The 242,135-nt window shown below is 40.6% G+C and overlaps 1 protein-coding gene and 2 long non-coding RNA genes across 3 annotated transcripts; 1 reads left to right on the top strand and 2 right to left on the bottom strand.

The window, feature by feature from the left end:
- The first annotated feature begins 4,360 nt into the window (after positions 1-4,360).
- Positions 4,361-190,108, top strand: XKR4 (XK related 4). Its single transcript, XM_072151896.1, has 3 exons — positions 4,361-5,196; positions 137,301-137,500; positions 187,920-190,108. Exons 1-3 carry the CDS (start codon positions 4,556-4,558, stop codon positions 188,864-188,866), a joined length of 1,788 nt encoding a protein of 595 aa, XP_072007997.1. The 5' UTR covers positions 4,361-4,555; the 3' UTR covers positions 188,867-190,108.
- On the bottom strand, positions 52,418-55,136 carry LOC140132749 (uncharacterized). The gene is made up of 3 exons (XR_011855706.1): positions 54,617-55,136; positions 53,984-54,129; positions 52,418-52,623 (listed from the first exon to the last, which is right to left on the bottom strand). It is a non-coding gene; the product is annotated as an uncharacterized lncRNA (long non-coding RNA).
- Positions 164,497-219,319, bottom strand: LOC140132748 (uncharacterized). Its single transcript, XR_011855705.1, has 4 exons — positions 219,247-219,319; positions 218,061-218,106; positions 216,933-217,030; positions 164,497-164,613 (listed from the first exon to the last, which is right to left on the bottom strand). It is a non-coding gene; the product is annotated as an uncharacterized lncRNA (long non-coding RNA).
- Between the last annotated feature and the right edge of the window lie 22,816 nt (positions 219,320-242,135).

Here is a 242,135-nt window from a genome sequence, read left to right as displayed (position 1 = left end):
CTGAATCTGGTGCCCACTACACAGGCAAGTTGCACCTAGTGCAGTCTGCACCGTTCTTAGTAAATGTGGGCCTTGTTTTAATAAAAACCAAGTGCTTTTAGGAAATATCTTCAACCTCCTCACTACTGTAATATACGTCCTAATTGCACATACAAATAGCGTGTGTTGTGACAGTAGCCCACTTCAAGTGGTTACAGCATCAAAAATCTGGCACCTAGAAACACATTGCTGTTGTCATATTAAAAAGCATAATATCCCCTTCCATATTTAGTATCTCTTGTTGGAACAGAACCGTGTATATCCACTGTAAAAACTTCAGTAAAAAATCAGCTTAGCATTCCTGACTTTGTGGTGGAGATTTATCACTGCTTCATTGACAGTTTTCGCAGGGCAAGAGTTTGCGATTTAAACAGTGACTACGCCCCCCTCCACGTCGTGTGGACATGAAGGAGCCGTAGAGGGACGGGGCAGTCGGCAAAGTAGTTACGTACAGGGCGCTCCTGCCCTGTGCCTACACAATTTTGAAAGACCTGCAAACATTCGTTTGCAGGTTTTTATGCACAACTATTCCAGGTCAGACATAGGGGCTCATTTACTAAGGGCTCCACAGTTGCACTTTCATCAGGTTTCCCGACTTTTTCCGGTTTGCACCGAATTCTGCCGGGATTTTGGCGCACGCGATCGGATTTCGTTGCCTGCTTTCACGCGACAGAAATCGGGGGGCGTGCATTACTTCCTGTAGCAGGTCCCCTTATAATGCCCCCTTTCCTGCTGCAGACCCCATATAGTGCCAGTTTCCTGGAGCAGCCCTCCTCATAATGGATGATGAGCACAATGATAATTGTTCTTGGTCAAGTGCTGAAAGTCACAGTGGATGATGAGAGCCCTAAAAGTGATGATGTTGGCCATAAGGATTAACAGTGTTTAGTGGACCATGATATAAAGGATTACTAGTGTCATAGATGAATAATTTGTATAATGTATAAGCCTCCCACTAAGATAAAGAATGATATAATAAAAGATGAGTGATGGGTGCAGAATCCCCCACATATCATCACCCCCCATCTGCTGGGTGAGATACAGAGCATAATGACTGTCCTATAGTAGATGATGTACTTGCTATGATGAGAGTACTGAAGAGTACAAAGACGGTCCTAAAGTGCAAGACAAATGTGGAATAAGTGTCTTATAACAGTTAATAAATGCCCTATGATTGTCCTATAGATGATGAAAGTAATATATGTCATATAATGGATATTGAGGATTGCATTAAGAATATAAGTGTCCTACCATAAATGATACATGATGAATGTAATAGGTCTCATATGATGATCCTATAATGGACAATGGGTGTCCTGTAGGCGATAAGCCTCCTATGATGGGCATCCTATACTTGAGGATAGTCTATGATGGATGCTGGGCACCCTATAGGTGAGGATAGTCTCCTATGCTTGGCAACCTATAGGTGAGGATAGTCTCCTATGAGCATCCTATAGGTGAGGATAGTCTCCTATGCTGGGCATCCTATAGGTGAGGATAGTCTCCTTTGCTGTGCATCCAATAGGTGAGGATAGTCTCCTATGATGAGCATCCTATAGGTGAGGATAGTATCCTATGCTGGGAATCCTATAGGTGAGGATAGTCTCCTATGATGGATGCTGAGGATAGACTCCTATGGGTGATGGGTGGCCTATAGGTGACAATAGTCTCCTACGATGAGTGTCCGATAGGTGAGGATAGTCTCCTAAGATGAGTGTCCTATAGGTGAGAATAGACTCCTATGGACGATGGGAATCCTATAAGTAAGGATAGTCTCCTATGCTGGGCCTCCTATAGGTGAGGATATTCTCTAGTGGATGCTGGGCATCCTATAGGTGAGGATAGTTTCCTATGCTGGGCATCCTATAGGTGAGGATAGTCTCCTATGATGGATGCTGAGGATACTCTCCTATGATGGATGCTGAGGATATTCTCCTATAATGGATGCTGTGGATAGACTCCTATGGATGCTGGGCATCCTATAGGTGAGGACAGACTCCTATGATGGATGCTGTGGACAGACTCCTATGGATGCTGGAAATCCTATAGGTGAGGATAGTCTCCTATGATGAGCATGCTATAGGTGAGGATAGTTTCCTATGCTGGGCATCCTATAGGCGAGGATAGTCTCCTATGCTGGGCATCTTATAGGTGAGGATAGTTTCATATGAATGAGCATCCTATAGGTGAGGATAGTCTCCTATGCTGAGCATCCTATAGGTGAGGATAGTCTCCAATGCTGGGCATCCTATAGGTGAGGATAGTCCCCTATGCTGGGCACCCTATAGGTGAGGATAGTCTCCTATGCTGCCCATCCTATAAGTGAGGATAGTCTCCAATGCTAATCATCCTATAGGTGAAGATAGTCTCCTATGATGAGCATCCTATGGGTGGGGATAGTCTCCTATGATGAGCATCCTATGGGTGGGGATAATCTCCTATGATGAGCATCCTATAGGTGAGGATAGTCTCCTATGCTGGATGCAGAGGATAGACTTCTATGATGGATGCTGAGGATAGACTCCTATGCTGGATGCTGAGGATAGTCTCCTATGCAGGATGCTGAGGATAGTCTCCTATGCAGGATGCTGAGGATAGTCTCCTATGATGGATGCTGAGGATAGTCTCCTATGCTGGCTGCTGAGGATAGTCTCCTATGCTGGCTGCTGAGGATAGTCTCCTATTATGGATGCTGAGTATAGTCTCCTATGCTGGATTCTGAGGATACACTGCTATGCTGGGCATAATATAGGTGAGCATAGTCTCCTAGTCTCATATGCTGGATGCTGTGGATAGACTCCTATGATGGATGCTGAGCATAGTCTCCTATGCTGGATGCTGAGGATAGTCTACTATGCTGGATGCTGAGGATAGTCTCCTATGCTGGATGCTGAGGGTAGTCTCCTATGCTGGTTGCTGAGGATAGACTCCTATGCTGGATGCTGAGGTTAGACTTCTATGCTGGATGCTGAGGTTAGACTCCTATGCTTGATGCTGAGGATAGTCTCCTATGCTGGATTCTGAGGATAGTCTCCTATGCTGGATTCTGAGGATAGTCTCCTATGCTGGATGCTGAGGATAGTCTTCTATGCTGGATGCTGAGGATAGACTTCTATGCTGGATGCTGAGTATAGTGTACTATGCTGGATGCTGAGGATAGTGTACTATGCTGGATGCTGAGGATAGTCTCCCATGCTGGATGCTGAGGATAGTCTCCTATGCTTGATGCTGAGGATAGTCTCCTATGCTGGATGCTGAGGATAGACTCCTGTGCTGGATGCTGAGGATAGTCTCGGATGCTGAGCATAGTCTCCTATGCTGGATGCTGAGGATAGTCTCCTATGCTGGATGCCAAGGATAGTCTCCTATGATGGGCATCCTATAGGTGAGGATAGTCTCCTATGATTGATGCTGAGGATAGTCTCCTATGATTGATGCTGAGGATAGTCTCCTATGATGGAAATCCTATAGGTGAGGATAGTCTCCTATGATGGATGCTGAGGATAGTCTCCTATGATGGGCATCCTATAGGTGAGGATAATCTCCTATGCTGGATGCTGAGGTTAGTCTCCTATGATGGGCATCCTATAGGTGAGGATAGTCTCCTATGCTGGATGCTAAGGTTAGACTCCTATGCTGGATGCTGAGGATAGACTTCTATGCTGGATGCTGAGGATAGTCTCCTATGATGGGCATCCTATAGGTGAGGATAGTCTCCTATGCTGCCTATCCTATAGGTGTGGATAGTCTCCTATGCGGGATGCTGAGGATAGTCTCCTTTGCTGGATGCTGAGAATTGTCTTCTATGATGGGCATCCTATAGGTGAGGATAGTCTTCTATGCTGAGGATAGACTCCTATGCTGGATGCTGAGGATAGTCTCCTATGCTGGATGCTGAGGATAGTCTCCTATGCTGGATGCTGAGTATAGTCTCCTATGCTGGATGCTGAGGATAGTCTCCTATGCTGGATGCTGAGGATAGTCTCCTATGCTGGATGCTGAGGATAGACTCCTATGCTGGATGCTGAGGATAGTCTCCTATGGATGCCGAGGATAGACTCCTATGCTGGATGCTGAGGATAGTTTCCTATGCTGGATGCTAAGGATAGTCTCCTATGCTGGATGCTGAGGACCGTGTACTATAGATGCAGAGGATAGTCTCCTATAGATGCAGATAATTAGGCGTCCTGTGAGTGGCAGGATCCGGGCGCTATCCTCGTGTCACCTCTCCCCTCCTTGCTGCATCCCCTCCTCCTGCCGGCGCCTGTGGAGGCAGAGGATGACCTCATCCCATCATCCGCCGGTGCGAGGGGCCGGGCTGCAGGGTGAGGTTGGCTGATCGCGCAGACAGGCGGCGCTCTCGGGGCCCTCCCTTCTCTCTATGAGGAGGAGGAGGCGGAGGCCGGGGCCGGGCAGCGGCTGCCACATAATAAAGGAGGGATCTGCTGCTCCGTTTCTCCTCTCGATCCCCCGTTAGATTTTTTGAATCTTTTTTTATTTTTTGCTGCTCCCCATCATGGCGGCCAAGTCTGACGGGATGCTGAAGATGAAGAAGGGAGACGTCGCCTTCACCCCGCTGCAGAACTCGGAGCACTCGGGCTCGGTGCAGGGCTTGGCTCCGCAGCCGGGCGCGGGGGATGGCGGCTCCCGGTGCTGCTGCAGCAGAGTGTCCGGGGCGGCGGGGGGGCCCCCGGGGCTGTGCCTGCGCCTGGCCCGGGAGCGGCAGCGCTACTCGCTGTGGGATTGCCTGTGGATCCTGGCGGCGGTGGCCGTGTACTTCGCCGATGTGGGCAGTGACATCTGGCTGTCGGTGGACTACTACCTGCGGGGCCAGCGCTGGTGGTTCGGGCTGACGCTCTTCTTCGTGGTGCTGGGCTCGCTGTCTGTGCAGGTCTTCAGCTTCAGGTGGTTCGTCCACGATTTCAGCACCGAGAACAGCGCCCAGTGCTCTCCTGTGGACGGCAAGAGCGCGGCGCCCGGGGAGGTGGACGGGAGAGCGGCCACCCCGCAGAGACAGGCGTCTACGGCCAGCAACAAGCCCAACCACCCGGCCAGCTGCGCGCAGCGTCCCGACAACACCAGGTCCGCCTCATGCTCCTTCTGCATCTGGCTCCTGCAGTCATTCATCCATATCCTGCAGCTAGGACAGCTCTGGAGGTAAGTGCTATTGTCACCGCTGCTGGGGAGGTATACAGCCTCATTGTAGGGGGAGGGCGCCCTGTATACATGTCATCACTACTGTGTATACTGGACCTAAAGGACCTGTACACATGTGATCACTACTGTATACACTGCACCTACAGGACCTGTACACATGTGCTCACTACTGTATATAATGAACCTACAGGACCTTTACACATGTGCTCACTACTGTATATACTGCACCTACAGGACCTGTACACATGTGCTCACTACTGTGTATACTGCACCTACAGGACCTGTACACATGTGCTCACTACTGTATATACTGCACCTACAGGACCTGTACACATGTGCTCACTACTGTATACACTGCACCTACAGGACCTGTACACATGTGCTCACTACTGTATATACTGCACCTACAGGACCTGTACACATGTGCTCACTACTGTGTATACTGCACCTACAGGACCTGTACACATGTGCTCACTACTGTGTATACTGCACCTACAGGACCTGTACACATGTGCTCACTACTGTGTATACTGCACCTACAGGACCTGTACACATGTGCTCACTACTGTATATACTGCACCTACAGGACCTGTACACATGTGCTCACTACTGTATATACTGCACCTACAGGACCTGTACACATGTGCTCACTACTGTATATACTGCACCTAAAGGACCTGTACACATGTTCTCACTAGTGTGTATACTGCACCTACAGGACCTGTACACATGAGCTCACTACTGTATATACTGCACGTACAGGACTTGTGCACATGTGCTCCCTACTGTATATACTGCACCTACCGGACCTGTACACATGTGCTCACTACTGTATATACTGCACCTACAGGACCTGTACACATGTGCTCACTACTGTGTATACTGCACCTACAGGACCTGTACACATGTGCTCACTACTGTATATACTGCACCTACAGGACCTGTACACATGTGCTCACTACTGTTTATACTGCACCTACAGGACCTGTACACATGTGCTCACTACTGTGTATACTGCACCTACAGGACCTGTACACATGTGCTCACTACTGTATATACTGCACCTACAGGACCTGTACACATGTGCTCACTACTGTATATACTGCACCTAAAGGACCTGTACACATGTGCTCACTACTGTGTATACTGCACCTACAGGACCTGTACACATGTGCTCACTACTGTATATACTGCACCTACAGGACCTGTACACATGTGCTCACTACTGTATACACTGCACCTACAGGACCTGTACACATGTGCTCACTACTGTATATACTGCACCTACAGGACCTGTACACATGTGCTCACTACTGTGTATACTGCACCTACAGGACCTGTACACATGTGCTCACTACTGTGTATACTGCACCTACAGGACCTGTACACATGTGCTCACTACTGTGTATACTGCACCTACAGGACCTGTACACATGTGCTCACTACTGTATATACTGCACCTACAGGACCTGTACACATGTGCTCACTACTGTATATACTGCACCTACAGGACCTGTACACATGTGCTCACTACTGTATATACTGCACCTAAAGGACCTGTACACATGTTCTCACTAGTGTGTATACTGCACCTACAGGACCTGTACACATGAGCTCACTACTGTATATACTGCACGTACAGGACTTGTGCACATGTGCTCCCTACTGTATATACTGCACCTACCGGACCTGTACACATGTGCTCACTACTGTATATACTGCACCTACAGGACCTGTACACATGTGCTCACTACTGTGTATACTGCACCTACAGGACCTGTACACATGTGCTCACTACTGTATATACTGCACCTACAGGACCTGTACACATGTGCTCACTACTGTTTATACTGCACCTACAGGACCTGTACACATGTGCTCACTACTGTGTATACTGCACCTACAGGACCTGTACACATGTGCTCACTACTGTATATACTGCACCTACAGGACCTGTACACATGTGCTCACTACTGTATATACTGCACCTAAAGGACCTGTACACATGTGCTCACTACTGTATATACTGCACCTACAGGACCTGTACACATGTGCTCACTACTGTGTATACTGCACCTACAGGACCTGTACACATGTGCTCACTACTGTATATACTGCACCTACAGGACCTGTACACATGTGCTCACTACTGTATATACTGCACCTACAGGACCTGTACACATGTGCTCACTACTGTATATACTGCACCTAAAGGACCTGTACACATGTGCTCACTAGTGTGTATACTGCACCTACAGGACCTGTACACATGTGCTCACAACTGTGTATACTGCACCTACAGGACCTGTACACATGTGCTCACTACTGTATATACTGCACCTACAGGACCTGTACACATGTGCTCACTACTGTATATACTGCACCTACAGGACCTATACACATGTGCTCCCTACTGTATATACTGCAACTACAGGACCTGTACACATGTCATCACTACTGTGTATACTGCACCTACAGGACCTGTACACATGTCATCACTACTGTGTATACTGCACCTACAGGACCTGTACACATGTCATCACTACTGTATATACTGCACGTACAGGACCTGTACACATGTGCTCACTACTGTATATACTGCACCTATGAGACCTGTACACATGTGCTCACTACTGTATATACTGCACCTACAGGACCTGTACACATGTGCTCACTACTGTATATTCTGCACCTATAGGACCTGTACACATGTGCTCACTACTGTATATACTGCACCTACAGGACCTGTACACATGTGCTCACTACTGTATATACTGCACCTACAGGACCTATACACATGTGCTCACTACTGCATATACTGCACCTACAGGACCTGTACACATGTCATCACTACTGTGTATACTGCATCTACAGGACCTGTACACATGTCATCACTACTGTATATACTGCACGTACAGGACCTGTACACATGTGCTCATTACTGTATATACTGCACCTACAGGACCTGTACACATGTGCTCACTACTGTATATACTGCACCTACAGGACCTGTACACATGTGCTCACTACTGTATATAATGAACCTATAGGACCTGGACACATGTGCTCATTACTGTGTATACTGCACCTACAGGACCTGTACACATGTGCTCACTACTGTATATACTGCACCTACAGGACCTGTACACATGTGCTCACTACTGTATATAATGAACCTATGGGACCTGGACACATGTGCTCACTACTGTGTATACTGCACCTACAGGACCTGTACACATGTGCTCACTACTGTATACACTGCACCTACAGGACCTGTACACATGTGCTCACTACTGTATATAATGAACCTATAGGACCTGGACACATGTGCTCATTACTGTGTATACTGCACCTACAGGACCTGTACACATGTGCTCACTACTGTGTATACTGCACCTACAGGACCTGTACACATGTGCTCACTACTGTGTATACTGCACCTACAGGACCTGTACACATGTGCTCACTACTGTATATACTGCACCTACAGGACCTGTACACATGTGCTCACTACTGTATATACTGCACCTACAGGACCTGTACACATGTGCTCACTACTGTATATACTGCACCTACAGGACCTGTACACATGTGCTCACTACTGTATATATTGCACCTAAAGGACCTGTACACATGTGCTCACTACTGTATATACTGCACCTACAGGACCTGTACACATGTGCTCACTACTGTATATACTGCACCTACAGGACCTGTACACATGTGCTCACTACTGTATATACTGCACCTACAGGACCTGTACACATGTGCTCACTACTGTATATACTGCACCTACAGGACCTATACACATGTGCTCCCTACTGTATATACTGCACCTACAGGACCTGTACACATGTCATCACTACTGTATATACTGCACCTACAGGACCTGTACACATGTCATCACTACTGTGTATACTGCACCTACAGGACCTGTACACATGTGCTCACTACTGTGTATACTGCACCTACAGGACCTGTACACATGTCATCACTACTGTATATACTGCACGTACAGGACTTGTGCACATGTGCCTACTACTGTATATACTGCACCTACAGGACCTATAGACATGTGCTCACTACTGTATATACTGCACGTACAGGACCTGTACACATGTGCTCACTACTGTATATACTGCACCTACATGACCTGTACACGTGTGCTCACTACTGTGTATACTGCACCTACAGGACCTGTACACATGTGCTCACTACTGTATATACTGCGCCTACAGGACCTATACACATGTGCTCACTACTGTATATACTGCACCTACAGGACCTGTACACATGTCATCACTACTGTGTATACTGCACCTACAGGACCTGTACACATGTCATCACTAGTGTGTATACTGCACCTACAGGACCTGTACACATGTGCTCACTACTGTATATACTGCACCTACAGGACCTGTACACATGTGCTCACTACTGTATATACTGCACCTACAGGACCTGTACACATGTGCTCACTACTGTATATACTGCACGTACAGGACCTGTACACGTGTGCTCACTACAGTATATATTGAACCTTAAGGACCTGAACACATGTGCTTACTATTGTCTATACTGACATTATAGCAGCTATACACATGTGCTCAGTACTGTATATAGGAAATTTAGGACCTGTAAACATGTGCTCTCTAATGTCTATTCGGAACCTATAGGGCCTATTCACATGTGCTTACTACGGTAAACTATACACATGTGTTCACTACGGTATGAATTGTACATATATCACTTGCCTATATGCTCCTTACTGTATGTATGCATACATCTATATATAATAAGTTTCAGGGCACATACTGTAAGTCTTCTATAGAATTTAAACACGTTATCTCCTATATGGTGGTATATAAGCCTTTAGATTTGCTTATACCTATAAATATACATATGGGTTACTTTTACCAATCCTGTCTCCTTGACCTGTGCTCACTTCTGTATGTGGGGAGAGGCTTTCACCAAGTTGTGCTCATGTGCTTCCTCTTGTACACATGGATCTATAGAACCTTTAGACATGTATATAGCGAGTCTATAGAATCTATAGTAAGGTGAAAAGGGTGCTCCTCCAATAGCACTTGGGGTTAACCCTGAATGCACTGGAGGGGCTTAACCTTTGCAATCTGATAGATGTGTGAATTTGGGTTTTTTTTATTTACACCCTTGTCCATGTGGCTCAATGTATATGGTCTATACATATACCTGTGTGTGCATAATGCATATACTTACTGTTAACCCTAAGTTACTGCATGTCCCGGGTTGAAGCTTTTACAGAGTTTGTGTGTAAAGTTTTAACTGGTCTCCTGAATGTAGAGTTCCCCTTTAAGTAAAGTAGATATTTATAATTATTATTTACATTCATACTGTATTTACTGTTGTGACCAGAATTGATAATATGATGATATTCATTGTTATATATGTTAATGTCATGTACTAAGTATATGTATTCTGTACTGGCTACCTGCTGGATATATACTGGTTACTGATCTGTATACATACTGGCTACTCAATTGGATACATACCGGTCATAGAATCAATACAGCAGTCTATAGAATGTATAGACCCCCATATGCTGCGTATACACTGTTCTATACAATCTATATAGCTGTTTGAAGAGTCTATATGGCCTACAGAATCTATTGACCACCCTATAAATTATGTAGACCCCCTATATGCTGCATATACAGCACACATGAGATGTAACGGGGCAGGGGATGTAGGTGACATCATTACATACTGGTGTAGACTATGCTGCCATGTAACCCTCTGTATAGTCACGTTGTGTCTATGGGTAGATGAAGTTCTTCTTATAATATGAGTAGAGGGCTGCATTATCTTGCTGTAGAGTATATGGATAGCTGTCATACCCAGTGACTGTATATAAATCATCCGTAGCTTTACTCTTTCTAAGGAAACAGCTTTGGAGGCTTCGCCTGGCAGCAGGGTTATTGCTGTATAGAGAGCAGGAGCCGTGCTGTGTGTGCATAGCCCGATGTTATCTATGAATGCACTGATGACTGTGGTTACAGGATAGCCCAAATGTGCACTGATCGCACAGGTGACTGCTACAGGTCTAGTAGGCGACATTCACCTTCCTCTCCACCATGGATGACGTCATCATAAAATGCCTCCTCGGCTTCTTAATCAAAGGATGTTAAGTCAATGAAGGAAGGAAGGATGTTTGATCCTACCTCATGTGCGGTACGGTATCATACTACGGTACAAGCTTTCATCGCACTGTAAGGCGTCAGTGTGCGGGAGTATTATGTGCTCTACAACATTCATTGTGAGTCAGTAGAGAAGGATCTTTAACTCAGAACCTTCATCTTTCAGTAGAAAATCTCTACAGAAGTGTCTTTCTTTCATCGGGGGGATGGGGGGGGGGGGCTATGGTATTGGTATAAATGAAACAATATTCTCATATATTCTCTATACTCATCCCATGGATCCCCCGTTGCCCTGTTACTGACACTCGTTGGCCCCTCCATGGCTGTGCACTTCCTAGTTCAGTGTCCTGACACAAGGGCTTCAGGGGGTCCATGACTGGCCACAGCAGTGACGACAAGCCTGTGTACCACAACCCTAGACCACGTAGAGGGGGCAATGTTATGGCGGTGAAAGGGACCAACAACATTAACAGGACGGTCAACGATTTCCATTATGTATTATATGGGCCTCAGGGAGTGTAAAATTACAAACACCCAATACTCACCTTTCTCTAGTGTTTCAGCGCCTCCTGTCACCGCCAGTCACTGTCAGTAGCGTGCACCCGCAGCAGTCGCAGGTGTGTGCTTTCACCAATAAGCCTCTGTATACAAACAAATGCCTAGATAAATGGGAGGTGCTGTACTGATCCGGAGCACTGGACAGGAATTGACCTCATCTGTCACCAATAGCTTCTAGTACCGTTACTTCATACTGGCAAATATTTACAGGTGACCTTAGATTGCCATTGGCTCTAGACTGTATGAGGGCCCCCACCAATCTAATTATCAATGATTTGACACGAATTTACGACATAGGGAAAATAGGGGGGCTGATTTCAGTTCTGCTATTCAGGGACCCTCAAAGGTCTTGAAAGGGCTCTTTTATACATGTGTGTGACAGTATGCAGGAGTGTAGAGATGGAGTCCCCCCTCTTTATTATCTCTCAGGGCAGTATCAGACTTGGCTCTCCTAGAAGCCTTGGGCCTCGGGCGGCTGCCCATACTGCCCATATAAATATCCACTACTGAGTGATTTATAAAGAAGACAACACTGAGGCCTTTCATATATACTGTCTATATGTGATCATGAGGATAAATACTGCTCCTGATTTCTAGATGAAATGTAAGCCGCTAACATTCGGTGAAATGTCATATAAAATATTGATCACATTATGACGGGCGTGTGACGCTGCAGGTAAATAACGCCGGCATAAATCACACAGAAATATTAATGGCACTTGTATAAACTGCTACAGAAGAGGGGAAATTCCTCAATATTTGTCTTTTTGACAGGTTTTATATTCATGTAGCAAATGAAATGGAAATCTACAAAGGCAGCATTAATCATATGTTCAGTTCTGCATTCGGCAGGGTTATGTTTGTCATTTGGTAAAGTTTGGAGTGAGGTTTCTGGCTATGCAGATGTTGGTTGTCACATGACACTGTGTATATGTATTTACTGTACATTGATCGCCAAAATGAATATTGTCTGTTCTGTTTTTCGGCAATATTTCTTCTTTGGTTATTTTTCACACATGCTCATGCCCCTTGATGAAGTTATAGGCCATGGGTAATACAAACCTGTTATCCAAAAGGAACAGTGTTATTCAAAAAACAACCCAAACCCAACAAAATGTAAATTTTATACACCTACTATATGTCTCTCTGGTTCAGTAGCAACCCCACCACTTCGGCCCTGGCCCAGCCATGAGAAATGATGTTTGGTTCATGTCGGAGAACCACAAGAGGAGGACCACTGGTCCAGGGGGACAAGTAGTAGGTGTGTATTTTTTTCACTTTGTTTATCACTTTTAATGGGAACCTGTCAGCTTCAACCTTCAGAGAGTCTATCTTGTGTTCTCCCCGGGGGTCTTCTTAACAATGATCTGCTGCCACCACCCAAAATAGAAGCAAGGGGTTGTCAATTAGGTTAGAGTGAACAGGCTAGGGGCAGGTACAGCTTGACCTCAGCTGTGAGCTCTTCAGCCTTTGACTCCAATAAAATTATTGCTGAAAAAAATGCACTTTACTAGACAAACGCGCTTGTCATGCAGCAGTGCATGCACAGGTGCAGACCTTTAAGATAAGCAATAGTCTCGGGTTGTTTAGAAAGTCTTCAAAACATAAAATGTACTTTTCCGCTGCAAAGACCTTTTCCTCCTCAGTTGTATGTGTATCAAAAACAGGGAATGACCTGAAGACAATACTGCTCCTACTCCAAATTCCCAGGATCTACATCAAAGAGAAATAGACCCTTTATCTTTGGTCAAAACTGGAGCCAGGATGAAACATGGAGAGCCATTAAGGCCTAGATTGAAACAAAGAATATATTTTAAAAAATCAAAGAGTTATCATTTGTACTTTAAAAAAAAGTTAACACACATTTCTTTAAATAAATACATTAATAATAATAATCAATAAATTCAGTACATTAAAAATAAACAGAATAGAAAAATCCTAAATCTATTGCTTTTGAAGTGTTTGAGGATAAAGGAAAAACAAATAGAAAAACATCAGATAATTTCCAGATAATTTAACTGTACATATGTTAATAGATACAGGAAGCACAACGGATGATGTGAACTCTCCTAGATGCTATCACGTTCTGCATGTTTTTCTATGTAGATTGGATACAAGCTATCAGAGCACTGTCCTGAGTGATGCATCTATATATGGATGTGCAGTCATAGTGTTGGTGGATAGAGTATTCCATGTTCTGGCCTTCTCTTTGTTTGATAATATTTAGTATTTTTGTACCTGTGTGGAGTGCTCCTAGATACTATCACGTTCTGCATGTTTTTCCTATGTAGATTGGATATAGGATATGAGAGCACTGTTCTGCCTGAGTGATGTGTATATGTATATGGATGTGCAGTCATTATGCTGGGGGTAGAGTATTCCATGGCCTGGCCCTGCTTCAAATATTTTGTATGTTTGTCTTATGTGCAGTGCTTTGAGTTCCCTTTGATACTTTTGTGTATTTTACTATACTGTTTACTCAGTATGAAAGATGGTGGAATAAAGACTTGTAAGTGCTTGTTATGTGGAAAACAGAATCGTCTATTGATCCTCATGCTGGATCCTTGATGCTTGTGATTGTACTGAAATGTACACATTTTCCTTTAAAATAGTTTTACATGATAGGCTTTTATCTCGGGAAGTGAGGTCAAGCTGTAGGAAAGCGTTATTGAAGCTCAATCTACTACTCTTATACTTGATCTTGACTTATCAAATGGGCCTAGAGATGCCTGGATTTCTGAATAAATGTACTGGCTGAGAACATGTAGTTTTTCACTTGAGAAAAAAGAAGGTATAACATACATATTGTATGTAATCTGTTTGTATCTGTTAGCATTTCTCTCTTTGTGGTTTCAGTATCTTATTAGTAATAGTCTCTTACTAATATTGACTAATGTAATACAATAAGTTAAAATACATTTAGCAAAGGTTTGGAGCAACACTTTTTCATTGAAATTCATGCTCTTTCTCTGCATACCAGTCCAGTTGAAGAGTTACCCTTGTGTGGATGCTGAAGGACATGGGTGCCAATTATATAGTGAAACCACCCATTGGACTTGTATGCCTGATCTTCTTCCATAGAACTACATATAATACACGTGTAATATAAAGACCATGTCCTGGGTCAGCAGCAACGTTCTTCTACACTGTTCTAGGCAGCGTGTATAGGAGACAGCAGCAGATATACAAAAAGATAAGCTCTGGGTCTGAGTGGAGGGAGGAGCATAGCAGAGCTGTCTGTGTTTTATTGATGTGTCTTACACCCAAGTCATGACTCTGATCTGTCTCATCTCTTGTTTTCTATCTGTCAGATACTAGTAGAATCTTCAGAAGCTAAATGAAAGTGTATATAAACCTGTACCCTGATAATCTAAGCACATTTTCAGCACACAGCATCTGATAGCACAGATAAATCATGGAGTTTCTGCTCAGCTAGTGCCCATTTACACTTCTGAATCTTACACTGACAAGCATGGGGAGTAATAGGACCAACACAGCAATAAACAACAGTAAAATTGCAAAGTAAGTCGTTAAAAATTATCTTTATTGTGTAAACCTCAAATTTGAGAATTTCCTTGCGTGGTAAAAACCCTTTCACTGCCATTGCCCCTATCCCTTCCATGCCCCTCCCAATGCCCATAAACTTTAGCTCCTAAAGTTGTATTCAAATGACTTGAGTGGAGTCTGTTCAGCGTTTTCCCTGAAGCTGAGTCCTGCTTATTCCTGACTCTCCTCCACATCCATATCCATATGATGGGCAGTGCTGTGCAGCTTCTGCAGACTGCTATGCTTCATGTTCTCTATAGTTCTCATGGTGAGAAGATAAGGAGCTCATCGGCTTCTCCTCCTCTCATATCTGTCTTTCTTGTAGAACTGTACGGCAGTTTGTGAGGGGAGCAGAGATTCAGCTGCCGGTAGTAGGGCTAGTCAACCAGTGTGCTGAGGCAAGATGAGAAGGTGCAGCCCTTCTGTACAGGGGAAGGGAGCTAGTAGTGTAGAAGGGGGAAGAGAGATCGGATACTTTGTGTAGCTGCTGCCTTATCTGTGTCTCTCACAGGCAGTAGCCAAAGCACAATAAAACCTAGGAAATACCTTGCACATAGAAATAAGCAGGGGGAAGGAGATAGGAAGGCTAACAGGGAGGTCTCCACCTGGCTCAACCTCCTCAGTATGAGTGCTGCAGCTCATTTGCATAATAAAGAAAAAGTGATTTTACATTGATTGATGTATGGATCAACAAGAGAAAGGCTGGTATAAAGTTCTTGTGAGCTGTTCTAAAAGGTAGAGAAGTCAGAATTAGTGAGCGAGAACAGCTGACAGGTTTCCTTTAAGTCAGGGAGACTACTGGGTAAAACGCAGCTGCAAGAGTTTCAGAATTAGAAGGGGCCAAGCATATATCTTGAGGCTAGTACCCCTAATTTTTTAAGACGCTAGCAATGAGCTTTATTTATACAGCTGTATCAATGGGTTTTGGTGAAGAGATGTGGGTTCTCTCTAGGCACATGAATACAGAACATATTGATATGATCCATAAGATTTCTGAGTATTGTACTTTTTACAGCTGTGTTTGTCATCCAAGACTAGCTGCAGCACAAAACAAAATCTTCTCGGTGCACCTAGTTAAGCGATTTCTTTATTTAGCTTTGGTCCTGAGAAGCAGGAGCACACATAAATGTAAGTTCTGGAGAAGCTTTATGTGAAATCTGAATAGCTCTCTAAGAATATGGCTGGCTAGCCAACCACATCATGATAATAGCAGAGTTTTCCCTTGACACGGTGCATATACTTGCCTGTACTCCAAAACTCATTAACATAGCTTCTGAAAAGAGCAGTATACATAATAGCATCAAAAATCATCCTTAATTCGCTCATGCAAAATAAAGCTTCTGCTATTCTTTTCCAATCTTAACAATTACTGCCGATAAGTGAAACAATTATAGGAAACAAACACATTCAGAATGAAAGCTGCTTATATGAAAAGCATTTTTTATATGCACAAGCTCGTAGGTACCACTTCTTCTTGTAGCGGTGATAAGTAGTGGATCCGAACTTCCCATTCAGGTTCAGGGGTGGCCTGCGCGACTCGGACATATTACTACAACCCATGCCTGTGATTGGACAAGGGGGCATCCCTGGCCAATCATAGCCATGCCTAGTTGATAGGGGCGAAAATTTGCCGTATTGGCTGTTCGGCAGCCAATCCAGTAATATTCCCGCTTCGGATTTGCTTCCGATCACACTTCATCCTCCAACAGTCCAGGAACCAAAGTGCTTGTGTGCACATACGACCTCACATGGATGTGTTCATAGGGAGACATTACCTCCTCATGATGTGCGACGGAAATGCACCATGTGAGTAGTATCACTTGGACCATGATCTATACATCACACTCCTGAAGAAGGCTTCTCAGGGCTGAGGCCTTATTCATGGCTGTGTGGTCACTTGTACAATCTAATGCAGTGTTCTAGATAAATTTTCTGCGCATTTCCCCATTGTATCAGTCTTTGAAGACTCACTTTTTAATTAAAATTGGCAAATAAAGGTTATAGTGGGGGGCATTTATCATTTGCTAGCTTTCTGGCGTACAAACCAAGAAAAAGGAGCAATTCTTGGCTGTGACTTTTTCCACCTCTACACCACCTACACCCCTGTATGTAGTTGGCATAATAACTATAGCTTGTTCCTGGTACAATTTATAGTGCAATTTGATGCCAAGCAGGACCTGGCATAGTTTTAATCCGGGTGCACAGTCAGGCTGGGGCTATTAGTATATCCGACGGCTGTTCAGACCGGGGGGGAACATCAAGAGCTGTTTCAAGATGCGCCAACTCTTGACAAATTCCCCTCCCCTCTGCTACCAGTAGGAGCTGTATCAGGATTTTGATTGGATACTTACATCAGCCACTCAGAGCAGAGGGGAGGGAAGAGTTTATTGCAAAGAGCGGAAAGCTCTTCAGGTTGAAAGACTTGACCTGTGCACTAGGAGGACTGGCAAATCTGGATTAAAAGTTAACTTTTCAGTGCTGCGGAAACTTACTACACACAAAGGTATGATTACACAGACCATCAGGGCCTGTACCTAGCATTGTCTGCAGTTCATTATGTTCAAAACTGATTACAGATTACTTTAAATAGACATTGCAATGGATCAATGAGCTGAATCTACAACCACACTGCTACCCCACTGCTCGTGATGAAATTCATCCTACTATATACATATAGACCTGTATATATATAGACATGTATATACTATATATATATATGGACCTGTAGCTCTTAGCAATTGCTAACAATAAATGAATAAAAATGAAAAAAATCAGCAAACTGCACATTGTCGGCCCCAACCATCTACTGGATGTTGAAGGAAGATGGTGGGCGCGCACCAAAAGTTCCAAAAGTTGTTTTATATATATCTCCTTGTCTTCATTCCTGCATGTAACAGACTATCATATGTTTACAACTCAAATACACCTTTTGGAATTGAATTACTTGGTGTACGCCCACTCTCCTTTCCTTCAATTTACTGTACTCGAGCTGGTCCTGCAGCCCAGACTAGAGGTCCAAGACGTAGGCTGCACCCTTGGAAATGATCTATCATATTCACACTAGAGTTGTGCTTTAAGTCTGTCTTATGATTGTATATATCATTTATATTGGCCGTCTTACAATATCGCCCTTTTTCTTCTGCTATTTACTGGATGTTACCTCTCTGAAGGTTATAAAGGTTGCATTTTTTATCGCATTAAACTTTTGCAATGATTAAGTATTGCTCTCAAGTCAAGTAAAAAATTATCTCTAGTAAGGACTTTACTATGCATATCTGACCTTTCCAGCTCCAATCCGCAGCATAACTTTTCCTTTTTTTCAAAACAGTTGAATTAATTTGTAAAAGAAGAGTCATTTGTCACAAATGGCATTTCAGGCCCAGCTATCCATAACACAGGCAGGTTTATCTAAACGGCTCAAGGACCCGGGAGTTTAGAGGATGAAATACACACAGCTATTTGTACAGCATAGAAAATGAATAGTCGCGTTTCACTCTGAGCGCTCTGTAAACATGGCATATAATGGGGGACGTTTGGTAAGTGCCTTATACCTCCCAACATGGAAAACCAACGCAGTCCGAGTACAGTGTGTGATCGCACGCCAGGCATAAAGTACCTCCAAAGGCTGAAAGCTGACGCCGAACAATACAGAGGAGATACTAAAATGGTAAATACAATTTACTATAACAGAACTGATGTAATGAGCAGCGTGGTGATGGAGATGTGCATTCACTCACATTGGGGGAGATGTATTAAGCTGCCTAAGAGTAAGAATGTGCTTAGTTGTCCATGGCAACCAATTACAGCTCAGCTTTAAAATATTCATGAGCACTGGTAAAATGAAAGCTGAGCTCTAATTGGTTGCCATGGGTAACTAAGAACATTCTTACTCTTAGGCAGCTTAATAAATCTCCCCCAATGTGTTTTAGTAAAATTCATATATAAACACAATGTTAACTATGTTAAGAAAAAGAGAAAGGAGAGGCAGCAATCCAAATTGTACAAAAGCAAGTTCAAGCAGAGGGTACTCGCGGCAGAGGGTTCTGGCGCTCTGAAAAACCCAATTCAAACATGGTAGATGGAGGGAGCCACAGCACCGAAGGAGTTAAATTCCAAAAAGTCTTTATTTACATCTCATACTACATCTCATTTTATTGCTAAAGATTCAATGGGAATCGAAACGTCGCTTTTTTTTATGCCTGGATGATGTAAATAAAGACTTTTTGGAATTTAACTCCTTCGATGCTGTGGCTCCCTCCATCTACCAGTAATGTAATGACATTTGAAAGGAAATCCAGCATCAAAATCCATCATGATAAACTAGGAACACTTACTCATAGACCCAGGCACTGTGACTGTGATAATCTTCTTATATTTGTTATCCATTACCTCCTTCCTTCTAAAATCAATCTTTTAAATTATGCTAATGAGACTGAAGTGTTATGGGGTGCTATGCTATAGCTTCACAGCCTGTAGTGTCCTCACCTTCACTCCTCCAACCATGCACAGTGTAATAGCCTGTGAAGTTACAGCACAGAGGGGCTTTGATAATGCTCTCCATAGCACTTTAGGCTCATTAGCATATTTTTAAAAGTTGGAGGAAGGGGCCATGAATAACAAATATCAGAAGAATATTACAGTTCCTGGTTTATCATGCCTCGTTTCAATGGCAGATTCCCTTTAAACAGCGCGTGAATGCGGCCTCACAGTCTGGTTTCTGTTTAGGGATCCTGGGAAGTAAAAGAAATGCCTTTTGTCCTGCTTGTCAGGGCAGGAGCAGAGACACTGCAGAACCATTTTTAGCTGCTAGAGGAGGAAGGAGAACAATATTAAAAGCTATTAACAGACTTTGGGATGAAAATAATTTGTGGAATAACCCTTTAACTATATTAGATCTCATATTAAATAATTGATTATTGAACAGAAAGATAAGGAAAATGCACAAATGAATGAAAAAACTTGGATAAATATTTTTTACTGTGTACAAACTTTCCACAAATAAAATCTTTTACGATTACAGGAAAAAAACAAATAATATAAAAGTAAAAAATTAGCTTTGCATAAATTTATACATGAATCCCTATTAAGCTGTACAGGCGGTCCCCTACTCAACTTACATACAACCCCTAGTTACAAACGGACCACTGGATATTGGTAATTTATTGTGCTTTAGTCCTAGGCTACAATAATCAGCTGTAACAGTTATCACAGGTGTCTGTAATGAAGCTTTAGTGTTCATCCTGATTCTTATGACAACCCAACATTTTTAAAATCCAATTGTCACAGAGACCCAAAAAAGTTCTGACTGGGATTACAATGATAAAATATACAGTTCCGACTTACATACAAATTCAACTTAAGAACAAACTTACAGACCCTATCTTGTATGTAACCCGGGGACTGCCTGTATATTATAAATTGGTCTCTTGTCTTGTCAAATGTATTTTCTTTGACAAAATTATAATTTTTTATTTTTTTTTAGTTTTCCTAAACCCATTTTATGTAGCAATTATGCAAATGTAACTTTCTATATTTCCCATTTTTCTTTTACAAGAATAACATACTAAATTGGACATTTGCTTTAAATCCGGAATATGCATCGGGCAGTAATAGTTTTCTATGGGGAGAGATGCCTTGTCTTATTCCTTGCCTACTGGAGCAGACACAACCCTCGGGGTTCATTCGAGCATAGCGCCTGTCAGTAATCATCCTGAAGCATACATATATTTTGACAGATCCGTAGTAATGCTTCTTTGCCTTTTTAGCAAATCTAATTTTCTATTTTTTTTTTTTGGTGACTGAGAAACAAAAAAAAAATGTGTATGTGGGAAAGAATTTGTCATAACGTTCTGGTAGGAGAATCTCATTTCATTGCTCCATATTGTTAGACACAATTTTTACACCATGTAGCATTCATTGCACAATGCGGTAAGGCAGAACCTGTGTTTGGTCTGATCATTCTCCACATGGCGCACGCAGGAGGATACATTGGGGGGTAGAACATTAGAAAAGGCAGAGCATGCCGCTTATTTATGGTTACTTAGGTTTATATAGTGTATACTTCTAATTATAATACAGGCAGTCCCCGGGTTACATACAAGATAGAGTCCATAGGTTTGCTCTTAAGTTGAATTTATATGTAAGTCAAAACTGTATATTTTATACTTGTAGATCCAGACCAAATTTTTTTTCTTCCCCTAGTGACAATAGGAGTTCCAAAATTTTTTGCATCCAGAGAGCTTCACCAGAGGTCACAATGGGCAGAGGGGTCTTTTACTAAAGGTCGTCTGTAAGTCGGGTGTCCTTAGGTAGGGGACCGCCTGTAATGATAATCTCTACTTATATAGCGCCATCATATTCCGTAGCGCAAACATATTCTAGATGACATTGTAGAAAACATGGGGGGTCATTTATGTTTAGTCTGGAAATTTTTATCTGTTTATTTTTCTTGGGGGGGGGGGGGGGGGGTTGGGCTTCATTTATTTTAGAAAGTGATTTTTAAAAACAAAGCTTAATTTGCAAAATTTTGAGCAACCCAATTTTTTTTTCCTGAGCTGGAGGACTCATACACAGTAGCTGTGGGATGGTGCAGCAATTGATTACTTCTGCCTGTCAGGGAAGACACTGGGGGTCATTTACTAAGGGCCCGATTCACGTTTTCCTGAAGTGTTACCCGAATGTTTCCGATTTGCGCCGATTTTCCCTGAATTGCCCCGGGATTTTGGCGCACGCGTTGGCATGCACGCAACGGAAATCGAGGGGCGTGGTCGAACGGTAACCTGACGGATTCGGAAAAACCGCCGCATTTAAAAAAAAAATTGGTCGCACGGGCCATACTCACATGCACCACGATGAAGACGATGAACTCTGGGGCACCTAGGCGGACTTCGGCGCAGCAGCGCCACCTGGTGGACATCGGGCGCAGGACCTTCATGAATCGCCGGAAGACCCGAATGCTCGTCAGAGAAGCCGCCGCTGGAACGCGAATGGACCGGGTAAGTAAATGTGCCCCACTGTGATGACTTATTCTCGGCTTATGCTGGGCAGGACAAGGCTGAGGTTAGAAGAGAGCGCTAGGGCAGCCACAGGAGTGGCAGAGCCTCATTATCATAATTTTATAATAGTTTTTTTTTTAGCAAAACTGCTTGGTTTAGGGATTTAACAAGATATGTTTTTTGTGTAACTACAGCATTCTCAGGGTATGTTTGCTTCATAATGTATAACAGCAAATGTTAGATTTCCATTAAGGATGTCTTCTAACTCCCTAAAGCATAATAAACTGGCCCAGAGTTTATCCAGTGCATAATACTGGATAAAAAAAAAGCCGCAAATAAAAGTATGGGACTTTATTGTATGTGTTTATGGACTGAATTGGCAAAAAAAACCTTTTATTCTTTGTGTAAAATACCACAGATTAAGCCACTGAGAGCACCACTATCCTCTCCTTTCTCCTGCTTGTGTCGCCCAGGGCTGTATTTGGCATTATCATTTGCGGGCTTGTGCCTAGGGTGTCCAGTTACAGAGGGGCGTCCTCAGGATCAGAAAAGGTTTTTTTAGTATGTAGAAATGGGAACACAGAACTTAAAAATGACCTTTTTCCACATTCAGCAACCTCAACTCTTGCAAAGAGTTACTGTTGATAGAGGTTGATAAATAGGGTAATGTCCTCTTTGAGGTGGGACCATATGGGAGTCATAATATATAGGTTTGAACACATATAGTTTGATGATCTATTGGACGAAGGGGAGTGGGGACCTCAAGTTTAAAACCAATTGAAATGGGGATTCAGGGGGTTATGGTATGTTGGATTGTCCGATGCTGGGGCCCCCTGACACTGTGGGCCCCATAGCAGCTGCTATGGCTGCTACTGCTGTAGTTACACCCCTGTTCAAGTATATACAGTAATAAAACACAGTAATGAGATGATAAATTACACCAGGATGCTATAAAGTCCCTTATCTGGTAGTTTTTTTATAGTATAATCACATTTCAAGGCTTTGCATTTATGTTGTTGTAATCTAGCAACAGGGACAGTGACCCACATTTGATGAAAACGCAAAGCAGCCCTTCATTTCAGGAGAAATATACAGTGAATAGCATCACAGATCAGAGAAAATCTTCTATTTCTCCTAAAGGGATTCCTGGAAAGCAGATGGCTTTGATAAGTCACATGATAATAGCAGCCTGTTTAATCATTCATAGATGCTGGAAATGGTAGACTTTGGGGGAGATTTATAATGTGGGGAGTTTATAAAGTCAGAAATGCTAGAGTCTGCATTGCCTTCATTTATATATAATATATATAAAATGTTACAAACACAAATCTTTGATAAATTTGGATGGATATGTGTCCCTCATATATATTCTGCAGAATTCACTAGTAAATGTGTGTGTATGAGGAGTAACACAATTTCTGGGTATTATGTGACTTGCTATCTTTATTTTCTACCAACACTCATCTCTGTAGTTTGTATTTCTGCTTTGCAGGTGTGTCTGGGTGACTGGGTGCAGGGACAGACATAGAAATCATTCAGATCAATAGCAAAAGTGGGGCCTAACCTCCCTACCCCACCTGAAAATATATGAATTTATATACAGCGCTCACATTTATGAAGTTATATACAGTCCCCCATAATGAATGTATTTACAGTGCCTCCTTAATGAATTGATGTACAGCATCCACATACGATATACATATATATATATATATTTATATATATGTACATATATATGTATATATATATGAATTCATATACAGCATCTACATAATAAATTTGTATACAGTGCCTCTTTAATTAATTTATATATAGTGCCCCTTAATAAATTTTCCCACAAAAGAAAATTCTCACATTTCTATCCTCTAGTGATGTTAACACAATAAAGATCATTTTAACCCCTTACTTTACAATTTTCCTCAGTTTTATTGCTGTTTTAGGTCCTAACTCTTCCTCATCTGCTCAGTGTACAATTCCAGGGTGTGGGCGGGGCCTCTAAGCAGACACATTATTATGCTTCTAGTGCTGTGGGGTGACAATGTGGTTAGATTATCAGGGTACAAGGTGTATATGCACTTTCATCTGGCTTCTGTACTAACACACTGACACATAGAGAGAGATGAGACAGATCAGAGATGCATGAGATTACACAGAGGCTGATAGACCATTACACTGTTACACTCTGGGCTCTGCTACATCTCACAGATATGTGCCTGCCTCCCCCTTCCCCCGGATCACTTATCTCCTCGTAGCTTGTAGTTTGCAGCCTCTCTCTCTGCTCACCATGTGCTGGCAGGATGTGATCAGTCAGTGTCTCTGAGCTCCGGGCAGGGGGCGTGGTTACAGCACACACAGCAGAGAGAGACAGAAACTTAGCTGCACAATCCCATCCAAGAGGGCGGCCCATCCTGAGTCAGAAGTTACTGGTTCGTGTCTAGGGACAACTCAAATTGTGGGAAATGCTGCATTTTTGTTAATAACAGTGAATGAGAGAATGTGTTATTTTGTTATCCTGAGTACATATAAGAAACTTGTCTTCGTGGGAATACCCTTTTAATGAATTCATATACAGTGCCCCTTTATTTATATATATAGCCAATAGCTTTTCTCAGGTCTGTACTATTGATGACCGTTCTCTTTGGTGCTTGGTCTGGCTGGGTAGAAACCTTCCTGCTGCGACTCACTGCTCCCTATCTCTTGGTCTAAGTAATTTAACACCTCAATGAGCTTTTGTCTGTCTTTCTAGCAAGAAGGAATTCAGATTATCTGAAAAACAGATCAGGAAGGATGGAGGCTGATACACGTCATCCTATGTGAAATGTCATATGAGGTACTGCAGAGCTATGCACAGCATTATAGCTATAGTAGGGGGTAGCAGACATTGCCTCGGTGAAACATACAATTTCCATTACAAAACGCTGAGTGGAGATGTCTATTAGCGTGAAAATATGAGACAATGTTCACAGTGAATTAATAAAGTAGGAAGATATATTAGTCATCCCACATGAGCAAGTTGGTTAATGGGACCAGTCTACAAGTCAGAAGTGATTTACTGAAGAAACTTTGAAGACACCAACACAATATTATTCATGTTGACATAAGTGCCACTGTTGGTAGGTTCATTACAAGTCCTAGGATCTCACGCTTTCGCACAAGTGGTGCCTTAGGGTGCGGGAAGAACTGCTAGCCTCACTAGCCATCAATCCTGCTCTGAACTCAACGCGTTGATGAGCGAGGGAGTCGTTTCTACAAATGGACAGCGCTCGGTCGCCTTCTGTTTACCATAGAATACTTTTCACTTTATTGCAGTTTGAGGAATGTTTGATAAAATGCGAGTATGTCATTTGCGTACTTTGCGCTAATTATGAGCTAAACATCCCAGAAATTACAGTTGTTTATATTTATGTTTAATGAATAAGACTATTTTAAGCTTGTATAAGTTGTCCAGTTATTCACTGGTCAACCCATGGCGGTTATAAAGATTAATTTTACCGTTCTTAAAGGGGTTGTCCACTTTTAGCAAATAATTGATATTGTTTGTGTAAGGAAAAGCTATACAATTTTCCGATATACTTTCTGTATCAATTCCTCACAGTTTTCTAGATCTCTGCTTGCTGTCCTGCTATAGAAAGCTTCCTGTGGTAGTAATCTGCCCATGGTCTCGTGATGGACACGCAGGTGCACGAGCCATAATTATAACACAAAGTAACTGAAGCCATGAGATAATAACGGCTGGTGCACCTGTGTGACATCACATGACCATGGACAGATTTTTGTCGACTAGAAGTAAACATAGAAGCTTTCTATAGAAGGACAGCAAGCAGAGATCTAGAAAACTACAAGGAATCGATACAGAAAGAATATTGGAAAATTATACATTATACAAACAATATCAATTGCAAATCAGCCAGAGGGGCTACAGGTTCCATAAGTGTTAATGGAGCCTGGAGCCCGTCAGGCTCATTTGCATGCAGTCTTTCATCCTGGTGGTAGATTTCCTCTAAGTTTTCCAAAAACAGAGAGTTTAGCAGAAACCCCTGATGCAAATATGAACTGAGCCTAAGTGTGGCAAATGTAATTTGTACTGAAACTGATGAACACTCTGTGCTTCACATCTGTTAAAGGGGTGGTCTCACTCCGCTAGCTTATCCTTTAATCTAGATCAACAGTATGTATTCTGTTGTGGATTTTTTGGTATCTAGTAGTCCTAGAAGCTTATTTCGAGTTAGAAGCAAATCAGCTGATCTGGAATCTGACCCCCAGGGGTTTTCTGGTAATCCTGGAAAACCCTTTGTATAACAAAGGTCATATGAAAATGTAATGGATTAAAAATGGTCCAGAAAATGGCCAGATAAAGATTTAGCATTTTGATGTATTTATAGAAACTAAACACATGCAAACGGTCTTCAGGGGAGTAAAATCCATAGAAATAAAAGAATGTCACCCCATATATAATATATGTAAATCCTGCCCATTCTTTCCTATGCAGACATAGAAGATTTTTGACTTTGGAAGTAATAATGTGAATACATACATGAAGTAAGTACTTCCCATACAACATAAAGCATATAATCTTCTTATGAAGGATAACTATTTTGTTGAATAAACCTCCAGATTACTGTTCGAGCATGTCTTTTCTAATAATACAGGGACTTCATTTCCTGTCAAAGGGACGACTGAAATGTAATAAATAATCTGTGCGCATTCTCTTACTGTAATACCTACAGATGACGCAGAATTGAGATTGTCCTTGGCAGTCTATTATATGAAATTTCTGTATTCCATCTCTTTATATCACATATTTAGGCTTGTAGGCTTATACATAGCTACAGTTTAAACCTGCACCATAATTTTACCAAAGGGGGACGCTGTTTCCGTCTGGAGAAAACAAGGCTAAATCACCAAAGGTGACAGGGCTTTGTTACTACTGTGTTTCCCCGAAAATAAGACAGTTTCTTATATTATTTTTTTGTTCCAAAAGACGCAGTAAGTTTTATATGCAGGAGATGTCTTATTTTTCCATTAACAAGTATTAACATCTATTGTAGCTGTCATCACATACATCTCCATAACCATCTGAATTCCATCAAGAAAGTCTTGTGTCTAGATGCTTTTTTTAAAGTCTCTTCCTCATCCAATCCCGTTTCTTTGTTGAACTTGATGAACATGGGTCTTTTTTCAACCATATAAACTATGTATTGTAACAATACAAAACAACAATACAAAATTAGAAGCAAAGAGATTTTTATTTACACATTTTCTTTGTGTAGTGTACCACTGGGTAGTAGTAAGCTGCCCTTTTGATAAAATGTGAGCATGTAATTTGTGCTAAATATGAGCTAGACATCCCTGATGTAAAGATTTGTACGCCCATTCCACGAATTGCTGATATTCATATCTATGTTTAATAAGTTGTACAGTTATTCACTGGTCACCACTTGCCAGTTATAAAGGTGAATTTTACCATCTTGAAGGGGTTGTCCACTTTCAGCAAATAATTGATATTGTTTGTGTAAGGAAAAGCTATACAATTTTCCAATATACTTTCTGTTTCAATTCCTAATTGATTTCTAAATCTCTTCTTGTTGTCCTTCTACAGAAAGTTTCTATGTTTTTTTCCTGTGGTAGTAATCTGCCCATGGTCTTGTGATGGACACGCAGGTCATTAAGCCGATTACTTACCCAAATACACAGATTTTCCTCTAGTCCCAGGAGTCTCATTTTATGTACAAACCTTTCATGCGGCACTGTGTCAAATGCCTTTGAAAAGTCCAGATACTGTATACAACATCCACAGCGTACCCCAGGTCCAGTCTGGAACCTACTCAAGAAGCCAATCAGATTAGTCTGACAGGACTGAACCCTCATAAACCCATGCTGATGTTGGGTTATAAGGTAGATACTCCTGGATAGCATCTCTAACAAACCCCTCAAATATTTTCCTCACAACAGAAGTCAGACTCACAGGCCTGTACTTTCCAGGATCGCTCCCCACCTGGGGCTTTTCCTGTGTAAAGACAATCGAGAAAGTGACATTCAGTAGATTGCCCCTTTTCTCATCTCCTTCCACCATAACCCCCATGTTATTCCTCAGAGGGCCCACGTTCTCTGTTTTTAGTTTCTTATCATTTATATACTTTAAAAATAATTTGGGATTATTTTTGCTCTTTTTTTCAACCGTATAAACTATGTATGTAACTATTTATGTAAGTTACCAGTTACCAAAATTGATTATTTCAAGGAAGCATAAAAAATAAGGCATCCCATCTCTTCCTCCATCATTCTTTACCTGTCTTTTGATCTACAGAATAGAGGAAAAGTTATCACTGGGGTTGGACTTTTGGGAGCATCAGTGATAGTGTAAATGGGGGGAGCTTTGTTCACTTCTATTGGATTGGGCATGATCACCAGGCTGGCAGCCCATAGCAGTTAATACAGAAAATCTGATATAAATTGGAACAATCCTTCCAAAGTAATATATTTTACATAGTATAATGAATCACAGTGTACAGTGTATATGTGACTTTATGTGCTTGTGATGTGACATCAGTTATTAAGCCACAATCAAAGAGGTTAAAGTCACGCACCATTCAGAAAAGCAGACTGCTGAGTATCCGAGCCCAAGGAGTTATTAATTTCATGGAAACAATGTGAGATCTGAAGAGCCATCCCTCATCTCGCAGAATTAGCTTTGAATTAGGCAGATCTATATTTAGCAACAGACATGCTTCTTTCTTGTCTCTGGAAGCCTCCAGGGTATAGGAAGAGTGAACCCGTATAAACTCACCTGCTTTATTCTAATGTCCTCAACAATTTTCTGTAGGAGATCTCCATATACAGATGGATGAGCTCCACTTATAGTGCGTAGACATTGTCATGCTGGGGGTGCTACAATATAGACCCGCAGAGTTGACCAGTCCAGGTGTTGGTGACTATATTTGGTATCTTTAGGTTTTTTTCATACATCAAGGGAGCTAAGAACTAGGCAAATGTTGAATATAGGTTGCAATGATGTTCCCCTGTCCTCTATGTCACAATCTATACACTTGGAGCCCCCAATCGTGTCCCAACCTAATAATACATGCCTGTTGTAGAAATACAGGCGGTCCCCTACTTAAGAACACTGGACTTACATACGACCCCTAGTTACAAACGGACCTCTGGATATTGGTTATTTATTGTTCTTTAGTCCTAGGCTACAATAAACAGCTATAACAGTTATCACAGGCGTCTGTAATGAAGATTTATTGTCAATCCTGGTTCTTATGACAACCCAACATTTTTAAAATCCAATTGTCACAGAGGCCAAAAAAGTTCTGGCTGGGATTACAATGATAAAATATACAGTTCCGACTTACATACAAATTCAACGTAAGAACAAACCTACAGACCCTATCTTGTATGTAACCCGGGGACTGCCTGTATGTTATAATCTACGGCAGGAAATGGTGAAAGCTATAGGTAATGCATTGACGGCCATGCCCACTCCATGCCCCTCCCTGCCGCCTTGGCATGTAGGTGCCATAAAAGGGAAAACATCGCAATTTCTGGATGGGTGGCAGGAATTGCAACTTTTTGTGGTTTGTAAATCATAAATGTCCCCCAATATGATTAAATGGGGAGAGTCCACCTCTTCATGACAAGGTGACCTCATTCAGAAGGGATCCTAGACAGAAAACATGTAACACTAGGGCCTAAGTCTAACACCTTCCCCCTAATTCACAGTACAAAGTCTCAATGGAACATTACCAGCATTTTTCATTATATTCCATGTAATGTGCATGGACTGTAGAATAACCCTCATCTATCCCAATCATGAAGAAAAGTCTAGACATTAGTTCAATAAACATTGATTGGAACAACAGGCAGAAATATGTTAATCCTCATGGTATTTCATGACGGTAAAATCTTTATACACATGCAGTGCCAGAGCTATCTCTAACAAGAGGATGACATGATAAGGTTAATTAGGTAATTGGACTGTAGAAAAAAGCTAATAAATTAATATATAGTACGCTATGGTAAACAGCAGTCTATTTCTTAAAGAGTAACTAAGCCTATGTAGCTATTAATTTTACTGTATTTCCATAATGAATAGATTAGTTGATAATAGAAAACTTTACTGTATATTTTATGGAAAACAGAGTCTCTGTATACTTTTTTTCCCCTTCTTTTTCCTGCAGTGAGCAGTGTATATGAAAGCCTTCTTAGGCCCGTCCACTTCAGAAAGATAAGATTGCCTATATTTTACTTGACGATTCAGCTCTGATTTACAGTGGGAAGAATAGGGAAGAAAGGCAGGGGAAAATAAGGACACATGAACGATCATTTATATATATATATATATATTACAATTGCTAAATTAAAGTTTAGTTTAGCACCATAACAATAACTGGTAACAGAAATTTAAGCAACTGCTAATTTTATTTACTTAAAAAAAACAGTAGGATCCACAATTCTTTTTGATTGTTTTTTTTTCTTCAGATTTTTATAATATATCTTAAAGAAAATCTCTCATCAAAATCGAGCATGGATACACCAGGGACACTTGCTCATAGATCCAGCCACTATGACTGTGGTAATCTTCTTATGTTTGTTATCCGTGGCAGATTTACATGCTGTTGGGGAGGGTTAAACAGTGTGACAGCTTGCAAAGCTACAGCACAGAGGGGCTCTGGTAACACCCCCCAGAACACTTTTGGCTCTTCTGGCTTTAGCATAATATTATACTTAAAAGAAGGAGGCCATGGATAACAAATAGAAGAATATAACCACAGTCACGGTGCCTGGATTTATGAGTAAGTGTCCCTGATTTATCATGCTGGATTTTAATAGTAAATTTCTTTTAAGACTTATTGTAGTAATTCATAGCCTAATGTTATTTTTAAAACCACTTTTTAAGACCTGATACTGGGTCAAAGTAAGCAGCCTGTGTACTGTATGTAATAGATGTTTTGTACATGATAACTATTATAATCTACTGTTAAGACAATAAAATAGTTAAAGGGGTATTCCAGGAATCAGCATAATTCATATACAAGTGGGCACTCAAAATATAAGCTAATGTGTTATTTAAAATTTTGCTCCCCTTAGCAGAAAATGCTGATGACATACACAGTGATGAAGAATTAAAATGCTACTGGCCTTTTAATCAGTCCGTTAATTTCCTCCGCGCGGTCCGTTGCAGAGCATACACAGGACAGAAGATGGCCGCTGGTCACATGTCCACATCACATGTCCTTTACCTGCCTGGGCAGGGTCATGTGACCACCACTTCTTTAGGCTGTAGTCGGTTGGTTGCAGTGCATCCAGTATGGCCAGTGTTGTGATAATGGCAGTTACACATCATTACTATGGTAACAGAGCAAGAAAACCTGTTACATCATCACTGGGAGCAGAGCATAAGTGGTAGGAGGAGTTACTGAGAACTAAAGGATCGTGGAACTTGTAGTTTCCAGTGGCGGCCATCTTAGTGATAACTCCACCTCCTTTAGAGAGGCCATACATTTTGTAAATCATAAAATCAAATTATTTGAGCTCCGTTTTGTGACTAATGACATTGAGTATTGTTGTATTTATTTATTTATATCATCATGGGTTTTTGTGTCAGACGTTCATATTCCCGGAACACCCCTTTAAGGAAGGAAGAGGCATAAAAGTTTATTTCCTTATAAAAGTAATATTTACCATTAGTAGATGTCTGAAAGTAAAAACTATGGAAAGCACCAAGGCATGCTGCATATTGCTTGTGACATGTGCGGTGGTAACAGGTGTTGGGACATATGTAGTGAGCTTTGGAGCTGACCCCTGACATTGTGCAGATGATCTAATCAGAAGATTATTAGCGCCAGGAACACGGAGCACGACATATGTAGGGTGAATACAAATGTATATACTGCATAATATCAAGTCTACCAAGATTCCCTGGAGGTGTTTCCATTCAAAGAATTATCTATTCTTCTTTCAAATGTGGAGGTAACCTGCCCGGGTACCATGCCATATGGAATAGGGAACAGTAAGGCAATACACATAGGATTGCAGGGATTGGTAGAAATCTATGGATATATATATTATACGTTTACATGTCTCCAATTTCATAGAGAGGCAAATAAAGGATTGTTCCAGGTTTTATCAAATGTTATATTAGGGAGTTTCCTCCTCCTTAGAAACTATTCTTAGGGCGACTATAAAGTATCATACAACTTAAAGAGGACCTGTCACCCAATTTATCGGCACTAGGAGCTGCTTACTAAAGTTAGCAGCTCCTAGTGCTTGATCAAACGCCGCAGCTCGCAAAGCTGTCCAACGTATTCATGAGGGGGCGGGGTTTGGGCGTGGCTAGGGGCGGCGACTGCCGCCTAGCGCGGGGCAGTCACTGCCGGCCTATGGAGCTAGCGAGGCGGTCCGGGGAAGAGGCAGCACCTCGGACTGCCTCCTCATGAATACATCAGACAGCTTAGCAAGCTGTCCTATGATTACGCTGTACCCCGCCGCAGTGTTTGATAGCGTTACCGGAGGTTTCCGGTAACGATATCACTCTAACACTGCGGCGTTTGATCAAGCACTAGGAGTTGCTTACTTTAGTAAGCAGCTCCTAGTGCTGAAAATTTAGGTGACAGGTCCTCTTTAAAGCGGTTTTTAAGGGATTCTGGAAAAACCATTGAAGGCTAGGGCAGGCTTGACAAAAAAAACGTATACTCACACTGTTCTTGGTTCCTGTGTTGCACTAGTACTTCTGGTCTTAAGCAGCTACATATAACTGGGAGTCATGGGACCCACTTCGGCCAATCTCAGTCTCCCAGAACACCCGAATCCCAGAACAGGATCCCAAAACCCAAAATGTCGCTTGTGACCTCTAAGGCCTGTTTACGTGGAAGCTCTACCATCTTCCCACTGATGTCACATCACTTTCTAATGAGCCACGCGACCTTCCAACTATTAAGCAATAGTTTAATGTATCAAATATAGAACATAAAGGGGCTGGCACAGATTTATACATTTTTTGGTGCGAAATTCTGAAAACTGTTTTTGGTGCACTTTTTTTTTGCTGTAAACTGAAAGTGAATCTACCACATGTATGCAGTACATCTAAACCAAGCACACTTACATGCTGGTGTGTGGCTCCTGAATCAGTATCTGTCTCACTATTTGCCTCTGAAAGCTTAGTTTTTGAGAAAATCAACTTTTAAAATTATGAGCCTCAGAGGCTCCTCTCTGTGTCACAGGAGTCCCTGAATGTGAATGGCTGAAAGCTGGCTGATGTCTCCGTCTTTCTGGCAGGCGAGGGGAGGGGGGAGGCAGGCAGAAACACCGGATGGAGGTATGAATAATGAGCAGACAATATGAAGAGGAGCCCCTGAGGCTCATTTGCAGAATTTCAAAAGACCATTTTTCCAAAATTAGAAGCAAAAGTAAGAACAGATCCTGTTTCGGGGGGCATACACCAGCATGTAAGTGCGTTTGGTTTAGAAGCGCTGCATCTATGTTGTAGATTTCATTTATTGATAAATTTACTCCATTGATTGTGTGGATAGGGGCATTACTCATATGCTTCACCTCCATTTATGACTATGCCATCACTGCTAACTGGAATAATGTGGTTAATGAGCTAATGTGGCACGGCATTATGTAATATATGGCTATAGTTATTTCTAACTATAGTAAAATTTCTATAGTAAATTGAATCCAATTAAGTTAGTTCTGTGCTCAGCATTGGGGGGGAGGGTATACAATTCATTAGTCTGTAGCATGCTGTTCCACATCAAACATTCCATTCTGAATTAGAACTCTAGTCAATACTCTTCTATGTAGTAACAATACTGATCAGTAAATAAGTAACATAAAAAATATAAACATAGATAAAAAGTAGCTAATTACTCTCCTATTGTAACCTTGGTGCCCGGTGAAGCTAATAGCCCTTTATAGTCAGCGGAGTCGTTTTGACATGGTTGTTATTGAGCAATATGGCATTTTCATTATTTACATCCCTCTGCCTCTATATCTGAGCAGTACATAGGAAATAATATAGGCAGTGTGAACACAACCTAAGCTCAGATAATCATGAGCAATAGGAATGGGTGGATTTGGAAAGGGATGCCTACTACCCCTTTTAAGAAGGCTATGAAATTTCCTTTCTAGAATTTTTTTAAAATCTCCCATTTATCTATAAAATAAATATTATCCAAAGTCACATGGAAATAAGCAGAGAAGAGTCATATTTTGCCTGAGATAAGTCAGGGGAGTGTCAATTCAATATGCCCCTTGTCCTTAGAAGTAGTATGGTATCATAACAGATGAAAATCTCATTTATTAGATTGCATCAGGCTTGTGGTTCTGTGATCTATAGAACCAGAGATACAGGCAATTAAATCCATAGCTGGAAATCTGAACTTCAGATAGAGATCCAGTTCTCCTTTTTTGGTTAATTGCCTGTATTTCTGATTCTAAAGCAACCAGAATTACAAGGCTGAGCGATCTAAAGATCAGATCCTAATCTTTAATATGAGACCATTTTAACCGGTTTTCTAGCTACTATAAATTTGAATATAGGAGTGTTTGACATGACAATCCCCTCCAGTCTCTTAAAGTGACATCTCATCATTGCATGTCATTGGAAGCGATTTTTTTAAAGCATATGGACGAGCTTTTACATGAAAGAAGAAATTCTGGAAAAGTCAATTTCATACCCTACCTGAGGGGGCTATTAGGTTAATAGGGTAAAATCTTGTGACCATGTCCCTTTAAAGGGAACCTGTCAAAAGAGTGCAATTTTTATCAGGGGACAGGTTGCTATAGACAAAGTACTGTATATATATTTTTTTTATGTATGTACTATATGGTGTTTGAAATAAAGTATGTGAAACTTTACCTAGCTCCCTGCCAGATTCTTCAAACTGAGTCCCAGAAAGGGAAAATTTTAAATGACAATTCTGTCTGCTCTATAATATATTTACTGCTCTGCTTCTGGCTCCTGCTCCTGTCCTCTCCCCCACTTCCTCTCCTTGCACCAAGATGCCCGAGGGAGACATTGTCTGCAGTGATATATTACATAACAGTATATATTCAGAAGTCTGCTATGTGGCCCAGCCCCTGAAAGGGTGTCTGCTAGCTGCAAATAATATTCATACCTTTCAGTGACTTTCTTATGTTTTGTTTAATTCTGGGTTCCCTATGGCATTGTTTTCTTATGTATTGTATCCTCCTTTTCCATAGATGATCATATTTAATTGAAAAAGTGATGACTTATTGATATCAGTTTCCATTAGCTTTGCAATCTGTCACCCAGCGACCTCAGCGAAAAAATCAGAATGAATCCTGTAAGAAAACTGATCACGACGGTGACAGATGATGACAGATGGAAAAGGATGCGCTCTGCCATCACCGAGTCCTAGAAAAATCAATTGGATCCATGAAGTGATTGTTCGTGAGCCTGCCTTCTGCAGTGTGAACACACCCTATGGCTACATCTCATCTGTGCATGAAGCCCCCAAAAACTAAATCTGTACAGATTAGTGCAGTATACTACTCTATGGACCAGACAGCACAACACAAGCCCAATGGACCTCTTTATAGCCAGTGGTGTCCATCATGTGCTGGAGCTTATAATGGATCATAGAACAGGAAACAATGTATATAAAGAACAATATTTTGTATCAGGTCCAAAACTTAAATATCTAGAATACTATTCTCTTCTATAAATCGTCTTCTTTTGTGAAACATCTGAGTTTCCTATTGTTATCACTTATACTATAAGTTTTTTTTTTTTTTAAACCTTTTTTTATTGGGAAATTAAGGCAGATACATCCATTTTCTGTCATTGGAAAGGTATACAGGCATGTGAATAAATACATTATATAGTCCAATCAAAATGTCTTTGTGTCGTAATTCTTGTGCCTCTTTCCCACTCTCGTTTTCTGTTCATTTTCCTCCTGTTCTTTTCCTTGTTGTAGTGCTTTGTGAGCCTTTGAATTCCAATTGACAGCTTTTCTCTTGTTGTCAAGGTTTTTAACCTCATGAATAACTTAACGATATCTAACTTGTTGAATACAAACATCAAACCAAAAATGGTTAAAAATTATGTAATCATTGTCACACATCTAGCCAAGGGGGTTACCTTTGTTGTTGTGTTGATGTTGTTATTGGGGGAGTTAAGTGATAGTAGGTCTGTGTGAGTTGCGTTACGGTCCAAAATTTTTCTATTTTATGTTCTCAGTGTGCCTAACGTGCCTTTGATGTTCTCTGTCATGTACCATGTAGAGAATTTGAGCTTTCTCAGTAGCTCTTCGATTTCACTTGTAGTCATGTGGTTGGTGATGAACTTACGCCATTTGCGGAAGAAGGCTTTCACTATTTTGTCCCCCTTCCTTTCCGTCTCTATCTTGTCTATGTTTAGGTATATCTTTGCTTGGTCTATAACCTCAGAAAGCGTCGGAAGAGTTGTCGTTAGCCAATGATTCAACAGACATCTTTTAGCAATCAATAAAATGATGTGTATAATAGGGGATATAATAATATCTGTGTTTTCTTCCTCTCCTTGTGGCGCTATAGAGTGGAAGAGAAAAGCCAATGGTTGCAGGGGGACCTTGTTATTGTATAATGATCTATAATAAATTTCTGGATTTCTTTCCAGAAAATCTGTGTTAAGGGACAGGTCCATATTGAGTGGAACAGGTCAGTTAGTGGTTTATTACATTTAGGACATGCAGTGAGCCTGTCTGGTCTTGATTCTGTGGCAGGGATGTTAAATGCATATATCACTCCGTGCATCATCTTGAAAAATGTTTCTCTCCATTTTTTTTTCTTAGTAGTTTTTCCCAATATGGGAATTGCAAGGCTATTTCCGTATTGTCTCTCTCTGGTGTCAGTAGTATATACAAGAAGGATATTGTTTGTTTGGCGTTTGGTCCCCCTATTATAGTGTCCACTTTGTTAGTCATAATTTCTCCCGCAAGATTCCGTAGTTTGTCAGAACAGAAAGTTTTTAGTTGTGCGTATTGGAATTCTTGCTTCGGTGGTAATTGGAATTCTGTGGTTATTTCAGTCAGGGTTTTTAGTCTTGGTTCAGTAGGGTGTAAAACCTGTTGTAGTCGTTGTATCCCTTGTGTGCGCCAAGGTATGAATAGTCTGTTGTTTTGTCCTGCTGGAAATTCTGGATTGTCCCATAACGTGAGGTGTTTTGAGATTTGGTAGGATAATTGATTTTTCTTCCGTAATGTTTTCCATGTCGCGATAGTATCTCTCAGCAGTAACGACTGCTTAGCTACTTGCGGCAGTTTTCCGTAAGGTATATGTAAGGCCGCTATCAAACCACATGGGTCTAGTAGTGCCTGTTCTAATTTAGTGTTGGAATAATGACTGGTGGAATTGAGCCAGTCTGCTAGATGTCTGGTTAGACATGCTTTGTTATATCTTTTAATAACCAGGAAGTTCAGGCCTCCTGAATGTTTGCGAAATACCAATTTCTGTAATGAAATGCGGGGTCTCTTTCCCTGCCATATGAATTTTGTAGATGTTTTATTCAGTTCCCTGATGTCCTGCGTCTTCAATAGTAACGGTAATGTCTGCATGGGATATAAGAGTCTGGCAAAGCTGATCATTTTAATCAGATGGACTCTCCCTGATATATTGAGTGGTAGTGATTCCCAACGTTTCAATTCCGTTTTGATTTTGGCGAATATTGGGGGGTAGTTAAGTTTATATAGGGATGATGGTGCCTTTCCTATGTTAATTCCCAGGTATTTAATGTGTTCTTTAGCTATGTTAATATTGTGCCTCTTCATGCTAGCCTGTTCAGAGAAAGTAAAAGGGTCTATGAGCAGGATCTCACTTTTTTCTGTGTTGATATTAAAGCCTGAAATGCTACCAAACTGTTGGATGTGTTGTAAGATTTTAGGTATATATGTTATCGGATCAGATATGAAAAGCAGTATGTCGTCCGCAAAGAGTGCATTAGTGACTCTTTCAGATCCCACCTTTATGCCAGGGTTGATATCTGGGTTTGTCAGCATTCGTGCCAGGGGTTCTATTGCCAAGTTAAAAAGTAGTGGTGACAGAGGGCATCCTTGCCGTGTTCCCCTGCTCAGAGGGAATCTGACCGTTAGATATCCCGGCGAATAAATGGCCGCTGTTGGATTTCTGTATAAGGCTATTTATTAACGTCCGAAATGGGCCCTGTATTCCAAATCTGTCAAGAACCTGGTTCAGCCACCCCCATCGGACCTTGTCAAATGCCTTTTCTGCATCAAGGGTCAAAAGGATCCTCTTGCCCGATGTTGGTGGCTGAACCTTTGCTACATCTAGTACTGTGAGCACCCGCCGCATATTTGCTACTGCTGCTGTTTTTAATGAAACCCACCTGTGGGTCACCTATCAGGCCGGGCATATAAAGCGCTAGTGCTAGTATCTTTGCTATCAGCTTAAGGTCTTGGTTGATAAGAGAGATGGGTCTGTACGAACTGGTTAACATGGGGTCCCTTCCTGGTTTAGGTAGGACCTTGATGTAAGCTAGATTAGCATAGGGTGGTAAATGAGTTCCTTTCAATAAGGCGTTATAATATCCTGCCAATACTGGTGATATCTGTTCTCTTAAGCCTTTGTATGCTTCCGCAGGGAAACCGTCAGGTCCCGGTACTTTCCCTAGTGCTAGGCCCTTGATAGCCGCTGATACCTCTTCCTGCGTGATCTCCGCGTTGAGGGTCCCCCTCTGATCCTCTGTTAGTGTGGGTAATTGGAGCTGGGCTAGGTAAGTCTCCCCTTTTGTGTTGTCATAGGGTTCAGAATCAGTGTAGAGGTCCGCATAGTATTGGCGAAAGGTATGTATCACTTCTCGTGGGTCTCCCTGTGTCTGCCCTGAATCCTGTCTAAGTTTTGGTACATGTGTAACCGGTTTTCGACCCTTTGCCAAATTAGCTAGTATTTTGCCTGACTTGTTGCCAAATCTGAACAGGCTTGCTTGTGCGTGGACCCGTGTGTAACGGTCTTGTTGTTCTAGTATAGATTCATGTTGGGATTTTGTGGTCTTCCATTTCTCTAAGTTTTGTTGTGTCGGGGTTGTTAAATATAAAGTGTATGCATTTCGAAGTGCCGTGCTGCTATCATATAGTTTTTTTCTGGCCTGTTTCTTGGCTCGTCCCACGTGTCCCATAATTTGGTCTCTGATTACTGTCTTAGCTGCTTCCCAGTGTATGGGTGGATTGTCTTTTGTGGATGCGTTATGGAATTCGAACTCAGTCCACCATCCCCTCAGTAATTGTAGGAAAGATTCGTCCTGCGCCATGTAAGAGGGGAAGCGCCAGATGTAGTCAGTGCCAGTTTGGTGTTGCGGGGTCAAGATTAGGCTCCCTGGGGCGTGATCTGACACAACTATTGTTTCTATATCGGTATGCTCTATTCTATCCAACAGGGTCTCGTTTACCAGTATGTGATCTAATCTGGACCATTTATCGTGGGGCTCTGAATAGAAGGAATCTGCCCTCTGGGTGGTCATGTCTCCAGCAGTCGGTGAGTCCCAAGTCCGTTGCCAGTAATGCTAGGTCGGTTTGTGGTTGTGCGTGCCATAGAGATACATTATCGCGGTGTGACCTGTCTTCCCTCATGTCCATCACTTGATTAAAATCTCCCGCTACTACCAGTTGGGGGGATATATCCAAGGCCAAGCGTTCAGTTAAGGAGGAATAGAAATGTGCTTGCTCCATGTTGGGGGCATACACATTATATATGCTTAACTCTCCTGCGGGCGTTTCCAATATCGCATGGAGGATTCTGTTGTCCTCTGTGATAGTGTGAGATTTTATAGTGATGGCTGAGTTTTTGTTTATTAATAGCATGACTCTCCCTCGTCTGCTCGATTCTGCTGTGCCAATTGCCTCGTCCACCGACATGCGTGTCATGTATTTAACCTCTGTTTTGAGCAGGTGTGTTTCCTGTAATAGCGCTACGTCTGTGTGTAGTGATTTCAAATGCCTCAACACCATGGACAGCTTTTGTGGAGATCGAAGGCCTTTAACATTCCATGTTACCATTTTTACTGTCATTGCATTTGTGATGCCAATGATTTGTCTGGCGTACTTCCTTGTGTGCTTTTGTCTATTGTGGTTCCCCTCCCCCTGAGTTGGCTTAGCTTGCGAAGACTAAATTTTTTACTTCTAAACATAAACATTTCTCTTATCCATAACATGTGAAATAACTTGTAAAACAACATTGTCATAATCACCCAAGTCCCCGAGGTTGACCTCGTCGCGTAACCTGTCGTTGACTTCCTCATTTTCCGTCAAGTAGTAGAAGCAGTTCACCCTTTGAATGTATTGGTACTAGCTTCATTGCTGTTTTGCGCATTTATAGATTTTATCTTTCGTATCGCAATGACGGTTCTCACAGTGTTTCTTGTCTCCCTCACTTTTTTACTTTGATGGTTTCTCTGAGCGTTGTAGCTTCCGTGTTGATGTGCTCGGACGCGGTGATGCTTGTTCAGAGCCTGGAGGTGATCTTTGGGTACGTCGTCCTCCGTTGGATTCTCGCCAGCTCTACATAGTTTCCAGTGCTGACTCTGCCATATTTGGGTCTGTAAAGGTTTGCGTCATGCCATCCGGGGCCGTCACTCTGAGAGTTGCTGGGAACTTCCACTGTTTCTTGAAAAGCTCTGAGCAAATTGGACTGAATTCTCTCCTCTTTTTAGTTAAGTCTGCTGAATAATCTGCGAATAGTAGTCCTCTTGTGTCATCTATCATGAGTGGTTCTTGTCGTCGACGGTATGCTCGTAGTATCTCCTCTTTGTCAGCGTAATTGAGGTATTTTGCTATTGCTTGCCTCGGTCGATCCTCCCTTTCGGCATATCGTGCTGATGGAGACCTTGGTGCTCTAGGTGGGCCTATTCTATGAGCTCGTTCCACCTTCAGTGGGCCTCTAATCCCTAATTGGTATGGCAATTTTTCAGCGAAGACTTGGTGTAGCTGTGCTGCAGTGGCCGTTTCAGAAAGACCTATGAGCCTGAGATTATTTCTGCGTGATCTGTTCTCAAGATCATCAATTTTGTCTGCCATCTTTTCCGTTTCTGTATTTGCTGCATTTATCTTTGCTAGGGCTGTCGCCAGGTCGTCTTCTAGAGTAGAAATGTGTCTCTCTGCCTCTTCCAGGCGATGTGTGTGCGAGTCGATTTCCGATTGGATAGCCTGTAAAGTGTCTTCGATCGCCGTGGATACTATTTCTTGTATGCTTGGCGCTATCTTTTTGGCCACTTCTTTGGCTAGTCTTTTGTAGTTTATGGGAGGTTTGGCTGTGGGCTGAGAGATGGTATCTGACTCAGCCTGTTCTTCTTCTGATACATCTCCCCCTTGAGAGCGGGGGGGGGGGGGGGGCGCCATTGCTATTGCTGGGTATGTGTATTGCCTCTGATAATGCAGGTGTTCTGTCTTTTGATCTGTATTTATTGCTGTAATAGGGCTGGCTTCTGGGCACTGTGAGATGGTTTTATATGAGATGTTTGTCCCCTGCTTGTCTTTATGACACGATTTCCTTTTGGCCTGTTCTGTGGGGGTTATATAGCATATGCTCCTATGTCTCAGTGCCACCTCTGCTTTATGTGCAGCAGTTGCTCCACGTGGCGTGTTTACTATGCCTCCCTCTCCCTGTTCGTCTCTCCGGTACTGGCTGTGTCTATACTGTATGGAATCAGGTGAGTTGCAGCGCTCCACTCACTGTGCCCGCGCTGCTGCTTGGGGAGTTTGCCACGTGGTGCCATCTCCTCCTCTCCTTTCCTCTGCCGCAACCCGTCTCTCGCCGCAGCTTCCGTGCACCGGTTAGGTGTCCTCCGGTCTCCGCTGCGTTCCCCCTGGTGTTCCTGCCGGTATCTGCCCTAAGCAGCGATGGTATGGCCTGCTTTTCGGATTCGGGCTACGGAGCTCCTCTCCTCTGCTCCTCTACATTTCAAAAATGTTTTTTTTAGGATGCATGAAAAATGTCACCCAAGCGTTTGTTTTTTTCCCTTCCAGAAATAGGCAAATTTGACTGAGGCACCTGAAGGCTCCATAGCATTATTAATGCTTGAGCCTACCTTGTATATTTGTTAATTGAAGTTTTTTCATAGAAGGAACAGCCAGACAATAAAAAGAAAGGAATGGTTGGCATGTGAGAGCACAGCCGTACATAGCGGTTATTTCTGGCAGAGAGCAGATTCCCTTGGAATCTGGGGGTGATGGATTCTCTTTAACGTAGGATGGGAAACTCTTCTGAGAAGAAGAGTCAGAGATACCAGTGAGCCACGCCCCATTATTCTGACTGACATCTCTGTGTCTCTTCAAATGACTGCTCTGCCTCCTTGTACTTAGGGACCGTCTGCTAATAATATTTAACTACAGACAAATAAAGCTCTAGGTACAGATGGGGAATATTGTGTCAATCTTTTTACACTGTGCCTAGTGTTACATTCATGACATGTGACCATAGTGACATCATCGCAGGTCCTTCAGACTTCTAAGAATAGCAAACTGTACACCATGTATGTGATTACATGAAATCACAGCAGCCTCCATGGAGGAGTAGAAGTCTGTGACTTAATGTGGTCAGATACATGCATGGGGTACAGGTTGCTATTATTAAGACTCTAAAGGACCTGAGATGATGTCACTCTGGTCACATGACATGAACTGTGACCAGTGAGGAGGCATAAGGCTTGGGGAGGATTAGATGGGAGGGGCCGGCCAAGCAGGACACGCCCCCTCTGATGCCAGGGAATATAAGATAAAAGGTGATTTATGAGGATGTGAGTGAAACAATTTTTAGCTAAAAGAAGGGTGTCAGTCAGTTATTAGAGTTATATAGAAACCTGTCACTGTCTGTATGTGTGCAAATGTGGTGACAGGTTCCCTTTAATAGTAATTTGCATACCTGTATTCTATAAACAAATAGAACATCTTCAAAGAGCATCTTTTTGTATATTCTTTTACACAATAGTTTTCTATGACATAGGGCTATATCCTGTACGATTATTTTTGGTATATCTTCAGGTTTCTTTTGTTCAAAAAACATGCACATTTTGTAGCCTTGTCAATATAGAATTGTGATTCTGCAATGCAATCAATAAAAGGCAACAGGGAAAATGGCACTTACTCATCGTAACTATAGCGGGAGCAGTATAAAGGATGTCACTGGAACACGCAGCAAAAAAAAAAAATCACACATTATGGCTGCTGAGGTCTGACATGTCACCTTGCCTGGTGGAAATCAATGACCACTTTTCAGCTTTTTTTTTTCCTGCAAGAAACTAGTTTTTAGTAGTGTCTTTCAGATTCTAAAAATACCAACTGTGTGACAAGATTCCAAATCTGGAGGTCAAACTGCGAAGTCCAAGGGCAAATGACAATGAAAATGACACCAAAGTCTTATTGGATTCCTATAACAACGTCCTGCTTAGAGAAACACATAACTGTAGATATGTTAGAGTTGTCTTGTATAAGGTCACCAAACTTTTATGGAAGATACTTTATATCTGCAATAACTTTTGTTCAAATTAGCTGCCACACTCATAAACATCCACTTGGATCGGCTGAGTGTGCGTGGATTCCTCCACAGTGTAACTCTTGAGCCAAATTGTAGGTTTTTGATGTTTTGTTTTTTGATGTTTCCATTTCATCCAAGTCTCATCGGTTTTCCAGATGTTCAGACCTTCACCCCGGGATTGCTGTTGTTTCTTTTGCCTTTGTTGGAGATATGAAAACTAGTAGGTTTTATCTATAACATTGTACAAAATTACTATCTAACTGTATTGTCAGCTCTACTACAGATATGTGCCTGCCTCCCCCTTCCCCCGCATCACTTATCTGCATGGAGTTTGTAGCTTGCAGCTTCTCTTTCCTCACAATGTGCTGGCAGGAAGTGAATCAGTGTATGTGTCAGTGTGAGCTCCGTGCAGGGGGCGTGGCTACAGGCTCAGAGCAGAAAGACAAAAATCTCAGCAGCACGGCCTCACACAGGAATCCAAGATGGTGGCCACCCGACCCTAAGTCAGAAGTTACACGGTCGTGTCTAGGGAATACTGAAATTGTATAAAGTAGGACTGATAGAGACAGATTGGTCTTATATCTGTGAAATATTTTTGTATATTTTTGTTAATAACAGTGAATTGCACATGTATTTAACAAGTGTGTGCGCTGGGATTATGGTGCACGTGATCCTTTTGTGGCGCAGCTGCGCTGCTTCCATGCGACACAAATTAGGGGACGTGCTGTCAGACGGTCCGACTGATTCGGACTGAGCACGGTATTTAACCTTCAAATTGTGTTGCAAGACCAAGCACTTAGATGCACCACAAAAAAGATGGTGAACTCTGTCGGACCTGAGCGGGGAAGCGACACATTCATGATATCGGGCGAACGATCTTTGTGAATCGCCGCACGCTGCATTATAGACGGACAATACAATTTTAGTGAACTCCAGTGACCAGCTGTTGGATCATTTTAGATTGATAGTATCTCAGCATTGTATGGTCAGTGACTGATACAGTTTTTTATATATTATTTTTTATGTTATTTTTACAGTGTCTGCTGGTAATGTTGCTACATAGGGTTGCAGTTATTTGGAAGTTTCTTTATGCAACTTTGGACACTGTAATAATTTGAAACTGTATGATATAATAGTTTTTTTAAATTACAACATTTTGTCATATGCCAATACATGGTGGATCATTAGCATCATTTTAAAAGTTGATTTTAGAGGCCATAGATAACAAATATAATAATAGTACCATAGTCACTGTGCCTGGATATATAAAGTATTTGCACCTTGGATTTTTGGTAATTTTTGTTCGTTTTTTAACACCCCCTGAACCCCTGGAAAAAAGAAAGATGGGGCGGTGTAAATAAAGATTTATTATAATAATTATTTAAATACCCGTCGTGATGAAAGAGCTTTTTCTGTAAAATTATTTTGTCTCCTCTGCTAGAAAGATAAGTAACTAAGATACTTGCATATTATTTCCTTGCAGAGATTATTTATTAACCCTTAACCATCCCTCACAGCATCTACATAAAGATGACAGGCTTTGTACGAGTGGGAGGATCTCCGGCTGCAGATATTCCCGCTCCTGAGAGATGTTTTCCTCTATTTATTCTAAAAAGTGAAAGCTGAGCCCCTCCTAAATTGTCATGCTGTCCATTTACATTAAAATATACAAACTATTGCTCATTTGCTTAATGCTAACAGCTTTAATTAATGAGTTTTCTAATTACAGGATAGAGAGACCATGTAATGATCAACTTGTCACATCTAAGTACAAGCTGTAAGAAAGCCTTAGTCTTATGGGGTGTTTCAATTCCATTTCTGGTTGGAATGTTCGGGAATTTTTTATATATTTTTTATGCAGAATAGTAAATGATGTTTCTGACAGTACATTTACTGTAGACCGCTTGTAAGAAATGGCTAAAAATGTAAATAGGTTAATGTTTTGTCGTTACACGCAATTCCTTGACTTGTGATATCGCTAAAGGCTGCAGCATCTGCCTCATAGAAGTGATTTAATACCAGCTGTTATTAATAGAAGTATAAAAACCCCTTAAAAACTCCCTAGATGTCCTGGTATATTTGCAAGGCACTTGTATATACACCAGGAGAGCCATGCAAGATATTAGAGTAATAGATGATAATGTCTGCAGTAAATATAGTGTGTTTTGCTGCCATACTAACTGTCTGTCTTAGTAAAAGAGGAGAAAGCCTTCGCACTTCTCAGCCAGTAATAAGGTTTGGGATTTACTGAGACTTTTTTGAGAATCTCAAATTGATTTTAAATATGTGATGTATGTGCACCGATCAGCTGTCCAGGCCTGGAATAACACAGAGTTAAATGCAGGCTCCTATTCACTTCATCAGGAGAGCGACTTTGATGATAATCCATCAATTTAAAATCTTGGAAGACCCCTGTAATTATGTATATTTCTAGGTGCGGCCTGCTCCATGAAGTAGATGTACCTGAGAGGACAGAAGAATCAAGAGTCAAGTTTATCACTTACTGAGCCACGCTAGGATCCTAGTGATTAAGGCCCTTCCCTTTAGGCTACACACTGTTCACCAAGGCTCATCAGGCAATGTTGTCGTCTTACACGCTTATACAGGGACTAGTCTATGTGATCGCCGGGGTATGTATTCCTCCTCCCATTGCTATATCTGTGTTGCAGGCACTGATGACGGAAATTGCCCGATGCCCTCATTCTTGGCAATTTTATTGCCACATTGGATCAGGTGCATGATTGTCTCCGTCCACCACCCAGACATGACAAATAACTGCCCTGGCACTGAAGTGTGGAGATGGCAACACCGCTATGTTTTCTCAATTTTCTAAAAATAATGTAAATTTCCCATTGTCCAGAATGTTTCATAGTTTCATAATAGATAAGATTGGAAAAAGACCAAGTGATGGTAGGACCTCCTCTTCTCTAGGTGTAGAGGATGCCCCTGTCTATAGTTATGGTAGAACTGTCTCTCCTCTAGTTGTAGAGGATGCCCCTGTCTATGGTGATGGTAGAACCACCTCTCCTCTAGGTGTAGAGGATGTCCCCTGTCTATGGTGATGGTAGAACCGCCTCTCCTCTAGGTGTAGAGGATGCCCCTGTCTTTGGTGATGGTAGAACCACCTCTCCTCTAGGTGTAGAGGATGTCCCCTGTCTATAGTGATGGTAGAACCATCTCTCCTCTAGTTGTAGAGGATGCCCCCTGTCTATAGTGATGGTAGAACCACCTCTCCTCTAGGTGTAGAGGAGGCCCCTGTCTATGGTGATGGTAGAACCATCTCTCCTCTAGGTGTAGAGGATGCCCCCTGTCTATGGTGATGGTAGAACTGTCTCTCCTCTAGTTGTAGAGGGTGTTCCCTGTCTATGGTGATGGTAGAACTGTCTCTCCTCTAGTGGTAGAGGATGCCTCTGTCTATAGTAATGGTAGGACCTACTCTGGTGGTAGAGGATGCCCCGTTGTCTTGGCCACAGGTCTAGGTATAAAAAGATCTTTGGATCTCAGTACTGTCCATTTAGCTATTTGTACATTGCAATGAGCTCTCCCCATTTTAAGGACGTTGTCTTTTTTTTCTAAACTGAATAATCCCAAATTTAATAATCTTGGTTGGTCTCCTCTGCACCTGTTCCAGTTCTACTGTGTCTTTTTTATACACTGGTGCCCAAAACTGTACACAATACAGGCAATTTGTTCTTGAGTAACATTTGATAGTGGCCCCTAGTAACCATGTGATGGTTTGTGGCTGTAACCTTTCATTTGTTTACATATGTCAACATTTGGGAAAACCAGAATTGGTAATGTTTTATTTCAAATGGACCCATACACTTTCTCTCCTGCCTCTTGCAAAAAAGGTGGATTTGACAGAAGGTGTAAATGTCTTACAGGGAGAAAACATGTGTGACACTTCTAGCAGTGACATATTTCTCAAGGAAAAAAGTATTAGGTGTAATAAATCTTCATTCGTGTGACATTGTCTGCTGTGGGGATTTGGGAGTATACCTATGAGTGCTTTCCAGCTGTAATTGGCAGATTTGGATGACTTCTCTCCAGTCTTACTGTTGTTCGTTGGGTGTTTAATTTTCATTGGATAAAATAACAATGCATGCTAAATTATTTGGTCCATCAAAGCATTTGGTACGGTAATATGGACTGTTAGCTATCTCTACCAACTCCAACTCTTTACATCCTCTAAAACTTGCGACTCCACTAATTCTGCAGCAGTTACATTTTTTTCTAGTCCCTGTAATTCTTAAGAAATCCGAGTTGTTACATTTTGATACTATATATTCTATATAGTCTACTATATTCTCTACTGTCTTATGGGAAGTCCTAAAAGAGGACCCGTCACCCTCAGCTCCTAGTGCTACAAATAATGCTAACAAACACTGCTGCGCTGTACACTACAAACGCCGAAGGTGCTGCCTCTTTCGGGACCGCCCCGCTCATTCCTTAGGCCAGCAGTGACTGCTGCGTGTCATGCGGAAGTCACCGCCCTAATACCGCCCCCTCCGAAACGGTCCGGAGGTCTCAAAGCGGTCCGGCGTTTGTAGTGTACATCGCCACAGTGTTTGAGAGCAGTGTTTGTTAGTGTTATTGGAGGTTTCCGATAATGCTAGCAGTGTAACACTGCTGCGTCTATTGTGGCACTAGGAGCTGTTTACTTAAGTGACAGGTTTTAAGGGGGTACAGGGTTAAGGGGGTTACTGATCATTGAAGCCTGGGACTAAAGTAAAGCATCCAGAGAGATTAACCAGAGGTCACAGGGGGCAGAGAGTTCAGTCTGAAACCTGGGGTTGTCTGTAAGTTGGGTGTCCTTAAGTAAGAGACTGTCTTTATTTAAGGAACTCTGGAAAACTCTGTAAGGACCAGGGCAAGCATTTTAAAAAAAAGAAAGCGTACTTACCCAGTACGACAGCAATGCTGGGTCGCTTGTTTGCAGTCCGTTTAAAAGAATCTACCATGGGGAATTTGTACGATCCTACATGGTAGATTCCCTGCCCGGGCAGCAGCTGCATCTGGATTTTCACCAATGAAGCTACTACATAAATAAAGTTTAATTTGTCAATATGCAAATTAATTTCTACGGCTATTGGGGACAGTTTCCGTCACTGGCTTTATTTTAAGTAGCTTGTCTGCGGCATACGGTCCATCTCCGACATCATGTGACCTGTGCACAAGCACAGTATCTTGCGCCTGTGGCGAACTACTGTGCATTTGTACAGCTCAAATTATGTTGGAGAAAGGTCCGATGCCGGAGGCAGGCAGGTAGCAGCGGATCAGAAGTGGCTACTCCCCCCGTAGCTGTCTTACGCTACTCCATGCCCCCGGTAGCGTTAGAAATGTATTTTAATATTGATGAATGTAACTTTATTTCTGTAGAAGCTGTATCCCTAGATTAGTGAAAGACGGGATACAGCTGCTGCCCGGAAGGGGAATCTCCAATGGGGAATCGCTCAGAAAGTAGATTCCCCGTGGTAGATTTCCTTTAAGACTCGACAGTGCTGCTTACATGCAGATCACAATAGGAAAGACTACCCAGCCGCAAACCTGGGCAGGAATAGAACCTACTTTATAATTTGCAGCCTGGGCAGTCGGCTCATGCACAGAGCTATGTAATACCATAGAGGTAAATGGGTAAATAAAGTAAAAAGCGGGCAGCACTCCATGGTTCAAATTTCAAAATAAAAGGTGAACTTTATTGAACAAGTGGCGACGTTTCGGTGTGTGACACCTTCATCAAGCTTGATGAAGGTGTCACACACCGAAACGTCGCCACTTGTTCAATAAAGTTCACCTTTTATTTTGAAATTTGAACCATGGAGTGCTGCCCGCTTTTTACTTTATTTATCTACAAGAGGATCAAGCCAGACCCTTTGGGGGCGCTGCACCCCTCCTTATTAGGAGTCCATAAGATTGTGCTGACTTGGATTTTACTTCTTCTACAATAGAGGTAAATGGGGATGAAACAAAACATGGCTCCATGCACGAGGTCTTAGCTGGAAGGGTCTTGTTGACCATTGACAAAGTTTATTGGTGAAATGTATCTGCTGGATTTCACAATATTTAGATTAATTTAACTGGCAGAAACATCTCTATAAATAGTTTGCAGAATAGTTACCGTAATGTAGGAGCAGAAGTCTAGAATATTACAGTTTTCTTGGTGTGGGTAACGTAAATATCTGCGCTCCATACACTGAATGAAATCCTTCAGCCCGGGCTTAGGTCTGGATAACTTTTTAGAGAAGGGCTACACATATTAGAGTTAAACAAGAGATCTTCTTTTCTGGGATGTGAGATGTCCTTGGGCACATTTTATGTGAGGAGTTATTAATTTTGCAGCAAATCACCGCTATGTTACATTTAATATCTTTGAGATAATTCCAGATAGCTTTTATTTAAACACAGAGGAGTAAGTGTGTTTTATATGAAATGAAATCTGAAATGCTCCATAGGTGGAGTTCACACACTGCAGACAAAGGCTGCTGCAACAGAACCCCTCGAAAATCCATTACTAATCTCTATGTATTACAAAAGAGTAGATGAAATCCATTGCAGCTGCGGAACAACAGCCCGTGCTATAGACTATAACTCCAGATATCACGTCACCTTAGATCTTTAACCATTGGATGTGTTTGGGGTCTTCTATACTCAATACACAAGCAATATACTGTAGAAGGTCTGACACACTTTTTGTGCATGTGAACATGTCCTAAGGATACCTGCAGAGAAAAGTGCTGATTCTTGTCGTAATAAACTGACGTTTTCTTAATTTTTTCATTTCCGATTGGCATCAGTATGGCATCTGCTTTTCACAGGTCATCATAAGCTACAGTCTATGTGTGACCCAGGGAAAACGATCCTGACTAAGACATGGTCTGACAGTCCCTAACAATAACAACCATGGGCACTGATTTGTTATAAGTTTTGCATTGAACGTTGCACCCTCAAAAAATGGATGGTCGGAGGCTGTTTTTACAGTTGTATACTGCTGGCCTAAGGCTTTGTTCACATGTGGCATTTGCCTTGCGTTTAGAAACCCCTGTGGGTGGAACTTGGCTTGATTGCATATGCTTTTCTATAGAAAGGCATGCAATCATTAACATTCACCTGTTGATTCCCATTTAAAGAACGCAAAAAAGCGGGTGCTCGTTACCGATTGCATGCGTTTCTAAGGGCCATGAAAAATTAATTGCTGATCTTTGCTTGTTTATTGGTTACATTTTTATGCAGCAGGGAGTGCTATTCTATGGGATAAATGTATCATTAGGCTGCAGCTTCCTGAGGTATCCAGCTGTGCTGTTCTCAGGCACAACACAAGAACACACCATTCTGGCCCATTTTGGTGCCCAGCACAGCAATTGGCATAGAGGTGGTCTAAAGGGAGGAATAATCTATTAATAGTAATTCCTGGTGGTTTGCTTAGAACAATTTCAGGGTGCCAGCTATAGTGTTCCCAGACATCAATTGAAACTTTTTTATGACTTGTATCTCTTAAAACTGAAGACATGAAGACAGGGAAAACATTCCCAATTATCCAAATAAAAATAGTCCTATGGATATACGTTATTTATATTTACCTGCACTTGCAGAATTCCGGCCTCCAATACTAGTGCAGACTATAACTATAAACCTGAGGAACTCATTAGGTCACATTTACTAAGGCTTTGCGTCGCTTTGCGACACACTTTTTTCAGACTGTGCCCTATTTTTAATGGGAAAAATGGCTTGCTCATGTATTTAAGTAACAGGTGCGCTGTGCAAGCCTTTTTTTAGCACAGCTGCACTAGCTTCCAAGCTACACAATTTAGGGGACCTGCCATTGGACGATCCAACTTATCCGGACTGAGCGCGGAAATTATGTCACAAGCCCTAGCCCAGACTTGTACCACTAAAAAGATGGTGAACTATGTGAGACCTGAGTGGGGAAGCGACACATGTAGGATATCGGGCGCACGATCTTAGTGAACCGCGGCACAGTGCATTGTAGTTGGACAATGCACTCTGGTGACTGGGTAAGTAAATGTGCCCCATTATGTTAATGAGATTTGGATTTATATGGAACCAATTGAAAAAGGATCTGTGGTTGGTGAAATGGCTCTGACATGGACTGGGAACAAAATGTGCAAAAGCACAACTAGAGAACGCTTAGCCAGAGATGAAGGCAAAGCCAATAAATCCATTGTCAGAATTTCCATACCTCAATAAATATTGATGTTTCTCAATTATTCTGAACGTTTGTCATTCACACATTGCTTGGTAACGTCTAACAATCGAATGTCCCTAACTAAACTATAGATTGGTTAAAAATGCTGAAAAATGTCATCAACTTGTGATGTAAGACATAATTGTACTAAACTGAAATAATTTCTATAAATGAATATGCAGAAAATGAATTTACTAATTTTTTTTTTACTAATTTTATTAACAATGGACTAAAGCTGATTAACTCCCAAAGAAGAAATGAGCTGTGATAGCACCATCTGATAAGTGATATTACAGAGATGGTGCCCTGCAGAGTGTCAGCTGTTACATGTGACCGGCTGGTAGTCCCGTCATCTGTGTACGCTGTGCTCCTACCGTACAACCCTAAGGCGTGATCTACATACATGTCTTCAACCTTGTCTGTAGTCTAGTTCTATACCACTGTATGATATTACAACCTGGGGAATAAGATAAATTATATATAGATTATATGGCAGGAGCGATAAATCCTTGTGTCACACACCACCCCCTCAGGCTCTCTACAAGACATACTGTAAAACAGCGGGAGGATTTTAGCTATACAGCTAAATTTTAGACTGAGATTAGCACCACGGTTATAGTGGCTGATGCCGGATGGCCGGAAAACTCATAATTTTAGACTTTGAAGTCTTACTTTACACCACCCCTTTTCTGACAAGTCCTTCCTTTCACAGACAATGCCTAAAAAGTGTCTGTAATATATGATAGGTTTGGTATAAGGTATTGTTCTAGTAATGCTTAACGGGTAGATTAAAGGGGCTGTCCACTTTCCCTAGCCCCCATTGCTTCTGCGCTATCTAATGTCAGGTGGGTGGTCCTAAGCTGTCAGCTCTAATCAAGGTCTGCCCATCTGACTGTAAAGAGCCAACACCTAATTGTGTTAGTTGCTTTGTGAAGGTAAAGGCTAGAGAAGAAGATCCAACTATGCCGGAAACAGAGGAGCAGTATATGTTAAAGAATGATAAAGGAATGGAGTTTGTGAAAGAGGTGAAAGTTCTTCTTCATATTAGGAATGTACGATATGCACGATTAGTCATTTGTAGCATTTGCATAGTCTTTTCAAGTTACATATTTCTAATACAAATAAGAATTTACCCTCCAAGTGACTGCCAGGTTAATATATTGGCATCAAAGCAGATGTACAGTAACAGTTGGCGTGAAGCCATTGGGCAGACGTCTGTCAGAACCCATTTTCACGTCACATTTCTCATTTCAGCTCTTGTAAGTCGTGTGCTGTATTTATATGTGAGCTGCTCCTAATCTCATTTACTTATATAGAGGTAGAAGCGAAGCAGCAGAGTTATAATAAGCGACTGCTTTGCCTCGATGAAAGTGGAAGTGACACTCGTTCTCATCACATATTACTATTACTTATGTATCATGTTTTTGGATCTAGGTAGAAGGCTTATAAGTATACAAAACTATGAGCACTCATTCTATTTGTGGGCTTTGCAATTGCAGCAACAACTTTAACAATAATTACTTAAAAACAAGAGTACAGTAGACTATCTCTGGAGACAGAAACTGTCTTTAGTATTTTCACTATGACCTGTTATTGGATGAATCACTTAAAATGCTTGGCTTACAATTGCTAGTGATACCAGGAGAAGGGGTGGGTAAAGAGAAACCCCCTTTAATGGCTTAGATCGAGCCCTTGGTTTTCCCCTCTTATAAATTGATATGGCATCTCCTTATGACCAGTAGACCTCTCGAATGCTATCCATCCTGAAAATGTATTAGTTAAGAGACTTATTTATAGTGGCCCCTTTACTGTCTTACCTTACCATGTGGTGCTTCTGGGACGTGAATGGGACTTGGGTTGTTGAGCATGAGAGCATGACTAAACCACAGATACAGGATCAGTGATGGTCCCAGAGGCTAAACTCTTACTCATGAAGTGATGGCAGATCCTCGCAATATTCTATCTGTTTAACAAAAAATCTGTTAGGTTTCAATTCAAGATCTGTAACGAGCCACCCAACTATAATATTGGTTCTAGTACTGATCTCCTTGTATGGGAAAGAAACACCTTATGAACTTCTAGGTCCTCTAGAACTGGGTGTGACCATACCCTCTGCAGTATCATATGATAAAATTCTAGATTAAATTTCTGGCAGCAGATTGTAGAAGACTCATGTTTTTGGACTCAATACAATGGACAAAGCATGTTTTATAAAAACTACTGTGTCTTATCTGGTGTAACTAGTCTTATCCTTATCAAAGCTATCGAGGATGATCTTTCACCAGGTTTTACCTAATTAAATTACAAGTGTAGGTTTGAAATGTAGTTATAAAATGTCTTACTAGGTAGGTTCTAAATGTAGGTATGAAATGTCCTACTAGGTAGGTATGAAATGTAGGTATGGAATGTCCTACTAGGTAGGTATGAAATGTCCTACTAGGTATCCTTACCTCCTCCAGAGCTTCTGTTGTCATCGCCCATCGCTGCCATGCCCCTTGTTTGCTTACAGAGACCAGAGCTCCCTAGAAAGGTCATTTCATGCCTTTCCTAAGGGCGCTAGTAGTTTAATGGGATACAATCTGGTGGCAGGTTCCATTTAAAATCATCATAGTGCCAGGACTGATCATCAGACATCATTTTCCAACCACAACTAACTTAATGGATCATCTGCGCCCTTGATCCAGCGTCTAGTGGCCGTTCACAGTGGGGCATTGGGTGTTGTAGCAGGAAGGGTGGATACCATATTAATCCTCAATTCGATCTTCAACCGTGCAGAATCAATATGATCATCTGGCACCCACAGACGCTATTTCTGACCATCTAGTGTAGTCGTAAGTTGTTTTCTTGTTTGGTGAATAATGTTAAGTTCATACAAGGGAAGAAATAAAAGATTGATTTGTTTCTCGAAGGATTCTACACAAAAGCTTCTCGGTAGCCATGATCTCATCTTCTCCGGGGATATAGACATGTCTTTCTCTAGAGTATTAACAAAGAAAAAATAGATCACTTTAAGTGAACTCAGATCCAGAATCTTAAGGGAGAGAAAGGCAAAGTAAAAGGCTGACACACGAACATCGCTGAATGTGGCAGACTCCTTCCATGTCCTTTCATGAATGTTACATGTTGGTTAATTTAAAAAAAAAGTGAATTGTCATTTACTCCAGAAATCCTACTGCAGTCAAAAAAAATTCCCATATTAAGTCTGTCACGGTGACAGAGCAAATGAGCGGAGACATAAGTTCGTCATGAGGAGCGGCGGTGAGCAAAGATACTTGAGATATCATACAGTAAGATAAATCCACAGCTGGCTGGCTCTGTTATTTGGAAATGACTTTATTTCTGAGATTACTGATTTTCTAGGAGAGACTGATTTATTCATGGTTTTTGGTTTCCTAGTGGGATTTTTACGTTGCTCCTGGAGTGCATTTAAATATAACTTTTTCAACATGCAGAGTTCCCTTGTGCTATTTGTTTTATGCTAGCACATTGTTTCTTCCTGTAAACTCATTCATTTACATTGGTACTGAACTGGGACTAAATCATTGTTATCGAATATGCCCATAACATGACATCAACCTTTATGCCTCTTAGGCCTCATGCACACGTCCGTTATAACTTATGGCTTCATGGAGATCTATTGGGTTCGGTCACAGCACGCTGCATGCACCACACAGGTTGTAGAGCAGACCCTATTCCTGCCCATCTATGGAGCCCAATCAGTCATTCTCTATCATCATTGGTGGGGTGAGGGACACTCACCTGCTGATGTCAGACAGGCCGGTAGCAGGGGGTAATGTTCCCCTGGTTTCAGCTCGCGTATGTAAGTGCACATGTATGAGGCCTTAGTAGATGGAACCATCAAAGTTAGAAAATCAATTAGGGGAAAAATCAAATATCATTTAACTCTATATGTGCATCAATACTGCACCAAAATGTTTTCACATGTGTCTGGTGTAAACTAAGTCAACAAAGCGTTGTAAAGCAATGTTAGACTGGAAAGTGCCAGATCCGTGGTCACATCACAGTGGTCATGTTGGGTGATCGTCTAGTATTAATAAATCTGCCCACAGTATTGAAGTTACTTAGGTGGAGTCATGGAGTTGGAGCATTTGGTCAGCTTGTGTCCTAAATTATGCCCATTGTTACTTGATTAAGGTTAATGAAGCTGAGATGCCGGTTCCAGAGTCATCTGGTGCATCTCCACTGAAGTGAGATGTACGGGGCTCAGTTTCATCCGTGCCTGTGCCAAATGCTCAAATCTATTGTCAGGTTTGCATGACTTGTCTGCCATGTAGATGTTTTACGTTATGGGTGAATACAGAACAGCAGGTATAGGGCTTTACTGTCTTCTCCTGGTAACACCTCATCACCTCGATTGCATAAGCCCCCAGGAGTATATTATTCAGGTTACCACTTATTACACACTAGCATTATCCTGATGTAATAGCCAGCACTTTCTGTGGAAAACTATTGTCTATGGAAAATCTTCCATTGTCTCTTCCCTGAGTAGGTTTGTTCTCCCTATACTTTATGTGGATGTCTGTATTTTCCATCAGTATGCTTTAAAAACCATCAGAAACACTACTCATATTAATGCAATATATTGGCTGTTATCTTATTCATAGTTTCAATTTTAAAGGCAGATGTTTTTGTAAAAAAAAAAAAAAAACTTTTTTTGAAAACGAAAAAAAAAATTTAAAAACCTGTGCTGTTTCTAGACTGCACAGAATTCAAAACGATCTTGAAAGACCATACAGATCAGTATTACAGGAACCCGCCGTTTCATTTCCACTTTTAGATTTCCTTTACCAGAAGATTTATACTATTATGAAAATGTTCAATAATAATTAGCATTAACTTTTTATAGGGATCTCTAACTGCTTCCTATTAAAGGAAAATATCAAGTATCCTATTAAAAGCACAAAAGCACTAATGTAATATATCCCCCTACCAACGCATGGGCAGCAGAGTAGTTGCAAATGAGGCCCTTTATCTGTAGCTCCCCAGCAGGTGAGCCTGCGCAACTCACCTTAGGGATCATGCAGTCATTATTAGTCATCAGCAGCTGGAGATACTACCTGTCCAGGCAAGGGTTAAATTATGTGAATTGACAACCAATTGTATTCCTTGATGTACATTGGAGTGTGATTGGAGAGTGAGCCACCACCTGACCAGGGTTTAACAAAACTTCTGGACAAGGAGGAGCTAGGTCTTTTAGGCCCCAGGCCCTTCCAGAGAGTAAAGAGTCTGCCTTAGCTCTGGGATTTTCTATAAATTGACAGATTGCTACGAGATTGTCAAGGCATACAACAAGGCAGGAATCAAACAAATTGGGTCGAAAACCACAATGGCAGCAAGGTACAAAATCATAAATCAAAAGAGTAGTCAAATTCCAGTTGATAGGTCAGAATAACAACAAAATCACATCAGGGTATTTGGGAACTAGTAGGCTTACTGTCACATTAGATACCACAGTTGGCTATAATTATAAGCCTTTAACTTTAAATTAATTTAACTCTTTACATAGTGAATGGTTATTATTTTATATGAATGTCCTATTAATGTATTTGCTTTGAGTAACTTTTTTTGTGGAGGAAGGAACATAATGAACTTTTAACATGGTGTGCAGCGAGTCTGATACGATCATGACCACTGCCTCAGAGGATGACATTTTTTGTCCAAAGAGCAAGGAAAGGTTTCAGTTCTTTGTCATGTTTTGTTAACACAAAAATACTTTTAAGTCTTAACAGGACAAAATAGCAAATAAAGAACGGCTGGGAAACCTCAGCGCACAGACGGATAAAGTAGAAGAATGTACAATGTGCAATGAGAACACTTTCATGTGAAACCTAATATTATCAAAAAATGTTAGATTATTAGAATTTCGGAATTGACTCATCTCCCCACCCACTGAACACCAGCTTTAAGCTGGGAAAGAGGATTTTTGATGTTTTCTTTCAAAGGGACTTTACTATTATCTGCACATTTTATTATCCTATCGTGACAGCGGTCTATAGATACAGAATGTTCCCATATTCCATAATACAATATCGGAGCAGTGATACTATAAGCCTTAGGAGTCTTGTGGCATATCTGAGACATATAAGGCTAGAAAGATTGCTATGGACCCTCGTTTTTCCAAGTTATGGGCCATTAATAAGTGATGTTAAAAAGTTAATGAAGATATTATGAGACATTTTATTGACAATGACTTAGATATGGACATATTAGGGCTGCAGAAAGGCAGATATAGAGGTGCTTAGAAGTCCTGTCCTGTACATCTCTATGCATCCAGTTTCATATGGCATCCTCCATTGGACTATATGCACTGTATGAACGTGCATCCTTTTTGTCTCCGTCTGCGCTGTATATGTCACATAGGGGCTCATTTACTAAGGGTCAGCGTTCATGTGCATGGGGCCTTAGTGTAACTGTCCATATAAGGAAGGTGACATCAGTGGGGAAACAGTCTGAACATCACCCAATAACTGGCTGCTGTAATTCTCACTCCTCCAACTTTCAGATGGGAAGAGGTAGAACAGGACATATCCTCTGTCCTGACGTATCCTTGCAATCAGGGGCATAGCTAGGAGAGGCAGTGCCCCATAGCAGACTTCTGACTTATGCACACACATGTATGCATGGATATATACATTTATACACTAACACAGATCTGTCCCAGTAGCTGCTGACCACATGGGGTAAGTACATGGCAGGAATTAGAGACAGTGGCGTAACTAGGAGAGGCAGGGCCCCATAGCAGACTTCTGAATGTGGTCCCCTTACCCCCTCAGAAAATATACACATTTGTACACTTATGCGCTCACATTTTTGCATTTATACACTTACACAAATCTGTCCCTGGGCCCCATACACTGCGGACCCCATAGCAACTGCTGTGGCTGTAGTTCCACCCCGATTGCAATGGAGATCAGTAACATTGAATAAGATGCACCTCATCCACCATGTGCCTCCCTAGAGCGATCTTAGGGCTCATACTATAGATTTCCATGATGCTTTGTAATGACTACAAATTTTTCTCTAACTACAGCTGACTTTCTGGATGAGATAAATCTTGTAGGACATTGAGTCTTGGCCACCATGGTCCATTTATTTCTCCAGACTGATGAAACTATACAAGTGCTGTACTCTCCCATCTCATGGGGAACTTCATTGACCATTTAATTCCAATAGGGGTACAATGGAGTGCTTTATCTCTAAAATGGACAGGGATCCTGGCAGTCAGACGTCCACCATATTTAAGTTATTTCCTAATGAGGCTGATGACTTGATTGTACTGAAATACCTCTATAAACCCGTTTCTAAAGAAAATAATTTTTTTTCCGATGTAAAATATAGATATAGAAGTGGAGTCTCTTGACTCTTCGGTGACATTTTGCATATGTAAGAGCTGATAAAATACTTGGATTCTGTGTTCTTAACAAGTTCTACCCTTTGTGGCGAGAGTGGAGATAAAAAGGAGATAAATGGAAAGACACATCCACACCCGTGGCAAATCACTGTCTGCGGTGTATGTAATGCCTCGACTTCCTCTCTTCTTTTCCCATGGTATATGACCACATGAACAACAAAAGGAAAATGTCAACCTTGTTGCTATGACAATGTCATGTTCTAACTGAGCTGCAAGGAACAGTTTTTCTCTGTTACAAGGAAATCTTATTGTCAGCGTCAGAGAGGAATATTACTCCAATTACGGACACATGGGCAGCATGGGAATCCCTCGGACACTTTAAGGAATAAGTAAGCTGAAGACAAAAATCCTATCATCCTATACATTTTAGGAAATTCATGGATTGGCTTTAAAGGGTAGCCATAATTTGAGATTATTTTTAATATTGTGCGCATGGGCATGGGGTGAAAATTTTAGTTTGTAAAACTAAAAGTAACTAAAAACCTCCCTGGATGTTTGAATATAGTGCTCATAGCATACTACAGCCCAGTAGTGAGCAGGAAGTGTGAACACTTACAGCTGAGTAAAAAAAAGAGAAGAGAGGAGAGAGACCTGTCTTCAATCCTGTAGACCAGTGGTGGCGAACCTATGGCACGGGTGCCAGAGGTGGCAATCAGAGCCCTCTATATGGGCACCCTTGCCATCACCCCAGGGTAGGGTTTGCCAGAATGGACTCAAGGGCTCTTGCAGTCCCAGGCAGCCCAGGACCCTAGAAGGAAGCTACAATGATAATCCAAACTTCTTCTCCTTCTTTCTACTGTATTGGTGTCCTCAGGTGCCTATACAGTTTAAACCTGTGACAGCAGGGAGTAAAAAGTTACTGCTTAAATTGTCGCATTGGCACTTTGCGAAAAATATGCCGGTTTTGGTTGTAGTTTGGGCACTCTGTGTCTAAAAGGTTTGCCATCACTGTTGTAGACGGATTAGCCATGGCAACGTACAAGTAACATTGTAACTAAGGGGCACATTGCAGTCTGTTTCTTCACAAACTACTGTATTTTTCGGACTATAAGGTGCACCTGATGAAGGATGAATGACCAGTAGGTGGAAGACCTGTGCACAGTTCAAGGCAGCTGTTGTCTGTAATTACGGTTCATATATAAGGCGCACTGGACTATAAAGCGCACCTTTGATTTTTGAGAAAATCAAAGGATTTTTTGTGCGCCTCGTAGTCCGCAAAATACGGTAGGCTAGATTTCTTATTGAAGTATAGTAAAAAAAATGTTCACCTCCCTACCCCCCCCCCCACCCACAATATTAAAATAATCGCTTTCAATTATATTCTAATGCATATTGGTACAAAAGTGGAAGGTTGTTAGTTTCGTACATTGTAGACTGTGAGACGGAAAGATAATTATCATTACAGTAAAATTCTACCCGTGAAGTTGCTTTAATTATAACAAACTGTTTTAAACTGGGATTCCCTATATCAGGCATTGCCATAAACATCTGATAGATCTGTGTCCAACCTCTGGGGCCTGAATCTAGATACTAGAGCCTCAAACAACAGACTATGGGGACATTCTTTTTGCCCTGAAATTGCACATTCATATAGAGATAACCTTAGAGGAAGTTTTGTTGAAGCAGATTTTTACAACCTAAAAACCCATTAATTAGCTCCAATTTAAGGGAGCCTAGAACCTCCTTATTTATCCACAAGTAAATATAGCATTGTAAAGACCACCTTTCCAGATATACTGTTAAAGGATGTCTTCCACCAGGGCTTCCTATGCCCTTGTTTTTAAGAAAAAAAAGGCTTAAACATTATGCAAATGAGCCTGAGGGCCCCAGGCTCCATTAACATGAAGCCTGGAGCCCATCAGACTCATTTGCATAATTTTAAAAGTCTTTTCTTGTAAAAACAAGGGAATAAGAAGCTGAAAGAAGAGCAGATCCTGCCAGAGGGAACACACCCCATCAGGTAAGTGTGCTTGGTTTACAATCCTTCATCCTAATGAATTATTATTATTTTTTTAATGACATTTTTTTTAGAAAAGAGGTAGAAACAAAAAATTGGTGCGCCAGCAGAAATGGCACCACCTCCGGGGCACCGAGAACCTAATCTGCATACAGACTCAAATGATATATCAATGGGAAACAGCAAAAGTGTTTCTTTGAAACTTATGATATGCCCTTGATCATGCTGCTTTTACTTCCTGGTGAGGCTGGAGGTGGTAAACTCTCTTTTTTGGTTTTGAAAACAAAGTGAGAAAACTTTATATATTCTGAACTACCAGGACTGTCACCTGTCTATGTTAATGGGTAGCTTTTTCCTATTATTGTCCCTGTGGATCACCAAAATTCTTCTAAAAAGTTCTGTGTGAACACACCCATATATTTTTGTCTTTGCCTTTGTCTAAATTGAAGAAGGCCGACATTTTTAACCACTTCAGGATTATCCACAGTAAAATTACATCAACTATTCTGACTTATATATTTCTATTCTCTTGCTGCTGAATGTATCCCCCAGGGCGGTCCTACCCCCCCACCGCCCCCTCCCCACACTGAGCTCACTGAATATTGATTTATGCAGCGAGGTCTGTGGGAGCGGTATAAATACATAAGCCGTAATCTCACCTTCATGGTGTCTGCCAGCAACCTCTGCAGGAAAATGGTCTGCTCTGACAAGAATTCACAAGATTTTGTCCCCATAACCTTTTGAAGTTGCCCTGCCACAAAAAGCATGTCACATAATGACAGAAGAATGGAAGCTACAGGGGTCCCTTTTTTTTGGGGGGGGGGGGGTGCAGTTAAGAGGAACTTTTCACCTACTGTTACCCCACTTAACTACCAGGTCGGTATGAAATACACTTTCTAGAATTACCTCTTTTTTGTGAAATTTCACCATTTACCTATAAAAAAAATCTCCAAAGCCATGTGAAAATTTACAGAAAACTGCCATCCCTGCAAAAGTCCGGCACAGAGGCTGGAGGGGAGCAACACTTTAGATGTCTATATCTTGGGTTCTATAGCAGCTGATTCCGGTATTGGATGAAAGAGGAGAATCACAGGCTCTTGGCTCTGTGAGCTGTAGAACCAGAGAAACAGGCAGGTATAGCCATAGTTGGGAGTGCAAGCTGGACATATAGATATATTTTTACAATATCTCTTTAACTCCCCATATCTCAGGTTCTTTGGCTCACAGAACCACAGGCCTGATATAATTTGAGATAAGAGATTCTCATCTTTAGACCTCATGAACCCGACCGGATACATTTTGCGGTCCCGTTTGTGCGGCCGTTTTCTGACCACAAAAACAAGCTGTGTTACCCCTATTTAACCCATGTGCCTCCGTAAACTTGGCATATCTTGGCATAAAATATGGTAGGCTAGCACCCATGTGACCTTGTCTTCTGGGCATCCCAAAAACTGGCCATATACAGTAGACAACCCTGTGTTTTTTTTCTTTTTTTTATATTAACATAGACTTCTGTCAAATAGGACATGTTCTATTTTTTATGTATAGAGATTTTATTTTAGAGATAACTGGGTGAGATTTCCCATCAAAGAGGGAATTCTAGAAAAGACATTTTATAACCTACCTGCTAGTTTAGTGGGGTAAAAGTGGGTTTTACTTTGAGGGCTGTAGCATGGTAGCCTGTAGCATGGCTAGTTAATAACAAAAGTAAATGGACCTGATATAATTGTATCCAGTCTTTGTATGTTACAATATCCCACTAATGCCCTTTCACAGAGAAGAGCCTGAAGAAGATATAGTAATGTTCCGTAATGCCGATAAACCCGTTCTCTTCCCCTCAACGCTGCGTTGAAATAGTTCACTGGTCAATACCTTTTTTAGCTTGCAGGAGAGATTGATCAATGGTTACTGCTGTAATTTGTCCAGAATCTGTCATTAAAAGAATGAATTCACAATCACTGTCATTTCATTACATTGCTACAAAATTGCCAGTCACAGCTGTTTCCAACAAAGGAAAAATAAATGATTTCTGGCTTTTAACCAAACTCCGGGATAAACAAGATAATGTCAAATGTTGGAAAGAATGAAAGAACTGCAAGACGGGAGAGCTATAGAGAGAGCATATAAATGCCTTCTACCTGTCAGAGAAGTCTAGTTCATTGAGAAAGGAGGGCAGGATTAAAATATTTGCATTGACGGAAGACAGAATACGAAAAAAAAGCCAGATTATATAGAAGAAGTGAAAAGTTAGAGCAAAAATAATCTCATGGTGCTGTACCCTCAATAAGGGGTTCACATTACTACAATAACAAATGCAAGTTCATAACACACAAAAATGAAAGCAAGGAACTATACTGCCAGTTTGGGTTCACAATCTATATTTGAGATGATTTGAGTATGACATGTTGCTGGGGATCTGTCATATTTAGCTGGTGACAGGTTCTATTAGCCTATGTCATGAACATTGCCTTTGTCAGCATTTTAAATTATTTAAATAGCTTATTTTACATTTGCTCCCTGCCAGCAGCATATGGTGAGTCCCAGGGGAGGGGCAGCTGTAGCCTGTGTGTGCCTGTGTCTGCATTCTTCCTCTTCTCCACACCGACCCCTCTCTCCCTTGCCTGCTCATTGCACCTGACAAGAAGTGGGAAGAGGCTGGATGAATTAGGAGGGGAGAATACTGACACAAACACAGGCAGGCTGCAGCTGCCCCTCCCACAAGAGGACTCACCACATCTTGCTAGCAGGGAGCCAGGTAATATGAATCAGACTTATATAAACTACTGAAATGATTCAGAATGGTGACAAAGGAATTTTTTAAATCAGCATAGCAGAGGCTATTGGAACCTGGTCACATTTTTATTATAAATTGTTGACTACATGAGTATGGTAGCTCCACAGTCTTATTTTTAAATTCAGAATTGGTGACAATTACAGGACACATTGAAGACTTGATTTAGGCGCATTGAATTGCTGGAATCCTTGTTTTGGAATAAACTAAATAAACATAAAAAATATAAAGTATGCATCAAAATAAAGAATGCATAAAACTATAAGAACATGAGCAGCGGGGCTTCCTTCTGTATTCTGTGTTCTGACTGGACCATACGTCACATGACTTCTCTGATACTCTACAGTAATTTCGATTTTAGCTGTTTTTCCTATTTTCCTTCATTTCCGTGTATTAGCTTTTATGAGTGAGGAAGTTTACAAAGCAAAATGGTCCAAACAATGTTGTACGGCCAAATTCACTATCCATTGTACTGTTTTGGCGCCTAACAACATATCCTGACCTTCATAGGAAAAAAACTGGCTTTGTGAATAAGATAAGTGTTGTCAACAAGTATGTCATGTGTATAGCCAAACTTTATTTTCCAAGTCAAGTCAGATGAAAGTCTTTATTTCGACTCAAAGAGGGAATGTTCAACTTCTTTCATAAGGCCAATACAATGATAAGTGGCAATGGAATAGACCCCACAATTCTGGGTCTATCAGTGAATTAGTCTGTCTAATGTCAAGTCTAGTGTCCCTGACTGGAGCAGACAGTCACCGGAGAGAAAACAGTTTAATAAGAGAATTGGAAAGGGGGAAACTTAAATGGGATTTTACCAAAGTCGCAAGTTATCCCTTATCCAGAGGATAGGAGGTAACAAGCTGATTGCTGAACTGACTGCTAGTACCTCCGCCAATCACGAGAAAGGGACCCCCAGCAATCTGAACAGCGGGGGTCCCCTTCTTACCAATGGGTGGAGATGCAGGTTAAGCATGTGTCCTCCAGCGCTGAGTTATCTCCTGCACTCCCATTTACTTTCTAAATGAGTGTCAGAGATACCACATGTTGTGCTTGTCACTTTTCGAGACTCTTATGTTATAGAATGGAGTATCAGGATACATGTTCGATCTGCAGCTTCACCTATTAGTATAAAGGGACCCCCCCCCCCCCCTTCGCATTGTTGGTGGTCACAGTAGTCGATTCACCAATCAGATTGTTATCTCTCTTTTTTTTTGTGGATTGACGATAATTTGCAAACGTGGAACAAAATCCCACACCTCCGAAAATGAGGGGAGAATCGAAGGATGCAAAGAGTTGGAGCTGATGGAGGTGGTAGAAATTTATTTTCAGCTATTTAAAATCCCTTTAAGTAAAGGTAGAAATTCTTGAATATCAGATAGGGAAATAAATACTTGATTTTCACTTTTGCAAAGGAGATTTTGTATTGCAACATAAAATTAGCCCCAAGAAGCGGTTGGTGGATCAGCAGTGATCTCACATGATTCATTTGTACGGATGTAGTGACTCGCGGCAAGAATGCGCCCAGCACAGGTTTTATGAATGAGAAATGTTTATCTCTGAATGAGTATAGAAGTCGAACATTTAAAGGGGTTGTGTCACCATTGCACATTTCTGTAATTGGGTCCAATGCATTGTTAAAAGTACTTTCACCATTTACACTTATTACAAAATCTGCAGGCTTACTGAGATAACTCCTTTTGTTCTGGTTGCTGGCGCCCCCCGGTGGTAGCTGTGTCCCGTCCTGAGCAACAGCTGATCTGGCCGAGTCTGCGCACAGGGAGTCAGTCAGCTGTTCTCCACTACAGATCACTCCACGGGCTCACAGCTCCTCTGCACACTGAGAGATCACCTGACACACTGCAGCCAATAGGAGGTGAGAGAGGAGGAGGGGCAGAGATTGTGCTGTGATGGCCACTGCTCACCAGCTACACAGGTGCCTATAGCAGCAGATACAAGGTAACTGCAGCCAGACATGTCTGCTCAGAGGAGTCCTCTCCCAACATGGATCATAGCAATGTATCAGCCCTTTCCTCCCTCCACCATTAGTCAGGTCACACAGGAGGCTGCAGAGATAACACAAGTAACAGGCTGAGCTCTGACCTCTCCTGATGCAGTCCTCCTCCTGTACTCTCCTCCATGCACTGTCCCTCCATGTTACACTGCTGTCCTGCAAAGGGGCCCCTGTGCCTGACTAGCAGGGAAGTCGCTAAACATCAGCAACATGTGAGAAGCTGTCATCTATCTATCTCCTATCTATCTATCTATCTATATATCACATATCCATCTATCTATCACATATCCATCTATCTATCACATATCCATCTATCTATCACATATCCATCTATCTATCACATATCCATCTATCTATCACATATCCATCTATCTATCACATATCCATCTATCTATCACATATCCATCTATCTATCACATATCTATCTATCTATCACATATCTATCTATCCTATCTATCTATCTATCTATCTATCTATCTATCTATCTATCACATATCCATCTATCTATCACATATCCATCTATCTATCACATATCCATCTATCTATCACATATCCATCTATCTATCACATATCCATCTATCTATCACATATCTATCTATCTATCACATATCTATCTATCCTATCTATCTATCTATCTATCTATCTATCTATCACATATCCATCTATCTATCACATATCCATCTATCTATCACATATCCATCTATCTATCACATATCCATCTATCTATCACATATCCATCTATCTATCACATATCCATCTATCTATCACATATCTATCTATCTATCACATATCTATCTATCCTATCTATCTATCTATCTATCTATCTATCACATATCCATCTATCTATCACATATCTATCTATCTATCTATCTATCTATCACATATCCATCTATCTATCTATCTATCTATCTATCACATATCTATCTATCTAGTGATTTGGTTGCAATTCCTTACAAAATACACAGAAAGAGATTCAATCAACATGCAAAAATACAAAAGTTTATTAGTAAAAGTCATAAAAACAACTATTGCACCTAATTTTGTACAATCAATGCATACAAGAAGAGCAAAACAATGTATTCTCACAGCATCATGGTCGGTCAGGCGGACAGTAAAGTGTAAATATGTCGGATGTCTAGAAAAATGCAGGGACAGCAAACACCATGCGTATCCTCACTTCAAAGTGACTTCCTCAGGGGTAAGTGTCACTTTGGAGTGACGATACACGTGGGGTTTGCCTCCCCTGCAACCACCTAGACTTCCGCCATGCATGTCAGCCTGACCGACCATGATGCTGTGAGAATACATAGTACATGTGTACTATGTGCAGTGTCCTGTGTAGTGTGCAGGGGGCGCCAGATTCAGGATTTCTGGCGCACGTTCTTCATGAATCTGGTGCACCCTGCACTGCTTTGACAGACTGCACCAACTTTTTTTGGTGCACTTTTAACATGGGGCGTATGACACATTTCAATTGGACTTCTATTGGATCAGTAATGCAGGGACTATTTGTGCACAGCAGGTGGAAGGAGACTCTGAAGGCTGAGCGCTCTGTAGTACTGAGTTGTGCAATAACTGCAGCTGTCAGTGCTGTGCATGTGCCTGGCTAGGCCCCTCCCACATCTGCTTCTGTGTGGAGCAGAGTAGAGGCTGAACAAGCATCATAATAACAAATAGAAAGGTATCTTTACTTCCAGGTAACCATTACAAATAGATTTTTGAAATATTTTAACCTCTTTGACAGCTTTTTGTAGTCAATTGTTTCGTGGCATAACCCCTTTAACAGTCGTTTCTTGTGATTTCTCACATGTTATAAATTATTTACATCCTTTCCCTGAAAGACATTCATTACCAGTAAGGATCGTGTTTAGTAACTCGACAATTGTCTTTGCAGGTTAGCACTTAGCAGGTCAACGTCATGACATTAAAAAAACATAGCAAGAGCTTTTCATGCTCTGCACTCTGTAAATGGCGGGACAGTCAATCCGGGCCACGTGTGACTAAGGGCGAGTCGTGCCTTTCAATTGGCAGGGCTCCAGATATACATGGAAATGATTTGTAAGATGCAGCAAAGATCTGGCGGGGGGCAAAATAACTAAATGTCATCCAAAATTTTATTTGCCAGCCAAAAATATTTCAAGTTATGCAAATAGAACCGCTCATGCCCTGAGATATGTTCTGGTAATCACATTGATTAAGATTCTACCTGCCGTGTAGAGAGGAGCAAGAGGATTTGAGTCATAATTTGTCTGATATTGCCTTGAAAAAATGGAGAAAAATGGTTTCTTCTAAGGGAAATCCAATAAGTGGAAGAGTTTCAATATAATATAAGAAAAATATCCAAAATCGGCTCAATGTGCATACACAGGTCTCAAAACTGCTGAGCATACAGTACTACACTGTCGACGTGTCACTGAAAGAACAACATGGAATGTTAATACTCTAAGAATATTTCATACAGATAGATGGACTGGATTCCAGGGTGGGGTAAGAGTGACCACACCTCTTTTGCTATCTTGTAGCTGGTTTTCCTTTGCTACCTGGTTTTCCTTGTCCCATCTTTGAAAACTTATTTGTATATTTCCAAGAATTCCCTAGAGGAGCATCAATGGTTGTAAGTGTCTACACATAGGCAAGGAAGCCTATATTGGCCAAGCCTCCCTGACCCTAGTGAAAAGCCTTTCATTCAGCCAAACTAGTTCCATTCGCTGTAGTGAAAAGCTGTCTACTGTTGGAAGTCTGTCCCTTCTGGAATAGATATACTGGTTTGGGTTTAATCCTGCATCATGTCATTAGGCTTTCTGCAAGTCATGCTTACTTCTAAGAATGATGCCTTACAAGGTAGCAAAAGATTTTTGGTTTTCCTTGCCCCGTCCTAGAGAACTTATTTGCATATTTTCTGTATCAACAATGATTTATATAACTTCCTTCTCTCTCTAAAGTAGCAGCTCAGGGACCTGCTGAATGGACCACCGTGTGCCGGCAACCACGGGCTTCACACCTGGGGCTGCTCCCTCTTGGGTCTTCCTTCTGTGCTCCACAATGACTGCTGCCTGGGTCGTCTCTGCACGCTGACCATCTCATTATAATTATTATTATTATTTTCAGCTTTTGGTTTGATTATAACAAAACTCAAAATACTCCTTGACTTGACGCCCATTCATGATGACCAGTTCTTTGAATACTAGTCTGGCAGAACCTTATTACAACTCAGAGCATTCCCAAAATACATTTGACTATTACAGTCTGGCTGTGATTTAACCCTGGCCTTTACTGAAGTGAGGGCAGATTAATTGCAGATGTGATTAACACCGACATAAATCAGAGTGACAAAGTTGCGTGATTTAGACCTAAAAAGGAATTTCAAGAGATTATAAAGCCAAAAGATCAGCTTTGTAATCCCCATGATCCTGGAGCAGCCTACGCTGTTACATGCCCTACTACAGTTTATAGGCATTTGTGGTCATCAAAAGGTTAAAGACAAAGACTCAGTGCGAGTGATGTCAGTAATGATCGCCTTTATCCGGTACATTGAGGAATTACATATTCTGCACGCCTCCCCGACATGGCGGAGGTTAATATGGTTGCTTGGTGAAAACAGTTCTGACCTTGAAGTCGTTGAAGTATAGAGTCACGTCTATTCATCACTGTCTTATTGTCCCAAGACATTCAATGTTTAAACACCTTGTTGACCTACTTTACGGCATCGGCTTTTCCCATTGGATGATTTGTAGAATTACGGGACTCGGGATTCATGTCATGAAGTTAATAAATCCTTCAGTAACAAAAGCGCAGCTCTGTATTGACACATATCATTATAATCACTTAATGACTCTGTTATTCTCTCCACCATTTTTTAAATCAAATATTTGTCACATCACTACAATGGGTTAGCGGGAGGCGCGGCGCGGAATACGAGGGCTTATTTATTATCACGCTGCAATGAGAGACATCACATGGAACATGAAGAAACCCAGATCACATACACATGCAGCAGAGCTCATCACAAGAATGGGGGTCCCTTGAGTTTCAGTCTGATGTTTTTTAAAGTGACACTGCCACCCCTTTCATTTCAGTGGGCTATCTCCAGCATGCTTATAGATTTTAATTGAGTGGCAGAATGCTTAATTTCACAAACATAAGATGTGCCACTACATAAGATTTGCCACTTTTTTATCCTGTAGTCTAAATGGGGCGATATTTGGGACAAGGCTAGGGAGCCCATGTAGTGTCAGAGGGTTAGGACACCCAACACCCAAAACCCAACACTGATGTGGGGGGCAGGTGTAGTATTGATTCAACCCTATCTTCATCAGTGTCCACAGAATGTGAATGTCCATTGAATGTAAAGATAGAGGGGAAAGGCTACACCAAATGTCCTAGTAGCCTCAGAGCACTATGGCACCCACCACTCTCTTCTGAATGGCGTAATGGTTGGGTAGGTGCTGTGCCACTCCATTTGCTGGCTATCTTCATCAGTCTCATAGATTTAAATGGAATGACAGCTCCACTCAAAAGGAGGGGGAAGGCTACAAGGGATACACTTACAGCTTCTCACCACTAGCGTGCCCACTACTAAAAGGCACGGGGGTTCCTTATCCTCTCATCTGAATTGGACTATATTGGGCAGGGGCAGTGCTGCTCCAACTTTTGTCACATTGGGGGACATTTTTCATACACTGATGCATTGTGCACGGCATATGATGTAAGCCTGCTGCTCTGTTGCACTGGATACATCGGTACTGCCGGCTTCTGATGTATTTGTTGGATGGCTGCGCCCCTTGGCAGTTCTAGAATAGTGCCTTTATCTGTATCTTTTCTGGCCTGAACAATCGCAGGCTAAAGTGAGTGGGCAGGGGCAGAAACACCAAGCGCCGGTGGGCAGGACCTCTTTCACACCCCTTCAGGCTTAAGGAATTTTGATTATTTTAGGGCATAGACCATAGTCTCATATCAGTCTCATATAGGGAGACTGTTGCAGTGTTCTCCACTCTAAAAGATGGACAAGGCTACAATGGATGTGCTTGTAGCCTCAGAGACTTAGGACACCCACCACTGACAGGAATGGGGATTTCCTTGACTTCTAGTTTGAATGACTTTATAGTTGGGCAGGTGCAGTGCCATTCTAGGTTTTGTCTTTCTTCATTTTTATTAAATGAAGTTTCAGCTCCATTCAGACAAGGGGACAAGGCTACAACAAATGTTACATTACTTTTAAAGTGTGGGGACTCCAACAGATAAAAAGATCTCCTGGTCTGAATGGAATGAAGTCACACCGGTGCAGTGGCACTCTTGGCTATCTCCAGTCTTTTATAACCAAACATTTTTCAATGATTGTTGAGGGTCCATGTGGTCAGACCCTCACCAAAAACTTACCCCCTATCCTGACAATAGGTGATAAGTTGTGTTGGTGGTCAAAGGACATCTGCCTTCAAAATTTCTTATGGTAGATGTCCAAACCTACTTGGCAAATACATTTTGTATGAGGAACAGGAATTTTGTAGCTTCAGGAACTGCAGGGTGAACCTAAAAATTAAGTGATCCAGAGCCGCTGGTCAGGTACCTCTTGGCTCCAAAGACTAATTACATATGCACGCCCCCACCCTCTGAAGTTGAGCCCGGTCCTGCCCATGTTGTCTCCAGCTGTCTCTCAGGATAAGCGGGTGGGACCATGCTCAACTAGAGAGTGGAAGCGTGCATATATAATTAGTCTTCAGAGCCAAGAGGCGTCCAGGGATGCAGTGATGGTAGATGTCCTTTAAATCCATCAGACACAGATTTAGTTGGATTTTAGGAAATTAAACTTGTCTTTGAGAAGTTGTACTGACAGATGGGACCCGGTTCATGCTTCCTGCAGTTATAGAAATACCATCAATTTGCAGAGCCTTAGGGGAGCATTCGGTGCTGAGGGTCATGTAGAATTGCCCAGTTTTGCCGCTCATTCAATGTTAAAATTGATTACACTAATCCTCTTAAGGTTTGGGGTTGAATCATTTATTTTAGGAATGTGTTCTGTTGTCCTTATCTGGTGAATCTGCCCATGTATTGGATGCACAGTAACGATTCCCTTATTGCCACGTGTATACAGTATAACCCGACAGGCTAAATATTTGATATTATTCTGGTACAGTGAGGGGATCTTCAGCTCTGTTAGTGTATTGCTAGCGGCTGTCATCTCTGGAGAGAAATACTTTACTACTGTTATTACTATCTACTCCCAAATCAAGACACCGTGTACAATAGTCTTACATGTATTTTTCTATGTAATGTTGTTTTTATTCTGCTCGATTTTCTGTGCATCAGTATATGAAGTTTTTATTTATTTTTTATATTTTGGCAACATTTATTTTTTAAATAACGTTGGGCATCCAAACAAACTTTAGCAATTCACAGTGTGCAACAATATGGTACTATATGCCTACTCACTGCCAATATAAAATCCTATTATTTGCTCTTGTCACAAAATAATCAAAACAATAGAATTATTGTTCCCAGCATTCATTCATCATATATTTCTGCATAATACGTCTTCTTATGTAGTCACTTGTGTCCTATAGAGATTGAATGACTCGGGTTACCCATCAGTGATGTGTGCCGTGAGTCAGACATACAGTAAATGGGCCCACACTTGACACTTAAAGGCTGGAAATACAATTGTAAGATAATACATGAGTAATGTGTACTGTACACTATAGATGTCTTGACTTATGGAGGAACAACTGTTCGTAATAATAAATTTCCAAAGTGTGCCCCTCCTCACCTTTCCTTCCAGTTTTGTGTAGTGCATTGTAGCTTTTAATGGCTTTTACTAGCATGTTAAGGTATCATTGTGAAATTTAACACTTAAATGGGTTGTGTTTATCCTCTATCAAAAGAATAAGGGATAAATATCAGATTGCAGTTGTTCCCTGACTGTTGGACCCCTGTATTCATAAGAACAGAGGATTGCAAGTTACCCTTAAATGGAACCTGTCACCACATTTTTCACAAACACAGCGAGTGACAGTTTCCCATAGAGCTCCATTCACAAAATACCACCCTTCTTTTAGCTAAAAATTGTTTCCCTTACATCCCCATAAAATCAACTTTGTAATCTTACCTTGCATATAGCCAGATCTAGAGCTAGTTGAAGGGCGTGACCTCCTTGACTAAATCCAGCAGCTACTTTCAGCATTCGGTACTTAATGTCATGTGACCAGGGTGATGTCATCTACGGTCCTTTTATCTTAAACATTTGAAAATCTTCCTCATGTTTGTACTATATCTGACCTCATGAAATCACAGCATGCTTCCTCAGAGAATGGGGAGAGGATAGTAGAAGTCCATGGAGGCATGCTGTGATTTCATGTGAGCAGATAAATACAAGGTGTAGACTTTGCATATGTTAGTGGGTAAAGGACCTTAGATGATATCACCCTGGTTACGTGACATGAAGTGCTGAATGATGAGGAAGCATATGGCATGGGGAGGAGTAGATGAGAGGGTCCGGCAGAGCAAGACACTCCCCCTATTATGCCAGGTAGGATAACATAAAGTTGATTCTATGTGGATGTGATTTTTAGCTAAAAGAAGGGTGTCAGTTAATAGGACTCGTCATTATCTGTATTTGTGAAAAATGTAGTGACAAGTTCCCTTTAAGTGATTTATACATCCAAGGTTTTATCCATGCTGTTGACTGACCTGAAGTAGTTTAGAAATCAGTGTAGCACAGGACACTCCATTGACTTCTATGGGACTTCCAGTCTGCTATACTGCACAGCTGAAAACTAGATTCCCCTATGCTATGGAGCAGATAAGGGGAATTTGTAATAGCAGGGGTCCCCATGAGACCATGATATGATATTTAGGGGATAAATATCATTAACACAACCCATTTAACCAAAATTAAAGTTTATTACAGCTTATTTATATTGATGACATATCCATAGGATAGTTTTAGTAATGGCTGGGCCAGCTAACCACAGCTCATCTTCCATTGAAATGTATGACAGCTGAGCTACAGTAAGAAGGCTGAGAGTGTTTCTTTTCTCCCAGCTCTGTTCCCTGTATTGCTTCTTGCACCAAGGGGTCATAAACCCAAATCTTTTGAATACATCATCAGTATCTATAACCTGGAGAATCTCTATAAGCTAAGTTAATTGTGTACACACTTGTATGTCTGAGTATTATTTAGGGACCCTGAAATAACCTACTTATAAAAATGAGTTCATGGAGATGTTTTTTTTTTTAAATCAAGCCTTCAAAACTGTGTATCTCATTTGGAGTCAGCAAGGTTGCTCCATACTTTTAAAAACTTAATTCTCAACAGAACTAATGATAAAAAGAAGCCGCTTGCCACAACCTTCTTCGATGCAGACACATACTCAAGCTCTACATTCTCACTGCAATTCTGCATTCTCTACATGCAATCCCTACTTATAGCATTAGGCAGTGTCGGCTCCAGGTTTCAGTAGGCCCCTGGGCGACAGGGCCTCAGTGGGCCCCTTTGCAGTGAACTCAAGTGCCGGCATTAAAAATGTAGAAACTAAAACAGTCTCCTGTTCAATAAAATATTCCCTAGTTTATCCTATCTATCAGTCCCATCATAGTTATTTTATATACAGACACCTCATGGTTATTTTATATAAAGCCCCCTCACCGCCTATGTATTCCTTATGTACAGCCTTATGTGGGCCCCACAGCAGCTCTGGGCCCTGGCACTTGCCCTGGTATGCAGAGTGCTGACGCCGGCCCTGGCATTAGGTAAGGGTTTCCATAAATTATCATTGGCTATGAAAGTGTCAATGTCTTCGGTTAGCAGTATCTTACTGAAGGTTGCAATAAGGACCCATCTTGTTGGTCCAATCTCAGCTGGTTGTGGCTGAGATGACAAGAGCCGTGTTTCCAGCCATGCTGAGGTGGTTGGACTTAAAGTAACTTGTGCTTAAGTAAGTGCTTTCTCTGTGACTCCCATACAGGTTTCAAAAACGGCATTGGAGGGTCATCTACGCTATTTCGGTATGGTAACGGTGTCCCTCCTTCCATAACTACAATTCGCCTCTCTGCTTGTCCCAGAAACTGCATAGCAAAGCCATTTTTGTCTTTTTCTGTTAGTCCAGGGTCTATAACAGGGCTATTCTTATCACAGTTGTGAATGGCTGAGATTGGAATACCCCTTTAAGATCCATGGGGTCAATAAGAGCATGTGATCAAACATATAACATCCGACTGTATTTTTCTCTGCTCTTGATGTTATCTAACAGCAAAGCAAATTATGATACATTGTATATATAAATCTGTGCTAAACTTTGTAAAATAACTCATTAGAGATCATCACATACTTAAATAGCAAGTCCTTAACCCGATCCACAGGGAGCTCACAATCTTTTTGATCCAAGGCAGCAATATGCAGGGACAAGCGGATGCTTTCCACTTCTCATCTCTGTATGGGAGATACTTTAAGCCATAATTATCAGACATCTCACCTGACTTCAGTAGATAGATTTTTATATTTTGCATAAGTTCCTCCAATTTCTAGAAGTGACCCCATTCATGTTAAGTTTGGAGTAGTAACTCTTAAGAACTGTAAATCATTGTGAACTTGGTTTTGAAAGGTGAAATAGAAACATACTTACTAACCATTAAAAGCTACATACAGTCAAAGTTTTGCATAAAAACCTTGGAACAAAGGTTTTTAGAAAGTAAGCAGGCAATGGGCAGGAATGCCCTGTGCTGGCGTACTTCCACGGTGGCCGTGCCCCTCCACACCCACATGGTGCAGAGGTGGCATAGCTGCAAAATAATCACAATTTCTTGCAGTGTGATAAATGTCCCCCAAAATATTTATATGGATCCATGATTTATAATTAATACCCTGATATAACAGCATAACTGCAGGTTCTCACACTGCAACCAGAAATTGGGATAAACACTATTGAGTGAAATGGAGATTCGCAAATTTATTGATATGTCAAATAAAATCTATACTGCACGCTGGCCGCAACATTTTTCATGTGAAAGAACTGGAAAATCTGCTGTAAGACTCCTGCTTACCAGCGCTTGTAATAAACCTCCTGTAACATCTGCAGTGTGAGGCTACATAAAGGGGGCCATTTACTAAGGGCCCGAATTGCATTTTTTTCGGTGGGTTTCCCGAAAATTACCGATTTGCGCCGGGTGCATAATTGGTTGGTATTCTCAGTACTCACCAGAAAGTGGGTACCTCATTCAAGTAATTACAAAGTACTGTTTATGCCTAGCGGGTGTACTAAATGTAGCTGAGCTCTGTTCTTGACTTTCCTTTTCCAATCCCATTGTAAAATTGGCCCTAGTTGCCTGAAATGCAGAAACTTTGTATAAGTTTTAGAGAAAACTATGTAGATTAGATTCTGGATTCCTCCTATCTTCCTGATGCCCTGGCAAAGCCCTGAAAGTATGGTTCAGGTAAGCTGTGTTGAATTTTGTAATTCAATCTCTTCCTATGCCAAAGTGCAAAACATAGAGACAAAGACAAGATAGTACAAACAGATAGGAACAGTCACTAGAGCCAAGTCACAACAAAGAGGACAAACAAAGTAAAAAAAAATCACGAGGCAGTAGAATAATCTTAGCTTAGTGTGGAGCTAACTGAGAACTACTATAGCCAGCACCCTACCGAAGGTGGGCTTGACCTTACTGTGATATGAGAACACCAACCTCAATAGAGATTGGGCTAGAACTCTGAGATCTGGACAGAACAGAGATCAAGGGAGACATGTGAGTAGAGGGAAAACCTGTCAATCACAGTGGCTTGATTATAAATTAACCAAAGATGTCAAGGAAACAGACAGGTGTGATACTAATCACTCCAAACAGCCAGCAAGCCTATACCCGTGTTCACACTGCTCAAGAAAGGCACAGGGGCACAATCAGCACCCCTTAGCCGCAATCCACGGAGGATGACGTGACATCGATGTTACAACTCTTTGTACAATTCTGTAGATTTCACTTTTAGAATATTAATTGTTTTAGAATATACAGTATTTTTAATGAAGCATCTTCTGTTGCATATTCAAGAGATTGTTCTGGAACGTGTTATAAGTTTTTAAGATACATTTTTTGGGAAAACTTTTCAAAAGCATGACAATTGGTGATTGAATATTCAGCCATTTTTTTCTACTTTTTCTTATTTAGAAGTTAAAAAAAAACATGAACAGTTGGTCAGATCAAAATAATGTGTCATTATGTAGAACTCCCACTTGAGAAATGAAAAATCTTACATTGCATTAGAGGGAATTAAAACGAAAAAAAAAAAAAGTATGCTGCTTTAGAGCGGTGTGAATAGCAAACAGATGCAGCCCACATTAAGCTATCCTTCAAAAAGAGCTAGTTATAATTTTTAGCGAAAATGCGTTGAATAGGAATCTATAGAGAAGAAGTTCATAATAAGAACCCGGATTCATGGGCGAGAAGTGTTGATGTGTGCGGCAATCAAGCACAGATTATTTCAAAGAATGGAAGCAGGAATTCAAATACAAAAACTTTAATGACTAGTTACAGACAGTCAATAGCATCAACATCTGCAAGCGAGTCAGCAGTAAAGCTGCCTATGTTCATTAAGTTTATTTCTAAAGGCTTTGGGATCCACATCCTTCCGGTGTTGAGCAAGTAGTTCAGTTGCTATGGACTTGGACAGTTGCTTTTAGTGTCCCAAAGTGCCCTATTTCACTTCTTTCTGGGACTGTGAAAAAAGCTTTTAGTTATCTAGAGAAGAGTCGAATGAGCTACATTATTTTTCGGACTATAAGGCACACCGGATTATAAGGCGCACCTTCAATAAATGCCTGCAAAAACGTCTAGGTTCATATATAAGGCGCACCTGATCATAAGGTGCACCTGATTATAAGGTGCACCTGATTATAAGGATGAATGACCAGCAGGGGGCAGACCTGTGCACAGCTCAAGGCAGCTGTTGTCTGTACGTGCGGTTCATATATAAGGCGCATTGGACTATAAGGCGCACCTTTGATTTCTGAGAGCATCAAATAATTTTTTGTGTGCCTTATAGTCCGAAAAATATGGTACATAGGACTAATCTCTGGTGCTCCCAGTGCTTGGTCATAAAGCCGGCATAGTAAACCCTGGACCTATAGTGCATACAAAGTGAAGCTGAATATGTACTATTTTACCTTGACTGAATGGCTGAATTCCTATTGTGACCTTGCACGGAGGGGGAATAGGGTGATTAGGGACACAACTACAAATCAATAAAGACCTGTGGTTGCTTCAATGTCCCAAATCACCCTTACAGGTTCTCTTTAAATAACTATTTGGCTAACTCTGGCCATAACAGTAAAAGGCACATTGTGTAAATTAAGAAAGACAGTTACACGAGACAGTCTTACAGAGTAAACATTGTTTCAGATAATTTTTGATATTGGATATGAGGGAGAGAGTTGTGAACATTCTTCTAATATACAATATACTTCATTATAGAAATCTGTTTCCTATGTAAATAAACAGGCTGCAAAGTGCCCCGAGTTCCTGCATCCGTCACTTCCGCGCGAGGTCCGCCACCTTCTTCTTCCTGGTGCTTTTATGTGCGTGTCTTGCGACACAATTCTAAATGTTAAATCTTGCGCGTTGTCCGAGTCCGCCCCCCCCCCCAATTAATGTTGCGTGCAAGCCGGCGCCAATGCACCAAAATCAGATCGTGTGCGACACTTCAGATTTGTGATTTTAGTGTGAATTGTCTCCTGCCGGGCTCCTTACCGACTGCTAGTAGTATGCTAGCAGCATGCAGGAAGTGAGGTGGCAGGAGCAAACCAATGGTTAACTCTTTGCTGAGGTCATATAGATCTTGAAATGATTTACATTGCAGAGGTAAGTCTTGATTTTTGTTTTATGCACAAATTAAAAAAAAAACAACCCTAAACCCCTGAAGTGGCATCAATAAAAAACAAAGCTTGTCCCACAAAATACAAGCCTAAATCAGAATCCTTTAGGTAGAAAAATACAATTATTATCGGCAGTGAAATGCTACAAAATGAATACTTTCTTTTAATAAAGGGTTTTCAGTTTTTGAATTTAGAAAAATATGGGTTCTTTCTTCTCTGTTCCAAGCTGTAGTGACATACACTAGCCATGTGCAGCTGTGCCATTGTTATAGGAAGAAGGTAGCCAACAACCAATTTAAGGCCTCATACACACAGCAGAGTCATATACAAGAGGGTTTTGGGCAACACATAGATTCCCCTGCTTTATGGAGTCACAGATACTCCATGTTCATTGCTCATAGGAAAGATAAACTTCATAACCTGACATGCGATTCAACATGCAATGCTTTCCAAATATTTTTGTAAACCAAGCACACTGACATACTGGTGTGTGTCCTCTCTGGCAGGATCTGCGCTTCTTTGAGCTTCTTATGCCCTTGTTTTTAAGAGTATAAGGCTTTAAAAATTATGCAAGACTCCATTAACGCCTATGCATAATTATAAATACTTTTTTTTTTTAAGCCAGGCAATAAGAAGCTAAAAGCAGAGCAAGTCCTGCTAGACTGGGTGCACACCGGCATGTCAGTGTGCTTGGTTTACAATCCCTTATCCTGGTGGTAGATGTCCTTTAATGTTACTAAATATTTATTTGTTATATCACATTGCATAGGCTTACAATGGTGTCTGTCGGGTTCCTGGTCAAGGATAAAGTCAGCATGTAGCACTATTATTGGTATCAAATATAATGGAATCTGCTATGGAGATGCAAACAGAACCTAAGACTTTGCAAGAGCTTTAGAAGTCCTTATCCAATAGTAATGCTTTATGCCAGGGGTCCCCATCCATGAAGCACGTGCTCAAGGACTGTAACTCAAAGACTTTTATGAAAAGAAAGAAAATCATATGTCCAGATTTCCCTGTTCCATCACAGCAGTCCTCCTCTCCCCCGCTGATGTGTGCAGCTCTGAAGCCAGCAGGTGCAATGTCGTCAGTACGGGCCTGCTAACTTCAGAGCCGTGAAAGAGAAGTGAAGAGGACTGCTGTAGATGAACAGGGAAAAGTCAGGATATGATTATTATTATTTTTAACAGCAAAATTAGAGAAAAAGAATGAGTGGGGGTATGAATGAGGAATTATAATTGGGTGCTGCTGGAAAAGGGGCATAAATCGAGGACCTAAAATATAGGAGGCAATATAAGTGTAGGGCTGTAGAAAAGAGGACAGTATAAGGACAGGACTACAGAAAAGGAGACATTATAAGTGGGGAATGGGGTATTATACTATGTGGGGCAACTAAAGGGAATTATATAGTGTGGTAGAAAAGTTAGAAGTGTATTATACTTTTTGGACCCCAAAGATGGTGGGGTTGGGTTAAGATAAGGTCTTGGCTTGCACACTTAAAATTTCAGCACTGCCCCCACCAAAAATATTTTGACTTGCACTATTATATAATATTATGGCCTTCCCATTCACAGGTGGCACTGAGAGAATACAAAAATTCTACTCTGAGGGGGAAGAAGCGGTAACACCAGGTGCTGGTTACCAATCGCAATGTGTTTCAGGCCCCACCTCCAGGCGTTTGCATTGCATTTGGTAATGCAGTGCCACATGTTTTAGGAGGTGCGGTACTCAAACTCTTATTTCTGGACAGTCATTGCACATCCATTACTATCATTCCTGAGAAATTTCATTCATATCATTAAAGGGCAGATTAACGCCTTTCGGGGAAACAAAGCTTGGATTATTCATTATTTCTGAATATATTAGAACAACATAAAAGATACATTTTGGGATTTTGTTGCTAGTGAAGCTAAACACAGGAGATTACAAGAGAAGAAAAAAGAAATTAGCATGAAACACATAAAAGAAAATGACAGGGGAAAAGTAGAAATTTACTAGTCTATTTATATCTGTCCACACTTCTTGGGATATCACAGCCGATGTAACACGATTGTCTGTTATTGGAGCAGCTAGGGGTTGTACATGACAACATTGTCTAATATTAATCCTACTTAAATTAATAAGATCTTTATCAGCGAGGGAAGAAAATTACATAAGAAGAGGATCACAGGTTTTATTTGTGATTCATTGATTTAAAAGGAACCTGTCACCACATTTTCACAAGTACAGCCAGTGACAGGTTCCCATTGAGCCCTATTAACTGACACCCTTCTTTTAGCTAAAAATTGTTTCCCTCACAACCACATAAATCTATTTCACCTTATATTCCCTGGCATCAGCGAGGGTGTGTCGGCCGGCCCCTCCCATCTAATCCTTCCCATGTCCCATGCCTCTTGTCAGCATGCCATGTGACCAGGATGATGTCATCTAAGGTCCTTTACCCGGTTGCAATGTCTACACCCTGATCTTATGGCAGTATCTTGGCATGATGACAGCAGCTTCCATTGACTTCTACTCCTCTCCATGCTCCATAGAGACTGCTGTGATTTCATGTGATCAGATACATACATAGCGTAGACTGTGCAAATATAACATGAAGTGACTAATGATGTAAAAGAGCTCTCTCTCAATGTTCCACATAGCAGCATGCTCTGTAACAGTGAGGCCTGTCAATCAGGAACAAGGAAGCAGGTCAACCACTGAATATGCAGGGCCTAATTGGACTCAATGTGATGGACTCACATCAGTTGAGTCGCATATTAGTTTACAAAAAGATTTTTTTATTATCAAAGCCATGGAAAAGAACATTCATTTTTTGTGTTGCAAAGTCCAGTTTTGTGGCATAAGAATTGTGGGGTTTTCAGACTCTGATTTTAGATTGTGTCATAAGCGCTTAATAATTTGGCACACAAAAGAAAGTGTCTGAAATGACTCTCCACATTCATGAAGGTATTATAGGACTTGGTAGACTTGTATTTTGTTGGTCTAAGTGAGACGTTGGTAAACTAGAAGTGCAGAAAACTAGGGAAAAAAGCTGCACCCAAATGTAGAGACTAATTCATTAAAAGGCGCAAGCATTGGAAAAGGGGAAATTTGTGGTGGCAACAAATAATAAATAGGACCAGTAAAAAATGTCAGCATCAAAAAACAGGCACAAACAGCATAATAAGGGGTTCACATACTTTACATTAAGACAAGAACAAATGGAAGTACAAATACAAACCTACAGAGATCAGGAAACAAATGGAAGGAGGACCCTGCCCGTAAGGGCTCACAATATATATGGAAAGTTAGAGGGAAACACGAGGTGAGGGAAGCAGAGCAGTGCAGTTTTTGTGTATTGTAGGCGATCCTGAACAGGTGGGTTTTCAGGTTAGGTTTGAAGGTTTGGAAGGTGGGAAACAGTCTGACACATTTTGGAGAGTTTAAGAGTATGGAGGATGCATGGGAGAAGTCCTGGAGACAGTCGTGAGAAGAGCGGATGATAATAGAGTGGAGCAGAAGGTCCTGTGATGAAGGGTGATTATGTGTGGGAAGGTATTGACTGCTTAGTTCAGAAAGCAGTGGAGAGGCAGAGGAGAAGTGAGGAGACAGGTGGATTAGCCGGGCAGCAGAGTTGATGATAGATTGGACGGGTATTAGAGAGTTATCTGGGAGCCTGCAGAGAAGAATGTTGCAGTAGTCCAAGCGGGAGATGATGAGGGCATAGACAAGTAATTTTGTAGACTCTGGATTGAGGAACGGTTTAATGCAAGAGATTTTTTTGAGATGGAGACGGCAGGTTGTAGTAAGGGCCTCTACGTGCGGTTTGAACGATAAGGCATAGTCAAAGTATAGCACGCTTCTAATACCTGTTGTTGTAGGCATATACAGTACAACACAAGTGTGGCCAGCCTGGAGAGCTGCTAGTCTAGCAAGCTTACAAAAAGTTAACTAAAGTAACACCTGAGGTCAGGCTCCACCAAAACTCATAAACTTTATAATTAGGAATACTAGAGAAGAAAATGGGGTATATTTTGTAGACCCCTGGAGTGCCCCACTGAAGATCCTTTTGGCACCCTTGAAATAATGCGGGAGAAAGGAAAGCTTATCCAAATTTATTGTATGACATGCTCCTTCTTTTGAGGCTTACATATGCCTCTTCATGAGATATAGCCTGATGAAGAGGAATATGTAAGCCCTGAAACATTTTATACAACAAACTTGGATCAAGCTTTTCTGTTTTCCAGCGTTATTTCCAGGGGCCAGTAGGATCTTCAGTGGGGCAATGTGGCAAGAGCACTCCAGGGGTCTTCAAAATATAGCCAATTTTCTTCTCTACTATTTATGCTTCTATGATGGAGTCTCCTAGGATTGCTCCGGTGAAGTGGATTCCAGAAACAGCCCCCAAGCCCAAACATTGATGCTTTTATAGTAGTTATGCACTGGATAGCTTTCTGGAGAACAAAAATATCACAGGTTATGGGGAAAAAACATTTGTTTAATTCTTAGAGGTTGGACTTGACGGACTTGCATCTTTTTCCATCCTTGTATACTATGATTCTAATAAGTACCCCAGGTGAGAGTACACCTGTCTATCCTATACTGACATATAACCTGAACTGGAGGCAGCCCTATGAACACTTTGTTGTTCTGTCTTTTATTTTGGCCCTATATATAAAAGTCATTATATAAAAACATATTAGAGAAGACAAATTAACTATATTATCTGGATACCTTTCCTTTAAGTATCTTGTTATAAATGTTGCTCTAGATGTCTGTTAACATTGCCTATTAAAGGGATGTGTATATAGGTATATGTACATTGTATTTATGCATTATACTGTATGTAGCACTGATAACATGTTAAAAGTCTTTCAATGAAAATGTCCTCCTATTTTGGCAGAGGTGTACAACTTTATAAATTGTTGTCATCTTACTGACATTGACTGAATTATTTTCAGATATTATAGGAATTTGGTGTTATGGTCGGTTTATCAAATAAGTGACCGCTTCTTACTGACATAATGGGATGATTTTTCCTACCGTATGACTAAGGCCACTGGCCAGATGTAGGCTGCGCACTATCCTCTATGTTAGCACAAATATATTTCATCTAGATTTACCAGCCCATCTGTTCCTATACTTCCACACATCTGTGATTAGTGTATTATTTCATCAGGGTTTGGCGCTGTCTTATAGCTATATTTTTTTTTATAGTTTTTTATCTTTAAGGAACATTTTGTATGTGCCATATACTTAAAATGAACACTATGCACCTCACAATGCTTTCATCTCTAATGACTAATTCGTAAGCTCTATACATTCCTGAAATTGTTTCCAATATTTCCTAACATCCATTGATATACAAAATTACTAAAAGATGAGATTATTTTATTTTATAACATAGTTCTAGGTACAAAAGAGCTGCAGATAAAGGCCTCTGAAGTAACAATCCTCTGCAGCCCCTAAAGTTGACCTATACCAGGCAATAAATTACTCTTCTCGGCTTATTTGCATATGACTTTAGAGGATACTTTTAAAGGCAAATGAGTGAGAGTTCACATAAAAAGGGAAATCTTGAAATCAAATTTCATATTCTACTTGAGGGAGCTTGAAGTTTAGTGGAGTAAAGATGGTAGAAGTGTTCCTGCATATTTGAAATTCATTATTTTCATTGAGACAGATTTATACTCATTTTATCATCATATTCCACAAACAGAGCTATAGTATAGGACCATAGATTTCTATGGGTAACATATCCTGGGTGTTTAATACATGTGTACACATTAGCCAGAATTCACACACTGAGGCTTTTATAGCCATTCTTCTACATATCTCACATCTTATAAATTATACAGGATATATGTTAAATAAGAGAAGGAATTTATGACAACAAGACATTAGGCAGATTTACTTACCCGGTCCATTCGCGATCTAGCGGTGCGTTCTCTGTGGAGGATTCAGGTCTTCTGGATATTCACTAAGGTAGTGCGCCCTGATGTCCACCAGGTGTCGCTGCTGCGCTGAAGTCTGTCGGAGTTCACTAAAGTTCACCGTCCTACCTTGGTTGCAGGTAAGCGCGTGTCAAACTACACTTTTTTTTTTTAAATACGGCGGTTTTTCCAAATGCGTCGGGGTTCCTTCGGGCGTTGCGTGCATGCGACACAAACCGATCGTGTGCGCCAAAAACCCGGGGCAATTCAGGGAAAATCGGCGCAAAACAGTAAAATACAGGTAACCCGACGGAAAAACGCAATTAGGGCCCTTAGTAAATGACCCCCTATCTGTCTTCATTATCAGTATGGCTAATAAATATTTCACAGTTAGGTTTGTATCATTTGTAAAGAATAATTACTACCTATTATTGGTATATTACAGTAAATGAGAAAGACTCATTAGGTAGCAAAATCTTCAGAAACATCAGTGGATTTAGAGTATTTAGACCTAGTGTCACATCGGCGTTTGGGGTCAGTCACAGAACGGTCTTCTCATACACAGGGTAAGAAAACCGCAGCCGTGTGTATGAGCCCATAGAAAAAGATGGAGACATGTGCTAGCCATTAAAACAACATGCAGGAGGAAGGAGGGGTGGTCGCTCCTCACCACTCCCCTCTCCATTGAAAGCCGAGCACCCGCCACCATAAAACGCTAAAATAAAGGACATATCCTATATCATGCACAGTGGTCGCGTGCTCGGCTTGTGTGCTCACCAGACAATGACTGGGTGCCATAGACATCTACGGGGCTCTGATCCAGCCGCACAATCACATACTTTTGTGTGCATGAGGCCTAAAACAGTTGTGTGAAGAAGAACTGTCTCTACTCTCTATGTACAATGTATGGGAGCTGGTCTCCAACCACTAGCTCTAAAGCAACTGAGAATTACAGATTGAGGCATCGGAGAAGAAAACTGAAAAAAAATACAGAAGAAATTATACACTGCATGTCCCCACACTGTATTTAATTATTAAAGTTTATTAAAACTTGAGCCTTTTGACCACTTTCTTTTTTATCTTTATTCTGACGGCAGATCAGATGTATATGTGATTAATTACAGACGTGTATCCGATGATGATCTGTGGCAGAAATCCAAGGCTGACGTTCTGATTTCGTAGCCTTCTCCGCAAGAAGTAGGAGGAATGTGGAGAAAAATCATCTCCATATTTCTGGCACATTAGAATTGGGAATAAAATGGCTCTTTAGCTTGTGTTGGATTAATCGGGGATTTACACTCGGAATCTTGAACGTGTGAACAGGGGCTTGGTGTGTATCCTAAAATTAATCCCATCTGGGTTAATACAACTGCTGATATCAGGTGACATCATAATTCTTTGGCTAAATTCATTTAAAAAATTTTGGAAAAAGTGTAATTCATGTTAAATACTGAAAAGATTGATCAAAGTAAAATATTATTTTCACATCATACAATGGAAAATCCCCTGCCGTCTACTGTTACCATGCAGTGATATTAATGTTACCCGAGATGACTGCCTACCTCCTGTGGTAATAATGTGCCCATTAGATCCACAGAATATAGAGATACTTATGTACTTTCCAAAGATCACACCAAAAGTTCTTACCCTATTATCTTCTCGATTTTGCGACATGCAAAGAAATGCAGAGAAAACAATGTACAGCTCTTTATAGATATCTCGAATACAGTAAATGGACAAATGTCACATCTTGCCGCAGCATGGCGGTTCTGAGCTTTAAAGTTACTTAGAATAGGAAGACGATGTCATGCACAGTTGTGTTCTGCGGCGTGCTGATATCTACATAACGTCTCGGGATGCCTGCTTGTGTTTGCACTAGGCTGTATACCTAACATGAAGCGCCATTTGTTCTCTTTTCATAAGCAACTTAAAAAAAAGAAACTGATTCTGGTAAAATGAAAGATCAGCTAAAAAGAAGTTTATGCGGTGCGTTCTTACATCTTACCATTATTAAGTGGGTGCAGAACAACACAGACCCCCATGTATGTTAAAGGGGTACAACACTGTGCCATTTGCAGTGGGGTCTCTAATGTTTCAGGGCATCTTTGGGAATTTGAAGCTGTGCCCCTTTTTTGGTGAATGGAAACAGAGCTATAGTTTCCCAATATGGCCACTAAACATTGGATGGAGTCTTCTCTGTGGCCTGTAAAGCTTCCACTTCCTGAGGTAGCACCAAACTGTGTAAGTTGTTAAAGCACTTGCGCCACAATTCTGGTGGATTTGCGCCAAACAAAACCATCTAAAATGTCCTGCACCACATTTCTCAAGGCTTTTAGACCTTTTTTTGGCCACATTTCCAACTTGTCCGACTAAGGTGGCGTGGACTCATGTGAAAGTGCCGGGGCAAAATGTGGGCACACAACTAAAGTAGGTCTAAAGTAGAACCCAGCAGTCTTATACTGCACCAGAATTCATCATCACAGTAATAAATCTGGCACAGCAAAAGACAAGTGTTTTCCAGCTAGAAACTGGCGTAACTTCAGGCATATTGTTAAATACTCCCCCATTATGTCTCATGCAAGCCCTGACCCAAGTCTGAACACTCTGTGGGGCATTTAACCGGTGGGGCTGGACCCGTGCTATATTTTTCATTGGGATATAAGTTTGTGGCTCAAGGGATTAATGAACTGGCGCACGGACTAAATGGTTTAGAACTCCCTAGACCAGCTTTTAGCTGCTCTTTTTTTGCACCACAAATTGTGGCAAAAAACATTTTGGAAAAATTGAAGCAGAAAACTGGTAGATTCACAAGAAACACCAAAACTTTTGCACCCAAGTATAGAACAAATCAAGAGTGTCAGTAAAATACCAATATTGTGCCCCCACACTTCATAAATTCAGGTGCAAGAGGGACAGAAAGGAAAAGAAGAAAACGCCAGTTTTCTGTTTGAAAGGCCATAATCTGCCAGTATTAGCTTTTTCTGTGATCTATATTTGTACTGGAATAAATTATGAATGCTATACGTGTTTTTAGAATTTTTTTTTTCTTAAATAAAGAAAAACAGGAATCCCCTTTAAATATAAGATCATTATCCTCACAAGCTATGGTTTAAAATAAAGTAACTTTCACACTTTGTGGTTTTCACATGATTTAACTGCTTGTTCACAGTACATTAAAATCTAATATATAAAGCTGAGTGTAGGTGTGTATGTATGTATGTACTTATGTATGTCCGCTAAAGGAATCTGCGTTTCACCAAATTTTGCCAAGCGGCTGTCTGTGACTCAGGGAACGTCATAGACCAGGTTTTGGTTACATAAAATCAGTGTGGCTTCTACTCATCCCCTTAGCTCCATGGAGGCATGCAGTGATTTTATGTGATTTCATCAGATACATACATGAGGTAGATTTTGCACATCTTAGAAGCTTTGATGACATCACTCTGGTTCCATGACGTGAGGTGCTGAATGGTAAGAAGGAGACATGGGGATGAGCCGCTGGACTTGATCAAGCAGGACGAACCCCCTCTGACTCACATGCCAGGTGAAATGGGAAACTGTCACCAGCTGTATTTGTGAAAAATCCACTGACATGTTCCCTTAAGTTTGGGGGAGCCCCAAATGGATGCTTGGCTTAACCCTGGAAAATCTGTGTAGTTGGCAAATTTTCATATAATGGGCATTGGAATATCTGTATAGTGTTCCTTTGATTCTTTAATAATTCTATGAGAGTGAGTTACTGTATGTGTATGTGTAGTTTCTGAAGGACAGAATAGCATCTAGTCTCCCTCTTCCAGCACTGGGACAGCAAAGCTGTATTACTATATAGTGGTCAGAAATAGAGTTACGGTACTCCTCACGTACACGTCCGCATAATCTACTATTGATTTCTGTGAAGCTTATTAAAAGAGGAAGTTTCACTGTAATTTATGTTATATATTTATATTATATGTATACCCCTATTCATTGGGATGAAGAGAAATGCTGAAATTCTCCAACTATATCCAGATTATGATGATATCACTGAAGCCTTTGGTGAAAGACTCCTGTGAATGCAAAGCAAAAAAAACATAATACCTCATTTTGAAGGTTCAGGTCTCTCAGCGGTAACTCATTGGAGTTTGGGCAAATTTTCAAATTTACCATCTGGAATTTGTAGATTTCCTCTTCTGAAGTCAGCTTTTACTGTGCAGCGTCCTTGGGGGGTCAGAAAGGTAAATTAGATTAATGCCTACAGAAAAAAATGCCTACTATTCTAAAGTATTATAATCAGTCATTGTAAAATCCTAGGAAACTCCTTCTCCTTCTCTACTTTAGTATCTGTCAGTGCTTTACAGTATTGTTTTAGATTCAGTGTTTTGCTTCATTATATAGAAGATAAACATTCGGCTGTTCATATTACATATGATCATGAATCTTATTTTTTGTCATGTTCTATAGTGACCCAATGTCCTGCCGGCTTCCAGTGGATGGAGGGGGTCCTGCAGTCATCTCTGTCTGCACGCCCTTTGTCATCATTTCTACCATAGCTTTGGTTGTTCATTTGTCCTTTGTCCCTCCAAAAAACTGCTGTGGGAGTGGTTATTATGGAAGGAGTGTGACCTACCAGACCCAGTGGCTTTACACAAACTTTACTAGGCTAAGTACTAATTGGTTGATCCTGTCTTGTACTTACCCTGGTAATGTTTTGTAATTGTGAACAACTCGATTATATTCATATAATCAATTATGAACATTCCATATAGGACTTCCCTCTTATGGGCTTCTTTTTGCTAATTTGCATTCTAGTGTAAGATTCTGTGTAACATATTCATGGTAAGCCGAATAGATGTGTAATATTTATTGAAAAGTTAAATACAAAAATCTGTAGTATACCCTAATATACAGGCAGTCCCGAGGTTACGCACAGGATAGGTTCTTTAGGTTTGTTCTTAAGTTGAATTGGTAGGTTTGATCTTAAATTAAATTTGTAAGAACTGTATATTTTATAATTGTAACCCCAATCAAAATGTTTTTTGGTCTCTGTGACTATTGGATTTTAAAAATGTTGGGTTCTCATAAGAACCAGGATTAAGATTAAAGCTTATTGTAAAGACCTTTGGATAACTTTTAGGCTACATTCACACAAACAGGCGATGTATTGTGAAAAAGTCAAGTGGATTTATTCCATAATAGCAGCAACGTTTTGGCTCAAGGAGTTATCTTTCCTCAAACTAGAGGAAGGCTCACACCTTGAATCGAAACATTGCTGCTATTATTGAATAAATCCACTTGACTTTTTCATAATTATTTGTTATGAAGAATTATGTGTGCACTGAGCTCAAAATTTTCCAGCCTTAACACAGCGGTGGAAGACAGAAAAGCAATAAATAAAGCAGACGTGTTTTGCTAGTACTGAACGGTCAGGCTGGAAAAGGTTGCAATCTGTCCAGACTGTTCATTATAAACGTAATATTTATGAAACCGCAAATGCATTTGATTTAGTATCAGGAAATAAGTGTTAGAACACAGAAGGTTCTGGTTTCTGGGGGGGCCTGTGTTTTTACTTTTTTCATGTCTAGCTGTTTATCTTGTTTATATATTCTAGTGATAGTGTTGCTGCAGAGACTTTATACACAAGATGTCGTGTCATATGTTTATGCACTTAGTCTACGTGGGTGGTTGGCCAGCGCTTTACTTTACTTTCAATTATTTGGATATTAATTTGGATATCAGTTTTAAAAAGGTTTTTGATTTGAGCCCATTCCTTATGCCATATGGAGCTTATGTAGCTAGTAAAATTGGTGCTATAATGGCGCTGATGTATGTCAGGACCATGGCTGTCAAAATCTGAGTAAAGTACATTGTTAATTTTTGGAAACTTTTGGGGTGTTCATTATTAGGCAGCTTTCTTGTGACTGTTTAGAAACTGTCCTAGGAGTTCTGCTGACCTTTAGATGTATCATACTGGCTCAGACTGCTTCAGCAAAAACCTACAAAGTATTACAGTCTCTCCCTGGTGTATAAAAAGAGGATGATTATACGTACCCTATGTACTCGAGTATAAGCCGAGCTACCTAAATTTACCACAAAAAACTGGAAAAATTTATTGACTCAAGTATAAACTTATGGTGGGAAATACAGTTGCTTCTCTTTCATAAAATGTCCAGTACCCTCCCCTCAATGAAAAATGTCCATCAGCAGCCTCCACATTAATGAAATGTGCAGCAGAGCCTCCTTAATGAAGAAAAATATACACGGTAGATGTACATGATAAAAATGTCTCTGGCAGAACAATAACACAATAACAACAGTGAAAAGCAAGAATGGCCTTGATACTTAAAGGGAACCTGTCATCAGAAATCGGCTTAATAAACCACTACCATTATGTTGTCAAGCAATTGAACAGCTTCTAGATCATGTTTCTTTCATGACCCAGATTGGTGGCATCATCCAGATAAGCAACTTAGATATAGTTAGATGTAGTTAGTTGTATAAAGTCAGGGAGGAGGAGAGTTTAACATTGAAGTCAAGCTTTCCCTTCCTCTGAACACCTCCTACCATGTGATTAATATCATGCACCAGAGGTCAGGACATCTAGTCAATGATGTCCCTGAATTCAGGACCATCAATTACAGTGAAGGGGGAATTCTAAGGTAGGGAAGGCTTGACCAATTAACAGCTAACCTCAAAGTTGATCTTCTGGATGAATCCACCAGACCATGAAAGAAACATAATCTAGAATATGCTCATCTGCTTGACAAAATACTGGTAGTGGCTTATTAGGCCAATTTCTGATGACGGGTTCCCTTTAAAGGAAACCTACCATCAGGAATACACTAACTGAAGTATTCCTGACGGTAGTTCCTTTTCTGTCTACTAAGCCATACACTGCCTGTACCTTATCATTTCTAACTAACTATAAACTTTATCTGTCTTTTATGCAAATGAACTTCACAGGCTAATGGGGCGTGGAGTAGCGAGTGGCGGGAGCTAATACTACACCACACTCATGTATCCTCTAAAGTCTTACCTCCTAGCGTGTCCCTGCAGCACTCTTCAGGTATTCATCCTGTGAGTTACTTCCGTCTCAAGAGCCAGGGTGGGGAGGCACGGGGAGATTCAGGGGCTACAGGGGCTACCCCTGTAACCTCTGAAGTTTATTTGTATAAAAGACAAAGTTTTTAGTTAGTTGGGGGGGAAAGATTACATAAAGGCAGTGTAGGACTTAGTAGATAGAAAGGTATCTTCCATCAGGAATACTTCAGTTAGTGTATTCCTGATGATAGGTTTCCTTTAAGCCAATTTCTTACTGACTATTGCAGGTTATAAGACTTTTGGCCACATCATAACCAATAGCATTTTTTTTTGCCAACACCATGGATGGGGCTGAACCGTTTATCGCCCTCTTCTGAAAAGGATCACAGATTTATAGCTTTCTCCAGGCTCCTCAGAGCATCATCTGTGCGGCCTGTTATACCAATATGGACAATTAAATTCATAATAAAATTTTGTTTTCTAAAAACTTTAAGTATTTTGAACTCAATATACATAATTGAGAAATTGAGCAGCATGTGCTCTGATGACTACACAACACATCAGGTGCAGCGTCTGTGGAGACTCATTGGCCAAGTACAGGCCGCTGTCTGTGTTTGATGGCACAATTCAGCTCTTATACGCTGTTTTGCTGCAGATTTGTTTGGAGACGCCTGCTCAATTAAACAATCTCATCAGTGCTTTCCACATGCATACATTATTTCAATTGCTGCAGGCTCCCAATAGATGGAATTTTTTTTGTTGTTTTTTTTTTGCTTGGTAGAATATTTTAAATAGTTGAAGAATATAACTTTTATAACTCTTTTTATAGTTATTTGTTATATAAAACTAGAATATAAATATGTGTAATAAAAAAAATCATAATTACATTAAGCATTGTTTGAATAATAAAAGAATTAAAACAACAATTAAAAAATGAAAGATAATAAAATATAATGTCACAATGCCACTAGTATTTGTTTTTCAATGTAGCAATGAGTCATAAATACAGCAATACACATGTATTATAAAATAAAGACAGAGCTTGCCTGCAGTCATTTTCCTACAGATCCAAGGTCAGGGATCAAGTACAGAGGAAATATATATATTGGGGGGGGGGGGGGTTATGGGGGGTTCACATGGATGCCCTCTCTTCGTATCTCAAATATAATAGTTTTCTATAATCATAGTACAGAGCTCAATTTACATGCAGACTTACACCAGCAGTACAGATAATTATTATTTACAGGGCCGGATTGAGGTAGGGGGAGGCCCCTGAGTGCAAAATCTTTTGTGGACCCCCACTAAATGTAGCACAGACAGTGGTAGACTTTACTATTCTAAATTATCATTAACATTCTAATCTTTCTCTTACGTAAATGTTAGCCTAGCTGCTGGCCTATCTGGCACAGTGACAGTGGTGTTATCCTAGCTGCTAGCCTATCTGGCACAGTGGCTGTGGTGTTAGCCTAGCTGCTGGTCTATCTGGCACAATGACAGTATTATTAGCGTAGCTGCTGGTCTAGCTGGCACAGTGGCAGTGGTGTTATCCTAGCTGCTGGTCTAGCTGGCACAGTGGCAGTGGTGTTAGCCTAGCTGCTGCTCTATCTGGCACAGTGGCAGTGGTGTTAGCGTAGCTGCTGGTCTAGCTGGCACAATGGTAGTGGTATTAGCCTAGCTGCTGGTCTAGCTGGCACAGTGGTAGTGGTATTAGCCTAGCTGCTGGTCTAGCTGGCACAGTGGTAGTGGTATTAGCCTAGCTGCTGGTCTAGCTGGCACAGGGGCAGTGGTGTTATCCTAGCTTCTGGTCTATCTGGCACAGTGGCAGTGGTGCTAGCCTAGCTGCTGGTCTATCTGGCACAGTTGCAGTGGTGCTAGCCTAGCTGCTGGTCTATCTGGCACAGTGGCAGTGGTGTTAGCCTAGCTGCTGGTCTAGCTGGCACAGTGAGAGTGGTGTTAGCGTAGCTGCTGGTCTAGCTGGCACAGTGACAGTGGTGTTAGCTTAGCTGCTGCTCTATCTGGCACAGTGGCAGTGGTGTTAGCTTAGCTGCTGGTCTAGCTGGCACATTGACAGTGGTGTTAGCCTAACTGCTGGCCTAGCTGGCACAGTGACAGTGGTATTAGCCTAGCTGCTGATGTATCTGACACAGTGACAGTGGTGTTGTCCTAGCTGCTGGTCTAGCTGGCACAGTGTCAGTGGTGTTGTCCTAGCCACTGGCCTTTCTGGCACAGTGACAGTGGTGTCAGCTTAGCTGCTGGTCTATCTGGCACAGTGACAGTGGTGTCAGCTTAGCTGCTGGTCTAGCTGGCACAGTGACCGTGGTGTTATCCTCGCTGCTGGTTTAGCTGGCACAGTGGCAGTGGTTCTGACAACTAGTTCTAGACGCCATGTCATGCCCATGCACCACTGCTTCCCTTAGAGTTCTGTATGTTTTTCTCACAGATTGGACTGATTAATCTCTGAGGAAGCAACCCTAAAAACTGATTGGCTAGGACATGGCTGGTACAGGGTTCAGCCAACCAGGGTAAGCTACTAAGGGGAGGGATCAAGTGTTACTCTGGATGGAAAAATCAAATTTAGCCAAATTTCCTTTTAAATTACATGCAAAAGGCATAATAATAAAAACAACAGTATACTAGCCTATCAATCCCCAGGCTTTTTTATGTGCAGATTTTTTCCCTTGACAGAAATGGAAACCAGGTGTGTTAAACACCTGTGAAACACAATTCGATGGAAAAATAAAAAAAATGGACAAAACATTGACCATAAGAAAGGAGCTTTAGTCTAATTGATTTTGCAATAATAAATAAAGTTCTTCTTGGAAAAGTAGGAACCATTCGAATACCAGGCACAATAGATCGAAGCCCATACCTTCTACTTCTAAGAATCTAGAGTGTGCCCACATATACTTATTCCATCTTATTAGAGTTACCTAATAGGGGGTGTTGGGAGCAGTAATATTCATAAAAATATCAGCTTGGGGACATCAATTTACAAGAAAGGTAAAGCGAGCAACTTTCCATCACCTCCCCCACTCTGAAACACAAGGTCTTCAAGAAAGAGATCCTACGGGACACAGATGTTATCAAAAAATTACTACTTTATTCTTCCCATTTTCATTTCTCATCCCATAATTGGATAGACTCGAGATGAATTGCTGCCAGAATTTTCTCTGTGTGCTGCCAATTCATTGCTTTCTCTGAACACCATCTAATGAAAGAACAAAGGGGGTGATTGCCGATCTTCAAGGCTTAGACTCATTTATTTTCTGATTCTAATATGGACGGCTTTGTAACGCTTTCAGCCTTGCTTTGCTGCCTCCTCTTTAATTCCCCATGCTGGAAGTGCAAATGTCTGATGTTTTCTACATAGTTAACAGCAACAACAATGGGTCAAGGGCAGTGTATGGCCGCAGTCGGAAGCGACTGAGGAACATCACCAGACGTTGTGACGAAAGATTATACTTTATCTCTATGGATACAGAAGGCTGTTCACCACAATTAGTGCTGATGTTATTAGAAAGAGAATAATGTTAATTAACATAGATTGTCTGTATACTCTTAAGAATTTACAAAGCTATATACAAAGAAACATAAATGAACATTAACTGTAGAAAATATGGTTGAGAGTAAACTAGAAATATTGCTGTTAGCTGATTATTACATACCGTATATACTCGAGTATAAGCTGACCTGTGTATAAGCCGTGGCACTTAATTGTACCATCAAAAACTGGGAAAACCTATTGACTCGAGTATAAGCCTAGAGTGGGATATGTATTAATCACAGCATCCCCATTATACAGCCAGCCCCCAGTAGTACATAGCCTGTCCCTTGTAGTGTATAGCCTGCCATGTAGTATATGGCCAGCCTCCCCCCTGTAGTATATAGCGTGCCGTCCCCCTGTAGTATATAGCCTGCCAGCACCATGTAGTATATAGCCATCCCCCTGTGGAATATAGCCAGCCCCCCTGTAGTATACAGCCTGCCAGCCCCCTGTAGTATATAGCTTGCTAGCACCCTGTAGTATATAGCCTGCAAGCCCCAGTAGTATATAGCCTTCCAGCCTCCTGTAGTATATAGCCTGCCAGCCCCCTGTAGTATATAGCCTGCCACCCCCCTGTAGTATATAGCCTGCAAGCACCATGTAGTATATAGCCTGCCCCTGTAGAATATAGCCAGCCCCCTGTAGTATAGAGCGTGCCAGCCCCCCTGTAGTATATAGCCTGCCAGCCCCTGTAGTATGTAGCCTGCCAGCCCCCTGTAGTATACAGTCAGCCGCTGATGAGAGCACAGTTGTGTGCCAGGTGGGCCGTGCACACGGAGCTGTCGCGGACCTGAAGCCCTTGCCTGTGCAAATGGAGAAGAAAGAAGAGCCGTCCGGGGGAATCAGACTGGGGCTTATACCCGACTATAAGCCAAGTAATTTTCAGCACAAAAATTCTGCTGAAAAACTTGGCTTATACTCGAGTATATATGGTAATCATTCTTGTATAATAAGCAAGGGTTTATCTTGCACTAATTAGCACCATCTATGGCTGGAGGATGGATTTAGGGTGATGTGTAATAACGGTTGGGTCACAGCTAAACATAGCTAATTGGACCTGCAGACATGATTTCTTTAGGATTAAGAAAAATAAGGAGGCAAAGTGAGATGGTGCTTTTATGCATTTGTCTGACAGAAAATATGCAAATTTGTTTTCCAGGATGGAGTAAGGAAAATTTTGCCTCAGTGTTATGTTGTAAGGCAGCCCCCTTAACATCAAGCATAACTTTTTCAAAAAGCCTAATGACATGTGGGATCAATGTCAAACCAATGTATCAATATATAATTAACAGACTCCCAACTGTGAACAGTGCTCTTGGGGTGTGTTTGCACCTCATCAGCACAGTGTAGGGTACTGGTTTTCTTTAAGCTAGCTCTGTATGTGCAACAGCTTCACATGAAAATGTGGTACAACACATACATATTATTTATCTTTTTTCCTAAAATTTTATTTCTGTTACTTCCTCCATCTCCACATACCTGCAGTGTGTCTTCCTTTCCAATGTTGATACTTTGCTAAAGTGTCAGTGGTCACAGGGATACTGGAGAACATCAATGATCATCAATGACATCCGCGTTCTCCTTTCTGTGACCACTACAGCCACTAGTTTTCCATATTGGTTGCATGCGCTCCGACCCTTCCAAACGAGGTATCAACAATGGCAGCACTGCAGGATGGTGGGGCTAGGAGGAGGTCAGCTTGCTCCAGATATGTTCGCACAATGGTATTTGACATGGATTTTGACCTAAAAAAAAGCAACCCCTTCCCCCATACTCCCCTCGGAAAATATAGAATATGTCACTTCTTTATACAGTTAATGGCATCCGCCCATTGAATTTGATGGGCGATTTTATGTTTTTGTGAGGGAGAGCATTTTTAGCTAAAAGAAGGGTGTCATTTAGTTAATTGGCCTCAATGGGAACCTGTCACTAGCTGTACTTGTGAAAAATTGTGACAAGTTTCCTTTAAGAAATCTTGATCCCATTTTGGATGGCCATGCGGCTACTCATTACATGAATTACATTTATTAGAACAACTGACTATATAAGGTCCGCAGAGCCAACGTAGCTGTTTGCGCCTCGCCCATTGGAAGAATGTATGAGGAAGAGGCTATTTATTGGCTTATATATAGCATATGGACATGGGTTGTGTTTATGTGACTGGCCATGATACCTTGGCACACAGCAGTAGGGACATTGGCAGAAGTACGTCTTGCTTCATCTTAGGAGGGATGAGAGAAGACGAGATAAGTGATGGGTGGCTCAATCTTCCTCTAGTATTAGCTTCTCAATGGATTTGCAGGTAAACACTGAACAGTTAACCATACAGCATGGGCTTAAGTACATAATATTACCATTTCAGTCTAAAACATATTGTCAAACGTTATATCTCGTCTGACAGGAAAGAATTTGAGTGACGTTCTGCAAGATTATATATGCTAGTGGTAAAGAGCATCATTTAACCGACCGAGAAAGATGACAGGTGTTTGGAAATTATTAGGAATGTGTAAGGTGGGAGTCAGTCACGGATATGGCTGCTGGAGGATAGAAGGAAAGGTGTAGGGAAGATTTAATGAGAAAGGGCAAATGAGTGCATAGACCTTGCGCGGATTATAGAAGATGAAATATGGAAGCAGAGAACAAGCGAGACAAAGCAAAGGTGAGCAGACTGCAGATAGGAACACAATCTCCGTTAATACATAGGCAAACGCATAGCTGTACTTCATAGCTAAAAAAGAATCGCTCAATATCACATAATATCAGCATCATAAAGGAATTGGAAGCATTTCATGAAGCTGTCTGGACCTCCACAGCTTTTTAACCACTTGAATACTTTTAATCAGTATGTACAGTACAAGGACGTGTGTCATGGTCTCTTCTACAATGACTCCTAACAAGAATGTATGGTGTTAGCAGGAGGAATGGTTTGATACATATTCACAAATGAATTTTACAGAACTGGTGTTCTTGCAATCATAGACCCTCTCAATCGGTGGAATATACCATATCAGAATTAAAGTTTATGGATCAGATGTTTTGGAAACAGAAAAAGATGGTCTAGCAGAAGGATATGAGTTACTTTGACTTTGGCCAAACTGCACTGGGTCAGAACATTTCCAAAGACGCCAATCTGGATGGATGTTACCAACCTGAAGTGATCATAAAATAGACTTTTGAGACAAGTGCAAAGCTTATCAAAGGGATTGGCCATAAAGCTTTAACAGGGTAATTAGAAGACCCTAATAGGGTATCTCATATTACAATTACCCTGTTAAAGCTTCACTTCAGCTGCTAGGAACATGTGACCCCCGTGCAGAAAGACTAGGGACTACCTGTAACGTCCTGTGTCATTGGTTAGAGGGGTGTGCCAAGGATATTTCCACTCTCCTCCAACCACTAACATGGAAGTGGTTATCATGGAGGGGTTGTGCACACAGTAATGACATTACAGCCCCCTCCACCCACCAGAAGCCGACAGGATATGGGAGGTCACATGAAGTTCCAACCACCCTGCACAGGAGCACATAACCCTTGGCTCCCTGCAGCGAAGAAGTAAGTACAATATGGGTAAACCTATTGGAGTCTTATAATCCAAGACGGCACTCACCAATAAGGTTGATCCTAGCTTTATTGAAGTGATGCCAAACATGCAGGGGAGATGCATGCCGCAGCAATGTGAGGGGTCGCTCTGTGCAACAAACCCTTTTACAAGCGTGTCCTACTGGCTTGCGCGAACCCTGTCCGTTGACCCTCCATATCTACTCCCACGAATGCCACTGTGCCTCGGGACAGATCCCCGATGTTTGGTTTTGCAGAAGGTGGTGCCGGGGGGTTTTCTTTCTTGTTTTGGGGACTTTTGGAGTCTTATATTTACCCTTTTAAAGTGGCCAACCCCTTTCATGTACACCTGATAAACTAATACCCCATCTTGAACCCTAAATAGTTTTCTGAATGTGTGAATTCTAGATAATACAGTGAATTCTAAATAATAAAAGACACCGTTAGAGGTTGTGTGCAAAATCTGCTTTGGCACCGTGAGAGGGAACAAGACAACTGTAGGTGATGCGTTTTTGGTCTTTTTTTTAATTTTAAGGCTACAGCCCTAAAAAGTAAACAAAAAAATATAATTATATGTATTATAGTTTAGTTAAGAGCAACATTTCAGCCATCAATGATGGCAACGGATTATGTACATTGCATAACGTGTTGCTGCTTGGCCCCAACGCAAAATCCTATTACAAAGTCCTTTACTAAAATGTATAGTATTTATTTTTGGCCTCTTTGTATGAGGAAGAGGTACATAAGGCTACTAGGCCTGGTGATGACCGAACCTCAGCATTCCCCCGACTTCCCCTCAGATGTATTACTGAATAAACAGAAATAAAGCGACTGTATTTGTGGTTTTCCAAAGTTATGCAGGTAGAGATTGAAGTTATGCTCTGTGCAGACCAACTGGTCTCCATGCAGATGATATCATATTCTCAGGTAAAGATCCATTTAAATTGCTTGCATTACTTGAAGCATTTTCAAGGGTATCATACTATAAAATGAATGAAAATAAAAAGGTGTTAGTATTGAAGGATACGCAGTCCTTGACAAATAATCTGAAAGAAGCTTGGTCTCCAGGAGGTATCAATACTTTGGAATTCCTATCGCATCCTCAATGAAGCGTCTTATTAAAAATAACACTGCAGATTTAATGGACAGGGTCAAAAAGGTGGTTAAACATATGTCTAAAATATTTACAGTTAAAAGGTATGTATTACCCAGAATTTTATACTACCTAAGGTTATAGATAGTATATCAATAAAGATATCAATAAATTAAAAGAAACTTCAACAAATTTGTGTGGACAGGAACACCCCCGAATGGCTCAAGATGCACTTTACACATTAAAAAGTTTGGGTGGTGCAGACCATCCAAATGTAAGGGCCTATCAGGAAGCCATACTTGTAGAACCCAACTGCAAAAAGGGCAGATGTAATCATTAACGTAACCCAAGTGACTGATTGGCTTGCCAGTACAACATGCCTGATCTGTAGGGTGATCGGAAGATTTAAAGCTGTGCCGTTATCACTGTAAGGACCGACACCAACACCCTAATGACGTCACCCATTCTCATAGTACTGGAGCCAAGGTCAGGATGCCGAGGCGCCATATTTGCTAAGGGAAAATTGCACATGATCTGAACTAAAGTTATTATGCATTAAGAGAAGAGACTAGTTTTTGCCTTTCAGTTACTCTGGCTTATGGATATGCTCCTGAGACTCACCACACTGGGATACCCTCTGATATGGACATTTTCCTACAAATCTCTTTTCATAACCTTGTGTCTGGAATCATCTTTTTTTGAGACTGAACAGGTTACATTGCACACATAAATAGACGGGTGTTATAGGTTGGTATTCACACTAGATCCATGTCCGACATTCTGATTGACTTCCCTATAGGTGTCAGTGCGACTCTTGTTATAGTAGCTAATCACATAGTGCACCAACCGATATTATTAGTGGTGGTTGTACTCTAAGGGGTTAATATGGCCAGTTCTGAGACAATATAGCTAGTGTTTCCTCTACACCCACAAAACTTGGCACCCTCTCTTAATGCATATATACCTTTCGTTTGTATCATGGGCAATTTTCTCTTACCAAATATGGCGCCTCTGCGTCCTGACTTCGGCTCCGGTACTATGAGAATGGGTGATGTCATTGGATGCCGTTTGTTAACTTCGGAGCCTGACTCTGAACCTTACAGTGATAACTGCACATCTTAAAATCTACCGATCACCCTACAGATTTTTAGGTATGTTGCCATGCTTGAAAATAGCTCCATTGAGGGACTGAAACGATGCACCTGCACTTAGGTGAATAAAAACCTTCAACGGATGTGCTGCCTAAATCGTTCTTTTTGGGATTACATGTGGGAAGGAGGCATTATCAGAACCAGAGATTTGGAAGCCAAACGGAGCAACTGGCCTGGTAGCTGGGGACAATAATATTTTGTTCCTTTATCTTTTCTTTTTTTCCTTATCCTTTTCTTTTCTACTTTTCCTTCTATAATGTTTGGTATTTAAGTGGTAATTTTGTAATAATGTAGCAAACAGTGTATAGATAATTGGTAATATATTATGATGTTGTGTTTGAATGTAATTTTGGAAGATAAACAGTAATAAAAAGAAGCTAAATGCAAGTAAAATATCTACTTGTTCATTTTGACAAAATGCCATAGGCTCCTATTCAGTGGTCAATAATTCACGGGTCATAAGATTTTAGGAAACGTCATGATTTGTAGCTTATGCTTATGCCTGCTTTGTCTAAAAATAGGAGTTTTTGTTGATTAGTTAATAGATTCTGTTAATGAGATTCACTTATGGGTTTTTTTGCCATAAAAAGTTAATTAGAAATAAAAATAAAACCTCCCGCTGTGATGTTTGACATTTGATGAGAATTGACATTTGAGGATAGCAGCTCATGTGTATCGTACCATGTCCACCAGTCTTGAATGTCAGATTTGACCATTCTGTGTCTTTGGTTTTGTTCTACAATCTTTATTTGCAGTCTGTGTATCCGGAGCTGATAGGAAGACATTGTATTGACAGGGATGTAGGTATATGAAGTTTTGTGATCTGATACCTCTCATGATCAGAGAAAGTCGTTCTTCTCAATGTGACATCGAGTACAAGAACGCATCTAATTAAAGAGCCTGGTGGTGACATCTCCGTATCTGTAATCTAAATGCACATTATTGATTTGTCTTCTACAGCAGTGTTAATGCATTGTTACCTGGTAAGCTGGGGAAGTCGTGATGTCTAGAGACACACTGTAACCAACCAGAATAACAGAAAGCCTCAGATATGCTACTAATTATTTCCCTTTCATTTTTAGTCTAACGATGGTTGTCACTGGTGGTCAATAAAGTCTGTATTTTTACCTTTGCTAGATAATAGGTGATCTTTACTGTAGATGGTCACAGAGGAAGTCCAGGTTACATCTACATGTTTCTTCTATAATGTCTGGCTAGTGGGAATCTGTCTGATTAGAACCACATACTAAGTTATGACATGTCCTATCCTTCAACGGAATACTGAGCCGTGTGCCAAATATTCCTGTGCCCGTGGGCCGCCGTGTGCCCACCGTGCTATGGTACGGCGGGCATCGGCCGTTTGAATGTAGCCTTACACAAGCACATTTGTGTTAAATGTAAACATAATAATTGATAACTTCATGTTGTAATTTCTTGCCTTACAAGTGACAAAGGAAATTAGTGTTAGACTCATTAGCAATTTTTTCCCCTACAGTTTACTTATGGGCATGTGCTGATCTAGGCAATGATGTGCTCTCAGTATGTTTTTGAGGGGATTTTAATCTATGAATATTAAAACAGATGTGTCCTTACTTTTTGCTGTACATGTAACTGGATGATCGTCTTTTTCGAGACATTGGTGCAGATCTAGACAATCTTTTGCTACACAAGATTCATTAAAGACCATTTATGGCAGCCGTACGGTAGCTGTAAGAACGGCATCTAGCATACGGCTGCCATAGAAGTGCCTTGTGTATGGTACAGTAAGCACAACATGCTATCATTTGGCAAATGTAAGGCGCGGCTGCATGGCTCCCTATGAAGAGGAGCGCTCACCCCCTCCCCTTCTCCAGCCATATGCTACACACCTGGGTTTTGGCTTGAGCATAGCATTTGTTTGTGTGAATGGGGCCTACAAGTTTGATGCTGGATGATACTTTGCACCTCCTGTTAGTTGGCTTATTTTAAGCAAGAAAAATAGGACAAAATTTTGTCTGGATAGAATTATTATTGGCACACAGACTTTTTGGCATGAAGCCATACCTCCTTTTCATAGACTATGCCTATTTTGTTGTACTAGTTGAAACAGTGCATGAAAACTGTCTGAAACCCTTGATAAATTTGGCATAAACAGTTATTTAGTGCAAATTCTGTCATAAACAGATTAATATATCTGCCCCAATATGCTCCATAATACTATAAAGTAATATACAGTACTTAGTGGCCCACCATGCGCAGTTTGCCTCACAATTGTGCAGGGTGTGGCAGGTCATTGATTACTGGCGCACGGTCTTCAATGATCTGGCGCCCCCAGCACTGCTCGGCAAGTGTGCACCATCTTTTTTCTTGGTGCACCTTTAACATACAGGGTGCGACACAATTCTGTCAAGTTGCTGTATAAAATGTGTCGCAAACTCCAAATAACAGTAACTCGCCACATTTTTTTTGTCTTGTCGGACACAGTGCAGCCGCGACACAAAACTGTTAGATGTTAATGTTAGACAGAAACCAATTTGGTATATCTGGGCCAGTGTATATCTTTGTCACGTTGTGAATTCCAGCCTCTCAAGGGTTTAACCAGTATACTAATGTGTTGTATTGATTTATTTTTATTACAAAATTATGTCTTAAATCAATTTTGAACTCAGTTAAAAGTAAATATGTGTGGAATATAAGTTTGGGCTGCTACCTTCACTTTTTATAGGAACGGTTTCCCAATTCAGGGGGTGGCGGGGCAAACACTTTTTTATACAAGCATAAGTAATATCATTTGTTGTCTCTAGTGCAACCCTTTTCAAGGTGAAAAATCCTCTTCTTAAGGACTGTGAGAGTACATTGTCATTGGTATAGATTAGGGTTGTACCGATACCAAAATTTTGAGTGCGAAACCCGGAGAAGTATCACAATACACAATACCAATACAATACTTTCAAGAATAGTCTCTTAATTCAAAGTCTAAATGTTACGATGATAGTATTTCCCCGATGACTTAGTTCCTGCTCTGCCGCTGGCCCGACACATTTATTGCACAGATTCCCTGCCCGATGTCTCCTCTGAGACTAGGGAGGAGATTTATCAGCAGTGCCTGAGAGAACTCTTCTCTTTTTCCCATGGCAACCAATCAGAGCTCAGACTTTATATTCCCTTCAGCTGTTTATAAAATGACATCTGAGTTCTGATTGGTTGCCTTGGGCAGCTAGAACAGTTTTGCTCTCAGACACTTCTGATAAATCTCCCCCTAGGATTCTATAGAACAGGATAAGACATTCAGTATCAAAAATGACAGAAACCTGGTATTGAACCGTTCTGAGTTTGAAAGTATCGAACAAGTACCGAGGTTTCGAAGCATCGTGCAACCCAAGTATAGATGCTGTGATACATGGACTAGCAAGTCTTACTATCCTGAAGAAGAGATTTTTCATTTCAAAAGTTGCTGCTCTAGAGACAACTACTGATTTTACTTATGATTGTATAAATGAACTCCCAATCTTTACCTGGTATGTGTTCCGGTGTTTGTGCCTCCATCCCATGAAACCCTTATATCCTACTATTACCAGTAAGAAGTCATCTGATATTACATATATTTGGTAAACTATCAGTTATTGGATATGTAACAGATTTCCTGCAGGTAGTTCTATACTATAAATGGGGTTACCAAACAATTGATATTGCTAGTCTATCCTCAGCATAGTCCATCAATTGGTGATTATCGAGGGATCCCCACGCCAATCAACTGTTTGGTACAGGGTTAAGTCAGGGCAAAGGACCACAAGCAGATGTCTCTTTGCCTCTGTAGCAGCTAAGTAGCATCACTGCTGTCCTAATTCCTGACCAACCCCTTTAATTGGGAAGTAAGAGTTATCCTTATTGGTAATTTAGGTTGCCTTGTAGGCGCGCGGAGACTTATAGCTATAAGTTTAGACGCGCTTAAAAGGTGCCCATAATCACCGTAAGGAGAACTCTTACTTCCCTCACTCAGCCAAACCAGTTCCCTACACTGTACTGAAGAGATGCAACCACAACAAAACACTGCTGTCTACAGTTGGGAGTCTGTTCCTTCTGGAATAGATATACTGGTTTGGTTTTAATCCCGCATCATGTCATAAGGCTTCCTGAAGGTCAAGCTTGATGTCAAGGAAGCTGCCTTACTAAGTAGCTAAAAGAGGCGTGGTTATCCTTATCCCATCCTGGAAAATGTTTTTGTATATTTTCCCACAATCCCTTTAAATTCACTCAAACAGATCTGGGGTGCAGTAACGCAGCTTGTGAGATTGGTGACATTCCCCAGGTGATCTTATATTAAAATATATTACATTATAGGATACGTTATGATACAACTTTATTATGGATTTTGCTTTTGTAGGGTTCTGTATGTTTTTGTATTTGTGAATAGGATGATGGAGGTAGTAGTTTTTCACTTCACAGGCATTTTCTGTAAGGAGTCTCACACAGTACACTTTATATAGGAGGCATTCCTTCCTAAAAGTGTTCATTGTATCCTTCCCTGAACTAACGTTACCTTCTGTTTTCATCATTCATACACTTAGCTGTTTCCTTAGCTATTTTCTTCAGAAACAACTATTCCAAATAATGTATTTCTTTGACAGAAGCCATGAAAAGGTGTCACCGCTGAATAACAACATGGAGCCCAAATCTGGGGAAATAGAAAATGTCATTTTCAGTTTTGTACTTGCTGAAAGGCTTATGACTGACACCAGGCTCTATAATCCAGACTGGCAGTAATTTAGCGTATGGAAATCAGAAAACAAGGAAAGACATCTGTTAGTCCCAGTGAGCGCACACTCACACGACAATGACGTTTCCACCATCCCTGTATGTATAGAACGAGACTGGGAGGCTCGGGCGTCAGTCAGCAGCTCTAAAAACAGTTGTGACATTACTGATTAACTCAGACACAATCATCTCCATTCATTTCCACATTATAATAGAACAGGAATCATCTCAGCAATGTCCACTTATACTGAATGTGAATGTCATGCACAATGCAGGACAGGGTTATATCATGTGTCCTGTTGGCCTTGGTCACCCCTGCCCAAACAGGTGACCTTTCTTTGTAGAATGTCACCCAGTTAACATGGGGTGATGTGTTGTTGACCATTAAAGGGAACCTGCCATCATGAACAGACACAATAAACCTTGCTCACCACCCTCACCCAATATGTATTTGTCTACAAGCGCAATGCAGATGTCCCAGCTTCAATCTGCCTCCTCCCACCAGTAAAATCATTCTACAAACCTTTTCTGCCTTTGTCTATGTTGGCTCCGCCCCTACGCCGCCTGGCTCTGCCCATAGCGGGTGTGTGAAATGCTGAAAAGATCTGCAGTTTCCCACACAGTGCTCACTGCTAAATACACCATACAGTGAGAGGGGCAGCGTTCTGGTAAGGACAGGAAGTGGACAGGCAGAGGACTTGAAGAAACATGACTCTTCTATTCAGAATTTGACTCTTGTCCACTCATTTGCATATCAGAAAAACACCAGCAGGTATGACTGGTGTGAGGGGTAAACTTCAGGTGACAGGTCTTCTTTAAGCAACTTTATGCTGCATATAAGATGTCATCAGTTGAGTGTATGCTAATTGTTGAGTGATTGCTGTAGAGCTTACATCAGCCAAATGTTGGAAATGATTGTATTTAGGAAAAGTATCTTCCTAAGTTGGTCCAATAAGAGGTCTCCATAACAAAGAGCTGAGGGGAATGAATGACTCTCTGGGACAATGAACCAGTGTTAAACAAGGGTTATGGGGTGGCCAAAGAGTGATTTTACCCTATAAGGATGCTCATGCTGATTATTAAAGGTTGTGTTGCAGAGAACCCTGACTTAAGGACACCAAACTTACACCCCTAGTTACAAACGGAGCTCTCAGGTAACTGTGAACTCTGATTAAAGTTCTCTTGTTGCTTTACTTTAGTACCAGGTTGCAATGATCAGCCATAAGGTGTTGGTAATAAAGCTTTATTGATAATCCTTGTAGCTATGACAGCACAAAATTTTAACTGGGACAAATATACCAGTTCTGACTTATATACAAATTCAACTACAAATTCAAGTACAAACTTAAAGAACCAATCTAGGGACTGCCTGTGCTATGATAAATTCTTTGGGTTCTTATAGCTTCCCATGAATGTCGTGGGGTCAGATATCAGTCCCCATAGGTGCCTATGGTGCCCGGCCGTAGTACGGTAAGCACATACGTGTGTCACCATACCGTCGCTGGGAAAAGATAGAGCATGCTCTATCTTTCCCTATAAGTACGACTGGGCACCTTGATTCTCAAGCTGAACGTGTGCTCCACCTGGGTCCCGGACCGGGCTTTCCACACGTTCATGTAGACGAAGTCTTATATTCTGGCTAATACCTTGTTGACAATGTTTGCCAATAAAGTGGATTATATGTGAGGTGTTGATACAAATTCAGACAGCAAAGATTAACTCTGTCAATTTGTAATCAGTCTAATACAATAATCAGATAACGCGACTGTGTGCAGAAGTCATTCTTATAATATAATATCCCAATGTGATTCTTATGTATTGCCATCAGGATTGCCGTAGAGCCAATAAGCCAAACTTTTTACTACAACATTTGCTTCGACTAAAACTACTCTCTTACCATTTCAACTCCAGCTCTGACTCCGACATCTTTAGAAAAAAGGGATTTTTGAGAAATAGGGGCCTTAGGTTAGTAGAAATGACATACATCTGTATGGTTAAAATCTGTAAACCTTTCTCCTTTTCTAAATGTGGTATAGGTTATTGGAAAGGTCCAGTAAGGGGGACCTCCTGTCCCACGTGGCATTAGATTAGTGTTATAGGTTCCCTTCTCTTCCCTGTGATCCACAGTTGTATAGTATTAGCCTTAGCATAATAATATTTCATGTAAATTACCTTCACCTTAAGAAAATTAAAGAGGTATTCCCACTTTGGCAAATTAATGTTATTGTTTGTATGACAAAAATAATGCAATAATTTTAATAATGTATTAATAATAGTTTTAATAATGAAAATGTATACAAATTTCCAATATACTTTCTGTATTAATTCCACATGCTTTTCTAGATCTCTGCATCATTGTTTACTTCCAGTGGACAGAAATGTGACCATGGTCACACAGGTGCACAGCTCGTTATATCATAGAGAGTAATCAGAGCTGTGTGATATAACGAGCCGTGCACCTGTGTGACCATGGGCAGATTTCTATCCACTGGAAGTAAACAATGAAGATTTCCATAGCAGAACAGCAAGCAGAGATTTAGAAAAGCATGTGGAAATGATACAGAAAGTAGATTGGAAATTTGTATAAATTTTCATTATTCAAACAATATCAATTACTTGTTGAAATGAGAATACCCCTTTAATTTCTAAACAAAAGCAAAATAAAACATCCCCTAACTGCAGATATTGTGCATGAATCTATATGTCATAGTAATATATCCGTAGTCAGGCAATAACAGATTATTCTCTGATTTTGTTACCAGCTGAATCCCCAGTGACAAAAGAAAACCAATCTGAGTAGCAGTGAGCATCCCGAGCCGCGACTCGCACAATACAATTACTGCCGGCCATTGTTAATCATAACTTTGGAAACAAATAGAGGAAATAAATTATTGTGCTCATCTGCGGCGCTAGGTAGAGCCGTCGTATCTGTACAGATTACTCCACTCAGAGTGTGTTTGATTTTCATTCTTTCCCAATGCTGAGCTATTTAACTCGAGAGAAGGAGGCTTAGCTGCCATCCCGACGCTAAAACTCCCCATAAAGTGAAAACATATGTATTCAACTTTACAGCTGAGACACGTCTCATTTATTATCTGACTGCAGACTGGCAGCAGGCAAGTCAATTAGTAAAGGCTAATATTAATAATAGTGTGGAAATCCGCATTATAGAGACTTCTTATTAAATATGTCTGCTGTAAGATTGATACAAAACTTCTAGGAAGAGTATGATATTCCCGGTATGAAAAATGATTGATACACTTTAAAGAGGACCTGTCACCCAATTTATCGACATTAGGAGCTGCTTACTAAAGTTAGCAGCTCCTAGTGCTTGATCAAACGCCCCAGTGTTAGAGTGGTAGCGTTACTGCGGTGGGGTACAGTGTAATTGTTGGACAGCTTGCAAAGCTGTCCGACATATTCATGAGGGGGCGGGGTTGGGCGTGGCTAGGGGCGGCGCGCGGCAGTCACTGCTGGCCTATGGAGCTAGCGGGGTGGTCCGGGTAAGAGGCATCGCCTTGGACCGCCCCCTCATGAATACATCGGACAGCTTTGCAAGCTGTCCTATGATTACACTGTACCCCGCCGCAGTGTTAGATAGCGTTACCAGAGGTTTCCGGTAACGATATCACTCTAATACTGCGGCGTTTGATCAAGCACTAGGAGCTGCTTACTTTAGTAAGCAGCTCCTAGTGCCGAAAATTTAGGTGAGAGGTCCTCTTTTTAGGCGAGTCATAATGGCAGATTTGTCAATCTATCTAACAAAAATTCTTTACACCATGTTTATGAATCATATTGAATAAATTTGAGACTCTTTCTGACAACTCATGCAACAGGTGCATGGTCTAAAAGGGTGATGCTTTTTCGAACGGGCACCACAGCGAAAAATGGTAGAAATTATGGAAAAATAATTTATAGTTTATCAGACATGACATAAGTATCAGAGGAATGAGGCTGGCACTGCCAAATACTAGCTTATGCCAAGCATCAAAAAAGCCATATTATATTAGAGGGGTATTCCAGGAATAAGCATAATTCATATTCAAATCAATAAAAGTTAGTATATAATTAGTTGTTATTTAAAATTTTGCTCCACTTAGCAGAAAAATGCTGTAATAAACTGTAATGAAGAATTAAAATGCTACTGGCCCTTTTATCAGTCCTGTGACTTTGTCCCTGTGGAGAATACACAGGACAGAAGATGTCCACTGGTCACATGTCCACATCACATGTCCTGCATTGGCCTGGGCAGGTCATATGATCACTGCTATGTTTGGCTGTAGTGGGTTGGTTGCAGTGCATCCAGTATGGCCAGTCTTGTGGTGATACGTCATCTCATTGAGGTAATGTGCAGTGATGGCAGTTACACCTCATTACTATGGTAACAGAGCAGAACAGTCTGTTACATCATAACTGGGGGCCAAGCATAAGAGGGGGGAGGAGTTACTGAGAACTGCAGGATCTCCTCCTACTTTAGAAAACCCATAAAATTTTGAGAATCATAAAAAGGAAACTAAGCTCCATTTTGTGATTAATAACACTGAGTTTTGTTGTATTCATTTATTTATAGCATCATGGGGTTTTGTGTCATACATTCATATTCCTGGAATACCCCTTTAAAGAAAAAAACATGCTCTGAGAGGGTTCATAATCCTATATACAAATTTTTATTAAATGATTACAAAGTACACAAAAACGTCAAAAACACTTAAACCTTGTACATGAGCACTTTACAAAGACAGCTCTCATGAACCATGAAATACATCCCATATCACAAGGTAGTATATAAGTGAGCAAGTACAGACACAGAATTAAAACATTAACCCGTTCACGACCCGTGACGTAATAGCAGGGCCGGTTCTAGACAAAGTGGGGCCCTGGGCAAAACTAAAAGTGGGGCCCCAAAATAAAACTATTTTATGACCAGTCACAGTCAGCAAGAGGCTCCTTTAGTCTGGTAAAACAAACTGTAATATGGGAGAATTTTATAGGAGATAGATAAATGATAGGGAGATTTATGGGCAGCATGGTGTCTCCGTGATTAGCACTACAGCATTGCAGCGCTGGTCAACATCTGCAAAGATTTGCTATCAGCACATTGTAATGTATAAGTAGTAAAATCCCCATATACTGCCATACTGTAGTATGGCAGTATATGATAGGATCGTGCAGACACCCTAGGGTTAAAGTACCCTAGGGAGTCTGAAAAGTACTAAAAATAAAAATAAAAAAAAGTAAAAAAAAAAAATATATAATAAAAAACCCTAAAAACTCAAATCACCCCCCTTTCCCTAGAACTGATATAATATAAATAAACAGTAAAAACGGAAAATTGCGCCCAAAGTCGAAAATGTCACTTTTTTTGTCATTTAAAAAAATTAAAAAATTCTATAAAAAGTCATTGCAAGGTCGAACAGTCCTAAAATTGATAACATTGTAAACGTCATCAAAATCCGCAAAAAACGACACCACCCACAGCTCTGTACACCAAAGTATAAAAAAGTTATTAGCGCCAGAAGATGGCAAAATCCCCCCAAAAATTTTTGTACAGGAGGTTTTAATTTTTTTAAATGTATGAAAACATTATAAAACCTATACAAATTTGGTATCCCCGTAATCGCACAGACCCAAAGAATAAAGTAGACATGTCATTTGGGGCACACAGTGAAACCCGTAAGATCCAAGCCCACAAGAAGACGGCACAAATGGGTTTTTTACCAATTTCACTGCATTTGGAATTTTTTTCCCGCTTCCTAGTACACAACATGGAATATTCAATACCATATCTATGAAGTGCAATTTGTTACGCAGAAAATAAGCTGTCACACAGCTCTGTACATGGAAAAATAAAAAAGTTATGGATTTTTGATCATGGGGAGTAAAAAATGAAAATGAAAAAACAAAAATGGGCCAGGTCCTGAAAGGGTTAAACAAGAAGAACAAATATTGAAGCAGTAAGATGTCACTCTTGTGAATTTGTTTTCTGTGCCATCCTTCCAGTGAATTATTTCTTGATAAGTGGGTTTCACTATTCCTATTGTCATGGGGGCGTGTCTGTACTCTGACGCAGGCATCATTGATGGTAGTTCTCAGACTTTTTAGGGACATGCACCCCAATATTCAATTTATAATACTTCCAATGAGAAGACATAGCAGTTCTGTTATATAGAATTATTATATTGTTATATTACTTAATATTACACATTATTATGTGCTGAGATGTTGCCTACATTTATATATGATTGAAATGGCTTAGAAATAGGAAGATCAGTCTCACATTGTTACATTTAGGTTCTACCCAACAATGGCTGGCCCGCTGGCACATTCACTGACGCATACCGTATAATTACAACACCCAATATACAAAACTACTTATAGATCTGCTTCAACTTACTCAACACAAAGCTCTGTACTTACTCTTCATAAGCTTTGCTGGACGGATGTGCATGGGGGATACAGTACAGTAATCACACTGATATAGTTTCATTAGGTGAAAGCACCACGAGGCCATATGTCACAGCTCTCCCATTATTAATCATTGATGACCATCCAATATGAGATAATTGCATGACTTCAAAGTCATTAGATAAAATTGTCTTCCATCCTTATGTTGCCATTTTTTTTTACAGACATTTGATATGTTACCATTATTGAAATGCAATGATCCCAAAGATAGAGAAAGAGAACCCTGGGGCAAAGAAAGATTAAGCTGGTATTACAGAGGCCTGACAGCCATTAACATTATTTATCATTAAAATTCCATTAGGACCTTTGTCTGCCGACTTGTTGGTTTACAGACTTCCACCCTGAACATAGACACATAGCAGCTTCCTATGGAGATAATGTAATGTATGGTGCTAATGTTTGGTCTTTTATAGGCACAGGGTAATCAATGTCCTGAAATCACATACATATATAAGAGATGCCATTAGTATCGGACATGGATTTCTGGCAAAGCAAGAAAATTATTAACCATAACGGTGAATGAGGAACTTCTCCTTTAATTATGTTTTAATACCCCAATGGTACAATGTTTAGTGACGGTAAACCTGTCATTGCTCATAATGGATGGTGCATTTTATGCCTCAGGCATTATAAAACTCAAGGATATACTGAAATCTTGAAGGGAAATCAATTGTAGTCCTCAAGAGTCTAAAGAATTATGGCCTGCCATAACTTTACGTCTCTGGACTGGTCTGGCTTTCCAAAATATAGGGGAGAAGTAAAGTGTTTAGAGGCAATTTAGGATGTCTTAGCACAAACAACAATGGCCACCCACACAATGATGTGACAACACTGCTTAGAACGAGCCACTTCCTCTCTAGAGACTGCGTGCTAGGACCTTCTTAGGAGCTGGTGACATAAGGTCAAGCAGGGTACATCATGTATTATTAATAGGGTTCTCTCTCCATGTAATACAAATATCTATAAAACGTTCTGCCGAAAAATTGGCTGTTTGCCAGCATATTACTTGGGCAGACGGTATAAAACTTCATTAATGCGATACCTTTTAATGGTTCATTGCCCTTTTTTAATGGACCTGTGACCAATCCGTTAAAAAGTAGAGCATTCAAAGTAAGAACTGGTTTTAACGTTTCACTTATTGACTAAAGTTTATGAGGACCTGTGAAAAACGGATGTCCGACTTTAGCAAATCGGTCGTGAAAAATGGGCAATAATGTCTATTTTTCATGGCCGATTTTGCCAAGGTTTGTTTGCATGTAGCTCTGTTACAAACTAGTAAATAATAACAAATAAAAATTTCAGTCTCTAAACCCTCCCTATCACATGCTTCAAAGGCCCTCACTAAAATAAAAGCTCGACTGCTGTTGTAGTAGTGATGTGTCAGCACAACTGAGATCACCATTGTGACCAGTGATCGTCTGACAAAAGTCACATGTCCATGAACGTCACAATTGGAGGGCAAATGACAGAAATATTCACTTGACAGGAAGTTTCAGGTGATCGTTACTTCTTTGTTAATCATAAAATTTTATGAAGGACTACACCTTCAAGGAGACACCCGTAGCCTCGCAGTTTGTACTCACTACACTCTCTAGTTAGTATTATTTGTACATTGTATGCATATATTGGGGCACATTTACTTACCCGATCCCTGCGCGATCCCCGATCCGGACTGTCCGATGAGGATGATCTCTGCCGCGATTCATGAAGATTGTGCGCCCGATTTCCTGCATGTACTGCTTCCCCGATCAGATCCGCCGGAGTTCACCTTCTTTTTCCTGGTGCATGGCAGTGCTTGGCTTGCGACACAAATTTAAATGTTAAATCCCGCTAGTAGTCCGAATCCGTCGGATCGTCTGACGGCCTGCCCCCCAATTTGTGTTGCGCGAAAGCCGGCGCGATTGCGGCACAAAACGAGAACATAAAAGGGGATACATCAATAGAAAGGGATGCACATGGCACCGTCCAACCTTAGCCTGTTCCTTGCTGGACAGTCGATGTACAGGCAGTTTGTTCTTAAGTTGAATTTGTATGTAAGTAGAAACTGTATATTTTATAATTGTAGACCCAGACAAAACATTTTTTTGCCCTGGTGTCAATTGGATTTTCAAAATTTTTTTTGCTGTAATTGGACCAAGGATTATCAATAAAGCTTCATTACAGACACCTCACAGCTGATCATTGCAGCCTGAGACTAAAGTGGGCAGAGGGGTCTGTCTTTAACTAGGGGTCGTCTGTAAGTAGGGTGTGCTTAAGTAGGGGACTGCCTGTAATATACTCAACAATTAGTGGCATATCACATATCTCTCATGATTTAAATCTGGCAAAACAACCCCTTTAATAGTTATAAAGTCAAATTATTAAAAAAAAAACTGCTATAAAGTTACATTTCTCCATAGAGATAAACACATGATATGACTGTGGAGGTCGTTTCATTGTTGACGTGCAGCATATTGAATGTGGTCTAGCCTTGCTGTACCCATTGGGCAAATAGACATTTTTTTTGCAAGAGTTATTACAATTTCTGTTTTATATAAAAAACTTATAGTTCAGCTCCATGACCTTTTTAAATGGCATGTCAGCAACATTCGGAGAAAACAGCATTGGACAAGTCAGAAAATGAACAATAAAACAAACACGTAAACCACAGTTCCCACAGACTGTTATTTTTTATTTGCAACATATTTTTTATAAAATATATGGAATCTAAAAAAAAAATCATTTTTTAATACCATAATCTACTTTGAGTCCCTCAATCTTGTGTACATGATGAGATTAGTACAGAAGCGGACACATAAATGTTTTCTAAGTGAGCAGATTGTAGACGGTTAAGAGGATGTAATCACAAAAAAGGAAAAGGTATTACTGAGGCGTAGATTTTTTTTTTCTTTAACTCAATAATTTATGTACGATATAATATATAATGATGAAATGGATCTGCTGTGCTACTGGCATTACATTATTACATGCTGATCCATTTTAATAAACCTTTGCCTTGGTAATGTCTTTAGGAGGGACGGAGGACTGTTCTGGTGGTCGGTGGGCAGGGCTGAACCTGGACTCTCCGCTGCCTGAGGCGAGTTATAGAATGGCGTCCCCTCCACCCCATCCAGAAGTAAGATATCAGGGTAATATTTTTAGAAATTGGGTTCTCCATGCAGTGTTTCACACCCATGCTGACAATGGGTGTGAAGAGACACTATTTTCATGAGTCAGGTCCTGCTTAGCAGTAGGTGAATGTGCCCTTCATGCCGCCCCCCATTTTGCTTCAGGTGGTGCTGCCTGAGGCAAGAGGCTCAACTCGCCTCATGGATGCTGCACCTCTGTCGGTGGGGGTACCTGTTGTGAAGTTCTAAGTCATCACATTAGTCACACCCATACCTAAGTGTTTCATACCCCTTGTCATGAACCTAATAAATAACATAAAAAGATGATAAGATATGAAGTTCAAAAAAATTCACAAATTCCTGGTGAAGAATCCAAATTAGTCTCAAAAGCTTACAGTTAAAGCTTATAAACAATGAAGGACTCTTATGGTTGTTTTTTAGACATGGTTTTCTCAATTTATGGCTTACATTTAATTTTTCCAGAGTAAGAACATATGGATCAGGCACCAGAATGAAACTCCAGCATATTGCAAGATTTACCACAAGGTCTTAACCATAAGGAGATTTTCATTGATGAGCTTAGGAATTCTTGTTTGTTTTCCTTGATGCATTTTTAGGGCTGCATTGTGCCCATTCTTCAGGGGACTATATATAATTGAGGGTCAATTAATAATTTATTTCTACCTGATTTATATACCCCAGAAGGGCATTTGAGAAGTTTGTTTTGTGAATGTGAACACTATGAGAAAAAATCATCTTTCAGGTAACATAAATGTGGCTTCTGACTTTGTTTTTTTTTTTGTTACTTCAGATGTACAGAAAGTCATGTCCCTCTTCCATACCCCTATGTATGAAATCATTAGTATACAAGGCACTGTATGGACTGAATGGGTGTTAGGTACCATACAAATCAAAACTTGTATATGGATGTCCTAAGGCAAGATATCTTGAGTTAGTGACACCACCAGTTGGTAGCCAACATTTGTTCCTGCTGAGTCCATTATACAAAGAGAGAACTGAAGGCCCGACTTTAGGCCCCATGCACATAACCGTCTATGGCAGCAGTTAGCTAGCCGTATGTACAGCAGCTAGAATATGACCAATGAAGAAGTGCTCTTTATGCGAAATGTCCCTGTAATGTGGCGTTGCAGGAAAAAGATATGCCATGCTCTTTCTTTTGCGATATGTACGTACGGCTTGGATGCACGGCTCCCCATGGAGAGGGGAGAGGCGCGGAGCACTCACCCCTTCCCTTATCCAACCGGTCATATGTGACACCTGGGTTCCAGCCCCGGCATAGCATATGTTTGTGTGTAGGGGGCCTTAGTCTTATGTGTATGGCCTCCTGTAGAGTAACATCTCTGTTATGTCTTCAGTTATTTCCTACAGTTATTTTAAGCCAAAACCAGGAGCAGCTTAACACACAGAACAGATGAAGGTAAGGTATAATGTAAAGACTTCCAAATGTTCTGTGTGTTCGGCCACTTCTGGTTCTGGCACAAAATAACTGAAGACCTAACAGTGGTGTGAACTTGGTCGAAGCCTGTTTATAAGTCAAATTAGATTGTGTCACTAATGGCAAGTATCAGTAATAGTAAAAATAAGTCTTTGTACATTGTAAAGGAGATTTATGGTGCTGTATAGCCGTGTCTCTATAGTACATGCTTGTATTGTCAGATATCCTGGTGCCCCTCTCGTAAACAGAAATAACCCAACTTTGGGTACAAACAATGCCACAGCTGTGATGCAACAAAAAAACTTATGTTTCCTATCAATATTCAAAATAAAATCCCTTTGTGTGTTCTACAATTACCGAACGTCATTATTTCACCAATTTGTCGAACTGCAGAGAGTTCCGTAAACTGCGCTGATTCCTGGAAGTGACAAATAAAAAGCTGTTTTGCTAGACTTGTTTTTCAGCCCACGCAATATGTGACCCATTTAACAAATCCTTTTTTTTAACATTTCTCTGTAGAGCTCCTAAAAATCTAAGCTACACACTCGATTTGTTATAGACCTTTTACAAAGGATGAAAAAATGCACAAATTATTTCTGCTCGGGGAGTGAAGTGCGAAAAGCAGCCTGTCGGAGTGAGATGTCAGTCATGGGAATAGCACACCGGATTTTATAACAATATAAATGTAGATGTATTATTGGAATTTTGGCCACTTTGATGCATCGTTTGAAGTTGTTCATTTGTTAAAGTAATGCAGACACAGTGAGGAAGATTCCTTATGCCAGATGTGCCATAAATCTCCCCATCTCCAGCAGTTTTCTGGCTTCTCCAACCTGCGTGCAACTTTGGGCGTGCCCGAGCCGGGCGGAGAGCCTTTCCCACCAAATTTAATATAACAGAAAACTCCACTAGATCAGACCTGGTATTAGGTCCAATTGAATTTGCACCTGTGGAGTTTGCACCTGTATTTAATAAGAATAGATATGGGCGCTGGAGGCAACACCAAGATTATACCACAATTTATCTCTAAATAAGTTAATAAGTCATCAGCAGTAGTGGATAATAATGTAGTAATATTTGGGCAGTAGCCCGGGGCCCATGGCCACCAAAACCACCGATCAAATTTTATACTGAGAGGCACCTTCATAGTTGAAAACTTTGTACATCTGTCCCTGCTCTCAATACACATGTACACAAGAGCCATTTTAGGACCTTTGAAAGCAGCAGAAGGGACGCATCCTCGATTCCCAGAGAAACTGATTCTAGTCCCATATGTAGGAAGTGACTCCAGACTTGCAGGGACTAGAATATTCAGCCCAGGGCCCGTGGCAGTCATAATCCGCTCCTGGTCACCGGGGGTCTTTAATCATAGTTGTTGTTTTTACTTTTCTCTCTATTTTTGCCTTTTTTAGTGGTTTGCTGTATTGTGTTAAAAAAGGTGCAAATGTATGCCAACAAAACCTAACCGCAGAGATTAGGGGATATTAATTAAATTAATAAAGTATTTATTTATTATTTATTTATTATTAAATAATATATGCTATATTTCCACAATAGGATGAGGCCCTACTAGAAATAGCATAAGATCCTGTGGTCTAGTCATTTGTTCTTTGATTGTATTCTGAGCCTTCACTCAGTATAATGTTTTTTTCAATGGCTGGAAAAGCACTGAATATTGTACAAATATATTTAATAGTTTGGGAAAGTCTTTTTACGATTAACTGATCCTTCTACTCATTTCTTTTCTGTCATACAAGTTGTTAGCTGCCAAATGGAATTTAACATGTTCTTGCGTCTGGGAAAGATGCAGGTTTCTATTGGGGTTAATAACACATTTTGGCAAATATATATCTTCGCATAAATCCTTTGTGACAAGCTAATAGAACTAAACTTTTAGGCAATTGGAAATGTGAGCGTTCATTGCTGAGATGGCAAGATCGTAGCTGGTGTGTAAAAAAGAACAAATGTAACAGATAAGAGTTTATACATACATAAAATGGACATGTTCAGCCAAGGAGATCAAGGGTAGATAGGAAGGCAACCTTGTCATAAAAAAGTCGCTGACGTTGTAGTCCCAGGCAGTTTGATTTGGGTGAGACGGCATAGTGATTTGTATTCAATAAAGCTGATAAGACTGAAATGGGTTAAGGAAGACTTTGTTCACACTTCGTTAATCCTGTGTATTTCATTCTCCTTCAGAATTCGTGAGTTATGACCTAAGCTAGGAGACAGTGACATTAGTGACACTAAATATTATGTATGTGGTTGAGCTCATGCATTCAAAATTTTGTTATTGGTGGCCCTTCAAAAGAATCAGAGGGCAACAAAATCAATGTATTTGTTTAATATACTATTTGTATTGGCGAAGAAATAAAGATGCCAACACAAATTTTAAAGGTTAATAATTCTGCCCATATCACCTAAAATTATCTGCCACCGAGGTACCTTATTTCTCTTATAGACATGAGTAGACATGAATCAACTTCTGAAGAAAAGAGTCAAGTTTTCTCCCAGGCTGCCAGTGAGCCACGCCTCCTTCTTTTGACTGACAGTTTAAATCTGTCAATTTCCTGTCCTTACCACATTGCTGCCCCCTCGCTGCATGGTGTATTTAGCAGATCTTCCCACCAACATAGACAAAGGCAGGAAACGTTGGGAAAACTATTTTACTGGCAGGAGGAGGCCATATGCTGGGCCCCCCGCCGCTGCTCTTCAATAAGGTTAATTATGTCTATTCTTGATGACAGGTTGCCTTTAAGTTCACTCTAATAATTATAGACACATGGGTAGTACAGAATGGCAGGGTAGTGGAAGTACCTGTAGTAGTGGAAGTCCATTGTTACAGATTATAGCAATTCCTATATGACTGTGTACGAGAGGACGGTCAGATGGAAGGAGCGCGGGCCGGGCCGCAGGTGAAGCGGGCGGGGAGTGCAGGGCGGGCTGCAGGTGAAGTGGGCGGGCTGGTTAGCGCAGGGCGGGCCGAGAGAGCTGGGTGGGCCGGGGAGTAGAGGGCAGGGCGAGGCAGCAACATGTGAAGTGGGTGCGGCAGGACGGGGCTGCTAAGATCCTTCAGCAGCAGTCAGGGGAGGTAAAGGGAATTATACTTTGCCCCCAGGCCCGTCCCGCTACCTCTCCACCCACCTCCTATGCGTAATTACCCCCTGTAATACGGCGCCACATCGTCGTGGTGGGCCCCTTTGGAGCTCTGGGGCCCCGGCAGTAGCCTCATTATGATAATTTTATAATAGTTTTGTCAGCAAAACCACTCAGCACGGGGCTTAAACAAGATATGTTTCTGCGTCAGTGTAGCTACATCCTTCTCAAGGTATGTTTGGTTCACAATGCATAAAAGTAAATGGTAGATTTCCTTTAAGTTGAATTTGTATGTAAGTTTGAACAGGTATATAAATTGTAAAAAAAAAATAAATGGGTTGACAAGGGAATAAGGATGAACAATAAAGCTTTATTGCAGACACCTTACAGCGAATCATTAATTTAGCAAATTATCAGCATCCTGAGAGCTTCACCAGAGGTCACAGTGGACAGGTCGGGTGTTGTTAAGTTGGGGACTGCCTGTATAGATAATATATATCATTTAATTACAGCAATATTTTTTTGAACCCCTTTTTTAAAAGATTGCATTTTATTGTCCTTTCTATGGGGGAAAAGATATTTTCCTAGTTTCTTATCACATTATTATGGGGAATCTCATTTTATACACTAGATTATGAAATAATTTTGCTGGCATTTGGCTACACAGTTCTATGATTGAACATTGTATTTTTTCTTCTTCCACAATACGGTTAAGGTATCAACAAACAGGAATCACACAACAGGATTTTTATGATTGTGTTAGCCCGGAGTCATCTTGGCGAGAAATATTCATTTAACAATCACTGCTGTTATATAACTACTTTGTGCACATTCAATAGCTCTGGCTCTATAACTGCTTAATGAAAGTGCCATTGTACAGCTGCCAAGGGAGGCTAATATTGTAAAATGTATTGAATGAGCTGGTAAAATATTAATACATGCTTGAAAGTCAGATAATAAGGGTAGTGTACCATGAAAGAACTATCTATAGGATTCTTCTGCATCACACATCGAATTTCACGCAAAGGACATAAATCCGCTGCATTGTAAATAACGCAGTATGGGCGATATTGTAAGTATACATAAATGTCAGCTTCCCTGCATGTTAAATATGCAAACTCTAAAATACAAGAGCTAGAGTACTAATAACATACCACAAGTACTTATCTGAAATAGATCCAGCATGTTCAAATCCATTACCAGAGATTATAGGTGACATAACTCATTCCCGAAAAAACTCTTTATAATGCTAACAGCTTAGTACCGCCTTCTAGCGACTACGACTACATCACTTCTGCATTCTTCTACTAAGAGCACCATGTAGTACACAGATACAGGCGTTCCCCTACTTAAGAACACTCGACTTACATACGACCCATAGTTACAAACGAACCTCTGGATATTGGTAATTTATTGTACTTTAGTCCTAGGCTACAATGATCAGCTGTAACAGTTATCACAGGCGTCTGTAATGAAACTTTATTGTTAATATTAATTCTTATGACAACCCAACATTTTTAAAATCCAATTGTCACAGAGACCAAAAAAGTTCTGGCTGGGATTACAATGATAAAATATACAGTTCCGACTTACATACAAACTCAACTTAAGAACAAACCTACAGACCCTATCTTGTATGTAACCCGGGGACTGCCTGTATTTTACTATTTCTACTATACAAATACTAACTTTTTGGGAGTTTATTGCTGCACCTTTGTGCACCATATTTATGATGTGTAACCAGCACAATTTTGCTTCTTTTCTGACACTCATGCTTTTTAAAATTATGCAAATGAGTCTGAGGGGCTTCATGCTTCATAGCTGTTAATGGAATCTGAAGCCCCTCAGGCTTTTTGCATACTTTATTAAGCCTTTTTTTTCTTAAAAATAAGGGCATAAGCAACTTAAATAAGGGCAGACACCAGTATGTCAGTGTGCTTAGTTTACAATCCTTCATCCTGGTGGTAGATGTCCTTTAAGGTAAAGCATATGTACATACAGTATTTGCCATGTATGTATAAAGTATATATACACCCAATATTCTAATGAGTTGAGGTTTCCGCTGGCAGCCAGGGGTCTTTTTTAAAAATGGATCAAGCTATCAGGTGGTGGATGGCGGAATACCTGTCACATGTTCCAGCTAGGAATACGAGGAGTCATGGCAGGAGCAATTAACAACAAGCAGAGGTCAGGGCAGCCGCAACAAGGGAACATTTATGAGCTTATGATTCCTGACTGCTAAAGCCTGAGATGAGAGAACAGCTTACAATATAGGCAAGGTAATAAAAGGTCAGGCCAAAGGTATAAAAAGCATAAAAGGCAATTTGCTAATTAGCCTGGTCAATAGAAGACGAGGTATTGTGTGTAATAACACACTGCAGATCCTATGCACTAGTAACTCTGTGACGATAAAGCTTGACACTTTGATCATTACGTTGCCAATGCAATTATTGAATGTTTTCCTACTAATTGATGAGGGTCTAGTTACTGTATATGCCGCATGATTACAGAGTACACAATATTGGCAAATAGGACTTTTCATCTCTATCATCTCGTATTATCTGTAAACTGTCCAAAATGCAACCGATGTTTGGCCTAGAGAGGAGAGATTAAGGGGTTTTCCATTTTAACCCCTTCACGTCATGCGGATAGCATGTCTATAGATGTCATGACAGCCGCTCACTTTAAACTGCACCTAGGAACACAGCTTCTATGTCATGTAATACTATGAAGAAAAGAATGTGTTATTGAAAAAACTATCGAATCAAGTTTTAAAGTGTCACATGTCGTGGAAAAAAAAATAATAATAAAAAATAAATAAAATTGTTATGATATGTAAAGCTGTTCCACAAAACAGAACAGAACTGTAAAAAACTGGGCATTAATGTGCTAATGATCACAAAATGGTTAAATAAAAATTTCAAAAAGTCCTCAGCGTCCTTAGTGTAGTAGCTAAAATATTGAGATTCATATTTTAGACATTAGGTGTGTCACATTTAAAGATAAAGGACTATACTGTCCTGGGTATAGCAGGACAAATTATATATATATATATAATATATATATATATATATATATATATATATATATATATATATATATATATATAATGTATAGGGGCTAGTAGTGTCCTGTCCTAAAATAATACCAGCTTTATGTTTCATTTCTCAAAACCATTACAGACTTAGGACACCTGACATAAAGATGTCCTACTTAAAGACAGACCTCTCTGTGAAGCTCTCTGGAAGCTTTACTTTAGTCCCAGGCTGCAATGATCAGCTGTAAAGTGTCTGTAATGAAGCTTTATTCATAATCCTTGTTTCCATGGCAGCGTAAAATTTAGAAAATCCAGTTGTCACTAGGACAAAAAAAAAATTGTCTGGAGCTACAATTATAAAATATACAGTTCAGACTTACATACAATTTCAACTTAAGAACATACCTAAAAAAACTATTTTGAACGTAACACGGGAACTATCTATAATGTTTTATTTAATTTATACCATAAAGATATGTCAGAAGTAATATCTCTAAAATGTGTAAGTATATGTAAGGCAAGTTTGACTGCACAGACCAACATACTTACATACATAACATATACCTAGTTATACCTAGATATTCAGACCGGATATTGCAATGTAAAAAAATAAGGTATAAATTACACAAAGTAAAATGTAGCTGCACAAAATATTGCAACACATCAAACAAATGAAAAAAAAACAAAAACAGTGTAGACTATTTATTTTAGACAAAGTTCATTTCATTTTGGCGTCTCTCACATTGGCGTAGTTTTTCACATCCGTGGTTCAGTGATTTCCGCGGATGCCTTACACGGATGGGTGTTTTCACATTGCCTTCTATTTTCACTGATCCAATGTCTGTGGAAAAACATGAAACATGTCCTATTTTTTTCACTGATGCGGATCACGGAACTCAATAGATGTCCATGGGGCACATTTACTTAGCCGGTCTTGTCGCGACCCCCGAGGTGCATTGTGCGACGAGGATTCACTAAGATCGTGCGCCCGATATCCTGCATGTGTCGCTTCCCCGCTGAGGTCCGCCGGAGTTCACCTTCTTCTTCCCGGTGTATGTGAGTGCATGTCTTGCTACACAATTTGAATTTTTAATCCCACGCTTTAATCCCACGAATCAGTCAGGTTGTCCAAAGGCCAGGCCCCCCGATTTGTGTCGCATGAACATTGGAGTGCGGCAAAAACCCCTGTTAAATGTGGCGGAAATAGTTGGGAAACCCGACGGAAATGTGGTGCGTGGACCCTTAGTAAATGTTCCCCTATGGGTCCGAAAAAAAATAGATGACACATCCGTTTTTTTTCACTGATGAGGCTGAAAAACCAGGTGTGATGTTTTCAAACCAATGTTACACCTACAGTCTTTTTTGCGAAGACGGAGACAAAATGGAAGACAAAACGGAGACACAAAGGAGACAAAACGCAAATGATGCTGGGCACCAACGCCAATGTGATAGAGCGCCGCTTCTGAAGCTCTTGTCAGTGTGGCAATTTTTGCCGAGTATTGAGCTGCAGCTGAATGTTGTATAATGTACGGTAATATAGGATGCATTGCATGTCTATGTTTAATGTGGGACATCTGGCCTAAGTTCATTATACAGCGCACAATTCATTTCATTCTGTAGACCTCTGGTTCCCAAGCCTACAATTATGTCTATACATCGGCGTCATATGTGTGTGATGCTGTCCTGTCAAATCCCATCCACTGACTGCCTCGGACAAGATGTTCTACCACTTCAATGGGCCATAAAATAATATCTGTATACGTTACATAGCAACAAATCTACTTAAATGTCACGTTACCACGCGCTCCGTTTCATGGAGAATGAAAACATATTCTTACACAATAACGTGTTGCTTGTTTTCCTCAATGTAAATTAAATTATTTTCCCTTTGGCTCATTTCTGCGGTTGATATTTATTACAGACATGCGGTGAAGCAGACATCACAGTCATGCCATTTCATTAAAAAGTCAACTATGTCCTACAGTAATTGGAAAATCCTGCAGACCTGAGGAAGGCCGGAATCAGACATGTTACTTTTCCTGTGTTAGATGATGGAATTAAATGTCACTGACATGAGTGGTATTATGTGTGTATAAAACACAAATACATTTATTACAAGTGATAAATTAATTACTATACAACATTATGAATGTGTGGTGTGATAACAAGACATCCAGAGGTGAACACATATACTTATGAGAGAAGAGTCCAAAATGTCTAATTCAATCATGAAGAAACTAAGACATCGGGCATATTTATCAGGACTTCCATGGGGCAGAAGCCCTGAAATAAACGCCCAGTGGGGCGTGGAGGTGCCTGAAGGAGGGGCATGTCCGGTGGTCACAATAAACTCTGCGTAGGACCCGCCGTATACATAAAGAGGTCAAATCCTCTTGATGTATCTGGCTGCTCCAAAACAACCGCAGCGTATGATCAATAACCCCCATCATGTTTTGAGATAATAAATAATGTGAACTTAAAGGAAATCTACCATCAAAATCCAATGAGATAAACTAGGGACCCGTTTTCATCAATCCAGGCACTGTGACTGTGATTTCTTATATATGTTATCCACTGTCTCCTTCTTCTAAAATTAACTTTTACAATTATGCTAATTAGTTTAAAAGGTCACTCCGTGCTGCAGCTTCACAGCCTGTTACATGGCTTACCCTCCCCCCTGCTCCCTCAGCACTTCCATCCTCTCTTTGCCTGATGTAATCTCATGGCTGCAGAGGAAGTTTCATCACACAGTGGGAGGGGAAAGTAGACCTGCACATTGTAATAGACCGAGAACCTGCAGCATGGAGGGGCTCTTATAACAACTCCCAGAGCCCTTTTGGCTCAGTAGCATCATTTCACTTTAAAACTTGATTTTAGAAGGAAGGAGGCCATGGATAGCAAGATAATACAATAAGAAAATTAGAAGAATACCACAGTCACGGTGCCTGGATCTATGAGTAAGTGTCCCTGGCTTATCATGTTTGATTTTCTTGGTAGATTTCCTTTAAAGTGTTTGGAAATTATAAAATTCTAGAGGTGGACCTCCTAGTACCACCTAGTGAGTTAAACCATTAACGATCGCCGTATCAGGATTTGACATCAGTCATTGAGGTTACTACTTCTGATGCACTGGGTTTCTACAACAGCACATTAGACGATGATAGTACAGCATCGTGTTTTGCTGCAGCCATTGCTCGGTTTTGTTATCACAGCCCAACAATGGCACTAATACCCAGCATTAGAAAAGCTCAGAATTTAATTGTTTAACCTCTTAGACATCACATACCAAGTGAGTACAGAGAAAAGGTGCCCAAAATTGTGCTATTGAAAACAGCTATTGTGACAGAAGAACAAAAAGTCGGCACTTGCGAAAAAAATATACATATTTAGTCATTAACCTGCAAAAGAGGTGGGGTAGTGAGGGGTTAAAGCGGCTTTCTGGGCACTTACCCATGGATAGGACACTAATTGGTGAATAACATTCAGCACCACAATGAAAGCTGCATTGTTTACTTCCAGTGTATGGAAAGCTCTGTCCATGGTCATGTGATGTCACACAGGTGCACAGCTTGTTAGAGAAACAGTAATTAAAGCTGTGTGTTATAACGAGTCATTCAGTCTGTATGAATTGTGCATAGTTATAGTGTATTGTCAGTATCACCCTAGTCTTCAGGGCTAATATGTGGAGTTCAGTCTCATCTGCATGAAGTCCATCCAGGTCATTGGGTGAAGGCACCATATAATGCCATGCACTTTATATACTTACACTTCCATCAGTGACACACTTCTGACTTAAACAAGCTGATTTATCAATCCTGTCACAGAACTATTCAGCAAAAAAATAAAGAAAAGTAACAAAAGCTGATTTTGTAAACTGTCCAAGTCTGAAGCTTTTCCACTGGAAAATCCATCTTCTCCCTGGCTGTCAGAAGTGACAGATTTCTACCGGAGGTTATGTTGTTCTCAAAATCGTGCCGCATTTTACTCCACAAAGTATATCCTGTTATGTTTTTTACAGCTACTTGGCTGTGGCTAAAATAAAAAAGTTCATTTAAACAGAGACAGAGTATTTGCTCCATGCATAGATAATCTTAACGGAGCCGCTTAACCCCTTTATTGAAAACCTCTTCTGTAGACCCTACAGCAGGACACGAGATATTTATGATTAACCTTATTCCTGATGGGATGCATCAGCTTAGAAATGATAGACTCAGATTACTTAGATGCTTAAGTTACTTCTTCATTCTGCCTGGTTATTGGGAAATAATAGGGAGAGAGAGAAATATTTCATATGCCTGGATGGGTCACTTTACTCCTGACGTTGGAAATATTTCTATATTTTGAATAGCCTGGGCAGTACTAAGATTAAAATTAAAAAGTAGGAATTACTAGCAAAAACAAAAGATGAAAGAATCCCAAACACTTAGCATTTAAAAAATAACTTTATAGGTTGAAATTCGGGAACAAGAAGAAACGTTTGTGTTTTTAATGATGGGATGGAAGAGTTGCTTTCATATTTCCCATTTAATGCCCGTGATTCAAACCCATTTTTGAAAAATGGATACATGTAATCCTCACCTTAAAGAGAACCTGTCAGTTTAACTTACCTACACTAACTAAACATATCTTTAAAAACGACTATTATAAATCATAGCAACTATCCCTATATTGTCCCTCCCCATGCCTTTAAAGTTCCCCAGTCTATTGATAAAGACAAACAGACTAATTGACTTACCATCTATGCACATGACCCCACGTGATCATCTTCTTTCCTTTGAGCTGAATTTGGCATATTCATGTTCTTCAAGCTCAACCGCATTTCTTTCTTCCGGATTCACAAGGGGTGTGCTTTCTTATCAGCGCTCATCTACCTCATTCTCCCGTTCCTCAGGAATGAGAGATGCTGACTGCGCAGTCTAAACAGTACAGTATTCTATAAAGTAGTAGATCCTTATCTGGATTGGTATATTTGATGGTATAATATAAATATATACAGACGGCCCCCTACTTAAGAACACCTGACTTACAGATGACCCCTAGTTACAAACGGACTTCTGGATGTTGGTAATTTACTGTACTTTAGCCTTAGGCTATATCAGTTATCAAAGGCGTCTGCAATTAAGCTTTATTGCTTATCCTGGTTCTTATGGCAACCCAACATTTTTAAAATCCAATTGTCACAGAGACCAAAAAAATTTTGAATGGGGATACAATTATAAAGTATACTACTTGCATACAAATTCAACTTAAGAACAAACCTACAGAACCTTTTACGTAACCCGGGACTGTCTGTAAATATTCAGTATAGTCTTTATATTACTGTATCTTGTATCATCTGATTTCCATAAAAAATATCCTTGGATCTCATTAATCAAATGTAAGTAGAAGCAATTATACAAACTAATATCCTAAGGCCAAAAATCTGTTCACTAATAATGACAACACTAGTTTGTTGCTACTTTGATCATGCAAAAGTTCTAATAAAATTTTGGGAAGATGTTTTATTCTAAAGAATTTAGTACATTTCCAAAAAGGTTATGACTGGGAAACAAAAAAATTCCCACCTTGTGTCTTCCAACTGGACCTCATGTTTTGAATTGATTATCATTTGAATAAATAAATACATTTGTGTCAGTGTTGTCTGGGAGTTTACAGTATATTCAGGTTGTTTCCTCTGTTGATAAGTGATGTAATGGGGGGTCAGACCTCCAATGAACAATCATAAACGATATATTCTATGGATGGGTCATCAATAGTTATCCATTGGAGGACTCACCCTCTTTACACCACTGATCCCCAGAACAAATAATGGAATTGACATGTAGTCACGTAAAAATCTGATCAAATAACCTGCTGGATCGGTTACCTTGTGACCACTGCACCAAAATATATAGATATACTGTAACGGCTTCACCCGCGTTCTTCGTTGCAGATCGCAGGCACACCAGTGCCTCCCCATGTGGCGCAGTGTCCTCTGGCCCAGACTCACCTCCCCACGCTCTTGCTTCCCGACTGACTAGGCCACACGTGTCCCCGCTCTCTTTGGCACGTGCCGGATCTTCTGGACTTAAAGGGCCAGCATCCTCCTGATTGGCGCTGGTTGATCTGGCTCAGCCCTTATATTCCCAGCACCTCCCTTCCTTCCTTGCCGGATCTTCAGCATTCTCCATGGAACTTCCAAGGTTTACAGACCTTCCTTCCCTAAGCGGTTCCGTTGAAGTGAAAGCCATCTACAACATTCTCCATAGAACTTCCAAGGTTTCCAGGCCTCACTTCCCAAAGCGGTTCCTGTTGAAGAGAAAGCCTTCCAGCGTTTCCAGACACTCCTGTGTCTCCGGCCTTCCCATACGCTCCTGGTATCTCCAGCGTTCCCAGACGCTCCTGTGTCTCCAGCGTTCCCAGACGCTACTGTGTCTCCAGCATTCCCAGGTGCACCTGTGTCTCCTGTGTTTCTCCTTGTTTCTTCATGATCCCTACGCTTCCAAGTCACCAGCATTCCTCCGTGGGCCTGTCCGCTCCTGTCTGCCTGTGTTGTGGGCCGTGGAATGACCTGGAGGCACCCCGCCGCAGCAAGACCATCCCGCTTTGCAGCGGACTCTGGTGAAGACCAGGTGCCACTTAGACTCCAGTCCCAGCTGTCGGCTAATACCATCATCTCCCACGGTGGTCCAGAGGGTCCACAGACTCCTTCCAAGACTCTTTCCAAAGAGACTCTTCTTCTTCCCGGTACTTCCCAGTAGTACCCTCTTACGTGACAGTCGTCCCTACGAACTGTTGTACCTGCAGTCTTCCTGATATATACAAGGGTGTTCAACTATTTCCTGTTTACATATTTTTAGATTTCCAAATATTTTATAGTCATTTAATTTTTCATAATAAACTATGAGGACTTCTCCTTATAGGTCATCTATGCTGATAATGACTTTTTTATAGGTAATTTATGCTGGTAATTAAATTACAGTCATTTATTAAAATACTGGTAGTGCTCCATAGTAGACAGGACCAACTCCTTGTGTGAGATGTGAAGACCCATTAAACGAGGAAACAAGCATCTTCACATTTCCTCACACATTTCTCTTTTTCACCACTGATCCGTCATCTTGAATTACAGCTATTTCAGAGGCACAACAATGTGATGTTAGTGCTTAATGATAAGTCTTGGTTTACAGAGCTATTAGCTGCATAAACCGGCGGTAATCTTCTAGTTAGACATACACTCCTCATCGTTCAGGGTTTTTACGTATTGTTCATGATTCAAATGCCTGCATTATACCACCATATAATTGTGCGGGACTGAGGAACAAAGACATAGCAGCTCTTTTCAGTAGGGCTTTCATTGCGTCATGTGTTAAGAATCTTAAAACACCTTTGAAGGACATGGAGAGATTTGTAAAACTAGTATACATTTCCTTACCATAAGCAAAAAAAAGGCTTCTCCACATGTATATTGCCAAATATTGCCTACATATTGTATTATATTGTTTACATATTGTTGTAGTTTGCCTTGCCGTAATTTATGCCGGATTTAGTAACTTTGCACAGTTTTGTAAACATTTGCCTCAGAGGCTCCATAGGTCTTACCTGGTGTAGAATTGCGCTACAGCCTGTGCCACCGCCATGGCCCCCTTGGAAATAGGAGCAATTCCTGTGTGCTAGAAATTGCATATATTTCAGTGTTTGTAGGCCCGTTTTAAGGTTTTTACTGTATATGTTAAGCATATACATTGGGTTATGTATGCGCCATGTATGCGCTGAGCAAATAAATGGGATTATAGTGGCCACTGTGCCTCCATCTGCATACTAGTTGTTGGGGGACATTTACATAAAGTGTTGGTGTCTGCATTGGCTTTGTTACCGACCAGCTTTCGGAAAGAAGATACAGATACATTTCTGGCGCCAAGACCATTTTCTGTCCCTGGGACCAAAATCTGTCCCAAGCACCAGAAATGTGTCCAACAGTCGGAGAACAGGCAACAGGGCAGTAGCACTGTTTTGTGTCCCTGCTACACCAAATCTCTTTTGGTCTACTTTCCGCCAGTTTACAGCGCCCAAAAATGGCTGCGTCACATATTAATTGTGTCTGAGTTTCCACTCCGCCAAAGCAACGCCCCTTTGCGGAGAATATTCGGAGCAGGTGGAAAAAGTCATTTTTTCTGGCGCCGCCAGCTAATAAACAGGTCGGAGAGCAGAACATGTGGTGAGAGCGCCACAAAACTGTCAGAAACGCCATAGTAAATGTCCCCCATTGTATATTGTGTAGAAAACAGGATGGAAAGATGCAGCAAGCTACATTGTTACATCCTCTTTTCTCCTGCTCTGCAATGTATATGCTGGAAACCTATGGGGGCAGATGCAGTAGTATTGCATCCCTCTTGGCCTCCACTGATCGTACACTCAAGGAGGACCCCGATTATGTCACTGTGCAAATAAGGACAATGACATCACTGAGGAAAAACCCTGAATGTCAGCAGCACCCAATTAATGGCTGCTGTTGATGTTCACTCCTCCCCCTACATTAGGATAGGGAGATGGGGGGGGGGGGACCAGAGGGGCAGATCCCACTGATCCCTCCTGTCGTATCATTTAAAGGTATACCTAAAAAGCAATGTAAATCAAGCCTTGTTCCTGTCATTACAGAGATTTTGTAATACACAAATTTCATACACATATCTCGTAGTTATGGTAATTCATTTGGAATTAATTTAAAAAAATCTTTTCAAATTTTGTAAAATTGTGGGAAATATAATTTTACTAAATAATATTTTTTTTTAAATCATGACAAGCATGAAAGAGATAAAAAGGTCTTTCTTCCTTGTGCACAGTTTTGAACAAGAGAACATTGGACATGACATCGAGTAGGCATAAAAAGTGACACTTTAGTTTTGTATTTTATACGCAATGACAGCTATTGAAAATTAATGTCAAGTAGTCAGCTTTGTTTTGCCCCAGAGTGCTGCCCTTTGATAAAAATGGAGCTGTTACAAGTACACAGACAGCTTCATTTTGGATGACAAGATACTTTGGTTTTGGAGCAAATTAAGTCATTTTTTTGCTGATTTCTGAATACCTGGAATGTAGATGTTTTATCTTCTCTTTCAAGTAATTCACAGTAATGTAGCCGTGTTTTGCTATTGCTAAAAGTCTCTGGCAGCTAATGTAGGTTAATAAAAAAAACAAATTCACTGATGACACTAAATTTATGTTCTCCATTTTAAGATACAGATAGGATTGTCTACTGGGAGATTGTGAAAACAAATTGGCTTTGGATGAGCCAAGAGCTGAGATCACTGTGGAAATGTACAGTATGTAGATCCCATTAACGCCATTGATACCGTCTACAAAGCAGAGATGTTTGGACTGGTGAGACCATTGATTGAATTTTATGAGCACGAGATTTCATTGAAAACAGAAAGTCTCAGTGGAATTCTTCATGGGGCTGTGATAGGATAACCAGCATTTAATCATCTCATGGTTTCATAGTTGATAATGGAAAACCTAAAAATTCAATAATTGCAACTTTTAGTTTCATCATGAGCTGTGACTAATTAATGAAACATATTTCAATATAGTCTTTAGTGCTGCTATAATGGATTTTATTGTCTCCCAATTGACTATGTACAGTCATAAAACAATATACTATTTGTTATTTCCTTTATTAATAAAATGTAAATGGTGCAGGGGCACTGTACCCCCAATCAATTAGTAGGGGGCTTTATCAGGAAGGTGGAGCAAGCTGGATGTGGGGATCACGTAACATCAGATTGGGAGAGAACAAAGCCAAAACGGAAAATATGAGGGATTTTCAAGATTCGGCACCGGCTTCTTAGTATATCCAGATGGATTTGATGCCAGGTCCTGTATACTCTCAGTCCCTTCATTCACGTAGGTGACCATAATAAATCCCCAAATAGAATGGTCAGTACAAAGACATTCTAAAAACTTCATTCACCAGATAACACTGTTAATTGTGGATACACAGTTATGTTTGTTTCCAAAACAGGCCCAACACCACACAACCATTCTCAGTATCAACTAAGTGTAATTTTCTTTTAACACACCAAAATTTTATCTTTTAAAAAAGCTACAGTAGTAGAAAAGACTGGTGGTGATGAAGATGAATGCAGAGCATTACTACCTACAAATCCTGTTGAAACAACCTACATGGCCCCTATAACCTGTTCCCAAAAAGAGCTTCACCCAATGTGTTAGGACTTAATTAAAGGGGTTGCCTAGTATACATTTTTTTATATATCCACAGGAGGTATAAAAATAACAAACAACCTATACAGGCGGTCCCCTACTTAAGAACACCTACAGAAGACTTACAGACGACCCCTAGTTACAAACGGACCTCCGGATGTTGGTAATTTACTGCACTTTAACCCCAGGCTTCAATGATCAGCTTTAACAGTTATCAAAGGTGTCTGCAGTTAAGCTTTATTGTTACTCCTGGTTCTTATGACAATCCAACATTTTTAAAATCCAATTGTCACAGAGACCAAAAAAATTCTGGCCGGGGGTCACAATATAAAATATACAGTTCCGACTTACATACAAACTCAACTTAAGAACAAACCTGTCAGGGGAATTAAACGGCAGTTTTGTGTCCCAAATAGCACCCTAAATGGTCACATTAAAAAAAATTATACTTACCCGCATCCAGAGCTCCCCACGTCTTGTGAAGTTGGTGTTCTACACCCCAGCTTCACTGTGCATGCTCTGTAGGTGCACAATGAACACAGGATACTGTCCTAGGAAGGAAAGTGCCAACGCCGGATCTGCTGATATGAGTCTCACATCTAGGTTTTTTCAATTTAGGCAACACAAAACTAATATACAGGTTGATTTGGGACCATAAACCATAGGTCTATAGGGACTTGTAAGTGGTTTAGGGTCCCAAATCCACCTGTCAGATTTCTTTAAGGACCACACACAGTGGACACATATATGTCCTGCTTTCTTGGGCTTTAAACTTATGTGATAAACTAGTACAGGTTTAAAGATTTCATCCTCTCCCCTGTGAGTCCTGTCGATTGTAGCAGACAATCAGGGACCAATGAGAGCTGTCTCTGGTCATGTGATAGATAGAGAGAAAGAGAAGAGAAATAAGGTGTATTATGGTCGGGTCCTTAAGGTGGATGCCCGTGACTTACTCCAACAGTGCACGTGCAAGAGGTTGTATTAGGCACACGCTTTCAACAGCAAATTACCGCTGAGCCTCTGCACTGAACCGCCAGAGTGTCTGGGGCCCATGAAAAAAAAAAAACATAACCCCAGACAACCCCCTTAAATAATTAATCATTCAGGCATCCATGAAGACTCAGGGATAACCACACAGGGGGATTACAAGGAAGCGGCTGAATAGACCATTTACATGTAATCTAAAATATCATTCTTCATTGCCTGCATGACATGTTATAAATCCGATATGAAGTTATACCTCCATTAACATATTTTATATATACTTTGATCAGTACATGAAGTTAACGTAACCTCAAGCAGAACAGAGGCAGTTCAGAAACTCGAGAAGAAAATTTAAACTTTTTACCAGGCACTTGTGCCAGGGCATAGCATTTGTTTCACATCTTTACATTTCCACTTTTAAAAATTGTTCTTTTAAAAAAATATCAGATGAATATTTAGTACTTTGTTCTGCATTTCTTTTGTTTCCTGCATATTGCCCATTTGGGATTGTATTTACAATGTAGGATCTATCAGTTATGTAACATTGTATTATGTGTTAGCAATAAAAATTAGTCTTAATTAGCACAAAAGAAAAATAAATTTGATTTAGTTGTAGGCTTGTGTAATGGCGTTACGCGTCAGGTTATTGAGCGCGCTATTAGTCATTCACCGAGGTCAGGAGATAGAGGCTTATTACCGAGAACTCCACTTTTAAAGTTTTTAAAGTCTGACAAGTCCTGGTCATTGCTCATTGACTAATACGCTTTACCTCATTAAGTGAATTTCTCATTTAACGGTAACCTTGTGTCAAGAGCAGAAGTTATGTAGGAGGAAAACCTGGAAGAGAAATTTAAAACTCTTTTCATACATGTGTAGGGTAAAGGGATGATGAACTGTATGGTTAATAGAGTCTTATATACTTGGGTAGGTGAGCGCCATTCCCCACCCTAAGTAATCCTGAGGGAAAATGGTTATAAGTGGTCTACAATGAAGTCACATCTGATATGTATGTGCAAGTAACTCATTATACTCCTAATTTATTTATCCTAGAACATATTATCTTAAAGCTTTGTAAAGAGTACTGATCCGCTGTAATTTCTTTTCTAAGTGATGAATAAATAGACAACTGGGTGTGAACGATTAGGTGCGTCCCATCATTTCTCAAACTGTAGGGATACGACCACCAGACAAAGGGAATATGGCACCTAAATGTCAATTTATTGATGAGAACTAACAAAAGAACAGCATACAGTAGATTTTTAAGAAGGTGTGCTCCAGAATAGGGTTGTAGAATGTATGGAAACCTTGGTTCTTGTTCCATACTTTAAAACTATAGTTCAATACTGGGTTTCTGTCATTTTTGGTACTAAATGACGTGCAGTTCTACGGACTCCTGGAAGCATTTTGGAATCCACAGAGGAGACATTGAACAGAGAATCCTTTGAATAGATGTATCTGGTCGGGGAATCATTTATATAGATGTCTCGGGCAGCAGCAGGGACCACGGCATCAAGGAAATACCATCATCTGTCCATATGTGTCAGACTTCCTATGACACAAGGGGGGGGCGCTCATGCATTGGTGTATGACAGCCCGGACGCTGCTCCGGCGTAGCCAATCCGGCAAATTCACTGCCCTATCTACAAGCTACGGCTGTGATTGGAGAGTGGGGGCACAAAAACCCACACTTGTGACCAATGAGTTGGCCAATGACTTACCTCCTGAAGCCATGGGACATCACTTGACTTTTTTTTACTCAATTATTTACCCATTTTTCATTTTTAGTTGACATATGTCCATCATGTTTGACCAAGTAAGACAAGGGAAGAGGCTAAGGGGAACAAAAGGGATCACAGTTCTATATTATAACATAACCATCAATGTTATTATGCTGTAAAAAGACATCTAGACCCTTTTTGAAGGTCTCTACTGTCCCTACTGTGACCACCTCCAGAACTCGGCTATTCCACAGATTCACAGTATTCAGGTGTTTGTTTGTTTTTTCTCCCATTAACCATCTGTTTACAAATTGGACACACAGATCAGTGAGAAAACAAAACTTGTTACTCAGATATGTTTTTACTGGATGAATTATGCAAAGGATTGTATATAAGGCCTATTGATTGATCTTCGTACCACTCAAGGATTAAAACCTATTGTCTTACAAAAGAATGTGTGTTGAGAAGGGTACATGAGTATTTTTCAAGAGAATTTTTTTTTTATGGAACTCATAACTAAATCATAAGTTTAAAGGTTATTCCAAGGTAGAATGACATGTACACCAATGAAGAAGCTTCTTCATTAACTCTAAAAATACTTCATTAGCCCTAATACAGGGCCTGGATAAGTAAACACCACATAATAATTCTGGTTTCTTCCTTGTATTGTGCTGCGATCATCAAACGTATTTCAAAACCGGTTGAAAAGCAATTCCAGTCTCGGTAGGAAATGAGCTTGAAGCAGCAGTATATGTGAGATAAGAAATTCAGAGAGACCCACAGGACTGCATCCTCCAGATGTCTGTTTTATATAGAGGATAACCTCACAGAGGAGATTCCAGGCTGCGGCTCCTATGGCATATGTTTCATCGCTAACCCCAGATATACAGATTATACCAACTGTGTTGTGGACTTTCCGAGTCAAATTGGAAACATCTTTATAAAATGTTTTAAACTCTCTACAAAAAAAAAAATCCATGAATATACAATCCATGTCTTTTTTTATTTCAGGTATTTCCATACAATATATTTGGGAATTCGTAGCAGGCGGAGCGCTGAGAATGATCGATGGAGATTTTACTGGAAGATGGTATATGAGTATGCGGATGTGAGTATGTTGCATTTACTTGCAACATTTCTGGAAAGCGCTCCCCAACTCGTCCTGCAGCTCTGCATTGTCGTGCAGACCCGAAGCTTACAGGCTATTCAAGGTATATTTTGGTAAAATCTCCATATACAATGATGAAACATTAAAATGTGACAGATAATGTAACATTTTGGAAGGTGTGTACACATCAGGAGTGGCTCTTTATAGGGATTGTCCCATTTCTGCAAATACAACAATTTATATTGTTTGTGTGAGGAAAACGTATACAATTTTCCAATGTTCTTTTTGTTTTAATGAAACAGGAAGTTTCATTGTTTACTTCCTGTGTTTGAAAGGCGGACCATGGGCATGTGATGTCACACAGGTGCACGGCTTGTTATATCACACATCTCCGAATACTCTTCATGTGACACTAACAGACAAATCACCCACCTTTTCCGAGAACATGTATAAAGATAATAAACAAATAACATTATTTGTTAGGTATTCCTGTGTCAGAACTAGCTAATTGTTCTGAATTGGATCAAAAACATATCTGTGCTTGTAACCACACCCAGAGCGGCCTGTGAGTGACAGCTCCTTCTCAGGATCTTTCCTTGGGAAAGCTGGGTGTAAGTTTGAGCTTGTTCTTTCTGCAGTTGAGGTTTGAGTGATGGGTGGCTGAACCAGTCATTGTTGGAGGCGGTGACCATTGGGCTTCTTATATTCTGCCCATTTTCTTCAAAGGGTGCTGGTTATTTAGTCATTACTGCTCTAGTGCTTTTGCTATTTTGATGTTTGCTATTCTGTGTAGTTGACCTCTGTTACGTGTACCAACCATTTTATTGCTATTCGATTCTGTACCTTTGCCACCATTTTGGTTTTAATCTGGTTTTGCCCAACTTCTCTGTAATGTTGTGAATTTCATAATGGAGAGGGAAAAAAACATCCAAATTTTCCATTTTGCCTCCCATACAAATTTCTAATGTAAAGGTTGTACAGTTGCCCACATGGTATAAATGAAAACTTCATGTCATATAACAGGAAGTGACACGTGGCCCAGTTCTGTAACCAAAGTATGAAAGAGTTACAGGGGTCAGAATATTTTTAAAAGACATAATCAAACTATACAAATATGGTAACATAACAGTATATAACCCTTAACACCACAGCGTTGTTATTGTGTTCACTCCCCACCTTCAAAAAGCTATAATTCTTTTTTTTCCAAGTATTTCATATGCCATGCCATAGACTAGCCTGGAAAAATTCCAAATGCATTGAAATTGATTAAAAGCACATTTGCTCCCTATTTTTATGGCTGGCACTGTGGTCTCCAAATGGGTTCTTTGGGTTCGATATGATCACAGAGATACAAAATTTTTATAGATTTTATTAGGTTTTAATAGATTTTTAAAGGAACCTGTCATCAGGACATACACTTTAATCTAATGACAGGTTCTGATTATTAATACTATATCTCAATCTGCTTTTATAATTAATATTAATGGTTCTACTCACTTTTAAAAGTTGATACAATTTTACCTGGATCTCTCCCAGCAAATTGCATCAAATCACATGGGTGTGGAAGTCTCTGTGTCATCATTATTATCTTCTCTCTACTCTGCTATATCTCCCTCCTTCTGCCCTCCCCTAATACAGACTAATACTGACAGTTATTTTCCTTGGAGCATGGGGTTTGCTAATGACCACATGAGGGAGGAGGTTGTGGGTAGGTATGAAAGAGAGAAAAGCAGAGAGCAGATAATGATGATAATGATTGCAGCCTTGTAACAGATGACTTGATGCAGTTTGTTGAAAAATAATTTCTTTATTTTGCCACATTCTTATAACTGTATATACTGCTGTGTTCAGGGAGGTGTAATCACTGTTTATTGAAATCTTTATGTGTTGTGAAAAAAGTGGCGATTTGGACATTTTCCCTCTATTTTCCATTCATCGCTGGGAAAAATCTTTTTTTTATAATTTGATAGGTAGATACTTATGGAACGTGACAATACATTACACATTTTATATATGATTTTATTTATTCTAGGGTAAGGGGTGATTTAAACTTTTAGGTTTCACATTTTTTTTTAGTTTTAAAACTTTTTTAAAATATTTTTTCTGTATCTTTAGGGTGCATCCACACGTTTAGTTTTTCAGATTCAGTTTTTGATGCCCAAACCAGGAGTGGAGTGAAAATAGAGGAGGAGTAGCACTTCTTAATGAAAAGTTTTCATCTATTATGATCCACACCTGCTTTTGGCTTCAAAAACTGCATCTGAAAAACTGAACGTGTGGCTGCAGCCTTAGGGTGCGGTCACACGTCGCGTTTACCGCATGCGTTAAAAAACGCATTGGAATAGCTGGAGAGTGATTTGCCTAATTAAACACCTCTTAACACTTGTGTTTACAAAACGCATGCGTTAACCGCGATGTTAACACATGCGTTAACAATGTGTTAACAATCGCATGCGTTAACCGCGATGTTAACGCATGCGTTAACAATGCGTTAACGGTTGCGTTTTGTAAACACAGGTGTTAGCAGCTGTTTAATTAGGCAAATCACTCTCCAGCTATTGCAATGCGTTTTTAAACGCATGCGGTAAACGCGACGTGTGACAGCACCCTGAGTCTGGTCTGATTGCTCCTACCACATACTACAATACAGCTGTATTGCATTATATGGAGATTTTGCATTAGATCTGTAACAGTGTGGAAACGGAAACTGACACGGATAATGCAGAATGACAGGCCTTGGAATCTCATAAAGATAAAAGTTGCAAAAACATTTATTTAAAAATTAACTAAAAATGAACATTATCAGTTAAAGAAAATCTACCATTTGATTTCATGCATTACGATCCAAACATACCTTGAGAATGCTGTAGCTACACTGATCCAGAAGCATATCTTGTTTAATCCCTGAGCTAAGTATTTAGCTGCCCTATTGATTGGGCTGCCTCCCAAAGCATGTTCCGTAAATATACCATGGAACAGGCTTTAGGCACCTAGACTACCAACAGGAAATATATAGTGAGCAGTCCAGAAATAGTTAATGTAACTCCAACTTGTGGACCAATTTATTAAGATTGTCGAGTTGTGCGCCAGTTTTGAAAGAAACCTGCCAAGCAGCTGAACACCTTCCAGATGATGTTTCTTTCATGACCCAGTGTGGGGGCCTCATCCAGAAGATCAACTTCGAATTGAGATGTAAATTGGTTGTATGAAGTCATGGAGGGGGAGATTTTAATACTGAAGTCAACCTCTTTCTTCCTCAGAAAGCCCCCTTCACTGTAATTGATGGTCCTATATCCAGAGACATCACTAACCAGATCTCCTGAAGTCCGATCCATGATGTCGATCACAGAGGAGGAGACGTTCAGAGTTGACTTCAGTGTTACACACTCCGCCCTCCTTGACTTTATACAACCAATTTACATCTCACTTCATAGTTGATTTTCTGGATGATGTCACCACACTGGACCATTGGACACCACCTGACAATATACTAGTAGTGGTTTATTAGGACAATTTCTTTCCCTTTAATCATTGGTGTACTTGGCACACAAAATGTCTGAAGTTCCAACTTCTTAGTACCTCTGGCAGAGCAATCATGTGCTGAAATTGAGATCTACATCAAGTCCAACCTGCCGAAGATTTCAACTAATACTTGCGCCAGTTTTATAGATGATGCATTTGCACCTGTGCCCCAGATCTAAGGATTTCAAGTAACATCTCGAATTGGAAAAATGAAGTATTTTTTTGTGGGTTATCATAGACACAGACCATCAGCAAACTTGGAAGAGACCCATGTGGAGCTCTTGGATAATAACCACTTTACATTCAATTTACATTGAAGGAAGTTAGAGGCAGGAAAATGACGTCTTGCCCAGGCTCATCTGAATACCATTACCCAGTATTCCTGGCTGCCGCATTGTGTTGACAAATTACTTTCAGAGAATAAAATGAATGAGCATTCATTTTCTTCTGTTCAAAATCTAATAAACATGAACCGATTCCAGTTGTCTCCTGCCAAAAGAATATTATCATTGCAAATTCTGATCAGCATTTGTTCATTATATGTTTCTTAATTGAAGATTCTCAATGAAGACCATCTTGGGAGTTTCATTTTAATCAGAGTGTTTTGTGAAAGCTCTATTCACACACTTATCATTTTTCTTGCGGGAAAAAAAAGTACATTTCCTTTAGCTTTTGGTGAAAACCAACATAAAGAGTTAAGCCTGTGATTTGCTAGTTTAGCAAACAAAACCCGTAGCTCTTTTGCAAACACATACAGCCAAGGATGATGTCATTGGTGATGCCAGCTGGAGCTATTTTACATTTTCACCCACATAAGTGGCTCTAGAAATATTAAACAAGATACAAATGACAAACAACTATCCAACAACATGTTTAAAGGAAACCAGACACAGAAATTCATGGTAAGGTTCATGCGGAGACAACAGAAAGTATTGATAAAATACCGGGAATGCTGAAGGCTAATAGAATGACCGTCTTAAATTTAAAAAAAAACTGTCATGACCATCTTCAAATTTCAAATGCATTTTAGTAACCAATAAGAAATCTTCTTACTTACATGCACTAAATACAGGCCTATAGATATAAATCTCCATAACCTTATGTAGATATATCTCCAAATACACACATACATATTTTTTTGCATTTAAAGAAGAATGTGGTATTTGAACTTGTTGTTCCCATGTGGTAATAATATAGAGCCCCCCCCCCCTATGGATTCAGTATATATACCCCCATGGATTCATTATATACAGCCCATCCTCATGGATTCATTATATACAGCCCCACCCCAAGAATTCATTATATACATTCCCATTCCATGGATTCATTAAATACGACCCCCACCGCCATGGATTTATTATATACAGTCTCTGTATGTAATAATATAGAGCCCCCCCCCATGGATTCAGTATATATACCCCCATGGATTCATTATATACAGCCCATCCTCATGGATTCATTATATACAGCCCCACCCCAAGAATTCATTATATACATTCCCATTCCATGGATTCATTAAATACGACCCCCACCGCCATGGATTTATTATATACAGTCTCTGTATGGGTTATTTATAATCAGTCCCTTCATGTATTCATTATATACAGCCCCTCCTTCCCCCATGGATTATTTGCATACATGCATATAAATTATATGAAGCTTCCTCCCAAGAACTAATTATATACAGACCCTCTATATGCAGATTCCCCACTTGCAGCTTTCTTTGTAAAATTATGTAATGAATGTGGCCAGTAAAACATTTTGGAAAGCTATACCCACCTCAAGTCGAGAGGTCCCACTCCCCTCCTAATCTCTTCTCTACCTGTCAATTAGATCTGTGTCTTAAAGACACCGAAGCAATTGATTTCTCTGATTTTTGGACTTCCCATCGTTTGACGTCTGCTGTACTTATGGATGTGAAAAGATAGTTTTGATGATGTGACAGTTTCCCTTTCCATTTTTAATTCTCTGTTGTCTTAGGCTTTGGTTGTAGAGATTAGGTGCTGTGATATCTGCAATACACTGCGGAAAGTAGAGAGAGACTTACTCAATGACCGTCGTTCTCTAACTCCATTACAGTAGCACAATCACAAAGAACCTTATAGAGAACTGTAGACTTGTAAATAAATTATTTCGGGTCAGATAGAAACTTTTGGTTTAGATTCTAGATTTTAGAAGTTTCTGTCAGTGCCTTTGTCTCTCTTCACTTCCTCACTCACTCTTCCAGGGATGGATTAAAACTGCCATGGTTCCTGGGTTGTAATGCCTACAAGTCCGGAATTCACTTCCTACATATCGTACTAGAATCACCCTTCTTGAGGGAATGGAGGATTTGTCCCTTCTCCCTGCTTTCAATTTTCGGTTTCAGGACCTCTTGAGGACCTTCAAAGGTCCTGAAACTTGTGTACAAGGGTTTTATGGGTGAAGGACCTTCTCAATGTGGTGGGTAGCCTTGGTGGCCCCCTAGAAGGCTTAGGCCCTGGGCTACCTCCCAAAACGCCTATCTACTGCACTTACCTCCTGCTCTGCTGCGCAACTCTCTTCTCCATTCACTTTTATTGTTTTACATACCATTTCTTTTTCTTTCTATCTCTTATTTATGTCATTCTTTTCCCGGGCCATTGGCAGTTTTGATCGCCTTTGACTTGTCTTAGTAGGAGGGTCTTCTCAGTCCCTGGACCCCTTAGCTCAGTGATGGCAAACCTTTTAGAGACTGAGTGCCCAAAATGCAAACCAGACCCACTTATTTATTGCAAAGTGGCAACACGACAATTCTAGCATTAAATTATTAAAATCTTCTTGCTCCGTGCTATACCACAGCTACCTCCCAAAACGCCTATCTACTGCACTTACCTCCTGCTCTGCTGCGCAACTCTCTTCTCCATTCACTTTTATGTAATCCCTACTACTTCCATCTTGGTCTAGCAAGAAGAAATTTAGATTTCAGAGTGAAAGTCACTAAAGCAGGAAAAGAGGAAGAAGAAAAGAGCCAGATCGATAGATAGAAGATTTTTCCATATTGATATACATCAAAAAATTTCCTTGTTTATTTGTACTAATAATTTCTGCAATTTGTTATGCCATTCGAATGTTATGTCCTTATGTTATGTTATTTCAGTGGTAGTATTCTGGTCACCATTTGATCAGTAGTTTGCATACAGTATATTAAGCCAAAACCAGAAATGGTGCATAAACGGAGAAAAAGTATAACAAAAAGTTCTCTTCTATATGTACAACCCATTCCCGGGCCTGGCTTTAGCTTACAAATACTGATGCAAAGTCTTGTCCAAAATATGTATATGTGAAGGAAGCCCTAGGGTAACAAAAAGCACACAAAATGCAAGCAGCATATTTACTAGATTGATCAAGGCCTACTGCTTCTTCATGGACCCAGGCGAAAAGCGACTGCTGTATCAGTTTCATTGCTAATTTAGAAAACCTCAGTTGTTCCAGGGAAGCTGAGCTGTCAGTCATAGCCAGAGTCATGCAGAATAATATGAAGGATTATTGACAGCTCAGTATACCCCGAGGTGATCCTACAGCTAAAACTGACCACTTTCAGAAGCCGTGCCTGCCGGGCACAATCCTGCCCTAATATACAGTTAGCGTCTTAATTTCTGAGCTGTTCAGATCTTCCTGTTGCTTCAGTGATATGTTATATAGTTTTATGTTCAGTAAATCTGTCAGGACTAGTTGTGAAGTCCAGTGTGTGATGGGAAAAATAGTGATGCCGGCAATATTATTCCTGCTATGCAACAGAATCTGCAATAGTTTCCCAATATACTGTATATACTTGTGAATAAGCCAAGTTTTATACATGAGTGTAAACTAAACCTCCGATGTTTTCAGATACTTTGTACGTCTCCTCTTCACTCGTAACAGAGCAGGAACAGACCCGTCCATACTCTCTGCCGCGGCGCACACAGTGATGTCATGTTTGCGCGGGCAGGGGGCATGGAGGTGTCTCTGCCAACTCTGTTATGAGGAGCTGCACAGAGCATCAGAAGGTGAGTATGTCAGTTTATTTTTTTATACAACGAACTGCTGCTGCAGGACATTTCATTACTAGGGGGCTACATGGGGTATTTCATTGCTGGGGGAGGCTGCATGAGCATTTTATTACTTGAGAGGCTTCTGGACATTATATTACTGGGGGAGGCTGCTGGCCATTACATTACTGGGGAGGCTGCTGGACATTACATCACTAGGGGAGGTTACTGGGCATTACTTTACTGGGAAAGGCTGAATGAGCATTTCATTAATTGAGAGGCTTCTGGCCATTACATTACTGGGAGAGGCTGCATGAACATTACATTACTGGGGGAGGTTGCTGCGCATTACAATACTGGGGGAGGCTGCTGGGCATTACATTACTGGAGAGGCTGCATGAACATTACATTACTGGGGGAGGCTGCTGGGCATTACATTACTGGGAGAGGCTGCATGAACATTACATTACTGGGGGAGGCTGCTGGGCATTACATTACTGGGGGAGGTTACTGGCCATTACATTACTGGGGGAGGCTGCGGGGCATTACATTACTGGGGGAGGTTGAATGAGCATTTCATTACTTGAGAGGTTTCTGGCCATTACATTACTGGGGGAGGCTGCTGGGCATTACACTACTGGGGGAGGCTTCTGGGCATTACACTACTGGGGGAGGCTTCTGGGCATTACATTACTGGGGGAGGCTGCTGGGCATTACATTACTGGGGGAGGCTGATGTGCATTACAATACTTGGGGAGGCTGCTGGGCATTACATTGCTGGGGGAGGCTGTGCACCTGTGTGACATCACATGACCAGGGACCGATAACTAGCCACAGGAAGTAACCACCACTGCAGCTTTCTATAGAATGACAGAAAGAAGAGATCTAGAAAACTGTGAAGAATTGATACAGAAAGAAAATCGTATAGCTATTATTGATAAAAAAACATCAACATTTATTTGCTGAAACCGGATAAACAAAGGGTGCTAGAGTATTCTGGTCTATAAATGGCACAATAAACAATTATTATATCACAGTATAGAATATGATAACAAGAATGACATACATGTGCAATCCATGAATTGGAATGGCATTCTGTTATATTTGATATTGAATGACAAATTCAGTAATATAAGTGTTCATCGAATAAACATACTACCTGGAGGTCTTTCACAGTAGTTGTACTTTTTGGAGAACCATATGGGAAAGAACCTAGACATAGCATTGGGGCTTTCGGAATAAATAACTATATATGGCCACAATAAGGATTTGTGAAAAAATAACCTAAGCATCTGCATACAATAATGGGGTCCCAGTACTACAGCGCTAACACTATAATGCTCCCTGCAAGCTTTGTTTTATTGGATATAGCCATGATGTTCCCATACATCATATAACTATGGGAGGCAATTACTAGCCTCAATGAGTGATTGGCTATATGTATATGTGAAAATCATTGTCAAGTTCAATTAAACATAATCCAGAACTGAAGGGAGGAAGGGGGATTCATTGTTTCCATACTGCTTTTGTTCTCAAATACAGCGAGTGACAGGTTCCTATGGAGCCCTATCAACTAAATGCCACCCTTCCTTTTGCTATAAATTGTTTCCCTCACAACCCTGTAAATCAAGTTTACGTTATATTACCTGGCATCAGCAGGGGTATGTCCTGCTTAACCGGATCCTCCCCTCCCTCTACTCTTCCCCATGTCCCATACCTCTTCTAAGTCAGTATGTCTGTACGCAGGGGGATGTCATCTAAGATCCTGTTACATTTGCAACGTCTACCCCATGTGTGTACTTGATCACATGAAATCACAGCATGCTTCCGTGGTGGCATGGGGGAAGAGTAGAAGTCCAACAAGGCATAGGGGAATAGTAGAAATTCATGCAGACTGCTGTGATTTCATGTGATCAGATACTTACATGGGGTAGATATTGCAATTGTAACCGGTCCCATGATATTAAGTGGCCATTGATGTAACAGAGCTCTCTTTCAAAGTTCTATACAGCAGCATGTCTTAGCAGTGAGGCTTGTCAATCAGTAACAAGGAAGCAGGACGGTGTATGTAAAATTTACTATGCAGGACTCGCTTAGTGTGATGGACTCACATCAGGTTTGTTGCATATAAGTTTACAAACAGCCATGGAAAGGATCCATCTGGGTATCAGTGAAATGCTTTTTAACTATAGTTTATAACAAAGTATTTATTTTAGGTGGTTTATTTAAATGGCAGCTTCTCTTTAAGTCTTCACAACAAAGAATTTGGCAGGGATGGATTTTGTGTCTGTAATTTCTGTGTTTACAGACACTGATCTCAGACTTGACTTCCATCTGCGCCATTGAGTGTGCAATATGGTGATACTAAACTGGCTTTATCCTTAGACTTTCCAGCTGTTGCTGAGCTGTGTGATCTCTCAAGATGTTCAACCACCCCCCATCCTTGTCAGAGACATAAAAAGACACAGCAAGAAATGGAGCTTCAAAAACTTTGTTATTTCCACTCCTTTCCCTACGAGCTAAAGAAGCTGATTGTGAACCATGAGGGTTACGATTCAGCATATAATAGGCATTTCCTTGGTGGCTCCTGCTGCCCACTCGATGCTGGAGATTTCACAGTCTTTTAGTGTTTTACATACCATTTCTTTCTCTTTCTATCTCTTATTTATGTCATTCTTTTCCTGGGCCATTGGCGGTTTTGATCAACAGTTCCTTGCCTCTCGTCGTTGGCCTGTCTTAGTAGGAGGGTCTTCTCAGTCCCTGGACCCCTTAGCTCAGTGATGGCAAACCTTTTAGAGACTGAGTGCCCAAAATGCAAACCAGACCCACTTATTTATTGCAAAGTGGCAACACGACAATTCTAGCATTAAATTATTAAAATCTTCTTGGTCCGTGCTATACCACAGCTTTCAAGGGTCCTGAGGACACTAATATCGTTGACAGAAGGTGGGAAAATTCAGATTGCCATTGGAGCTTCCTTGAACATGAAAAATTGTGGGGCCAAGAGCATGTCCTCACCTTCTCTTCTTGCAGTCTCATGTAGACCAAGATGCTTCACGTTTTGGGCTACCTGGGCCTGCAAGAGGATCCCTCAAGTCCTGTCTGGTGAATTCTGTGATGGGGCAACAGCCTGAGTGCCCACTGAGAGGGCTCAGAGTGCCACCTCTGGCACCCGTGCCATAGGTTCGCCACCACTGCCTTAGCTTGTTTACTTAGCTTGTTAACTTATCTTGTTACTTCAGTGGTTGTGTTAATCTGGATATTGACTTATATCATGTTACAGAAAACAGTCTCAGTATAAGCAGCACGTTGCTTGTCTATTTGGTCTACACATGGGTCCCCTTTCTCATGTACATGTCCTGACTTTTTCTTCAAGTGAGAAATGCCGTGTTGTAGTGACTGTAACTATGAAGATAATTATGCTGGAATCCCTTATAGTTCTAATCTGAATAATGTAAGCAGGAAAAAATATAAATATAAAATCTGTTCGCAACCCTCCTGGAATCAGACATATATAGGCACCAGGTTCTGCTTCTGATCCAAATGAGAAATATAAGAAAAATGTTTCCAGCACTTGTTGGAAAGTTTAATTACTTCTTTATTTTTCATTTACTAAAATCTTATATCGAACAAGAAAAAAGAAGTCCTACGTGTTTCGAACTTGGTTCTTTGTTATGGTTTGTTCATTACATGTGAGACGCACAAGTTATATTTTGTGGCTACATGTAAGGGAAGCTTGTGTGTTTGTACAAGATCAGGTTAAATTGTAATACTAATATGTGTTTTAATATGTGTAGAATTTCAATCAAGTGAGTGCTGGATGAATTTTTCTTGTTTTTCTCATTTAGATCTTTATTCATGATTTACCAATATGGTTTCTTCCAGTGGATAGAAATCTCTTCCTAGTCATGTGATGTCACACAGGTGAACTGCTTGTTATAACACACAGCTCTTATTTCTCTCTGTGATATAACTGTGTGACATCACATGCACCTGTGTGACATCGCATGCCCAGGGACCTGTTTTACATGCACAGGAAGTAAACAATTAAACTTCCTGTAGAATGACAGCAAGCAGAGCTCTTAAAAACTATGAGGAATTGATATAGTCAATAAAATATTTTGGAAAATTGTATAACTTTTATACCTGTATACCATTATAGAGACAATAACCTTTATTTGCAGAAACTGGACACCCCTGTAATAATCTCCAATCTGGCTCAATAAGTGGGTCCTAATCCCATCTAGTTCATATGACTTAATAGAATATGTGGAAAGTGGTTTCTTACTAGTACCTGATCATCATGTAATGATACAGTATGTAGTGTCTTTTTTTAGAATTTGTATTACAAAAAAGTAGTAACACAGTCAAGCATATTTTCATACAGGTGAATATACTGTAAAAAAGACATAAGAAGCCAAGCAGGTACATGCCAAGCCGACAATAAAAAGTAGACTATGGTTATGGTTTAGCAGCAATTCTTTATTTCATGTTACGCAAGATATTTTTAGTTTTCTGCTGCAGAACCCCCCCCCCCCCCCCGTTGTTCCTTTTGAAATCAAAGCTATTGTCGACTAATCAGAGCTGAGCAGTTTTGACATGTGACACCATAGAAGCCTTACTTATTAATAGTCTAAAGTAGATACTAAAAAAGCAGCCAACAACAAATACCGTATATGCCGGCGTATAAGACGACTGGGCGTATAAGACGACCCCCAACTTCTGCCCTAAAAATATAGAATTTGGTATATACTCACTGTATAAGACTACCCCTCTCCCAAATAAAAAAAAGTCTGCTTAAAACTTTGCAAAACAAACAAGAGAGCAAGTGCCTGGTGATCTTAACTGTAAGCTGCGATATTAATGAAGATCCGACATGCTTCTGTAAGTGCCGCCTGTGACCCCCAGCTCTGTGACGCCGACCGCTGTGACAGGGCGGCTGCATTAGCATACAGCGCGCCGCCCCGTCAGCGCGTACTAAGCCTCTTCTAATGACTGTGAGAGGCGGACTGCCGCGCATGCGCGGCGGTCCCAGGAAGCGGCTCTCTACGCGCTGACGGGGAAAAAAAACACCTCACACAGTGCGGCCCCCGTATATCCGGCGTATAAGACGACCCCCCACTGTAGCCATTATTTTAAGGGGTTAAAAAGTAGTCTTATACGCCAGTGTATACAGTACTTTCTAAACCTATTTTTTTATACCCTGATAACATGCAGTGGAATAAAGGGCTTGTTTATATTATATTATAGTTCATCAATGCAAACTACATAATCCCCCACATCTTTTAAAAGAAAAAAATGAACAGATTTGCCCCCCCCCCTCAATTTAAGGCATCAAGCACACAACAGTTGTTGGGGGTTGACCGCATAAACTGCACCCCCCCATTGAGGATGAGTTGGATGAGTGCATGCACCTTGTCTCTCTACGCCGTTAGTAAACTGAGCGGCCGCGTCACAGTGATTGATCAGATCCTGTCCCTGTCCCTATCTGCAGCTACTTATTTCCTATGGATATCAGTGGTGGGGCGGTGCTCCCCCACCTACGTCCACTCGGCCCAAACGGAAGGCAAACAGCGGATCATTTTCCCCAGTTTGTGGCTGTCGAGTGCATAACGCCTAACTCATATTTAGCAAAGGACTCCTTTGAATGAATACACATTTTCTATCTATGTGTATGGAATAGACATATCATGGAGAATATTACAGAAACATCTATCTTCTATTATGTTCCTTCAGGAAAATAAGGACAATTCTGTACATTTGCCTTTTGATCAGATGTTCTGCTTCATACATAAAATGAAACTTTTTTTGTATTGGGCATGTTGGTCGAAATGGAGGTTATCAGTATGTGAACTTTTATTGGATGAGCTGCAAAAGTGTGATAATAAAAGCTAAGCTACCAAAGTAATTTGAAGAATATTTTTACAAGTTTTTTGTCACATATCTCGTAATCGAATCAGAACACGTAGCCTGCGGTCGAAACTTTCTTTTAATTGAACGGAAAGAAATGAGCTAACTTGGCATTTCAATTCACAATTTTTACTGTCTCATAAAACAGAGTAAGTAGTCTAAGAAAAAAAAGTAAAGGGGCCCATGAAGTTATGGGTAAGGCATTTTATTTCTCAATTTTGAGTCTTTACAAGGCGATGTTACAAAATCCAGCAAGGTATTCTTGACACAACTAATTAGCTTGTTCTGTAGTCATGATTTAGAGACCTGCTTGATAGTATTGCTTCTTCCCTGACATATCTGAAGAGACGCGCACTGCCTTTTACCGGTAACCTCTCTGCTATCCAGTCTCTGTGTTGCTATGGATTCAGCCATTTGTGGTTTCCCCAGAGAAAATAAATTACAATCCTGAACGTTGACTGCCTGAGTTGTCCAAAAATGCCAGTGTTTCATTAGTGTTTTAAGATATTCAGATTTTTAGACTTTATAACTCGTTATAGAAATACTAGGATGGAGCCCAATGATGTTATACAAAGATCCATGAGGCCTTCAAAAGACTTAAACGGGTATTCCCACTAAGACTAGATTCTTAAATAACAATATATATATTCACTGTTATTTACAAAAATACAACATTTCACAGATATAATTCCAAATGTTCTCTATCAGATATGGTATATACAATTTTGGTTGTCCTGGGATCTGACCATGAATCTTCTTGTTATTATGGTTGGGCATGGCAGATTCTTCTCATGAATAGCTTCTCCTGTTTGCTTCTCCTCCCTGCCTCCAGCCCCTCCCCCTCCATTGCAAGAGGAGCTCACATACAGGTATTTCCTATCGGCAAGCAGCAGTGTGCGGAGACTTACTCTTAAGACTTACAGATAAGATAAGGTTTTTACCGGGGGGGAGGGGGTGGAGGTGGTTCACTCTGAGTGTGTTACAGCTCATATGTAGTGTGTTATAGTTCAGATGTAGTAGAGCTGAGATATATGGATCTCATCATCTCTGATCTGTGTCATATCTCTTTTCCTCTGTGTCAGATACTAGTAGAATGTTCAGAAGCTGAATGAAAGTGGATATAAACCCTTTACCCTGATAATCTAAGCACATTGTCAGCACACAGCATCTCATAGCACAGAGGAATCATGAAGTGTCTGGTTAGAGAGTCTGTGCCCACACTCTGGAATATTACACTGACCTTCACTGAGTGGTAGGAGCTAAAACAGCAATAAAACTGAGTAAAATTGTGAAGAAAAGAGTTACAAATGATGTTAATTGTGTAAACATCACTAGTTGACTAACAATTGAGAACTTTCTTTCATGGGCAAACCCCTTTAAAGTCACTGTAGGAAGCAAAAGATAAGTCACATCTGCTTTTAGCTCTCCCCAAATTTTACTAAAAGATACAAACAATGGGGATGGAGTACTTTCCTATTGACTTAAAGGAAATCAAAGTGTCATAGTAGATAAGGTTGGAAAAAGTCCAACATGTAAGATAATTAAACAGAACAGTGTTTCTCTGTTCCCCAGGAGGTTATGTCATGTAGGCCATACTAGGTTAATGCAAATACAAGCTCAACCTGCAGCCTAGAGGCACAATGCTAAACTCACCTTTCTGCACTCCTCAAAGCAGCGCTCCCAAATGTACACGATGGCGCATTCCGAAGAGAGAATACGGCTATGCGCTGCTTTTGGGGAGCGAAGGAAAGGTGAGTAAATGTGTTTTTCCCCCAGATTAGCAGTGTGGTTCTGGGACCTGAGTTTACTTGAAAGGGGCCCACTAAGGCTCTGTTGCCCAGGGGCCTACTTAAACCTGGATCCGGCCCAGTGGAGGCTCATATGATTTTTTTCTTTCCATTAGCAATCGTCCTGCCAGGATCTTGAATTCATGAATACTATATATTGTATATTTACTATATATACTTTATATTCATGAATACTATCATAAGGTCCTGACAGGATGATTGTTTGTGGGCAGTCAGAGATCGCATGAGCCTCCATCTGCGGCCATATTATGGTCAGGAATGTCCGGCTGATGAGGTAAAAGACAGGAGGCTTCACTTTACATAACAAGAAAGCAGAGCAGAACTATTAATAGATGTATATTAGTAAATTACCAAATATCCTGTCCTCACACTTACACACTTGTTTTTTAACCCCACTTTTTCCATTTATTTCCATGCCTTTTCTCTAACCTATTTTTAGTATTGTGTTTTTGATACGTCTTTAAATGTAAAATATCTGCAGTCCATTTATTGACTGAAACTGGAACCTGATCAATCAATTTTTCTGTTTTCCTTCATTTGGATTTTACTTTATGTGTTATACCTTTAAGAAGTTTTTCTCTTCAGTAAGAACAGCGGAGTAGATTGTGTGATTCAGTCTCCTCTAATTCATTTAGGATATTCCTGTAGGGACCTGTCTGACTTTATTAATCAGCTCCTCAGCAGTCGGATATTGACGGACAAGGTTTAGCATGCAAGAGGAATTTAAAACAATACACCAGGAACATATCTAATTAGCGATATTCTTCCACAGCCGTGCACGGAATATAAGTTGCGCACATAACAGGTAGACACATCTAATGATAGTTGTAGAGGATCATAAGACTGTGTTTCGACAGCTCCTCTGACCATCGTGACATTTCCTCTATTTGCCTGACAGTTTTGGGTTAAGTCGTTTCATAAGGTTAGTGACCTGCCTGTTAAATAATAGTTTAGAAAAAGCTGCAACGTAAAGAGCTACAATTATAGCGATGAGTCAAACAAACATTTGAATAGTGTCACTTTCAAAGTCTATAAGTTGAAAAACTGCTCGTGCTTTTTTCATATAGGAATATTAAGTGCATAGAAAAGTGGCATAGATCCAAGAAATCCCATATAATATTGCACATAATGGGGCACATTTACTAAGGGTCCGCGGACCGCATTTCCGTTGGGTTTCCCAACTATTTCCTTTTTGCGGCGCATTTAACAGGGTTTTTTGCCGCACACAATCGGATTTTGGCGCAATCGTGCCGACTTTCATGCAACACAAATCGGGGGGAATGGCCGTCGGACAACCCAATTCAAATTGTGTCACAAGACATGTACTCACATACACCGGGAAGATTTGTCAAGGCCCAGAGCACTACAATAAGGAACAACGACCCTCTACCGCTTATTAATTCCATGTACAGTTGGATTGGTATACAAGTGTCTCTCTGTTTTGATAAGAAGCCATGATCCGATGGATAGCTCATTGGTACCTGGTCCAGAATCAGTACATGAAGTCCTGAAACACAATGCTCTGCTCAGTGTAAAGTGGTAGCAACAGCAAACAGTTCCTACTTTCTACCAATGGTCAGGAGGGTGTCAGGACAAGTGATCAGTGCAGGGGATAGGCCATCCATATAAACATAGGGAAGGAACCTTTAAGGGGTATTCATTGTGGCTGCTTTTCTATGAAGAATCTGGTTTGTACCACCAATTCTATAGATAATTTAGTTACACCAACATTTCCAGAAGCCTCTTCCCAGTCTTCTGCGTAGGACTGCAAACCATTCATCCTGTTAGATTAGGATTTTGGTTCATCAATTTTTATTATTATGCATAGTTATGCGTAGCTCACCTTACAAAGCACTTATCATAAGCAGTTTACATCACAGAAGGTCTTTGATAAAATTATAATACTGGTGAATTAATGAAGTGAATTATTTAGTGCAGCACGGAGGTCACATGCTTGAACTGACTGGAAAATAGCTCCTGGTCGAATGGATTTTATTAGAGTGAAATTGATACCTGTTGTGTTGCTCATGCATTGAATCTCTTTAGCAGAACGATCTTTTACAAAAGACCATATAATCCATTGTTAGGCAAAGAATAATTTGCACCTGTCACCATTAAAATCAAGTAATAAAATATGTACAACAGGAGCAATAGGTTTCTTCACGACAGTGTGAACCCAATCTGATAGCTGGTCTGATAGATAGCATGGCCAAGAAGTGTAATCACATTGCGGAATATGTAATTACTAGGTATAAGTATACCTATAGTATACTGTATACAGGGGTGTATTAAGACTGCCCTGTGCTGTATGAATATTAGAGCCCCTACAGGTCTGTAACTCACTTCCTACATATGGTACTAGAATCAGCATATTGGGGAATGTAGGATGCGCCCCATCTACCTGCTTTCAGTCTGCAGTTTTAGGACCATTGAGGACCTTCACAGGTTCTGAAATGGCTCCTGTCTACATGTGTATTGAGAACAGGAATAGATGTATGTGTATTTCATGGGTGAAGGTCCTTTTCAGTATAAAATTTGGTGGGGGGTTAGGATGGCCATGGCCCCCTAGGGGTCTTGGGCCCTTGGGCTACAGCCCAAACCACCTCTTTTATAATCTACTACTGATTGCATAATATAGTTACTTGGCTCCTCTTTGGCTCCTGCTCATTCCTGTGTTCAACTCTGGAATCACTTCTAAATTTTGTCCTAGCAAGAAGAACAGAATCCCTCTATGTGAGTTAAGTACACACCACCATGTACTTTTAAAACGGTCAGCAAATGGGAGAAATTTGGCAGCCTGTTGGAGATGGGAGGAGTGAGTACACCTCACCCTTCCCATCTCCATAAGAGATGAGCGGTCGCACCACGAATCAGGGCAGGAATAGGACCTTCTCTATAAGTTGCAGCGCAGCCATCTTCTCTGTCACAGTGCGGTAAGACATGGACAGCTCACCCGACCTTGACCATGCACAATAGACCTCAATGTGACCCATGAGCTGGTCACAATTTGTGGCCTCCTTACATGGTTGTGTGAACATAGCCTAGATCTGGAGACCTCACCTAAATGTCTTTATTCTTACAGGGTTTTGGAAAACTTGTTACAGAAGGAAAAATGGGTGTTAGAAGTTATATAATATTTTGTAACAAGTAACATAACAGGTATTCCAATTCATTGAAATAACAAGTATATATGAAAATATTCATATGAAAACTGCAGAGCAAATTAATGAGAAGCTCCAAAGGTAGACTCTGTATATGGCTGTAATATGACTTCTGCTCCAGTTAGAAAAGGTTATGGAAGTTAAATGGATGTTGTCAGCCTGAATTATTTGCTTAGGCAAATTAAAAGGATGTAAGAATTCTTAGATAATAAAGACCAGTATGGACGTTTACTATTGTCTTCCATGTTGAAACAAGTAATCATGGGGTAAAGGATGACTCCACTCAGTTCTAAACTTTCCTGTACAGCAGTTTGAACCTGGTGTTGATAACCCCTTTCAAAGAATAAACAGAGTAGTAAGCATAATGTATTCAGCAGCCTTAAATGAAACCTACCACTTTGCAATAGGCTTCTAAGCAGCAAATGCCGCGCCGGAGCATATCCTCGTTATGTTCTTAATCTGTTGTAAAGCGTTTAAACACTTTAGTAATCTTTATATACAAAACAGCTCCGGCGCACGGTGGTATGCGCTCAGCGCAGCATGCGCGAGACCTTTTCCTATTCAGGTGCATGCACGGTCGCGCGCATGGTGCGCTGAGCGCGTACCACCGTGCACCGGAGCTGCTTTGTGTATATAGATTACTAAAGTGTTTAAACGCTTTACAACGGATTAAGAACTTAACAAGGATATGCTCCGGCACCAGCTCACCCTGAGCTGGTGAACGGTATGTGCTGCTTAGAAGCCCTATTGCAAAGTGGTAAGTTTCCTTTAAGGGATGAGTTTATTTTATTAGTGCATTTTAATAACCTAGAAAGCCACTAAAAAGAGCACTTAACCTCTAATAGTCTTGGACGGGTCATGTACCATTTAAATGCACCATTCATTCTATGTTTCTAAGGTGGCCATTTATGAAATAACTCCGGCTCAGTTTTTAGAGGTTGGTTGTGTTAGTGAAACAACCCCTTTATTTCCTTCAAAATGGAAAGCCATGATACAAAGTGTCATCAGAGTGTCGAAGCAAAACGTACCCGAAGGGTGGGTGGCAAAAATATAACTTAAGGGGGTTTTCCACCAAAACTTCATTTAACCCTTATGAGAATGATAGGTGATAAATATCTGACCTGTGTCTGAACAGCACAACATCTTGTCCAGAGCCTTAAGTTCTATAGAAGTTAATGACGTTTGTAGATGAGGGATGTTAATGGGAAAACCCCTTTAACTCTGAGGGGTTCCAATGCAAAATCTGTACCAGGACACATAACTCTAATGTATCTTTTATAGGATTAGTGTTCTGCTGAGAAAAACAAACCTTATTGTCTCCCTAAGGCCTTTTGGTCAAGAGAGGGACTTCTCTCTATCAATATCTGTTGGGTAGATACTATATCCCAGGTGCAAGCTAGAAAAAGAGGTCTATTTCCTTTCACTGGTGGAGGGGGTAAAGGAGATTTTGATCCTCTGAAGCAACTTGTCCACGTTACTCACTGTGAACTATGTCCCAAGTTGAATGGTAAGAAGCCCGACCTTCAGCTATGATAACAAGCTAAACTGTTTTACTACAAGTCGAGCATTTTAAAGCCACCTACTAAAGTGATAAAAGACATTCTCTTTTCTTCCCATTTAGAGAGGAGAATTCCAATTTGCTGTTGCCTTGAAATCAATATAACCACAAGATTTGTTTGTAGTTGTTTCCTGATTCCCCTTATCATTGGTACGTGAAGGGCAGCGACACAGCATGTAAGGAGAGGCTTTCTTTCTGCAGATGGAATGAAATGTATTTGCATTACTTGTGAGAGAAAAAGAGAAGACAACAAAAGATTAGAAAAGAGGTTAAAGAGCTTGTTGTCTTGGATGTAAACCAGTTGCTATAATCCGATGACTATCCACATCTCACAGTGCCAAAGCCTCATGTCACTTAGCCAACCTTACATCATGTGCTAAACGTGGTTCTGGTTCTAATACATGCAAAAGGAATGTTTAGGAAGAGTATACATATAAAGAGCATACATATATATCTTTCTGTATACAGGTAAACCATGTAATCAATTATGGAAATGGGAAAAATGTAAAAGGTTTATACTTTTTTCTTTATTTTTTTATAGAGTTATATGTTCGCACATTGTCATGTCATAAATTGACTCTTGGCCAGGTTTAGAGCTTAGTATAGAAACCAGATTTAGCCAATGATCCTGGTGATAAAACATACATGGAAAAGCCATAGGCGTGCCTACTAGATAATCTTGGTGTAAAACGCCATTGGGTACTTAAGATGAGTAAGTAATCATGTAAACAGAAAATCACTTCATATGGAAATAAAACTTTTTGTTAGCAGTTTCTGTTGATACAGGGAATGATTCTGACTACCATATTAGAGGTCAGGGGGTCTTCCCTGCTTTGGGCCAATTGGCACCAGACTTGCAGAGTTTTTACCTCCTTCTGGATCAACGCAGTATAATGTATAGGTTGGACTTGATGGACTAATGTCTTTTTCTAACCTTTTTACTATAAATATCCAAATGTAATTCAACAAGAAGTACTAGGTAATGAAGGCCTAACCCACTATGAAATATACAAAAAGAATACAAATCGTGGTTAAAACTTAGCTTTTACTGAAATCATTTAAGAGTGAACAAACAGTAAACTGGCTTCAAAGAATTTGTATGAACGCACGGTGCCCATCTGCATAATAGGAAGAAACAAAGCAAGTGTGAGCCTGGTGGCCTCCTTGTACAGTTCAAGAGTATTGATACATCTTGAATGTAGAAAAAGGGTAGGTAGGCAAAGCCCCCAAAAAACCCAGCTCTCACCACAACTTTTGGACGATATTTCTCTTGCTGGAGTGCGCGGACTGGTCTGGAGTTTGACCATACACACGTGAACTTGGTGAAACATATAGCTTCAGGTCCAGCACACAGCGATGAGTAAAAAAGTATATTCTTTATTGATCCAAGGGGTAAAACCACACACGGGAAAAACACAACAAGCGTCACAGACCGACGCGTTTCGACACAGCAGTGTCTTTGTCAAGGTCTACATAAAAAGTGAGCGGACATTCTATTTATAATGGTCATACACAGAGAGACATCCACTTCCTGATGGGAAACACCCATCACGTGATCGGAGAGGTTCGTAGCACACTCATAAGTCACGCCCATTGAGGCTAAAAAACTTTTTTAAACTTAGGAAAATATAAAAAATGAAAAACATGCTGATATTATGGAAACATAATTACAAACAATGCCATTATGAATATGCAACATAAATAGTCAGTTAATTTCTAAATGGAGTGAATATTCATACATAATGCCGAGTTAATTCAAGGGTGGCACTGACAGTAATCGTAACAAATACAGAGTATAATCTTGTAGAAAAGAAAGCATGGAAAACTGTTATACATAAAGTTCTAAACATCCTCGTGTAAAGGGTCAGTAACAGAGAATAATGTCTTGTCTAGCATTTAGCCCTTTAGGTATCCTAGTATCCATAGAGAAAATCCAAAAGGATTCTCTGTTGAGTAATTTTCTCTGGTGGTCTCCCCCCCTCAATGGGCGATTAACTCTCTCAATAGCTTGCCATTTAAATCCTGCACAGTTTTTATTATGAATATCTCTGAAGTGTCGTGAAACTGCAGATACGTTATATGCATTATTGGAAACATCAGATAGGTGTCTACGTAACCTAATCTTCAGGGGACCTGTAGTGCAGCCAACATATTGAACCCTACATAGTGTGCAAGAAATAATGTACACCACATGGGTGGTGTTACAGTTGATATAAGATTTAACAGTATGTTGTTGCCCTGTAGAGTATGATAAAATTTTGTTCCCTGGTGTAACATGAGAACACATCTTGCATATCCTGTGGCCACATTTATGGTTCCCTGGATACGCAAGCCAAGGAGAAATCTTGACATTCTTGTTCTGATACAAACTAGGAGAAAGTTGTTTACCCAAGGTTGGAGCTCTTCTAGGGATGAATCTGACTCCATTTTTTACTAAGTTATATAATTCTGGATCTTGTGTAAGAATTGGGAGATTTTTCCTAACTATACCTTTGATAATGTTGAACTGTCTACTAAAAGTTGTGCTGAAAGTAAGTTGAGTACTGCCCTGGAGGTCTTTTCTGTCTCTGTCAATATTTCGGAGTAAGTCAGATCTGTTAACCTGTTTAATGCGTTTCTCTGCTTTTTTGATTACATCTTTCTGATACCCCCTACTCTGAAGTCTATGTGACAGAAACTGGGTCTCTGACTCGAAAACATGGTTATCGGAACAATTATTGATACATCTTGTAATGGAAAAAGGGGGGGGAGCTCACCTCTGTAGGCTACACATCTTGAAATGTGAAAGGTAAGTATCTACACTCAGGTTTCCGGATATTTCTCCGTGGAGGTGCCACAAACACAGGGTCAACAAGATGGTTGCGGACACCCTATGTCCATATAGAGTGTAGAAAAAAGAGAAAAGAGGAAGGAACAGGGTGCTGTGACTATAGGCATAGGAGGCAAGGGTCAGAATGACTATCACTCTCCCTGTTAGTGCCCTAGATCCAAGTTCTAAAACACCCTGATGACCTAACCTCAGGGTTGTGGCCCTAACCGACCACAAACCCCGAACGGAACCTTACCCTGGATAACTGGCCCTGTTAATGGACCTAGTCTAAAGTTATCATCCCAGTCAGATGTACGTATGTACGAAAGGTATATTTGATAGTCTTTATAGACAAAAAGCAAAAGTATGTCATAAGGGTTATTGCGCAACCAAATCCCGACAGGGCCTGTTTCACCCTTTTGGGCTCATCAGGGGATAATTAGGTCCGCCTTAGGAAAACCCTTACACTACACTGATAGATAGTGCAGGGATAGTGGAGATCTCCCTTACACTGTGAGAAAGTGTGTAGGGATAGTGATGATTTCCCTGAGGGAAAAGGGTAGTTTGAATGATGCAGTGCTGCGAGGGTGCAGTTGCACGCGGCCCCGTTTGCAGCGGGTAACCAGTGGGTATTCAAAGAAGTTGCCTTGTGACTTCTAGTTCTAACAATTCCTATGGCATGTGGCACATTACCTGTGACAGCATGTGATAACTGGCTCCAGACATTTTCATTCAATATTTATATCTTCCAGCTCCAGAATAAGTGTGTATACATGTAGTATGTATATACATGTGGAATTATATACTTATATAGGCTGTGCAAGGGCTATTTGACCAGGAAGGAGAATGATGGGGTGCTACGCCAGATGACCTGGCCTCCACAGTCACGAGACCTAAACCCAATCGAGATGGTTTGGGTTGAGCTGGACCGCAGAGTAAAGGCAAAAGGGCCAACAAGTGCTAAGCATCTCTGGAAACTCCTTCAAGACTGCTGGAAGACCATTTCTGGGGACTATCTCATCAAGAGAATGCTAAGAGTGTGCAAAGCAGTAATCAAAGCAAAAGGCGGCTACTGTGAAGACCTTAGAATATAAGACATATTTTCAGTTGTTTCACACTTTTTTGTTAATTATATAATTCCACATGTGTTAATTTATAGTTTTGATGCCTTCAGAATCTACAATTTTTATAGTCATCAAAATACAGAAAACTCTTTAAATGAGACGGTGTGTCCAAACTTTTGTTCTGTACTGTAGGTATTTGTATTTAAGTGTTTCATGTAACCCAAATAACCCAGAAACTTGCTGGGAGTAAGGTTACTGGTTCTGAAGACTTTTACTGTGTGCCTTATGTTCAGTTTCTCCAAACATATGTTTGTTTTTTTTTGTTACTTCCATTAATAGTGTAAAGAGCTAGTGTGAGTTTTGCAAGAAGGCTAAAAAAGCAAAAAGTTTTCTTACTAAATTCCAGAAATTTGCATATGCCAATTTGATTATGATTTTGTTAGAATTCAAGTCACAACATCCTTTACCTGAAATCATTTAAAAATCTGAGAGCGCTGAGCGTACATTCCCTGTGGGATATTTGCCTGTTACAAATCATCAACCAAATGCATTTACGGCTCGAAAAATTCTCGCCCGAAGTGTTTTGTTTGGGTTTTGTCAACTTATTTGCATTTATCTTCATGAAATTATCCTTTACTCAGATGCTGCTTTTATACACCAGAACGTAACCATTCTAAAAGATTGCCAAAATATTATATACATACACTCACCGGCCACTTTATTAGGTACACCATGCTAGTAACGGGTTGGACCCCCTTTTGCCTACAGAACTGCCTCAATTCTTCATGGCATAGATACAACAAGGTGCTGGAAGCTCCTCAGAGATTTTGGCCCATATTGACATGATGACATCACACAGTTGCCGCAGATTTGTCGGCTGCACATCCATGATGCGAATCTCCCGTTCCACCACATCCCAAAGATGCTCTATTGGATTGAGATCTGGTGACTGGGAGGCCATTTGAGTACAGTGAACTCATTGTCATGTTCAAGAAACCAGTCTGAGATGATTCCAGCTTTATGACATGGCGCATTATCCTGCTGAAAGTAGCCATCAGATGTTGGGTACATTGTGGTCTTAAAGGGATGGACATGGTCAGCAACAATACTCAGGTAGGCTGTGGCGTTGCAACGATGCTCAATTGGTACCAAGGGGCCCAAAGAGTGCCAAGAAAATATTCCCCACACCATGACACCACCACCACCAGCCTGAACCGTTGATACAAGGCAGGATGGATCCATGCTTTCATGTTGTTGATGCCAAATTCTGACCCTACCACCCGAATGTCGCAGCAGAAATCGAGACTCATCAGACCAGGCAACGTTTTTCCAATCTTCTACTGTCCAATTTCGATGAGCTTGTGCTGCTGTAGCCCATCTGCCTCAAAGTTGGACGTACTGTGCGTTCAGAGATGCTCTTCTGCCTACCTTGGTTGTAACGGGTGGCGATTTGAGTCACTGTTGCCTTTCTATCAGCTCGAACCAGTCTGCCCATTCTCCTCTGACCTCTGGCATCAACAAGGCATTTCAGCCCACAGAACTGCCGCTCACTGGATGTTTTTTCTTTTTCAGACCATTCTCTGTAAACCCTAGAGATGGTTGTGCCTGAAAATCCCAGTAGATCAGCAGTTTCTGAAATGCTCAGACCAGCCCTTCTGGCACCAACAACCATGCCACGTTCAAAGGCATCAGATCACCTTTCTTCCCCATACTGATGCTCGGTTTGAACTGCAGGAGATTGTCTTGACCATGTCTACATGCCTAAATGCACTGAGTTGCCGCCATGTGATTGGCTGATTAGAAATTAAGTGTTAACGAGCAGTTGGACAGGTGTACCTAATAAAGTGGCCGGTGAGTGTATATACACAGTATATTTATATGTCAAAAAGTATTTGAACCCTAATGCCACATGCATTCACATCTAAAACCAGAAACATTAATATGCATTGCTTCCAGGGGTCAATTGACCTTAGATTCTACAGTACAGGAAGAAATCCTGGTGAGCTGAAGGCGGACTTTTAAACTATGTGGACATTTCAATAATATTTTTCAAGACCATATCACTTGGGAGAAGAGGGCTAAGCTTATCTAAAACTACAGTGTAGAAGGGGTGCAGGAACTAGGACTAGCGTAGAAGAAATTAAATAATTGCAATTTCTTACACACTGCAAGAAATTGTTATTATTCTGGTGACTACGCCACTTTCAAGCCAAGTGGGAGTTGAGGCGGTGTATATAGGTGCAGCCACCCACAGGTTGTGCCGGCACAGAGTGTTACTGCCCCATGCCTGCGCACTAAAAACCTGTGAGCATTCAATGCGGGTTGAACCTGTCATAGTTTTGCCACCAGCTAGTACGGCCAGAGGATACATCACAAGGTATAAGCCTTATAATGCATCTAGCAGGGGCAGGAATTTATCATATGGCGGCTTACAGAGTGCCGGAATATGAAAAATCTCCCCCATTGAATCCATACATCATACTGTATATTACCTCTGCATATGGAATTACTGTGCAGCCCCCCTGGTGCTTATTCCCACCTCCTCCCTCCCATTCCCTTGTCTGACACTAGGTGAAGTCAGGATGGAGGATGAAAAAGCACCAGCAAGAGGTGTGAATAATTATAAACCGATGGCGCACCTGAGGCTCATTTACATATTTTGATAAAGCAATATTCTTAAGCGCATTTTTTAAATTAAGTTTTGAGACATTTTAAAATGCAACAAAACACCCGCCCTCTTCCTCTCATTAACCACCTCGCACATCCCCTGGTTATGACCTGCCATAGTGCAACTGAGATCACTCTATCCTTGGCTGAGTCTTGTCTGCAAATCACATGTATCCCTAATTATATCACGCATACCCCAACACTAAAGCTCCCCACTCCAGCAACCTCAACCACAATTCTATCCCGCAGTAACGTTGCGGATCCCAATCCTGGTGTATCCAATCAGGGACCCCATAATTTCTCAAATTGATCAGGGTTATCTCTCTTCCTGAACACTGTTCGTTCATTCAGCAATATCATGTTCACTCTTTCAAGGAACGTTAGTGGTGACATAGCCTGAATCCAACAAGCGCGGTGCCCATACCTCCCAGCACAATTCTGTCCTACAGAAACGTTGGGAAAGCCAATCCCTATGTATCCAATCAAGGACCCCATCATTTCTCAAATTTATCAGGGTTACCTCTCTTTCTGAACACTGCTCGTACATTCATCAAGGAACTTGGACGTGGACCATAACGCATTCTGAATCCAACAAACCACCAGCTTAGGAGTTGTTTTTATGTACTTTTATTATGCGATTCTACTTTGTTCCTCCATAGAGAATCCATTCACTCCCATTATGAAGCGGCAGATAGCAATAGAAGGTGACTGGGTCAAGGTTTTGGACACTGGAAGAAAGAAGGAACATGCTAAGTAATACAGTTCTAGAATAAGGAGGACACGCAGGCTGAGCAGATGTCCTATAGCACCATATTCATATAGCTCACCCCTGGCCCCAGTGCTACAAGGTATCTCCGCTAACCGCTGTGTCACCATTCACTACATTTCTTTATAGATTGTTCATTTTATGTCTGCGGCTGAACAAAACATATACTTCCTATTATATAGATGACTGAATCGCGCCATGGCGTGCACAGATATGAAAACTCTTTCCTCCTTATTCCTTTTAACACTTCCACTAAAGACTTATATTCATGTGTGTAAGAGCAAAATGAAAAGACAAATTTAATATAGTGCGGATCTTTCAGAGATTAAAGCTCCTTCAAAAGGCAGCTGTACAGAATCATCGCCTTAAATGATTTTGTATTTACTGGCGCTCCAATGACGGCTGGAGATAGAGATGTAAGCTAATATATTAGGGATTTTATTTGGCTCGGACTGAGGTTCATAACTCGATTTCCTGTTGGAAGGGTTTTCTGTAAATGCTCCTGACAAGATACAGTATTCGTCGGTGCTGTAGTAGTATTCACTTTGAATGGGAACATTTTGGTTAACATATGTTACTTATTCATAATAGACTTGCCTAGAGGGCATAAGGGACACATTGCAGCTTGCCTAGAATACGAGTGGGAAGAGAAAGGTGTTGCCAATAGTGACAAACCCATTGTAGCTATTCCTGCGCATGTTGGTGGATTAGCCTCCGATCCTCGTCACTTGTGGTGGGCACTTGGTTACAAACCTACAGAACTTATCTTGTACGTAACCCAGGACTGCCTGTACTTACCAACTTTAATATATTAATGTAAAAAATCTGGGTGTTTAAGTTCTGACCTCACACTGATAGGAACGTGCCTCAATTTTCATGGGCTGACTTAGTTGGTGTCCTACTAACTCTGCCAAGTGTGACGATAAAGTCTATTGACTGGGGCTGCTTTCATAGAACACTTTAACATCACGGTTTTCAGAAATAGATACCACCGGTTGTCCCAAGAGTTTTTGGCGCACATGGTAAATGGTGCCATCTCATTATGTGGTTGGTTTGGTACATTGTCCAGCTAGGAAAGAAATGGGGAGAGGGGGGAGCAGAACTATACTAGCTGCCCATGAAAACCAATCAGAGCTCAGCTGTAATTTTAAAAACAGCGGTGGGAAAATGAAAGGGCAGTTCTGCCCTTAGACACTTCTGATAATCTCCCCTATAGTGTATATAAGTGATCTATATGACACCTATATGGACACAACCTATGCACAGTGACAAATGAGTGAAACGCTCACTCACTGGCAGATCTTCTAGATCTTCCAGTCTTCTAGATGTTCGTACTGAGTTCACATGTTCTATATTCTGTCTGCTAAATCAGGCAGACACACATAAAGAATTAATTTGTCAGAGCAAAAAGCGCCAATTCCACAGACAAAATTAAAAGAAAATCTGAAAAAAATTTCAAAAAAACATCATGTGAAAAGTTGCATAGTGTTTGGATCAACTATAGAGGTGTTCTTGTATATCTTTTGGTGATTCAGTACAATTATACCATTAAATGTGCCACCTCTTTTTGAACGATTCTTTATGTGACCATTGTAATAGCTTAGGGTTTTAGCATATGTTTAAGGCAATATTAACATGACCGTAGGGGGATGTATATACAGCCGCTAGCTAGCAGCCATACATACGTCCCCCATAGGCCAGCAATGGGTGCACAGAGCGGTACAGTGCAGAAACGTACCACTCTGTACACGGGGGAAAGATAGGACATGTCCTATCTCTTTACGTGTAACGGCGCGGTGCATCGCTATGGAGAGGGGAGGGGTTACCACTCCTCCTCTCCATTGTGCCGAATGTATGCCCATGTGTGAATTTGTGTGAATGTAGGGTAATAGCTTTAAGTAAATTTGTAACTAAACTTTTAACATAATTGCATAAATCACTAGTGCAGATTTTAAAAGAAAACTTTGCAATAAACACCTATGAAAGAAATATTTTCCTCTGTCTTTTTTCTTTATTTCAGCAGCTTATGCATATCAGTTTACTGTCCTATATCCACTGACAGCTGAGAGATAAAGGAACTTGCTAAAGTGTGTACAGGGTTACGTACAAGATAGGTTCTGTAGGTTTGTTCTTAAGTTGAATTTGTATGTAAGTCGAAATTGTATAATTTATAAATGTGGCCTCATCCAATTTTATTTTTGGGTCCTTGTGACAACTGGATTTTAAAAATGTTGGATTGTCATAAGAACCAGGATTAACAATAAAGGTTAATTGCAGACGCCTTTAATAACTATTGTAGCTCTTTATTGTAGCCTAAGGCTAAAGTACAGTAAATTACCAACATCCAGAGGTCCGTTTGTAACTAGGGGTCGTCTGTAAGTCCTATTGACTTAACTTTTTATAGACAGTCCCCGTGTAGTCGAATCCCCTTAGAAAGCTGAATCACCAAAGGAACTATTCTCTAGGTATGGCTGCCTTTCCTTATCTCTCTGCTGTGTAGGGAACGGCTGATAAATTGCTCACTGCAGGAAAAAGAAGGAGCAGTAAAAAAGTCAAAAAGAAGCTGCTTTACAAAATGAAGTATATTACAAAGCTTCCTTGCTGTACTGATTTTTGCAATTAAAAAAATCCTCTCATGGTTTAGTTATACTAAAAGCTTCACAAGATTTATGCTGGTGCCATTGGTTGGACTTGTTGGACCTGTGTCTTTTTTAAACCTTTTCTTGAAGGTAAATAGATAGATGGGGGGTATTAATCCGATCACTAACCCCCTTCCCCCCCAGGCCAAGTCCTGCTTGGTGTACAATTGTTAAATAACCAGTGGCTGTTCAGACCTAAATGGGTACAGACTATAGATAGAGAGCAGATGAGGGGCAGGAACACCCCACAGCACGCAACTCCACCACTGTCCGTGTCCCATTTCACACCCTTCCACACCCAGTTGTTGCTGAGGTGGCATAAATAGGGGAAATAGTCATAAATCCTGTCCCCCATAGAGTTCACATTATTTATTCTTTGTGTTCCTGCTCCTATTTTTCTTGCCTTCCTTCAACAATGTCTCTATAATTTTTTCAATTCTTAGCAATTCCATTTTTGGCATTAATCTTTCTCAAAAGCTTGTTTTCCCGGTGCTAAATTTGCCTCTTACCAATTAGTTAATGACGTTTCAGCAGAACGGTTGGGTTGCATAGTCTGAATGAATATTCTTCACACAAAGCCAAGTACAATTGAGTAATGAGCACAGGAGTTTGGAAGTGATACACAACAAGCCTCATACAAGCCGGGCTTGGAATTTCTTGTAGCCACCATGTGCGATGGGGTGTGAACGCATGAGAGGTACACAGTGCTAAACACCTTGTAATGTAACAGCTTTATAATGCACATAATTAAAGCCTTTTCCGCAGGTGTAAATTGGAGAGATCTCCTCTGTATTCCTCTGAGCAGGCAGGAACCACACTGATGTTCTTATTATAAATGACAAAGGAAAGGCCTCCTGGCTGGGCCGGCTGCCAGTAGCATTGTACCACGCTAGCACACCACTGAACTGCAGCAACACTAATGTACTTTTGGATACAAGTCTACTAATGATGCAAAATAAATAAGAATGCATCAAGTAAATGGACTAACTTAACAGCGTATATGGCAGCGGGACCATGTACGGCCTGTTTGTAGGCGTAAGAGGGAAAATCTTCCATGTAAAGAGACTGTGTTCCCGAAAATGTGCTTCATGTATAAGAAATTGGGGAATTATGTACAAGAACATTGCCAAAGGTACAGAGTAATGGCGAAAAGGTGAATAACAGAGTTAATACATTGAATATATGGAGTGGAGTAGGCTCTTATATGCTGTTCTTTGGAACAATGGAGACCTGTTAGGGGTCAGCAGGCACATCTTTCCTTGGAGCAGTGAAAAACCGTGACTCATGTCTACTTTCTTCCAAAACGGATCCAAACCTGTTCAACCTTTGCGGCTCAATCATATTCCCTTGAATAGAGCAATGCCGCACACAACCTGCAGACCGAAGTGGTGCTGTTTTTGAAAATGACCACGTACATCTCCTTGAATTGCAACTGCGGTTAAACTGATCATGTTGAGAATGGTGTATAATCTGCATCTAATAAACAGCAGGAGGAACAATATGTAATTTTGTAAGAAAAAAATCACTAGAACTTGATTCTTCTTTGGGTTTAGGAGTCTAGTGAGCCATTGGTCTCTCCGAGACATAGTTATCAGCCATTAAAGTAGCACTGACCGTCTATGTACTCTTTTCTTTGTGTTTATATTGTTTGTAGCAGGACTATGAAAAAAATATTTACATTCAGTGATTGCAGCAGGACTTGGAGTACAAGTGTAAGAGCTCATGACTCCACACAGCACAACCCCAACCCTCTGCTATGAGTCACTGCTGTAACAGGCTTCTGTTTGAATATTACAGCAGTTACTCGGAGGAAGAGTTGTGCCTTATTCAGTGAAGGGATCTTCAAGTCCACCTACAATCCAGTAAATATAAATCCATTTTTCGCAGTCCTGCTGCTTCTAACAATATACATAAACGTTACAGATTTGCCACAGTCAAAAGTAGTAGGACCACCGACTGGCCATCTAAGCATAGAAAATTAGTTGAATGGATGAAATACAAGTTATGCTGAAACTTTTTGCCACAAAACTGTAACAGCAGGTTTTCAGTAGCAGTTCAGGTGAGCATAGAGGTCCCCAGTCTTCTGATCATGAAAGGTCTAGACGTCCACATCTACTAGTCCGGTGAAGTCACGCAGCGATCAATGGAGCAAGATGTAAAAATGATACAATTTTATACTGTACGTTCCCCATTGGCACATGTACTGTACAGATGCAAGTGCAGGTCCAGCCTGAAAGTGAACGGTAATCCACTTATACTAACATTTAGAGAGAAAGTTCTGGACCGCACATCCACTCATTATACAATAATTTATTGTCACTAGGATACCTTAACAATCGAAGTCGAGTTTCTTAGTTACATTTTTATCAAATTGCATAAGCCACTAACCACTTAAAGGAGTTTTCCCATGAACGCAAGTTAGGCCCTATCCACTCCACACAGCACAGCTGCTACAAGTCACTGCTGCGCTCCCGATCTCCGTCAGCTCCATAGAGATTAATGGAGCAGAACAGTCATGTGCGACCATCTGCTCCATTAGTCTGAGGAGCGGCGAGGGGTCGGTGGGGACTCCTCGTTCTCGCGATCTTCGGGGGCCTCAGCACTGAGACCCCCACTAATCAGCAAGTTAGACCCTATCCAGTGTATAGGGCCTAACTTGCCTTTGTGGGAGAACCCCTTTAACGGGTGCTAGTAATCCACACATATTTACCATGGGTTGGGTGCATCAGGTACAGACGTTTTAAGGAGGGATAGATTTTTTTCTAATTTGTCTTTAAGAACATTCTATCTACTTCCCACTTGTATACACGTATCCTGCCACTTTGTGAGTTTTTAATTACCTAATTGCATCCAGGTTGTTGATGGCTGCGCACTTCAAACCTCGGTACTTACAGGCGAGAAGTACAAAGCACAAGCTCAGAATGAAGCATTCAGGAAATTTTATACAAAATGAAATATTTCATTTCAGAAGTGCAACATTTTTAATGTCAAATAAATATGGATATGGAATCCGCCATGTTCTGGAATAAGAAACATATGCAGTACTTCTTTATTACTGCAGTATGTAGAGCATTTTGTATTGAATTCCACCCAAATCATCAATAAAAAAAATCTTCAGTCCATCTTCATGGAAACCAAATTCATGAACACCAGAACTGGAACCCATTTAAGTTATCAAAAGCAATGGGCCCTGTTGGCACCTGTCATGTTATGGAGCCATCCTGAGTTTTCTCTCAGTTCCAGAAATACTTTTCCCATTCATCTGTAATTTTGGCTAATGACTCTATCTTTAAGTAACAGTCTTTGTTTTAATCACAAGTTTGGAAGACACCAACTCTCTCATAGAAAATTAGGAAACTCAGATCTAGTTTTTACCTAATATTATGACTCTCCCAGTGGATAGCTCTGGTTGTGTTCCATCAATGGTGCAGCTGTGGTTAGAGGAGGTTGTGCGGCTCATCTGGATAAATCATTGATTTTTGTTTGTTCTCATGAGATAAGATTCCACGTTTTTCCCTCTACTGAACTTCCTTTGGGTAAAATCAGACAAGCTGCTGCATCCTTGCTCATGCTGCTTTTAATTCCTGAAAAGCCGGAGTCAAACTAGCAAAAACCAGATGAGGCTGTTAGTAATAGCGCTAATCACTGCTACCTTGTGGGAGGAACCGCACACAGCTGCTTCACAGGTTATCATGGAAAACCATATCCCGCAGAATCTCCTGTATTTAGCAAACCAACTGAGTATCATCAGCAGGCACCCGGCTTCTCCCATGGTGCAAATAAACTCATCCCAGCAGCTGTACGTGCCGACTCCTGCGCACAGCCGATAGACACAATAACCGGAATACTTTTCTAGTTCGAATCTCTCGCTACTTGAGTAATATATTTTTAATTAGCATAATACCATATTGGCATATTGGTGATGATTTGCTTCATAATAGGCTTCCAAAAAGAAACAGCTTGATTTTTCATTGTGCCAGGTAACCTCTTATCACCATATGTGTGCGGAGTTTGCTGCAGGGTTAGTTACAGGAACAAGAAATGTAAATGCACAGGTGTGGAGACAAACCTATGGGAATTAAAAACCAGCAATATTTTTTCTGCCTTGACTCAGTAATTATAAAAGTTTTTACGATAAATGATGATTTATTACTGTAGTGGATTCAACATCTCCTGCTAATCCAGGTTGTGACTTGCTCCAGGCTATAATACAGCACTTATAGAAATCCAGGGGTGTGTATACTGATATCTCTCTCTATATCTCTCTCTAAGCCATAGAGCTGTGAATTCTGGACAGTAAGGCTACCTGCACGTGACCGTGTGCAATATCGAGGCCTCATACTGGTCGAGGCCTGTGGTCCATTGTTTGAGTGGAGCTTGCAGATCAATGACACAGGTCACAAACGCCAATGACAGTAGAAAAGGACTGCCCAATCCGCAAACAGAGGTAGGAATAGGACCTGTTTCAAAATCTGCAGCTTAAGCAGTCTGCTTTGGACTTCTGGCCATGACTGTGGAAAATGTCATAGAAATCAGTGTTCTAGCCATAAAACAACATTTAATTGCACAAGCCCTTACAACGATATACATACGTTTTAACAAAGTTATTTTTCTTTAAATACTTTTTATTAATATGCCTTTAGTAAAATGTTTATTTCAGATTCTATTTCTATTTGCATTCCACAAGACATCATGTGGCACATTTACTTACGCGTCCTCTGTAGTTCGAAAGTGCATTGTCTTATCATAATGCACTGTGCCGTGATTCACTAAGGCCCCTTTCACACTTGCGTTTTTCACGCGCATTTTCTGCGCGTGCTTTTGACATGCAGAACTTGCATTGCCCTCTGCCCCATTGTAATCAATGGGTCTTTTCAGACTTGCATTTTTTTTCACGCACACACTCTCGTTTTTTTTAACGCGCGTGACTTGCAAAAGTAGAGCATGTCGAGATTTAAACGCACCATACAAGTCTATGGAGATGCATCAAAAACGCATTGTACTCTGAGACACTTGCATCAATTGCCATAGAAAAGATAGAGCTCAGCCCTGAGTTCATTTCACGCGCATTTTCTGCGCGTGAAAAACGCATTGAAATTGCATTGAAAATGCGCGTGAAAAACTGAGACACTGAACAAACTCTGACTGAAAACTGATTGCACTCTGATGCAAAATGTGCGTTTTTCACTGACCAAACCCCTATCAAACTCTGACATGATCTGCCCTGATCAAACTCTGACATGATCTGCAACGCAAGTGTGGAAGGGGCCTAAGATCATGCGCCCGATATCCTGCATGTGTTGCTTCCCCGCTCAGGTCCAACAGAGTTCACCATCTTTTAAGTGGTGCATGTAAGTCCTTGGGCTTGTGACACAATTTGAAAGTTAAATCCTGCACTCAGTCCAAATTAGTCAGATCGTCCGATGGCACGTCCCCCCAATTTGTGTCGCATGGAAGCCAGTGCAGCTGCACCAAAAACGATCGCATGCGCCAAAATCCCAGCACAGACACTGTTTAATACCTGTCCAAGCCGTAGAATTCCCGAAAAAGGCGAAGAGTCCGACAGAAGTGAGCATCGCGACCCTTAGTAAATGAGCCCTAAAATGTTTCTATTTTGTATATCTTAAAGTGTAACTAAACCTTTAAACTTCGTAATATACTTCATAAAGTCAAGCAGCTCCAAGGTTTAATGTATCGGAAATCCAGCAGAATGTACCAGTACCATAAGTAAAACGTAACTTTTAATTACTGATAAAATAAGTTCACAGTGAACCACAATAGTATACGCATCAACCATCTAGTCAGCAAAAACACATCAGAAAGGGAGCTCGTTCAGACCTCCAATAAGTCTTGTCTGACACGGTCCCCAGTAATACCTCACCGTGCCTTAGTGCATTCCTGTATAGCATATGACACGGTGCATCATCTCAAAACCACGGACCAACATTAACCCCTTAAGGACGCAGGGTTTTTTCGGCCGATTTCTCGCTCTCCAACTTCAAAAATCCATAACGTTTTCATTTTTACGTGTACAGACCTGTGTGAGGGCTTATTTTGTGCGTAACAAATTTTACTTTCCCGTGATGTTATTTATTTTAACATGCCGTGTACTGCGAAGCTGAAAAAAAATTCCAAATGTGGAAAAATTGAAAAAAACCGTCACGTGCGTCACGTTCTTGTGGGCTCAGTTTTTACGACTTTCACTCTTCGCTTCAAATAACATGCCTACTTTATTCTTTGGTTCGGTGCGATCGCGGTGATACCAAATTTATATAGGTTTTATTGTGTTTTAATACATTTTCAAAAATTAAAAGAATGTGTACAAAAAAGAAAAACATTTTTTTGCCATCTTCTGACGCTAATAACTTTTTCATACTTTAGCGCACAGAGATGTGTGAGGGGTTATTTTTTGCAAAATGAGGCGACATTTTCATTGCTACCATTTTGAGGTCTGTGCGACATTTTGATCATTTTTTATTTCATTTTTTATGTTATGTAAAAAGGTGTAAAAGTCGCATTTCGGACATTTGGGCGCCATTTCCCGCCTCGGAGGTCACCGCCGGCCATAACCGTTTTTATATTTTGATAGATCGGGCATTTTGGGACGCGGCGATACCTATTATGTTTGTGATTTTTACTGTTTATTATGTTTTATATCCGTTCTAGGGAAAGGGGGTGATTTGAACTTTTAATATTTTATTAATTTTTTTTTATCTTTTAAACTTTTTTTTTCCTTTTTTTTTTCACTATTTTTTAGACCATCTAGGGTACATTAACCCTAGATGGTCAGATCGCTCCTACCATATACTGCAATACTACAGTATTGCAATATATGGCATTTTTGCAGGTCATACATTACAATGAGCCATTTTTTCGTCATCCGTTTGGCATTATTTGGCATTATCCATGTGTTTTTTTTCTGTCATGTTGTGATTCAGAATCTGAAGAATTTGTTGCCTAGTGGGTGCCAGCTTGCCTGTCTGTTGGCACTTGTTGACCTCCTTTAAAGTGGATTGGGCCTGCAATAATAACACTAACTTGTTTGACCTGACCAGCTCTAGCCTCCACCAGTGTTGCATGAACAGGCTCCTAAGACGGCACTTCAGAGACTCCCACTGAAGTGGAATGTTGTCTCTGTCCGGGGCAAATGCATGGGCAAATGAGGTAATTAGCAGGCCACACCTCCCATTCTTTACTTTTGGAATGGAGGGAAGGAACGGTAGTGTGAAATGAGCCTTAAAGGGAACCTGTCAGCAGAAATTTACCTAAGAACTACTACCACCACCTTCCAGATCATGTTTCACTTATGGCTTATGCTTGTCGTATAACCCATAAAATCAACTTTGAAATGATAAAACAAATTGGCTGTATAAGATCACGGAGGAAGAGAGTTTAGCACAGAAGACAAGCTCTTCATGCCTCAGAATGCCCCCTTCCCTGTAACCTATTCTCCTACATCCAAGGACATCACTAAATGACTCTTCTGTAGTGTGCGTCATGATGTCAATCACAGCAGAGAGGACATTCTAAGGCTGGGAGAGCTTGACTTCAGTTTTGAACTCTTCGTCTCCATGACTTTAAACAATTTACATTTCACTTCAAAGTTCATTTTCTGGATGATGCCACAACACTAGGCCATGAAAGAGACATGATCAGGGAGGTATTCATCTGCTTCACAAGATACTGCTAATGATTTATTTGGTCAGTTTCAGCTAACAGGTTCCCTTTAAGGGAAACATAATCAGGTTCTTATCTAAGCAGAAGTCAGAGATGAAGCTGATATGCAAGAAAGACGGAGGAAAAGAAGCTTAAAGGAGCATCTTTCTTTAATAAAGTATATTAAAGGTTTATTGTTAACATCTGCACTATTTATTCATAACATTTTTTGAATGTCCAGCTCCACTTTAATCTTGCCCTCTAATCCAGAGTCATAGCTGCTACATGTGAATAGGGTTTTGCATGTAATTTCAATATATATGAACTTTGTCATTGATTACATCTAGAAGGCCGCAAGGGTCATTTTTCTTTCTTTGCAGGACCATTTGGTGCAGTGTTTGATGTGTTTCTTTTTTTAAGAAATATGATGATAAAGTGGAAGGATAAAAGCTCATGGACAAAGTTTGGTGACACATAGAACATCTTTGTGTTCAATCCATATCTTGGTGGAGTCAAAAATACACAGTGTAAACTAGACCCTGCTTCTACATGTGACAGGTTCAATGTGCTAAACGCCAGAGCGGCAGAACTCACGAACAAGGTCTAATGTGATACTTCCTTTTGATTGTTAAAGAATTAGCATCGATAACTGCTGAGTTTACAATTCCTAACCCTGAAGGAGTAAAGTCCATCTGGTAGCTTTTAATGATTCTACATTTTTTTTGCTGATGATTTTGGTGGTTATATAGGAATGATTAACTATATGGACTGTGCCATATCATTAGACCATTCAATGTGAAGAATCTAGCGCTGCATGATATTCTACTCTAGATTTATAGGGTGACTGCTTGGTCACTTATAAACTAAATATATGGCCTCCTAGGTGAAATGTAAACATATCTTTCGCAAGACAATTTGTTGCTCGAATTCAGAAAATTCTTGTTTTCACATATTAAAAAATTGAGAATTTCTGTGTCTAATGACCCCTCTCTTATCCTGTTGCAAGGGGAGAACAGGGCATTGTTTGGGCTGGCTGAAGTAGTGGATGGTAAAACTGGGCAAGAGAACCTCACGACCACACCCGCAGTGCACTGAACAGCTCATTTGCATATAAATTAATAAAGTTCTTTGTACTGGGGTCATACATTTTCTGCTATAATTCACACTTAATGCCATAAGCTAATTGTTCATATGTGACTTAGGATCTACAAGTTCCTGGCCAACATCAAAGTACCCTGAGAAAATAGTTTAAAGTTTTGTCCCTCTTCCATAAAGTACTATAACTAGCGTTTAGTGTCATCATATGAGCTGTCAATGTATATTTCATTATTTAAAATCTAATTAAAGCCTTGTTGAATATTCTGCTCCCTTGACACTCACACATCGATAGCGGCTAATAATTCAAGTTAATCACCACAGCTGACTAGAAATTAATAGAATTCTAAAATCTCTCTCTTTTTGTGAGTCTAATTTTAGAATGTGGACAAAACCATGTGTTTTAGTAATAATGACCTATTCTAGCAAATGAGAATCACATAACTTTTCAGGGGTTAACACATTTATAATAATGTAGCCTGATTTGATGTTACTATTAAGGAAGGGGTTTTGTGCTTCCTGGATCACAGATTAGTGATTGGAGAACATGTATCATTGTATTTCTGCAGTGTTCATGGACAAAACTGGCGCAGACACTTTATAAATACTCGTACAAGCAGTTTGCACGTTCTTTGCAGTGCAAAGTCAGACATAAAAGTTGTGGAAACACTTTAACTTTCAAATTGTGTCACAAGACCAAGCACTTACATGCACCAGGAAGAAGAAGGAGAACTCCGTCGGACCTAAGCGGGGAAGTGACACATGAAGGATATCGGGCGCAAGATCTTAGTGAATCGCCACAGTGCATGACCGTCGGACAATGCACTTTCCGGAACTCCGCAGGATCGGGTAAGTAAATGTGCCCCAGTATGTCTCAGTCTGTACAGCTAAGCTGACATGTGAGCTACAGAACAATGTCAGCAAGTTGTATCTTCTCTAGAAGCTGGAATATTTCAAGATTTACCAAGAGATATTATCAAATCTATCAAACATATGAAAAACATATTTTTTATTTTAACACATTTAATTTAAATGGTTCGTCCTGCACTTATTGTTTTAGTTACTGGTGACCCTCGTAGTATATACAGTAAACATCACAGGGGAGAATATTTAGGTAAGACTGTTTTGTGTGTATACAGTTCCGAGCTGTTTTGTATTCCTGTGATGACTTATTTTGCCAAGTATTTCTCATGGTTCCCTTCAGCTTTTCAGCTTGTTTACCTTCTTCTTTCTTGATATTCATAAGACCAAGTTTTTTTTTTATATTGCACCATCCCTAGATTATACACTGGCATGATGTCTATGTCTACACACTTCTATGCATTTTTTATACTTCTTTTTATGAAATTTCCACTTTACCATTTTCAACATGCGGCTTTACCAGTCAGGAATTGAGGATAGAGATAACAATGTGATTGGGACTGCTGGGAGCCCAACCAATCACGAGAAGAGAGAACTAATTGATGGAGCAGCAAGTCCCCCTGCTTCACTATTCAAAACTATTGGGAGTGTTGCAAATTGCTGAGCACACGCTCGGCAATAATTCACTCTCCACAGTGAACGGGAGTGCCAGAGATAGCCGAGCACTGGGCGGCTGGGGTTTGTTCTCCGGATTGTTGATCGGTGGGGATCTCAGTAATAAGACCCCCAAAGATCAGGAGAACCGGGGCATCATTGTGCATAAATAATGAATCTGGAGAGAATTATAACAGGGTCATCGTGTAGTTGGTTTAGTGTCCCAAATCATCTTGACAGGTTCTCTTTAGGGTGTGCCACGCTAGGACAGGGCGGCAGAGCAGAAATACAGCTCCAGACTGAGGTACAATCACAAGTACAGGCAGTCCCCGGGTTACATACAAGATAGGGTCTGTAGGTTTGTTCTTAAGTTGAGTTTGTATGTAAGTCAGAACTGTATATTTAATCATTGTAATCCCAGCCAGAACTTTTTTGGTCTCTGTGACAATTGGATTTTAAAAATGTTGGGTTGTCATAAGAATCAATATTAACACTAAAGCTTCATTACAGAGACCTTTAATAACTGTTATAGCTGTTTATTGTAGCCTAGGACTAAGTTACAAGAAATTACCAATATCCAGTGGTCCGTTTGTAACTATGGGTCGTATGTAAGTCGAGTGTTCTTAAGTAGGGGAACGCCTGTATCTCCATAAACCACTTGTCTCAGTTGTATAAGGAAAGTATGTAAGAGGCAAAATTTATTATTAACTTTCAAACTGGAAACTGGCAGTTTTTTCCCCTTTCTGTTCCTGTTGCACCATAACTATGCAGTGTCGGCAACACAATATTGTGCTTTTCCAACACTTTGTTTAGCTGCCAAATTTTGGCACAGCTTGACAATTTTCTAGTTTGCCAACATTTTTTTTTTCACGATTTTGGGCGCGAAACTTGAGCAGCAAAATGCTGTGATAGGGAGTTCTGTTTCACCATCATGAAAGGAGAGTTAGGTTAATCAATTTTGGGCTGAGCACCACTTTATTCATCCCTTGTGCTGGAGACTTACATTGACCTAAAAAATGATAGCGCTCTTCCTGTGCCACCCTGCGCAAAATGTTCCTACGCTAGAGGAGTCTACAAGCTGTTGTCCATGTGTGAACAAGAGCATCACCCCAGTGGTGAATTGGCACACTCTTGGAAGCACTGCACAGTCTTGAAGTCTACATTTTTCAGTCACTTCCACAGTCAGAAGAACAGTATGCCAGTGTGTGCCCAGAATAAGTTACTGCCAGCAGAGTAAGTAGAGAGTAAGAGCCGGCACTGCAGGGACGCAGCTAAGCTTGGTATGTAGCATGGATTACAGACTGACGTGGGCAGCCACTCTATAAGTGTAACCCCTTTGGTTCATAGTTTTCTGCTGCCAGGAGATGCTCTGACCCCTCACATTCTATGTGCAGTGACATGCACTTTTGCATTGTTTATCTATTACAGCAATGAACTGGAACGTGCTGACATTTCAAGAGCCAGAACTCGACTTATTAATTTTGTACGCATCTTTGCAGGCAGGAACACAGCAGGATTTTGTAGACTGTGTGATTTGGGATTTTCTCACCTGCTGTAGTGAATATTGATTTGCTTGTACAGATTACATACATGCCAGCATTCTGTCTAAGAGGAGGGCTTGTGATTAGGAGTTTCGCTATACAACGGCGAAGCTACGAATTACACATGAATATACAAGTTCTCCCACTTTAAAAGATGCGAGAGGCCTGTAATTGATGTCATTGAGAGAAAAAATGTGAAAACAAATCCAGAAAAATGGCATTGTCTGATTTTTAAAGGGTTTATTTGCAAATTGCGGTGGGAAATAAGCATTTGGTCAATAAGAAAAGTTCATCTCAATACTTTGTTATATCCTTTGTTGGCAATGATAGAGGTCAAACGTTATCTTTAAGTCTTCACAAGGTTGGCACACACTGTTTCTGGTATGTTGGCCCATTTCTCTATGCAGATTTCCTCTAGAGCAGTGACCCTTTGGAGCTTTCGTTGGGCAACATGGACTTTCAACTCCCTTCAAAGGTTTTCTATGGGGTTGAGATTTGGAGACTGACTCCAGGACCTTGAAATGCTTCTTACAAAGCTACTCCTTTTTTCCCCCCACTGTATGTACGGTTTGTAAAAACATCATAAGACCTTTTTCACACAAACGTATGAATACGGCCACATTTATTTCAATGGGCAATACAGACATCATTTACATAGCCATGTTTTACAGTTGTAAAAAGGCCACAATTCTTATTGAGGTGTATTTACCACTCACACTTTTACAAATCATAAATCATATCAAAATTGTCTTTCATAGGACAATAGTTTGATGAAAAGCAATTGTAATTGGAATGGGTGATATTGCTTATACAGTTAGGCAATATGGTACAAATACATAAGAACAGTGCTCCCTGCTTCCTATAAAAGGACATCTACTATCAGGATCAAGGATTGTAAACCAAGCACACTGACATACTGGGGTGTGTCCCCTTTTTGGCTTCTTATGCCCTTATTTTGACAAAAAAAGACTTTACAAATTAAGCAAATGAGCCTGGATAGATGTTAATACAGCCCAGAGCCCCTCTGGTTCATTTGCATCATTTCTATAGCCCTTTTTTTGTAAAAACAAAAGAAGTGCATGTCCTGCCAGAGGGGGCACACACCAGTATGTTTGTGTGCTTGGTTTACAATCCTTGATCCTGGTGGTAGATTTCCTTTAAGCTAGCCATGCAACCCCCAAAATTATTAGTGACAGTGCTCACCTCCATACATGTGACAGTCCCACACCAGACACTGCAATAATATAGTACACAACATAATGCACAGTCATCTGAAAAAACAGAAAGTCTATCCTCTTTGAACACCTTAATTACCCTATAATCTAACATCCCCGTCTAAATTACCGCATGATTTGTGTGCCAAAAACACAGAACCTGTGCCACAATTGATGAATGCCAGTGACCTTAATCGAACCTCTAACGCACGTCTCCAGGACTTCTCCCGAGCTGCACCAAAAGTCTGGAATGCCCTACCCCGGAATATCAAACTAATACCTATTAGTCATAAAACTGCATGAAATTTTAACTCTCTCTTTACTAATCCATCCTGTGTCCTCCTCCCGTCTGTTATCTGGCAAACACCAAGCTCTAGGCTTCTCTGCAGTCACTCTCACCTTGGACCCTGGTTCAAGCAGCAGAATTTTTATTTATTAAATTATTTTATTCTGTTCCCTTATAAAGAATGGTACGACCATTGTAAAAGCTCTTTACCTCTTGTGTCACCCCCTCATCCTCATAGACCAGTGATGGCAAACCTTTTAGAGGCCGAGTGCCCAAACTACAATAAAGAAATTTAATTTGTGACTTATACTCCCTTGTCTGTCACAGTTTTCATTGATACCAGCACCTGAGGACACCAATAAAGCAGAAAATAGTCCCAGGTAGCACTGTCATTTTAAAATAGCTCTGTGTACAGCAAGTCCTGAGCTGTCTGGGACTGCAGGAAGATAACTGGAGTCATCTCTGGTGATGGCCTGAGTGCCCACAGAAAGGGCTCTGCGTGCCACCTCTGGCACCAGTGCCATAGGTTAGCCATCACTGTCATAGACTGTAAGCTCTTGTGTCACCCCCTTCATCCTCATAGTCTGTAAGCTCTTGTGACAGGGTCCTCACTCCTATTGTTCCATATGACTGTTTGTACTCTGTCATGTATTATTATATTTGTATATGTCCCCTATGATTTGTAAAGCGCTACGGAATTTGATGGCGCTATATAAATTATTATTATATTATCATTATAATGAATGCCCCTGAATGTGTTTCAGTTGTTAGTGTTTAATAATCCCTATGCATTGTGTATGGCCGTCCTTTCAGTAAGGATGTTATTCTTAGTCCAGTAGATGTGTTGCGATGATCATTTTGAAGTCTCCAGTGTTTGCCGTGACAGGATGTCAGGTTGATGACTTTGCTGCATATTTATGCTCTTGGTAACAGGGTACTTCAGAAAGTTTAGAGACAAGATCAGCTGAGATGTGACACTGGGAAATTCTTGCAAATGGAGATGTGAAAGTGCATTACCTGAAGTGTTAGCACTGCCTACAGAGAATTCACATCTTATTATCTATAAATACCCTGACTGCATAATTCCAGCGTGTTGAAGAGGTTGGTTCTTGAAAAATTCTGAATTATAAGAACATATCACAGTGAAATAGTTTGTAGAGTGTATACCAAACTTAGATCCCAGCTTTTGAGACAGTAAGAAGAGCTTTGCTTCAATGTAGTAACATAATTTTTCAATATCCTATTGGATCATTTTCTGTAACCGATTGATTACTCATAGCCTAATCCCAAAGGGCTATGAAGAATGCATCTTTCTCGGGAAGTCAAAGCACATGTATGTATTGATGGACTGTTTGAGTCACATTTAAAGGAAATCAACCATCAACATAATGCATGATAAACCAGGGACACATACTCATAGATCCAGGCACTGTGACAGTGGAAATCTTCTCATATTTGTTAGCCATAACCTCCTTTCTTCTAAAATCAACTTTTATAATTATGCTAATGAATTAATGAAGTGCTCTGGTGGGTGTTTCTAGAGTCCATCGGTGTTGTAGCTTCATAGGCTGGTACAGTGAGTAGAGCAGGTCGCCCCTCACCCGCCACTTCCTGCTGCTGCTAGATCACAAAGGCTGGGGGAGGAGTAAGAGAGCATGGGGAGGGGCAGATATGTTCTGGTTATTAGAACAGCCTGTGAAGCTACATTAGGGATAGGCTCTGGTAATGCCCCCATACCTCTTTAAAGTTGATTTTAGAAGTAAGGAGGCCATGGATAACAAATATAATATGATTACCACAGTCACTGTGCCTGGATCTGTTAGTAAGTGTCCCTGGTTTATCTTGCTTGATTTTGATGGTAGATTTTCCTTAACACTTCATTTTACATCTCAGTGCATAAGGGGTGTAATAAAACATTACAATTTTCAAGGTTTTAGTTATAGAAAATTTTTCAGTAGACAACATGTGAGTCTGTTTTTCCCATGCTGATGGTAGGGGGTTCAGATCTCTTAAACCAGCAGCCCAACATCTGCTTTGACCTATGTTGTGGACTCCCTCACAAGCCCTTGTATCCTACAGTTCCAATCCTTGAAGTTTCCATACATGTGCAACTGTAGTCCAGACATGGATATGGGACTGATGTAGCCAGTCACTTAGAGTGGAGTCTACAAGTCAAGACTAGAGCCATTTGCTGGCTTCAGCAGTCAAATATCTATGGAGTATGGGGTTTGTACGTTATAGGAGCCAAGCTACTATACCGAATGTACCTGGGGAATCCGTGTTCCTCTTATATGGTTGTCATTTGAAGCCTCACATGTGCAGCCTGGCTTCTTACTTCTTACAATATGATGACAGTATTGTATACATTTCAAGCTTATGTTTGTAATTAGGTTAAGTAGTTTGGTTTCTTTGTAATTGTTCCTCATTCAAATACAATTGAATACAAACAAATTGACTATGTAGGAAGCTAAACACTAAAAGAAAAAAGGTTTCAAAATAGCATTAAATGTGGGCGGTAAATATGCTCAATAGAGAAAACTCTGTAAATGTCTTAATTCCGCTGTTTAATAGCTATGTAAAAACATAATAATATAATAGAAGGCGAGTTACCACATCAGACATTGAATATAATTACATTAAGTTGATTAAACAGTTATGTACTCAAACATAACATAAATGTTCCATGGCTGAAATATCACAGTGAGACTCAAACCCACAAAATTATTTGTCAATAATTGTTATTTATTCATGTCAAAATGCCTTCTTAAAACATTCTGGTCCTGCAGGCCACCTCATGTCACTGCCCCTCTTGGTTTATTCTAAGGTTTAGTGTTTTAGTGCTTTACCAGAGGTGATCTTTTTTCTCTTGTTGTTTTTATGGTCACCTGGTTCCACTTCTCAAAAAACAGAGATCATGGATAACCCCTTTAACCTCTACTCGCCCCATGACGTTATAAACACAGTGGGTGTTTGCTCAATTATACATGTGACACATCCTTTAACTGCCCACTTCAGTGTTGGCACGGATTGTGACAGTTAACTTGTTAAATCGGATTCCACCGCGGCAACTGACAGTGCTAATTGTGGGCACCACAATTATGGATGGCCGATTGGCGATCCCCATGACATCATTGGAGGTTGCTAATCTGTTACCATGACAGCCTGGAGTCTCACAGAGACTCTCTCAGCCTCCACCTTGAGTGGTTGATGATGTAGCAGAGCCGAGTCACTCAAAGCCTCTGTATGTCTCTTTCTCCCTCAACACTCCAGCAATGCATTGTATAGCATTTCCTATCCCCCTGGTAATAAGTAAACAGAGCTTTATGGGGGAGATTTATCATTAGGCAGGATTTTGAGCAGTTGTCTATGTGTTAGACTGGCAGGTTTCCAACAGTCGGATTTACAGTCCGGTGTATGTGCAGTGTTAAATGCCTTCTGATGTGTGTGCTCTATGCGAATAGACTGCACCAGTCGCATGTATGTTTAACATCTCCTCAATTTCTGCCTTTTTGCGATGTTTTTGCACAGGAAATTCTCAGATACCTCAAACATAAAATTGAACAAAAACTTCAAAATTGAGCAAAAACTTCCCCCTGTAGTAGCAATGGACCCACATACAGCACCTCCTATGTGGTGTAGTTTTGCAATTAAATTTGCGTTCTTTTGAAAATTCTCAGTTGATAAATGTGGTGTTGCACACTCTGTGCTGTATTTTGTCCCCATTGCAAAACTTTAGAGTTGCGTTTTTTTCTTGCTAAAAAACCCGCAAAACTTATGTTTGTGCAAAAATTTGCGACAGTTATACGCCAAGTAGCTACATAGGACTAGTGATCAATTCCCCCCTATATTTTTGTAATTGAATATTGGCAGATGGTCCCAAAGTACTAGTTCCGTACAGGCAGCATGGTAGTAGCAGTAAGACCTGTCAATTAGAAACAGGGAATCAGGGCAGTGCAAGGAACAATGAATATGCAGGACTCACCAACTGTGATTAGACTTTCCTCAGGTAAGTTACATATAAAAATATGTAATGATATTTTAACATCACGGAAATGAACTATTTAGGGATGCTTTTTAATCATAGTATTATATGAAGTATTTATTTTGGGTGGGTTCATTTGAATGGCAGGTTTTCTTTAAAGGCTCTATCCGCTTGTATTTGTTCTCATCACATTACATATAGAAGGCTACCAATGTAGATTTTACAGAAAGCCAGTGAATGCAAATCTACCTATAAACCTGCTTCATATACTGCTCACTAATTGCCTATAATCCAGAGCACAAGGTGGATCAATAACCTTTGTGTCTGTTAATAGATTATCAGTCCTTCTAATTACAGTTTCCTAAGTAGCGTCTCTGAATCATCTCCTTGAAACATTCAGATAACCGAGGCCTGAATCAATCAAAAGTTTCTTGCTTCAACATCTGAAAGTGACCCTTGTACAGAACATGTTCCAAAACCACGGAAATGATGACAAAAACAGAACATTGTACTTTTCCTTTTTATGTTTTGCTGCATGAATGATTTTTATCCTGTTCATTGGGCAGTAACCTATGTGAATATGTACATGGGCAAGGGTGAAGATCCTCTGCTATAGATGATAGGAATAAGGCACTGGGAAGGAATGGCCGCATGAGTCGGAGTCGCAGTTTTGGAAATTTAGGACTCGGGTTGGAGTCCAACTCCGCATTCCTGCCTATCACTGTAGATAGCAATAAGTAAGGAATATTCAGACAGATACTCCACAATAGGCAGTGGCATGGGATGTTATTCTCTGTAGACCTGAATGACTGTGAAGCCACTCTACAAGCCGACAATACAAGGAAATGCTTTCATGAAAACTACTGCCAAGACTGAGCTTAGTCAGACTGTCTCCGCATTCTCCTTACGGAGCCTGCCAATAAAAGCCACCATGTAGGCATGTGGAGTCTTATAACCATGGATTAAACCCAAAGCAGTATATATATTCCAGAAGGAACAGACTCCCAACTGAAGATATTGGACCTGATTGGGTCTCTACACTGAGCCCTGGTTTGGCTAAGTGAGAGCCTTTTCACTAGAGTAAGGATGTAAGAGTTCTTCTTACGGAGACTGCCAATTATGGCCACCATGTAGGCGTGTGGAGTCTTATAGCCATGGATGCTCCACTAGGGGGATTCTGGGAAAATGTGCAAAGTTTTCCAGGATGGGATAAGGAAAGCCACACCTTGTTTAGCTACCTTGTAAGGCATCTCCCTTGACATCAAGCATGACCTACAAGAGGCCTTATGTCTCTGCATTCTGACATTCTTTCCAATTTATCTCATCACAATCCTGCTGAAAATATAGCAATTTTCCCAGTATATATACCCCCAACCCGAACGCCTTGCATAATAAGAATAACCTGAATAACCTTTGGAAGTAATATGTATTATGGAACAAGAATAATAGCTTATGTAATATTCAATACAGTAATCGTTTTCCTTCTACTTCTAGTAAATGTTAATTTGAAAAGTTAAAATCAAATTCCCACCTAATGAAGTCATGGGATATTGCCAAAAAAGATATGAGGGTCTCATCCTTTGTGACTCCCACGGGTTCAAAGAATGGAGGGACAGCAGTGCCGTTTTTTGTGATGTCTCCTCTTATCAGTGCAGAGTCTTATAGGCAAGAGCTGGAGTTGGTGGCGATGGTGAAAGGTCCACTAAAAATTTGTAAAGTTGAAAGGAACATGATTGCAAGATCAGACTACTTAGGTTTGTAGTCTGTATCCATGGAGATAAACAAATTACAAAAGTTGCGTCAGTTTGTACATTTTGGATTCATTTAGACAATTATGAACATAATTCAAAATTTACATATATTTTAAGATATTTTACTTATCAGAATAAGGGGGGTATATTTATCAGGGCTTCTGTGCCCCGTCAGTACTTGCGATTATTATGCTTGTCCTGCCACCTGAACGCCAGGGGCACGGCTGGAGGGAGGGCGTGGTCGGCACTTGCTGCAGCCATATGTGAAAACTCACTGGCTGCGTTTCAGACCCTTCATGGCGTAGAGATAAACATTGTGCAGGCCCCCACCAAATACATCAAGAGACTGGAGCCGGTGCATGATCAATAACCCCCTCAATATCTATACCAGCAGCAATGACACCTATAGCTTTATCAGTTGTAAAATGTTATATCTTCTTTAATAATAATCGGTTAAAAACACACTAAACTATGAAAGCCTCTAATTCCAAAATGTTTCCGGGTGTATAAATTAATTCAGGCAGAGAAACCGGATTTCAACCTGCTTTTGATATCTTTTATTCCATAACATTTGGAAATGTTATTTTCTGGCAGAAAACAGACATTAAATTCTTTCGATATTCACCATGACCTTCATGACTTGAAGATATTCTAAAAATCAATAGGTTAACAAACTGAGCTAGACCGAAAAAATCTATCATCTCATTATGAATTTTGTGAAGTAAATGCATATAAGCATTTGCCCCCCGTCATATGCCATGGAATTGGATACTGCCAACATTGTATGGTTTTGAATAGGTTAATAACACAATTAATATTGCATTAATATAGCCCTTCAACACTTTAACAAGTTTAACTTTAATAACACAACAATTTTATTTTATTTTTCATCCCAGCTTTCCAATAGCATATGTACTATTTGCATGGCTCTAAGACCAAGTGAACACAAATGTAATGGGGATTGTTTGTGTGCATAGACGATTATGGCATCCGGTCACGTTGCGGTGAGCACATATTGTTGCACATTTACTATGGGTCAATGTACCGCGATTCCGTCGGGTTTTCACAAATATTTCTGTTTTGCGCCGAATTGCCCCAGGTTTTTGGCGCAAGTGATCGGATTGTGGCGCATCGGCACCGGCTTGCACGCGACAGAAATCGTGGGCGTGGCTGTCGGACAGCCCGACGGATTCGGAAAAACCACGGAATTTAAAAAACAAAATGTTTTGCAAGATTAGCACTCACATACACCAGGAAGAAGAAGGTGAACTCCGGCGGACCTCAGCGGGGGAAGCGACAGATGCAGGATATTGGAAGCACGACTTTAGTGAATCGCGCCGGACCGAAACCTTGTTGGACAATGCACCGCGGGATCGCAACAGGACTGGGTAAGTAAGTAAATGTGCCCCGATGTCTCAACGCACGGCCAGTGTGCACATAAAAATACATGAAAAAAGGACATTTATATATTTTGCCTTAGTCACTGCCACTATTCTTTTTATGGAGAGGGGAGGAGTGAGGAGTACTTACCCCTCCTATATTCAGCATTTCCCTATTTCTAAACTATATCTTTTTTGTTCATATTTCAGGTCTCACTGCTGCCGCCTCCCTTGTATCCTTGGCTTGGGCCCTTGCATCTTACCAAAAGGCATTACGGGATTCGAGAGATGACAAGAAACCCATCAGCTACATGGCTGTTATCATTCAGTTTTGCTGGCATTTCTTCACCATTGCCGCTAGAGTCATAACATTTGCTCTTTTTGCCTCAGTTTTCCAACTCTATTTTGGAATATTCATTGTCCTTCACTGGTGCATCATGACCTTCTGGATTGTGCATTGTGAAACAGAATTCTGTATAACTAAATGGGAGGAGATTGTGTTTGACATGGTGGTTGGAATAATCTATATATTTAGCTGGTTTAACGTAAAGGAAGGAAGGACACGGTGCAGGCTGTTCATTTATTACTTTGTCATCCTTCTGGAGAACACTGCCTTGAGTACCCTGTGGTACATATACAAGGCCCCTCAAATCCTGGATGCATTTGCTATCCCAGCACTGTGTGTAGTGTTTAGCAGCTTTTTAACTGGTATTGTTTTTATGCTTATGTACTATGCCTTCTTTCATCCGAATGGACCTAGATTTGGGCAGTCACCAAGCTGTGCTTGTGAGGACCCTGTAACTGCCTTTCCCTTACCCCCTGAAGTGGCTTCAAGCACTCTAAGATCAATGTCTAATAACCGGAGTGTTGCCAGTGATCGAGATCAAAAATTTTCCGAAAGAGACGGCTGCATGCCAGTTTTTCAGGTGAGGCCAACAGCCCCTTCAACTCCATCCTCAAGGCCTCCAAGGATTGAAGAATCTGTTATTAAAATTGACCTGTTTAGAAACAGGTATCCAGCTTGGGAAAGACATGTGTTGGATAGAAGTCTACGCAAGGCAATTTTAGCTTTTGAATGTTCACCTTCTCCTCCTCGACTGCAGTATAAGGATGATGCACTTATTCAGGAACGTCTGGAATATGAAACAACGTTGTAACATCGACAAATAAAAAAGTTGACGACAAACATTGAGGACTTTAAAAAGCTGCAACCTTAAAAGGAAAAATAAAACTTGACAGCTCTTTGGTGGCTAAGTGTAAACTGCATAAGCTCTACCAGAACTGATCTACAAGCCATGGCTAATGACGTCATGGAAACCATTTTAAATGGCTATTCATCATGATTATCATTCTATTAATATTAGAAGTGAAAAAAATTTGCTGACGGTCCACTCCCTGAAAGCTGAACTGGTGAAACTATATGTAAAGGGAACGTAAGAACCAGGGGCAGTAAATCTAGGTAGTGTAGGCAATGTGTTGTCTAGTACTGTGTCAAGTAACCCTCATATAGGTACCATAAATGTCTTAAGAATTGTAATGTCAACAACATGTCTAAGTGTAAAAACCTCGAAAAAGTTATCAAGTGGCAACAGGCAACCTCTGTGCTTCAGGTCTCCACACTTCAAAGTTAAATGTGGAAATAGTTAAGCCTAAAGTACATAATAGATGCCCCTCCTACGTTCTGCTTTCTACAGGAAGTGCAATAACCAAAATTGTTTGCAAATGCCCACATTTAACTATTGTACAACTCTAAGGGCTCAAGAGCATTGTCAAACACATGGCCCTGGGTCGTAAATCATAACGGCTTTGTCTATTAACTATATAGTTGATCAGGTGTACCGGCAAAAGTGCTGAACGGCAACGTGTTTGCTTGACTGGTCACTGTGTGAAGGTACTCTATAAAAAGATGCTGAAAACACTGGAACCATAGGAAAGGAGACATAAATGATGATAATCATGATGATATACCCAGTCGGCAAAAAAAAAAAGTGATGTGTAGACTAAATGTGTAAAATGTTAGTGGAACTTTCTTTGGTGAAAAAAAGCAATTAGTCCATTGTACTATACGGGGGATCAGATTCAGGACTCTGAATGCATGGCTCCGCGTGATTTATGCAGGTATGATAACGAAACAAAAATGAACTGAAGCCGTACCCTCCTAGTGCCAAACATTACATAGTGTATATGATTGCTCTTGTTGCCTGATGAACACAGAACATGTGGCATGATGAGCCATCCAAGAGTATGAAGCCAGAAGGTGTATATCAGTTCTCCACATGTACAGACAGTTCACCTTTTATATATATAACCAAGTAAAATGATGACTTTTAGAGGATTCTGGGTCGTCTACTAGTAAGTATACACAGTGCGGTAGAATAAATTACATTTGTGGAAGATCATACTGGTCCTAGTCAAGACTTGTGTCCATGTTAATATAGAACCACAAGAAAACTATTGTAAGTCAGTGGCTTGTTGCTTGGCCTACACAGAAAAAAAAGTATATTCCAATGGTGCTTTCAGTCAAAAGTCATAGGACAAGATGCAATTTCATAGTAAAAGCCAAGAGTTTCATATTTGTACTGGTTTATTCAAGGTATTTTTTATAGGGTTTCCATGTCGCCCTACAATCTACATTCATCGACCAATGCAGGTTGATAGAACATAAATCTAGTCTAATTCCTCGGATTCTTCAGATTTTATACTCGGTGCATTGAGAATGATTATATTGACCCATAGCTATACAAGTCTACAGACGGCATATATTAATAGAATAATGCTGATCTTTTATCTTTAACCGTTCATTCTTTGAAAGCACAAACTGACTGAAAGCATTGACATAACAGTATACAACAATATTAACATAAAATACATCATTCACATTCTTACAGTATTCACCAAAAGGTGCTATACCTTAAACCGGTTAGGAGGTCTATGTGATGTTTTTGTCAACTCATATCTTTCGACTATTAAAATGATGAAATGGTCGAATGTCTTATTAGATAGCATTGTTCAGTGTATCCATGATAAAAACATCCAAAAATACTGCTGCTGAAGTACATTTACCGGGTTATTCAAGTAATAGTAGACTAATGGATACCGGAGATTTCCAATAGTTGGTTTACCACCAGCTAAATCGGTAAAGTTTCTTAGGATCGGTCAATAGGTTGGGAAATTTTCACACACACTTTTTTATATTCAAATCTAATGGGTTAATTCCTTCTCTGAAATGTATGACATATTTACAGGGGTCCTACCGTTGAGCTAGGTTACAATAGCCTGACTTTCACTTTGTGAATTCATGCCACTGTCTATTCAAATCAATGAGAGCATTAAAAATTTCCCGCTCAGCTATCTTCGGCTTAACTTCTGTAGCAAAGTGGCCATCTCTTTATTTTGCCACAAGGGTGGCATTATTGGATTCCTTTCCAAGGGAAGATATGTGAATATCCTGGCAATAAGTCATAGATGCATGAGATAGGAATACTTTTTTAAGAAGTCTTAACATCAGAGCATGAAGGGCTAGACAAGGGAAATAAGAGTAGACCACATTTTGATGTGAACCACCAGAACAAGTGGAAGATAACCAAATATATTGGTCTAAAGTTAACCGAAATGTTGATTGTCATCCAGAGCGATTGTTCATCAGGTGAAGTTTAACAATAAGGGAAAATTTTATCCAACCAATGAAAGACTGGATACATCTTAAAAGAAGTCAACATTTTTGCCAGATATTCGCGAGTCCTCGAAACAATATTTCTGTGAAACAACTGAACAACTATAATGGAATAATATGTGTATGGCTGCATCAGCGTAATGATTGTTCACCAGACAATAATTCATTCCATGGTTGTTCAACCATCAGCCTACTTCTGTCCTAGGAAATTGTAGACCTCCTTGACCTGGAAATCCATAAGATGTCTAAGCCTGCAGCAAATCCAAATGATTCTCAATGCAATGATTCAGCACCAAGTTGGTCTATTCATGTTCTATGTTTCTTTCATCAAAGCCTTTTATATTAAATGGTAAATTATTGTTAAAATCTAATGTAAATCACTTTCTAAATACTGTAATTGATTAGACGTCACAGAACAGTAAAGTTAATAAATTGTGACCTGTATATTGGGGGTTCATGAAGAAACAGTGTGTGACATTAGTTGTATCTCACATTTTGGTTTACGGAAACCCCACTGTATAAACTTTCCCTGGTACCTTCCCGATTCATAACCCAACCACACAAAACCTCTGTATCTGTAAATAGTCACATACATTTTATGGGAAATGACTACTATTTTTTTTATTTAGAAAAGATTTCTTCTTTTTTAATTACAGTTAATATTTAACAAGCATCAATATTAAGGTATCTTTGTACAGTTCAGTAAAACCCTAACATAATAGGTTATATTTAATTTTGAGATACATTGAGCCAGAGGATATCATCAAATCATAAACTTGTTGGTATGGTTTATCTCCAGTTATGACTTGAGTGATGCGGGTGGAATTTTTATAGGCAACTCCCCTGTATTTTACTTTCTAGTCCCCCAAACATCTCACCATAAAGCTCCAGCTATGTAAAATCAAACACCTAAAGTCCTTAGCAGTGAGTCATGGCATTAATAATACCCACTTTTGTGTGATTGACATGATTGAGAATGCCCTTCATCAGAGGTACCATATCTGAAATATTGTGCTTCACTCTTTTCTTCTTCCCAGCTATATAGAGTAGCATGAGATTATAGACATTTTCTCTTGAAGTGATACCTTCTTTGCCAGTCAATCTCACGACAATGGGTATGATATAAGTTCACTCAGTGGGCAGATTTCTCAGGGCTTGTATGCCAGTTTTCTGCCCTGAAATATTTACCCTTAAACCAACTCCACGCCCTGTGAGTATGAAGGGATCCGTGCCAGGTGAGGGAGAGGGCCAGTGCGAGGCATTACTATCCCACGTCTATGCACTACCTATAGCTGGTGCAGGCTATAGCACAATTATAAGCCAGGCAGGACCTGGCATAGAATTGACCAGTAGTGCAGCCGGCTGCTGGATTTATCAGGAGCCTCCTGATTGATGTGGTTGGAGGGGTGAGGTTTAATTGTGAGTCGGCATATGATAAACCCCCCTCCCCCCTTCAAGTTGTGGATCCTCCCCGATCACTAGTTGGTGTAGTTATTATATTCAATTAAAGTGTTTATTTACACTAATCCTTGATTTTAATAAGAATACTCAGAATACACAGAAACTGGAGGATTGCAGCATAAAATACAGGTAACAAGTTCCCATTAAAGTGATTGACCACTTTATAACAAAAAGACCTAAATGATTACAAATAGGCAAAATGTTTCTTACTAAAGATATTTGACCTTTTCTTTTAATGAAGCCTATTCTGCTATGAATCACCACTGGTCATGATGAAAACACTGGAGGCAAACAAGGATTAATAAATAAAGCTTCATTGTAGATCATTGCAGCCTGGGGGTAAATTTCAGTTAATTACCACACAGAGATCTTCTCCAGAGGTCACAGTAGGCAAAGACTTTTTTTCTATGTGTCAAAAACTAGTAAAATGTCCAGAAGCAAAATAAAAGTGTATATAAACGCTGTACCCTGATAATCTAACCACATTGTCAGCACACAGCATATCACTGCACTAGAGGGATCATGAAGTGTTTGCTTAGAGAGTCCCTGTCCACACTCTGGAATCTTACACTAAGCATCATTGAGTAATAGGAGAAACAGCAATAAAACTCAGTAAAATTGTAAAGTAAGGGGGTACAAAATTAGCTTTAGTGTGTAAACATTAGTAGAGGATTGAAATTTGAGAACTTTCTTTCATTTTCAACATCCGTTAAGTTGTGAACTGTTGCTATTGAAGCCCTTTCCCAGAAACTAAAGCCTGCAGATTCTGATACGACCTCATAGAAGAATAAAGATGGTTAAGTACAACTCATTCTTGGCTTCCTTCTACATAAAGGTTTTGGTGGGAGATGATGAGCCTCCAGTGTTTACATCGTTACCAGGGTGGTGACCATCCAGCGTCCACGCGATAATAACAGTAACACCACTTTAGTAAGTAAAATATCGCAAATTTTAAGCCCTTTTTACTGAAAAGTGTCCAGCTCAATAAAGGTCTAAATTTTCCATAGTGGGGCAGATTTAATATTTGGGTCTAAAAGTTAGACTAGACAATGGCACCACATTTTTAGACACATAAGTCTTATGCTGATAAGTCTGTCATGATAGTCCCACTTTACGGTTCTTACTTCTTCACCACCATGTACACCACAAAAATGCACCAAAATTTTGTCATAATGACCTTATTTTTGTGACGTTCAGGTCGTCCAGGTCTTAAAAGAGTCTAAAACACTTAATAAAAGTGTCGCAAGGCATTTTGACACAATATAAAACAGATTATGCTGTAACTTGATTAAAGGAAACCTGTAATGCGCATCCCCCACCTGTTTCAGAGGTGCAACGCCCATCTGCTACATAAGTGTAGCATGGGAGCAACACTAGCTGACCGTACCAGAGCTGAGAATTGCTCCCACGCTCCACTAACGTGGCACGTGGGTGGCTAGGGATGCGTAGGGCAGGCGTAAAGAGCACAGGATCACTCTACTATGATAAGCATAGCAACATTGCCAATAGGGGGACAGAGTGGGGAGTAAAAGCAGTTATGGGAAGGTGGAGGGGAACTTGACTGCATCGTTGAGCTCTTCCTCCTCCTCCTTGACTTTCTCTTAGGAAGGAGAGGGGACGAGTCACTGAGTTTTTGAGAATCTTGCTGTAACGTTTGTTAAAATATCATATTTTGCAAACTTTGTAACTTCTAAACAAGGTATTGTTTGAGACTCTGGAGTCGTAGCGGAGGTGACAGGTTCCCTTTAATAAATATTCCCGATTGTGTTCATAGATTTACTAGCTGTGATTTAAAGTATGTTCAGACCACATTCACAAAAATTAAAAAATGTTATCAGCATGCATGCCACTTCCAGTACTAGTATTGGCTCTAAGGTTCAGAAATCAATGGAGATAGGTCGATTACGATCATTGTACGATGATAATTATGGAGTCCAAAAACCTTATTTGGGAGTTGATCTTATTTTAGTGGAGTTACACCCATTTTTATCCCAAAATTAAAAGAAAAAAAAAAAGAACCAAAGATTATTTTCCAAGGTGAATTTGATTTAAATGTTTTTCAATTCATGTGCTGTCTCTGGTTATAAAGTATCTTTATAGGATAATCCGTCATATGTTGCCACCTGTCACAAAACAAAAAAATAAGTACGCTGATATTGGAAACAAATTACACATACGAATAAGCATGCCAAGGAAATAAATTGTGAATTTTTGACTCATAGGAAAATGGTGAAATATATTTGTGCGTACGTGTGTGTGTGTGCAAATCAATGCAAACTTTGGTGCTGTAAAAAATTTACTTTACTTCGAAAAAAAAAAAATCTTTTGTTATAAAATTATTTATCATCGGTAAAGTTAATAAGGTAAAAATGTAAGTTATCAAGTTGATTGAAAAATATAGTTGGCTTTTCACCAGTGTCACTATTTTCATGTTTCATTCTTTTTTTCATTGCAGTAATGGAACACATTACCAAGTGGGATGACAGTATTCATTAGCTCTTCATCATTACCTAAGATCTGAACATTAGTTGTGCTTTACCGAGTCGTTGCTAAAATTAATTTTCCGTAGAGAAACATTGGCAAAGGAAATGATAGAGCTAGCGTGAAAGAGTCTCCATTCGCATGTATACCGTGCCTATTACAGAGGAAATACAAACATCTTAAGGGAATGAATGATCTAATCCTAAATTTAAAAAGTTCCTTTAACAAAAATATGACAAAAAAATACTAATGCTTCCAGTATCATGGAAAACCCCCAGAGGGGCGGTGCTATACCTGCTTCACCCAATGAGAGGCCACCTCTAACATGGGACTTCACCACTGTTTACCAGGGAAATTTTACTTCTGGTTTTGTCTCCTGGTCCAAGGAGGCCACTGATTGGATTAAGTTGGTCCCAAACCCCCTGACCCCCTTCAGGAATTACAGGCATAGAAACCAAAAGTCCACAGGATGTAAACTGCTATGTGAAAACCCTATGCAATATTCTTTCAAACAATTTAAAGGGAACCTGCCAGAAGAAATTGACCTAATGAACCACTGCCCCTATGTTGCCAAGCAGCTGAACGTCTTTCAGATTGTGTATAATTCAAGTCGCATCATGCAGAAAATCCTCTTTGAAGTAAGATGTAAATTGGTTGTATAAATTCATAGACGTGGAGATTTTAACACTGTAGTCAAACTCTTTCTTCCTCAGAAAGTCCCTTTCACTGTAATTGATGGTCCCTCAGACACAAACCAGAACTCCTGTCTGATGCACAATGTCAATCACAGAGGAGGAGGTGTTCAGAGCTCCCCACCTTGACTTTAGTGTTACACTCTCCGCCTCCTTTACTTTATACAACCAATTTGAACTCACTTCAATGTTGATTTTCTGGATGATGCCACCACACTGGACCATGATAGAAACGAAAACTAAAAGATGATAATACACTGGTAGTGGTTTAATAGACAAATTACTAATGACAGGTTTCCTGAAGGTTGTGCACGATCAGAATACATAAATTGTGCTTGTGAAAAAACCATCACATTAATCTACAGGCCGTGTCTGGCATTGCAAGTCAGTTCTGTCAACCCAAGTATGGATAAGCAAAATATGAACCATAATCGTCACATGTAGCACTAGTTCTTATAAGTCAACCTTTATTGCCAAAATACGTTGAACACCAATAACAGTGAATAGGCTGCTATGTAAGAAGATGATGCCAGGAAGGTAATTATAGTACTGACCTGTAACACACTGAGCTGTCTGCTGTGAGATCTGAATCATCATCAAGTAAACTAGCATGCATGATGATAACATCCCTGCTGTCACTTACCCCCCCATAAACTTAAGGGAAACCTACCACTGCTTGAATGATGAAATCATGCGAGCACACCAGCCTGTAGGCTATTTAATCCTGATGCTGGCAGATACTTTGGTTAGGCCCTGCGATCTTTAGTTTAGCTAAAAAAAAACTATTAGCCAACATATGTAAATTAGCCCTCTGGTGCTACCCCTACGTCACCAGCCGTCTGTCGATGCCTTTCAATTGTTAATAATTCAGGCCTCCGTCTTTCTACCCGCCCTCCTTCAGGTGCCGGGAGCCGAGACGTCACCAAGCTCTTGGCACTTATCGCGCATGCTCCGATACTAACTCTCGCACAGCCGGACGTTTTTTTTAGCTGAACTAAAGATCCCCATGTCTAACCAAAGTATCTGCCGGCATCAGGATTAAATAGCCTACAGGGTGGTGTGCTTGCATGATTTCATCATTCGAGCAGTGGTGGGTTTCCTTTAATGGCCAATATATATCATTGTGCCTGCGGCTCTTTGCACCAGAAAAAGAGTCTTTTGAGCTTGCACATTTATTAAGTGTTTGCGTCAATTTTGCGTCACGGTTGCACTTTGTCCGACACTTTAGGAAACCTTGCACATAAAGGGGCCTGGTGGTGCTAAGTATCAGTTTATACCCCATTTATTACTGACGTGCGGCACAATTCTGTCCAAACAGCATGAAGCAAAGTGCCCCACGAAAAAAAAAGGTGCAACTGTGTCACATCCTGAAAACAGACCAGATTTACTAAGAGCATATGCCACTACTGGATTATCTGGCGCAAACTGTACATTAGTGCGGTAAAGGACACTAAGGCACCAGTTTTCATATATTTGGGGCCACTATTTCAGAGCGATGGAGCAGCAATAACTCTCTACTTGAGCAAAACGTCATAGGTTTGCACATATTTAAAGTGACAAAAGAGGCAAATTGATAAAAAAAAATCTCCCATTCTCCTATAGTTCATGTATTTAGTTATACCTCATAGAGCAGTGGTGGCGAACCTATGGCACGGGTGCCAGAGGCGGCACTCTGAGCACTTTCTGTTGGCACATGGGCTGTCGTCCGAGCACGCCAGACAAGACTCAAAGAAAGAGGGGGAATGAGTAGATAGGGCTGAATTATCATTGGAGGGGCTCCTGCTGGCCACACGATTCTCTGTGTACAGAGGGTCACTGGAAAGAAGCTAAAATTATAAAAATTTTCCATCTTTCTGTATCTTACTGTGTTGGTGTCCTCAGGAGGCCAATATGATTTTGGTTGGCATCTCGCAATAAATAAGGGGGGTATTGGGTTGCAGTCTGGGCACTCGGCCGCTAAAAGGATCACCATCACTGCCATAGAGCATGTGATTAGACAGCCTATGGATGCACCACACAGGACCCACCCATGGACCATACCATCTAACTGTGCACAGAGCCATTAAATTCCCATAGGAAAGTTAATACCGGTAGTTTAAATACTACTTTTATGTACACTCTTACATACACTTGTGCACATAGTCCTTGAAAAGATTCCCCCATATTTTCCATTGGGAACAACTTTTCTGCTATGTACAATTTTGTTGATTTGTAAGGTAACTGTGGCCGCACTGCAATTACACATTTTGGGAGACAGAATATTGCAGATGCTTACTAATATTTTTTACTTCACATGAAGGACTTCTGTATGTATCAGAACGTTAATCCCTGGCAGGATTGCACAAGTTGATAATGCATATGAATAAGTAAAAATAATATATATGTGTGACTGTAGGTTTGATGTAGACATTGCCCTTCTTATATTCAAGTTGGACCTTCTACACCATCTGCAAGATTTTTCATGTCACTTCAAGGTAATATCAACTTTCAACCCAGTTGAAGTATTAACACTTCTATTTTTGTATACATTCTTACTTTGCAACATTTTTCCTCACTTGTCTAAGCCCTTTAAGCAACACTGAATATATTTTAATAATGTTTATTAAGTGTTCCCATATTCCTTGGGAAATGGTGATCCCATCATATGCCTATCTACCAGTCTCTCTCCAGTCTTCTCAATAATGCAATAAAGGAAACCTACCATGAGGAATCTACCATCAGATGTAAGAGTGCAATGCAAGCTCTGCGCGTCAAAAGCAAGCGCAGAAAACACGCGTGAAAAACGCAAGTGTGAAAGGGGCCTTACTGCTTGAATTGCTGTGTTGGCACTTTGCAAAAAAATATGCAGGTTTTGGGTTGCAGTTTGGGCACTCGACCTCTAAAAGGTTCGCCATCACTGCCCTAGGGTTAAAGTACCCTAGGGAGTCTGAAAAATAGTAAAAATAGAAATAAAAAAAAATTATAATAAAAAAACCTAAAAATTCAAATCAACCCCCTTTCCCTAGAACTGATATAAATATAAATAAACAGTAAAAATCATAAACACATTAGGTATCGCCGCGTTCGAAAATGCCCGATCTATTAAAATATGATAACGGTTTTTCACTGCGTTTAACCCTGTAACGGAAAATCGCGCCCAAAGTCAAAAATGGCACTTTTTTGCCATTTTAAAAAAAATCAAAAATTCTATAAAAAGTGATCAAAAGGTCGTACAGTCCTAAAAATTGTAAACGTCATCAAAATCTGCAAAAACCGGCATCACCCACAGCTCCATACACCAAAGTATGAAAAAGTTATTAGCGCCAGAAGATGGCAAAATCCCCCAAAAAAATCTTGTATAGGAGGTTTAAATTTTTTTAAATGTATGAAAACATTATAAAACCTATACAAATTTGGTATCCCCGTAATCATACCGACCCAAAGAATAAAGTAGACATGTCATTTGGTGTGCACAGTGAAATCTGTAAAATCCAAGCCCACAAGAATACGGCACAAATGCGTTTTTTAACCAATTTCACTGCATTTTGAATTTTTTTCCCGCTTCCCCGTACACGGCATGGAATATTAAATACCACCATTTTGAAGTGTAATTTGTTACGCAGAAAATAAGCCATCACACAGCTCTGTACATGGAAAAATAAAAAAGTTACAGATTTTTAATGTGGAGAGTGAAAAATGAAAAAACAAAAACGATGATTGGTTTGCAGCTCCAGAGCATATGTAGGATATCCACATTTTTCTCCTTACATTTACGGCATTCTATCTATTTCCCTTTTTTATATTAGCTGATCATCCTTGGGCTACAGTACAGTCTATAGATTATCTTGATTTGTATCAGCTTAAAAGATTCTGGTAGTCCATCCAATTCTATATTATTGTAGATACTATCCCATTGTGCTTCACCTAGTGCACCTATCTCACTCACCCACTTAAACTTACTATCATGTTCATTTTCATTCCTAGTGAGCCAATACTGTCCTTTATAGAATATCTGTTCCTCACAAGATTTTACTATCTGCTCTTCTCACAACCATCTCTGGAACTTCTCAAGTGCATTACTCTTTCTCTGGGAAATAAATTAGCAAATAATTTTCCAGGGTGGCGTAAAGAAATCTTTGTCTCAAAACTACCAAAAAAGGTAGTCACCTTAACATCACCTCATCATGCATAAATGTAAGATACGGTAATCACCAAACCATAAGTTACTGACTCCCAACTATGGACAACACTGTTTCAACTTGTTTGCAACTTCTCAGCACAGTGTAGTGAACAGGTTTGGCTGAGATAAGAGACAGTGGACATGTCAGGGATGAAAGCCAAGCCTGTTCTCAACACTGCACTGAGGAGATACAAGCACAATTATTTGCATATTTAATTCCCAGAGTCCCCAGTGCACCATACATGTTTGTTTTTCTTGACCTTAAATGAATCAGACAAGTCCCGGTCTTCGAAACCTTCAAACGTAGCCTGAAAACTCATCCTGGTCTTCTAATACACACAATAACCGCAGAGCTATGTTCCCTCATCTAGAGTCTCATTCTATCCCTCCTCACAGTCATGGTCCTCATTCCACTTGTGCCAGTTCAGTCTAGTTTTTACTCTTATTTGTACTTGTTTGTATGTTCAAATGTTTAGCACCATTGAAATAAATAGTACTCTATAAATAATAAAAATCTATAATAATAAAAATAAACAGATTAATAAAGAGAATATTAAAATACCACATCCTAGATCTCAATAAATGAAATATTTCAGTTACAGTTTTTTATTCACTATATAGTGGAATGCATTGAGAACAATAAAACATAAAAATGATAAATGAAAGTCAAAATTAATATCCCATTAGGTCTGGGTTTGGAATTATATTAAAAATGAAAGGGAAAAATGAAAATCTGGGCTCATCCAAATTTCAGTGGAAATGTCTCAAGACAAGGGAATGGGCAATCTCCTGATGAGCAGACAGATGGTCTCCTCCCAGACCTGGATTAAAGCATCAGTCAACTCCTAGACAGTCTGTGGCGCAAAGTGGTGTAAAGTGGTACTTGATTGGATTCACATCTGGGAAATGAGCTGGTTAATCCATAGCATCAGTGCCTTCATCATGCAGGAAATGTTGACACAGTACAGCCAAGTCATTGCCATGGGGTCTCCCAATGGGGCAGATGTATTATCGTATATGCGCCAAAAAAAGTGTTGGGAACTCACTTTTTTAGGTGCAAAAGTGTTGCAGATCATTTATAATGCGTTTGCACCCGGAAAGATCAGATGTTTTCGACTATACCGACTTGTCTGTCTCTTTTTGGCGCAAGTGGACGTGGCCAATATTTTCCACAGCATCCGCCACATTTATGTTGAGTTTGTCGACTTTTTTAGGTGCAATTTTTGGCGCAGAACAGACCAGGAAAAAAATGGTCTGAAATCAAAAGAAAAACAGGCGCAGCCCATATAATATTTTGGCACACGGGATTGGATTTTGGCGCAATTGGGCCGTCTTCCATGCAACACAAATCGGGGGGAGGGGCGTCGGACAATCTGACGGATTCGGACAAACCACGGGATTTAACTTAAAAATTGTTTCGCAAGCCATGCACTTGCATACACCGGGAAGAAGAAAATGAACTCCGGCGGAACTTATCGGGGAAGCGACACATACAGGATATCGGGCGCACAATCTTCATGAATCACAGCAGAGTTAATCCTCGTCGGACAGTCCGGATTGGGGATCCCGCAGGGACCGGGTAAGTAAATGTTTCCCATTGTGTCGTGGCTGCACTATTCTTCATGCCACACAAATTTCTGCACTAAGGGGGTGTTCTGGTGCACAGTTGGGTTGTGCGCCAGATTTATCATAAAAAGTCAGACAGAATGGGGCACATTTACTTACCCGGTCCTGTCGCGATTACTAGAGCTTCATAGGTTGCCACTCTTCTATGAAGGCATCACGGTGGATGTAAGACATTTTCCTTTTGAGGGCGCCCCACAGATGCTCAGCATGGTTGAGGTCTGAAGACATGCTTGCCCTGCACCTTTACCAACAGTTTTAGTGAGGCAGTGGTCGTCTTGGCTGTGTGTTTGGCCTCATGATCATGTTGGTTTACTGTAACGTGGCCCAGTTGCTGAAGGGAGGATGGTCAAAATCTTCTTTAGCATCTCTCAGTACATATTGGCATTTATGGTTCCCTCAATAAACTGAGGCTCCATACATCCAGCAGCACTCATGCAACCCCAAACCACAACACTCTCACCATCATGCTTGACTGTAGGCAAGACACACTTGTCTTTGTACTCCTCACTTAGTGTCCTCCACACATGCTTGACATAATATGGGTAGCATCCGCCTCTTCAATGCAGCAGATGATTTTAGGTACTAGATATCTATGGTATGGAGTAGAGATAAGTGGACCTTACATTTGCCTTCAGGGTTCAGGTTTGGCCACACAACTGAGACATTGGCCAGGGACACCCCTGGTCACTCATAGTCATGATTAGTTGCTAGGAGCTCCTATCATCCTCTCTTCTTCAATCCTTATGTGCTTTTCACTCTGAGGTCTCTGTTGAGTCTTGCACAGGAAGGTGTCAGATTACAAAGAAGGAACCAGCAAATCATTATGAGAGCAGTGAGTCACAGCAGGTAGGTCTCCAGCCAGCAGCACAGAGAGAACTGCAAACTAGAGATACAGACTAAAGACAAGATAACAAGTGATCAAATGGCCAGACACAGTGTTATTCTTCATGTTTACACACATTGGACTACTGATTCCTACATAGTGGATGAAAGGTGAGAAGCGGTAGCTTTAATAATTAGGTAATTCCCAATTTACGGTGTTCAATATTTTGTTTGTACTTGCTACATGAAATCCAAAATATTGCAGGACTCTGGGATGCGGTGGGACATTTTATACATGAGAGAGACTGAATTGTAGAGGAAAGTCATAGCCCCTTTGTATTGTGGCGATAATATGAATAACAAAGTAATCTTTTGTATTTGAAAGCAGAATAGAAGACTCTGTAGATAGGAACATTTATCCGCTCCATTATTCCTATTATTATTTTAACTATTGTCATTTATGGCTATAATACCAAACATGTCCCGCTTTACAGCTAAAGTGCTTAGAAGTATTTCCATAATACTCCAACACTAAAGCTTTACATATCCCAATGATATTATGTTTCCCTATTTCATTGTTATAAGCACAATGTATCGTCTTTAGGTGGCTTGGAGAATAGGCAGCCGAGTGGCTCATTTGAACCATTGGACGCGACCTGACAGTAATACCTCAATAAGCTATTCCTTCTTCGTTCAGTGCTAAAAACAGTGCCTGGAAGTGATCACAAAGCAAATCCGCAGATTAGCAGTCTCAACACTGTAATTACTAATTCAATAGTACAACGAGAGAGAATGTGGGTGGAATCGTAAAAAAACACAATGAGCCAGTTAATTTTGCTCATTGTTGCAATTAGGATAGCTCACACGAAGCCTCCTCTCTCAGCAGAAGGCTAAATGGAATAAATTGCATACAACCAACTACACATCCGTAATATTTTTACAAGAGCCACCTTACAGCCACCAAAATCTCTAATGTCACTGGTTGCTACTGTCCATAAATTGGATACACCTTATGTCAGATAATAAATATCAAGATCTTATTTTTTTATATTACTAAGTAACATAGAACACTTCTTTACATTACTTCAAAGCTTCTGATGTGCAGACATGGCTCAGAGTACTCTTCTCTGGACTATACGGTAAAGTTACCGCAAGTGGAAAACCTATAGCTTTTATGATGTTTAAGAACCACATTTCAATAGTGTCATAAATAATTGCTACAGTGATCATGCAGGGATGTTGAATTTAAATTATGGCGAAAGGTGGATTTAATCATTTTTATTTCTTTTTATTAGACCTCCAGCACACAAACCTGTGCACTTTGCTGATCGTAAGCAGGGGAATGTGATCCCATTCTTGCTGCCCATTTGACATTGGTGGGTGAGCAGCTCTCCCACTGCCAATAGAAAATTACAGGCCGGGCAACAAAGACGGACAAAAATAGGACAAACTTGTCAGGCACCAGGGGTAGTGAACCCAGTGAACCAAGTCGACGACTGAACCAAGCCGATGATGTAAGCCGACATGTGGAGTCTAAGTGGCACCCGGTTTTCGAAAAGCACGTTGGACTTGCCGCGGCGTGGTACTGCCAGGTCTCTCCACAGGTACGACTTTTTCTGTGGTGGCGGCCAAAGCAAAGTGCAGAATCGTGACACAGAGACAGAGTCGTAGACAGGCAGCACAGGAGCAAAGTCAGGAACAGAAGCGAGGTCACAACAGGAAATCACTATAAACGCAGAGGACATAGGGCACCAGCTTTCTCTAAGGCACAAGGCACGCAGATGCAGCAGTGAAGAGGCTGGCTATTTAGCAGGTCAGTGGCTGGCAGGCGCCAATTAGCAGCGCACTGGCCCTTTTCTATTTTTCAGAGCCACCCTAGCAGGAGGGGATGCGCCCACCAAGCCGCAGGAGACGCCGCTGGAGCGCGGAGGGGTAAGTGAGGTAGCCGGCACGGATTTAGATCTTTATGGAGCAAGTATGGAGGAAGATCTGAAATGCATATGGCAATGCTTATACCCCTAATATATCCAACATTGTATTCAGAATTTCCTCCATTTCATTTTCATTTTTTTCATTTCATGTGACAAAAAGTGAATAGGTGATGTTTAACAATAAAATATAAAAAATTCTGTTATTTTAATTTATTTCAGTTTAAAAGAATTGTTCTGCTAGATAAGACAACATCACAATATAAAATGTGCAGTAAAATGCACACAATTCTATCCTCCCCCACATCCCGCAAGAAACTACATTAGACATAATGGTAAGTGAAAGAAGAATCTAATTGCAGCTCGAGAAGGAACGAACCGGGCCTCAGCTGCTCTCATTCATATTTCTCCATCTCTGTGGCAGGAAAGTAATATGGCTTTAAATATTAATACATTAATAGCTAATAAATATGTAGATACGGATGTTTACGTGACCTACTTCTATTGGAAGTTTTTACTTATGCTGTGAGTATTACAAATACTGATCCATTTTACTATTGGATAAATTACAGCACATTCCCGGAATATTAAATATGCAACAAAACAAACAGGATAGTCGCGTTTAAGCGAGCAAAATATTTCGTTTACGAAGAAAAATACTTTGCATAAAACTGACTATTAAAAAACTACTGGAAGGCGAGAAAGGAGATGCAGACTTACAGTAGACGTGTGGCTTTTTTTATCTCCATTTCTGTGTAATATTGTTCTTATGAGCCACTTTCTTCTCTCATTTCACTAGAATTCTTCATTTTATCTCTACGAGGAAGAACCTCAAAGGATATGATTTTGGGTAGGAAGCAGTATATGTTTACGATGCTTAATAAGAATATTTTATGTATATGCTCTGCAGCCCAATATCCCATTGCTTTAGGCTGATACCTTCATCGATTCCTCTAAGGCAGAGGAGTCATTTGAAGCTTTTTATGCCGGAACCCACAATGTTAATATATCAAACTGTCAGGATATATAAAGGCAAACATTGCATTACATCCTTAGGCTCTTGGCCAGGAGGTTGAACCAACTGCTTTTTGCAACCTGGATATTGAAATCTGGAAGCTTTGAGCACACATCATCACATGCAATTATCTGTTCTGAAGCCATTAGATAAATGGACCCTCCGAGCGCTCAGTAAAGTTGTTAGGCAGTCCGCTCGCCTTATTCCAGACGTGCACTGCAGGTTATATGGAGCGCCAATTAAAGGCAAATATAAATGTTTTGCTCAGGGGAGTCCTTCAAACTATTGCAATTGGATTAATCAGACGAATTCCCAAACAGGTAAATATGTGAAATGTAATAGGCAGATAGACAAGATAGATGGTTCTGCAGGACGCGTCATCATGCTGAGGATAACATACTGGCTCACTTTCAGGTTATTTACACAGCAAATTGATGAACAATGAAGTAATGTAGCTAACACAAGACATTAATGCTACAGGACTTCATCACTGAAATGAAGCCTGAAGAAATGAAGGGGGTCTTACATGAAGACATCCTGCTGGGATTTGCAGCAGTTGCAGATGTCAGATGCAACATGTTTGCCCTGTGTGATACCAGCTTACTGGTAGGTCACTCCATAATATGGCATCTGATGAAGGATGCTGAAACTTAGAGGGGGAAACCATAAAAGAATTGTGTACAAATGTATGCATTAGGCCAAATAATACACTGATCAGGGGGGTCAAAAGATCCAGAGCCCATGCCGCAGATCTTTAGGCCGAAGCCTTAGATGTTCCCCTGTCCGGCTGCTCTTGTAATAGAGGATGAAGCTGTGAGCCCAGATTTCCTCCTGAGTGTTCAGGAGACACAGTGATGGCACTACACCACGTTCCCTGCTTAGGACAGCTGCCCTGTGGTGTGGTACAGTGATGTCACTGCAACCGTCCTGCACACCGAGAAGTAGAGGCGACGGAAAGACAAGTCAGAGGTCAGTACTGCTGTTTAGTTTTATTTTGTGGGGCTGTGGGGGTTGTGAGGACATAAGTTACTGGGGGATATCACTTACTAGGGCTGTGGGGACAATATATACTGGGGGATGTGGGGGATATTATATACTGGAGCTGTGGAGGATATTATATACTGGGGGCTTTGAGGAACATTATATACTGTAGCTCTGGGGGATATTATATACTGGAGCTGTGGGGGACATTATATACTGGAGCTGTGGGGGACATTATATACTGGAGCTGTGGGGGACATTATATACTGGAGGCTTTGAGGGACATTATATACTGGAGCTGTGGGGGACATTATATACTGGAGGCTTTGAGGGACGTTATATACTGTAGCTGTGGGGGATATTATATACTGGAGGCTTTGAGGGACGTTATATACTGTAGCTGTGGGGGATATTATATACTGGAGGCTTTGAGGGACATTATATACTGTAGTTGTGGGGACAATATATACTGGAGGCTTTGAGGGACGTTATATACTGGAGCTGTGGGGGACATTATATACTGGAGGCTTTGAGGGACGTTATATACTAGAGCTGTGGGGGACATTATATACTGGAGCTGTGGGGGACATTATATACTGGAGCTGTGGGGGACATTATATACTGGAGGCTTTGAGGGACATTATATACTGGAGCTGTGGGGGACATTATATACTGGAGGCTTTGAGGGACGTTATATACTGTAGCTGTGGGGGATATTATATACTGGAGGCTTTGAGGGACGTTATATACTGTAGCTGTGGGGGATATTATATACTGGAGGCTTTGAGGGACATTATATACTGTAGTTGTGGGGACAATATATACTGGAGGCTTTGAGGGACGTTATATACTGGAGCTGTGGGGGACATTATATACTGGAGGCTTTGAGGGACGTTATATACTAGAGCTGTGGGGGACATTATATACTGGAGCTGTGGGGGACATTATATACTGGAGCTGTGGGGGACATTATATACTGGAGGCTTTGAGGGACGTTATATACTGTAGCTGTGGGGGATATTATATACTGGAGCTGTGGGGGACATTATATACTGGAGCTGTGGGGGACATTATATACTGGAGCTGTGGGGGACATTATATACTGGAGCTGTGGGGGATATTATATACTGGAGGCTTTGAGGGACATTATATACTGTAGTTGTGGGGGACATTATATACTGGAGGCTTTGAGGGACGTTATATACTGGAGCTGTGGGGGACATTATATACTGGAGGCTTTGAGGGACATTATATACTGTAGTTGTGGGGGATATTATATACTGGGGGCTTTGAGGGATATTATATACTGGGGGCTTTGAGGGACATTATATTCTAGAGCTGTGGGGGACATTATATACTGGAGGCTTTGTGGGACATTATATACTGTAGCTGTGGAGGATATTATATACTGGGGGCTTTGAGGGACATTATATACTGGGGGCTTGGGGGACATTATATACTAGAGCTGTGGGGGACATTATATACTGGGGGCTGTGGGCAACATTACTTACGGGGGCTGTAGGGGGCATTATATACTGGGGCTTGTGGGAGACATTACTTATTTAGTGTAGGGACACTATTCGGTATGGGGTTATTTTTAAATGTGGGCGAATTATTCAGTGGGGAGGTCATTATTTATTGTGGGTATTATTAGCATTATTCAGTGCTAAAAAAAAGAAGAGCAGACCCTGCCAGAGGGGGCACACAGCAGTTTGTCTGTGTGCTAGGTTTACAATTCTTCATCCTGCTGGTGGATGTCCTTTAAAGAGGACCTTTCACCACCCCAGACTTCCCAAACTGAATATACCATAAAGCAGGCTCTAGCATACTGATTCTGGGGCATTTGGAATTTTCTTTCTAGCCCCCAATCAGTGTCGGATGGTGACAGATAAGAGACTCCTTTGTATTGGGGTGAGCGCACGCCAAGCAGCGGCTGCACACTCCCGGTATCATGTGTCTGCAGTGCCGGGTGCGCTTTACATTTGAAGACAGCGTGATCTCGCGAGATCATACTTTGTTCCGTGTGCTGCCAGGGACAAGCAGCTGCGCGCACTCGGCACTCGCACTGCAGACACATGATGCCGGGAGCGCGCAGCCGCATTTAAGCATTTTCAAAAACACCTTCAAAAAAATAAAGCTAGTATTTATTATAAAAAATGTTTTTTTTGTGTGTCTAAAATAAGGAAAATAAATAGTAAATCTTAGTAAAGAGTAAAAAGGCTTGGCATGAGCAGTTGTTAAAAGATAGGCACAACTATAAAATGCTTAGTACTTTCAAGGAATTCTGCCTCCACCCTTTATTTTAAAGAGATAGTTGAAAATGCGCAAAAATTGTATTTGTTTGTACAAAATACAGCTTGTACATGTGAGTGCTTGAAATTTAGAATTGGTTGTCATGTTCCTATATACTGAACAGGTATATTGTATGTTGTACTATGTAAAAAAAAAATAGACAGGTCAAAGTTATTACAATGTTTCGTGCTAAGCCTTGAGAGTAAGACATGGAATTGATGAGCCGTGAAAGTCCCACACATAAATGTACATCTCTATATAACGTGTAGGCATCGGATTTTCATATCCCCTGCCAGTTCTAATGATTACATTTCGCTTTATGCATTTTGCTTGGGAAACATCTTGTTTTTGTCAAGCTCTGCTCAGAATGATGTGAATGTAATTAATTTGGCTGGCATTTTAATCTTGCAAACCGGTGGTGACTTTTATAGTCGAAATCCACTCCTATGATGCTGACGTTAATCAGATACAGTTCTGAACTGAATTCTCTAGTTCTGTAGAGGTAAAATCATGACAATGACTGGAGACTCCATGAGGGCTACTTTCTGCTTTTCTACAAATAATATAGATTTTTTTTAACAATAGTAGTAGTTAGTGCTGTAGTCAAGACAGAGAAAAAGGGACAGGTCCTGACCTGTCCTGTAGCCTACTTGCCTTCACAGCATTAACCCGCATAGAGAAACTGGACAGAAGTCTCTACTATGATGTGCACCAACAGATGACAAATAACAGATGGAGACAGACAGGAAGATAAATGGGACAAAACCAACATGGTAGTGAGGTACAGAATTGTATGGTAAAGAATAGTCAATAAGCAAATCAAGGATCAGAATACCAGGAATAGTAAAATAGAGGGAATAGAACCACAAGTAAAAAGACACCTATATAACCAGCACCTGAGTGAGGTGAGCAGCAGGTGTACAGTGGGTATAAAAAGTATTCAGACCCCTTTAAATTTTTAACTTTTTGTTTCATTGCAGCCAATTAGTAAGATCAAAAAAGTAATTTCTTTGCTCATTAATTTACGCTCTGCACCCATCTTGACAGAAAAAAAAACAGAAATATAGATTTATTAAACAAGAAAAACTGATATATATATATATATATATATATATATATATATATCACGTATAACCCATATACTATCCTATTCCTTCTGGTACTCATTGAGATGGTTCTACTCCTTTATTGGAGTCCAGCTGTGTTTAATTAAACTGTTTGGACTTGATTAGGAAAGGCCTGTTTATATAAGCAGCTCACAGTGCATGTCAGAGCAAAGGAGAATCATGAGGTCTAAGGAACTGCCCAAGGAATAGTAATAATGTTAATAATGCTGCGTTTTGCCTGATGCATACCAGCATGGTCTAAAAATGTGCATTTAATATTATCATGTAGCAGTAGGTAGGCCCCCAGAATCTATTTCACTAGTGGGTCCTAGGTCCCCTAGTCTGGCCCTGCTAATACTCAGCTCCAAGATGTGCAACTAGAATCCTCTGTCTACAGCAAAGAAAGAAACCTGGGTTAAAAAAAGTCGAATAGTGATTTGAACAGCAGGAATTCTGACAGCTATGTTTTCGTTTACTGGGCAGTAGTCTTCTACAACCTACTAAAAGCTAGGACTAATTGTCAAATCTTAGCAATTTAATTTGCTTGGGTCTTTTATAAACGACTGAATAGCTTTTAGCGTCAAGTAAAATTATTGATCTATCACATGTCTCTAGGATGCAAAGATTTACCCAGCTGTTTATAAGGCTTTTTCTGGTTTCTTCAAGTCACTTGCTGACAGAGTCATCTGAATGAGCCTAATCTATCATGTAGACACTGTCAATGTTGTCTTAGATGAGCTGTCCACATTCAGAACACTGGAGCTTATAAAGGCTATGATTTATCCCAAGGCTGTCAATCACTGACATAGTAAATTACACTAATTAGGAAAACCAAATCCTGAGATCTGAAATAAATAAAAGTTTTAGTGATTTCATTTTATTATATTACAAACACCAGGTATCATGCACGTACAATCATTAAGGCTTTGTAGCTGAACCTGAAACACACAGTTTGTTAGTAAGTCTTGTGTCACCAGTGTTTATCAATTACCAATTCCAGTCTCTGATACTCAGCTTTAAAGGGGTTTTCCCACAAACCAAGTTAGGCCCTATCCACAAGATAACATTTTTTATTCCAGGTGGTGAACCACTTAACTGAAAGATAGCGGAGAAATTAAAAAAAAAAAAACTTTTTTGCCATTTTGAAATACATAACATTTTTAAATAAAAAGTGATCAAAACATCACCACATCCCACACAAATGACACCTTACACCAAAGTATGAAAAAGTTATTAGCGTCAGAATATGGGGAAACACAGAAAACTTTTTGGGACGAAAGGTTTTAATTTTTAAAAGCTATCAAAACATAGTAAAACCCATATAAATTTGGTATTTCAGTGATCATACCGGCCCAAAGAATAAAGGGGAGGTGTCATTTGTACACATGGCAAAAGCAAAGTCCACAAGAATATGACACAAATATCAATTTATCAATTTCACTGTATTTAGAATTGTTCTAAATTCATTGTTTTAGAACAGGGAACATTCAAAACTCTCACTCTGAAGTGCAATTTGTAATGCAAAAAACAAGCCTTTATGCAACTCCGTACAATATATGTGGGAAAAAATAAGTTACAGATTTTTGAAGGTGGGGAGCAAAAAAAGGAAATAGAAAAACTAAAAAAAACGCTTCATTGTTAAGGGGTTAAAGATTTTTTTAATGAAAAATTAAATTTTCCTTCACCTCTTTGTCCAAATTAAATTATAATAAATTATTTAAGCTTTTGTGTCACCCCCTCATCCTCATAGACTGTAAACTCTTGTGTCTCCCCCCCTTGTGTCTCCCCCGCACCCTCATAGACTGTAAGCTCTTGTGTCACTCCCTCATCCTCATAGTCTATAAGCTCTTGTGTCTCCTCCTCATCCTCATAGACTGTAAGCTCTTGTGTCTCCTCCTCATCCTCATAGACTGTAAGCTCTTGTGACTCCTCCTCATCTTCATAGACTGTAAGCTCTTGTGTCAGCCCCTCATCCGCATAGACTGTAAGCTCTTGTGTCTCCTCCTCATCCTCATAGACTGTAAGCTCTTGTGTCACTCCCTCATCCCCATAGACTGTAAGCTCTTGTGTGAGCCCCTCATCCTCATAGACTGTAAACTCTTGTGTCTCCCCCGCACCCTCATAGACTGTAAGCTCTTGTGTCACACCCTCATCCTCATAGACTGTAAGCTCTTGTGTCACCTCCTCATCCTCATAGACTGTAAGCTCTTGTGTCACTCCCTCATCCTCATAGACTGTAAGCTCTTGTGTCTCCCCCTCATCCTCATAGACTGTAAGGTCTTGTGTCACCCCCTCATCCTCATAGACTGTAAGCTCTTGTGTCAGCCCCTCATCCTCATAGACTGTAAACTCTTGTGTCTCCCCCGCACCCTCATAGACTGTAAGCTCTTGTGTCACCCCCTCATCCTCATAGACTGTAAGCTTTTGTGTCAGCCCCTCATCCTTATAGACTGTAAACTCTTGTGTCTCCCCCGCACCCTCATAGACTGTAAGCTCTTGTGTCACACCCTCATCCCCATAGTCTGTAAGATCTTGTGTCACTCCCTCATCCCCATAGACTGTAAGCTCTTGTGTCAGCCCCTCATCCTCATAGACTGTAAACTCTTGTGTCTCCCCCGCACCCTCATAGACTGTAAGCTCTTGTGTCACACCCTCATACTCATAGACTGTAAGCTCTTGTGTCACCCCCTCATCCTCATAGACTGTAAGCTCTTGTGTCACCCCCTCATCCTCATAGACTGTAAGCAATTGTGTCACCCCCTCATCCTCATAGACTGTAAGCTCTTGTGTCTCCCTCTCATCCTCATAGACTGTAAGCTCTTGTGTCACCCCCTCATCCTCATAGACTGTAAGCTCTTGTGTCTCCCCCTCATCCTCATAGACTGTAAGCTCTTGTGTCACCCCCTCATCCTCATAGACTGTAAGCTTTTGTGTCAGCCCCTCATCCTTATAGACTGTAAACTCTTGTGTCTCCCCCGCACCCTCATAGACTGTAAGCTCTTGTGTCACACCCTCATCCCCATAGTCTGTAAGCTCTTGTGTCACTCCCTCTTCCCCATAGACTGTAAGCTTTTGTGTCAGCCCCTCATCCTCATAGACTATAAACTCTTGTGTCTCCCCCGCACCCTCATAGACTGTAAGCTCTTGTGTCACACCCTCATCCTCATAGACTGTAAGCTCTTGTGTCACCCCCTCATCCTCATAGACTGTAAGCTCTTGTGTCACTCCCTCATCCTCATAGACTGTAAGCTCTTGTGTCTCCCCCTCATCCTCATAGACTGTAAGCTCTTGTGTCACCCCCTCATCCTCATAGACTGTAAGCAATTGTGTCACCCCCTCATCCTCATAGACTGTAAGCACTTGTGTCACCCCCTCATCCTCATAGACTGTAAGCTCTTGTGCCCTCCTTTATCCTCATAGACTGTAAGCTCTTGTGCCCTCCTTTATCCTCATAGACTGTAAGCTCTTGTGTCACCCCCTTATCCTCATAGACTGTAAGCTCTTGTGTCACCCCCTCATCCTCATAGGCTGTAAGCTCTCGTGAGCAGAGCATTCACTCCTATGTTCCATATGTTTGTACTCTGTAATGTATTATTATATTTGTATATGTCCCCGATGATTTGATGGCACTATATAAAGAGTGTTATTATCATTATTGCTTGCAAAGTCGCCGGTGGCACTGAAAGCATGGTGGGGCATGGGCGGCGCAATGTTACCTCCGATCGGCGCTCCCCCAAACGTCATAGGGGGGCCGCGATCAATTGTCATGGCAGCCTCGGGTCCTCGTCAGACTGGTGGCTGAATTGTTTCTGCAGATTCTTTACCTATCACATGAAAAAACTCCCTTTTGCAGTAGTATTGCAGTATATGGTAGGAACCATAGAGGGTCTAAGAAATTGTGAAAAAAAAAAGAAAAAAAAAGTTTAAAAAAATCAAAAAAATTTATAAAATATTAAAATTTCAAATCACCCACCTTTCCCTGGAACTGATATAAAATATAATAAACAGTTAAAATAACAAACACATCAGGTATCACCGCATCCCAAAATGCCTGATCCATCAAAATATAAAAACGGTTATAACCGGCGGTGACCTCCGAGACGGGAAATGGCGCCCAAATGTCCGAAATGCGAGTCTTACACCTTTTTACATGATATGAAAAATGTAATGAAAAGTGATCAAAATGTCACACAGTCCTCAAAATGGTAGCAATGAAAACGTCGGCTCATTTCGCAAAAAATGACACCTCACACAGCTCAGTACACTGAAGTATGAAAAAGTTATTAGCGTCAGAAGATGGCAAAACATTTTTTTTCTTTTTTGTACACATTCGTTTAATTTTTGAAAATGTTTTAAAACACAATAAAACCTATATAAATTTGGTATCACCGCGATCGTACCGAACCAAAGAATAAAGTAGAGGTGTTATTTGGAGCGCACAGGGAAAGTCGTAAAAACTGAGCCAACAAGAACGTGATGCACATGCATTTTTTACAATTTTTCCACATTTGGAATTTTTTTCCTGCTTCCCAGTACACGGCATGAAATAATAAATAACATTACGGGAAAGTAAAATTTGTTACGCACAAAATAAGCCCTGACACAGCTCTGTACACGGAAAAATGAAAAAAGTTATGGATTTTTGAAGGTGGAGAGCGAGAAATGAGCGAAAAAAAACCTGCGTCCTTAAGGGGTTAAATACATCTTTTACAGGATATCTACAATCAAAATAAAGCAAGGGACACTTACTCATCTGTGACTGTGGTAATATTCTTATATTTGTTATCCATGACCTCCCCCCTTTTGGGGAGCATTACCTCAACCCCTCCGTATTGTAGCTTCACAGGATATTACAATGTCTTCCCCTTTGCTCTCCAAACACTTCCCCGTCCATCTGCCTGATGTAATCAGCACACAGTGGGTGGGAGGAGGTGAACTCCTGTGGCAAGGGCTCCTGTAACGCCCCCAGAGGGCCTCTGTCTCATTAGCATAATTTTAAAAGTTGATTTTAGAAGTAAGGAGGCCATGGATAACCAATATGATAAAATTACCACATTGAATCTATTAGAAAGTGCCCCTGGTTTATCATACTTGTTTTTGATGATAAATTTCCTTTAAGATCATCTTGTCCTATGTACAAGTAAACCCCCAATAAAACTCTTATGTTATGGCATTTGAATAAATGGCCATATTGTGTGTGAACAGTGTACATACATCCTTGTCTCTGGTTGGCTCTGACCTGTACAGGAGCCAGTTAGAATTGCATTAACCTTTCAGGAAATGTAATTATCTTCAGGCACTTTAGTTTTGTTTTATTTAGCAGGCACAAGAGTAAAGGCGTTCTGCTTGATAAATTGCACATAAAGCTTACAGGGTACTCTACAGAGATCAATGATATTCCATCTGTTACATACCATCCCGATCAATGCTGTGCTATAGTCAAGAAGGGAGAGATTGTCTACAAAACACAATACATAGAATAATATACCTAATATGTATTATGGGGTAGGTTTGCTTTGCATTCTGTGTAATATTTAATTCTGTTATTATAATATTGTACTTGTATTCTGAGCCCAGTAAAGTATAAAATGATTGATACTGTAGTAACGTAGATACTTTAAATGTATCTCTCAGATATAAATGAAAATAATTACATAGCCAATACACTCATTGCTACTACAACCGCCTAATGAGCTATCTATAGGATAATATTTAGTGAATAAGCGCTGCCCTGCAGCATCATTAAGGCTGAGCCCTCTTTATACATGGCAATATCTGTTGTCTATTCAATACTTAAAATAAAAAGAAATCAAACGGTTACACAGAGAAAACTCAGCTCATCTAGCAAAAAAAGATACTTTAACCCCTTCCCGACTTTGGACGTAGTAGTACATCACAGGCGGCAGGGACTTGCCACATAATTATGTACTACTGTGTTGCGCTTCTGGCATTGACTGCCGAACGGAGCCGATTCCAGAAGCTGCAGGTGTCAGCTGTATATTACAGTTGACACCCATCTCTAAGACAAAAGATCAGAGGAATCTCTGACTGGGGCATGTAAAGTAACTTTGACTCCCCCACGGCGCTTACCGGGGGAAGACCGAGGCTCCGATAGCAGCTAGTTATTTCTCCTAAAGACGGAGATACAAAATATATAACTGATGCAAACTATGGTATATAAATGATTGTAGTTAACTATAGAATAAAGATGATATATTATTTTTATGGGACGGTGTACGGTCCCAAAAAAAATCCAAAAAGAAAGGAAACTAAAATTGATGATTTACTTTTCCTCCATACATTAAAGAGTTAATAAAATCTCATCAATAAGCTAAAGACCCACTAAAATGAAGTATTGTAAAGTGCATCTAATGTTGCAGAAAATAAGCCCTTATATGTCCAAATAACCCAAAAAATAAGGATTATATAGCCATTAAAAGTGACGATGCAAATCTGCTCTGAATGGCGCAGCTTCCTTTAAAATAATTAGAGGTTTAACAAACTTCATAAAAGTTGTTTTACATACATTGAGGGGTGTAGTTTCTATAATGGGGTAATCTATGGAGTTTTTATATTATTTATTAAGTTTTTTAAAAAGGTAGAAAAAGTTGTTGAAAAAGTAAAACATTTTGAATTTTGAAAATTTTTTCAAAATTTTCACCACATATCAGTTTTTTTCATAAACACAAAATATACCACAAGAAACATGAAGTACAACGTGTCCCGAGAAGACAACTTCAAAATCACCTGGAAATGTTGAAGCGTTCCAAAGTTATAACCAATTATAGTGAGACATGTCAGATTTGAAAAAAATGGGCCGTGTCAGGAAGGTGAAAAGTGGCTTCGGTGGTAAGGGGTTAAACAGCTCCGTACGATGAGGTATAAAAAAGTTATAGGCGATATGGAATTTCTCAAAAGATTTACATTTGTTGTTGAAGCATTAAAACAAAAACTATATAAATGTAATATCTACATGATCGGACTTACCTAAAGAACAAAGGCGCTGTATCATCTGGATATTTTCCAATTTCCCAGTATATTTCATGGAATATTAAATAGTAAGTACAATTTGCTGATAAAAAGCTCTGTGAACAGAAACACAAAAACAAAAAAAGGCAAGATCGTTGAGGGGTTAAAACTTTTAAGGACTTGTATGACCAATGTGACTACTGTTGGTCCCCTGGTTACGTACAAGATGGGCTCTTTACGTTTGTTCTTAAGTTGAATCTGCATGAACTGGTATGGATTGAGTCATTCAGGTTGGTATACTGAGACACAATTGGGCACCATATATCTGTGAATGGGTAACAGCTTTAATATTGAGCTGTGCTTTTATTTCTGAACCACATGTAGGGCGACTAAAGTCCGATGGCCCGGAGAATATGCTTTAGTTAAAAATGCTTGAGAAAGCTAAACGTAGGTAATGTCCATGACTAATGCCAGCCATGACTCCAGGAGAGCTATTTTAGGAAATACTTGAAAGAATTTATGACCTCAGTCAATGACAGTCAATCACTGGTAGAAACTAGATGAATAGCCCATTAGCTTTGATTATTTGAGGTCAAAGACAGAACATACTGCACAATGGGCTTGGAAGGCCGATAGGCGGAAGAAATGGTCGCCATTTACAGCTGCTCCAGTACAAATAGGCAGGGAGAGGCTCAGGTAGTCAAACATGTCACTTTTACCCTCCATTACACTTGCAGTCCTTCTTTGGGATTTTAACATTTAGGAAATTAGTTTGTGAATGGGACTTGAAGGTAAAAAGTTCTGATTCCTAGACCAACAAGCATAAAAAACACAATTTTTTAAAAACAAAAAATCAACCGGAATATCAATGCACAATACAAATATTCGCTCTTGTCATTCTTTAGAATTATTTCTTAAATTTGCAAACACTAGCAATACACTGCAACTATGACCATGCTAGACATTACATGGAGTCTATGTATATCTTAATCACACAAAGTAAATCAGCGTTAACTAAGGAACATTTTAAGCTGTTCAGATAGAGTTACAGTTTTCCAGGGATCTGTCATTTAGGGAAAAATAATTTTCTTCTTTATGCAAATTAGCGGCTTTTTGCACCCTGGTCACAGTCACTGGTGCACCCACCTTTTGTATTCTACTCTGCCCTCCTCCACCATTAACATAGCTGACACTGCACCATAGAAAAAAGGTACAAAAAGAAGAAAATTAGTACATCAGCAGAAACAAGCATACCCTTAAAGGGGTATTCCGTCTCACACAAAAACCCATGATGATATAAATAAATGAGTACAACAATACTCAATGTCATTAGTCACAAATCGGAGCTTAAATAGTTTGATTTTATGATTTACAAAATTTATGGCCTCTCTAAAGTAGATGGAGTTATCACTAAGATGGCCGCCACTGGAAACTACAAGTTCCATGATCCTCTAGTTCTCAGTTACTCCTCCTCCCTCTTATTATCTGCTCCCCATGATGACGTAACAGACTGTGCTGCAATGTTACCATAGTAATTATGTGTAACTGCCATCACTGCACATGATCTCACTGAGATGATGTCTCACCACAACACTGGCCATACTGGATGCACTTCAACCAACCGACTACAGCCAAACGTAGTGGTGATCACATGACCTGCCCAGGCTGGTGCAGGACATGTGATATGGACATGTGAGCGTCAGCCATCTTCTCTCCAGTGTCTTCTCCACAACGGACCACGCGGAGGAAAATAACAGACCAGTAGCATTTAAATTCTTCATTACAGTGTATGTCATTAGAATTTTCTGCTAAGCGGAGCAAAATTTTAAATAACAACTAATTACATATCAGCTTATATTTTGAGTGCCCATTTGTACATGAATTATGCTTATTCCTGGAATACCCCTTTAATGTACCAAGAAGCTGAATTTTCTCTAACATAAGGCATTATAGGAAAACAGGAAAGGAACTTTCCGTTTAGGTACGAGTGCGTCCCGTGTAACCAAGACATATTGCTGGATTTGTGACCGAACATCCTATCCAGCAAATTGATGCCTCTGGTCAACTAGCAATGGCTGTGATTGGGCAGAGGTGTCCCCCTGGACATGCACAGCCATGGTTCGTTGGCCAGGGCCTTAATTGGCAGTCTCCGTAAGGAGAACTCACACTTCACAACAGCAGAACCTAAAGCACAGACGACACATGCACATAAACACACATGCAGACATATGCAGGTACTTGCACAAATGCACATACATATATATATATATATATATATATATATTTAATAAACATTTATTTTCACATACACATATTTCTCACATATACTTACCCACAGTGTCATGCAGTCTTCTCATCGGGCAGAGGGTTACTCATGGATCACTGCTTTCTCTTCCTGTGTAATCTGAGGCAGACACACTTGTTAGTATAAAATGTGGTGGGTGGTTTGGTTGACCATGGGCCCCCTAGAAGGCTTGGACCCTGGGTTACCACCCAAATCACCTATATTATAGTCCACTACTGCTTCTTGCAGCGAAAGACCTAGTGTACATATTTTCCAGCTTAGAAAGAAGCACCGAATGGTGAAAATGATCTATATATTTTAATACATCTGAAATGAGAAGTAAATATTTCCTTTGATGACTTTATCTTGATCTTGTTGCAGAGTACTGGAAATTGATGTTATATCTTCTTTTATCATAGTTCTGCCGGGAATCTCACACACCTTCACTTTAAGGATGAAAGTAGTGATAGGATGCATGTATACTGCTATACATATAATATATAAGAATAAGAATATAATATGCAGGTTTTCTCAAAATATTATCAAATACAGTAATGCAACCAAACTTTTTTTTTTTGCAAAAAGACCAGACTTTTGTTCCTTGCTAAAAAAAAATTAATAATAATTTAATAAATTGAATAAATATTTTAATAAAATAAAACATTTTCTTTGGGACCCAAAAATTAAAATCTATCCCTAGTTCCAAAGGGCAAAATAGCCATAATATATTATTTACACTCAGGCACAAATGTCCACATTATACACTGACAAACAAGCGCTATTACATTAGAAACAAGAAACAAGCCTACCGTAACACAAGTCAATGGTGAAATATATATCACAATGTGCACTGTGTGATATATTTGGATCAATGTTCCAATTGCGGAGCAGAAGCACTGGCACTAACGCCAACCTCAGGGTCTCTCTAGTCACTCCGTATTGGTAGCACATGGGGAACCTGCAGCAGGGATAGTGGTACTACACATGCACACATTTATACACTCATGCACACATATGTATATACTCATTGTCAGGCAGCCCCAGGAGCAGTAGCTGCTGACCACTTGTGGGAGGTAGATGACAGGAAGGAGAGATCCTCGGGATGATGTGCATGGTATGCTGTACAATGTGCAGTACGATATTTATAATGGTGGACATTCTCCATTCTTCAGTGTGGGAGTTTTGGTGGCCATTGCCCCTGCCACTTTGGGTCCCATAGCAGCTGCTATGGATGCTACCTCTGTAGTTAATGCACCTGGGTACAATCAGGGCCACCACTAGGAATTTTGTCTTCCCACACTTTAGTTCACATCTTATACTATTATGCCACATCACATATAAGTACTTCATAAATTTATTCTCCTATATATAGTTATGCAGTAGATTGGTAGTACCACCACATACCCCCCCCCCCCAGTAGATTGTTTGCCACTGAAGCAAAAGCCCCCAGTAGATAGGAAACCAGAGCACATGCCCTCCAGTAGATAGGTAGTCAGAGCACTTGCCCCTGAGTAGATAGGTAGCCACAGCACATGCCCCCAGTAGATAGGTAGTCAGAGCACTTGCCCCTGAGTAGATAGATAGCCACAGCACATGACCCCCAATAGATAGGTATCCATAGTAAAAAAATAAATAATGCTCACATACCTGCCCTGCCTGCAGTCCGCTCCTCCTCGCTCCAATGATACTAAGAGCGCTGGCAGATGCCGACGTCCACTCTTTTCTATAACCAGTGAAGTGCACTCTCTATGACCCAGGTGCTAGTGCCTAAGCAATGACGGTAGTGGAAGCACCTTGCAAAAAGGCCGTAGGCAGTGGTAACAACGCTGTCTGCATCCAGCGATCGGCGCTGTGTGCGTACTAGACACACAAAGTGCAGTTTGCTATTGACTGCAGCTTGGGCCCTGTCTAGGGGCCAGGCCTAGAATAGTTCGCTATTTCCCTCTATGATGACGGCCATGGGTACAGTGTGTGACTCCTCAAGGTGCCCAGTAACATGTAAAGAGAACAGACGTGGCACTCAACAAGGTAGTAAAATGCCATTGTTTTATTCACTCATGTGGTACTTTCTCAAGTCTATCAAGTGTCGCAAAGCACCCATTGCCCTCCCGCTTACCGCATCCTGTACCTACAAAGCGAATCAGTGAATAGAGTACCGGAATTGGTGAGTGTCGTGTTTGTTCCTCCTTACCTGTTTACAATCTTCTAACGGTGCTGTTAGACAATTCAATTACTATTGAATCCATTTAATCCATTGTCAGGCAGCATTGATCTGTCCCAATATTCTATCGACTCTGATTGTAAATATCACCATCTGAAGCCAATAGCCCCTGTATGTCCCACCAGGGCCGATTCTAGCATATTTGCTGCCTGAGGCGAATATTAAAATGCTGCCCCCCCCCCACTCCCTGTTAAGTAAATGTTGAAAACTTTACTAACAACTAACATCGACACAGACAGCTCCCTGACACTTTGTGACTGACTACAGGTTCTCAGAGGCATTAGTGGCATCTAGTACCTTATAGATGACAATCTCTTCCATCAGGAGGACTTTATTCCGGGTTCTCCAATCCATGACGTATCACAGGTGAATTCACTGGCAGATGTCTTCAGCTCCATGCAGCATCTCCACCCGGCGTCCCTAAAAATACCACAGTCACTTACTGTATAAAGTCTCCTGGATAACAACACTGCGCTCCTAAATATTATATACCCCTCACAGCACAACTGACCGCACTCTCCCCACATATAAAATATCCCTTCATATATATTTCTACTGGAATTATAGCATGCTAAGCACCAATCAATATACAACACCCCCAATTTATTAATACAGACCCCCTAACATTTGGTTTAAATGAGTAATCTATGGTATCCTATAACTAATATCCCACCCTGTTATTATGTCACATGATTTTACATACAGTGCTCCCCTGACCAATGTGAATATATAGCACCCCCTAATATACAGCCCCCCAGCTTAGTAATATACTGTATCCCATATACAGCCCCCCCAGCTGAAATCTGGCCCCATATAATATATACTGCAACCCCCCCCCCCCCAGTATAAAACAATTCTGGCCCCATAAAATATATACAGTACTCCCCCCCCAGTATAAAACAATTCTGGCCCCATAAAATATATACAGTACCCCCCCCAGTATAAAACAATTCTGGCCCCATAAAATATATACAGTACCCCCCCCCCCCAGTATAAAACAATTCTGGCCCCATAAAATATATACAGTACCCCCCTCCCCTCTATAAAACAATTCTGGCCCCATAAAATATATACAGCCCCCCCTCCCCCAGTATAAAACAATTCTGGCCCCATAAAATATATACAGTACCACCCCCCCCAGTATAAAACAATTCTGGCCCCATAAAATATATACAGTCCCCCCCTCCCCCAGTATAAAACAATTCTGGCCCCATAAAATATATACAGTCCCCCCCTCCCCCAGTATAAAACAAGTCTGGCCCCATAAAATATATACAGTCCCCCCCCCCCCAGTATAAAACAATTCTGGCCCCATAAAATATATACAGTCCCCCCCCTCCCCCAGTATAAAACAATTCTGGCCCCATAAAATATATACAGTACCCCCCCCCTCTATAAAACAATTCTGGCCCCATAAAATATATACAGCCCCCCCCCCCACTCCCCCAGTATAAAACAATTCTGGCCCCATAAAATATATACAGTCCCCCCCTCCCCCAGTATAAAACAATTCTGGCCCCATAAAATATATACAGTACCCCCCCCCTCTATAAAACAATTCTGGCCCCATAAAATATATACAGCCCCCCCCCACTCCCCCAGTATAAAACAATTCTGGCCCCATAAAATATATACAGTACCCCCCCCCCCAGTATAAAACAATTCTGGACCCATAAAATATATACAGTCCCCCCCTCCCCCAGTATAAAACAATTCTGGCCCCATAAAATATATACAGTACCCCCCCCCAGTATAAAACAATTGTGGCCCCATAAAATATATACAGCCCCCCCCCCCCCAGTATAAAACAATTCTGGCCCCATAAAATATATACAGTACCCCCCCCCCCCAGTATAAAACAATTCTGGACCCATAAAATATATACAGTCCCCCCCTCCCCCAGTATAAAACAATTCTGGCCCCATAAAATATATACAGTACCCCCCCCCCAGTATAAAACAATTGTGGCCCCATAAAATATATACAGCCCCCCCCCAGTATAAAACAATTCTGGCCCCATAAAATATATACAGTACCCCCCCCCCAGTATAAAACAATTCTGGCCCCATAAAATATATACAGCCCCCCCCCTCCCCCAGTATAAAACAATTCTGGCCCCATAAAATATATACAGTACCCCCCCCCCCAGTATAAAACAATTCTGGCCCCATAAAATATATACAGTACCCCCCCCCCAGTATAACACAATTCTGGCCCCATAATATCCATATAATGTATACAGCATCCCCCCCCCCCACACACACAGTATGCAACAAATATGGCCACATAGAATGTATACAGTACTCCCCCCCTCCCACGATAATGACACCTCCCCACTCCCCCTTATTGGCCACATTTAATTAATGAAAGTACATGAAAAATAATAAAAATCATACTCACCTGCAGGCAGCTGCTCCCTCGGTGCGCGGCTCCGGTCTTCACGGGGCTCTCCTGTGAGCCGCGGCTCCGCACAGCGACACAGGCGGCGTTACGTCATGACGCCTGTGTCGCTGATTGGAACGGAGCGACGCAGCTGCCAGAAAGGCGCTGCGTCGCTCTGCATATAAATCGCGCTTGTGTCTTAAAGAGACAGACGCGATTTATTTAGCAGGTGGGCGATTCGGGCGTTAACGGCGCCCGAATCGTCCACATTAGAGCGGCGAATTTTGCCGCCCTTTACAGGGATCCGCATTCTGCCGCTTGAGGCGAGATTTTCATCTCGCCTCATGGCGGATGCGGCCCTGTGTCCCACGGTGCCTCACTCCTGCACCATACAGGATAGTCATATAACAAACACATCAAAACTATTTTCTTTTATAATTTATACTTTCTTTCAGCTCTTTGCAAATTCCACAAAACTCCCCCAATCAGTTATACCTTCACCCAATCCCTAAACACTGGATAAATTACACTGTTCTCTTGGGCGTTTCCAAATATCATTTCCATATTGATGTACAGTAAATAATATAGGGACATATACTTATTGGTAATTTGGCGCCCTCCAAGACATAATCATTATCATCCAATCACAAAATAAAGTTAAACTAAAAAATATCCCTGTGCATATGTTCTGGGGCTGTGCATTCCTTGGCCGCTTCTGTAGGAATGACCTGGAGGCTTCGCTTTGCGGTGGGCTTTGTCAAAGACCAGGGGCCAGTTAGATTCCAGTCCCAGGTTGCAGCTAGTACCATCACCCCCCTCAGTGGTCCAGGGAGTCCACAGACTCTCTTCCCACAGTGACTTTCTTACGGTCCGTCCATCCGAACCATGACAGGTGCTATGACAACTCATTGTTATAACTGAATGCAAAATGGAATTTGCATGTTGATAGCTGTGCTGTCTATAAGTTGGTAACTCTATATAATGTATAATGTAATGTATAGTGATTTATAAGACTATGTGCATAATCGGGGGGGGGGTGTTGGGGAGGAAGGGGGGAGGGAATTTTTGTGTTTGTATATGTAAAAAAAATTTTTTAATAAAAAATGTATTTGATTTAAAATATAACATTTATAACACCAGATAGATAGATACAAATAAAGGAAACCAAGTCTGCACAGTGGAGAAAAACCTCAGTAGAGGGGATGCAGAGCCTCCACTGATCCTGGCAAGATCCTTCAGTAGTAAAGTTGAAAAAAGTGTAGGCAGTACATCCAAAAATCCAAAGGGTGAAGTTTATTGAAAAAGTGTCGACGTTTCGTGTGAACCACCTTCACACCAAAACGTCCGAGTGCTGCCTACGCTTTTTTCAACTTTAGATAGATAGATAGATAGATAGATAGATAGATAGATAGATAGATAGATAGATAGATAGATAGACCCCAGCAGGAGTAAGGATTGTTGGAAAATCAGAGTGGACAAAAATTCATTTTTAAATTCTTACATAATTCTTGCAGTCTAAAAAATATCTATTGGGAACAACACAGAGTAAATGAAGTGACAACAGAAGATTTCACAGGATTAAAAAGATGTGTTACTACGCAACAGTCAAGTTACATTCTGCTTGCAGATTTCCTACTGCTAAAAATCAGTATAACGCTGTATTCTTGTGAACATACCCTAATAACATTAGAACTTCACACCTGCCAGCTTTTCCAAATTTACATTCAAAACAGCGAAAATAAAGAAACACGTCTTAGCACAACATGGTGATAAGATATACTGGAATATCTGGGAATATTGAAGAGTAATACGATGTGCCACCCATAAATAAACCTGAAACAACCAAGCGCCACACTCTCCCCACCCTTATCCCAACACCAAGTAAATTACACTGATGTTTGGGGCATCGCCACCTATCTCTACCATATTGATGTACAGTATCTTATATAAGGGCATATATTTATAGTTGTAGTTAATTCTGCAATGCTGTCTTATCTGAAGTATTACAAGCCATAATTACTATCTAATGAGAACAAAACAGCCTGAAACCAAAGAATAGAACTGAGCAACCTTATTTATACTGCCAGGTTGTAATCTGTTTCACAGCTGCCTACACTTCTAGAAATGAAGATAAACAGGTTCAAAGCAGCCAAACACATGGTAAACATTCAAAAAACACATGCATTTTTTTAAAAGGACTGAAAACGCATGCTTTAAAACGGTCCAAAAACATGACACTTCCCAGTACACGGCATGGAATATTAAATCCCGTCACTAGGAAGTGCAATTTGTTAGGCAGAAAACAAGCCATCACAGAGCTCTTTACGTGTAAAAATAAAAAAAGTTATAGATTTTTTAAGGTGGGGAGAGAAAAACAGAAATGAAAAAAACAAAAAAAGGCCAGGTCGTTAAGGGGTTAAACTTGAACTTGAACAAGCAATGCTCTGATCCATTATTCAAATCCAGTGCAGTGTAATGTAACTGAAATACTTTAAGACACTATACCAGGACACTTGATGGAGGAGCTACGGTCCCACTGAGAAAGTCCTCAAAAAGCTCCAACAGTCATAAAGAAAATATTCAATAGAAGCGATTCCACCTGAAACTCATCTCAGCCCTGTGCATAGGTTTAAAAAGCAAACATTAGTACAGATGATCCAGGTCTATATTCAAAAATCCATTTACAAAAATATATTCTCAAACACCAGTATAAAAGTAGGCCTATGGTAATTCTGCTGCAGTAAAGTCTTGGTAGAGCATCTGGTGATGTCCATGAGTTCAAGACTTCAGGCTGTCATTGCCAACAAAGGGTTTTCCACCAAGAAAAAGAAATTAATATTTTATTTACAATTATTTAATTTGTCCAGTTACTTTTGAGCACCTGAAATGAAGGGATTGTGGAAAAAAAAGAGAATAAAGAATGTTTTGATGAGACCTACATGTCTATTTTTCAGAGCACCATAATATCTAGAAGAGACATACAAATAGATATGTAAAACCAAAAAGCAGATGTGTCAGTGCTGACTTTCTCATCCTCATCGGCCACCATTACAGACCAGAGTAACCATTTGTAATTCCTGTGGAGTATAGTAAGGACAGAGCTCCATCTAACTATTGAAGGATGGGGTAGTCATTTAAGCTACTGCTTATCAAAAATGAAAAATGACCTTATTTTTACAATAACAATTCAATTTAAAAAGTCTGAAACAACTTCTGAAACACAACTTCATTAGCCAAATGAGTTCAAAAAAACTACTGTGAATTCACAACACTACGCTTTAATCTTAAATGGCGCTAGTAGCAAAAGTCTGTCTTTCTGATTTAGATTCATCTTCATTGAGTCACATACTTGCCTGTAGTTATACTTTGCATGTGTCGCTATGTAGAAGAAATGTTCGTGTGAAAGAGGAAGAAAATGGAATACACTAATGTGTGATTTCTCAGATACCCTGGGAAAGTCTGATCTAACACCACTACACAAATATTATAAGCTGAACAGACTTATGGGAGCATTGGTGTAGAAGGAGTGGCTTCCTTTGAAGATACATACAGCGCCTTGTGAAAGTATGCGCCCCCCCTTGAACCTTTGTACCTTTTGCCACATTTCAGGCTTCAAACATAAAGATAGAAAATTGTAATTTTTTTGGTGAAGAATGAACAACAAGTGGGACACAATTGTGAAGTGGAACAAAATTTATTGGATATTTTAAACTTTTGTAAAAAATAATAAACTGAAAAGTGGGGGCGTGCAATACTATTCAACCCCATTACTTTCAGTGCACCAAACTCACTCCAGAACTTCAGTGAGGATCCCTGAATAATCCAATGTTGTCCTACATGACTGATGATGATAAATATAATCACCTGTGTATAATCAGGTCTCCATATAAATCCTCCTGCTCTGTGATAGTCTCAGGGTTCTGCATCATGAAGACCATGGAACACACCAGGCAGGTCCATGATACTGTCGTGGAGAAGTTTAGAGCTGGAATTGGATACAAAAAAGACTTCACAAACTTTAAACATCCCAAAGAGCATTGTGCAAGCAATCATATAGAAATGGAAGGAGTATCAGACCACTGCAAATCTACCAAGACCCGGCTACCCCTCTAAACTTTCATCTCATACAAGGAGAAGACTGATCAGAGACGCGGCCAAGAGGCCCATGATCCCTCTGGATGAACTGCAGAGATCTACAGCTGAGGTGGGAGGGTCTGTCCATAGGACAACAATCAGTGAGCACTGCACAAATCTGGCCTTTATGGAAGAGGCAAGAAAAAAGCCATTTCTCATAGATAACCATAAAATAGTTTAAAGTTGCCACAAGCCACCTGGGAGACACCAAACATGTGGAAGAAGCTGGTCAGATGAAAACAAAATCAAACTTTCTAGCCACAATGCCAAACAATATGTTTGTAAAAGCAAGATACCTCATCACCCTGAACACACCATATGGTCACATATGGTGGTGGCAACATCATGGTTTGGGCTTTTCATCAGCAGGGACAGGGAAAATGATTAAAATTGATGGGAAGATGGATGGAGCCAAATACAGGACCATTCTGGAAGAAAACCTGTTGGAGTCTGCAAAAGACAATGATCCCAAACATAAAGCAAAATCTACAATAGAAGGTTCACACATAAACGTATCCAGGTGTTCGAATGGCCAAGGCACAGTCCAGACCTGAATCCAATGGAGAATCTGTGGAAAGAGCTGAAAGCTGCTGTTTACAAACGCTCTCCATCCAACCTCACTGAGCTCCAGCTGTTTTCCAAGGAAAAATGGGCAAGAATTTCAGTCTCTCAATGTGCAAAACTGATAGAAACCGGATACCCAAAGCCACTGGCAGCTGTAATCACAGTAAAAAGTTGCGCTGCAAAGTATTAACTTAGGGGCCGAAATTTCAACTGGTCTCTATAATTACTACAGCAATACCATTATTACGACACTCTTTTATACTTTTATACACTTGTCCGACCACCCCCACCCCCCGTGGAACCCTCCCCTTGTTTTCTTGTCTTTCCTTCCCCCTTTGTTTTACTGGATTTGCCTATGTACCCAACAAAACTGACTTATAATATTCCCCCTGTTCAGCTTGTTCGATTGTAAGGCACTTTCTTATTTTCTCATTCAATAAAACTTTGTTGAAACTAACTTAGGGGGCTGAATAATATTATACGCCCCAATATTTAGTTTATTTATTTTTTTACAAAAGTTAAAAATATCCAATAAATTGAATTCCACTTCACAATTGTGTCCCACATGTTGATTTTCCACCAAAAATTACAATTTTATATCTTTATGTTTGAAGCTTGAAATGAGGCAAAAGCTAAAAAAAGCACTGTAGTATACAGAGTGTTGCAGGAAAAAGGTTAACCTCCCTGCCCCACCACATAGACATTCACTCTGTCCTTATTATAGTATGAGCCTAACTGAGCCTAACTTGAAAGCAAATGTGTAACTTCAAGCTCAAGGTTCCCATACAAAATCTGAGATGAGACCTCCCACCCCATGTCTGCCATGTCTAAGCATCTTTCTATGTGTCAGGGGTAGAAAAAATTGACAATGGCCTGAATATTCAACTTAGGACTGTGGTGTCCAATTTTAACTGCAGCTCTGGCTACAAAATAAAAATATGAATTTGTTACTTTAATACTTTAAAAGGGTTTTCCATTAAATGACATTTATCACTTACCCATTAGATAGAGGAAGGCTATATCCAGGACCCCCAGGAATCAGCAGTACAGGACTTTGTGCAGTGACTTGTCCTGTGAGGTACAGGGGTAAAGTTTGGTCTCATAAGTCCAAATGACATTGGCCGATATACCATGCCAGTTTTCTGGCACACAAGACAAATTAGGTTTGCAAACTGCATACTGGTGCACACCACAGATGTTTTGGCCCTTTTGCACAATGCACACCACTTTTTAAAACAGTTGGTACATGGTGGGCCAAATTTACTGTAACCCACTTCAAATAACTGAAACAGGTAATATGAAATCTATGCAAGGATAGACATGGCATAGATTTCAATGCTAGAACACCAGTGCTGTGCAGGAATTACTAAGAGGTCAAAATCTCGTAGGTAAACCGATGATTAAAGGGAACCTGTCACCGCTGTTTGCAAAAATTTAGTCTTGGCCAGATTCCCATAGAGCCCTTATAGCATCAAGACACCAGCGAGTCAAAGTGGGTGTAGTACATACGCTGGAGTCCGGTTGCTTCCACTCACCTCCGTATGAAATACACACCATCCTGGCCCCTGCGCATTAGCCGCTTACTGCAGTCAAGTGCAGTGAGCATCAGAGCGGCCCGTGTACTCTGCCGGCCTATGGAGTTTGCGTATTGCTCACTGGTTAGCAACGCTAAGTAGGAAGCCGTGCATGCACAGTGAGCCAGCTGGCAGAGTATGTGGATTGCTACGTTGCTCAGTGCGCATGACAGTAGCAAGCGTCTAATGCGCAGGCTCGAGAATTTGGCCGGATAGCGTAGGGAAGGGAGGTGTGGATTTTAAATGGAGGTGAGAGAAAGCCACCGGACTCAAGCGTATGTACCATGCCCACTTCGACTTACTGGATTCTCTGCATAGATACCAGGCAGAGACTCAAAGTTCATTTTATCCTTTTGTGAACAGAGATTTTTTTTATGTGAAAAAAGGGTGACTTTATGCTATATGGGCTCTATGGGAACCTACCCAAGACTAAACTTTTGCAAACAGTGGTGACAAGTTCCCTTTAAGAGTACAAGCAAACAGAGCGACATGTTAAAGGTACCAACTCAATATGTAATTTATGAAAAAATATCAAATATCTTTATTTAAATTCATGCTACAGACAAGTTAAAAACATTTAAAAACACCAACATATGCAAGTTCATATCCTGTGTAACCAAATAGATCTGTGCAAAATGATGCAAGGATTACAATAGCAGCCATGTAGAGATATGCAAAAATGAGCAGTGGTTGCTGAAAACCCTCTCCCCTGTAATGCCTGCAAGGTATAATAAACTTCCTTGTATAATATCAAAAAATAGTCAATGCAGTCAAAGCTCAACATGCAGTGTAATGACTAAATAAATGTAAAGATAACACCGGGATAACAGGAGGGGGGGCTGGTTCCCCACGCGTTCCGCCACCTAGCCCTGTGGCTTCTTCAGGGGTGCCAGTCTAAGTACATGAACCCCATTTATCTAAATGTCTTGTAGTTTTCATTGCAATTTTTCCCTTGCAAAACAGTTTTCACACTCTTCTGCATTTTGTCTTCTACTTTGTGACCATGAGTTACCTACCTTGACTAAATGCTATGTTATAGACAATTGGAGGAGATTTATTAGAAACGTCTAGTTGCCGATGGAAACCAATCAGAGCTCAGCTTTAATTTTATAAACAGCTGTGGGAAAATGAAAGCTAAGCTCTGATTGGTTTCCATGGGTAACTAGAACAGTTCTGCTCTCAGACATTTCTGATAAATCTCCGTAGTAGGTCTATACCCACAAATGGCAATTATAAGTTTTTTTCCCCCCCAGCTATTTCCTAGCAAACACTGCACCTCAGAACTATGCAAATGAGGCTGTGCTTTGGGCTCCACCGCATAAATAGGCCATCCTTAGTAATTCCTTGACAACCACATTAAACACTACAACCTGCCCCACGTGGATGGAAAAACTTATGGAACTTGTTATATTGAATGAGAATAATCCAAAAAATGGTTTCAATTGGTCATTAATTTCCAAAGGGGTTGGGTGGCTGGGGATTTAGGAATATGTATGTTTCCGCCTAGAATAATTATAACTGAAAGTCTATTATTGCTCTTATATGCTTTATATACTAATTGCTTATTCAGTACCCCTGTTTACTGTTATTTGATTGCCCAATAATTAGCATAATCTTAAGGATTTCTAAGGATTTAGTTTCTCAAATAAATTGGTTGACTCTCCTATTTAATTGAAAACAACCTCATCTCTTTCCCAGGAAGGCATTTTGTCTCTTGACATGATTATAACTAAAAAGATCATCAGAGAAATGACAAATGTTGTCATGGTAACCAAAACAATGGCAATAAAATCAATTTTATGATTGATGATGGAACAGTGAAATAGCCTACATGATGGTCCAGTAATTTGGATGAAGATAGTGATGACAGATGATAGGAATGTATAACCAAGCAAACTTTCATTACAAAGCCTTCCCGTCCACATATCAGCAGAGTCTCTAGCCATAATATTTTATAAAACTGCAGGTTAGAGCGTATATATGATGTCAATGTTTTCTATAAGTATTCCCTAACAAACCAAATTTATGAGTGTAAAATAGCAGTATTTTAAGCTTATTTCATAAACTGTATATATTCTAAAGCACAAAATAAAAAAGTAAATAAGATAATTGACAAATGAGATAAAAGAAAAAGGAGCATAGAATAGAATAAAACTTTATTAATCCCGTTGGGAAATTGTTCTGTGCATCATTACTCCAGGCAAGGCATAAACAGTGTTTCACATAATAAACAGCACAAATAACTTTACAGTTACTACCTTAGGGGTAGGGGGAGGGGTTGAGGGTGTGAGCAAGTCCTTCGCTTTAGCCACCGTATTGTTAAATAGTTCTATTGCCTTCGGGATGAAGGAGTTGTGGAACCTTGTGGTGCGGCAATACATCTGTTGGTAGCGATGACTTCTGTCGTTCCGTTGCTGCAGTAGTGTGCCGTGTAGTGTGTGTGTGTGTCGTTTTTCACAATGCCATCAAATTTCCTAAGGCATCTAGACTTCCTCTACCGGATGCAGCGTCTCCCCTAAAGTGATCTGGGCTCTCCGGATGACCTGGTTGAGCCGGTTCTTTTCTCTACTGTTTAAGCCTTCTCCCCAAAAGACAAATGCGTAGAACAATATCATTGTTTCGTAAAATATGTTTTATATTGTTTTATATTATTTTTAATATTGTTTGTTTAAGGAAAAGTTATCTAATTTACCAATATACTTTCTGTATCAATTCCTCATGGTTTTCTAGATCTCTGCTTCCAGTGGATAGAATCTGTCCATGGTGGGGTGATGGACATGTAGGTGCACAAGACTTTATTATCACAGAGAGTAATAGGAGCTGTGTGATACTAACAGCTCCTGCATGTCCATCACAGACCATGGACAGATTTCTATTCACTGGAGGAATACTTTTAGAGTAGAGGGAAAATAAAATAGCAAGTGCCATCCATGCCAATGGGAATAATTGTTGTTTGTGAGGAGTAGATTCCCTCTCTGTCTAGATGAAATGGGTGATTATTTTTTTTCTTATTATTTTACCAAAGTCCCCGCCTGTAGCTACATCTTTGCATAGAAAACTCCTATAACAATGAGGACATAATTATGTTAACAAGGGTTATGCAATTTTTAATGCAGGGTAAGGGAACTGACTACATGTAATGGAAGGACAGACAATGACAGTGCCCCCTGAGACTAAACCCCTTCCCAAATGTTCTTAATTGCCCTACCTACCCTCAGCATTAGACAACTGACAGCTGGGCGATGTTCCTTTGTGTACCAAAGTGCAAACACAGAGACAAAAACAATACAAACAGAGAGGGATAGTTGTCAAATACGGGTGAGAACCAAGGAGAGCAATGTGATACAAAATCATTGGCAATTGGATAGTCAAAGAATTAGGCAAATGGCCAAAGATACCAGAATTTAGAAGAAAGAATAAACACAGCTAGCCAAGTACAATACTATAGCAGGTAAAGAGTACTGGTCCACAAAACCATATGTGCAATGCAAGAACCCTGGTACAGAAGATGATTGAATCAGATCTCTGACTTCAGAAGGGCAGCAATGAGAGTGGTGAGAGATTCTGTCAATCATTTTGATTAATTAATTGTTAGTTTACCAGAGCAGAGAGCAGCTAAGGCAGATGTGTGTGGTGGAAATAAGTCAAGGCTGCTAGGAAAGGAATACACCAGTATTCAGACTAGTAAAGACAGAATGGAACAAAATGACATCAGTCCATCCTCAGCCATAGTTTATAGACAGAAGACAAGGCAGGCACAGACATAACACAATTATTACTAGGGGTTACTAGATCAGCTGATGAAGGGGCATCTCATATAAGGGGAAGCACATTTAAAATGATTCTGTATTTCAGTACCACTTAGATATGTAAAATCAATTCAGCTACTGTGACATAGATAAAATAGATAGCTTCTACAACAGTTCAATACATAGGGATATTAAAGGATTTCTACATGAAATATGAAATAAATGTTTAGCACATTGTAAGAACTGCATATTTTGTTAGATTCTTGAAATGTGTTTTAATACAGTTTTAGCTAATCACATTCAATTAACAAGTATGATCTGTAAACTGTCTGGGAAAGCTTGTGAATAAATTACATAATAAATGAAGATGACTGTATGTACTGTAGATTATGTTTCTACTTACAGGATTACTTAGCAATAAATGTACATTTCCAGTCCCTGACAGCAGTAATACATTAACACATTCTCCCCAAAGGAAAACAGTTGGCTCCCCGGCATAAAAATGTGAAAAAAACTGCATGAAAATATAAAAAGATAAATAATTGTAAATAATATGCAAATTACATGCCGTAATATGAATAAAGCTATTCATTTCGCTTTAATTGTATTCTGCTTGTATTGTGTTCATGTCAACCACATATTCTAGTATCAGATGGCTAGGTGGTTGTCCAGAAATTAAGAATTACATAGTAGAAACACATATACACGTCAGGATATTACTGCTGCTTTCCTCAGGAAACACTAATGTGTCACAACCTGAAGCCAAGATCAATATAATCCCACAACTTTAAAAGAAGGATATGATACTGCAACACCCCTGCCGATACAAGGCAGAGGGGTTGTTACGAATACGTCCCAATATGTAGCTCGCAACCTGTGTGGAGTCTGATCAACCCCACAGCAGGTCACTACACAACACGGGGAACATTGCAGCGGTGGACCCTGCCTGGTAAGGCAGGAGTTAATTATTAAATGTGATGTCATTCCATCAGCCAATCACAGCTGTAGCTGTAATAAAAACCTTGGTCAGGAAAGTTCTAGAAACAGAAGAGATCAGAAGACTGACAAGAGTCAGTCAGGTTAGTCTGACAAAAGTCAGTGAGGAGTTAGAGAGAGAAAAGGGATATTATCCTACCTTCAAGGGTGATATCTGAAGTAATCCAGGACAAGCTGAAGAATCCTACTAGGACACAGCTATCTCCCAGCCTGCCCTTGCATCCAGGCTGGTGAGCAATCCCTGTGGTTCCCTCTCCAAGTGCATCCCCAGCATTTTCCTATTTGTCAAGATTCGTTTGGCACGTTATCCACTGTTCCTGTTGGTTCCAATAAAGAACTGTAAGTTGCTTTTAGACAACGTCTGCCTCCGTCTGATCCCTGCTACTACGGCTGTCACCATCACGGGCACCCTATCCACTACACAGGGACTCATACTCCAGACCCCAAAGGGTAGTCCCAGGGAGAATTACTACAGCAGCCTCTCCCTCATCATTTCTTGCCAACACCACCTGCTGGAGACCTGCCAGGCTGTAGGACAGCCCTCCGGTCCCCATACCAAGCACCGTGACACTAGTGTGCCTAGGCCGCAACCGCCAGCCACTCCGGTATCCCGGGCCCCGGGGTGGGTTGCAATACAAAAAGGCATTTTGTGAATGTTACTAAGCCATCAAATCAACAGCGAACAAATCTGATGCAGGTGGATGTGGCGTGGACAAGCGAATTCATGTTTATTGTATGGAAACTGCAATGTGTATTACTATGTCTGGGAAGATCCAAAATGGCATGCCTGGCATGAACAGCCAACCTGTAGTGGTAAATACCCAATGAAAGGTCACAGTAGGAGGGTCCAATCTGAATTTGTATTTTCTATATCCAGTCCCATCAATATACCTGGGTATCTGCGCTAGTGCGGCTTACCATGTTATTGTGAACTAGGTTTGGTGGGGAGCGGGGTGTTGTACGTTGCTCCGGTGGTGCCCAGTGACGGCACTTTAATCTACCTGGACTTAGGCCTACCTCCGAAGCCACTTGATACTACACTCCACTCGTCCTGCCTATTGGTGCTTCTATGACACCCAATACTGGTGCTCTGCCTGCCTGATACCAGCACCGTGGTGAGCGATTCGAAGCTGCCTGGTGCCGCTGGTTTTCCCGGTGGTGGTTGATACTGGAGGAGGTGGGGTGCAATGTTGGAGATTCAGTGGGTGTTAGACAACAGCACCATGCATGCAGCCTATTTTCATTATGCCAGGTGTTGATGTTGCCTGATGTTATGAACATGACTTTTCTTAAGTCAATCTATGATAAGTGTGAACCGAGATCTTGAACCATGAATCTCCATCCTTCTAAAGACAAGATCCGTGGCTGCTTGAAATCTAATACATTAAAATTATTATAGCTGATACATTACATTTTTTTTCTCTTTTCCCAGTGTGTATTAATAGATTATTGCTCTCCTCTTGTTTCTGGGCATGTTCCATATTTAATTAACATTTCATTATTGTCATTAATATATTCCCTTGAGCCTTCTTGTCATACTGCCTGGCTCTACTATTCCATGTGATTTTACATTTCTGTCATTTATCTCTAGCCTCCTATACAGCTTCATATTCACCAAACAGCATCATGAGTATGTGATTTTCTGCTTCATCAGTCAGTTGGAAGAGATGGCCCCTTTCTGTTCTTATTTTACATGCTGAGAACATGTCAGTCCTTGGGAAGAATGGGTCATTGATCATCCATATTAATACAAAAAGGATCAATGTGCATTGCTGTATGATTATTATTATTAAAACACTGTATGGGACTGATATTAGGAATCATATATTAGATTGTGATTCTTTGATGGTTCACTTAAAATTATATACATACATGTGTAATATACATTAATGTACAGATTTACTAATAAATATTGGAAGGAAGAAATAAATCTAAATAATACCATGACGAATCCATTACCTGCCAATCCCCTAATCTAGACCTACTTCCTTAATGTATTCCTTACTTTTCCCACTACACCTATCCAATTATCAATTCCTTAAAGAGAACCTGTCAACACACTTTTCACAAATACAGCTAGTGACAGTTTCCTATACAGCTCTATTAACTAACCAACAACGGCTAAAAGTTGTTTCCCTCACATCCCTATAAAATTAACTTATATTACAAGGCATCAGAGGGGGCATGTCCTGCTTGGCCAGCTCCTCCCATTAACTCTTCCCATATGTCCCATGGGTCTTCTCATTCTCAGCAGTCAGCACTAAATGTCATGTGACCAGGGTGATGCCATCTAAAGTCCTTGACCCAGTTTCATGTGCAACGTCTACCCCATGTAGGCATCTGATGACATGAAATCACAGCAGCCTCCATGGACTTCTTCTCTTCCCCGTCCTTCATGGACTTCAACTCATGGAAGCATATTGTGATTTCATGTGATCAGATGCATAAATGGGATAGATGTTGCAAATGTTACAAGACCTTAGATGACATCACCCTGGTTGCCTGACATGAAGTTCCCAATGATGTAACAGAGCTCTCTCTCTCAATGTTCCATACAGCAGCAGTGAAAAATGGAGAAAAAAAAATCCTAAAGATGAGCCATTTGCTTTGGAGCTTCCCTTTGCAAAAGTTTCAAGCTGTCTTCTAGTGTGTATTACTACGGTGACCCTGCTATATAAGTTACTCCACACCTAAATTTGCACTCTTTTCTGTTTCATGATCCCTGGTATCATTTTCTCCAGGTTAAAATGATCCATCTACATGGCATTTTTAAAAAAACCTGCAACCAAAATCAGACAGATTTTTAGCAGGTATCTCCACAAGGGGCAGGGGCAAGAATTACACCTATCTCCGCCTTTACACCTTCATGCCAAGTTGGCGTGGAGAAGCATGAAAGGAGGTACACTTGGCGGCAGAGTGAGCCAGAGAAGGGCGTTCCTGACCCACGCCTGTACACTTGTTGTAGCACAATTCTACTCAAGGCCTTGCCAACAGTGCAGCCACCTGCCGGATATATCAGAAGGCCGGATGGGGGGTTTAATTTTCGGCGTGTCTCCCGCTAGGACTTAAATTTTGATCATTTCTAGCCCTGTCTGGAAATTGCCCATTATTCCAAGGGAAAAAAGATGGATCTTTTTGGAATACTTGGTATCTTTTGACCCCTGTTTTGTTGTGAGGTCACTCAGCCCAGAACAAGACTGTTGGAACTCAGATTCCGTATTCCAGGGTGGTTAGACAGGTCTCTAAAATTATTATTATACAATTAAATGCTAACAATATGAAGAATATCTAGCAGTGCACTCTAGTACATGCACACAGTACTATAATCTACTGCCATCAACTGAAATGCTGTAAGAGTTCAGTTTACAATATAATGAAACCTAGAATGAAAACATATAATCAATGTAAGCATCAAAGTAAAAATACAAAAATAATTTCTTATTAAAGGGAAGTCAATGATTCTTTCAAGTGATTTACTGAAATAAATTCTCTGTGGGTTTCCAATTTTCAGCATGTCATTATTTTGTATATATTCAATTTTATACTTTTATATGTGAAATTCAATATTCCGAGCTTTGCAAAGCTTGCAGCCAAATTCCATCCAAATCCGGTTTATAGCTGATTTTTAAGCATATGGCGATATTAGCTCTCTAGCTCCACCTTATGATCACTGTGACACATTGCAAAATATAAAAAATGGGTGTGGTGATTATTACATTGACATGTTGTTGGCCTGTATAGGATCAGTATATTAATTGAATCATATAGAAGACAATGATCTCCCTAGATGGAATGGAGTAGGTGTAGCTTCAGTGTATAGGTAGGATTATAAACATCAACATACACATTCTGTAAATATGCCTCCACAAAGGAAATCTTACACATTTATACAAGGCGCTAGCATGGAATTATGGGTGATTTCAACTGACAGGTCGGCATGAGTCCAATGCTTCACTAAAGATCGTATAGCCCACTATACATTGGTGTAAATTAAGCACATTTTTGCATGTAGCTCTGTGTGGAAAATCCACTGTGCCGGCCAGTGCCCTAGTAATAAAGGTGGTTACAGAAGTACTTGAAAATAATTTTGCTAATTCTTACAGGTTGTGTTTATCTTTACCTACTTTTGCTTCCTTTCTGCCTATTGTATTTATAAAGCGTTTTTACAAACAGTATTTACAAACAGTTTGCAACTATGGTTAAACATTGTGCAGCTCAGCTGGTTAACCCCCGGCCATCAGACATTCAAATCCCTGCCTCCTCTCCTGCACAAGCCTTGGTTAGCCATGCCTCCTCTCATCTCACATTAGACAGCTCAGTCCGATACAGCTTAAGCCTGAGCTTCACTATCTCAGCCTTGCCTATTCTTGCCTCACATCAGACAGCTCAGTCAGAAATAGCTCAAGCCTGCAGCCTCCCTATTTCAGCCATGCCTCTTCTCATCTCCCATCAGACAGCTCAGTCTGATACAGCTCAAGCCTGCAGCCTCCCTATCTCAGCCATGTCTCTTCTCATCTCCCATCAGACAGCTCAGTCTGATACAGCTCAAGCCTGCAGCCTCCCTATCTCAGCCATGTCTCTTCTCATCTCCCATCAGACAGCTCAGTCAGAAATAGCTCAAGCCTGCAGCCTCCCTATCTCACCCATGCCTCCTCTCATCTCCCATCAGACAGCTCAGTCTGATACAGCTCAAGCCTGCAGCCTCCCTATCTCAGCCATGCCTCCTCTCATCTCACATTAGACAGCTCAGTCCGATACAGCTCAAGCCTGCAGCCTCCCTATCTCACCCATGCCTCCTCTCATCTCCCATCAGACAGCTCAGTCTGATACAGCTCAAGCCTGCAGCCTCCCTATCTCAGCCATGCCTCCTCTCATCTCACATTAGACAGCTCAGTCCGATACAGCTCAAGCCTGCAGCCTCCCTATCTCAGCCATGCCTCTTCTCATCTCCCATCAGACAGCTCAGTCTGATACAGTTCAAGCCTGCAGCCTCCCTAGCTCAGTCATGCCTCCTCTCATCTCACATGAGACAGCTCAGTCCGATATAGCTCAAGCCTAAAGCCTCCCTATCGCAGCCATACGGCCTCTCACATGAGACAGATCAAGCCTGCAAAAATTTTGTGATATTTTTTTTCTTCCAGTCTCTGTATATCAGTCAAACAAAGGGTAGAGGGCAAAATGTGTTCTGATCTCATAGGGCCAGATTTAACAAAAGTAGTGCAACAGTTTGCCGTGAGACTGTGTAGGGAGCACCAGATTATTGAATAGTGGCGCACAGTCTTTAATCATCTGGTGCACCCTGCCCTGCTTGAAAATGGACACCTTTTTTTTTTAGGTGCACCTTTAACATACAGCAACACAAAACTAGTGCAGACACATACATGTGCAAGCAGTTTATGTGCAGAGTCAGGAAGAAAACTGGTGCAGTCACTTTAATAGCTATAGCCCATTATCTACTGAAACAGTAGCTAGGAGAAGGGCATGAGAGAAGGGAGGGGGAGCAGAGCAGAAACTATGCTGGTGCATGCGAGATAGAAACAGCAGATAATAAGGGACCATTGTCTTTTTGGACTTTTTTGAGCCCACTTGGTAAAAGTTTTTCTGTGGACCACCCTCAATCACTCTAGAAAGTAGAATGATGCTAGCAGTTTTAAAATTGGATTACCTCTGGGGCCTAGTATTGGGATGGAGGCTGGGATCTTTAAAAGATCATCTAGTACTTTGGTGGGCCAGTCTGACCCCAGCTGTTTTGCTTCCCAGGAACATTAATGGAAATACTGTATTTTTCTTGGTTATAGAACCGAAACGTTTCATAGCATTTTACGAAAATCAGCCTCACTAGTAGAGATTATAAACTAAATTCAGCAGATAGTTTGTGGGAAGAAACCAGAGTACCATGAGTGCCTTACTTACCCTAAGTGAGATAGGAGTCAAAGTCCCCAATCCTGCAATGCAAACCCCCATGTCACTAAGAACTGGATAGAGAATGAATCCTGACACTTTGTTGTTATGATTAATAGAGGTAATAAATACAAAGTGCATTACAATTCGATTAAATCTTCTTATTTGTTTTCTTCACTTAAAGTTTTGGACATTTCTGAACATATCATGAGGCTAGAAAAGATACACCACTGACCCCCAAAAAAACATTTATAAAACTTACCATGTTACCACAAATGTACAAAAGTAGTAAGTATTTTATTTTTCAGAGTTGTTTTTTTAAAGACATATTTCAGATAAAAATTAAAAGAATAAAATAATAGAAATCTCAGCAAATTACAAAGTTACAAAATCAACATTAAAATAGAAGACATAAGTTACAACTCTAAACACACAAGAAACAGTACAACCCCTATAAAACTGTTAATAACACATGTAAATCAATACATGGCACTTTTCAGAAAACCAAAGTTTTTTGGGAAAATCTGTATTTATGTCAATCCACATGTTGGGCTTTAACAGGACTGGGCTCAAGATTCAGGGAGCGGAGACCAGCACAAGCTTTGGGAAACACACAAGTTCTGCCATCAATATGAAACAAGGATTTTTGGTGTAGACATTAATATTGACCATTACTTTCGCTATAACTAAACGTTGAAGCCAAACTTTCACATATACAGCACTTTGTCCTGTTTGTTTCCTCCCATTTTCCTGCATTTAACAGTGTGTACAAAGCAGCTTTCCCTCTTCTACTCACTGACAGCTGATAAATAAGGAGAAGATAAAGTTTTTAGTGACTTAGGGTGCAGTCCTATGTTTTATTTTATGTGATGAAATTTTTGAAGCAATAAGCGGGTATGGATCATAATGGGTAAGAACATATGGTAAATAGATGCTTCTCCTAATTGTTCCCTCTACTCCATGTTTGGACATTAGTAACTGCAACTGTAAAACTTAACCTATAGCAACACACGTGCAACACACAAGTGCAACTTAAAGGGAACCTACCACCACGAATCTACCTATAAAGGTAGATCGGGTGGTAGGTGGATGTATGGGACGTGAGGATAGCCCTTTTTAGAGCTAATCCTCACGTCCCCGCTAGCGTACCATAAACTTTATTGCCCTAATATGTTAAATTAATTAAGCGGCTACCGAGGCGTGGAGTAGCCGGACAAGAGGCTACACGGCGCGGCTACTCCACGCCCCAGTAGCTGCTTTCCCCCGCCTACCCTGTGATCTTCGGCGCGCAGCTCCTGGGAGCTGCGCGCCCTCGTCCGAGAAGCCGGAGTTCTGCGCATGCGCAGTAACTCCGGCCAAGATGCGCGATCTCGGGAACGAGGCCGGAGTTACTGCGCATGCGCAGAACTCCGGCTT

The sequence above is a fragment of the Engystomops pustulosus genome, chromosome 5, assembly GCF_040894005.1.
Source record: "Engystomops pustulosus chromosome 5, aEngPut4.maternal, whole genome shotgun sequence".
Classification (NCBI taxonomy): domain Eukaryota; kingdom Metazoa; phylum Chordata; class Amphibia; order Anura; family Leptodactylidae; genus Engystomops; species Engystomops pustulosus.
The sequence above is the reverse complement of the archived record's forward strand: the minus strand, read 5'-3'. Positions and strand labels throughout refer to the sequence as shown.

Coding starts and splice junctions, on each gene's coding strand:
- XKR4 (XM_072151896.1), top strand. CDS start 4,556: ATGGCGGCCAAGTCTGACGGGATGCTGAAGATGAAGAAGGGAGACGTC. Junction 5,197..137,300: donor CAGCTAGGACAGCTCTGGAG/GTAAGTGCTATT, acceptor TTTTTATTTCAG/GTATTTCCATACAATATATT. Junction 137,501..187,919: donor AAGCTTACAGGCTATTCAAG/GTATATTTTGGT, acceptor TTCATATTTCAG/GTCTCACTGCTGCCGCCTCC.